This window comes from Ursus maritimus, unplaced genomic scaffold (assembly GCF_017311325.1).
Source record: "Ursus maritimus isolate PB19 unplaced genomic scaffold, ASM1731132v1 scaffold_34, whole genome shotgun sequence".
Taxonomy (NCBI): Eukaryota; Metazoa; Chordata; class Mammalia; order Carnivora; family Ursidae; genus Ursus; species Ursus maritimus.
Window position 1 is genome coordinate 15811528 of NW_024426008.1, and position 276751 is coordinate 16088278.

The 276751-nt window shown below is 39.9% G+C and overlaps 3 protein-coding genes, 1 long non-coding RNA gene and 4 pseudogenes across 10 annotated transcripts in view; 4 read left to right on the forward strand and 4 right to left on the reverse strand.

Annotated features, from left to right (window-relative positions):
* Nucleotides 1–52277: 52277 nt before the first annotated feature.
* Nucleotides 52278–52377, reverse strand: LOC121100168 (annotated as a pseudogene).
* A 5782-nt stretch (nucleotides 52378–58159) lies between these two features.
* Nucleotides 58160–118988, reverse strand: CUNH9orf85 (chromosome unknown C9orf85 homolog). Its single transcript, XM_008690960.2, is given in 5 exon segments — nucleotides 58160–59772; nucleotides 59774–59794; nucleotides 60315–60428; nucleotides 84802–84908; nucleotides 118617–118988. Coding segments are annotated over 5 exon segments (468 nt in total). The 5' UTR covers nucleotides 118719–118988; the 3' UTR covers nucleotides 58160–59648.
* Nucleotides 118989–119212: 224 nt separating this feature from the next.
* ABHD17B (abhydrolase domain containing 17B, depalmitoylase) lies at nucleotides 119213–167942 on the forward strand. 2 transcript variants are annotated; one of them, XM_040620243.1, is made up of 5 exons: nucleotides 119213–119806; nucleotides 157498–157967; nucleotides 161293–161472; nucleotides 164140–164347; nucleotides 167060–167942. In XM_040620243.1, exons 2-5 carry the CDS (start codon nucleotides 157501–157503, stop codon nucleotides 167216–167218), a joined length of 1014 nt encoding a protein of 337 aa, XP_040476177.1. In that variant the 5' UTR covers nucleotides 119213–119806; nucleotides 157498–157500; the 3' UTR covers nucleotides 167219–167942. The 2 variants fall into 2 exon arrangements, with proteins under 2 accessions (XP_040476177.1, XP_008689179.1); XM_008690957.2 differs by lacking the exon at nucleotides 119213–119806 and adding an exon at nucleotides 119961–120025.
* Nucleotides 136601–138071, reverse strand: LOC103663343 (annotated as a pseudogene).
* A 21088-nt stretch (nucleotides 167943–189030) lies between the features above and the next one.
* On the forward strand, nucleotides 189031–189130 carry LOC121100164 (annotated as a pseudogene).
* Nucleotides 189131–212669: 23539 nt separating this feature from the next.
* Nucleotides 212670–213080, reverse strand: LOC121100102 (annotated as a pseudogene).
* A 15508-nt stretch (nucleotides 213081–228588) lies between these two features.
* On the forward strand, nucleotides 228589–238026 carry LOC103663258. Its single transcript, XR_568737.2, has 4 exons — nucleotides 228589–228647; nucleotides 229164–229400; nucleotides 232347–232525; nucleotides 236875–238026. It is a non-coding gene; the product is annotated as an uncharacterized LOC103663258 (long non-coding RNA).
* A 6385-nt stretch (nucleotides 238027–244411) lies between these two features.
* Nucleotides 244412–276751, forward strand: part of CEMIP2 (cell migration inducing hyaluronidase 2) — a 123908-nt gene continuing 91568 nt past the window's right edge. For 4 of the 6 annotated variants that reach the window (XM_040620246.1, XM_040620245.1, XM_040620247.1 and 1 more), the window contains exons 1-6: nucleotides 244412–244549; nucleotides 261290–261632; nucleotides 265835–265975; nucleotides 266572–267133; nucleotides 271172–271341; nucleotides 275779–275967. In XM_040620246.1, the coding sequence (XP_040476180.1) occupies nucleotides 261302–261632; nucleotides 265835–265975; nucleotides 266572–267133; nucleotides 271172–271341; nucleotides 275779–275967 (1393 nt within the window). In that variant the 5' untranslated portion in view covers nucleotides 244412–244549; nucleotides 261290–261301. Of the gene's footprint in view, nucleotides 244550–261289; nucleotides 261633–265834; nucleotides 265976–266571; nucleotides 267134–271171; nucleotides 271342–273929; nucleotides 275968–276751 lie in introns of those variants that run through there. The other 2 variants (XM_040620248.1, XM_040620249.1) reach the window with 2 other exon arrangements.

Consider the following 276751-nt stretch of genomic DNA (forward strand, 5'->3'; position numbering starts at 1 on the left):
GTGTGGAACATAATTACTTGATATTTGTATGTATTACAAAATGGTCACCACTGTAAGTTTAGTTAACATCCATCACTACACATAATTACAAAATATTTTTTTAAATTTTATTTATTTACTTGAGAGAGACAGCAAGCACTAGTGGGAGGAGGAGGGGGAGAGGGAGCAGGGAGCCAGATGTGGGGGTGGGGGGCGCTCCACGCAGGGCTCCACACCCTGAGCTGAAGGCAGACGCTTAACTGACTAAGCCACCCAGGCGCCCCATATTTGCTTTCTTTTAACATGATTTGTTATAGCAGTCATGGGAAACAAATACACTTGATCACACAAGACATGGTGTAGCATTTCCCCTCCCTTCAAGGTCAACACACCCAACACTTGGTTTACATGAATCTGATTTCAAGAGAGACATTTCAGTGTCCTATTATCTTCCTTTCATTCTAACAAATTTCTCAGTCATGATTTCCCTTAAAACACACAGATGGCCTATAGACATGCAATCACATCTTTTCAGTCTGCACCTCCCACTCAAGCGCCTATCCATTCAAGATTTCTTCAGCTAACAAGTTTATTCTTTGCCTACCCCTCTTATCAGTTTATAAGACACCACACCGAAGGGCCAATGGATCTGAAGACCTCCCTTGATCGTCTGAATACCAGGTTAGTTTTCTTGTTAATAACATTTTTTTCCCACAACTGAAATAGAAGCTTCAGTGGTTAATGCCCCTTAATTCATTTAAAAGAAAAGTCTTTGCCGTAGTGAAGAGAAGGGCCATATGCACCCCAATGTTCATAGCAGCAATGTCCACAACAGCTAAATCGTGGAAGGAGCCGAGATGCCCTTCAACAGATGACTGGATTAAGAAGTTGTGGTCCAGGGGCGCCTGGGTGGCACAGCGGTTAAGCGTCTGCCTTCGGCTCAGGGCGTGATCCCGGCATTATGGGATCGAGCCCCACATCAGGCTCCTCCGCTATGAGCCTGCTTCTTCCTCTCCCACTCCCCCTACTTGTGTTCCCTCTCTCGCTGGCTGTCTCTATCTCTGTCAAATAAATAAATAAAATCTTTAAAAAAAAAATAAAATAAGTTGTGGTCCATATATACAATGGAATATTACTCAGCTATCAGAAAGAACAAGTTCTCAACATTTGCTACAACATGGACGGCACTGGAGGAGATAATGCTAAGTGAAATAAGTCAAGCAGAGAAAGACAACTATCATATGATTTCTCTCATCTATGGAACATAAGAACTAGGAAGATCGGTAGGGGAAGAAAGGGATAAAGAAAGGGGGGGTAATCAGAAGGGGGAATGAAGCATGAGAGACTATGGACTATGAGAAACAAACTGAGGACCTCAGAGGGGAGGGGGGTGGGGGAATGGGATAGACCAGTGATGGGTAGTAAGGAGGGCACGTATTGCATGGTGCACTGAGTGTTATACACAACTAATGAATCATCGAGCCTTACATCGGAAACCGGGGATGTACTGTATGGTGACTAACATAATATAATAAAAAAATCATTAAAATAAATAAATAAATAAACAAATAAATAAATAAATAAAAGTCTTTGCAGTCAATAAACTGGGGACATAGGACTGATATGTCAGGGAAGAGACCAATGATTCCATTAGCAGAGGAGGGATGGGACATTTTTCGTGCTGATACTCAGTTACAAGGTTTTTGGAAGCTCCAGAGAGAACGTTTTATAAGGGAGATGCCCATTGCTATCCTCCCTAGTGGACCGATGAGGAGTCTGAGCCTCCGTAGCTCATAGGTGGCAGAGGGGGAACTTATGGTGTGACGTACCATGGATCTTCGTTCCATCACAAGTGCCAGTCTCTCAGAGAACCACAGTGGTAGGCAAGAAGCCAAGCCGCCATGATGGTGTAACTAGCTCTCTGGCACAGCTTCGTGTCTCTAAGACATGAGACTTGGGGGTCTGTGAAAGAAGCACAAGAGCAAAGAAATCGAAGGAATGGGATGGTTGATGACTGACCTCTGAGTGTCATAAGCGACTCTGAGTCTGACTAAAGACTTTGGACAGAAAGAAAAATTTAGATGATAATGGAGAAGTCTGGAGTCCTGAATGTTGTAAGCTAGGTAAACAGGTAGAAAGAAAACATCTCTTGTTTTAATTTTCTGAAGTAAAGGACTTTGTGTGCTAATAGTTTTCCGGCTAAAACAGCAGGCTGATATACACCACTGGAGACATGGGAAACACCCACATCCTTGGGGAGATGTAGGGCTATTGCCGCTTTGATTGTCCAGAAGAGTATGCATTCTCTCTCCCAGGCAATGACCCGTACTTCTGCAAGTCCTGCAAGGGAAGGCACTAGAGGTGGCTGTACCTGCTGGTGGACACATTTTTCCCATCTTGCGTATTTCACGGATCTTTGCAGATCACCATTCATAAGTAATGCCATAACATCTTTTGGCTGAACCTCAAATCCTAACACTCCCACTTAAGAGGGCAGATACAGAAAGGCAGGTCCATAATCTATCTTTCCCATAACTTTGTGGTGTGTGTATATTCTCTACCTTCTCGTGCCCACATAGACTGAATGAAGTTAATAGATCCTGCCATCAGAAATTATTGTGTAGAATGGCACTTCCAGGCAGAGCTGTAACTAACAATGTTGGTGCCAGGGCAAGCACAAAATATACCCTCAAATTAACTTTGTAATTCATGTCTTGGCTCACATATGGGTGTTATTGATAATACTTACCATCTGGTAACTTCCTATTTTAACTATTACTCTTGCTAACTAGGTGTTAAGCGTAGTGATACTCTGTGCATATGCTGTTGAATCAATTGCACAATCATTTTAAAAATTGGCATGCTGTAAATTTCAGAGCCCTGGAGCATAGCGGCCAGGTAGAGTTACAGCTCTGATTATGGAGAGGGAAGAGAGAGGAAGAAGTAGCAGTCAATGACGGTAGAAATTTGAAGCACAGAAGACTCGTTAACCTGATAAATACTGAGCGATTCTCACACGTCAGGTACAATGGAGGTGATGAGGATACAACTGTGAATAATTTAGATGTTTATGCAGTTACTTCCAGTGTGAGGGAAGAAATCATAAAAACTGGCATTTGTACTATAATATAGTAGGTCTGCAGTATTAATAATTGCAGGATGATATATGGAGTTCAAAAGAGAGGTATCTATCCCAATGATGGTCACAAAGGACTCTCAAGGGAAGTATGACTAAGCCAAAATCTGAAAGAGAGGGAATCAACCAGAAGAGCTAGTAGGCTGGAGGTTTCTGATCCTTGAGATCCAGGGTCCAGACTAACAGAGAACCTCCCCTGAAAAGCTTAAGGGGTAGATGAACAGCTTTTCATTTTAGGAAAGTCACAGTGGCTTCAGTTTAGAAAATAACTGGAACTCGAGGCTAGGAGAGCATTTAGGCTTTTGTAGCAAGCCAGGTGAGAGATGATGGTGGGCCTATAATAAGAAAGTGGCAGTAGGTATCCAAGAAAAGAAATATTTCTTGCAGTTACTAAGTGCAGGAACTTTTCCAGGTTCCAGAGATGTAGCAGTGAACAAGTTCCTGCTCTTGGAGATCTTAACTTATAGTGGATCTTATGTTGTAGTGGAACAGGCATTAAATAACCTAATATCTGATAACCTAATGTCAAGCAAATACCATGGAAATAAAGTTAGATGGATTAAGGTGATGGTGTGTGCTCTATTTTAGATAGGATGGGCAGAGCAAGGCATCTCCAAGCAGAGATATGAAAGGGATAGAGGATAATTCCTCTACAACAGGGAAGGTGAGCATTTACAGGGAGCCGGGACTCCAATGTTCTCCTCCGGATATATTAAGGTTGAGACACTGATTAGACACCCTGATGGAGACTATTAATGTGTCGTCAAATATGCAAGTCTGAAGCTCAAGGGTCAGGTCTAGCTGGAGAGAGAGAGGAATTTGGGATTCACCAGCAGAAATAGGCCATTAAATATCTTTGACCTGAATGAGACCATCTAAGGATGGGTGTAGGACTGAGCCCTGGGGCCCTGCAAAATTTAGAGGTAGAAGATAGGAGAAAGAATGTTCCAGTTTCCGCATTCGAGAGTCCACTTAATGGAGGCTGGAAGAGATGTTAAAAGAGCCCTTTCACTGAATCTGCCACAGTAACTAACGTGGTCTGTAGAAAAAGATAGTGGGAAGTAAGGCCAAGAAAGAGTCCAGCTTATTGATTTCAGTTGAATTTATCTATGAAAACGGCACTAGGCATTGGGGCATATGTGTTTGAAGCTCAAGAGGGAAATATGGGCTGGAGATAGATCCGTGCATCCGGCATCTAGGTCAAAAAATAAGGTCAGTGTAAGTGTGAGAAAGGAGAAGAGATCAGAGCAGAACTTTTAGAAAGACATCAGCAGGAAATGAGAAGAAATCTGTAAAGGCTCAAGGGTAAGTTCAGGTTATTGCAGAAAAGGAACATATATTAGGACTTAGCAAATGAAAAGTGGCTAAGCTTCAACCCCGAGGCTAAGTTGAATAAAGTCTATGACCAGAGAACAGCAGAGGCTCTGAAGCTAAAAAAACAAAAAAACAAAAAACCCCACCAAGGCTGTAAGTTTAGTTCTACTATTTACTAACTGCATGACTCTCAACCAGTTACCCAACTTTCTGAGCTTCACCTTATTTATAAAACAAGGTCAATAGCACTCACTTTACTAGCAGAGTATCTGATACGTAACAGATGCTCGCTACCTTCTCCTCTCTTTCTCTCTGCCCTGAAAGTTTGCATCAAGGAGACAAAGCAGGATAAATAGCAATACTAAAAACGGGAATGTCTGGAGTGGGGTGCAGCTGTGGTGGTCAGAAAAGGGCACATCCAGAAGGTGGAACTCGCGTGGACCTTTGGTGAAGGTGAGGCTCAGACGTGGGGTTCTCAAACTATCAGAGCCATTGGATCACTCAGGGCAGCTTGTTACAATGCAAGTTTTCAAGACCTGCCCTCAGGTAGTCTAGGTTGGGCATCGGGCCAGGTGATACTACCTTTTTTTCTTTTTTCTTCTTTTTAATTTAAATTTTAGGTAGTTAACATACAGTGCAATATTGGTTTCAGAAGTAGAATTCAGTGATCCGTCACTTACAAACAACACCCAGTGCTCATCACAACAACTGCCCTTTTCAATGCCCATCACCCATCTAGCCCATCTCCCACCCACCTCCCTCCATTTACCCTCAGTTTATTCTCTATTGCTAACAGTCTCTTATGACGGAGCACCTGGGTGGCTCAGTCAGTTAAGCGTCTGATTCTGGGTTTCAGCTTAGGTCCTGATCTCAGGGTCATGAGATTGACCCCCAAGTCAGGCTCTGCACTCAGCACTGAATCTGCTTAAGACTCTCTCTCCCTCTGCCCCTCCCCAAGCACTCTCTCTTTCTAAAGTAAATAAATAAAATCTATATAATATGTATAGATTTCATCCTTTTTGATGGCTGAGTAATATTCATGTATATATTCATATATATGGCTGAGTAATATTCGTATTTATACGAATTTATATTTTGATGGCTGAGTAACATTCATATATATATATAATATTCATTATATATATATATATACATGCCATATCTTCTTGATATATATATATCAATATTCATGTATATATTCATGTATATATTCATATATATGGCTGAGTATATATATATATATATATATATACATGCCACATCTTCTTGATCCATTCATCAGTCGATGGATATTTGGGCTCTCTCCATGGTTTGCCTATTGTTGATAATGCTGCTATAAATATCGGGGTGCATGTACCCCTTCAAATCTGTATTTTTGTATCCTTTGGGTAAATACCTAGTAGTACAATTGTTGGATCATAGAGTAGTTCTACTTTTAACTTTTACTGTTCTCCAGAGTAACTGCACCAGTTTGCATTCCCACCAACAGTGCAAGATGGTTCCCCTTTCTCTGCCTCCTTGCCAATACCTGTGGTATTTTGAGTTGTTAATTTTAGCCATTCTGACAGGTGTGAGGTGGTGTCTCATCATGGTTTTGATTTGCATTTCCCTGATGATGAGTGATGTTGAGTATCTTTTCATGTGTCTGTTAGCTATCTGAATGTCTTCCCTGGAAAATTGTTTATTCATGTCTTCTGCCCATTTCTTAACTCGATTATTTGGTGGGGGGGGGATTGTTGAGTTTGATAAGTTCTTTATAGATTTTGGATACTAACCCTTTATCAGATGTTGTTTGCAAATATCTTCACCCATTCTGTAGGTTGTCTTTTAGTTTTGTTCATTGTTTCCTGTGCTGTGCAGAAGCATTTTATCTTGATGAAGTCCCAATAGTTCATTTTTGCTTTTGTTTCCCTTGCCTCTGTCAATGTGTCTAGCAAGAAGTTGTTGCAGCTGAGGTCACAGAGGTTGCTGCCTGTGTTCTCCTCTAGGATTTTGATGGATTCCTGTCTTAGGTCTTTAATCCATTTTGAAATTATTTTTGTGTTTGGTATAAGAAAGTGGTCCGGTTTCTGTCTTCTGCATGTTGCTGTCCAGTTTTTCCAACACTGTTTGTTGAATAGACTGTCTTTTTTCCATTGGATGTTCTCAGGTGACACTATCTTGGATAAATGGAAGAGGGTACAGAGCATTCTGGGCTAGGGCAAAGGGATATACCTAGATTCATGATCTGTTTAATTTAAGTAGAGGGCTCATGTGGAAAATCACAGTGTGTAAAGGAGAACATCGAGTGCCCAGTAAGTGGATCTTGGAATTATGGGCAAGAATGAGAAAGAAGTGAGTTCACACAGCTTTGGTTTTAAAGATCTCTATTTAATTCCATGATGAGGAGGGATCACAGAAGAAGAAAAGGCCGTGGAAAAAAAGAGAGAAGCAAACAGATCCATGAAAGGGGAAATGCAAGACAAACACTGTAGAGAAAGGGAGGAGAGCAGTGGCTTGGGAAAAACACACTGCTACCAAAGAGCCACATGATCTTGGGCAAGGATTTAATGTCACATCCCTGCCTTCCACCATCTAGAAAAGACAGGACTGTTTTATAATCCCTGAGATTCTTATGAGCACCCATTTCCGATGGTTCCCAATTGGGGGTGGGGGTGGAGGAAAGCTATCCATGAACTTGGATGGGAAAAAATTATACCTTTGTTCCTTTATTTTCACTCACTGTAACTGAAATTTAGCATTTCCTTCTATAATTAATAAAACCAGCATGTCACAATAGTATTAGAAGTACCTATGACTGTTACAAAAATATTTATTTTTTATATCATATTTTTGCTATACAAAATTTTTGTTGTGCAGGTTATCTCCAGATATCATTTATGTAATTAAAATTACAGTAGTCATTATATTCAGCACTAGATCTTATCTAATACATTGATAAAGAAGCACATGTATTATCATTTGGATTTTTAATACTTCAATATTCTTTTGTAATCCTATATATTCTACTTTAAGCATTTGGAAAGAGTATTCTAAAAAAGGGTCTATTTGTATTATCTGTTGTTATGTAACAAATCACTGAAAACCTTTGCAGCTTAAAACAGTGGACATTTTGGAGCACCTGGGTGGCACAGTCAATTAAGTGTCCAACTCTCGGTTTTGTCTCAGGTTGTGACTTCAGGGTCCTGAGATCAAGACCCCTGTCAGGCTCTGTGCTCAACGCAGAGTCTGCTTGGAGTTTCTCCCTCTCCCTCTGCCCCTTCCCCAACTCACATACAGAAGCATGCTCTCTCTCTCTCTCTCTCAAATAAATAATAAATCTTTTAAAAAACCAACAGTGGTCATTTTACTATTATCTCTTATGGTTCTGTCGCTGACAGTTCCACTAAGCAATTCTTGCTTGGGGTTTCTCATGGAAACACAGACAGCAGCTGGGACTGGAACAATCCATTTACATGTTTACACCTAGGCTGGTAAGACTTGAACAGCTGGGGGCTAGGACAGGTGGGGCTCATCCAGAATCTCTACCTTTTTTTTAAATTTACATCTTTAAATTATATTTTATTTATTTTCATCATGATAAGTGTACTCTTTAATCCCTCCAGAATCTCCATCTTTAAGTGATATTTCCACGTGGTCTAACATGGCAACTTCAGAGTAGCCTGATTTTTTATATGTAGCTCGGAGTCCCAAGAGAGAAAGCTAGGCAGAAGCTGTTTCACCTGTTAATACTTATTTTCAAAGTCACATGGCACTTCACCTTACTCTATTAGTTCAGGCAGTCACAAAGACCCACCCAGGTTCTTGGGGAAAATACATAGACTCCATCATTTGGTGGAGAAGAACTAAACTTCTGGAAAAAAATAAGACCCAAGATAAGGTTAAGACCACTTTCATAAAATATAGTCTATCAAAGGATACACAAATTTTAGCAGCCTGTCAAATGGGTCCGTGGCATTTAAAAAAAGTGTTGGGGCACCGGGGTGGCTTGGTCAGTTGAGCATCAGACTCATGCTTTCTGCTCAGGTCATGATCTCAGGGCTGTGAGATCAAGCCCCAGGTCAGGCTCCATGCTCAGTGCGGTCTGCTTGAGATTCTTTCCTCTCCTTCTCCCTCCCCCGCCTTGCCAAGCTCTCTCTCACTCTCAAATTAAAAAAAAAAAAAAAAGTGTTAAGAATCCCCTTCTAGGGGCACCTGCGTGGCTCAGTCAGTTAAGCGACTGACTCTTGATCTCGGCTCAGGTCTTTATCTCAGGATTGTGAGTTCAACCCCACACTGGGCTCCACGATAGTCATGGAGCCTACTTAAATATAAATAAATAAATAAATAAATAAATAAATAAATAAATAAATAAATAAAATTTTAAAAAGAATCCCCTTCTAAAACCTCCTTACAACTGAAGTTCACCCACATTACATAAATCACCCTAAGATACTAATCGCTTCTTCTGGGTCTTGTCTGCTGATCACATCTGGTGATTCTCTGGCTCATTTCTTCATTTTCTGTGTTGATTTTGTTTCTTTGAAACTATTCCTTCCAATGACCCCCACCTCCAAAGTACAACACAAGCATGTGTGTGCACACATGCGTGTACACACACACACACACGCACGCACGCAAAGGCACACACTCCTAGATTTCATTTTCCTGGCATAAATCCTTCATCAGAACCAAAATGAGCCTGCTTGAAAGTCACCAGAGAATCCTATTCTCTATATTTCTGAATTATATTTGCCTAAGCAAATGAACCTCCCTGATGAGAATGCTGTTAACGAACCCTTCAACCTTTGGCTCTCAAACCTGGGGAGAGCCTCACCTGTAGCCCAGCCTCCATGCACCAGCCTCCATGCACCGTTAGCTTCCTAGCTGCGCTGCCCTGAGCGCCTCTGCCATCTGGTGGCCAACAGTGGTATAACTGCACCCTGTGGTCCAGCCCAAAGGCTTCCTGCAATGCTCTTTCCCAGATCCATCAAGCCAGGATGCCCTACATGTTCTCTCTTTAGTTCCCAGTGTCCCGCAGCAAGTTATGCAGAGACAACAGCCTTGAGTTATCAAAACATATGTGATATGTATGGCCAGTTAATGAGCCAAAATCTACAACAGTGCCTGCAGGGGTGATCTGAAGTCCAACAGAAGGGGCCTAGTATAAAAAATTTAGGATGAAAAAGAAGGGAGGAAAGGTAATTCTTGGGGCATAGTGAATTCCATTGGTCCAGTGGATTATGTAGCTCTGAAGTTCCAAAGACAAGTGAGAATCCTGTATGCACTGCTGAAGATCTAGCTGCACAACTGACCAGCTGTGGGCAAGTTACTTAACTTCTCTGATCCCTGGTGTCCTCATCAACAATGTGGTGATTATAATATTTACCCTGTACAGCTATTCTGGACAGTAAATAAAATACCTTATGAGAAACACCGAGTCTAGTGACTAGCAGGCAGAAAGTGACCAGTCACTGCTTTAATTAATGTTACCATAGAGATGGTTCCAAATGTCAGAATCTTTTGTTAAGATGAGGCAAACTCGCAGCACACCCATGTGCTTATGGTAAGAAAGTGATGCTAGAAATTTAGAGGGGGGGTTAGATATGCAGGAAAACCTGAGGGAGAAGTTGGGACTGGGACTTTTTACTTATGGAGAAGCCATTTACAATCTTTTTTTAAAATAAAGGCTCTCCCACGAGAGATGATAATGGGTCACTGTCCCGCCTCATGTCCACTCACGGAAGAACCAGAGGGGATGAGGCCAAATGGTTTGTTAGTAATTATGCTTAAACCAGAAATACCTCAAAGAATTCTATGGACACTTTTTGTTTCTACTCTCAAAATAACTGTATTTTGCCTTAAACAGAATAAAGTCCCAGCTATAGACTGGCTTGATATGGTCTGAAGTGTCACCTACAAGGTGGAAGACGCCTGATGTAATCAACCTGCCACCAAGCACCTGGCTGATGTCGTTCAGGTATCATACCGCACTGAAGGTGCCGCATCATTCCGATGCTAACATGCTGGAAATTCAGCACTGGCAGTAGCCGGCAGCCAGCAGGTCAGCCTTGATGAGAGGCAGCTCATTCTTTGGGAAAATGCAGAGCCTCCATTCCTACCAGTATAGCCACTCCATGTTCAAGCAATGGGTGGCCAGGGAGAGATACTGGCTGATATTCACCGAGTGAGTCATTCTCTCCATCTGGTTATTGAGCATCGCCCTGGAGCAGATGCCCTCGTGTCCAATTCAACTGGTCTACCTTCATGTCTCCAATCTTCCAATATTGCCAGTTTCGTGTCCCTGACTAACTAACCAAGCCATCTGCCCCTGCCCAGAAACCTGTATGTATCCCTATCTCTGGACACTTCTCCCATACAAAGCAAAGAACCAAGTGTACCATTTGTATCTCTGTCCATTGGAAGGATTCCCCTCACTCTGTCCTTGAAGGTCAATACTGAATAACTATAATGTGACAACTGTCCATTTTCTTCTTCCTCCAATATAATGATCCAACCCACCCATGAACCAGACACATGAATCTTCCCCTTCTACCATTGGATCATCTGGAAGCTACTGTTGAAACATGTGCATGAATTGAGGAAAAGGCACTGATGCCACAAGGGTGACACCCTCTAGACCTGCTTGGGCCTCATCTTTATGAACCATTTTCCATCATACAACGGATTGTGGCAGCTCCTTATGACTCAGTGGTTATGACGATGTCCAGCTGGTGAGCAACCCTACTGTCATCATCACTAGGTATCATATGGTCAGGTGCTCAGTCTCTACAATGTCATGGTTGCCGTCATGGAACCTCTTTTCCTATGGTGAGTGGTTGCCTGCAACAGGAGGCATGATTATCTCTAGAACCCTGTCAGTCTGGGCTGTGACTCTCCTATTGGAGCTTGTCAGAGACTAAACAGTATCCCTTCCACATAGATGCTTCTAGCACCACTGGGTCTGCTGGATCATTCAGCACAAGCTTTGGGGCAGATTGCAGTATAACCCTAACCTACAGTAAAGTCCTTTCTTGCTCTGGTCTTTACTTAAAACTGGCTGTGTCCAAAATCCAAAGAGGCCAACAAGTACTGAGCTTCCTTCTTAGTGGTTGAAGGTACAAGGTGCTACAATTCAGTTTTCTATTTAAAGATGTCCCAGCATACCCCAGACAATTGGACCTCTAATAACTTTACCAATATGGCAGCCCCCTGAATCTTTTTCATTTTATCTTTCATCCTTTAGCACATAACTCTGATGAAAGCATCCACAGTGTTTGCTACTTTCTGTTCACCAGGTCAAATTAACATTATATTAGTGACATAATGGGCCAACATGTTATGTTATGCTATAAAATATCAAGATGGTCAAGGTCCATGGAGATTATTTTGTGTCAGCAATCAGGAGGGCTAATATAACCTGAGTCCAAGTCCGTAAATGTGCATCACTGTTGGTTCCACACTGTGAACACCTTGGATAACCTTTACTGACAAAATTAAAAAAAAAAAAAAAAGCATTCCCCAAGACCAAAGGCCATATACAAAGTGGCAGAACTGTAACAAAAAAGATGCCATATATATCAGAGCAGCTATAACTGGGGCTACCTTTGTTTAAGTTTATATAGCCCACCTTTATTGCAACAATCCATCTGGTTTTTGCAAGGGTTATGCAACTGAATTGAATAGGAATATAATGGGGAGCTCTTAACATTCTGCGCTTAGACTCTGTACTATATGAACAGGGCTCATATAGAAATCTCCCCAGTGTATACTTTTAATTGGAAAAGAACTGAAGGAATGCGTACTGTATATACTTGCTGGGGGTTGCAGAAGCCACCCTCCCCTTCAAATGATGGGCTTCGGGTATGAGAACTACTGAAATATGAAAACTGGGAGAGAGATCATTGATAGTGGAAACTAACATCTCTTTTGCTCATCAAGTCTTACTTTCTTTCTGGTCAGACAAATCAAGCATTCCCCAGTTGGTCACCCATTTGTCTCACCCCTGAAAACACTGCATTCTATTAACCATCACTGCAGATCCCTGCCTATCAGGACGCTCTGCCTGACACTCCTCTTGCTGCCCATTGTAACACTTACGTCTCCCTTACATCTGCTGCTTCAATGCTGCCACTGGCATCTGTTATTCTTACTGCTCCCGCTGACACTGGGAGGATTAATTTTGCAATGGCTCCTACTATTGTTAGTCCCAGCTACAAAGGCAATCACCACTGAGGTTTCAACGATTCTGGTGCCCTTCACTAGTGCAGTCCTCATCACTTTGATAAAATGAGTACCTCCTGAGCCCTCCTTGAGAAGCTAGTCAGCAGGTAGCTTCTCTGATCTTATGTAATAAATCTATTCCAGCATGCTCACTCTCTGAGCATAGTGACCCCTTCCTCCATATGCTTCCATATCATGATTAAGCTTCAAGGAGCCACCCAACAGCATCTTGAAACGAGCTGCATGTTTTTATGCCAGGACATTTAATCCCGAGTCATGGGAGAGTGTTCCAGAATCATTGCACTGACGCTAACCAGTTTTAAATTCTGCTCCTCCACCTCTTCACCCAACCCAATACTCTGAAAATCCAATCCTGCACAGGCTCCCTTGGTTCTGCACAGTACATACTAACCATGCTGTGCAATTATTTGGGTGACTAGCTATTTCTACCACAGCAGGTATTAAACCTCCCCTCTTGGGATTTGCTGAGACTTGACCCCAGTCATTGGTCTGGAGGCAATGAGCTGGACGGTGGGGATGAGAGTGTCAAATCTTGAGAACAAACATCGCCTTGCAACACAGTCTGCCTGAGAGAAGGGCTTTGCATGGCCTCCTTGCAAGGGAGGCTCTTCTCTCTCCCCTAGCAAGGACTGTTGCTTCTGCCAGCGAGGTGGGTTCAGAGGAATACAAGGAGGGACCCAAGGTCCTCAGACACATCCTTGCCAATTTCTTTACCCTGGGGCCCTGACTTTAGCATAGGGAATTGGTGGAACCTGTGCATTCTGGTGTTCTTTGCAGCCCAGCCACCTTATTATTAAATGGAAGGCCTGATTGTTAGCACAAGCTGCCCTAAAGAGAGACAAAACTCTCTTCATATGCTGCCAAGCAAGCCTTCTGGCTTTTACAGCTTCCCTTGAGGTAACAGTTGGCTGACCTGCATCTCTTCTTCTTTTCCCTCCAAGATTCCAAGGCAGACATCCAGCCAACTCCATTATCTTTAGAACTGCCATTGCCCCATACCACTCAGGTGCTGGGCCTCTGACCAACTCAGTACTTCCCCTTTCACTTATACCTCATCCCAACCCATATACCGAGAGCCCTAGAGATTGTGACGCTATAGCGTGCAATGGATTAAGGCCACCCCACTTACCACCAGCTATGCTGTCCGTAGGTAAGACATGTCAGGAAGCCCATTGTGATGGTCTGTCTTCTCGGGCCAGTTCTGGTACCACATGTCTTAGTTTAGATTTTCCCTAAAGCAGAACTGGACACTAGGACTTGGACTTGAGTGCAGGTTATTTGTGAGGTGATTCTGGGAAACAGGAGTGGCGGAAAGTGAATCAGGGACAGAAGAGAAGCCAACCTTAAGTGTGCATTGTCAAGGTCACTCCTATCTTGACTCCTGGTACCTCCTGGAAAGCAGAATTGTCCACCTGAAGGATGGAGGGCTGGAACATTTATTCCCTGGCTTCCATCCCGCATTGGTCAAGGACTACTTCTGAAGCCATTAACTCCCCTCACTTCCAGGCTATACTTGGCAGGGTTACCCTTGAATATCAATCAAAGTAATAATCTATAGAAATAATATAACCTCATGAATTCTGAGCCCTGTGGACACGAGTCTTTTCTTTAACCCATAAGACCTTCATGAGCACAGCTTGATAGATAATGTTCGTACAGTTTTGGGTTTTCATTAAAATCGACTTGTGGCAACAGTTTTACTACATGGATTCATTGTAATAGACCATCTTAAAGCTCTGTTTCATTTCTTTTCATAAGATTGGAAATCTCTAGAAAAACAGGCAGTAGAAACCTTTAAAAAAATTTTAACAAGATTAAATATAGATGCCAATTTAACTAACATTTCAGTAGGTCGGTTATGCCTGAAACTCATTGTCTAAAATGTTAATTATCTTGGCACTGAACTTTAGATTTCAAAAGGCTGTTTCTGCACAAATTTCATGGTTATTAAATGCTATAGTAGAGCTCCAACATGAACACAGAATAGTCGTTATAAATGGTCCCTTCACTATCAAACACATACAAACACATATGCGCACACAATTACACTTTGTAATATGTGTGGGAGAACCTGTCAGGAAATAATCATAAGAAATACTTAAGACTAAGGAGGAATATGAAAAAATATTCAGGGCAATAAGAGCAGAAGAATTTGAATAGATGCATGACCATGGAATTCTCTGGGCCAAAAACCAAAGTCACCACATGCCTGTCTCTTGGGAGATATGAAAGGCAATGAGTATCAAACGAGTCAGATCATTGAGGAAACATGAAAAAAAAGTAACACTGACTAGCAGGTTTGTTGCCCTGGGTACAGAATGAGGTTCCCCTGAAAGTCATTTTATGCACCTGCCTCGTTCCCTGCTGGTTATCACTCTATCTAGCTCTTCCTCGTGGGAGAAGTTGTGGCTTTTAGGCTTTAAAGCCACATTCTTGGTTACCACTTCTGAGAGGGGTCTGCCCCATAAGTCCTATAACCCTCCTCTCAGCAAGATTCCAGGCAACTTTTTTTCAATGTGAGCATCTCAGTGGATTAATAACAAGAACACCTGAAACGCGGTTGACCTCAGGTTTGAGCACTGCACTTTCGGTTGGGAAAGGCCTGCTATTCGGTCCAGTTTAAGAGAGGGGTCCTCCTTGGAGATCCTAAGAGGCAGCAGAATGTAAAGCAAAGAGCATGGATTGAAGCCCCAGGCACATCTGGATTTGAGTCCCAGCTCACTGAACAACACTGGGGAGATTACATATGGTCTCTGAACTTCATTAACTATCAAAGAAGGAAGCTAAGAACGGCCATCTTCCAGGGCTGGGTCGTAAGTAATTTGTGCAGAGCTCTTATAGGTATTGTTCACTCAGTAAAGAGCAGCATGCTATGGTTGGAAAGTGTGGGCTCTTGAGTTCTTGCCACTTACTCGCTGTGTGATCCTGGGCAAATTATTAACCTCTTTATGCCTCAGTTCCTCATCTGTGACATGGGGATAATGACAATACCTTCCTCACTGGCTTGCGGTAAAGAGAAAAAGCATTACTGCTCTTAGTACGCTGACCTCTTTCGATTCCTCAAACGTACCAGGCTTATTAGTATCTCAGGAACTTTGTCCCTGCCTTTCTCCGTGCCTGTAACTGGTGTGTGTGTGTGTGCGTGTGTGTGTGTGTGTGTGTGTGTGTGTGTGTAAGCATTTGGAGCAGTACTTGGCACACACTGAGTGTTCCATAAAATTGAGCTACTGCAATCAATGTCACTACTATTCTTTAATCCTATAGAACTCTGAAAATCCTGAGGTGAGGCTCTTCTGGAACTAGTTCCTCCATCTTCCAGAAATCTTTAACCTCTTCCAAAGCTGGCTGAACTTCTGCTGCATACACTAGTCCATTAGGAAATACATTCCCAGGGGCGCCTGGGTGGCTCAGTCGGTTGAACAGCTGACTCTTGGGTTTGGCTCAGATCACGATCTCAGGGTCATGAGATAAGAGCCCTGAGTCAGGCTTCTCGCTCCGGGAGGAGCGAGGAGAGAGGCTTCTCCCTCTCTCTCTGCCCCTCCCCCCACTCTCAAATAAATAAATAAAATCTCAGGGGGAAAAAAAGAAAAAAAGAAAGAAATACATTCCCAGGGGTCCCTGGCTGGCTCAGTCAGAAGAGCATGAGACTCTTGATCTCAGAGTCATGGGTTTGAGTCCCACACTGAGTGCAGAGCTTACCAAAAACATAAATAAACTTAAAAAGAAATACATTGTTCCTCAAAAAAATAAAAACAGAATTATCATATGATCCAGTAATTCCACTACTGGGTATTTAACCAAAGAATATGAAAACACTAATTCAGAAAGATATATGCAGGCCTATGTTTACTGCAGCATTTTTTACAATAGTCAGATTATGGAAGCAGCCCACGTGTCCATGGATAGATGAATGAATAAAGATGTGATATATGTGGGGCGCCTGGGTGGCACAGCGGTTAAGCGTCTGCCTTCGGCTCAGGGCGTGATCCCGGCGTTATGGGATCGAGCCCCACATCAGGCTCCTCCGCTATGAGCCTGCTTCTTCCTCTCCCACTCCCCCTGCTTGTGTTCCCTCTCTCGCTGGCTGTCTCTCTCTGTCAAATAAATAAATAAAATCTTAAAAAAAAAAAAAAAAGATGTGATATATGTGTGTACACACACACACACACACACACACACATACACACAATGGAACAGTACTCGGCCATAATAAGGAATGAAATCTTGCCATTTGCAACAACATGGATAGATCTAGAGGGTATAATGCTACGTGAAATGAGTCAGTCAGACTAAGAGAAATACAATGATTTCATTCATATGTGGAATTTAAGAAACAAAGCAAACAGATAAAAGAGACAAACAACAAAACAGACTCTTAAATAGAGAACAACCTGATGGTTACCAGCGGGGTGGGGGAGATAAGCGATGGGGAGGAACAGCACACTTACCATGATGAGCACTGAGTAATGTACAGAACTGTTGAATCACTATGTTGTACACCTAAAACTAACACAACACTGTGTGTTAACTCTACTGGAATTTAAAAATTTTTAAAAGAAAGAAAGAAATACAACCCTCTAGGACGTGCCATTTCCCAATTCCTCTGTCGTGTACCTAGAATGCGCACAAAGAAACACCATACCCATACTCTCGTCCTGGCCATTGCTCCTACTTTGTACTCAGCTGGGGCCCAGAGGACAATGTTGGACTTGGGAGTTTGAAGAGCTAGGTGTCAGGCTCTGCTCAGTCTTTGCTTGGTGACTTTTGGATCCAACCTATAACTTTTCAGTATCTTCCTTTCTTTGTTTTTAAGTACCAATGACCTCACTATCTATTGAGAGAATTAAATGAGATAATATAATTTGTATATATGTAATACTGGGTCACTCACCTGTTTAATGGCTCTCCTTCACCTTTAGAACAAATCTAAACTCCTTAACATGGCCTTTACCTTCAGACCTCACCCCAATACTTCCCTTCCCCTCCCCCTGTTCTATGTACATTGGCCTCTTTCTATTCATTAAACACCACGTTTACTCATAGCTCTGCAACTTTGCCCTTGGGTTTTCCCCTGCCTGTAATGCTCTTCCTCCAGCCCTTTCAAAACTATTTGGTCTGTTTGCCTGTCTCTCAAATATCCCTCTGGGAGGCTTCCCTGTCCCGGCACCACCTGCCTAGTCTGAGTGGTGCTGTCCCCCGTTGCTACCACACCCTCCTCTTTTCTTTCCCTCATGGTACTTATCATCACCTGAAATTATTTTGTTCATTTACTCACTTAACACTCTTCTCAGAGAGCAGGAGCCATGTCTATTTGGCCGACAGCCCTTTCCCCAATGTCTACAGACAGCACTTGCCTATGGGAGATGCTCCTTAGATCTTTCTCCATACTTGGACGTGCTCCACAAAGGTGTAAGGACGCAGGTGTCCTGGGGTGTATGCCGCAGTGACTGGCTAGTGCTGCGGCCACAAGAGCAGAACAGCTCTGCACATCCCGGAGGAAGAATCACTTTAGACAAAAGCAAGTGAGCAGCATGGTGTGGGGAAGTCCTTTTGTGAAGAGGAGTGCTGTGAGCCCCCAAACAAGGCAGAGAGATCCTCACAGCACCCATAAAAAGGCAACAGTCACTGAGACGGAAGCCAGACCCAGGAGAGACCACAAGAAGGATGCCAAAGAAGAAGCAAAAAGGGTATCATCGTGAACTGGATTTGGAACTAGAATGGCAAGATGCCAGGAGGGCTGCTGTGGGAATGGTCAGCCACCGCAAAACATGTATTTTAGCAATGACCTTGTTAGGGCATAGTGATAAGAGAAAGCAGACTAACTTTGAGATGCCTTCATCATTGCTTTTTAATTGTATGTCCTTACTGAAGGAGTCACTCTCATGTGAGCCTCACTCCTCACTCTTGATGTCAGTGCTACAGACTGTGGGAATGGGATCCTGCCACTGTACATGGAGCCTTAGTGAGAATGTGGCTTGGTTCCTGCAAAATTACTCTGAAAGGGGGACAAAGTAGGGAAATGTCTGGTGGCACGTAGAACCCAGTCTCCTGTGCTTACCTTCCGGGCCACTCACAGTCGGGGTTTGGCTCCTGCATTTACAGTACCCATGCCCTGAAAGCTCGATCAAAGGTCAATTCCACTTAGTGGTTTGTGGGTGCTGGTCCCTCTACCAGTTTTCCTAGCCTTGGGGCCTTTCCCCTTCCTTCTTTTACCTAAAACAGACTCTTCCCAAACCTTCCCATAGCCTCTCCTGGTTATCCAGGGCCTGCTTGAATGTTATCTCCTCCCAAGAGGTTCTCCTGCTGGAAAGCAACTTCCCTGAGAGCAGGAATCTTGTCTGTCTTATTCACCTGCTATATCCTCTCACTCCTAGAACAATACCCGCCCCATATTAGATGCTCAATAAATATCAGTTGGCTCACTGAATGGCATAGGAGTTCAGGCTTTTTGTTGGTCTGTTTAAATTCACAATTCTCCATTACCAAGATCTCTAATACCTATATATTTTGTCAGTGATCTGTTTAGCTTCAAGTTTAAAGCAATGACTTTGGCGTTGACCAGATCTAGATTTTAATCTTGGCTTTGACATTTCTAGCTCTATGACCATGGGCAAATTATTTAACCCCCCTAAAGCCTCCATTATTTTACAGATACCAACACTTCCCTCATAGGCTAATTTAAGAATTAAATAATATACGTAAAAGGCTCAGTATAAGGCTTAGCACATGATAAGAAATCAATATAACCCATTAATAATGCAGATTGATGTTACTGTTATTATTGGTGCTGTTTTTATCCCATATGCACTTTGCTCAAGAACAGAGTGACTTAGGGAACTTGCCAGCTGTCAGGTCCGCTGATCAAGCACACATTCTATACGCAACAGTCCGCTCCACGTGTTTATTGAACAGCCACCACGACTGAATCTGAAGGGACAGGTGGGATTTGGAGAGGCTACAGGTGGACACGGGAGGGCATTTCACACTGAAAAGGACCGCATGGGGGAACTGACAAATAGAAGTTCGAGGACCAGCAACTAGTTCTACCAACTAGACTCTGAATTACACTCATCCGTTTACTCCTCTGGAAACCATTGTCCACCTGTTGTTAACCAGGCGCTGTGCTAAATGCTGGGGATAAAAAGGATTCGAACGCCTTCCCTGCCCTCAAGGAGCTCAGTCTAGAGAGGGGACTCGGTTACAAACTGACGCCTAGCGAGGGGCTGCTGTAGAAAGAGCTACCTGAGCGCAGAAGAAAGGAAACAAGACCTTTCCGGGTGGGGAAAAAGAGGGGGAAAAGCCGAGAGTGGAATGGGACCCGTTGCAGAGGCATGGCAGACCAGGCCAGGAGGGCTGTTTGAGGAGAAGCACTGAAGCTTTTTCTTAAGGCAGTGATATGAACACCAGAACTGGAAAAAGGAACTAGAACAGTAAATACTCTTTAAAATTCACCCATATTCACCCATCTTGAGAGCCTGGACTATTATGAAGAGAACAGTAATATCCCTTAATTAAATCAATCCAAAGCCTCCCAGACTGACCGTGGTAGAAGTCTCTTTGTGTGGGAAGAGACAGATGGGCTTGGAAACCCTGACTTTCTCCTCCTTCCCCCTGTGAATAGGGAAAGGATGGGAGTTTTGGTAGGGAAAGCATAGGGGCCCCAACTAGGCCCTGAGGGTGTCTGAGGTATGCAGATGCTGAGATAGAATGAAGATAGAGATCAGGAAAACTTAGGCCACCCTATCTCAATTACTAGGTTTAAAATGTTTTTCTAGTAATTACCTTGTAACCACAGAAAATAAACATAACCACAAAAAGGAATCAGGCCCCAAAGGCAAAGTTCACTATAAAGATTAACCAGGCCCAGCAATACATATCTATAGATCACAGATGTCACAGTAACAAAAACTCACACAATGTATGTCATGTCTAGTTCTAGGCCACTGACCTGACTACTGGCAAGTTTTCTGGTAAAGTCCTAATGAAAGGCCAGAGATGAAGAGCCCACACTGGCAACCCAGTCGGGACCCCTCTCACTCCTGAGAGCTTTTTCTGTATCCTTGCTTAATAACACTCTATCGCTTTGCTCACTCTCCTTTGCAAGATTTATTCTTCCACTTGGTGAGACAAGAACATCGCTCTCCTGCTTCACCTGGGTAGAGCTCCTTCTTCATGGCTGCTGTGACCACAGGGCCTCCAGAGGGCACTGTTCTCCTTCAGTTCTCAAGCAGAGCAGTGGTGCTCAACAGAAAGCCAGCCTCAGAAGGGCCTGGAAGGCTAGACACATCACTGGGCCCCACCCCAACTTCCAGATCCAGTATGTCTGGGTGGGATCTAAGAATGTGCATTACTAATGAGTTCCCAGGTAGAGGCTAATGCTGCTGGTCCAGAAACCAACTTTGAGAACCACTGCTTACAAGCTTCTAAGACCCTCCTTTCTATCTTCAGAAGTAGGTAAAATGAGGCCAGAACATTACAAGGAGACTTTACTTAAGGCTCAGGAGGAAAACCAACAGTTAAACAACAACCCTCCCCCCAAAAAAAACCCAAAAAAACAGAGCAAGACACAACCATATAATATGGCTTATACTGTGTGGATCTGAGTTTTGAGAGCCTTCTATGTCCTGGTTTTCTGATTGAGAGCTGGCCTCTCTCCCCCAGCTTTCTTGAGGGCAGATGAATATCCCCTATAAAGAGAGTAAGACATTTTACCCCAAGGCTTTAGCAGGAATAAGACCAATGAGAACATAGGGGGTGCCTGGTGGCGCAGTCGTTAAGCGTCTGCCTTCCGCTCAGGGCGTGATCCCAGCTAGGAGCCTGCTTCTTCCTCTCCCACCCCCCCTGCTTGTGTTCCCTCTCTCGCTAGCTGTCTCTGTCAAATAAATGAAAATAAAATCTTAAAAAAAAAAAAAAAAAGACCAATGAGAACATAACACAGAGCACAACACAAGAACAAGTGAAATACATATAAAACAGGAAATCTTTTATTTCCTTAACAGTGTCTTATTTATTTTATAGCCCCTTCCACTTTCTAGAACAAAGCTTTGTCCCTGGTGTGTGCCTAACACATGGCTGAAGTGAATGGAATTACGGCTTACAACGTCTCTTCATGCACAGAAACACAATCTACTTTGCCAATGTTATTCATTTGTTCTTACCCGGCTATATTTACCCAAAGAACTTTGAATCATGTATTATTTTTATCATTTATTGCCACAGCTTTCCACACAGCACACAGGCTCAATAAATGCAGGTCTATTCTTCTTTATCTCTGCACTATGTCTTCCCTGGATCATTATCTTAGAAACCCGTACTCATCTCATATCTATTTGTGTCATGGCTTGTTGTGACTTTGGGTTGTTTTTGAAGAAAAATATGCATAACTTTTTTTTCTTACAGCTAATCAATCACTAGCTACTCTTTGATGTCCTCTATGATCCTCTTGGGAACTAAAATTAAACTTCCCCACTTATGTTTCCCTTCTTGACAGAAAGAACAAAAGGGAGTTATAAAGAGCGTGAGAGCCAGAGCAAATGAGTGAGAGGAAGATGGAGAGACCAGGAGGGAGAGACACAGAGAGACAGAGACAGGCAAAGCGACTCTTCCGGAAGGATGAATCGCTCCTCCCACCAAGCTACGCACACACTCCCCACAACACCTCACAAGTCCTCAACCTGGAAGTACAAACCTCACCAGGCTGAGTCACCACCCTAACCCTAAATAAACTGCTTGACCTGGTTCTGAAGGGGATTACTTTCTGCCTTAGTCACTTACGGATTATTCCCTTGTGCTTGCAGTGGTGACCTGTCTTATCTACCCAAGGTGATTAATGGACTAAAGTCACTTTTCTGACACCAACTTCACGCAACTACGTTTGTTTTGAAAAGACCAATCGGAGGCTGAATAAAGTAGAATATGGCCTCAGGATTCTCATCCAGATTCCAACAAATGGAAACTAGACCAGGCTAGGAAACAAAAACAAACAAAAAAACCTTAATAAATTAAAATGTGGCAGCTGTTGTCCAACCTCAGCCAAAAATAACCTTTTGTGAAAGAATAACATCTTGGGGAATAAGTGTCATGCTTGCAGGTCTTATTGGGATGGAGGGATGGAAGAACACTTAGACTGATGACTCATGACTGAAGACAATCGGTTTATCACATTTGATCCCCATTAATGGTGCAGTGAGGAAAATGGATTTCACTTTACACACAGAGAAACTGAGGTTCAGATTCACCGATGATCTCACGATAAGAACCAGGAAGTAGAACCCAGTCCTCCTAACTCATAGTCTTGTGCTCTAATAAGTATGTATGGGCAGAGTGTCGGCCCTCAAAACTTAAGACAAAGAAATATCTGTTCCTAGTCAATACTATTAAAAACCTCCCACAAGGAGGGTGCCTGGCTGGCTCAGTCGATAGAGCACGCGACTCTTGATATCAGGGTTGTGAGTTCAAGCCCCATGCTGGGTGTAGAGATGACTTAAGAAATAAAATCTTTTGGGGCACCTGGGTGGCACAGCGGTTTAAGCGTCTGCCTTCGGCTCAGGGCATGATCCCGGAGTTATGGGATCGAGTCCCGCATCAGGCTCCTCCGCTATGAGCCTGCTTCTTCCTCTCCCACTCCCCCTGCTTGTGTTCCCTCTCTCGCTGGCTGTCTCTATCTCTGTTGAATAAATAAATAAAATCTTAAAAAAAAAAAAAAAGAAATAAAATCTTTGGAGCACCTGGGTGGCACAGCGGTTAAGCATCTGCCTTTGGCTCAGGGCGTGATCCCGGTGTTATGGGATCGAGCCCCACATCAGGCTCCTCCACTATGAGCCTGCTTCTTCCTCTCCCACTCCCCCTGCTTGTGTTCCCTCTCTCGCTGGCTGTCTCTATCTCTGTCAAATAAATAAATAAAATCTTTAAAAAAAAAAAAAGAAATAAAATCTTTTTAAAAAAAATCTCCCACAAGGTTATGCCTAAATTTACATTCAGCCACAGAAAACATAGTCATATTACAAAAAAGTCAAGGTTGGTTGAAAGATAATAATATGTGAAGTTAAAAGAAGGACAATCAAGAATTAGGTGCTTAGTTCAAAATACCAAAGAAAATCTTTTTTATCCTTTAATTTCCTCTCAAACTTCCTTCACAGAATGTGCTATTTGTTATGAATCAAGGGTAGACAGACATTTGTTGAAAGCTTCAAGCAGGAAAAATAGAAGCCCAAAACAAAGATACAGAAAAGGAATCCACAGAAAACAGGTATAATGTACAAAGCAGAATAATATACTTTTTAGATATTATCATTATTTTCAGCAAGACAAGAGAATATATTTCATCCATAAAAACTAAACAGGGTGCTATGAAAAAGGAATCAAAAAATTTTAAAGTTCTTGAAAAATCAGAGTTCTTAAAAATTCAATAGAAGGGCTGGACTCAAAATTAAGTAAATCTCCCGGAGTGTAGAACTATAAAAGATAAAGAGACAGAATAAGGGAGAAAAGACAAAAGACCAAGAGAAAAAAATCAAAAATACCTATCAAGTAACTCACAGCAGTCACAGAAAAAGTGAACAGATAAAACAAAAGGAATAAAATAATCAAAAAACTGATATCCAAAAAAAAAAAAAAATACAGAACATAGTTTTCAGGTTGAAAGGGCTCACCTGATTTAAATAAATGAAAAGACTTCCAGCATATCGTAGTAAAATTTTGGAGGAACAACGTTAATTAAGGATTCTAACCATATTCAGAGAGGAAAAACAAAGGACGGGGAATCAAAAGGACACTGATTTCTCAACAGCTATAGTGAAAGGTATTAGGACAATTACTTAAAATGTTCAAGGAACTATGACTGCCAAATTTTATATCAAGTTACAAATCACGTGAGAGGGTAAAATAAAGGCACTTATAGACATGCAAGGGCTCCAAAACTTTACCTCACATGCCCCTCATTTAAGATGCCACTGTGGAGTGCACTTCACGAAGCAGAGGAGTTATAACAAAAATAATCACAACAGAGAAAGCAGCATGGGACACACAAAAGAGGGACCCTACCGAAGGAAGTCGCACATGAGTGTCAGGCTGGATACCATCACTCTGGAATGCAATACTCAACCACAACCATATACTCCGTAAAACTCTTCCTCCTTAGAGAAATGAAGACTAAGATTGCTTACCACGAGGGGCGCCTGGGTGGCTTAGTCGTTAAGCATCTGCCTTCGGCTCAGGGCATGATCCGGGCATTCTGGGATCAAGCCCCACATCAGGCTCCTCCGCTGGGAGCCTGCTTCTTCCTCTCCCACTCCCCCTGCTTGTGTGCCTTCTCTCGCTGGCTGTCTCTCTCTCTCTGTCAAATAAATAAATAAAATCTTTAAAAAAAAAAAAAAGATTGCTTACCATCAGAAGACTCCCTCACTAGGGAAATGTTAAAAGACATAAAAGACATTCTTAAAGATGGAAGATAATCACAAGAGACAGAAGTTAATAGGGGGAGGGATAAAGAAATTGGCTAACATGCTGGGGGGGGCATGCAACTCAGTTGGGGGGGCATGCAACTCTTGATCTAGGCATCCTGAGTTCAAGCCCCACGATGGGTCTAGGGATTACTTAAAAATATATTCTATCTCTCTCTCTCTATAAACAAACACACACACAAACATATATAATATACATATAAACATATAGAGACTGACTATATAAATCAGTAATAATGAAGTCTAATTTGAAGGCAAAACAAAAAAAGATAGAATTAAAACCCTGATAAAAATAGTATGTCAGGCAAAGTCCAAGGTCTTTGAATTTGGGAGAAAAGAGTAGAGATTTTTTTTTTTTAAGATTTTATTTATTTACTTGTCAGAGAGAGACAGAGAGCACAAGCAGGGGGAGCAGCAGGCAGAGGGAGAAGCAGGCTCCCCGCTGAGCAGGGAGCCCGATATGGGACTTGATTCCAGGACCCTGGGATCATGACCTGAGCCGAAGGCAGACACTTCACTGACTCTACCCAAGAGCAGAGATACTAACTTAGATTTTGTTAAGTATGCATATTAAGATTTTAAGGGTTAAAAGGAAATAATTAAACCTTCATACTATCTCGAAGAAAGAACTGCAATTAAGAGTAACCAAACAGCCCTAACCAGAAAGAATATTAACTGGGTACTAAGTGATATTAGCAAATAACAGTTAATGTTCTTAAGTATGATAATGGTTTGGGGCGCCGGAGTGGCTCAGTCAGTTAAGCGTCCAACTCTTGATTTTGGCTCAGGTCATGATCTCAGGGTCCTAAGACGGAGCCCCACACCAGACTCCACGCTCAACACAGAATCTGCTTGTCCCTCTCTCTTTGCTCCTCCCTGTGCTCACACGTGCACTCTATCTCATTCTCTAAAATAAATAAATAAATTTTTAAAAATCTTTAAAAAAGAAGTATGATGATGGTTTTATGAATATGTAGAAATGTCCTTATTTTAAGAGCTCTCTATTAAATTAATCAAAGTATAAATGTCATACTTTCTGCAATTTACTTTAAAATACATAAGAAAATATAAATATATGAAGCAATTATGGCAAAATATTAATATATGTTAAATATAGGAGATAGGTATTCATTAAACCAGTGCTTCTCACACTTAATATACAAATGAATCAACCAGAGATCTTGTTCAAATGAAGATTCTGATTCAGTAGGTCAGGGGTAGGGCCCTGCATTTCTAACAAGCTCTCAAGGGATGCCTGATGCTACTGGCTCATGAACCATATTTTGAGTAGTAAGATATTACAAAATTTTCTCTGCATATCTGGCGTTTGAAAAAATAATTAAGTCTACTCATTAAAGAAAAAGAAATGAGGGGTGCCTGGCTAGCTCAGTTGGTAGAGCATGCAATTCTTGATCTGGGGGTTGTGAGTTCAAGCCCCCACATTGAATGTGGAGATTACTTAAGAATAAAGTATTTTTTAAAAAAAGAAAAGAAACGAAAAAGAAATGAGTATGTAAATTGCAAAACAAAAGAAAGTAAGTTTTATTAAAAATTGTTTTAAACTATTTTTTTAAAAAGTAAAGTTATTTATTAAAAATAAATTCAGAAATGGGACACTGGGTGGCTCAGTTGGTTAAGCATCTAACTCTTGATTTTGGCTCAGGTCATGATCTCAGGGTCATGAGATCAAGCTCCGCATTGGGCTCCTTGCTGGGTGTGGAGCCTCCTTAAGATTCTCTCTCTTCTTCTTCCTCTGCCACCCCCCACCCCGGGCACGTTCTCTCTTGCTCTCACTCTCTCAAAAAAAAAGTTCAAAAAATAAAATAAGTAAATTCGGAAGAAAGCAATAATGGAAAAAAGAGGGAATATAGAAAAATCAGGATGAGAAAGCAAAGGAAAAGGTAGAAATAAATTCGAATATATCAGAAGTCACAAAAAGATATAAATGAATCCAATTTACCAGTTAAAAAACTGAGATTGGGGTGCCTGTGTGACTCAGTCAGTTAAGTATCCGATCTTGATCTCAGCTAAGGTCTTAATCTCAGGGTCATGAGTTCAAGCCCTGCACTGGGCGCCATGCTGGGTGTGGAGCCTACCAAATAAATAAATAAATAAATAAATAAATAAATAAAACAAAACAAAAAACTGAGATTGTCAGACTGAAAAATTCAAAAATCCAATCCTATCCTTTACAGAAGAGAAAAACCTAAGACATAAGAACATAGAAAACTGATAGCAATAAAATTGAAAACTAGATATATGGATATATGGGCAAACACAAACAAAAATAAAACCTGTTGTAGCTACAATAATATCCAAAAAATAGAATTTAAGGCAAAAAAAGTTATTAGGTTACAGAAGTTACTAGGTTGATAAAATTTTGAAGCATTGAATTGTGGTATTCTCATAAAATGGAATACCCTGAAAGCAGTGAAAAGGAATGAAACCAGGAAAAACACTAAGTTACATAAAGACGTGTACAATATTATACCATTTTTATATAGTATAAAACCAGGCAAAATGATAATATATATGTTATTCATAATATAATAATGTAATATATAATATAATATATTTACACTTATGTATTATATTATACACACGCATGCATACTCTATATGCACACATGTGTGTGTGTGTGCATGTGTGTATAATTTAGGATGTGTCAACATAGGAAACAATTATAAAGAAGCATGAGGATGACAGAACATGAATTCAGAAAGTGGCTCCTTCTGGGTTGGGGTGTACCCAGCAACATCAACGGTACTAGAAGCATTTCATGTGTTAAACCACTTTGTGTATATTGCTGTTCATTATATTTTTAACATTTCATAATATTTTTTTCCAAAGATGACATCCTGTCTGAAATCCCGTTATAACTGTAGAAAGGAATATTTTTAAAAGAACCAATTTCTAACAGCTCCCAAGATAAAAGAAAAGGGGATACAGCTAGTCAGACTAAAAACACTGGGGGGACCCAGAGTAATGAGAGGAGAGAAACCACAGCCCAAAACACAGCAGGCCAAGAAAAGAGCAGTCCTCTCTAAAGAAACTCGAAACTCACAATCATGACTTAAAGTACAGCGCAGTTACTAACACCCAGAAAATTCTCCTAAGGCAACTGTTGACCGGCTGATTTAATCAGTCAATTATGGGATCCAGTTGCTGTGATCATCACAGAATAACTGGACCAAACTGACCCTTCTCCCTTCCTCCCCCATTCCCTGAGCCCCTCCTCCCCACACTAAGCAGTGGCCAGCAATGGTTTTTAAGCCCAGCAGAAAAACCCACTGCTTTCTAACCCAAAGATATGCAAAATACTGGCTAAATCAAGCTTAGAGACATATTTTGTTTTTCGGGGTTTTGTTTTTTGTTCTGTTTAAGATTTCATTTCTTTATTTGAGAGAGTGTGTGTGAGAGAGAGAGCACAAGCAGGGGGAGCTGCAGAGGGAGAGGGAGAGGCAGACCCCCGCTGAGCAGGGAGCAAGGTGGGCTTGATTCCAGGACCCTAGGAACATGACCTGAGCCGAAGGTAGAGGCTTAACTGACTGAGCCACCCACGTGCCCCTAGAGACACATTTTGTTTGAACTCCAGAGCACTGCACTTACAGAAAACTTCTAAATAAAAATCAAGGTTTTCAGCTTTTTGTAAAAAACAAAGAACATTAAGGACCAGGCATGCTGCACTCCTCAGTCCTGTGACATCTGCTGGGCCTGAGTTTATGCTCTTCAGGGTCTGAGTTTCGAATAGTTTTGGTTCTTAGCCCACCTGGCTCCTGCTAGCATTTTCAGTGTTTTCTTTTGTCCTAGGCCCACATTTCCCAGATCGTCCTGACTGCCGAACAGGTTTCCCAGGCCTTCCCTTGGAGATTTTGATTTGATGGGTGTTATGGGTTGAACTGTGTTCCCCAACACCTCCACAAATTCCTATGTTGGAGTCCTAACCCCTAGTCCCCCAGGATGTGACTTTATTTGGAGATAGGGTCCCTATAGAGGTAACCAAGTTAAAATGAAGTGATTAGGGTGGGCCCTAACCCAATAACTAGTATCCTTATGCAAAGGGAAATTTGGATACAGACACATGCATGGAGGGGAGATGATGTGAAGACTCAGAACACAATCATCTACAAGCAAAGGAGAAAGGCCTGGAACACATCCTCCCCCTACAGCTCTCGGAAGGAACCAATCCTGCCAACACCTTGACTTTGGACTTCTAGATGCCAGAACTATGAGACAATGCATTTCTGTTTAAGCCACCCAATCGTGGTACTTGTCCCGAGAGCCCTACAAATTAATACAGCGGGTTTGGTACTGAGTCTGGAAATTCATATATTAAATGAATACAACAAACACAGCCACACATTGCAATTACGGGTGAAGCTTAAAAAGAACACTGATTCCTGGATCCCAACTCCAGAGATTCTGACCTAATTACTCTGCATTGGGGCATCAGCATCAGGGTTTGCTAAGTTTCCCTAGGTGCCGCAGTTGAGAACCATTAGTTAGGGAACACTGCTCTGTGATACCTGACTTAATATGAATATACCAGTCACATTCTATTTAACTTTTGTTTTTCATTTCTTAGTTTTCTCATCTGTAAATAATGTTGATTAGCTGCCATTTACTGCGGCCCTCTGATGTGCTAAACACTTTATCATTTACCTCATTTAACCAATAAACAGTCTATAAATTTGATCCCTGTTTACAGTTGAGCTAAATGATCCTGAGATTAAATGATCTAAAGTGGGGGCGCCTGGATAGCTCAGTCGGTTAAGTGTCCAACTCTTGATTTCAGCTCAGGTCATGATCTCAGGGTCGTGAGATTGAGCTCATGTTGGGCTCACGCTCAGTGGAGAGTCTGCTTGAGATTCTCTCTCTCCCCCTTCCTCTATTCCTCCCCACCCCACTCTGTTTCTAAAACAAATAAATAAATCTTTAAAAAGAATGATCTAAAGTGAACCCTTGGGGCACCTGGCTGGCTCAGTTAGGACAGCATGTGACTCTCAATCTTGAGGTCAAGAGTTTAAGTCCCATATTGGGTGTAGAAAGAAGAAGAAGAAAGGAAGGAAAGAAGGAAGGAAGGAAGGAAGGAAGGAAGGAAGGAAGGAAGGAAGGAAGGAAGGAAGGGAGGGAGGGAGGAAGGAAGGAAAAAGTAAAAACACAACTTGAAAAAAATTTAAAAATAAACCGATCCATTAGATTAAATTATCTGCTGATGGTCACACGGGCTCCTGAGGGGCAGTCTATGACCCAGTGTCTCTTTCCACTCTACTATTTAGCCTCCCAATAAAAGAGTTAAACGAAATGATCTCTAAGAATGCATCCAGTTCAAAAACTCTTTAATTTTAAGATTCTCGAAATTGTTTTACTAATACCTTTGTCGAAAGTGCCTGCAAGCCCCAGAACCTTCTAACTATAAATTAGTGAATAAATTGGATTCTCTCTTTTTTAATTTTAATTTTAAAAAATTTTTTTTTAGGATTTTATTTTTTAAGTTATCCCTACACTCAATGTGGAGCTCAAACTCAGAATTCCCAGATCAAGAGTCACATGTTCTACTGATTAAGCCAGCCAGACACCCCTCACTTTTTTCTTTTTAAGGCAGGAAATCATTAACAATTCACTTAAATCTATTTCAAAGATCATAAAAGGTGGGGTGCCAGAGTGGTTCGTTCAGTTAAGCATCTGACTCTTGATTTCAGCTCAGGTCATGGTCTCAGGGTTGTTAGATCAAGCCCCGTGTTGGGCTCCAGGTTGCCTGTGGAGCCTGTTTAGGATTCTCTCTCTCCCTCTGCTCCTCCCCTCACACTCGCTCTCACCTGCTCATGCTCTCTCTCTCTTAAAAAAACAAAAATCATGAAAAGTAAAACAATATTATAATATATAAAAGAGAGCCCTGGTCAGGTGAGATGACTAAGTGGAATCTCACGATGAGTTCCTCTTTTCCACATGTTTCATGAGACTCCATTTCCCCCACTGGCCTGAGATAAATTGCTTCCTGCCTCGTACACTGGTATTACCAAACTAATCTGCTTAAAGATGTTTTAAATTAAAACACGAATCATATGCCCTATCTTCCTCATAATTGCTACCATTCAGTTTCCAAAAGGATCATAGTACATCTTTGCTGGTGAGTTCATCCATTCACTTTATTTCTCATTTATTGAGGGCCCACCACACGCCAGACACCATGCCAAGGACCTGCGGTACCATGGGGAACTGGACTCCTGCCCTCATGGAGCCTACAGTAAGTGGGAGACTATGGTCAACGATTAAGTCAGTAAATGAGTGAATTACAGATTTTGAAGAATGCTAGAAAAAGAAAGAAAACAGGATGATGAATGTAGGGTTTGTGGGGAAGGACATTTGATAAGGCGGTCAGGGAAGACCTCTCTGAGGAAGGGATATTTAAGCCGAAACCTGAAGATGAAGAGGGGGCTGGGTAGGCAAAGAGCTAGAGCACCACGTCCTGTGCTGTCCCACGGCACGAGAGTCGTTAATACAAAGTTCCTAAAGTGGGGATGAGTTTAATGTGTTTGAGGGACAGCAAAGGCTGGTGTGGCTGAAACACCAGGAGTAAAGAGAGGGACCCTATCAGATGAGGTTGGGTTAATAACAGTAAGTAGGTTAAGTAGACAAGTCTTTTTTTGTCCCTTGTCAGACATCTACCCCATTTTCTCAAGTAGCCATCTGCCAGGAGGGCCAGACTGGGAGCTGTAAGATCGAGGCATCTGGGCCTTTGAGCTACCGGTGATCCTGACACACCCCCAGTTACAACCTATGGCTCTAGGAGACCACAAGCTCACAGAGACAACACTTTCCAGTATTTGGTTCTCCTATGGCCACTGTTTCTGAGCTCAAAAATATAATAATCTAATAAATCATTATACTATTTACAATGGGGATAAGCAATGAATGTTATTAGCACACCAACTTCTAGAGAAGATGAACCAAAAAATGGATACAACTACCAGGGGTTGGTTGTAAAACCTGCTTCTAAATTCCTTCTGGTTAAGTAGGCAGCTAGAAAACACTTGGCTGAATCATCCCTCTGGCTCACCTTTAAAATGCCCATGAAGACACAATTACAAAAAGACAGAAAGTCCCGACAGGACCTCAAAATAAAAACATCCATCATCAGGTAGGGCAGATCCCAATTTTCAGTAAATATCATGTGATTGAGAAACCATCCCTGGCTGGTTCAAGTTATGACCTCTGAAACTAAACTCCAGAGCCAAGAGAAGTAGAACAAAGACTCTACTGGAGATGGAGGGGTTGGCGGATATTAAAAATATTTAACAACCGGTAGCAAATGGTCACAGATCAATCAGCACAGGGGCCAGCGGCAAACCCCTGCTTTGTGTACAGGGGTATGAGCAGGAAGGAGGTAAATGTCAGACCAGCTTCCTCTATTCACACTTTCCCATCCACCATGGAGAGTCAGAGACCAACCAAGAGGTCACCCAAAACTATGGAACCTCTTCTGAGGCAGTTAGGGCCACTGCCACACCCCTAAACCCAACTATGACTCTCTCAATCTACATTCTCAATCTACAAATCCTAGAAATGCTACATGGCCAGTGATGATATCTGATGCTGCTTGCAAGCTCAAGAGAGCTCAGGAAGCAAGTGTTGCTCCCTAGGCATTGTAATTTTTCATGCTTCTGGTCAAAACAAAATAAAACAAACAAACAAACAAAAAAAATCACAAGCTGATTCAGATTATCCGGGAAAAAAATTCTCCGTAAGTTAAGGGATGAGGTATTGGGTCCAAAAGAAGAGCCAGCCAGGGCGCCTGCCTGGCTCAGTTGGTAGATCCTGAGACTCTTGATCTGGGGATTGTAAATTTGGGCGTAGAGATTTCTTTTTTTTTTTTTTTAAAGATTTTATTTATTTATTTGACAGAGAGACAGCAAGAGAGGGAACACAAGCAGGGGGAGTGGGAGAGGGAGCCTGATGAGGGGCTTGATCCCAGGAACCTGGGATCATGACTTGAGCCGAAGGCAGACCCTTAACGGCTGAGCCACCCAGGCACCCCTGGAGGTAGAGATTTCTTAAAAATAAAATCTTTCGAGGCACCTGGGTGGCTCAGTCACTAAGCGTCTGCCTTTGGCTCGGGTCATGATCCCACGGTCCTGGGATCAAGCCCTGCATCACGGTCCCCACTCAGCAGGGAGTCTGCTTCTCCCTCTGCCTGCTGCTCCCTCTGCCTGGTGCTCCCCCTACTTGAGTTCTCTCTCTGTCAAGTAAATAAATAAAATCTTCAAAAATAAAATAAAATCTTTCTTAAAAATAAGATCTTTTATTATAAAACAAGAACAAAAAATAAAAAAGAGCCAACCTTAATCTAAGAGGACTGAACTTGACCACCTGAGAAATACGTCTAGCTAAAGCTGAAACCAGACCCTGATGATGATCAGAGAGAAGTTCAAAGGCCCCCAAGTGTGGAGGAAAGATTGGAATCTGGAAATTAAGTTGGAACCATATCTTACACCTTACTCTAAGAAAATTTCAAGCGGATCAAAGATTTAAATGTAAAATAAGAAGTTCTAAAAAGAAAACACATGGGAACTTTTTTATACCTTTGAAGCGAAGAAAACCTTACTAGCTATATTTAGTAGTCATTAAAAAAAATTGGCTAATTGGTAAACTTCACTACATTAAAAAAGCAAAGAAAAGCTTCTGCATGTGTGTGTGGTGGGTAGGGAGAGATTATAAGTAAAGTCAAAAAAACAAATGACACCGTCAACCATATTAGAAATAGATAAATGATAAATTACATCCTGAAAAAATCTTTACAATTAATATCACAGAAACAGAGCTAATCTCCCTAATATTTACAGAGCTCCTAGAAATTAAAAAAAAAAAAAAAGCCCACTAACACACAGGTTTAAAAAAAAAAGGCAAAGAATACAAACAAACTATTCATAGAAAAGGAAGTACAAAAGACTGTAAATTAATGAAGAGTTGTGTAACCTCACTCATACTGAAAGAATTGCAAATTAAAACTATCCTGAGATACTATTTTTTTTCCTCTATTAGGTTGGCAAAAATGCAAAAAAGTAACAGTAAGGCTATAGGAAGATGAACACTTAGATTGCTGGTAAGAGTTTAAATGGACACAACCCCAGGGGAGAGCTGCTTGTCACTATCAAGATTACTAATGCCAATTCCTTTCATCTAGCAATTCCATTTCTGGGCATTTATCCTGCACCTACAAGTACATACCTTTAAAATGACGTATGTATACAGAGCTATTCATTGTATTATTGTGACAGCAAAAGACTGGACCCAAACATCAATCACAGGAGACTATTATGATACATACAACTGCATATAATAGAATACTATGCAATTGCAAAGATCAATGGGGAATTATTCTTGAAGCCATTTGAAAATATCTCTAAGATAAACTGAGTGGGGGAGAAAGCATGATGCAGAACAATGTGTATTATATAATAATATATGATTACATATATGTTATGTATAATAATAATACAGTATCTCTTGTATATAAAAGGGAAAGGAACAAGAATCTACTACCTTTGTGGGCAAATAAAAAAGTTCTAGAAGAATGCCATGCTGGATATTCTTGATTTTGTTCCCCCACCTCTAATCTTCAACCTTCCCCCCAACTCTTGCCCAGCAGGCTGAATGTTACGCTTTAGAGATGCCCTGGGCTGGATTTGGCAAAAGGGAGGTAAAGCAGGAGAACGGAGGGCAGAAGAGTATGATGGATGCTATCTATTTTCCAGCCAAAGATACTGGTGGGCAGCACTTTGCTAAAATCCTTTCTAGTTCCAGTAACTGTTCCCTACTTTTGCACCTTGAGCCCTAGCAATCACATGTTTCCCCCACAACCTGCTTCTGCTAGTCCTGGCATGCCTGATCATTACTGGTTGGTCTTCCTTAACCATGCACAAAACTCTATACATAGTCCCTCCATCAGAACTTTCTCGGCTATCCCACTTGAGCTTGCCATCTATTTCGTGATGGATCCAAGACTGACACACATAATAAGCTGATGGATTTTAGAGATAAAATGGAGATTTTTTTTTTTCATTGTACATTGCTTTATACTTTTTGGTTTCTGAAACATACGAATCAATTGCATATTTAAAATTTTTAACATATGCCGTTTTAAACTTTTATTTTCAAATAATTATAGATTCACAGCAACTTGCAAAAATAGTAGAAACAACGGAGTCAAGGTCTCCTGTAGCCTTCATCCAGTCTTCCCTAATAATTACATCTTATGTAACTATAGTATAATATAAGCAATAACAAAGTCAGGAAACGGACATTGGTACTATATAATGGCATAGTTCTTTTTTTAAAAAAGATTTATTTATCTGAGAGAGAGAGAGAACGCATGCGAGTGGGAGGGCAGAGGGACAGAGGGAGAGAATCTTTCAAGTACACTCCACACTGAGCGCAGAGCCCAAAGCAGGGCTCAGTCCCACGCCCCTGAGATCCATGACCTAAGCCAAAATCAAGTCGGCCACTCAACTGACTGAGCAACCCAGGTACCCCTACACTATACAATGGCACAGTTTTATGCCATTTTATCACGTGTGGATTCATGTAACCCTACTGTAATCAGGATACAAAGAGCGGAAACAGAGCAAGGGCAAAGAGATCAGCATAGACAGAACAGAAAGAATAAAGAAGGGGGAGAAGCAAGAGGATACTGAAATCAGGATACGAAGCTCTCCCTTATGCTACTCCTTCATCATCTCACCCACCATCTCCCCCCACAACATCCCTAACCCCTGATAGTCACTACTCTGTTTTCCATCTCTATAATTTTGTCATTTTAAGAATGTCATATCAATGGAATTGTATAACATGTGGCCTTTTAAGATTCACTTTTTTTCATTTAGCACAATGCCCCTGAGATCCATTAAGTTGTTGTACAAACAGTATGTTCCTTTTTTACTGTGGAGTAGTGTTTCATGGTATCAATGTACCACATGTTTATTCAATCATTCCCTTATCAAGGGACGTTTTGATTGTTTGCAGTTTGAGGCTATGACAAATAAAACTTCTAGGGACGTTTGTGTACAGAGTTTTGTGTGGACATGAATCTTCATTTCTCTGGGATAAATGCCCAGGTATATGATTATAACTCATACACTAAGTGCGTGTTTAGTACTTTAAGAAACTATTTTCCAGAGTGGGTATCATTTACCTTCCCACCAGCAATGTGTGAAAGATCCAGTTTCTCCTAAGCATTGCCAGCATTTAGTATTGTCACTACGTTTTATTTTAGCTGTTATAACAGATGCACGGTGGTATCCTACTGGGGTTTTCATTTGCATTTCCCTAATGGCTAATGATGTTGAACGTCCTTTCCTGTGCTTATTTGCCATCCAAATATCCTCTTCAGTGAAATGTCTCTCCGTGTCCTTTGCCCATTTTTTAAAAGATTTTATTTTTAAGTAATCTCTCCACCCAATGTGGGGCTTGAACTAACAACCCAGAGATCAAGAGTCACAGGCTCTACCGACTGAGCCAGCCAGGCATCCCCCCCTTTGCCCATTGTTTGAACATATACTTGTAAAAAGTTTATGGATTTACACTGGACATGCAAGTTTATTTTGTAAGCATGAAAGAAGTATAGGAGGGCTGTTTCATGACGTTGTAGCTGTTAAAATGCAGATGCAGGAGACAGAATGATGATGAAGCTAAGACAAATACTGAAGAAGTAATGTCAAGGGTGAACACAAAAGGGAGGAAGGAAGAGGGGAAAGATGAGGGGAATGAGGGGCCATGGAGAGAGGAAGAAAGGAAGAGCGGAAACAGAGCAAGGGCAAAGAGATCAGGATAGACACAACAGAAAGAATCAAGAAGGGGGAGAAGCAAGAGATATAGTTGCTTCTAAGTACACTCTAGGGTAGACAGCAACTCCAAGACAAATGGGCAAGGTTGTCCAAAAAGAAATTTTTGGGGGGAGCCTGGCTGGCTCAGTCAGAACAGGATGCAACTCTTGATCTTGGGGTCATGAGGTTAAGCTCCACATTGGCTGTAGGGATTACCTAAATAAATAAATAAAAAGTTGTTGGTATACAATTGAATTGTAACCTACAAAGTGATGAAGACTTCAACTCCCTTTAAACTAAATCTAAGCTGACTGCTAGTGGTGGGGTTGAAAGAGAACTGAGAGTCAAGGGATATAATCTTTAAGATTTTATTTGTTTGTTTGTTTGTTTATTTATTTATTTATTTATTTATTTATTTATTTATGAGAGAGCGAGCAAAGGGAGGAGCAGAGGGAGGGGGAGAGAAACTCAAGCAGACTCGGCACTGAGCATGGAGCTCGACACAGCCCTTGATCTCATGACCCCGAGATCATGACCCAAGCTGACAACAAGAGTTGGTCACTCAACTGACTGAGCCACCCAGGCACCCCAGGATATGATGTGACAAAGCTCTGACAAGCTCTTTCACCTGTGTATTGGGAAATCGTCTGCCTCTCCTATCTCTTGGGGGCTATATCCTATAAAACACTAACTAGAAAATACTTTTGCACCTGAAAGATCTTACAAATAAAAACTGTTATTGCTAACATTATTACGATTTTGTGTTCTTCACATTACAGTTAAATTCAAATACTCTATAAATGGAACTGTAACGTACATAAGGCTGTAGGACCCCAGAGAACGAGGTGGGTTGAGGGACACAAGAGAGGCTCGAGTTAATGACCTGGGAGTCCATGAGGCAGTACTCCCTTCAGTGAAAGCCACCTCTCAACCTCTTTCTTCCTGTCACGGCAATGAGAGGAAGCCTGGGCTCATTCAGCAGTTGCCAGGATGGGAAATTCCCAAGGTGGTTTCTCATATTCAACTCTCTCTTGTCAATCCCAGTTAGACCGAAATTCAAAGGAACTCTCCTCTTCCCGAAGCCACCACCCTGATCAAAATCCTTATCAGTACATTCCGGAATTTCTGCATCAGCCTCTAACTCAGCAGAACATCAGTATTTCCCCTCAACTGCTCTTCCTGATCGCGCCATCTCAGTCAAGGACAAGGTTATCCTTTCGGTGTAAACTTTTCAGTTTCCAAACTTTGAGGTCATTCCTGAATCCTCCTACTCATATCCAGGACCACACTGTGACATCATGGGCCCCCAGGCACTTGGCCTTCGTAGGTCTCTTTCTCCATCAGAAAAAATAGATATAACTGTATTAAATATATACATATACTTTAAAACTGCATGATTACAAAGATATGTATGTAGTCCAACCTGGATTCACTTTATATATTCTTTTCTTTTCATTTTGAGATAAATTAAAACTAAAACGTTTTCGTGGACTCCTGAATGTATCATGGGTCCCAGGCACTGTGCCTAATGCGTAATGGCTAAGTCAGTCCTGCTATTCGCTAAGATCCCCAGTCTATGGGACGAAACCCTAACTTTCTGTTCTGGAGTTCAGGGCCTTCAAAAATCTGACTGCTCACCAGTCAGAGTCTTTTTGACTCTGCTTTCCCACACGAATGCTTTTGCTTGGTCAAGCTGGCTTGCCCACTCTTTCTTGAACATAGCTGTTCCTTTCACCATTGTTGGAGTTGCTTCTCTCCTTTTGCAATCTCCTTCCCCAAATCTTTACTTTGATTTATATCTGTCATAGGAGGCCCATTTAACTCTGGCTTGAGAGAGACACCATGGTATAGGCAGAAGAACATGAAGCAGATTTGGATGGCCTTAGGCTCCTTTTCCTCTCTGAACTCCAGTTTCCTTTCTTCTAGGGGCGTCTGGCTGGCTCCCCTCCCCTGCTCATCAGGGAGCCTGCTTCTCCCTCTCTTCCCCGCTCATGCTCTCTGTAACTCTGTCTCTCTCTCTCTCAAATAGATGAATAAAATCTTTAAAAATTAAAAAATTTTAAAAAAAAGGATAATATCACCTCTCTTTTAGGACTGACATGAGGCTTACATGAGAGGAAGTAAAAAACAAAAAACAGAAATCCCTATAAAGATACCTGGCACACAGCACCCTTCCTTCCTTTCCCTTCTCACTTCTTCCTAACTGTGCAAGCTTTCAGTGATCTGAAAGTCCTCTACCAGATGCTTAATCAAACCCAGCCAATCTTTCTTCCCGGATTGGGTTATAAGCAGAAATATACAAAAACAAATAAACTTCATTGAGCTGTAATAGGCATACTACAAACTGCATATATTTAAAATGTACAATTTGGCAGGGGCGCCTGGGTGGCGCAGTCGTTAAGTGTCTGCCTTTGGCTCAGGGTGTGATCCCGGCGTTCTGGGATCGAGCCCCACATCAGGCTCCTCCGCTGGGAGCCTGCTTCTTCCTCTCCCACTCCCTCTGCTTGTGTTCCCTCTCTCGCTGGCTGTCTCTGTCAAATAAATAAATAAAATCTTTAAAAAAAAATGTACAATTTGGTGAGTGTAGATTTATATACAAACCCATGAAACAATCACCATGATCAAGATAACAGGCATAGCCATCACCACCAGAACTTTCCTTGTGCTGCTTTGTGACTAGTCCTCCCAAACCTCCCAGGTCCCCTCCTGTTCCAGGCAATCACTGATCTGCTTTCTGTCACTGTAGATTAGTTTGCATTTTCTAAAAACTATATAAATGAAATCATACAGCATGTACATTTTTATGCCACTCCTTCCATTTTGAGATTCATCTGTATCATTACATGTATCAATAGTTCCTTCCTTTTTAATGCTGAGTAGTATTCAATTGCATGGGAATACCAGTTTGTCCTTACGCCTGTTGACAGACATTTTGGTTTTTTTCCCAGTGTTAGGCTCTTATAAATAAGGTCACCATGAACAACTGCGTGTGGACATACGCTTTCATTTCTCTTGTAAAGACTAGGAATGAAAAGATTGAGCCATAGAGTAAGTATACATTTACCTTTTCAAGAAATTGCCAACGTGTTTTCCAAAGTGGTTGTCCCATTTTACATTCCCACCAACATGCGTGAGCATTCTAGTACTCCTCATTGTTGCCAACACTTGGTATGGTTAGTCTTTCTAATTTTAGCCGTGCTAGTGGATGTTTAATAAATACATTATTTTAAAAGTTTATGGGTCAGTCATTTAGAACACAAAGGCAAGTGGATAGACAAGCTGAATTAGTGCTCATATTAGCTCTATGCCCTGATTTTTTTTTTTTTAATAGAAATCCTAAGCCTGAGTCTCCTAAACCCTGAGCATCAACTTTTAGACTTCTGAAGCTAAGTACTGAACCCTCTAAGCTGCGACTCCCTCTAAGCCCTGGTCTGATCAATAGAAGTGAAAGAGAAAATGAGAGAAGGCTAAGCCATTTAATTACTTATTTACTATTGGTTTTGGGGGGTTTTTTTTAGTTCTTTATGCTTATTTTTTAAATTTTTTTAAAGTTTTAATTTAATTCCAGTTAGTTAACATACAGTGTTATATTAGCTTCAGGTGTACAATATAGTAATTCAACACTTCCATACATCACCCTGTGCTCACGTTGTTTTAATTATTTTTTTTCTTGTTTTATACAAATGTCCATATCAGAGGCTCGTGTTGGCTTTTGCTGTGGGCAGGTGGGGGTCTTGGCAGTGATGGAGGCCAAATGAAGGCAAGTCCATCCTGTTCACTTTACACTCAGTTCTGTCCCTGCCACTCTGGCCACTTTGTATGTAGGTAGGCTCACTGAGAAAGCATCAGAGTAACTGAAGAAAGAAATCAACTGGTATCCACAGGACAGGTTATCTTGTCAACTCATCTATTAAGAGCATCCTCTATGTCTGTTCTGAAACATCCCTTAACATACTTCTTCATTGCCTTCATGATACCAGTTTTCCTATATTGTTTTCCCGAAGTCCCCAACAAGCTGGACAACCTGTTTACTACTGTTTATGAATTACCTGAGATCTGAAGTCTCTTCTTTCACACAAAGTGACAACCAGATGTACTGTTCAAAGTTCTGCCCCTGGGAGGATTTCCTTCCCCCATGATCTTTCAGGGCCACCCTCGAATGAAGCTGTAAGCCAGAGGCTACAGATGCTAGCATATTAGACAGTAAACTAGGCCCATATCAAGTGGTCATCGAAATCTTCCCCTGAGGCCATGTATATGCAGTGAGGAAGAGCAGTGAAACAGGGGACCAGGCAAGGTGGGAGGCTGAGTCATCCACTTGGCAGTCCACTTGGCCCTTGGATCTGCATGGGACTGACTGCATAGATCTTATTTCCACTTATAGTGGAATGCTGCTGCACATACACGGTTTTATGGTTAGTGGAGGCTCCCATCCATGTTGGGTAGTTGGGTCACACACATATATGATGGCCCATGGTAAGGCTTTCAGGCTCTACCAAGCCACAGGAGCAAGCCAGAGCTGCTTTCAAACAGTAATAATTGCAGGTCATGTGTTTCCTACTGGGGATTGCCAGAGGTTCCATAAGACATTCTATTGGTCACAGATATACTGGGTGTCATTGGGTCTGCTGGGCTAAGGCTCGAATGGCAGGCAACTTGCACCACAGCCTGCACCTGCTTCAGAATGCTTTCTTGCTCTGGATCCTACTCAAAAGTATCAGCTTCACAGCTTACTAGGCAAATGGGTTGGAACATCATGCTCAAGTGTGGCATACACTGCTTCCAAAATCCAGAGAGCCAACCTACATTGTGCTTTTTGTAGTGGTGAGTGCAATGCAGCACCTTGTCTCTCACTTTAAAGAGACATGCCTCAGACTATTGCACTCGTCAAACCATCACACACGCAGCAGGCCCCTGAACTTTCATAGACTTTATCACTGACCTACAGGCATAAATGTGACTTACTAAGGCATGTAGGATACTTGCTACTTCCTGTTCCCCAGTTCCATCAATGCAGTGGATCAGACTGATGCTATTGACTCTCAGGTTGATCAAAGTCCCTTTGGACTGTTTTACAACAGACAGCAGCAGAGTTCACAAGGCCTAGAGGCAAATCAGTAAAGGTATGTTGTTGCCTTGCCTTGCAAAGGCAAACAGCTTCAAAATGCTTCTCATTGTTATTAATGATGAGGATGGGAAAAAAGCATTTGCCAGGTCAATAGCTATCAATGGATACATAGGCCTATACTGATTTGTTTTAGTAATGATTCCGCAGCCATGGTTATGATTGGCATTACCATCTGTTTAACTTTGCAATAATATATAAGCATCTCCACGATCCATCTGACACTTATACTAGCCAAAGCAGCAAGGGGAATGGGGATGTAACAGAATCGTACCACTGCAGCTTTTAAGTGTTTGATGGTGGCAACAACCTCTAGAATTCCTCCAGGCACAGGGAATTGCTTTTGGTTTACCATCTTGAAGGGGAGAGTTTTCGCTTGACTTTTTCTATAATAGTAACCACAGTGTCATCTGCTCTGTGACTATAGGAGATGTGCTCTTTTCCTCCAAAAGCTTCACCCAGGCTTTCTGATTATCCACTTAAGTTGGAAGCTCACAGTTTCATTTCTCCTTTATCCTTTGTACACACTCTGGGATTGTCAAAAGAAGCCAGGCGGCTCCATGATCTATATAATCATTATTACCACCATAATGACTGAATGCCACAACTCCTTTATCTGTCCTCCTCCTCGGCTTCATCTCATGCCCACATGGTGATAATCTGAATAATCATTATGCTGCGATATACCAGGGATTATGTGTCCCATTTTCCACTGGCAAATAAGTCTATGCTCTTCAACCAGATGGGCAAACCAAACTCAGAATCCCATTCTAAATGTCTATTTTTGGGGGCCACTTGCGATAGCAATTTTTATGTCAGTCAAGATCCCAGAAAGAAAAAGATGACATGCTAAAATTGGATAGTTTAGGGGTGCCTAGCTGGCTCAGTCCACAGAGCACGTGACTCTTGATCTCGGGGTCAGGAGTTCAAGCCCCACATTGGGTGTAAAGTTTACTTATAAATAAATAAATAAATAAATAAATAAATAAATAAATAAATAAATTTGGATAGTTTAAGGAGTGTTTTAAAAAAAGACTATTTAAGGGGCAGTTGGGTGGCTGGTTCAGTTGATTGGGTGTCTGCCTTAGCTCAGGTCATGATCCCAGATCCCTGGGATCAAGCCTCACATCAGGCTCCCTGCTCTCTCTCAAATAAATAAATAAAATCTTAAAATAAATAAATAATAAATAAAATAAAAAGAGACTGTTTACAAGGAACTGAGCAGGGTATAGGGAATCCACAAAGCATGGTATCCTAAGGCTAGAAAGAGCATGACATCATTATTACCTCTAGACTTTGAAGGAGTGTTAACAATGTCCTTCTGGAACTGGAAGAAAGAAAGGTCTGTATGCACAGAATCATCAGACTATCTTCTACTTATCCTCAGCCTGCCCATGGTGACCCCACAGGAAGGGAGGAGCCAGGGGGATAATCTGGACTCGTTTCAGGGATTCCCATTACATGTCTCCAACTGGAAGCCAAAAGGCAAGGACACCCATGGATGTAACCCACACAGTCAGCCTCCCACGGCACGGAACAGGGGGCAGCAGGATGGAGAGTGAATCTAGAGGAACAAGCGGAAGATGTCCTATGGTTTTAAAACACTAACTTATTTGTGTTTATGTTTGGTCCCCCCATGTAGATTGTAAACCTCTTGGGGCAAAGACGCCTTATCCTTCCATGGATCCTCCCATAGCACTTGGGACAGTTTGGCATGACTGAATCAATGAAAGTACTTCAGTGTTCATAGCCATGCCAGAATATGCCCATAAACCAAGTTACAAAGCATGATTTTTAAAAAATTATGTGAAGGAAAAATCTGCCCTATGTATAGTACCCAATTCCAAAGTGACTGGTACACTGGGGAACAGAGCACAGCATTACAAAATGACTGGATCAGGTGAAACTCTGACGGCATTTAATATGCTCCCAGCTGAACAAAGATTTCAGCTCTCCTTGAATGATTTCATAGGTAGGCGTCAGCCAGTCCAGCCCCTGCTTTTGATTAGCATGGCTTCAGATGAAATCAGATCACCCAGCTTGTGGCTTTAAAGTAATAGCTGAGAAACAGATGGTAATTTCCCATCTATTATGCTAAGGTTCCCTTTCAATGGGTTTTTGTGCATTCTGCTCAGTGACTCTGATTTTCATTTCCCCAACACATTTTTCTTCCCTGAATGCCCTTCCAATATGCCTTGTTTTGACAGTCAATGGCTTAGTACAATTTGCAAGGATTTGTTTTTCTCTGCTATAGATTGATTCTTTTTATCTCACTTTGATTTGTTAGGAAGCATTTGACCTCCTATCAGTGACAGGAGAGGTGTAGAGGTCTTTTTCTGCAGATAATAAAGAAGAGGGAATTTTATTACATTGTATTACAGAATTTGAAGAGTAAGAAAGAAAGAGCAGAGGGTTGCCATAAGAAAATCAATCACCCAAGTGTATTGCTACAGAATGTGTGCCTGGACACATACCAATAGTCAAAACAAAGAAAGGTTTAAATATAGAAAGCATGTCACTACCTTCTCAACTTGGGGCCATACAGATTGTTATACACATTTTAACTTAATATCAACATGAAATGAAAGTGCTATGTTCATCTCTCATGACCATACTGAGTGATACTGGGCTAGAATGACAATTATTCCCCTTGAGGATTACACTTCAATTTTGTTAAGTCGTTATTATTGAGGAATAATATATATAAAATGCAATCTTAAGAGTACAGCTCAATATACATATATGTGCATATATGTACATAACCGTTAACAGATCAAAAAGTAGAACACTTCCAGCACTCTAAAAGGTTCCCTTCTGCTCACTTTTAGTCCTAGGATATCCACTAGGACTCCAAGGATATCCACTATTCTAACCTCTATCAACACAGATTAATTTTGCCTGCTTTTTTTTTTTCATTCAAATTGAACCACACGGTATTTGCATTTTGTGTCCAGTTTATTTTTTGCTCACCGCTGTGAGATTCAGCAGTATCGCTGTGCACATCACTAGATTATTTGCTTTCACAGCTGAGGAATATTCTATTGTATGTACACACCACAATTTATTTATTCATTTTATCACTGATGGGCATTTCATTCCTTTGAACAAAACTCAACAAACTGCAAATAAATATTTAACAAATTGTACTCAGATATAAATCACAGAATCACCTCTTCCCAGAAACTAAGAGATACACTTTCCTCCTCTGTGCATATCCAGAGGCAGATTTGAAAATGCCTTTCGTTCTCTACGATAGCAACACCTAGTGGCCTAAGAAGGCTACAGTTCTGGAAGTGTGCATTTAGATTTGGAAGCAGTGCCTTTTAGTTGTAATAGTCCCCAGATAGCATCTAGATGTCCATTAAAACCACATAACAGTGTCTGGGCCCCACTAGGAATCATTTAAATCAGAATCTTTGGAGGTGAGAGCCCAGGACTGGTAAGTTACAAGGCTGTCTGGGCGATTTTAATGTGCAGCCAGGGCTGAGAACTACCAATCTAGAACAGTTTTTGCTGAACATCGTAATTCCCTGGAGGGCTTGTTCAAACACAGATTGCTGGACCCCACCCCGAGTGCTTTTCAGTGTATCTGGGTGGTGCCCCAAAATTTGCATCTCTAACAAGTTCCCAGGTGATGCTGATGCCGCTGGTCCTGGGACCACATGATGAGAACCAATAATCTAGACCAACTCTGTTATTTCACACAAGAAGAAACGTCAGGCCGGGCATTTGAAGTAATTTGCTGGAGTCGTAGAGTCAGTTAGGGACAAAGTTATAATTAGAATGGAGCCTCACAGTCACTTTTCCTCTCATCTGATAGAGGTATAATTGGGTATCTCTGAATGTTACATCATCTGAAGCTATGTTAAAAGACAGGCTACTTCCCTCCAACAAAAAACAAAACAAGGAGACGTTTAAGGGGTGCGTGAGAGTACCTCTTTTCCATACACCTATTTGCAAGAACTAAGGCATTCCGAGGAAGTGAGCAGATCACATACTACAGAACCAGGACTTGAGAAGACCAGCAGGGATGGCAGAGTCAGCTTGAACTCTGACCCCTGATCGGGAAAGGATGCTTCTGTCCTCTCACTCCTCCCCTCCTTTAACTGCCCCCTAAAGGCTGAGCTGCTTCAACCCAGATGGGCCATGTGGTCACAAGTCACCCGGTCAGGAGTCAGGAGACCTCTTGGCCAACAGTTTGTCTCTCCCACATCTCTCTCAGAGCACAAGATTAATCCGTCTTGCTGTATTTCCCTATGGCTCCTAAATCTCCCCCATATTTGCCCCTTACAAAAGAATGTTTCCAAATATGGCTGGCTTGTCCCTGCCACACCTCAGGTTTAGACAGCTGTGTGCCTAAGGATCCGTAGTACCAAGCTGTCGAGAGGGGTGAGCCCATCCTCCCAGCTGTGCTAAACACACTGTAATGACACCATGCACCCACAGCTTGGACATTGGCCTGCTGAGCCATTTTGGACCACTTTTCTGGCTCCCCGAACTATCTCAACATGGCAGGAGAGCTTTGTCTAAGGCGCTAGAAGATCAGTATTTTGAATATACATCACAGGTGATTCTAATGTGACCCAGGTCTTATTGAGGAAACATTAATCCCAGTTGCTGTTGTTTTGGGGGGTGAGATTTAATGGCATTATACAGCAAGCTTCATTGTCTACACTTTTGGGCAGTGGAAAAAGTATTTTCAGCTCAAGAGTCAAACAGGAATGGGGATGACTGGATGGTTCAGTCGGTAAAGCATGCGACTCTTGATCTCAGGGTTGTGAGTTCGAGCCCCACATTGGGCATAGAGGTTACTTAAAATATAAATAAAATCTTAAAAGAGAAGATTCAAGCAGGAACGAATTCATGCTACCAAATGAGGAGAAAAGAAATACATCAGCTAGACCCTACAGGTATAAGGCATTTGCATATAAGATATTTAAAAATGTGTTCTATAAAAAATAACTGATGCACACTCATTTTTGAATAAAAGCATAAGTAAAGATGTAAAGACTCTGATGTGGAGCAAACAGCAGCCAGTCCAGTGGTGGAAGAAAGCAACCTTAAAAAAAAACAACAAAACCACAAAGAGGATCTAGACTGAACCAAAATGATTCCTGCAACTGCAATGTTTATATCAGCATTTTCTTAGGGAAGAACCAGAGGCTGATACGAGAATCCACACTGGCCTTTATGTTTTGCTGCATCTACAAGTTTTCACTGCTGAAGGTGGATCCACTTATTTTTTTCTTTCCTTTGTGAGGTCCTTCATTGAACCAACCCCTTCAACCATGTTTACTTACACACATGCACACACACATGCTTACACTCACTGAAATCCCACTTTCACGTAATGATCACAAAAGCCATTTCCTCACATTCTCAGGGGATGCCGCTCCCCACCTCTCCCCAGTTGTTCGGGACACACCCACAGTATACCCACCGAAGAAGAAGAAATTCCTAACATAAAATTTCATACTATGTTACCTATTGAGGCAATGTGCTGGACTACATGCTCTCCACATGTCTTCCAAATCTAAAATTTTACTCCAACAACACTGTGTGCACAAGGTGGCTCTAAGACTTTCACAAATGATGCAGCACATAGCTGGGAGGGACTGCAGACAGTTTGCCAGGCTTCAGGACTCCAAACCTCCAAGGCTACCAGAGGGATTATGTCTGCACACTATTAATTACTTAATGTGAAGGCTATTTTTTAATTGAGATATATTTATCATATTACATATATATATATCAATAAAACAAGCCACAGACTGACAATAATATTTCCAAGTTATATCTATAAAGGATTTATATATAAAAGATATACAAAGAAATCTTACAACTGAATGAAAAATAAGAAAACAACCCAATTTTTTTTAAGTAGACTCCACACCCAATGTGGGGCTTGAACTCACGACCTTGAGATCAAGAGTCACATGCTCTACTGACTGAGCCAGCTACGTGCTCCAACCCAATTTTTAAAATAGGCAAAATAGGGGTGCTTGGCTAGTTCAGTCAGTGGGGCATACGTCTCTTGATCTTGGGATCTTTGGGTTCAAGTCCCACACTGGGTATAGAGATTACTTTAAAAATAATGAAAAGTTAAAGAATTTAAAAAACAGGCAAAATATATGAATAAACATTTCACCAAAGACAATATACAACTGGCAGATAAGCACATGAAAAGACACTGAATCAGTATCATTAGTCATTAGGAACACACAAATTAAAACCACAGTAAAACTCGACACCTACTAGAATGGCAACAATCAAATGGATTGACAATTACACACGTTGATGAGGATGTGGAACCTCCCCCATGTGGGACCCTCTGCATGGATGGTAGGATTGCACAATGGGGTAGCTGCTTTGGAAAACAGTTTGGTAGTTCCCCAAAAATTAAACATAAATTTACTGTATGATCCAGAAAGCTCTCTCCTAGGTATGCAGGTACCCAAGAGAAATGAAAATATATGTTCACGCGAAGACACACAAATGCTCACAACAGAATTATTCATAACAGCTGTAAAGTAGAATCGAATGAGTAAACAAAATTAGTGTGTCCATACAATGGGGTGCTATTCAACAAAAAAAGAAGAGACAGAGAGAATGATGAACTCCTGATACATGTTACAACGTGGATATATGTAAAAAATGTTATGTTAAATGAAAGAAGCCAGACTTAACGACTACCTATTTTATGATTTCACTTATATGGAAGGTTCATAACAGGCAATTTTATAGACACAGAAAGGAGATTAGTTGCCTGAGGCTGGGGGCGGGAATGGGGAATGACTAAAACTGACCATGACAGATCTTTTTGAGGTGATGGTAATGTACTGAAACTGGATTGTGGTGATAATTGCACAACGCTGTAAATTTACCAAAGCATAAATCTGACACTTAAAATGGGTGAATTTTATGGTATGTAAATTATACCTCAAAAAAGCATTTAAAAAGTACGGAGACAAAATTATCACCACATAGAAAAAACTTCCATAGAATTTTACAGAATTTACAGCACAATGAGGCTGATCGTTTTATCAGTGCTTCCCAACCATTCCGAGGCCACGAATCCCTTTTTAACAGCCAAAAACAGTGACAGCCTTATATATTCTAATTGAACCTTTAGTATAAATCAAGGAAATACAAATTTCAAGGATACTGTGAACTCAGTAATTTCAAGAATGCCGTGAGTTTGCATTAACTGATCACATCCACTATATATAAAACTAGTAGACAGACACGCAAGACACGTTGTTATTCAGTCTACTGACGTGCTAAGTATACGTGTGGATTCATGGGCTTCATACGTAACGGTGGGATCAGCGGCCCCAGAGTTGAAACTCCCTCAAAATCTTTTGCCACCCAATGCAGCATTGAACAAAAAAAGCAAAAATCCATGGTGTGTGTAGCCCTCCCTGCAGTTGGTTTACGGCTGGGAAGAACACGACTGACTTTTGCACTATAGGCTTGACCCATGTGTGGGCAAAATGTACTTGACAAGTGGCTCACAGGAAAAGAGGAAGGTCGTATGACTGGAAAAATACAGAAAAGTTGACTGGTTGGATGCTTGTCCAAACAAATAAGGGAGCCATTTTGTGGATTCCTGTTTTGTCTCCAATCTATAACCCCCAGGGCCCATTTCCGTTCATCCAATGTGTCCCAACAGTTCTACAGTGCAAGCCCTGTATTAAACGATCGTGACCATGCAGAGACAGCACACCCCCATGCAGCTTCTCCTCTGGGATTTTCATTTTCTGTAGGATAGCCTCTCAGCTTTACCGACAGTGGCATGGCGGCATTAAGTACTTCTGGAACTACTGACTGAGGACTTCCCGTGTATAAATCAATCACTTCATAGGATCTGAGACGTACTGTTTTCATTGCCAAGAAATGGGTTCCAAAACAGTTTCCAAGTTATTTATAAGAAACACTTGTTTGTTTCAGTAAGTCTTGTTTTTGTCAGTGTCCACTGGCAGCCACTCATGCTGCACCTGCCTTGTTCAGCTGGAAGTCACAAGGGTTGAAAAGGCAAGAAAAGGAGAAACTTCTTTTTGAACAGTGTATAACTGTTCAGTTGCACTTCCAAATAGTATGTTCGGTATGCTTTTGGGTGACACATAGTAAATACACTATTCTTCCTGTGTTACCAGATGTTCTGGACACTCTGTGGGGTATTAATTCTATTTTTTTTCCCCGAATAACAATTGGACCTCTTGCTTTAGAGTACTTCACCAGGACACATACTGAGTATACCGTGTGAAAGTGTAAATAACATGGTTTAAAGGTCAGTTTATCTTGTGTTTCCTGACTGCGGACATGCTGTAATATCCTCTACTAAGGGACGTCACTTTCGTCCTTTAGGGGACCGTCTTTCCTAACCTCACCTGGTCCTGGCAGTTCCCTCAGAGCCAATTCATTTCCTATATTGGTCATTTAGGTCATTGTTCCCCATGTCACCATGATTTTTCAAGGAAAAAACTTTGTTACAGATTAAGGAAAATATTTTCCACAAATAAATTTGTAACTAGATTAAAGTAAAACGTGGAATAAATAAGGTCACACTCAATTACACAAAAACTTGCATTTGTAATGTAAACATGCAAATTTATAATTTAAATAAAAGTTCAGTGTCATAGAATATGCTTTTCTAATTAACTTTCTCCTCTTAATTCATTATGTAATTTGAAAATGGAAATTTTTTGATCATTTGATTTACTGAAGTTTCTGAGTTTTTCTGTGTGTGGTATTAATTACAGTTAGCATTATGCCATTACTCAGTTTTAACAAAGGAATGAAAGGCAGTTTGTAAAGTTGTTACTGTCAGAAATATTGTTTTCTGGGACACCTGGGTGGCTCAGTTGGTTAACCGTCTGCCTTCAGCTCAGGTCATGATTCCAGGGTCCTGGGATCGAGTCCCACATCAGGCTCCTTGCTCAGTGGGAAGCCTGCTTCTCCCTCTCCCCCCCACCTGCCGCTCCCCCTTGTTCTCTCTCACTGTCAAATAACTAAATAAAACCTTAAAAAAAAAAGGAATATTGTTTCTAAAGGTTGTTTATTGCACTCACATTTGTATATGTTGCCACTGAAGGGTCTATTCCTAACAAGTACTAAAAATAGCCAATAGCAGTTCTGACATTTCTTGTATAAATGCTTTTATTGGAGGGGTCTGCTTCTCCTCTTTCAGTGTTAAGAGAATTCTGTATCAAGGTTTTTTTTTTTTCTAACCCAAGAATTTCCAGTTTACCTACTGCTCACCCCAACAGAGCCTCTTAGGATAATTTGAAAGAAAATCTCAAAACCAAGATTTATAATATTTATAAACATCATGAATGGAGCACCTACTATAGCCAAGAGCTTCATAGGTACTATACGTAACACTTGCAGAAATCTTACACTGTAGAAGTCACTATCCTCATTTTACAAACAGGTAAGGTATACAGAAGGTAACTTCACAAAAGTAAGGAAACTGGTCCAGAGTCACACAATGAGTAAGAGGCAGGGTTAGGATTTAAACATCCTTCTGCCTGGAGGTCACTCTACCTCCTGCTCTCCTGAAGTGAAGATTTATGTTGCTTTATTTCAAGGCATGGTTTGACAACAGTATGCTGTTAAATGCATTTAATTCAGAGTTATAGTTATTTTCAAATTCAGGTAACATTTACGTACAATAAACTAAACAAATCCTAAGTGTTCAATTTTATATTTCTTTTTTTTTTTTTTAAGATTTTATTTACTTATTTGAAAGAGAGTGAGCACGAGCAGGAAAAGGGGCAGAGGGAGAGGGAGAAGCAGGCTCCCCACCGAGCAGAGAGCCCGATGCGGGGCTCTATCCATGGACCCTGAGATAATGACCTGAGCCGAAGGCAGACGCTTAACCAACTGAGCCACCCAGAAGTCCCTGAATTTTATTTCTCTATACCCTAGTGTAATCATCACCTAGATCAAGATCAGGAGACTACTGCATTCCAGAAGGTTCTCTCATGCCCCTTCCTTGTCAACATCACACCCCCAAAAATCACTATCTTGATGTCTATCACAATGAATTAGTTTTGATTATTTTTGAACTTGTAAACAGAATCCTAAAATATGTAATCTCATTGTGTTTGGATTCTTTTGCTCATCATATCTGTGAGGTTCATCAATGGACAATATATACCTTTTAAAATGTTAATTCCAACTTAATGCTAATGTTGAGTTCAAATACTTTTTTTTTTAAATACCAATGCTTCACAAATTTGCACGTCATCCTTGTGCAAGGGTCATGTTAATCTTGTCTGTATCACTCCAATTTTATGTGCTGCCAAAACGAGCATGAGTTCAAAGACATTTAATTTAAAACAATGAAAAAACTTGGGGTGCCTGGCTGGCCTAGTCAGTAGAACATGTCACATTGATTTCGGGGTTGTAAATTCAAGCCCCACATTGGGTTTAGAGATTACTTAACACTAAAAAACAACAACAACAACAACAACAACTTAAAAAAACCACAAAAAATTTAATTTTAAGTAGTATTTAATAATAATTAAACATTTAATAATAAAATTTAATTTATATACTTCAAATTAATATTTTTAGAGGTTACAGAAACTTCTAAGCCAAATTTTGATAAAATATTATATCGCTGGGGTGGCTCAGTCGGTTAAACATCTGCCTTCAGCTCAGTTCATGATCCCAGGATCCTGGGATCAAGCCCCACATTGGGCTCCCTCCTCCTTCTCCCTCTCCCATTGCCCGCCGCTCCCCCTGCTTGTGCTCTCTCTCTTTCTCTATCAAATAAATAAATAAACAAAATATTTTTAAAAAGTTTATCTTTAAAAAAAATTATTGTATCACTTAGTCAACTTCTGAGTCAACAAACTTTTTTGAGAGTGAGCGCACAAGTGGGGGGAGGGGCAGAGGGAAAGGGAGAGAGAATCTCAAGCTCTCCACCGAGCACGAAGCCAGACTTGGGGCTTAATCTCACAGGCCTGAGATCACGACCTGAGCCAAAACCAAGAGTCAGACGCTTAACCGACTGAGCCACCCAAGCACTCCTTAAATCTTCCGTATTAGTACAAGTACCAACTATATACTTTATCATAATGCACATTTTTCCTTTGAAAGGAACCATTTTTAAGATTATAAAAATTTTTCATTTTTAAGATTATATAAAAATAAAAGGTGCAACTTCATGTGTAATTTTATGTAGTAATATCTCTTGAAAGCCTGGTACTTTAATTCCTTAAAAAAGTCTTATGTAAGAGATTTGGGAATGCATAATTATTTCCATCTGTATAATTATTGATGGAATTGTGGGACTCATTAATATAGAGCTGAGTATGTAATCCCATCATAGTCCCATGACTCCAAAAGGGTTGCCAGTAAAAACTGTGGAAAATGGTCTTGCAACATTCAATATTACACACAAATCGGAACATCATGAGTGACAAAATTCTACACCACAAGTTATATGGAGGGTATCTACAAACTTTGTATAATAAAAAAAATATGTAGCTTTAGAACAGGGCAATCATTCAGTATACAACTAATGTTACAGGGAAGGAAAAGACCCAGAAAGAGGGAAACAGGAAGTGATAAAGTTGTGTTCAAGGTAATGTTGTTACAAACTTCACTTAAGGGAAGAAAACATTTAGGAACATGGAATATGGGTAATTTTGCATATATGTGATTGAAATAATGCAGGCTTTGGAGCCATATAGACTTGGTTTGAATCTTAGGTTTATTACTTTTTTTTTAAAGATTATTTATTTATTTGACAGAGAGAGGTGAGAGAGCGCACAAGCAGGCAAAGTGGCAGGCAGAGAGAGAGGGAGAAGCAGGCTCCCCGCTGAGCAGGGAACCTGACATGGGGGGATCCCAGGACCCTGAGATCATGAGCTGAGCCAACGGCAGACACATAACCGACTGAGCCACCCAGGCGTCCCAGGTCTACTACTTATTATCTTTCTGTCTCTGGCAAGTTACTTAACCTCTGAGCTTAGTGCAGTCACCTGAAAACTGAAAAACAGTTACTCAGAACACTGTTGTTTATCTTACGTGATAAAAGAAAAACATTCGTACCAAGTACATGTGACAACTTTCTTTTTCTTCTAATAATTATTACTGTATTAAAAGATAATCACTGCCATTTACCTTCCCAATACAACTTACTGGATATATTCGGAACTGCTTGCAAACACCTATCTTCTATCCATTATGCAAGTAGGGCTCACGATAAAGTGACATGACCCGCTTAGAAAGATTACAGGTATTACGACTCAAATGTGTAAATGAACAGTCATGGAAGACAGTATTAAAAAAGCGATTTGAATTCAAGGGCATCAGCAATGAGCACTCTCCCCTGATGCCTGAGACCCAACGGTTCTTCAGAAAAAAAGCTCTGAACTGTCTAAAATAACGGAAGATGAAAGAAAGCATGGCAGAGGACTGACAGGCAGCAGAGTCCCAGAACAGTAATAGTATGGAAAATAGTGTGAGTTACTCTGTCAGCAACTCACATACTATTCTCATGCATACTAACCCTAATATGCAGAACGGGTTCTGGGTTCAGATGATTGTACAGGTTCAAAACCTAGACCTACTACTTCTCTGTTGTATGTCAAATTACTTAGCTTCATTTCTCATATGTTAACATGGATAATGATCGTTATCACTACACAGAGTCATGATGAACATTTGATGAGCTTCTCATGGAGAGGGTGTAGTTTTGAACAGTATCAGGATATATTCAGCACTTAATCAAGTGCCCCTTGCCCCCCAACACACCCGTTCTTGGTTCTCCTTCTGCTTCTCTGGTCATTCCTTACTCTCCAAAGCCGCACAAGCCCAGGGCACAACTCAAGAAGTCCTAGCAGAGAACAGCTGCTGAGAGGCTTAGAGCCAGGCAGAGATGTCAGAGGTCACACAGTGCTGGAGTCTGGCCTTAAGACCACAGGAAATACATGCCCAGGAATAAAGACAATATCTGAGGAGTAAGAGACAGGAATAAGGAACTCTAGAAATAAATGTGAAACTGCAACAGACACCCCAGCAAAGCCTAAACCCAAGTTCTGATAGGATGAAGTTGATGTGCAGTAATTTGTTTTTTAGAGGAACCCTCTATAATGTACCATTTACAATTTATAGCATATAATAAAAATTATTAGATGTGCAAAACAGGAGAAAGTGTCCAATAATCACGATAAAATAAGCAATAAAAGCAAACAAAAGTGAAAAAGGACTTCAAAATAACTGTGCTAAATATGTCAAAGAGAAAAAGATGCACGAGATAGATAACATGGAATATTTCAACAGTTATAATCAATAAAAAAAAGAATCAAATGGACATTGGAGAACTGCAAAATCCAGTATCTGAAATCAGCAATTTATTAGCTGAGTTTAAAAGCACACTCAACACCTAATCCTATTTATCTAGAAGACAGAATTAATGAAGGCAAAGAAAGACCAATAGAAAACATACAAACTGGGACACCTGGCTGGCTCAGTCAGGAGAGTATGTGACTCTTGATCTTGGGGTCATGAGTTCAATCCCCACATTGGGCATAGAGCTTACGTTAAAAAAAGTAAAACAGGGGCGCCTGGGTGGCTTAATCAGTTAAGTGTCCAACTCGTGATTTCAGCTCAGGTCATGATCTCAAGTTAGTGAGATTGAGCCCTGCATAGGGCTCTGCACTGGACATGGAGCCTGCTTAAGATTCTCTCTCCCTCTCCCTCTCCCTCTGCTCTTCCCAACCTCTAAAATAAGTAAAACAAAATTTTTAAAATTTTTAAAAATTAAAAAAACACACAAACTGAAGCCCATAAAGGGAAAACAAATGGAAAAAAGAAAGCAGAGCATGAGAAAGACAAGGGACACAGTTAAAAAAAAAAAAAATCTAACAGTATGTATGAAGTGCTAGAAGGAGAGGAGAAAAGCAGTTGTTGAAGAAACAATGGCCAGCAATTCTCCAAGTCTGTTTAAGGACAGTGACCAACAGATTTGAAGCACTCAGAAAACCTTAAGTCACAAACAAGAATATCATAGTCAAAACGGCTGAAAACCAAAGATAAAGAAGAAACCTCCTAAAAGCAAGTTTCACACGATCTGGCCATCCATTACCTCCCCTGATGTCTTAGGACTCTCCAATTTAATCGTCCCTTTCCTTCCTTGCTGTTCCTTGAACACATACGGCAAAATTTTACAATGGTTCCTCTGCCTGGAACATTCTTCCCCAATGTGTCTCTCTGCGCCCCTCACTTAAAAAATTATAGCCCATTCCTCACCCACTTGAATACCCTCATCCCTATGCCATCCAAGCCCTTAGACACCCAATCACCCAAACATTCCTTATTTTTTCCTATAGCACTTTACCTTTAATATAATTTACTTCTTATGTTCAATGCTTATTATCTGCCTCTACCCACTAAAAAGTTATCTCTGAAAGGATAAGGATCTTTGTTTTGCTCATTGTTGTACCCCACGTATCTTGAACAGTGAGTGCCCTTGCACACATAGGTGCTCAATGATTATTTGTTGAATGAATGAATGAATGCTATTATTATATTGTTGTCATTATTATTCCAAGCCTTTGTAGTCACCAAATAAGTTCATGCCGTGTCCTCTAATACAGTTTTCCCTATTTACTTCTGGAACTGCTTTTGATATGTGATAGAATGGTATTGTAGTATAGGAGTTAAACAGCAGACTCTGGCACCAGATAGCATGGATCTGCAAGTAACAGAACTCCATATGTATATATATATATATACGTTCTGCATTCCCTAAACACATATATGGAATTTATATACATAAATTAAGTTAGGGTTAGGGTATTTATATATATATATAAATTAGGTTAAGGTTAGGGTAACCTAAATATAAATTTATATATATAAATATATATTTTATATATATTTATATATATATTATATATAGTATGTATTTTTTAGTACATTATATATTTTACATACAACTTGTAGAATGTAGGGAAACAACTAAATTGCTGTCTTCATTACTAATTATTAATTCATTACCAATTAATATATAATCAAATAGTAACAGTAATATCAATTGTATAGTGTTCTTATAGGTTCTAAGCACTTCACATATTAATGCATTTAATCCTTCTATCAACGTCATGGAAACCAAGGCACACAAAGATTAATTTGTACCAAGACACAGTTTGTAAGTGACATAGCAGGATTTAGATTCATGTTGAGTTCCAATGAAAAGGAATTTTTAGATTAGACAAAATAATTTCTTTAAAAAAAATGAACTAAACATAATTAAATTTATGTCTGCTTAAAAAAAAGTTTCTTAGCACTAAAGACAGAAATACAGATATTAGGGTATGTCACTAGGTGATGCTCTTTGTTAAATTTCTCTCCTGAGAAGGTAATCTGAGGAGTTATGATTCATTCAGTTGGGAAAGTACTTGTACTAGGACTAATGATTTAGTTGGCTCTTTAACCACAACAGTTAACCTTGTCCAGAAAATAAGTCTATATGCAAAAAGGTAAGCCAAATTTATGGGAAACTTTCTGTAAGATTATAAGCTTAGAATATTGAGACTTCCCCAGCATGAACACAGTATCTCTCTCCATGTATTTTATATTTCTCCATTTATGTGTCCATTTTCCTTAATGTCTTGATAAGATTCTATATTTTTAAACAAAAAAAAAACTGATTAAAACCGGATAGAGGGTTTGAATAGACATTTTTCCAAAGACAACATACGGATGGCCAAGAGACACACAAAAAGATGCTGGACTTCACTAATCATCAGGAAAATGCAAATCAAAACCACAATAAGAAATCATCTCATACCTTGTCAGAATGGCTACTCTCAAAAAGACAAAGAAATAGCAAGTACTGGTGAGGATGTGGAGAAAAGGGAACCTGTCTGCCCTGTTCATGGGAATGTCAGTTGGTGCAACCACTATGAGAAACAGTATGGAGGTTCTTCAAAAAGTTAAAAGTAGAAATACTATATGATTCAGTAATTCCACCACTGGGTATTACCCAAAGAAAATAAAAACGCTAATTCGAAAAGATATATGCAGCCCTATGTTTATTGCAGCATTACTTACAGTAGTCAAGATATGGAAGCAATCTAAGTGTCCATCCATAGATGAATGGATAAAAAGACGTGGTACATATATGTGTGTGTGTGTATATATATATACACACATACAATACATATCGATTACAAAATTAATAAGACAAAGACATACATTGCACACTTACCAAACTGACAGAAATTTAAAGATCAAGTGTTAGAGAGGATACAGACCACTGGAACTCTTAATATATTGCTGTGGGGAAAGGAAACAACAACTCCTCTGTAAAGACAGCTTGGCGTTATACAGGAATCCTGCAGATGCATATGCATATAACTGGATGGCCTGTACCACTACTAGCTATGTATCTAATAGCAATGTGCACCAAGAAACAAGACGTGTGTACCAAGAAACACATGAAACAGTGCTCACAGCAGTATTCTTTACATGAGGAAAATTTTAAAATAACTCACACATCCCTCAACATTAGAGAGGATAAATGAATCGTGATATAAAGACAATGGAATAAAACACAATAATGTAATGTGAACAAATCGGAGCTCTTACAACTAACCATGCATCAATCTCACAAATAATGAAATAAAGAAGAGACACAAAATAACATGCATAGTATAAGTCTGCTCACACAAAGCTCAAAACCAACGTCTGTCACTTATTTGCAAATGGTTCAGCAAATAAAATATGTATTTATATCAATCTATTGAGTATAATGAAAACATAACAAATCACCTGTGAATCTAGATGAAGAATATACAAAGTTTCATTGTACTATTTTGCTGTTTTGTTTAGGTTTGAGATATTTCAAGATAAAAAGAAAAAAAAGGATTAAAAATCAGGCAAAGCTAATTTATATTGTTTAAAAGTAGTTTCTTCATCTGGATGACAGATGTATGACTTTTCTTTATAATTATATATTAATGTATTTTATACATTTTTTCTGTATGTATATTTTGCAAAAGAAGAAATGTAAAAAATGTGATCAGGTATGTAAAAATACTTTCAAGAAAAACTGCTACACACTTGTTAAACATTACTATAAAAAATAAATAACAAGCTTTTTGTAACAAGCAAGCTTATAAGTAAGGAGGCTTTGTTATGTGGGCCATTTACTTGAGCTAGATCTATAAAAAAGTACTTAATGAGGACCAATTTTTGAGGCTAGCACTGATTTTTCCGCGCAATAGTTCTTACACAACCAACAATTCTGAATCTTGTTTAGTTTGATATTAGTTGGTATACTCTTCCAAATAATTCCCATGAACTGCACTATGATACCCTAATACTCATTCTGGCAGGTATTCTAGCATATGCTACTTAAAAATTTATTATAAGAAAACTCTGGATGAAAGTTTTATAATTTTCCAAGTATCGTGCATAATTTATATTGTCCATGTGTGAACTCTGCCTGTTTTCTATAGCTTTTTGCTATTTTGCTCATTAGGATTTCACAGTATTTTTGTGTAAAACTCTCAAAAGTCAAAAGTCGTCCAGAATTTCATGTTTTCAAGATGACTTTTAATATATTAATCCACTTGATTGTCTTTTGTGTCGTCTAAATCAATATCAAAATCTAAGTCATCATCACTTTCTTCTTCATTTCTTCTGCAGCTTCTATGGTTGGAACGTAGATTACTTTCAGGAATTTGTCTTTTCTGGTTCCTTATTAAACCTGAAAATGAAAAAAAAGAACTTCTACTTATTTCTCAGGCTTTCGTTATTTAACTGTAGATTGAAAAGAACTTTATACTGTATTTCCTGATTAATAGGAGTCTAATAAAATAAGTATAGAGAAAAAGATCCTTGAAGACTAACTTCAGTCAAAATCCAACCAATAATAATACTGTTGTTAATAAAGTAGGCTCAAAGAAATTAATACATGATGTCCATTCAAGAAAAGTAGTTGCATAATGAGTAAATTCTTCTCTGATGAGTGACGAATGTGAACTTCATGGATAAATATTTTAATTTCCTAAAAATATAAAGTTTTATTTTTACTATAATGATAGAAAAATATAATGAATAATTAAGACATTTTCTTGTTAGGTGGAAAAAAAAAAAAAAGAAGTCTAAATCAGTGTGATACACTGCACCTTAAGACTCTCAGAGCTACTGGATGTTTCCTCAAAAGAAAATTCACATATCGATTACTAAAAGACTAAATCCCAAACATTTAAAAAAAAAATACTCACGGAATAACAATGTCTTCTTTCTTTCCACATTTTGCACAAACTTCAAGTTCACAGGCACATGGTCTACATATTATGTGATAAGAATCCTTCACTGACTTTTGTAAACATTTAACACTAAAAGTGGGGGGGAAAAATCAAGCATTATTTTTTACTAATTGCATAAGATTTATCTGATGAAATAAAATAAACATAGGGCTGCTCTACTGACTGAGCCAGGCAGGCACCCCAGATTTATCTACTTTCTTAAAGCTTTTAAAAATGTCATTTGCAAATAGTGACAGTTTTACTTCTGCCTTTTCTATTTGGATGCCTTTTATTTCTTTTTCTTGCCTAATTACTCTGACTACGATTTTTAGTACTATGCTGAATCAAAGTGGCAAGAATGGGCATCCTCATCGTGTTCTTGATCTTAGAGGAAACGCTTCTGGCTTTTCATTGCTGAGTTCAATGTTAGCTGTGGGTTTGTCATATATGGCCTTTATTATGTTGAGGTATATTTCCTCTATACTCTGTTTGTTGAGAGTTTTTATCATAAACAGATGTTGAATTTTTTTGTCTAATGCTTTTTCTGCTTCCACTGAGAGCTGAATTGGCTTGCTAATATTTTGTTAAGGAATTTGCATCTATGTGCCTCAGGGATACAGGCCAGCAATTTTCTTTTCTTCTGGCATCCTTGTCTGTTTCAGTATCTGGGTAATGTTGGCCTCATAAAATGAGTTTGGAAGTGTTCCCTTCTTTTCCTTATTTTGGAATAGTTTGAGAAGAATTGGTATTAATTCTTTAAATGTTGGCAGAATTCACCCATGAAACTGTCTGGTCCTGGACTTCTGTTTTGGGAGAAGTTTTTAATTATTAATTCAATCTTACTAGTAATTAGTCTGTTTAGATTTTCTATTTCTTTAAGTTTCAGTCTTGGTAGGTTGTATGTTTCTAGGAAATTCTCCATTTCTCTAATTTGCTGGCATACATTTGTTCATATAGTCTCTTAGGATCCTTTGTATTTCTGTGGTATCAGTTGTAACTTCTCTTTTACTTCCAATTTTATTTATTTGACTCTTCTTTTATACTTCGTGAGTCTAATGTAAGATTTGTCAATTCTGTTTATCTTTTCAAAGAACAAATTCTTAATTTCACTGATCTTTTCTACTGTCTTTTTAGTTTCTATTTCATTTTTTTCCCCTGCACTGATCTTTATTATTTCCTTCCTTCTACTAAGTTTAGGTTTCACTTGTTCTTTTTCTTGTTCCTTGAGATGTAAAATTAGATTAAGATTTTTCTTTTTCTTGATGTAAGAATTTATTGCTATGAACTTTCCTCATAACTACTTCTGCATCTTTTAAGTTATGGTGGGGTCTATTTCCATTTTCAGTTGTCCCAAGGTTTGTTTTTCTTTTTTAATTTCTCTTTTGATTTCTTCTTTCGCCCACTGGTTGTTCAGTAGCATGTTGTCTACTTTCCACAAATCAGTGAGTTTTCCACTTTTGTACTTGTAATTTATTTCTACCTTTATAGCACTATGGTTGAAAAGATGCTTGATATGATTTCAGTCTTCTTAAGTTTTTAAAATTTGTTTTGTGGCCTAACATATGAACTATCCTGAAGAGTATTCCATGTGTAATTGAGAAGAAAATGTATTCTGTTGTTTTTGGATGGAATATTCTGTACATATTTGTATAATATTGTTAAAATGTCCACACTATCCAGAGTAATCTACAGATTCAATGCAATGCCCATCAAAATTCCAGTGACATTTCTCACAAAAACAGAACAATCCTAAAATCTATATGGAACCACAAAAGACCCCAAAGAGTCAAAGCAATCCTGAGAAAGAACAAAGCTGGAGGTGTCACACATCTTGATTTCAAACTATATTACAAAGCTGTAGTAATCAAAACAGTATGATATGGACATAAAAACAAATATATAGATCAATAGAACAGAACTGGTAGCCCCAAAATAAAAGCACATATATATGGTCAATTAATTTACAACAAAGGAGCCAAGAACAAACAATAGGGAAAGAACAGTCTCTTCAATAAATAGTGTTGGGAAAACTGGACAGCCACATGCAAAAGAATGAAACTGGACCCCTATCTTATACCATATACAAAATGTCACTCAAAATGGATTACAGATTTGAATGTAAGACCTGAAATTATAAAATTCCTAGAAGAAAACATGGGCAATAAGCTCCTTGACAGAGGTCTTACCAATAATTTTTTGGATTTAAGACTAAAAGTAAAGCAGAAAAATTGAGTAAGTGGCACTACATCAAACTAAAAAGCTTCTGTATAGCAAAGGAAACTATCAACAAAATGAAAAGGTAACCTACTAAACAGGAGAATATATTTACAAATCATATACAGTATATGAGAAGGGGTTAATATCCAAAATATAATGAACTCACACAACTCAACAGCCAAAACACAATCTGATTACAAATGGTAAAAGAATCTCAATAGATACTTTTCCAAAGAAGACATACAGATGGCCAATAGATATAAGAAAAAAATACACAACATCATTAATTACCAGGGAAATGCAAATCAAAGCCACAATGAGATATCCCCCCATACATGTTAGAATAGCTGTTATTAAAAGAAATAAGTGTTAGTATGGATGTGGAGAAAAGGGAACCCTTATGCATTGCTGGTGGTAATGTAAATTAGCGTAGCCACTATATAAAACAATATGAAGGTTTCCTTAAAAAACCGAAACTAGAAATGTCATATGATCTACTAACTCCACTTCTGGATATTTATCTTCAGAAAATAAAAACACTAACTTGGAAAGATACATGCACCCCCATATTAACTGCAGCATTATTTTCAATAGCCAAGAAATGGAAACAACCTACAGGCACCCGGCTGGCTGTCAGTAGAGCATGCAACTCTTGATCTTAGGATCATGAGTTTGAACCCCACATTGGGCACAGAGATTACTAAAAAAAAAAAAAGAAAGAAAGAAAGAAACGGAAATAACCTATGATTCTATTGATGGATGAATGAATGAAGAAAATGTGGTAAAATATACAGTGGAATATTATTCAGACATAAAAAAGAAGGAAATCAAAAGGTACAAACGTCCAGTTACAAAATAAAGTCATGGGGAAGTAAAGTACAGCATGACAACTATAGTTAATATTAACTGTACTGCATATGTGAAAGTTGCCAAGAGAGCAAATCTTAAAAGTTCTCATCACAAGAAAAAACAAATTTTGTAACTATGTACGGTGACAGATGTTAACTAGACTTATTGTGGTGATCATTTTGCAATGTATACAAATATTGAATCATTATATTGTACAACTACAACTAATAAAATGTTATATGTCAATTATACCTGAATTTTAAAAAAATTTTAAACTTTTGTGTACCAAAGGACATTACTAATATAGGGAAAAAAAAAAAGAAAACCTCACTGAATGGCAGAAAATATTTGCAAATACAGTAATAGATTTGTACCTAGACTACACAAAGAACTCTTGTAACTCAATAAAAATTCAAATAACTCCAAAATAAGCAAAGGATTTGAACAGACATTTTACCCAAAAAAAAGACATATAAATGGCCCATAAGCACATGAAAAGATGCTCAACATCACTAGACACCAGGGAAATGCAAATCAAAACTGCAATGACATACCACCTCACAGCACTAGAATGAACATTATAAAGAAGGACAATAACAAGCGTCAGTAAGAAAGAATGTGGAGAAGTTGGAGCCCTCATATTGCTGGTGGTAAGTAAAAAAGTATGGTCACTTTTGAAAACAATTTGGCAGGTTCTCAAAAGATTAGATATAGAGTTATCAAAAAACCCAGGAACCCCAATTCTTTGTCTCTACACACACACACACACACACACACACACACACACACATACACACACACACACGTACACGAGAACTGAAAACATATATGCATATAAAAACTTGTCCATGAATGTTGACAGCAGCATTATTTGTTAATAGCCAAAAGAGTAAGATAATAGCCAAATGTCCAGCAGGTAATGAATGGATAAGATGTACAGCTCTACAATGGAGTATTTAGTAATAAAAAAGAATTAAGTACTGATAAATGTTACAACACACTTGAAAAAATTATGCTAAGTGAAAGAAGCCAGTGACAAAACACTGCATGTTACATGATTCTGCTTATGTGAAATGTCCAAAATACGTAAATCAATAGAAACAGAAAGCACAAGCGGGGTTGTTCAGGGGGAAATGGAGATTGACTACTAATGGGCATAGGGTTTCTTTCTGAGATGATGAAAATGTTAAATTGATTGTTGTGACAGTCACACAACACTATGATGTACTAAAAACCACTGAATTATACAAGTCAAATGGATGAACTGTATACTATGTGAACTAAATCTTCATAAAGGTTTTTTAAAAAGTGAAACATAAATGGTAGAAGTAAGAAAAACCTGGAACAAAAGACACAAGATACCAGAAATCCATTTTTTTTTATAATGATTTTTTATTATATTATGTTAGTCACCATACAGTACATCCCCGGATTCCGATGTAAGGCTCGATGATTCATTAGTTGTGTATAACACCCAGTGCACCATGCAATACGTGCCCTCCTTACTACCCATCACCGGTCTATCCCATTCCCCCACCCCCCTCCCCTCTGAAGCCCTCAGTTTGTTTCTCATAGTCCATAGTCTCTCATGTTTCATTCCCCCTTCTGATTACCCCCCCCCTTTCTTTATCCCTTTCTTCCCCTACTGATCATCCTAGTTCTTATGTTCCATAGATGAGAGAAATCATATGATAGTTGTCTTTCTCTGCTTGACTTATTTCACTTAGCATTATCTCCTCCAGTGCTGTCCATGTTGTAGCAAATGTTGAGAACTCGTTCTTTCTGATAGCTGAGTAATATTCCATTGTATATATGGACCACAACTTCTTAATCCAGTCATCTGTTGAAGGGCATCTCGGCTCCTTCCACGATTTAGCTATTGTGGACATTGCTGCTATGAACATTGGGGTGCATATGGCCCTTCTCTTCACTACGTCTGTATCTTTGGGGTAAATACCCAGTAGTGCAATGGCTGGATCATAGGGTAGCTCAATTTTTAACTTTTTAAGGGACCTCCACACTGTTTTCCAGAGTGGCTGTACCAACTTGCATTCCCACCAACAATGTAGGAGGGATCCCCTTTCTCCACATCCTCTCCAGCAATTGTTGTCTCTTGCCTTGTCTATTTTTGCCATTCTAACTGGCGTAAGGTGGTATCTCAGTGTGGTTTTGATTTGAATTTCCTTGATGGCTAATGATTTTGAACATTTTTTCATGTGTCTGTTAGCCATTTGTATGTCTTCATTGGAAAAGTGTCTATTCATATCTTCTGCCCATTTTTTGATTTGTTTATTTGTTTCTCGTGTATTGAGTTTGAGAAGTTCTTTGTAGATCTTGGATACCAGTCCTTTATCTGTAGTGTCATTTGCAAATATATTCTCCCATTCCGTGGGCTGCCTCTTAGTTTTTCTGACTGTTTCCTTGGCTGTGCAGAAACTTTTAATCTTGATGAAGTCCCATAAATTCATTTTATCTTTTGTTTCTCTTGCCTTTGGGGATGTGTCATGAAAAAGGTTGCTTTGGCCGATGTCGTAGAGGTTGTTGCCTATGTTCTCCTCTAGAATTTTGATAGATTCCTGTCTCACATTGAGGTCTTTCATCCATTTGGAGTTTATTTTTGTGTATGGTGTGAGATAGTGGTCAAGTTTCATTCTTTTGCATGTAGCTGTCCAATTTTCCCAGCACCATTTATTGAAGAGACTGTCTTTTTCCCACCGGATGTTTTTTCCTGCTTTATCAAATATTAGTTGCCCAAAGAGCCGAGGGTCCACAGAAATCCATTTTAAACATAAACTTACAGATAGTTAAAAGTAGGACAAGGAGGGGGCGCCTGGGTGGCACAGTAGTTAAGCATCTGCCTTCGGCTCAGGGCCTGATCCCAGCGTTCTGGGATCGAGCCCCACATCAGGCTCCTCCGCTGGGAGCCTGCTTCTTTCCTCTCCCACTCCCCCTGCTTGTGTTCCCTCTCTCACTGGCTGTCTCTATCTCTGTCAAATAAATAAATAAAATCTTAAAAAAAAAAAAAAAGTAGGACAAGGAAAAAAAAAAAGTAGGACAAGGAAAAAAAACCATGCAAACACTAACCAACAGAAGCTGGAGTCACTGTATTATTATCAAAATACACTTCAAAGAAAATTTCCAGGTATAAAAGTGGTTATCACACAACAATAAAGGGATCAATCTTCTAAAAACACACAATAATCCTAAATGTTTATGCACCTAACAACAGGGTGTTAAAATAAATGAGGCAAAACTGTTGATAAAAAGAGAATTAGAAAAACCCACAAGTACAGTTAGGGACTTCAACACTTCTCTCTCCATAACTGATTGTACAAAAAAGTCAGTAAAGATACAGAACACCTGGTTGATAGAATGCTATCAAATTTATAGAACACTCCACCCAACAAGAGCAATATATTCTCTTCAAGTACACATGAAGCATTCTCCAAGATAGACCAAATCCTGAGCCATAAAACCAATCTCAACAAATTAAAAAAAATATTTAAACCTGAAATTTGTTATTTTACTGCAATGAAATTAATTAGAAATCCATAAAACAGAAAAATATCTAGAAAATGCCCTAATATCTAGAAAATAAACAAAACACTCCTAAATAACCTACAGGTCAAAGAGGAAATCACAAGGGAATTTAGTAAATATTTTGACTGGGGGCACCTAGGTGGTTCAGTGGGTTGGGCCTCCAACCCTTGATTTTGGCTCAGGTCATGATGGCAGGGTCCTGGGCCCGCAATGGGCTCCCCAATCAGTGAGCAGTCTGGGTTTCCCTCTCCCTTTGCTCCTCCCCCATCCTCATGAACATGCACTCTCTCTAAGAAATAAATAAATGAATCTTAAAAAAAAAAAAAAAAGAAAGAAAGAAAAGAAAAGACTTAAAAAATATTTTGACTGACCAACAATGAAAACACAGCATCAAAATTTATAGAACGGAGCTAAAAATGTTCCTGGGATATTTATATAATTAAATATTTATATTAAACAAGAAGAACTATCTAAACTTCTATTTTAAGAAAGCAAGGGGGGGAAAAGGAGTAAATTAAACTCAAAGCAAACAAAAGGAAGGAAGCAATATCAAAACTAAAATCAATGAAATTGAGGGTGTCTGGCTGGCTCAGTTGGTAGAGCATGTGACTCTTGATCTTGGGGTCATGAGTTTGAGCCCCACACGGGGGACAGAGTTTACTTAAAAAAAAAAATTAACGAGAGGTGCCTGGGTGGCTCAGTCAGTTAAGCATCTGCCTTCGGCTCAGGTCATGATCCCAGGGTCCTGTGATCGAGTCCCATGTGGGGCTCCCTGCTCAGTGGGGAGTCTGCTTCTCCCTCTCCCTCCGCCTGCTGCTCTGCCTGCAGCTCTGCCTACTTGTGCCCTCTCTCTCTCTCTCTCTGTGTCAAATAAATAAATAAAATCTTTAAAAAAAATCAATGAAATTGGAAACAGAAAAATAGAGAAAATCAATAAAACCAAAAGCAGATTCTTTTAAAAAATTAATATAATTCAAACACAAAGCCGGATTGATGAAGATAAAAAAGAAAGGAGACAACTTACCAATATCAAGAATAAAAGAAGAGACAGCACTAGACAAATCCAACAGATATTAAAAGAATAATAAGGGAATTTTAGTAACAACTCTATGCCCATAAATCCAACAACATCGTTGAAATAAACACATTTCGGGGCACCTGCGTGGCTCAGTCAGTTAAGATCCGCCTTCAGCTCAGGTCATGATCCCAGGGTCCTGGGATTGAGCCCCTCGTCAGGCTCCCTGTTCAGTAGGGAGTCTGCTTCTTCCTCTCCCTCTGCCCTTCCAATCTCCCCTGCTCACACTCTCTTTCTTTCTCTCAAATAAATAAATACAGTCTTAAAAAAAAAAAAATGCCTGAAAAGGTATACTATCAAAACTTGCTTAAGAAGAAATAGATAAACTAAAAATTCCTCTACACATTAAAGAAAAATTTAGTCATACTTGAAAACTCCAACCCCAAAATGGCTTCACTAGTGAATTCTACCAAATAAGAAACAGTACTAATTAAAAAGAAAAAAAGGAAGAACGCTAATTTTACACAAATCATTCCAGAAAACAGAAAATAAAATAGAAAGGAACAGTTCCCAACTCATTTGATAAGACCCTCATAGGACAAAACAAAGACAAAATTACAGACTGGTATTTCTAATGAACATAGATGTAAAAATCTAGGACAAAATGTTAGCAGATGAAATTTAACAATATATAAAAAGGATATACATCACAACCAAGAAGGCTTTATCCAAGGTCATGCAAGGCTAATTCAAAATTAAAATAAATGAGGGATGCTTGGGTGGTTCAGTCAGTTAAGCATCTGCCTTTGACTCAGGTCATGAGCCCAGCGTCCTAGGATCGAGCACCATATCAGTCTCCTTGCTCAGCAGGGAGCCTGTTTCTCCCTCTGCCTGCTCTGCCTGCTACTCCCCCTGCTTGTGCTCTCTCTCTGATAAATGTATAAATAAAATCTTAAAAAAAAGTTAATCAATTAAAATAATTCACCAAATTGATGTTTTAAGGAAGAAAAACCATTTATTGATTTCATCAGACGCAGAAAAAGCATTTAACAAAATTTAACACCTATTCACATGATAAAAACTCTCAGCAAACTATAAAGAAACTCCCTCAACCTGATAAAAAGCACCTACAGAGAAACTACAGCTAATATACTTACTGATGAAAGAATGAATACCTTCCCCATAAGATCAAGAACAGGGCAAGAATATAGGCCCTCATCATTCCTTTTCAAAAAACCTAACAGCGGTCCTAGGCAGTACAATAAAGGCAAAAAAGAAATACAATAGCATACAGATTGGAAAGCAAGAAATAAAACTGTCTTTATTTTTTTTTTTAAATCATTGTCTATGTAGAAAATCCCAACGAATTTACAAAAACAGTATTAGAAATAAAAACTGAGGGGTACCTGGCTGGCTCTGTTCATAGAGCACACGACTCTCGATCTCGGGGGTTGTGAGTTCAAGCCCCACACTGGGTATAGAGGTTACTTAAAAATAAAATTTTAAAATAAATAAATAGGGACGCCTGGGTGGCTCAGTCAGTTGACTGTCTGCCTTCAGCTCAGGTCATGATCCCAGGACTCTGGAATGGAGTCCTGCATCAGGGTCCCTGCTCAGTGGGGAGCTTGCTTCTCCCTCTGCCTGCTTCTCCCCCTCCTTGTGCTTGCTCTCTCTCTCTCTGACAAATAAATAAATAATTCAACATTTAATTAATTAATTAAAAAGTGAGTTTATTGAAGTCATAGTATACACAGTCAGTAAACAAAAGTAAACTATATCTATGGTCTAGCAATGACCAATGTCTTTTTCTATAGAAACTGACAAACCAATTCTGAAAGTTATAAGAAAAAGCAAAAAAAGCTATAATAGTCAAAACAATTTTGAAGGAGAAAACAAGGCTGGAAGACTCATGATTGGTCTTGGTGAAAAGACAGACACATAAATCAATGGGATCGAATAGATTTCAGAAATAGATACATACATATATATCAATTGATTTTCAGCACAATGCAAAGTGAATTCAGTGGAGAAAAAACAGTTCTTTCGACAAATGATGCTGAAACAACTAGATATCCATAAAATTAACAGGAAATGGATCATAAGTCCAAATATAAAACCAAGAATTAAACAACATCTAAAAGAAAACACAGGAGAAAATATTTGTGACCCTAGGCCAGGCAAAGATTTCTTAGCTACAACAACAAAATCAAGAACAAAAATTCCTGATAAATCCTGATCTTCACCAAAATAAAAAATTATTCCACTTTGAAAGTATAGGGGACAAGGGCAGGCTGCCCCAAGATCGGCCACTTTGGCATAAACATTATGCTTAGTTAAAAGCAATCAAAACCCAGCAGATTCAGGAAAAGCCCTTTACTTCCCACATAATTGCTTGGTTATACCAGAAGACAGCTATTAACAGAGATACCACTTTACCTAGACATTCACCTACATAAAAGGGCAACCTGTGTTTTCTAAACATCTCCTCTCACCTTCCTGCTAATCCTCAGACTCCTACCCTTCTCCTTAACTCATATAAATCATGTTACCTATCTTTGGAATTTCTATGTCTCTGTGAATTCCCTGTATGTATGCTATTAAATTTGATTTTCTCCTGTTAATCTGTCTCATGTCAATTGGATTCTTAGTCCAGCTAGAGGAAATTCTCCCTCCCCAACAAAAGTCACTATTAAAAGAAAAAAAAAATATGTCAGAGGTTCACAGAAAATATTTGCAAAACAGATATCTGATAAAAGATTTGTACCCACAATATATATGGAACTTTCAAAACTCAGTAATAAGTAAACAAAGCAATTCAATAGAAACATGAGCTAAAATATATAAGGAAGACTTCACTAAAGAAGAAACAGATGCAAAATGAGCACATGAAAAGATGTTTAGTATCCCTGGTCATCAAACAAATCCAAATTAAAATTACAATGAGATAGAGCTACTCACTTATAGCTAAAACAGGACAAAACAGGGGCCCCTGGGTGGCTCCCTTGGTTAAGCATCTGACTTTGGCTCAGATCATGATGCCAGGCTCTACATCAGGCTCTGCGCTGAGCGGGGAGTCTGCTTTGCCCTCTCCCTCTGTCTCTGCCCCCTCTCCAGTTCGTGCTCTCCCTCTCTCTCAAATAAATAAATAAAATCTTTAAAAATAAATTAGTAAATAATGCAATAAAATAAAACAGGACAAAACAAAACAAAAAATCCTAGTGTTGAGGATGCAGAACATCTGGAACTCTCATACTGCTGGTAAGAATGCAAACGGTATAGCCATTTTAGAAAACAGTTCGATACTTTCTTATAAACATATCCCTAACATACAACCCAGCAATCTCAGTGCTACACACTTACTCAAGAGAAATAAAAACCCTGTACACGAATATATATGGAAGCACAGATAAAGGTGGTACCCAAGCACCTAACAAATAAATCTTAAAAAAAAAAAAAAAAAAAAAAGAATGGGTTGCCTGGTAGCTCAGTCAGTTTAAGCATCTGCCTTTGGCCCAGGTTATGATCCCAGGGTCCTGGGATCGAGCCCCGCATTGGGTTCCTTGCTCAGCCAGGAGCCCAATTCTCCCTCTCCCTCTCCCCCCCACTCATGTTCTCTCTCACTCTCGCTCTCAATCTCGCTCTCTCTCAAATAGATACATAAAATCTTTAAAAAAAAAGATTGATCTGTTTAATTTAGAGGGGACAGGGGAGAGGGAGAAAGAGTCTCAAGCAGACTCCATGCTGAGCTGACAGGTGCTCGATCTCATAACCCTTAGATCACGACCTGAGCCAAAATCAAGAGTCAGCTGCTCAACCAACTGTGCCACTCAGGTGCCCTGGTTGCTACATTCTCAAAGGGTCTCATAACTGCTTGTATATCTCACCAATATTTAATATAAAACAAATGATAAACACCACAGAAATCTTGCAAAAGTAGTTTTACAAGTAGAAATTCAAAGAAGACATCTATGGTCTAATATTCCCTGCACATCCCCTCCCTCTTGAGCACTAAGTGTATAACCACCAGCTTCATATAGTAAAAGTGCAGCTCTTTCTGCCCATGGGTCCTATTCCCGTGCTACCTAAATAAACCTATTAAGCCGTACCATACAACGTCTCGAGAAGTCTTTCTTGGCCATTGCATTCGATAATCCTGCAACAGGTGGAGTGACTACAAAGTTTTGGGGTAATGGAACTGTCCTATATCTTAATTGTGGTATTAGTCTCACAACTGTATTAATTTCTCAAAACTTATAAAACTGTTGTTAAAAACATGAAAGCAGGCCCAAAATGGAGTTACTTATGCTAAGCACCAAGACGTAGTTAGTTCACTTTCAGCTCTGCCAGAAATGGAATCCTATACCAGTCAATCAGGCATCTCCTGGTCAGCACTAGTTAGTTGATCTGCCTAACAGACCCCTGTCAGTCCCTAGAGGAAAGCTGGCTGAAATAACCAACCAGCTTTTTGTCTAGTATAATTTCCTTGTTCCCACTTCCTTTTGCCTTTCCTTTTGCATACCTCCTTGGAGCTCCTTTCTGTCTGCTAGACTGTATGGACTGGTTCACAAAGCAAAGAATAAAGCTAGTAAGATCATTAAGATTTACTCAGTTGAATTTTGTTTTTTAATACTGTACAGTAAAAAGGATGAATTTTACTGCACATAAATCATATCTTCAAGAGACCTGACTGACAAAAATCTTAGAATTAAAAAAAAAAAACTCAAAAAACTTCTCTGATATACAATTTAAGTGAAAATAATAATTAAAAATTTCTTATTAAATTATTTGGTATGTTTATATATTGGATTTCTAAAAAGTTTTACTTAATTACTCAGCAATAAAAAAAGCATTTAAAAAATGTATACCATTAGAACACACACAGAGAAAGTTCTAACAATCCATATAGATTAGGGGAAGCTTCAGGTTTTCTTTTGGTGTCAAATTTTTAAAAGTTTTAAAATAATTTTAAAGAAAGTCTGTCTTTGTTAGGTTCATCAAAGGCTTCAAGGAAATTAGAATGTTTTCATTTCTGTGAATGTGTTGTTTCATACCAGGGAGTCCTGGGGTAAACCAATCCTTAAGTATTCAAATTCCTAATTCAGGGATAAAACTGTATTTACAGAACTGTTAATGGTAAAATTTACATGTAAAATAGGCTTAAAAATGGGATATCCTGTTTTGGAATTTGGAGTTAAAAGATCCCAGAGTCTACATTCTCTAGCCCACTGAGTTCCCAAAACAATGACTCTTAACACTGACTCCAACACCTGAAGCTTATTAAGATGTAGATATCTGGGTTACAGCCATTATTTACATACTTGAAATCTTGGGGATGGGTCCCAAGAATCTGTTAAACTCTTCAAGAAATTCTTATGCACATTACCACTTGAAACTCTTGACCAGATCAAAGTAATACTTCCTAGTTATGGGGGTTTTCCAGTGTTCCTACTGCTGGTTGAGACTGTAATGGCCAATTCAAAGAAGAGAAGGAATTCTAGTGCTGAAAGCAATTATACTCTTTTCAAATTTAAGTTCACTCTGAAAAACAGCCAGGTTTATTAGGCTAGCAGTTCAGTGAATATAAATATACCTATCTTTTAAGGAGACACACAGATTTTTAAAATGTTTCCTTTTTATAAATGTGAAATATGTTTGTGAAAATGTAATATAAATTTATACACTTATACTTAACAAGCTTCCAGTTTCCCTCGCACATAAGTAGGACCTTTGTGTGCCTTCTCTTTCAAATCTCTTAATTCAGGCTTTATGTCTTCACTGGGAGTAGAATGAAAGAAGGTCTGAAAGTAATTGAATTTCTGCATTTTTTTTTCACCTCAAGGCTCAAAAAATCTTGATCTCAAGAATGGAATGATTTAGATATTATTTTAATGATAGGAACACACCTTCCAAGTTGTCATAAAATTTGTGAAATATCTTGAAACACCTTTTAAAGTGGCTGAAAATTATTTAATCACTCTTGAGTGATTTTTTCTTATAAAATACACAGTAAAGAAAAACTTTAAATTCACCTCAATATAAATTTTACCTATTTTCCCTTGAAATGGCTATATTTTTAATATTTTGAGTCCAACACTCAATGAACTTCAGAGATGTTAAAATAATCATGGTTTTGCCTTCTTTTTATTTCTCCATGAAATGTAATTCCCAAAAACAATCAAACAATCTTGACCATGCATAAACCACAACTAATCATTTCAGGGGAAACCATGGCCAAATAAAAACACAGGTCACTCCTATAAACCATGTTTACTGACAAAGGAGACAGTAGCACACTTCTTTAAAAATGATACCATATTTACTTCTTTATAATGAAAAACACAATAGGAAGAAAAAACTAATTAAAAGCTAAAATATGCTCACTACATATTTAAGGGTGAAAGTCAGGACAAAACTTGAAGTTTTCAATGGACCACTGTAAATACTAGTAAAGACTATTATCAAAATAGCACTGACACAGCAGACTGAGATTCTAGCACAGCTTTGACATGTTCTTCTCATATAACCTTTGAAAGTCACTTTCTTTGAGTCTCATTCTTCATAATGAGTACTGAAAGTGCTGGCCACTTAGCATGAACAAGGACAGGGGCACCAAACTGTACTAGTAATCACTGTATTTGTCACCTCCCAAAACTCAGTTTAAAAACTAAAAGAAAAACTCACAGACTTTCTAATGACATTGCTGTGATATTAACATGACTTTTATATTGTATAATAAAACATATCAACATTTAGAAGATCAGTATAACTCAGTGAACTAATATTTTCCAAGTGAGCAAATGTATGTTACAAAATCATGCATGGGTATGGGACACCAGTCTGGCTCATTGGGTAGAGCATGAAACTCTGGATAGGATTTCTACAATTACCTGGGAAAAGCTATTAAAATTTACTTTTACTCCTTTTAAAACTTTTTCCTTTTTCTTCTACTAGCCAGACACTAAAGAAATTTGTAAAAATGTATAACAATGTCACTTGTCTCACCAGTATTTTTGTTTCAAAAGTTACTTTTCACAAAAAGTTATTAATACTTAATGGGCATATGTTGCTTATATTCGTATTATTTATTACATAATTATTTTTAAAATGTCTGAGTTTTCATATGTAATACAATAAATATCAATAGATATAACCCATATAAATCCATGTAAGCCAAGCTTTCTCAGGTGCTCAGTAATTTTTAAGAGTTACGAAGGGATCCTGAAACAAAAGGTTTCAGAACCACTGATCTAGGCAATAAATACCAAGGGAAAAAGAACTGATCTTATATTTCTAGTACTTGCTACAAGTAAAAGGCAACTTCGCTGGCACTGTCTTAATTTCCTGGTTAAATTATTACACTTTAACCTTTACCATAATTCAGCTCCACTTGTAATACTCGTAAGAGGCGATGACTAGGTGCTTTCGTAAACAATGAGCTATGGTACTCCACCCTTGTTGTACAAATAATAGAAACTCAACATCTCATCGACAGACTTCCATAAAGTCACACTTCCTGCAGTGACTCTAAGTAATCTGCTAACACCGAAAGATTCTGAAACCATACTAAGGAATTATATCACATGCTACTTAGAAATTGCTTTTAAGGAAACAGTATCTCTAAAGTCCAAGAATTTTGAGTAGAAAAAGCTACAATTCACTTCCTTGTGTCCCTAAACGACGCGTTTAAAAATAAGTGGAGAGATTGTACTACCTCTTCTCACCACAGATTTGATTAGAACAATTCTTAAAAGCGTACAAAATATTCACCTCTGACCAAGAGTAATTTAGAAAAAGAGAGAAAATGAAAATTACTGCACTTTAGGGCAGGCAATTTTAAATTAAAGCTTGTATATCAATCAATATTAATGTCAAAATGTAGGTTTCATGTACAGGTGAACAACGGATGACAGTAATGAAAACTTTCCACTTTTACATTTAAATATTAAGGACCAAGTTTCTGGGCAAGAATAAAGCCAGGGTTTACAGTCACCACATACTTCAATATGACATGAAGAGCAACCTGTGAGCAAAACTCCACTCTAGGACATTTTAATACTCCTGGAATAAGGTTACACAACTCTCCTCCTATCACTGATTAACCATCAGAGTCTCAACCTATTATAAGAAATGCTGGGGTTGAAGAATATAACCAAAGAGGCCAAACTATATAGTTTATTATCACACACTGATAACATGGAGGGACTGATAACACTGTAGTATATAACAATGTTTACTTTTTTAAAGATGCTTATTATTTTAAGTAAACTCTACCCCAAGGTAGGACTTAAACTCACGACCCTAAAATTAGAGTTGCATGCTCTAAAGACTGAGCCAGCCAGGCACCCTTACTTTTTGTTTTGTTTTGTTTTTTTGAGGTGTTTTTTTTGGGGGGGAGGACTTTAAGTAATCTCTATGACCACTGTGGGGCTCGAACTCACAACCCTGAGATCAAGTCACATTGCTATACCGATTGAGCCAGCCAGGCACCCCCGAACAAATGACAATCTATGTGGAACCCAAAGACAATATATATAGAGACACCTTGAGACGAACCACATTATCTATCAAAGGGAACATGGGATTCTTGTTCATTTTCCCTCCATCCCCTGGTGATTCACTCACAGGGCATCCTGCAAACATTGTTTTTTGTTTGTTTGTTTGTTTTTTAAGATTTTATTTATTTGACAGAGAGAGGGACAGCCAGCGAGAGAGGGAACACAGGCAGCGGGAGTGGGAGAGAAAGAAGCAGGCTCATAGCGGAGAAGCATGATGTGGGGCTCGATCCCAGAACACCAGGATCACACCCTGAGCCGAAGGCAGATGCTTAACGACTGAGCCACCCAGGCGCCCCCCTGCAAACATTGTTTACAGCACTCTTTTACCTTTAATTTCTATCTTTTCTAGATCTCTCTCTCCTGTTTTCATTTTATTAGTTCTCTGCAGTCTCCCCTTGGACCCTATGGGTCTCTTTCATCTTTTACTTATACCTGGCACTCCTCACAGTCTGCCCAAGAATTATTTGTGGGCCTATCTCTCCTAATAGATTGTAAACTCCTTGGTGTTGGACATTGATTGTGGTATCTTCTATAATATATAGCACAGTGTCTTGCATGTTGAAGATGCTGTTTGAAATAACTGCAGGGGCGCCTGGGTGGCACAGCGGTTAAGCGTCTGCCTTCAGCTCAGAGCGTGATCCCGGCATTATGGGATCGAGCCCCACATCAGGCTCCTCCACTATGAGCCTGCTTCTTCCTCTCCCACTCCCCCTGCTTGTGTTCCCTCTCTCGCTGGCTGTCTCTATCTCTGTCGAATAAATAAATAAAATCTTTAAAAAAAAAAAAAAAGAAATAACTGCAAACACAGAATTTGAATTTGGCGCATCAAATTCAATGTGGCAAATTCTATGTGACAGATACTTTCTACCCATGACAAGTATAGTCTCTTATAAAAGAAAAATATTGGGACACCTGGGTGGTTCAGTTGCTTAAGCGCCTGCCTTCAGCTCACACCTTGATCCGGGAGTGCCATGATCAAGTCTTGTATCGGTCATCCTGCTCAGCGGGAAGTCTGCTTCTCCCTCTGACCTTCCCTCCCTTGTGCTCTTTCTCTCTCTCAAATACATAAATAAAATCTTTAAAAAAGGGGGGCGGATATTATTGAGTGAATAAGGTAAAAGTTAAGATTAGTTGAAATAATAAGTATCTTTAAAGTAAAATTCATTAACAAACTGACTATTCCTTTAATCTGTGAAGTGTTTATTCAGTAACAAAGTAGGAAAAGTGGATTATGATGTCACTTTTTGATTTTTCATTTGTGCTGATTTCATGACTTTTGAGAGTATTATTAGTACTGGGGTGCCTGGGTGGCTCAGTCGGTTAAGTGTCTGCCTTCAGCTCAGGTCATGATCCCAGTGTCCGGGGATCAAGCCCCACATGGGGCTCCCTGCTCAGCGGGGAGCCTACTTCTCCTTCTCCAGCTCCCTGTGACTATGTTCCCTCTCTTGCTATTTCTGTTAAATAAACAAAATTAAAAAAAAAAAAAAAAAGAAGATTAGTTCTTATTTTAGCTTTAAGTTTGTTAATGTCTTTACTGACAGGGTATAATAATAGTTTTTACTTAGAATTACCTTGTTTGTGATTTATAAAACCTAATATTCAGTTAATTATTAATATAATGTTAAACTTAATTTCCATTTTAAGAGAAACAGTTAAATTACTCATGACTTAATAGTTATTTTGGATAATGGTTTTACTATTTTTTGTTGATGGCAAAAGTTATTTGAAATGTTTTTGAAAATATAATAGCTGGGCACCTGGGTGGCTCCATTGGTTAAGCATCTGCCTTTGGCTCAGGTCATGATCCCGGAGTCCTGGCCATCTAGCCTCACATTGGGCTCCCCAATGTGGAGACTGCTTCTCCCCCTTCCCTACCTCGTTTGTGCTCTCCCTCTCTCTTGCTCGCTCTCAAAAATAAACTTACCAAAAAAAAAAAAAGAAAGAAAGAAAATATAATTATGTTTTAATTTCTTGGTGATTCTCAATAACATCATTATTAAAATATCATAAATATTTAAAAATAAAAATAACTGGGGCGCCTGGGTGGCACAGCGGTTAGGCGTCTGCCTTCGGCTCAGGGTGTGATCCGGCGTTATGGGATCGAGCCCCACATCAGGCTCCTCCGCTATGAGCCTGTTTCTTCCTCTCCCGCTCCCCCTGCTTGTGTTCCCTCTCTCGCTGGCTGTCGAATACATAAATAAAATCTTTAAAAAATAAATAAATAAAATAACTGCAAACAAATGTTGATAAAGATATTGAGAGAGTGGAACCCTTGTGTACTGTTGGTGTGACTGGCAAAATGGTGCAATCACTATTAAAAAAGGTATGAAGATTCCTAAAATAATTAAAAACAAAACTACCATATGAGCCAGCAATCCCACTTCTGGGTATATATGCCAAAAAATTGAAAGCAGAGTCTTGAAGAGATATTTGCACAGCAATGCTCATAGCAGTATTCACAACAGCCAAGAGGTAGAAGCAACCTAAGTGTCCATCCACAGATGAGTGAAAACCAAAATGTAGTGTATGTGTCTGAGTGTATATATATTCAATGGAATATTATTCAGTCTTAAAAGGGAAGAGAATTCTGTAATATGCTATAACAATGAGCCTTGAGAACATTACACTAAGTGAAATAAGCCAGTCACAAAAGGACAAACACTGTTATGATTCCATTTATATGAAGTATTTAAAGTAGTCAAATTCAGGGGTACCTGGGTGACTCAGTCAGTTAAGCTTCCAAGTCTTGATCCCAGGGTCATGAGTTCAAGCCCCACACTGGAGCCTAGTGTGGAGCCTACTTTAAAAAAATAAAAATAAAGTAGCCAAATTCATAGCAACAGAAAGTAGAATGGTAGCTACCAGGAGCTGACAGAGTAGGGGGAGGGGAGTCACTGTTTAAGAGGCACAGAATTCAAACTTGCAAGATGACAATGTTTTGGAGATCTGTGCACAACAATGTGAATACACTTAACACTACTGAACTGTACACTTACAAATGGCTAAAATGGTAAATTGTATATAATTTGTTTTACACCATCACAAAAATATATAGATAATTTTTAAAGACAGGTGGCTCTATAAAAGATCATCTCGAGGGTCTTAGTTTGGCTAATTCGGTTAGAACAAAGTTTTGTAGTAAAGAAGGAGCAAGCGGATGGTTAGAGAGTCAAGCCAAATAGGGTGGCATGACCTGCTCAGGACCATCTCATCCTCCTCTATCTCATTTGCTCCCAGTCTGACTTTCTGTGTTCTCCCACAGTTTGGAGAACCTCATCCCCACTCCCACTCTCTCACACACTGTTGCAGACATACAAAGCAGAACTTCCCAGGAACAAAATTCCACTTAGCCTCCTGCTGCTGGAGACCCAACTCTTCCTGATAGGAGTCCTGGAAACTTTTATGTGAAATAAGCCTTTTTCACAATACTAGTTTATTCAAACTCTGGACCAAGGAATCTATTTGAGTAGAGGTGAGATAGAGAAGAATTTATTTAATACAATAAAGTATGAAGAGGTAAGGGCTTCAGTGGGTTGATAAATTTTAGAAAGTGCTAAATACCTACATGTGAAAACCAGGTGTGGTGACTTCCATTTAAAAGCAAAGTGCTTTAGGCATTAAGCACCTACAATGTCCTGAAACTGTTAGAACAGACATCCATACAGCAATGCTGACTGCAAGACATGTGACACCAGTTCTTGCCCTCCTCACTTAAAATGTTTTTTAGAATGAAATCCACTTTTAAGAAATTATATTTTTAAAGTAATCTCTACACCCAACATGGGGCTCGAACTCACAACCAAGATCAAGAGTTGCATGCTTCACCGACGGAGCCCCAAATGAAATCTACTTTTAATCAACATTCTTCTTGCAGCATTTAAGGTCTAGGCTCCCTTTTCCCCAACCAGGGCAGCTCTGTTTGGGCCTGCTGTATTCAGTGGATCCCCGGGTAAGCTTTTGTTTTATTTAAGAATTCGGGCTCCTGGCTGGCTCATTCTGTACAGCATGCAACTCTTCATCTCCAGGTGGTCAGTTCCAACACCCCATGTTGGGCATAGAGCTTAATAAAAAAAAATTAAAAAAAAAAAAAAGAAGGAGAAGAAGAAGAAGAAAGGGAAGAAAGAAAAGAAAAAGAATTCTACAGCTGAGACTGAAAACCACTGGACTAAGATAGATGTCAAGTTTCAGTGGGACTTGGCCCTGTTAGTATCCATGTATTTTGTATACAGCAAGGTTTCTCAACCAAGACACTAGCAGCATGTTGGCTGGCTATGTCTTTGACATGAGGGCTGTCCTGTGCACGGTACGATGTTTCACAGCACCTGACCTTTACCCACTATATGCCAGTAGCATCCCTCCCAAATGCCCTAGTCAAGACCATCAAAATTATCTCCAGACACTGCCAAATATCCCCTGGGAGGCAAAATTCTCCCCTCCCAGTTGAGAACTGCTAATGCAGAGGACGTATAGGTCCACTTCTAAGCTCAGACCCCAATTTGTTAGTGCTCTGTTGCTGTTTTATACCAGCTTCTCCTTTCTCTTCTACTACTATGGTGATGTTAAACATAAGCTAATACTATATTCTTGGTAAATTCTTTTTTACGAGTAGGAAGAGAAAAGAAGCAGTCTAGAGATTCTAAGACAAATATGGGTAATTGCTTATAACACTTCTAAATTCATAGTTGAAAAAGTTGCTTGGTTACTTGAAATACAAGGCCTAAGAAGTTTCTAGGTACTAGCTTAGACATTTCAATGCCTGAACGTAAAATCTATTTGTCTGGACATGTGTATTTAAAAAAAAAAAAAATGGGATGCCTGCCTGGCTCACTTGGTAGAGCATGCAACTCTTGTTCCCAGGGTCTTAAGTTCAAGCCCCACGTTGGCATAGTGCGAGCTTACTTAATTAATTAATAAGCGGGGCTATATACGTGGTACTCATCAGTGGATAACTTTCATAAACAAGATGGGTGGCTATAAAAATTAATATAGCATCAGGCTCAGATAAAGGGACGAAAAAGACTTTTTGAATGAATAATACAACACTGAGAAATCATTGCAGGAGGAGGAAAACACGATTTTGGAATGGGATCAATTTGCATTTGAATCTTAACTCCATCTGCTTTACTTTCTGATCTTGGCTAAGATAATGTAATCCCGTCTGAGCCCAGAAAAAAGGAAAAAAAAAAAAAGCCCCCTTTATTCCTTGTCTTATATTGCTTGAGGAAGGGGATAATCTTTTAACCATCTGTATTTCCAGTATGGCTGGGAAATAATGTCGATAAAAGAATTTTAAGTAAAAAATGTGAGGACTCCATTCTTCTTTAAGAGCTATACAAATTATTTGACTTTTATTAAGACCTCTTGCTTTTCCAATAATTCAGCTCCATGCTCAAGGTTATTTACAGGATTTGTGAATGACTTTGGACTGACCAAGCATAGTAGTGAATGCTTTTAATTTATCTTTGGGTTTTTTTTTCAACAGTCAAAACCAGGGCCCTTTAAAATTGAGGTTTTATACAAAAAGATTTAGACTCATTCTGATCCACAATTCTTACATAGACAAGTCATCTTTAAGTCTAATAATGATTAGACCGTTTGGGTGTCCAGGAGATGTTAGTGGCACCAGAGCAGCCCTCCAACCAGGAATTAGCAGGTACTCATCTTCAGATCAAAAGACATAAGCCAAAATAAGCGGGAATCGGGCTACGGACTACCCTGCCCTCTGATTAAGTGGCCAGAGAAGAGCAGCTGTGAAAAGCTGAGCATTATCTTTATAAGCCTTCCACTATATTTCCATAGACTTGAAGATTTGAGTATTCAGTGATATTTAAAACTACCTAATATCAAAGGGTAGTACCAAGATCACATTGTTTACATAGCACTAATGCATGACCTCCCTTTTTATCCCCTTCCCTCTCAGGACCATGATCCCATCTCCCTCTAGCAAATGATAGTTTTCAGCTCTTCCAGCTTCAGTTAGGACATCTTTTCCAAAGAGTCTCTGGGAATGGTCCAGGGTTGTTTTCGGTAATTGGGAGAAAGTATCATAAAGAACATGATTTAAAAATCCTGTAGCGGGGCGCCTGGGTGGCACAGCGGTTAAGCGTCTGCCTTCGGTTCAGGGCGTGATCCCGGCGTTATGGGATCGAGCCCCACATCAGGCTCCTCTGCTATGAGCCTGCTTCTTCCTCTCCTACTCCCCCTGCTTGTGTTCCCTCTCTAGCTGGCTGTCTCTATCCTGTCGAATAAATAAATAAAAAATCTTTAAAAAAATAAAAAATAAAAAAAAATAAAAATCCTGTAGCATGTCACCTCCCTGAAAATGAATCATTTTCTCTGAATACAAACACGATACAATTTTTGCTTCCATGGTCAAAACAGACAACATGGAAGACTTTAGATGTCTAATTCTTTCTTGGGTCTAACATTTGGGATTAGATCTCAAGGGCAATGGAAATTTGCTAATCATCTGTGGTTTTTGATGATTTACAAGCCTAACAAATAAGATAAAAGAGCTTCAATTTTCCCAATTTCCAGAATATTACTTCATTCCAAAAGAAATGTCACCTATAAATAGCCCCTCCTCCTCTTACATTTTATGTTCTGTTGAACTTTTCCTTATGTACATCATTTGGCTACATAATCTGTGGCAAGAGACAGCTAGACAAGTAAAATAATACTCAACATTTTAATCAATGACTCAACAATTGAATCCAGGGTGCTGGAAAATTGATCTTTTCACAAAAGACACATCCAGTGTCAAAGAAAACTTCTCATATAAATCCTGACAAAGGACAAATTTAACTTCTAAGCAAGATTAGCTTGAGTAAAACATTCAAAATTTCTTAACAAGTTATGGTACCATCAGCATCTTTCATCAACACACTTAAATCCCTTACAGTGTTGGTGAGTATTAATATGCAGAGAATGCAACGTGGATACGGTGAGTTATACTTTCTACGACACTCTCGATCACGGATTGGAGTTTGAAAGCTAAGGCTTTCCAAAATGCCTAATGTGCCAAGTGCTCAGTGTAATTTGAAATTCATGATATTCTCGGCCAGGCAGGTGAGGTCCTCAGTAACATGCTCAGACCTTGGTTTAACTAGCAGTTTCTTGGACTCTCAGGAATAATCATTTGTTCTAGATTAGCCTGGGCTTCTCTATTTCTAAAGATCTTCCTTTAGGCTTGAATGTCTTGTTATCTGTCATTGGGAATTTATACAATATTACATTTCCTTCATTTTGCACTCATTCTGAGCTATTCTGTGGCTAACCTCATCTGTCTTAGGGTGATGTGGAACAGCAGCTCCTGAGGTCCTCTCAGCCTTCATCTTCTTGACCCACCTGAAGTTTCTCAAAGAGCACTGGGTCACTGTACTACCCAGGTAGTGGCAACATTATCATGACCTTTCCTGACTCCAAGGACTTCAATGACTCCAAGACAGGATAGAGTTGCCGACCTTTGAGTCTAGGTGTCCACATCCAACCATTCTTTTTTTTTTTAAGAGTTTTTTTTTTTTTTTAATGTATTTATTTTGAGTCATTCCTACACCCAACATGGGGCTTGAACTCATGACTCCGAGATTGAGAGTCACATGCTCTTCTGACTGAGCAAGCCAGGAACCCAAAGTTATATCAAAATTTAGAGAGAAATCCCTTTTTTTAAAAAAGATATTTATTTTTTAAGAAGTCTCTGTACCCAACACGGGGCTCGAACTCACAACCTCAAGATCAAGAGTCTCATGATCCACCAACTGAGTCAGCTAGGTACCCCTAGAAAGCTACAAATAATATAATAGGCCTATAAACCAAAACTACATGGCTTATAGCACAGCCAGCTACAGAGAATACAGTAGAAAACACAATTAATTCATTCATGGAAATCTAGCCTTGGATAGTACCAACAGTTGCCAAACTTCCCTACTGCTAATTTGGGCCAGTGAGCATAAAACTCATCAGATTTGTTTAAAAGTATCTTCTTTTGGGAGGAAATGCTAAGGAACATTGCTCTCTTTTTCTCTCTCACTCATTCTCCCCACCCCACCCCCCAGCTCTCTATCTCTGACAAATAAATAAATAAAATCTTTTAAAAAAATGGGTGGGAAAGGATGAATCCATTTTATAGAAGGAATCAGCACGTTAGATCAAATTCTACATGGGAGAATGGGATTTTTCTCTCCATCTACGTTAGTATTCAGTGGGATACAATTTTGAGTATCGGGGAATGAAAGAATAAGCTATGATACATATATTATTGGTAAGATAATTAAGAAACATAACTCACCATTTTTTAGGCTTTGACAATGGTTTATATTTGCTGTATTTTACACGCCATTCAAGAACTTCTTTACAGCGCTGACAAACTCCATCATGAAGCTTTGCATTAATTTTCTTAAAAATAAACAGAAAAACAAAGTAAGAATTTCATCTGTGAGCCAGCATTGCAAACCCCAGGAAAAAGGCACATGAAAAATTTAAGTTTTTTTAAACAGTAACCTAAATTTAATCTGCATAACATTTTATGATACACTACGTATTTTTATGTGCATTACTCAAGTTGGTTCTTTACAAAGACAAAGATTCTTAAATAGGTGTAGCTCAGAATCATCCAGGAAATGTTTTAATCTCTTGGCAGGAGTATTTCAGAAAGCCCTCCCCATTGATTCTGATGTGTGCAAATGTTAAAACTCAAATTAGTACAGTCAGGATACGTGCGTTTTACTTACATAGGTTATAGCTCACTAATAATGTAATAATAAAGAAAACCTAATGCATATTTTAAGACTACTGTTTCCAACAATTCAAATCTTACCAATGAAGAAACGAGAAATTACACCAAGAAATTATAGTCCTAAATTATCAGTCTGTAGGGGAGAGCAGAGACCATGACACCTGAGAAAGGAGTGTCAGGGAGAAGTTGCTATAAGCACAAAAGTATTTAATTCTTCAATTTAATACTTTCATATTCTCATGTAAAGAAAAAACGTTTTGGAAAAGTTACCTTGCTAATCTGACTTCTTCAAAACAGAAAATAAATATGTGCATGGGAATACCTGCGGTGGGAAAAGGGCCATATTTATGGGGGGAAAATCACCCCATATTTACTATGATTTTCTTCTCAAAATGTGTTGGGAAATTAGGAGAATGAAAAAAATTTAAATGTGTCATGTGTTCTCCCCAATAGTTTTACATTCTATAACATATTCATGTGATTCAGGACCCAGACTATTTATTTTCACTATGTATGCTGAGAATTCTCCAACTTACTTTGGCTGTGGAAGCCTGGTCTTTGCCTATCGTTGGAATAATGAGTAAAGGGACATTTTATGTTTTCTTTGCTTCCTTTGTTTCCTTTTTTAATTTCTCAAGAGGAGAAAGAAAAGGATCACAAAAGATGCAGATTCTTTGGGAGGTTATCTGATGCTGAGTTAAAAGCACAATGTTTAAAGATCATTTGAAAAAAACCCGAAACTTTGGAAAAGTGCTTGATATTCTTTAAAGTTCTATACAAGAAGGTAAAATAATTTGACAAAACACTTACTCAAAGAGAAAATATTTCAAGGGTCTTTTCAAAAGCCACAAATTAAGCTGTGAATACATTATGTTTTATTTTACCTCTATGGTGAAAAACATATTCTGTTACTTAGTAATTGTGTATGGGTATTCCTTTCTCCCTGACCTAGACAGAGAGTCCCTGGAAAAATAAATTCTACGTGACACTATATTCCTTGTTTACTGCTAACTGTTGCCAGAAAGAAGGAAATCTGTGTCCAGTACCAAACTCCTCTTCTCATCAAACTTGATACATAATTATCCCACATAAGACTTGCTAAGAAATACCCAGAACTAAAATTCACACTTCATCATTTGTTCTCACTGCCCTCTGTTGCCTAGAATATCTTACAAAAAGCATTACTGGGGCACCTGAGTGGTTCAGTCGGCTAAGCACCTGCCTTCGGCTCAGGTCATGATTCCAAGGTGCTAGGATCGAGCCCCATGTCAGGCTCCCTGCTCAGGGAGCCTGCTTCTCCCTCTCCCTTTGCTGCTCCTCCTGCTTGTGCTCTCTCTCTCTCTCTTCCTCTCTGGCTCTCTCTCTCTCAAATAAATAAAATCTTTTAAAAAATTAAAATATACATAAAAAAACATTACTTATATTTTTCTAACTCTAACAGTAATGGAAACAAGCTAACAACTTGAACTATGATTATAATATGAACGTGATATCTTTCTTAATAGAATATTCTTAGAATGCAAAACATTTTGTTACTTGCAAATTTTATTATATATAACACACTGTGCTTGTTAACTAGGAAGCGTTATTTGGTTTCTTGTTTGTTTCTGTATCCAATTTCTGACCAGTTCATCTTGATTTACAAAGCTGCACATAGCTTGGAAACTGGTTTCTTCAGGGCGGATCGGACAATAGAACAAAACAGGTCTTTGTGGAAACTTGTCCTGTGAGTGATGTGTGAAACAGTATAAATGGAGATGTTGTAGAAAGTTCACATCACTAACAGGCACTACTACAAAACTGAACTTGATTTTCATGTGTTAAGAAATGAATAAGAATAAGAATGAAAATGAATGGTACTTTCACTTAAAGAGAGTTGTAAAAAGAACTTTGTCTTACTGTATTTTGGCAAACTAGAAACAGTGAATTCCAGAGATGTGAGCAATGAAAGCTAAATCCTAGTTCTAGGAATCATTCTGCCAGGAGCAAAGAAGATGGCAATCTTACCTTACTCACACCTATGTTTACAACTAACCCTGTTTTAGCAATTAATTTTAGCATATTCCTCCTGGGAGAAATCACAGGTTATTAAGGTTAAGATTTAAGCACATCCAAATATAAAATCAAAACTTAGTTTTATAAGTACAAAAGACTTTAAAGATCATTTTGTTTAAGAAGCTACTTTAAAGACCTTTAAAGGGAAAGAACTTCAGAGAAGGTTCCACTGAACTTAGGAATCGTAGCTAAAGAAGAAAACCTTATTTATAAATTGAACATTTTAAGTTAGAATAAACTTATGGTGTATCAAAAGACACTCTTACTTAATATATATGTAGACTCTTAGCCATCAATGATTCATACAACATATTTTATACTAAATGTTGTTATTCCTGCTGTAAACATTCTGTTGTCAGACAAGGCATCTTTTAAAATTTAATACAGCACTCTCAAGAAGAAATTAGATGAGGACTTTACCACCCAAGAGGCAAACTGCAAATATACTATCTGTATCAACAGTCCGATACTGAAAAATACTTTATAAAATATAAAGTATCCTGTAACAGAAAGAAAATACTATTACGGGGGAAAGGAATTTTAATACCACTCAAGAATAACTAATAATTTTTCATTAGGATTTTTCTATACATCATATTTCTTTCAGAAATGCTAATGCCAAACAATGGCATATTTTACTTCACTTCATTAATTGAAAAAAAAAAGAATTAAAAAACTAAATTAGAGTCAAGGAAAATGACAATTTTAACTGCTGCTGAAAATCCATTTCCAAGAAATGGAATTATTCTTCCCCCTGCATTACCCCTTCCTCCAAAATAAGGTTTTGGTGCTAATACAGCTACAATAGTATTACTCCAGAAAATAGGGTTTTTATATCCTTTTTATATTTAAAAGCATATATTTTTTAAATTCTCTATTAATATCCCCTTATTCTAAATATGGCTAGAAGACAAAGGATCTCTAGATTTGGGAATAAGAATTTATATGATTAATAATAATAACATTAAAAATCTGTCTTTTGTTTTGTGACTTTCAAATCATAAACTATTTTGTTTTAAATCCTTCTAATATGGCCAGAACATGGTTGGGCATAAAATATCTTCAAAACCAATACAACCGGGACACCTGGATGGCTCGGTTGGTCGGTTAAGCATCTGCCTTTGGCTCAGGTCATGATCCCAGCGTCCTGGGATCAAGTCCCCTGTCTGACTCCCTGCTCAGCAAGGAGCCTGCTTCTCCCCCTGACTGCTGCTCCCCCTGCTTGTGCTCTCTCTCTCACTCTCTCTGACAAATAAACAAAATCTTTAAAAACAAAAACAAAATCAATCAATACAAAAACAAAACAAAAAATAGATGAGGGAATCATATTGAAGGGAAAATGAGGATAGGCAGGGAAAATGACGAAGGAGTCAGGATTGCAGCTGGGAAGTGCACTTGCTAGAAATGGACCACAAGTGAGATCCAAGCTTTCTAGCAGCCAGTAAAACATGAGCTCCACTCCCCTACCCGATTCAATGCCTGTAACATGCCCAAAATCCAGTTTCTTAGAAGTAGTACATCTATTCTGGTTACTGAAACCCAAGTCTGGTCTTTCCCAAAAAGGACCCCATATGATACAGTAAGCCATGGTCTCAACAACACCCTTAAAATACAAAGCATTTCACAGAGTTGTTTTCTACCAGGGTTCTCCAAGTATCTGGTGTTACATAATGTCAAACAGTGTGCTTAAGAGTTATTCTCAGGGGTACAATGTAGGTACAGATGCCTGATATTAATAGGATCTACAGGAATGCACCACATATAATAAGGTCATCATAAGTAGTATTTCTCTTAACAGAATTCTAAAAACATCCACCTCTATTATGAAAAACTTCAAACATGCAGAAAGAAGTTAAAATGATACTAATGCATAGCCATATACACATTATCTAGAGACAAGTGTTAACATTTTTTAATCTGTTTTCTATGTGTGTCTACACTTAGTTGCAGGCATCAGGACCCTATACCTTTTAATCATATATATCCTAGAAATACTTTCTCCTAATTAACCACACCACTGTTACACTTCAGAAAAAATGAAAAATAACTCTCTAATGTCATTGGATGTAGCCAGTCTACATTGAAATTTCCTAACCTGCTCCCTGCCCTCTGTATCAGTATTCAAGTACTGTTCCGCTGTTCTTTCTCTTCTGTTCTACAAGGATTTCCCTTTTTTTTTAAGAGACAGAAAGCAAGGGGGAGGGGCAGAGGGAGAGAGAGAATCTTAAGCAGGATTCACACCCAGCACAGAGGCCAATGACACAAGACTCGATCTCACGACCCTGAGATCATGACCTGAGCCAAAATCAAGAGCCAGAACACTTAACCGACTGAGCCACCCAGGCTCAGGATCATGAGAAAGAGCTGCGCATCCAGCTCTGTGCTCTGTGCTGAGTCTGCATGAGATTCTTTATCTCCTTCTCCCTCTACCCCTTCCCTGACTTGCACTAAATAAATAAATAAATAAATAAATAAATAGATAGATAGATAGATATCTTTAAAAAAAAAGTTACCAGCTGGGGGTGCCTGGATGGCTCAGTCGGAAGGACATGCCACTCTTGATCCGAGGGTCATGACTTGGAGCCCCACATTGAGTGTAAAGATTATAAACATAAACTCAAAAAAATAATTAAAAAAATAAGAATAAAATGGTACCAGCTGAAGTGGGTTTTGAGGTACAACGCATATACTATATACACATACAATAAAATTAGCCCATTTTAGATGTATAGTTGTATGAATCTTTTTTTTTTTAAAGATTTTATTTATTTATTTGACAGAGAAAGACAGCCAGCGAGAGAGAGAACACAAGCAGGGGGAGTGGGAGAGGAAGAAGCAGGCTCTTAGTGGAGGAGCCTGATGTGGAGCTCAAACCCAGAACGCTGGGATCACGCCCTAGGCCGAAGGCAGTTGCTTAACCACTGTGCTACCCAGGCGCCCCTACTTGTATGAATCTGATAGCCAAAATATAGAATATTTTCATTACTCTAAAAAGTTCCCTCATGGCCCTTTGTTGTCAATCCCTCTTACCAGTCCCCAGGCAATGCTGATTTTTTAATCTCCTATAGTTTTGCCTTTTTCAGAATGTCATATAAATGGAATATGGATAAAGTATACAGCTATTGGCAGAGCTCATTCCTTTTCACTGGTGAATGATACTCCATTATACAGATGTGCTACAGTAACATTTATTCATTCACAATTTGAAGCACATTCTGAGTTGTTTCCAGTTTTGGGTAGTAATATTTGCACACAAGTTTGTGTGTGGACACTTTTCATTTCTCTTAGGTTAATACCTAAGAATGGTATTGTTGGATTTTGTAACAATTTTCTTTTTTTTTTAAAGATTTTATTTATTTATTTGAGAAAGAGCACGTTCCCACACAAGCAGAGGGAGGGGCAGAGGAAGAGGGAGAGAGAATTTCAAGCAGACTATGCACTAAGCATGGAGCCCAATGCAGGGCTTGACTTCATGACCCTAAGATCATGACCTGAGCTGAAGTCAAGAGTCAGAAGCTTAACCAAGCTGTCCCTATGACAATTTTTTACTTAACACTTTAAAAAAAAAAAAAGATTTATTTATTTATTTGAGAGAGAGAGAACATGAGCACAAGCAAGGAGTGGAGCAGAGGGAGAGAATCTCAAGCAGACTCCCTACTGAGTATGGAGCCAGATGCAGAGCTCCATCCCACAAACCCAAGACCATGACCTGAGCCAAAACCAAGAACTGGACACTCAGTCCACCTAGCCACCCAGGCACCCCTCTGCTAAACTCTATAAGAAACTAACACTTTGGGGCACCTGGATGGCTCAGTTGTTAAGCGTCTTCCTTCGGCTCAGATCACGATCCCAGGGTCCTGGGATCTAGCCCTGCTGTGCAGGGAGCCCACTTCTCTCTCTCCCACTCCCTCTGCTTGTGTTCCCTCTCTTGCTGTCTGTCAAATAAATAAATAAAATCTTAAAAAAAAAGAAAAAGAAAAGAAACTAACACTTTTTTGGGGCACCTGGGTGGCTCAGTCGGTTTAGTGTCTGCTTTTGGCTCAGGTCATGATCCCAGGGTCCTGGGATCCAGCGGGCATCAGGCTCCCTGCTCAGCAGGGAACCTGCTTCTCTCTCTCCCTCTGCCCCTCCCCGTGCTTGTTGTGCTCTCTCTCTCTCAAATAAATAAATAAAATCTTAAAAAAAAAAAACTAACACTTTTTCAAAGTGGCTGTACCATTTTGCATTCCCACTAATCATGTATAAAGATCCAGTTTTTCCACATCATTTCTAGTGTTTGAAATTGTAAATATTTTTTATTTTAGCCATTAGAATCAGTGTATAGTATTATCTCATTATGGTTTTAATTTGCATTTCCCTTAATAATTAATAATGCTGAACATCTTTTCATGTGTTTACTTGCCATCATGTATTTTCCTAAGTGTCTGTTCAAATCTTTCGCCTATTGTTTTCAATTAGGTTGTTCATTTTCTAATTATTGAGATATGAGGGTTCTGTACATATTCTTGATAATGTGCTTTACAAATATATTCTCCCAATCTGTGCTTTTATTTTCATTATCTTAACAGTGTTTTTCTAATAGAAGAATTTTTTAATTTCAATGAAGAACAACTAATTTTTCCTTTATAGAAAGAAGTGTAGAGCTTACTCAAATATTTTTCTTTTATAGACCTTGCATTTTGTATCAAATCAAAGAAGTCTTTGAAGAATCATGAAGATTTTTACCTATATTTTTGACCTGAAGTTCAGTAATTTTAGGTTTTATATTAAATCTATGCTCCATTTTGAATTAATTTTTGTACATGGTGCAAAACACCAGCAGAGGTTCATTTTAAATTAAATATGGATGTCCACGTTCCAGTACCCCTGCATTGCATTTGTATCCTTGTCAAAAATTAAGTATGTGTGAATCCATTTCTGGACTCAATATTCTATCACGTTAATCTATGTGTCTACTCTTTCACCTGTTACCACCTTGTCTTGATTAGTATTGCTTTAGGCTCTTGAAATTAGTACTGTCCTCCAACTCTGTTCTTTTTCAAAATTGTTTTGACTATTCTAGTTCCTTTGCTTTTCCATAAACATTTTGGAATCAGTTTGTTGATTTCAACAAAAAAGCTATGATTGTGATTAGGGTTACACTGAAACTATGAATAACATGGGGGGAGAACTGACATCTCAACAACACTGAATCTTCCAAACAATGAACACTGCATTCCTGAGATAAGCCCCACCTGTCTGTGATATATCGTATTTATTGGTGAATACAATATGCTAATATTTAGTTGGAAATTTTATGTCCAAATTCAACGAGAGATTTTGGTCCACAGTTGTTTCGGGTTTTCTCTTACAACGCCTTTCTCTGGCATTGGTGTCTAACTCAATTGCTAGAGAATTCATGTGCAAGGGTAAAAGGACTTAAAATAGGAATACCTTACATATCCTAGAAGAATAGAATATTAAAAATTTTGTAGAATAAGCTCAAATCCGGGGTGTCCGGGTGGCTCAATCAGTTAAGCGTCTGCCTTCTGCCTTCAGCTTGGGTCATGATCTCAGGTCCTGGGCTTGGGCCCCACATTGGGCTCCCTGCTCAGCAGGGAGTCTGCTTCTCCCTCTCTGCCTGCCTGCAGCTTGCTCTGCTTGTTCTCTCTCCCTCTTTCTCCCTCTGCCAAATAAATAAAATCTTTAAAAAAAAAAAAAAGAGCTCCAATCCTATTTTTAAAGGTTTAAAAGAACATTTACATGTTTAAAAGTGTTTTTTGTCACGAACCTAGGAACGAAAATTACTGTAATTACATGGAACTGTCAAATAAATAAATATAATCTTAAAAAAATACTCCTGCTATAATCAACTGAATATCATATTTAGGCCACCACTAATATGTCATCCAGGATATTAATACTGAGTTCTACTGACTTCAAACTTTCAAACCTGCAAACTCTTTTTTTAGTGTGATAAAGAAGTAAACAGTTTACATTACTCTCAGAAATATTTTATTTGAATTAAGTCACTGAGTCTTTCCCTCAGTGTATTTTTATGTATTTTATTATTTCACAAAATGAGCTGGTCATTTAAGTAGCCTAGAAATACTTTTGAAGTACATCTGATAGTAAAACTGGTTTTACTGTCATTTAGGGAACAATATAAAACAAAAGTTACTTAGGCTTGCTTCTTTTTAGGAAATCATTTGTTCAATATAGCTAATTACAGATTAGCTGCCAACATTTACAATATTTCACAAAAAATTCAGAACAAGTCTCCTTTAAGTAAAAGAGTACCCTAGGGTTCGAAAATACTTGATATACATACACATACCAAATACATAAAAATTTGAGTTACCAATATTTGATTTTTTGCTATATAAAATTCTAATTAAAAGATACCTAAAGCATAGGGGAACCTGGATGGCTTAGTCAGAAGAGGGGGCAACTCTTGATCTTAGGATCATGAGTTTGAGCCCCATACTGGGTGTACAGATTACTAAAAAAAAGCAAATTAAAACACACACACACACACACACACACACACTAAAAGAAAACCCCAAAACCAAAACAACAAAAAACAAAAGAAAAAGAAAGGAGAAAAAAACAAAAAACAGAGGCACTGGGTGGCTCAGTAGATTGAGTTTCTGACTCTTGATTTCAGCTCAGGTCATGATCTCAGGGTGGGGCTCCACGCTGGGCATGGAGTCCGCTTGGGATTCTCTCCCTCCCTCTGTCCCTCCCTCCCCTCATGCACACACATTTACACTCTCTCTCTCAAAAAACCAAACCAAAACCAAAACCAAACCAAACAAAAAGATATCTAAAGCATAAAGTGGGGTATATTTCTACCATAAGCTAAAGTAATTAATTTTCTTCCCCAAAGTCTACTCCATCTTCCTCCTATTCACTCTGTATTAATCATGTCCTTAAAGAATCAAAACCAAACTGAAAGAAGTGAAAATATACATGAGAAATACTCAAACTGGTCGTCTTACTCAATAAATTTACAACATAAACTTTTTATTGTCAAGAAATAATATTTGAGTCCCTCTCCCACTTTTTTTGTTACTGCTGGATCTCTAACGAGTGACATCTGTGAAAATAAACAATTGCATTTTCATCCAAACACTGAATATAAAATGAGCCTGAATCATCCCAAACAGAGGACTATTCTCTCAATAAGTGGGTAGAGCTATTGTCCGTTGGAATTATACAGAGAGGGCCTGTGTACAAACTACCCAAACTACCTACTGATATATTTCAGCAGCCAAGCAAACTACCCAGATTTTCACTGACAAACTTAATGCAAACAGACACTTAAGTGGAGTCACACCTGCCTACAGGCAGAAACATGCTGTTGCAATATCTTCTGGCAGTAGAGAAACCTATTTAAAAAAGCATTTTATCCCAAAGTGTATTTACTCATTTACTCTAAGAAAAATTAAAGTATAGTGCTCTGCATTTTAACAAGCAAATAGTTCTAAAAGATACTAAAAACCAAAACTGCATTGTTAAACTGATCAATCACATCTGCATTTTTTTTAAAGATTTTATTTACTTACTTGAGAGAGAGCACGAGCAGGGGGGAGGGGCAGAGGGAGAGGGAGAAGCAGACTCCCTACTGGGCAGGGAGCCCGATGAGGGACTTGATCCCAGGATCCTGAGATCATGACCTGTGCCAAAGGCAGATCCTTAACTTACTGAGCCACCCAGGCGCCCCTCAATCACAGCTTTAAAAAGGTGTAGGCAGTTGCAACAAAGAGTACTCTGTACGAAGATTTTTAATTCTGTCCATTTTGTTCTAAAAGGCACAATTAGGGAGGATATGTTATGAATGTTAAAAAAATATTTTTATGGAAGGTCCCACAATGCAATGGTAAAAACAAATGATAAGTAGAACATTAGAAGGAATAATCTCCTGACAGCAAGAGAGATTCTGCCTTCTAATTAAAACATGGGCACTTAATATTTTAAGATAATGTGATGCCAATTATCTTTGAGCCATCTTCATTATTAAGTATGGGACACTTTTAGTAAATAAGTAACCCAAGAACAACATCTCTAAATAGAAATAAATAGCTTTACTATCAGAGGAGTTCTATGGGAAGTTTAAGTCTCTTCTTCCTCAAAATTTTGCCATAAATGATCAAAATGTCAATGGTTTTATCTAAAAATAATTTTTGTCTTTCCTGAAAAAAGACCTTACAAAGTAGGATCGTATCCCCAACTCCATCTGCTCCTTCTCAAGATCCTCTGCTGAGGCTTCTTCCTCTGCTTACCCCTTAAAAAAATCCATTCCCCAATATTTACTTAGTCATCCATTCGTGCATTCACTCACTCACTCATTCTGTCTGTCTCTTCAACCAAGGTGCCTGCTCAATGCTTCTTTCTTTTCACATTATGTATTTAATCTTGGTCACATGAATCTGTAACCACAGCCTCAACAAGGAACTCAATGAAGAATATAAATCAAAATTATCTCCCCAGTCCTACTGTCTCTCTGCAGGTCCTGATACATCAGACTGCGTGTTCGACATTCACTTTCCTCCTCATGCAAATCCTTGAAACATCTCAAATTCATGGACTAAACAGCAATCACTATTTTAGCAATAAAATCTCCTCTGTTCCAAACTTCGTCTTTAGAAGGTCTTCTTGTAGGCATAGGTACAAAAATCTCAGGTCACCCTTGACTTCTCGCTCTTTTACCAAAATGCCAATACTGACAAAATCATTTTTTCCACAATGTCCCCAACCATGTCTTCTACCTTCTATCCCCCCACTTCCTTATAGCATGTCCTTATTTCTGATCTGCATTACTAAGTAGCATCCCAAATGAAGATGGACTGGGGAGTGAGGAAGATAGAGAATGGGAGACCAAGCCATCAACACTTACATTTTAATGGACATCTCTCCATAACTCTCCTCTAGTCAGAAACCTACACTCTTTAAGGCACTCCTCAGACTGATATTCAGAACTGTCTGCAGTTTGATCCCTACTTTTCTTTCTTGTCCTATCTCCTGATTTTTCTCCCTGTGCAGCTAAGCACTCCTAAGTAAACCAATCTGGTAGTACAGAAACTGCAATGTGCCTCGTCCTGTCTTTGCTTTGCCCGCACTGTATCTCCTTTTGCTCAGTATTTGCATGCTAAAGTTTAATTTTTCATTCACATTCCAGCTCTGTTTTCCAAGCAATCACCCCAGATCCACTGTAGTGTTTTCCACCTCACTCAATTCAGAAGATGTACACACTTACAGTGACTGGGCCATATTAGATACTAGAGATGCAGGATTTAAAAAAGAGCGAGGTAAGGTAAGCAGGCAAATGAAGACAGTTTTGACACTGGGGAAATGGGTTTGGGATCATCCTCTACCTAACAAAGTCCAGTAGCCAGGGCAGACCTTGCAGAAGCATGAGAAAGCATATGGCCCTTCTGGGAAACTGCAAACAGGAACAGCTGAACAATAGGGTGTGATGAGAGGGAGAGGAATGAGCTAAACTGTAAGAGAAATTGCAGGCAGGCTACCTAAAGAATTTTGACTCTTAAATAGGGAAGGGACCTGATTGGATAGGATCCTAAGGCGTAATTAAAGGCAAGACTAGAGGGAAGTATGGAGATCAGTACGGAAGTTGCTACAGTAACCTAGAATTATATACTAAAACACTAAATTTGGCTGTGGTAGTGGGGATAGAGAGATGGACACAGGCTTGGGAGGCAATAAAGATACAGAAATGATCTGGATTCAGTAAAGAGAACAGATGACTACAAGAGAGTTGGAGCAAAGCCAAGACTCCAGGGGAAGAGTGACTTTTAAGTCAGTTCTCAAACTCCAGGGTACGTAAGACCCAACTGGAAAGCATAGTAAAAAATCATATTTCCAGGGGCGCCCAGCTGGCTCAGTCAGAAGAGCCTGTGGCTCTAGATCTCGGGGTTGTGAGTTTGAGCCCCACGTTGGGAGTAGAGATTACTAAAAATAAATAAACTTGAATAAATAATTATTTAAATTAAATTAAAAGCAAATCAGATTTCCAGGCCCCACTCCCTGAGATCGTGATTTTATAACTCAGGAGCTTCTGCTGCACAGATTATGCCTTGAGAACCTGTGGTTGAAGGATAGGGGAATACTCTGGAGCAAGAAGGAACTCAGACAGGGTGCGCTTCTGGAAAAACAACCCCTCCCACCTTCCCAAGGTAGACCTAAATGTGCAAACAGAGAGAGTATGATCCTTGGAAAGCTAGTCACATAGACTAGAGTATCAAATATGGGGGAAGGTAATTACCAGAATAGTCTCAGGTGTGGTTTGAGACCATGTACGTTGGAATCGCCTGTGAGGCTTGTTAAGAATGATGATTCCTGGGGCGCCTGGGTGGCACAGCGGTTAAGCGTCTGCCTTCGGCTCAGGGCGTGATCCCGGCGTTATGGGATCGAGCCCCACATCAGGCTCCTCTGCTATGAGCCTGCTTCTTCCTCTCCCACTTCCCCTGCTTGTGTTCCCTCCCCTCTCTCGCTGGCTGTCTCTATCTCTGTCAAATAAATAAATAAAATCTTTAAAAAAAAAAAAAAGAATGATGATTCCTGGACTCAACCCAAGAACTACTGATAGAGAATTTCTGGCAACTGGGACTCTGCATCTTACACAAGCTTTCTGGATGACCCTTAAGCATGCCAAAGTTTAAGAACCACTGTCACAGGCAGACATTTCTAGAAAGAACAGTATATTCCCTACCTCACCTCTGCTACTGGAAGTACTACTACAAGGGAAGTGATATACTTTCCTTAGAAAGAAAGTTATGATTATTACAGTTGAAACGCCATTAGAGTCAGTAAGAAATGATGATGATAACAAATGACATTTATATAGTGTCTTCTGCTCAAAACTCCCTATTTACAGTAAAGTATATCACTTCCTCACAATTACGTTGGGGGATAAATAGTATTATTCCTACTTTATAGATGAAGAAGCAAACCCAGACAGGTTTAATAATCTACCTGCAATTGCACAGAATAATACAACCAGGACTCAAGACCAAGCCTCTGACTCCAAATACCATATTCTGCCCCAGTATTCCATACTGGCTCTTTTAGGAACTAAATCTCAGTCTGATTCCTACTTTCACCATTCAGAGTATCACTTCATTGGGAAGATGCACTCTGATTTCCAACCAAGTGAATGAAAGAAATATTTGAAACATAGCCTCCTTGTTTCCTAGAATAATGTGTCAAATATCTGAGTCACCACAATGACCTCAGAACTGACAGGAAAAGCTATGTTAGAGACATAAACCAGGAATCCAGAAGAGCTGTTATTTAAGAAGCTTCTCCAAAATTTTATATCAAAAGACATCACCCCAAAATGTAATTTAGCCTCGATTGTCACCCATGTAAAACATCCCTTAATTCAGACGTGGTTCACAATGATAGAGCACCATACAGAAACTGTTTTCTACCCCGACTTCCTCATAGTCAGGAAAAATAGAATTTATATCAGTTGTTTCTAAGCTTTATTCCTAGTCATGGAATTTAAGCCAAATCTAAACACGCTGAAAATTAGGAAATTATTTCTTCTTCTTTGTTTCCCTGTTTTTCTTTTCCAGTTTTATTGAGAAATAATTGACAAACATCACTGTGTAAGTTTAAGGCATAAGGCATGATGGTTTGGTTAACATATATTGTGAAATAATTACCACAGGAGGTTCCACTACTATCCATCTTCTCATTTAGATATAATAAAAAGAAGAAGAAAGGGGGAATCATCCCTAGTTTTAACCCTGCCTTAGTCATAGAATCAAATGGCAGACCAAATCTCAAATAGGGAATCTAAAATTAAAGACATGCTGGGAAATTAGGCTATTTCTAGATCAGTAATTCTCAACGTTCCCTTCTGCCTCTACTGTTCACATCCCCACGTTACTCTTATCATCAAATACAGGAAATGTCCTTTAAAAAAAAAACTAAGCAATCTCTACACCCAACATGGGGCTCAAACTCACGACCCTGAGATCAAGGGTCACATGCTCTTCCGACTGAGCCAGCCAGGTGCCCCAATACAGGAAATGTCTTTTTTTAAATAAAGATTTTATTTATTTATTTATTTGAGAGAGAACACACAAGCAAGGAGAAGGGGAGAGGGAAAAGAGACTCTGAATTGAGCAGGGAGCCTGACACAGGGCTCCATCCCAGGACCCTGGGATCCTGACCTGAGCTGAAGGCAGACACTTAACTGAGTGAGCCACCAAGGCGCCCCAGGAAATATCTTAATTAACAAGACTAATGAGTATTTGGGGAAGGACAGGGAAGAGAGATCCTGAGATACTGTCTCCCAACACAGAATGTCTCTATCAAAATTAAAGGAAGTAAAGTTTCTATCTTCCCAAGAGACCTTCTACTGTACTTAGCATTTAACTCTCTGCCTGGTTGTTTACAGTTCCTAGTCAATATTCTTTTGCTTATTCAAGTCCGTGAGTGATTTAACATGCAATGGACATGTCTGTACTTTGTTCAGGTGTCTGGACAAAAGCACACTTAGGTAAGTGTTATTTGTTTACACGGTTTATTATAAAACAGGTATTTTTGGTGTTCACTATAAAAATAATACCAAACTAATTTTTACACATAAGACTGCTATCGTAAATCTATAAACCGCATGTCTAATCCTTTATAAAAATTCTCTCTGCTGCTATTCTTAGAACATTCCTGTGGCTAGGGCAGGCATAATTATCTTCATTTTGCAGATGAGAAACCTGAGGCTCAGAGAATGAAGAGATTTGCTTGAGGTCACACAATTAATCAGAAGCAGCAGAGGCAGAACCCATAAAAAGATGCCTTTTTGTTTAGGGCATTCTACTAAAGTTACAAGTAGAAAGTGTTCCCCTACAGCTTTCAAGGTTTTCTAAATAGTAAAAGAAAAAAAAAAATTGCAGAGTATACATTTCAATTTGTACTCTGTTTGGACTCAAATTCTAACACTGGTATCTTGTTTTGCAAAGAGGGCGAAACATGCCGGCTTATTTGTAAGGTAAGCTTGCAGTATTACACATTATTTGTTTAAAAAACACAAAATGAAATTCCAAAGTTAAGGAAAACTCATTTAGGAAAGAAAACATTATCTCTCCTAGGCAATGTTCTAAAAGAGGAGGATTTACTTTCTACCACGCTCCTCAGAGATTTTCAATGCACTAAGACCTACACAATAAGGATAACTAAGTGGTGAGCCAAATGGACTAACTATGTACAATTGGAATGCAAAAAGCCTATTCAAGCAGCAATTGTGTAGTGTCATGAGGCAACACACGTTTTTATAAGCACTCATTAAAAGTTAGTCACAATTTGAGATCTTGTCCAACCGGTATGGTATGCCCCAAGTTAGTGATCTTAAATGAGACAAAAATGACCGATCATTGTTTAACGTGTATTAAACAAAACAGGATGATATTCATTTCCTCTTAATAGCATATTTTAGGATTTTATGGATTAACTCTTTCAAGCACAATAACTGGTGATATCCACAAACCAAGTGATTTTACCTTTTAAAATAAATCTATATTGTAAATCATTTACTTGGGGGCAGATATATGAGGACAATTACCATATTGAAGCTAGTTAAGTTCTTCAAAGATAGTCACCTTGTTCTGGTCACACTAATATGTCATAACAATGACCAGTATATGCTGATAATTGATTCAGGAGCTAAGTCACTTAAGGAAAATACTAGGTTTGTGCCATGATTCATTCTGTTTAGAGCTCAGTATTCACTTATGATTTACCTAATTTGAGTGGAGAACATTTTCTCATTCTTAAAAGGAAAACAAAGATGTTTTTGATGACAAGAATATAAAAAGCTACAGGATAAAATTAAGGTATATCCTGAATGAAGGATGCAAATCACCTGTAACAAAACACTACTACATTTCTACAGATTTTTAAAAATCTCAGTTTGTCCTTTAATGCTTCTCATTTTCTTCTCACATCATCCCCGTGTAAAAGCAAGAAGGTGGTACTGTTATTTATTGTTATCCTAATGTACAGAGTCGATATAACTTACCTATGGTTATAGAGTGACTCAGTGGCCACACCAAGAGTCTGAAGAGTCTATGGTGCTGCCCTGACTCCAAGCTTAGGACTTCTTCCAACATGTCAAACTATAAAATGTGTCATGGATTAGAATTCAATACAGCATGCATTATGATTCTCTCTCTGCTGCCTATAGGAACAATCCAAAAAAGTATGAGCTTGTATGTACTCAGCACTATGCCAAGCATCTCAAGGATTCAGAAGATTTATGATGTACAGTCCCTTCCATACGATGCTTAAAATTCGGGTGCAGAGACAAAAATGATGGGCATGAAGTAAATCTCAAGAGTAAGCAATATTTGTTAGAGTTAAAATGGTGTTTAAAGTAAGAGATCAACTGGCTGGCATCTTCCAACTGAACTTCTGGAAAGACTAGGATTGACGGGGAGTCACTATAGATCCAGTGCTAACTGGTAGCCTTGCAGATTTAAAAACACTATTCTAGCCCCAACCCAATGAGACCAAGTGAGGGAGTCACGTATCCGCTACTTAAAACAAATCTGCAAAGGTGTCACAGAGTATTGCATTTTAGGTCTACAAAGACCATTTATCGGGGCGCCTGGGTGGTGCAGTCGTTAAGCCTCTGCCTTCAGCTCAGGGCGTCACCCCGGCGTTCTGGGATCGAGCCCCACATCAGGCTCCTCTGCTTCTTCCTCTCACACTCCCCCTGCTGTGCTCCCTCTCTAACTGGCTGTCTCTCTGTCAAATAAATAAATAAAATCTTTAAAAAAAAAAAAGACCATTTATCTTAAGTAAGTTCTCAAAAGGTATCAGATTAAAAAAAAAAAAAAATCAGGGCACCTGGATGGCTCTGTTGGTCAAGCATCAGACTCATGATTTCGGCTCAGGTCGTGATCTGGGGATCGTAGGATCAGGCCCACAGAGGGCTCTCTGCACTTAGTGTGGAGTCTGATTGACCATCTCCGCACCCCCCCACCCCCACCACTTGTGCACGGACTCGCGCGTGCGCTCTCTCTCTCTCTCTCTCAAATAAATAAATAAGGTATCAGTTCAAAGTCTAAGGTCTTAATTTAAAGCAACAGTAACCCATCTTCCTTCTTTGTATTTCTACCACTCATGTATTAAATGTGCTTCAGTCACAAGCGGAAGCAGGAGAGACTATGTGCAGATATGCACCACAGGCCATTGGGTTTCAGCGTTTCCTGAAATGTGTATGACTTGATAATGGAATATTAAGTCAGCTAGAGAATAAGATGTTCAAATATCTGCTTCTACAGAGGGGAGAAATCTCATTTTATTTTTTTTAAGATTTTATTTTTTAAATAATCTCTACACTCAGCATGGGGCTTAGAACTCACAACCCAGGGGTGCCTGGGTGGCTCAGTCATTAAGCATCTGCCTTTGGCTCAGGGCAAGATCCTGGCGTTCTGGGATGGAGCCCCAGATCAGGCTCCTCCACTGGGAGCCTGCTTCTTCCTCTCCCATTCCCCCTGCTTGTGTTCCCTCTCTCGCTGGCTGTCTCTATCTCTGTCAAATGAATAAATAAAACCTCTAAAAAAAAAAAAAAAAAAAAAAAAAGAACTCACGACCCCGAGCTCAAGAGTCGCATGCTCTACCAGCTGAACTAGCCAGGTGTTCCCAAATCCCACATTTTCAATGCCAGATTATATGAAAAAATAACAGGCACTCAAGAGTTTACGACTTTGATAGGGATACCGGATTTTTCTTCTCGGGCTCCTCCACCTCCCCAAACAAGATAAGATCTTTATTTAGCTTGCTTTTATTCTTACTTCCCAGGTTTGTTTGAAATCGGCAATTCTGGTATAGATTTTGTCTTCTAGAAAACTTAACTCTTCCATTATGTGATTCACAAATGTAACAACAGCATTAACTTTCACCACCATCCAACCAATGGTTATTTAAGGTTAACTCAGTTTTACTGGGTTCTTAGTTCACCATTATTTCTCCTACCACATATCTTTTTATGTTCTGGAATACATCCTTAAGTACATATGTATGTTTTTGTGGGTTTTTTAAAAATTTATTTATTTATTTGAGAGAGAAGGAGAGAGCATGAGCAGGGAGGAGGAGCAGAGGGAGCAGCAGGCTCCCAGCTAACCAGGGAGCCGGGATGCAAGGCTCAATACCAGGACCCTGGGATCATGATCTGAGCCGAAGGCAGATGCTTAACCGACTGAGCCACCCAAGCGCCCCTATACCTATGTTTTTGACAAAATTTTACTCTGGATGATTCTTTAGTCCTAACAGCTGACTCAGAGCTTAACTTTATTACGAAATCTAAATTTAAAATACTTCCCTTACAGCATTTTGTAGATCTTGCCCTATTTTTTTTTTTTACAAGTGGCAGATAAGAAATCTGATACCTACAAAATCATAGTTGCTTTATGGGTAACCTCTTTTTTCCCTCTCTCTAGAAGCTAGCAGGAATTTCTTTCTGTCACAGAGTTCAAAACTTTCACCAAGATATGTCTAGAACCCTTCTATCTGAAGGCTTAAGATTTTCTTCAAGTTTGAGAAATTTGTGGGGTTTTTCCCTTACTTTTTTATCATTCCTTCCTCAGCCTCCTTGTCTTCCAGATTTCCTTTAGAAACATAGTGGCTTTCCTACCTCGATTTTCTGTATCACAAATTTCATCTCATATTTTTTATCACTTTGGTCTTTCAGACTAGGTTTAGGATGAATCCACTGGCTTGATCTCCCAAATCACTAAATTACTCTTTATCCCTGACACAGTGCTATTTACCCATCCTATTAAGATCACATTTCTGAAAACACAGTTGTAGTTTTTAAGAAATGTCATAAGTTTCTTTCTTTTTTAACAGCAGTCTTCGTTTTATGGATTTGAAAGTTTTGAATGCTTAAGGATGGATACCAATTACACTTTTTTAAAGTTTTCTTCTGTGTTTTACGTTACCTCTGTTAACTGGGCATGGGAAGTAGGGTTTCCAGTCGTGCATCACGTGGTTTTGATTTTCCTAAAAAGTTTAGTGCTTCTTAGTAGTCTGCTCATATATATAAATGAGGGCATAGCTCTGTACTGTACAATATGATAACCACTATCCATATCTAGCTATTTCAATTGAATTAAAATTAAATTAAAATTTGATTCCTTATTTGTACTGTCCACATTTCAATACTCAATATGTACATGTGACTAGTGGCTACCATATTGGAGAGCACTAATATAGCACATTTCCATCATCATAGAAAGTTCTTCCAACAGTGCTGGTATAGAATAACCAGTATCAGATATGGGATGGGTTACTAAAGCAGAATTGAAGATCGCTATTGCTCTGGAAATGAATTCAGGTATTAATTATATAATCCCTGGCTCTGGCTAACAGGATGAAAATTAACAGCTTGATAGCTTTTGCTTTAGTATGCACAAGAAGTATATTACTTCCACGTAAAATTGTTCCTTGTTAAGCTCTGGGACCAAAAATGATCAGGAATGTTGCTCTGTTTTGTATTTCACAGCATCTCCCCATCTTAGAGAGCTTTCTTCTGATTTTATCTGGAGAATAAATGCTGGAGAAAGTCACCTGATGCAAAGGATTGGTACAGATCTTGTGAATTCTGATACTGGCATTATTCTAGTTTACTAAAATTCCTGACTTCAATCTGTATTGTATTGCAGATTAATAAATTGTTTGGTTGCATAAGTCTAACCCTATCTACTTTACATTTTAATTTTCCTTAATGTTCTTTTCTGCTTGAAAAGTTTTCTAAAACTATAGTTTTGTTTTATAGTTTTCTTCCGTCATTTCACTGAAATTTGGGGGAAATGGAAAGATAAATGCATGTTTTCAGTCAGTCATTTTGAATTAGAGCCTTAGTAAAATTTGACTGAGTTTTCTAACTTGGTAGCAAAAATGCCTTAATAAAGGTGGCTCAGAGAATCACTAAGATTTGAGTTAACTACCACAGTAAACCAGGGAGTTTTTTAATTTAAGTGTGCTAGGAAACAGCTGTCTGTGGAAACACCCTATGAGAGTCAAAGGACTGCCCATGGTTCATTAAGAGTTTAAATTAAAGCAAAAGTATCACATATCACAAAAGTAACCATACTATTTTTTTACATGTATAGATAATAGATCACAACTTATTCCACAGGACTATTCTAACTCTATTAAAAACTAGATCTCGTGGAGTGCCTGGGTGGCCCAGTCAGTTAAGCAGATGGCTTCGGCTCAGGTCACAATCTCAGGGTCCCTCAGTGCTCAGCGGGGAGTCTGCTTGAGGACTCTCTCTCTCCCTCTCCCTTAGCCAATCCCCCTGCTCACACTCTCTCTCTCTCTGAAAAAAATAAATAAATCTTAAAAAACAACAACAACAACAACAACTAGACCTAGCATTATGTATAAGCATTCAAGTTTATGGGAAATACGATATCATATTACTCTAGCATTATGTCCTATAAGCATTCAAGTTTATGGGAAATATGATATCATATTACTCTAATGTCCTGTGATAAAGGTTAATGATGTAATACATTCACATATACAAGTATATGCCATGATGTCAAATATATTACTCAAACTGATGACTTCAGTGACATGAGTAATTTCAAAACAAACAAATCAGCCACCTGGTAAGACAGGGATGAGCATTTAATAATATATAAATCTTCACAGAACAACAAAGCATTTAAAATAATCACCAGCTTAGCTTAGTAGTTCACAGCCATGATGCTGTAAATGCCGTACAACACCAAATGCCCTTCAGAACCAGACCTGATTAATATAAAGGTACAACAGAATTCTGCTGATAAACCGTCACTGAAAATTATTACACATACATAACTCCATCACCTATAAGAAATACGTCCTTGTTAAGGAGACAAGACTCTGACAAAGCAAAAACAAATGAAAGTATGTCATACAATTTAGTTTCAAAAGGACAATGTGAATAATAAATTTTAGAATGTAAACACAACTATTCCAACTAGAAATGAACTTGATGAAATATCCAAGAAAATGTCTACCAGGAAGATCTAAAAATATCATTCAACCTCATGAATAAACAGATAAACTGGAAGAGAATTAGGATTGAGGTTGAAATAATCAGCTCCGAAGCTATGGAAAAGTTCAAATATACTCCTGCTATTCTGAGAAGCCAAAAATCCAACAGAGACCAAATTAATCATAGCTGGAAAACAAAATCACAACAATTTCTTTCAGGCCAAAAAAGTATTACATGAAGTTTTTATTGTATATTTAAAGAGTTGAGATGATCCGTCAGGATGCTACACCCACTAATACTATCTCTGAAAAGAGAGGATGGTCATTCAGGTTACCTATGGCCCTCTCTCCTTCGCTTCCAAAAGCTGTGACTTCAAAGTTATTTTAAAATATTTCACATGCATCAAGATAATGGTTAAATTTGAGGAGGAGAATAGTAATGACTAACTGAGACAAGTAGCATTCTCTTGATCTGTGTATTGGTTACACAACTATGTTCACTTTGTGAAAATTCACTGAACTCTATTAGTTCAGAGTTCTTGCACTTTTCTGTATGTATGTTATACTTTAACAGAAGTTTATTAAGTAAAAATTCTCCATATTTGCCTTTTTCCGCTTTTTAAAGTAGCTACTAGTGTGAGATTCCTGAATGAAAGATTCATAACCCACTCATCTTTTTGCTGGTGCTTGGTACATAGTAGAGGTTTAATAAAGACAGGTAAATTGACACAAATCAATTAATTGTACAATGTCGATAAGAATTACTTGATTTCCACTCTTTCAACCCACATCACAGAACTACTTGCTATTGGTCCATGAGTTGTTAAAAAAATGCTTGAGTCCCTGTCCTCTGAGAGAAAGATGGTATTTGTATACATATGTGTGAGAGAAAGGCAAAGAAGCCAGGACATAAATGCTAATATCTAATACGACACGCACCATATGTGTGGTGAGGACAATAAATGCCATAGGGAAGGAGGGAGACATTCCAGTGGGATTAACCAGGAAGGGAATAACTGAAGGAGTAGCATGTGAGCATGATAAACATCTTAGTAAGATGAAGGAATGGACTAGCATTTACAGAATGCTTAACACTGCATGCCAGGTACCATGTGAGCATTTTCACAAACCTTACTCAATCTTTACAATACAGCTAAGCCCACTAAGACCCTGACAGACTGAACAATGTGTGTAAGATCACACAGTCAGTAAATAGCATAGAATGTGACCTAAACTTTTGACTCCAAGATCAATGTCTTTCTGCTACACCATGCTGCCACTGTCCTGAACAAGAGCTTGAGATTTTTGGCCAAAAATCCAAAAGCTCACACATGAAATCTGACAAAAACTGACAAGGAATTTTTTTCCTACCCAATGTACCCAAAATATTTTTATTCTTCAAAGTTACCTGACCAAAACCAAACCAAAACAGACCACATTTACTTACAAGAATGATGGTCTAAATTGACAGTACTGAAACTAATTCATAGCTTGAGATCAATCCATTCAGTTATTCTCTTTGGTAAAAAGATTTTAGTCAACCACAGGCTTCTAATTGATAGGCTTATCAATTTAAGAGACGCTTTCATTCTTATGCTTTTGCCACCACATAATGTAATATGTTCATTTTGGCAATATGCATAAATACCTGTTTATAATCTTGTTTTGGAAAAAGACCTTCACAGACTCATAGCCTCTTCTTGCCCTTCTCTCTTCATTTTAAGAGGACCTTTACTCATTCATTCAAACATTACTGAGGAGCCTTCAATGTGTCAGGAACTCTTCCCTCAATAATGACTAAGAGAACACTTGTTTTCCAAAGATTATTTAATGGAACAATAATTTTACCTGATCTTACTTTTGTTTTGTTTCCAGATTAAACTCCTTCAACTTCTTGACCCACAACCTACAAATTGATCAGTACTCATTCTCCCTTTCTGCTTTATTCCATTCTTCTATCTCATTCCATTTTAACTTTTCCTTGACCCTTCATCCCCAAGCTGTACTATCTCCCTGAGGATAATATTGTATAAATTATTTCCTTTCCCTCCCTTCCTTTATTTTATTTTTTTTTAAGATTTTATTTACTTATTTGACAGAGATAGAGACAGCCAGCGAGAGAGGGAACACAAGCAGGGGGGAGTGGGAGAGGAAGGAGCAGGCTCCCAGCGGAGGAGCCTGATGTGGGGCTCCATCCCATAACGCCGGGATCACGCCCTGAGCCGAAGGCAGACGCTTAATGACTGCGCCACCCAGGCGCCCCTCCCTCCCTTCGTTTAGGAAGGAGTATAGTACTACCCTGTACTACCCTTGTCACAGCATTTAAGACATTGTTATAATTATTTATTTACTTCATTCAACCCACCAGCTACTTACTGAATACTTCCTATGTACCAACCCCTGATCTACCACTGGTCTAGGTATTGAGGATATAAAAATATATTTTTTCCCTGGTGAAAATCATATTCCAGCGTGGACTATAAATAAGACAAACAAATAAATAAATAATATGCCAGAATGTAATGAAGTTATACAAATTAAAATAATTTAACAGTTCATAGTTTTGCTGATAAATTGAAACACAGCGGGGAAAAAATAAAGAATGTGAGAGAAGGTCAAAAATCAAGGATGAGGGGCGCCTGGGTGGCTCAGTCGTTAAGCGTCTGCCTCTGGCTCAGGGCGTGATCCCGGAGTCCTGGGATTGAGCCCCACATCAGGCTCCTCTGCTGGGAGCCTGCTTCTTCCTCTCCCACTCCCCCTGCCTGTGTTCCCTCTCTGGCTGGCTGTCTCTCTCTCTCAAATAAATAAATAAAATCTTTAAAAAAATAAAATGAAATAAAATTACCTCTTTAAAAAAATCAAGGATGATTCTTATATTTTTGGTGTGAGGAACTGGGTAAATGATGGAGCTGTTTACAGAGCTGGGGAATACTGGAGGAAAAGGTTTGAGAGAGAAAGACTGAGAGTTCTTTCTCTGCCATGTTAAACTTGAGATGCGTTTTTGATATTCAAGAATAGAGGTCAAGTAGGTAGCTAAATATACCACTCTGCAGCTCAGGACAGAGGCTGGCCTGGAGCTCCAGATGTGGAGGGTATCAGCATATAGATGGTATTTAATGCCATGGACTGAGCTGAATGAATAAATTATTTTAGAATTCAGATGAGTGTTCAAGAGGCAATGGTACTAAGTGATTGAGAAAGATGAGGACAGAGCATTATTAACCAAGGATTTGGCAATAAAGACATCAATGACTTGACAAGAGGGATTCTAGTGGAATGAGTACAAAAACTGTTTGGACAGGGATGAAAGCTATGGGATGTAAAGAAGTTGAGAACCAGGAGCTTTTCCATAGAGAGGAAGAAAGCAACAGGGTGAAGCTAGAAAAAAATATGGGTTCCACCTAAGGAGGGTTTTTTTTTTTTTTCTTAAATTGAAATAACCCATTGGAGACGGAAAGACTGATGATGCAGGACAACCTGGACAACAGAGGAGCCCTAAGCCTTTAAGTCCTTAGGTACACAATAGAGAGTAAGCCCCAGGGTGCAAGTGGAGGCCAAGTGGGAAGGACAAGTATTTCATCCACCGTCACAGGAAGGCAGAGTATATGGGTACAGATGCAGATGATGGTGGAATAATAGAAAACTGGTTTGAAGCAGGGGTTCCATCAGGCAAGTACCAAAGAGGGAAAGAAGGATAAGGCTGCTGAGGTATAGGCAAGAAGAAAAAGGTATATTGATAGAAAGGAACTCCGAGCTAGATAAGGAAGGGAAAAGGGACATGAGTGGGATGCAGTAAAAAGCAGAAAGGTTAATGGACAGGAGTACCTAAGGAAGTTAAAAAATATATTTGAGGCATAAGCAAACTAGGTAAGTAGATGGTGATCCATTTTTCTAAAAAGTTTGTAAATGGAGCAGTTACCAGCACTCAGAAAGTGTAAGGTTTGAACATGGGAGTAGGTTTCTAATGGGGGTGGGGAGAGGTCTAAAAGCTGAGAGATCAGATGTTGGATTATCCACGGGGATGTAGCAATCACTAGGTATGATGACAGGAACTGTGGAAAGGCAGTGAGCCAGGTACTGATGAGGAGGTATAACGAGGAGGCAATGACAGATCCAGAAAGGATAAGTCTGATGTTATCAAAAGAGGTGGGAGTTTTGAGCAAGAAAAAAAAAAGGGCTGAAGCAGCAAATGGGAGAAAGAGTTCTAAATGGGAGGTGGGGCTGGGGCTGCAAATGTGGGGTGAACAAATATCACTTAAGGACTACAAGGAAACAGAGTTCGGGGGAACAGTCAGGTAGGGCAAGAAAGTGAAAGCAACTGTGTTCAACACTATGTCTCTATTTGATTACAATAAACTATTGATTCCAGGAGGCCGACTGGAAGGGATGGAGGGGGGGCACTGAAAGGTTGGAAGACTGCGCCAGGTGAGGATATGCACAAGCCAAATGAGGATAAATTTCCCAGTAGTAACAGCTAACCTGGGAATCTCAGACTCTAAAAAATCAACCAAAACACCTTTCCGAAGCTTCATAAGAGTAGCTCAGGATCTTTCCAGTAAGTTTTCTTTCTGTTCAAATTAGCAACTGAAGAATCCTAATGATTCTTACCTTCATGTAGAGGGCCTTGCTCACCTCAGAGAAGTTCAGAAAAAGAGTGTTTATTTAATTCATTCAATACATTTAAGCGCTATTTGGCCTGGAGTGATAAGGAAAATCTCAGAAAGGAATCTCAGGCATGTTGGCTATTCCTTTATCCCCTTCTCATTTCATTTCTTCCTTTCACAAAAGTCAATAGTGAAAAAAAGGAGCAACCACAATTGAGAATGGAGTGAGCTGGCAATGGGGCTGTTCTGAGGACAAGCAGGATTCTCTGCACACCTGCCCGTAACCTCACAGTAACACTTGTGCAGGTGTGGAAAGAGTCCGACGGCTTAAAATAACAAATACCACAACAGCCTCTAACTGTTAGCCCTGAGGTTCTTTGTCCAACTGCACACCACTCCCTACTACAGTGTTTCTCTAAACAGAAAAACGACCCACTTCGGGGACAGTTAATATAAATTATGACTTTCTCTCTCTCAGATGAACTAATTTACCTGGATGAAGAATTTGAGAATACTTTTTCTAACGGTGTATATTTAACTTTATGAAGAAACAAGTGTTGACAATATAATGATAAAACTTCATAATCCAATGGTGAATACTATCCCCTAACACAATACATCAAATCAAGACAAATTAATTTCAGTTGTCATGTACATAAAATGAAATGTCTAAAATATATGATTGATGTAGAAAAAAGCCAATTATATTGTTATAGGCCTCATTTTAAGAAACATGCAGAATCACTTCATTGGCTTCGAGGGGAAGCACCATGGGAACGTAGATAATATGGAATATCCCAAGCATGTATAGAATTATTTTTGTGTGAAAGGGAAAGAAAATAAAAGGTAAATAAGAAGAAGACAACACTTCTAAATATTGAAAATACCACAAAGGAAAAGTAAAGAGTGTCATTAGCAGTACGACTTTTACTGAGTATGATTCTTACGTGTATCCTAATGCCCAGCACACCATAGACTGTCACCTTGTCAAATGAAAAAGCATGCTGAATTTAGTGATAAATCAACTGGGGGCAGGACTGATGTAACATAAATCCATTTAATAGACAGCATTGGTGAAATCTATCAAAGAACATTTCTCGATTTGGAAACAGATCAAAGGGAGTCCCAGGTAGCCTCTAGAGTCCCAGAGAAGGTTAGCTAGAAACTACAGTGGATTCTTTATCTGCCCAACTGCAGATTTGTTCAATGACTACCCACTTGTTTTACTCTTCGTTGTTGACACCAATTGATTGAGAAACAACATTTATTCCCATGACTAGCGCTTCATCACTCACAAGGAAATTACTCACACCAGGGATTATCTGAACCAATCTGAGACTGTTCCCTAAAGTGCAATAGCTCTGGGCTAGGGGAGATAGAACAAAGATCCCATACCACTTGATTCTAAGCTATCTGGACAAAGTGAGCTTTACCAATAGCAGGATATCCTTTTCCACAGCAAGGTCTTATTCATTATTTATTCATTTATTGATTATTTATTGATATACTAAATTACTATGATTCTATCCTGGAGTGAAACTAGGAAAAAATGAGACCCAGGCTCGGTAACCTTATGCACAAAATCCACTTTGTAACGCTCATCTGTACTTTTCTTACAGAAAAACAAACTCAAGTGTCATGACTAGTGTTTATATATAAAGGGAAAATGTTAAAATGCAATTATTAGAATTATTTTGACTTGGAGTTAGCTAAGATATTCAATATATTAGAAGGTCAACTTGTATGTTTTCTTTCTGGAAAAGTTAATAAAATTGTTTTCTTTTTTAAAAAGACTAATTACAAGTAGTATTCTATACCTTCCCCAAACAAAAAGCAAACAAACAAAACTAAAATTTCATGACACTTGAGTGGTTAATCAGTTGTTTTGCTATAATACCTATTTTTATTTTAATTTTTTTCACTTTTTTTAAAAGATTTTACTTATTTGAGAGAGAGAGAGAGAGAGAAAGAGAGACAGTGACAGAGATAGCAAGAGGGAGCACAAGCGGGAAGGAGAGGGAGAAGCAGGCTCCTGCTGAGGAGGGAGCCTGACATGGGGCCTGGACCCTGGTATCATGACCTGAGCTGAAGGCAGATGCTTAACTAACTGAGCCACCCAGGCACCCCTATAATATCTATTTTTAATTGGGGTAAAATTTCCGTTGATGTCACTCACAGATTGTTGTTTCAAAGATTTATTTATTTACTTGAGAGAGAGAACATGAACGCAAATCATGTGGGAGGGACAGAGGGAATCTTTCTAGCAGACTCCGCATTGAGCACGGAACCTGATGCGGGACTCAATCTCACAACCCACGAGATCATGACCTAAACTGAAACCAAGAATCAGGCACTTAACTGAGCCACCCAGACATCCCTCAAGCACAGATTTTAACTCACAATTCAATGAGTTCTAATAAATGTATTCACTCTCGTGATCTTCATGTTTCCATCATTCCAGAAAGTATTCCTGAGCCTCTTCTACTCAATCCCCCCACCATCAAAGTCAACCACTGCTCTGATTTCTATAGACGGAAGAAATAACTGGTTCCTTTCCTTCCACACGATGTTTCTGAGATTAGTCTGCAATATGCACAATACATGCAAACAATGCATATATCAGTAGCTTATTTTTTTCTAATAGCAGAGTAGTATCCCATTGTATGATTGACACAATCTGCTTATCTATTCTCTGGTTGGTAGATATTTGAGTGTTTGTGGGGTTTTGGTTTGTTTGGTTTTTTTTCCAGTTTTTGGTTATTGTGAATAAAGTTGCTTGTAAACACAGAATCCTGTTCTGCTGTAAATGTAATTGTGTCACCTTAAACTTAAGACAGCTTTCTGCCTAACCGGAAGCTGAGGGATCTGAGTGTATAAGCATCACAGTAAGTGAGTGAAAGGAGCCCCACTTCTGCCACAGAGCCCTGGCTGAACAGATGGGACCCACTCCAACGAGCCCACATCTGTGATGTGTGACACTATAGGCAGCCACACCTTGTGAGGAGAGACTCTTTCTCTGGAACATTTCAAACAGGTAGTGTTTAAGGGCAGTGGTAATAAAGTACATATCTGTTCTGACCCTAATGTGGTGTCATGCTGCTTCTATTACACACAAAAAAGCAGTATTAAAAAACAACATTGGAAAATAAATAAAACAAAGCAACACAGAGACACACAATCAACAACACTGGGGCACTTGGCTGGAGCATCTGACTCTTGATCTCAGAGTAGTGAGTTGGAGCCCCACACTGGGCATAGAGGTTACTTAAAAACAATAATAACTTCAACACACATACACAAAAAAGGGGTTTTGATTTACTTGTCCTTTGAGGTCTCCTAGCACAGACATCACCTAATCAATGGTTAACCATGCGCTAGTTATGTAACTTGGGTAGGTACATCATTTACCCTAAGTTCTAACTTCCCATTATTCAGAATAAGATAATTAAAGCATCTATCTTAGGTTCATTTTTTTAAAAGATTTTATTTATTTATTTGAGAGAGAGAGAAAGAACGGGAGCATGCCTGCATGAGCAGAAGCAAGGGGCAGGGGGAGGGAGGGAGAGAGGGGGAGGGCGGGCAAGAGAGAGAGAGAGAGAGAGAGAGAGAATCCCAGGCAGACTCTGTACCAAGTGCAGACCTGACACAGGGCTTAATCCCAAGACCCCGAAATCATGACCTGAACTGAAATCAAGAGTTGGATGCTCAACCGACTGTACCACCGCAGCGCCCCTTAGGGTCATTTTGAAGATCAAAATTAGATGATGTATATCAAGTATGCGTAGTGGCTAACACACTTAAGAATACAAATACTAGCTATTGCTAACAAAACTTTATTTCCAAAACGATTTAGAGATCATAGCCTCAATTTTTTTTTAAGATTTTATTATTTATTTGAGAGACAGAGAGAGCACAAACAGGGGGAGCAGCAGGCAGAGGGAGAAGCAGCCTCCCCGTTGAGCAAGGAGCCCAATGCAGGGCTCCATCCCAGGGCCCTGGGATCATGACCTGAGCTGAAGGCAGACACTTAACTGACTAAGCCACCCAGGCACCCCTAGCCTCAGATTTTCCTTTTCTTTTTCCATTTAATTTCCCCAAATGAGTGTGTTTCTCCCAAAATTAGTTCAAATTCAGTAGACATTATGTAAACCAAAGGGCTCCATAACCAATCAAGTTTTAGTTAAATAATTTTTTTTAACTGCAAAACTTCTCAATGTTGTATGCCAAAGTACACTATGAACCCTAAAAGTGAGACCCAGAATGTACTATTTTCAAAGTAACTAAACCATGAAACTGACTCCTGCCTTATCGAGAAGATATAATCCTGGGGCACTTTGGGAAATGCTAATAAAAACCACACTAACTACATATATAAAACAAATAGTATTCTTAAGAAAAAGGATCTATGGTCTTCCCATTTCATTTAGTTAAATGCTCTCCATCCTTTAGACCTCAGGGAAGTCTTCTTTAAGCCTCTAAACTTAAACAAGACTTCCTGCTAGGGCCACAGGACCTCCGGTTCCTGGGATTGAGTCCCACATCACACAGGGCTCCCTGCCCTTGGGAAGCCTGTTTCTTCCTCTCCCTCTACCTGCTGCTCCCCCTGCTTGTGCTTTCTTTCTCTTTCTGTTAAATGAATAAATGAAAAATCTAAAAAAAAAAAAAAAAAAAAAAAAAAAAAAAAAAAAAAAAAAAAAAAAAGCTTCCTGTTTGATACTCTCAGGTTTCCTTAGACTCTTCCTTCATCGCCCTTACTGTGATTTCTATCAACATACTTGAAAAATTATTTGATTACTATTTTCATCTCGCCCACAAAACTATATTACACTCAACTCTATAACTCTAGCATCTAGCACAATATCTGGTGCCAGATAATAGATGTGGAACAGATATGTGAATCCAAGAATTTTACTGCAGCTTTGCCATAGCAAAAAACTGAAAACAATCCAAGCATTTACTAACAGGAAAGTAAGGTATTCTACATTTATATTATATTAGACAGCCATTAAAAAGAATGAGCTTAATCTTTGTATTCTGACATATCCACTTTAATTGAATGAGAAAGAAAAAAATGTACCTTATTACATGTATACTATATCATGCATAGACACCTAAAAACATGCAAATTGTTAACAAAAAAAATTGTGAACAGTTTAAGTACATTTGAAGAGGAATAGGACTGGGAAAAGGTACTTGCACTTTCATACTTTATACATTTCTCTATTTTCAATATTCTCCAAGAAGTATACAATTCTTTTTAATTAACTCCTTTGAGCAACTCCAAGTCTATATAAATTACCACATGCTTTAGGCTCAGCTCATATTTGTATGACTATTTCTCAAAGATATCTTTGTAATGATCCCTATAGCAATCTTGAGAGGTAAATAAGAGATAGTAGTAGCCCTGTATTGTAAATTAAAAACTAGAGGTAAACTGCCTAACATAACAAACAAAATAAACAACAGAACTGAGGCTAAAACGTGGATCATTTTTCTTAGTCCAGTGTTCTTTTCAATACACATCACTGCCTTTCCAGAAAAGGAAACATGGCAGTCTTGATACAAACAACACTTTAGAACCAAACGACTACAAGAGATTTAAACCTATTCCCATCTCAACACTGCGGACCAATGGCCATAGAGGCCTCTTTTAAACAACCCCAGTGAAACAGAGGTTACAAAATCCTACTGCATGCTTCTATTAGACAACTCCCTTATATTCAACTGAAATCTCTCCTAACTTTAACCTTTTGGTTCAAGTTTAGCCACTTGGCTACAGAATAAGCTTCTCTCTTCTTCTGGAATATATTCAAACATATGAAGACAGCTATCACCCGTGTCCTTTTGAGAATGGGTGCTTTACTTAGACAAACTTCCCAATAAAACATCTATCGTTACCCAACTGGTTAGCAGAAAAGGGAAACTATCATGCAGGACTCCTACAAACTCATGAGGTACAAACAGGCAATTGTCACTACAGTCCTTTTAGGAGAGTTAGAGAACCATGCACTCTCACCACTCCTTTGTTGGATGGCACTGAATCAAACAGTTTTCTGGTATAAAGCATAGGAATGAAGATGGGGTCAGATGTTTCTGACAAAATCTTGGCTTTAGATAGCTGCACATAACTGGTTCAAGAATTCACTATGAACAGAGCTAATTATTACTCCTCCATTAGAAAGATGAAGAATCAACCTAATCTTTCCTCAGCAAAATATTTCTTGCTGTTTTGGTCAGATTCTCCAATAACAAAACACCTGCTCATTCTACCAATGGACAAATGAGGCTTCCTCGCGATTTAAAAGAGGCAAAGAAATTGATGATAAAAGTTATAAAATGAAACTTAGTGACTGAATTTGAGACTTATGAAAAGATTTAAGAGGGTAATAACATGTTTGTTAGAGAACACCAAGAAAATGAACAATGAAAAGTACAAGTAGAAGTTCAAGAAGTCTTATACTTACGAGATAAATAAGCTACATTATAGCTAAATACTTATTAAAACTGCTTTTTACCATCTGATGAAAACGAATCAGAATTAAATGCTTGTGCAAAAGCTCAGAACAGAAATACAGGACAAGTCAGACATCTATTTGGAATAGCACAGCTTTTTATCCTGGTCTACCTATTAACGAGCACAAACTTGGGAAAGCCTTCCCAAATGCTGCTGCAGGTTTTCTTTCTGAACATGAACCTAAGTAAGGGAAAGGAGAGGTCCCCTGAGCACCCAATTGAAAATATCCCTCCTTACTCTTCCTCACTGAGCTATCTTGCACTTCATTAGAGTTTATCATAATTTGTAATTATATCTTTGTGCTTGCTTGTTGTCCAATGACCCAGAAGACTATTAGCTCCTTGAAGGCAGAGTCAACTCTTTTAACACTTCAAACACAGGAACATAGGGTTTATGTACATGGAGGGTGCTCATTAAACATCTGGAAGGTAAGTAAGTGAAGACAGAGAAAAAGAAAAGGAGATCACAGATTACCATAAACAGTTTACTTTGCTTTCTTACTCAACGTTGAGAAATTAATCACTTAATGGACACTTATTATGATCCAGACCAATGCGTACATTTAGTTTAGCCTCACAACAAAAATCTGAATTTTCACAGCAAAAGTCTGAATTTTTTTTTACAGGTCACAGAAACCCTACTAAAGAAGTAAATGACTTACAACCAGCAAAACGAGCATTTTTTTCCCCAAACCTAGCTTTTTTACATTTCCCAAATAATTTGACCCTCAAAACAATATTACAAAAGAGACAATTATGTTGGTGAGGACACTGGGGCTAAGAGGTCTTAATCCTTCACATCTTCCTACAAACCTACGGGCTTGTAGCTGCCACAAAGTAACAGTGGCTGCATAAACTTGGTGCAAACTTTGAGAGACATTCGTGCCATAATCCTCGTTTCCTACTGCAAATATGTGATACACGACTCAATTCTTCATTTGCATTCTAGGTTTGATGAGGGCCCCGTTCACTCTCTGTAATTGGTTAAGTGTTGACCGCCAAATATATTTATGAGGAGATAACACGTCCAGGTCAAAGAAAGGGCGTGGGAATATCATTTTAGAAAAGGTTGCACTGCAGCCAAAACTAACTCTGGGCTGCCGTCCACAATCGCTCACTCCCAACTCATTTCCTCTCTCCCCTGCACTGAACCATTCCTTCCTAGAGTCAGATTTGGTGCAACAGGCAGGTTCCTACCTTGGTCTGAACACTCTTATCAAACTTGTCATTTTTGAAGCTAAACGTATTCTGGTGCCTCTGAGGCCTGGAACGAGCCACGTTCCCTTTCTGGGAGCTCATCGTGGAAACCACAATCACCTCGCGCTGGTACAAGGAAGACGCGAGGAAGACCAAGACGCCAGGAACTACCCCCACGGAGTCTACGCTTGTGTCACTGACCCGGAAGGAACTTATCCAGCCTTTCCGCCCCCGCCCCCGTCAGCCCACGTGACTCATGGCGGAGGTCAAAGGACTCCCTCAGGTCTATCAAAACCCTCAAGGTTCTTCCACGCTGCTCTGTCTCCACCCATCCCCCTCCGCGCAACCTCTCTCGAACCCGGCGTCTAAATCCCGCTTCCTTCGAAGCGAGAATTCCCCCATTGGTCCGAACGTGGCAGTCCATCAAGGCGGAGAGGCGGGGAACCTTTGCTTTTATTGGTTCTTCTTTTCCGCAATCCCCGCCTCCTGCCGACCCAGCTCAGCCTCTCCTGGCGCCCGACTCCGTTAGGCGGCTTGTGATTGGTTGAAGTCCGGCTAAGCTGTGCTGCGTCCCTCCCCCGGCCCGCTCGCAGGCTGGAGCCCGGGTCAGCTTGGCATCTTCCTCCAGTCAGTGACCAACTCCTGCTTTAGCTTGGGTTCTGCTCGCCCCCTCGGGTACCTTCCAGCCTTCCTCCCGTCACCAGAGCTAGCCCCGCGGTGGCAGGCTGAGGAGGAGCAAAGAAAGGAGGATTAAAGAGAAGAAAGACCTGGCTGGGTCTAGGTTGTGTCTGCAGTGCCAGAAAGGGAGGTGGTGGCGGCGGCGGCGGCTGCGACCACGGCCGCGCGGGACGTGAGGCCCGAGAGCAGCCGACGGCGGCGGCCGCTCCAGAGCCGCGCTCCGGGGCCGTTAGTCAGCAGAACGCGAGCCCGTGGGGAGAAGCAGGGCAGGCGCGAGGCGAGGCTCGAGAGCGCGAGCCGGCCCCCTCGGGCGCCGCCGTTCTTCCTCGTCCCGGCGCCGGGGGCTGCAGCCCTCGTCCCCCCTCCTCGGCCGCGCCCGCCCGCAGGCCGGGAGAGTCCGGCGGCGGCGGCGGCAGCAACGTGGGTCGCACCTTGTGGAGGACAGCGCGTTGGCAGAGGCTCTCTCCCGGCCCTTTCTTCCCGACACCTTGGCCGCGGCCCCTCAGGTGCAGGTGCGTGGAGCCGCGGCGGGCCGGGCTCGGGGAGGGGGCGCTAGGCCCGGAGCCGCAGCGCGGGAGGGACAAACCCGGGCCGGGAGGGGGGAGGGGAACGGGAGGCGTCTTTGTTGTTGGCGACCGGGATCCCTCTCGGCGGCGGCGAAAGGCGGGGAAGCCGCTTCGGATCAGGTCTCGTTTTGAGAGGCTTCTCTGGTGGTTCCATGAAGGGGAGAGGTAGGAGAGTCCCTGCGGTCCAAGAGGCTGCGGGAGTCTGGGGGCGGGAGAGAGACGGAAAGCCGGACTGGGAACGGTCTTAGGTCCTCCTTGCGGAGAAGGGTCTCGTTTCACTTGTTTGGCTTTTTCTCCCCATGGACAGAAAGATGGGGTCAGCTTCACATTTTCCTCCCTGGCTCCCTGTGAGGTTGGCGATGTCCGAAAGCTTTCTCCTGAATGTCCTCGTGTGTGCCAGCCTCGATCTGAAATCGAATCGGCCCCGTTGTCATGATTTGTGTTCCCGGCGGGCGATCTTAGGGTTCTTTCTCTCTGGGTGGCTTAACTTGAATCTTAACCTGTTTCGAACTTTCTTTTCGAACCCTAGATTGGGCTCCTCGGTAATTGCTTCTGCGTTAGAAAGCAAGAGGTTTTGTTTGGAATTTTTTTTAACTCTGAAACGAAAGTTCTGTCGAGTTTGAGTGTACCGTTGTGAAGGGCCGCCCCCTCCCTCCACAAAAGAAAAGTGGGTTTAACCCCGGCTTTTTGTTTAAAAAGAAAGTTCAGAGCTTTGATCCTTGGGGAGATTTCTGCCAGGGCCAGAGCAGTTCTGTTTTTTTAAAACGGTGCTTTGATACAAGTCTACGTGAGGTGATTTGATAAGCAAAAAGATGAATAACGGAATAGAGAGAGGGTGACCTTTAAATTTTGGCTGTTTATGGAAAGATGTTTTCTGTTTAATATATTTCGTAATATATATGCATATAATACTTCATCCGCAAGATGATTCTTTGATTTTTTTTTTTAAGGCTCCAATAAATAAGAATTTTGGAGATCTTGTGTCAGCATTTGGAATTGCCTAACGAGTCTTAGTAAAAAGTCAGGTACATGTTGTAATAGCGTGTATCCGTCTACATTAACAGGAAAACTTGAAATAAAATGAACTTTTTTCCATAGTTTGTCTCTTCATATGTTGATGGCATAAACTCACTTGTGTAATAAATCTAATATCTAATCATAACCAATATTTTAATAATCGTAATTACTAGTGTTCTTACTTGGGACTGCCCAACTCTTTCCTTGGTTAATTTTTTTTGTGAGAGTAGAGGTGGTTTAAAGAACAGGGGAGATAGCCATGTTTCAACTTATAAAAAAAAATAAAATCCCTGTTGTACACTAATTACTATATTATTTGAGTTCTGTGAGGAAATGAACAGCACTCTCACCCATATTTTGACCTCTCTTTTCTCCTACTCTAGTATTAATAAGGTTAATTGGGAAGGATAGGATTAGATTTTTAGCAGGCTAGGCAGTTTTAATTTTGTCCCTTGCTATGCAGGACTGTGGTTGGTAAGTGGCTTGTTTTGAGTATCTTTGCCCATTTTGAAATATGTATGAAATGATATCTGACAAAGAATTTCTATTTCCCGTGACAATTATCATAAAACATCATGGCAAAATAATGTTTTTGATAACTTAATGAACATAGAAGAACTAGGCAGTTAGTGTCTGTTCCAAGTTCTGTCCCTGAATTGGTCTACAGCTACATGCAACCTGAGTCAGTTTCTCCGTCTGTAATGTAGGGCCAATAAAATGTGCCACCTGCTCATTTCATAGAAAGGGCAGTGAGAACCAACAGTTAACTTTATGTGACATTGATTTAGTTTATTAATAAGAGTACTTTTCAGTGCAGTTCTCTTATTTTGGTATTATGAATTTCAATTCCTTGGTGAAGAATAAGCCTAAATAAATACAGTTATAATAGGGAGAATGCCTATCCTGTGTGCCATCATCTAAGAATTGATAACTCAGAATTACTTCCGTGTTAAGATTGGTGTACTATCCTTAGAATCAGTAATGATGAGAAAATACGGAGTGACGAATTGGCTTGGTTGGTTGATTTACTGGTAGATTTAATTCTAGCATATCGAAGATTTTGTTCTTGATTCTCAGAAATTACTTCACATATATATTGCCCTATATTATGCCCCTCAAACCTAGCCTTGTGAGTTGGGGAGGAAAAGTGATGTTTTATGACATTTTACAGATAAAGCCCAGAGAAGTTAATTCTTTGAATTACCTAAAGCTACATAATTTGTAGGAAGCAGAACTGAGACTTGAACCTGGATTTTCTGACTTCTAGTCCTGAATCCTTTGCTTTGGAGCATTGTTTTCCAAACAACTGTTTGGACACAACAGTTTTTGCCAATTCAGATGAAATGAGAATACAGCAATCCCAAGTATTGGCAACATACAATATAATGAATATTCATGCACCAATTACTCAGCTGAAGAAATACAACTACAAAACAAAATGAAGCTTCCTTTGTACTTTGAAAACCCCTCTTAAATCCTACTTCCTCCCCCCCCCAACCACTAACCGGAAATTAGAATGCATCTTTCCTAACCATTTGTTTATACTTAACACTATATAGTTGTTCTTTAATTATTTTAAGACTGTTTAAATATGTTTGTATCTGCAGCCTGCTTTCTAAACTCAGTTTGCCAAGATTATTTATGTTTATTCAGGTAATTCTAGTTTATTTTTACTGAGATAATGGTATGTGTTCCATTATGTGACTCTCAGATTCCTGTTGATCATTTTAGTTTTTTCCAATTGCTTATTAAACACTGTAGGTAGTATTCTTGTATATGTTTACTTAGGTATATGTGCAAAAGTTCCTCTAGGGCAGTGGTTCTTGAGCCTATATCCCATTTTTATAGATATATTTTATAACTTATCTGCCCTAAAATGAAAATCAAAATCAGCTTACATTCATTTGAAATTTAATGAACTTACAAACTTATTATAAAGTAATGCTTTTACTAAAATATAAGAATTTATAACAGTGTTGTGTATTTCATTGTGTAGATGCTCAGACCAAACCACACTCTAATCTTGCTATCAACTATTACAGTAGACTAGTAAAATCAGGATTCTGGGAGCTTGTTAGAAATCAGAACCTCAGGACCTACCCTACTGACTCATGCTGAATTGTAAGAAGAATCCCAGGTGATTTGTGTACACATTAAATAAAATCCAAGAAGCACTGCTGGAAAAAGCAGTAGTCAGATACTTTGCACCAATGTTTTTACTATCACCATGAATAGAGTAAGCTACTGATGCAAATTATTTTTTTTTTAAGAATTTATTTATTTATTAGAGAGTGTGTGCGCGCAAGTTTGGGGGGGATGCAGAAGGAGAAGGAGAAGCAGAATTTGTACTGAGGTGGGAGCCTGACTTGGGAATCCCAGGACCCTGAGATCATGACCTGAGCCAAAGGCAGACGCTTAACCCACTGAGCCACCCAGGCGCCCCTACTGATGCAAATTAAAACAAGTGTGTTGAATTGGCTGTTGAAATACCGATGGTGGCACTGTTGTTGATAAATGTATTTCTGAAATAATGAGCTGTTTCCAGTACAGTTTGGACAAATATAAAAATGTAGTCTTCTCTCTTTACACAGTGGTTGCATTCTTTAAAATCTTTATCAATATTAAAGCAATACAAATAGACTTTGTGTTAAGTCCTGTTTATAAATAATCTGACCTTATTTCCCCCGCCTCCTCCTCGTTCCCTTAAATGAGCAACCAGCAGAATATCCCAAAGTCACGAGACAGGGGGCAGCATTATTACCAGTATGCACCGGGTGCCTGGCATCCCTGGAAGCTGTTCAGTAGTGCCCCCATTTGTTAAACCAACTAAAAAGCCATCTTTGAGAAGATTGCCCTGGGATGTAAATCTAATGGTAGAGTACTAGAACAAAGGGTATGTATGAGCAGCTTCTTTAACTTTATTGGATAGCCACCAGTTTTCTCTCAAGTGTTTCTGCCAGTAATGGATGTTGGGATGTAGTAATGGATGAGGGGATGAGGGGATGAGGGGATCTATTTTCCCATCTTTCAAATACTTTATTAGACCTCTTGTGGTTTGCCATGCTGAGGAATATGTAAAGTGTGGTAACTCTTCAGAATTTTCATTTGCATGTCCCCAGTTAGCCCTGTAATTGAGAACACTTTATTTGGGGGGGGGGCATTCATGTTCCTTTTCTATGAATTGCTTTTTTTTTAAAAATGGGATTATCTTACTGATTGTAAATGCTTTTTATGTATTCTGGATAACTATGCTTGGTAGCCTCTACAAATATCTTCTTGTCTTTTTTTTTTTTTTAAGATTTTATTTATTTATTTGACAGAGAGAGACAGCCAGCGATAAGAGGGAACACAAGCAGGGGGAGTGGGAGAGGAAGAGGCAGTCTCCCAACAGAGGAGCCCAATGTGGGGCTCAATCCAGGACTCCAGGATCACGCCCTGAGACGCTTAACGACTGAGCCACTCAGGCGCCCCTATCTTCTAGTCTTTAGCATGTCTTTTCTCTTTAAATATGGCATCTTTTTATGACTTAACGTTCTTAATTTTAAAGTCAAATATATATTTTTTCTTTTTTTCTTTTTTTTAAGTAATCTCTACCCTCAGGAGTTGAAAGCTCTACTGACCGAGCTAGCCAGGTGCTCCTAGTCATATGTATTTTTTGATTGTGCTTTTTCTTTGTAAAGGAGGTCTTTTTTTCCTGAGTTTGTACAGATTCTGATAAAACTTTTTAAGGTACTACTTTTTTATGTTTAGATATTAAATTCACATGGGACTATTTTTATATAATGAAGTATATGTGAATCTAAATTTATTAATAAAATCACTACCCTCCATAGTGAAATGATGTTTTTATGTTGCTGTGTTCTGATGGAATTAGTGATAGTAGATTGTATTTAGTTTTTAATATTCCTTTGTGGCAAAATGAAAATTTGGCAACTCTGTCATTCCAACTTTTTAGAATTTAACTGATTTTTGAAATTCCTAAGTTTTGGGAACCATTGCTTTAGGGTACTTTAATTCCCGTGCTTGTTCTGTGTCATAAATTCAGCCTCTAAAGCATCACTGAAAGTGAGCAGGCGCTACTGATCTTTCGTGTCACTTGGCATCCTTCACATTCAGTTTGTTTTACATGTGTCCTCATCACTTTTTATTCTGGCTACAGTTTTTTTAAATGGTTATTATGACCCTAATTTTTATTTTTTTTTATTTTTTTATTTTTTTTAGATTTTTTTTTAATTTATTTATTCGACAGAGATAGAGACAGCCAGCAAGAGAGGGAACACAAGCAGGGGGAGTGGGAGAGGAAGAAGCAGGCTCATAGCGGAGGAGCCTGATGTGGGGCTCGATCCCACAACGCCGGGATCACGCCCTGAGCCGAAGGCAGACGCTTAGGCGCAGACGCTTAACTGCTGTGCTACCCAGGCGCCCCTATGACCCTGATTTTTAAACTAAATTTTAGACTAAATTAAAATATTACCTTGATGTTAATTTGTCTCAGAAATAGGTCCTGTTTTTGTTTCCCCTAGAAATAAAAATGAGAATGGTTACACAAGTTCTTTATGCATACAGTTAAAGGTGAAAAGTGGTTAAGGAAAATTGGGTCAGTATCTATTGTGTGTCAGATACTATTTTAGATTTTGGGGGGTACATCTGTAAACAATAAGCAAAGATCCCTAGCTTCCTAGGGCTCACCACCTAGCAGAGGACCACAGGCAGTATGCAAAATTTAAAAAATACCTAATATTTAGAAAGTGATTAATACTTCTAAAGAAAAAGTAGTGAAGGCTAGTAGGGGGTAATCAAAGGAGGCGGTTTGACCTAGCAAATAGTGTAGTTAGGGTAACTTCACTGAGAAGGGGAGAATGAGCATCGAAGACACTAGCCATGCAAGTATTAGCAAAATCTTGGAAGAGTTGACAGTATAGTCTTAAGTTAAACGTGTATCCCTGGCTGTCCCACTTAATAAGTTGTGTGAAGTTGGACAAATTAACTGAGTTAAACCTGAAGCTTTGATTTTCTCATGTATTAAAGGATGATAACCTAAGAAAAGTATTATTAAGATTAAAGGAGATAACAAGTGAAAACACCCACCTCCTACCCCCACCTAGTTCTCACATGGCACTCTGTATTTTCATAGCATTTATCACAGTGTAATTATCTGTGTCACCAGTTGATAAATTTTATCCTACCTCTTCTGAAATACTAATGAAAAGAACTAGTCAGGGTTATATTTTATTAACATATATTCATTTGTAAACTATCTTTAACCCTTTTTTTAATGTGAAAATCCTCTCAGATTTGTTGAGAAAGTGTTTTGTATTTAAGGTGTCTTTGTGCTAGAGCTTCAAAATATATTACAGGCATTACCTCATTGATCACCACACCATCTTTGTGATGGAGGCAGTGGATATGTATCATCTTGCGCTTGGAATAAATTGAAGCTGCTAAATGGTATAAAGTGACACAGAAAGTCAAGGAGAGTTCGGATGAAATCTGATTACATTTGGTTGTATTTTTCCTTGTGCTCCTTTTTTCTTTTTTCTGCAATACTGCTAAAATTGACTCTTTAAAGTATAAAAGCAAAAACATGTAGCTTATGTAACATTGTTAGATTGTGTGGCCTTTGGAAAACCATTATAACAAAACAGTATTACAGTTACAAATTTATTTTCCATTTTCCCCCATGAAGCTTTGCATAGTATCTAAGGAGGTAGTATTAGAATTGGCAATAGAGTTAGAGGTCTTCACTTTTAAAAATACATACTACTAAAGAAATTCAAATGTTATGGTTGTCTTGGATTATTAAACATTTATTTTTAAGATGCAGTCGCATTAAAAGAATAGGATTAAGAAAATAAGTATGCTTAGTGTAGGTCAGGGTGAAGAAGAGAGAGGGTTGAAATAACCTCATTAACTTGGTGTAAGCAAAACTGCATTGTAACCTCAACAAACCCAAAGTAGAGCAAGAGTGCCTCCAGGAACAAAAACAGAAGACATTATCATTTTATCAATTGCAGTAAACTTGTTTGGCTTCTGAATTTAGATTGTTCTTAAATTTGTTTTTAAAATTAAGATCAGTTGAAATAATCCCTCTAATAAACTTTTCCCAAACATGCCATCCACTAACTGTGACCTAGATATTTTTTTACTTTCTAGCTTAGCCATCCCCAACCTCAAAAAAAAAAATTCTTTGCACATCAGTTATTACCAAGAAAATAATGCCTTTCGGTAACTGGTTTTGGCAAACTTAGAACTGAAACACTACGGGTTAAATTTTGTTTGCAGCTTTTTAAAAGACGTTAACGACACTTGTATTAATAAAGATTGTAGGGCAGTAAAGTTAGTAAGAGTGAGGGGAACTTTTTACAATTATACATTAAGGACATTCAGATACAATCCTCTAGGGTAGTTGTTCTCAATTTTTTTTATTAGAATTCCTAAGACATTTTGCTTCGTGATTTGATACAAAAGAAATTTCATTGAAGAGATTAAATCTGTCAGCATGAGCATTCTTCAGAGGAGATTTTTTCCCCCCTAGAGAAAGAAGTAAAACTTAGAGGGCTTAAAAAACAGTAAACATTTATTGCTAGAGGAGGTGATTGAGTTGGGGGGGGATTTAACCAGTGGAGAGGAACAGTATGCACAAAGGCATAGAGGGAAGAAAGAGTAGATCTCTCATTGAGGAATAGTATGTTCAGTAGAATGAATGAATAAGGAAGTGCTCAGAAATTAAAGGCTAGAGACTGGGAAGCAAAGAGGGTGAGGAGATCATCATGTATGACATACTAAAGTATTTAATTTATTCAGGAGGACTGTAAGGCCCATTGAAAGAGTTAAACAGGAAAGTGACATCACCTGGCTGCGGGGTAGAGTGTGGATTAGAAGAACAGAGATAGATATTATTGGTTTTATAATGTTAAATAAAAAGTGGTTGAGCCAAGATGTGGCTGAAGGAGTGGAGAGAGATAAATAGGAGACAGGCCTTGATTGAGAGGAATGAAGAGAGGAAAAGGGAGCTGAGAGGGAATACAGATGGAGATAGGGTCTGTAGCTTAGGGGAGAAGTCTGTGCTAGAAATTTTTTAGATTTAGGCCTCGTTAGTGTGTAAGAGTTAGTTAAAGCCATGGGTACAGGTGAGATAAGACTGGAAAACAAAAGACCAAAGTAGTAGTTAAACCCATGGGTTTGGGTGAGTTAAAAGAGGAAGACAAAAGGCCAATCTGTAAAAGTAATAACCTTTAAAGAGATCACCAGAAAAACCAAGATTGGAAGTTAGTTTCAAGAAGGAAAGGACAGGACAATGGTGTCTAATGCCACAAAGTGGTGGTGTAAATTGAAGACAGAGAAGTGCCCCATGCACTTTGAAAAAAAATATTTTTTTTTTTAAGATTTTATTTATCAGTGCTCGAGAGAGCAGGCATGAGGGGGGGTTGAGGGGCAGAGGGAGAAGCAGACTCCCAGTGGAGTGGAGAGCCTGACCCAGGGCTTGATCCCAGGATTCTGGGATCATGACCTGAGCTAAAAGCAGATGTTTAACCAATTGGGCCACCCAGGTGCCCCTGCACATTGAAGTTTTAAGAGGTTATTGGTAATCTTAAATGGGTCAACAGTTTTATAGATACTAGAGCACAATTCATTTGGGACCTATTGTGGAAGAGTGGGAAGTAAGAATAAAAAGGTTGGATTCTGAAGGACACTCAGAGATGGTAATTAGACTCTAGATATAGATATACCCACTTTTTTTTAAAAAAGAGGAGAATCTTGAATATGTTTATAAACAGAAGATATGATCCAGGAGAGCAGGAGAGGCTGTGAGGATATGGGAAACAGGACAATTGATTAGGCAGGGTCTCTGAAGATACTAGAGGCATTGGAACAACCTAGAGTGTGTCGGAGGGATTGGTCATGAGGGAGTGAGATTTCAAAGGAGTGAAAAGGCAATCAGGAGTCAATGAATTGATTTCTAGGGTTCAGAAAGAGATCATCAAATACGTGCCTGCCTGTTCCAAGTAAAAGAACATCTTTTTCTGAATCTAGTATGCCAGGAATTTAGACGTTGCCTCATTTAATGTTCCTAGCAACTCCGCAAAGTTTACAGACACGAAAAATTGAAGCTCAGAGAAGTTAGTTGTCTAAAACCACGCAACTAGAAGGTAACTCAGCTGTGATTTTATTGCATTTATGTCTAGTTCCAGAGCTTAGTACTATAACTTTATTTTTAAGGGCGAAATTCCCCAAAAGGAAAAACAGTAAGAGGCTTCTAATTTAAGTTTTGCCTGGTGAAATTACTTAAAAAAATTTTTTAAACGTATTGCCTATTACAATTTTTAAAATTTTTTACATGTTTTCTTTTTCACAAAAAAGTGTATTTTAACAAAAATAGAAAGGACATAATGTCCAAACAAACAGAGGGCAAACCTTTGAAATCATTAAGCCCACTACTCTTGTCCGTAGCTTTTCTCATTTTCCCAGAGAATAACTTTATCAATGACCAGTACGAGTCCTCAAACCACCCTTTCCTGAAGACTATGAAAAGATAATTTTATACACAAAATATAGGACATTGTTATTTCAGTTGTTATAACTAAACATTTATGTTTAAAAAAAACCTAAATATTATATTTTCCTCCCTTGGTAGAAACTTTCATATTTTGTTTTGCCGCAAATTGATTTCTAAGGGTTCTCATTACCAAACTTACAAGAAGTTAATAAAATGACTGATAAATGGAAGCAACTCTGAGAAATATATAGCATTAATTCCTGAGCTATTTCCTTTTGTTCAACTTATTAGATACTTGTGGATTTTATTATGGTTTATTTTTTCAATTGCTGAAAGCCATTGTAAATCCAAATGTTTCTCTTATCTTATTTTTAAGTAATCTCTACACCCAATGTGGGGCATGAATTTACAACCCTAAGATAAAGAGTTGCATGCTCCACAGATCAAGCTAGCCAGATGTGTTTAGAAATAGGAAATCAAATTGCTCTAACATTATACCATTGCTTACTACCTTACCTTGTCCCTGTTTGGGAGTATTCTCCTGTGGCATAAACTTAACTTCCTTATAGAAATGTAAATATTGGGGGCGCCTGGGTGGCACAGCGGTTAGGTGTCTGCCGTTGGCTCAGGGCTTGATCCCGGCATTATGGGATCGAGCCTCACATCAGGCTCCTCCGCTATGAGCCTGCTTCTTCCTCTCCCACTCCCCCTGCTTGTGTTCCCTCTCTCTCTGGCTGTCTCTATCTCTGTCGAATAAATAAATAAAATCTTTAAAAAAAAAAAAAAAGAAATGTAAATATTGCCTAATCAGCTATAACAGCACATCTTTAATCAAAATGTGTAACTTCTTTTTTTTAAAGATTTTACTCATTTGCTAGAGAAAGAGAGAACAAGCAGGGGAGGGGCAGGCAGAGAGAGAGGGCCGGGCAGGCTCCCCACTGAGCAGGGAGCCCAGTGCAACTCAAGGCTCCATCCCAGGACCCTGAGATCATGACCTGAGCCCAATGCAGTAACCAACTGCGCCACCCAGGTGCCCCTGTGTGACTCATTTTTTAGGGTTCCTACCAAAGTGAAAAACAGAGCTAGGCTCCATGTTCTTTAAGTCTGAAGTTCCGCGTCTTACTTTGATGGTACTGGAAAGCAATGAGAGTAATACAGAAAAAAAAACCCAAAGTTCGGAGGCTTACAGCTGCCATTATTGCCAACATTCTCCTCCCCTAAGTCCTGAGGGTATGGAGATGGTTAGCAAGACATTTGCTGATACTCCCTGATGTTGATGCTAGCTGGAGAAGGGAAGAACTTCTTAGCATCTGAGTATCCCAGTCACTGGATAGTCTACTTTTTTTTTTTTTTAAGATTTTATTCATTTATTCGACAGAGATAGAGACAGCCAGCGAGAGAGGGAACACAAGCAGGGGGAGTGGGAGAGGAAGAAGCAGGCTCATAGCGGAGGAGCCTGATGTGAGGCTCAATCCCAGAACGCCGGGATCACGCCCCGAGCCAAAGGCAGATGCCCAACGACTGAGCCACCCAGGCGCCCCTGGATAGTCTACTTTTGAGTGAGGATCGGCTCCACCACCTGAGGTCTTAGCAGCTGCCATTGACTACCCTAACTAGATGGCAAGGCAAGTCACCTTCAGAGACAAATTTGATTCTTTTAAGGTGTGTTAGGGCATTTGATTGCTACCTTATCACCTAAAGACAGATGCTGCACCTGGTGACTACAGGAGCAAATCATTTATTTCAGATGCCTGAACCATTTTCATAGGGTCCTGGGTGCTGCACTCAGCTTGGGACTGCTTGAGTTCTCCCCCTCTGCCCTTCCTCCCTCCTCTCTTTTGCTCTTAATAAATAAATAAATCTTTAAATGCCTGAACCACTTTAAAATGAATGCTTCAAGATGTAAATCCTTCTCATTAGTACACATTTTATCCCAAAGGAAGCCCTCAAACATAAGAGAATGGTCAATTTTTGCCAGTAGGAAAAATTATCTCTTCAAAATAATTCATAAGTACTAGGCTCTTTAAAATGGCCTCCCAAATTAATCATTTGGGAAACATTTCAACTTTTTTTCTTTTTGGCTAACCATCAACTAACCCTTTAAATAAAGGATTTTCCAACCTTGTCAAAGGACACTCATGATGTAACTTGATAAATAAAAATACAGTATTATCGCTTTATAATCAGGAAATTGATTTGCTGTTTTGCGGTTAATGGGAATTAACCAGATAAAACATTTAATCAGTAATTTGTACATGTATACCGGGCTTATTGGTCTTTATTTAAGTACCTGTCAAGGATTTTAAATCTGTCAGAAGGTGTTTTTTTAATGCATAGAATGCAGAGTAAATAGAAATATAATTTGTTATATTCAACCTCAAAAGGTTGAAGCCATAAATTAAACATTAGTGTTTTGAATCCCAGTTCAAAACAACAAAACAAAATCTATTTTGATTATATTTAGCATTATCTCAGCTTATATTCTGTCAGTTCTTTAGGTATAACTGTAGGTTCTTATTTTCTTACTCTCATTTAGATTGTTATTAATCAGGTACTTCCTAGACAGTGCTAAGGAAAACACATGGTCAGTGACCACATAGTAAAGACTTAAGTATTTATCAAGTCCGCTCACAGGTGAATATGTGGCAAGGATCACAATTGTCAACTGTAAAGGAAAAGAGCTGGGAGCTGTAAAAAAGAATAACCTAATTTAGGGGTGCCTGGGTGGCTCAGTCGGTTAAGTGGTTAAGCGTCTGTCTTCAGCTGAGGTCATGGTCCTGGGATCAGCCCCCACGTGGGGCTCCGTGGGGAGCCTGCTTCCCCTCCTACTTCTCCCTCTCCCACTCTCCCTGCTTGTGCTCTCTTGCTTTCTCTCTCTCTCTCACTCTCTCAAATAAAGAAAATCTTAAAAAAAAAAAAAAAAGAATAACCTAATTTAGATACGAGGTTCACGGATCTCTCTGAAAAGGGGGCATTTGAGATTGAAATAATGAGAAGTCAGGGAGTGTGCAAACCCTTCATGCTTTTAAGGAGATGGAAGATGGGGAGGGAGACTGTAGTCATAAATAATGAAAGGAGAGCATATCAAGATAAATTTGGAAAGGTAAGCAAAGGCCGGATCCTACAAGGCCTTTAAGGACTTGTGGAGAAGTTAGATTATTCTAAGTACAGAGGGAAGCTGTAGAGGAGTTCTTAAGCAGGTTATCACCTAGTAGGCTGTGTGGAACATATGAGTGGGAGAAATTCATACGTATTTTCCATTTGTTTGTTTATTCACACGTTTTTGAGTCCCTTCTGTTGTCTTAACTCTACATAACCCTGGTCAGTCCTTTCATTCGTAAAAGCTGGGAGCTACAATAAAAGCATAGAAAAGTAACTTAAGTAAATCAAGAGAATTGTATATGTTTTCATCTGTAATTAAGGATGATGGAAAGTAAATGACTTCTCAGTTGAACTCTTGTATTTATACTTTAAGATACGGAGGTCAATGTAAACTTCCTGCTATTTAATACTGTTTTGACTTGTATTAGTAATGCTCCCACAGATTTCCTTTTTTCTTTAGAAATGTCATATTTAGAAACTATTTTCAGGGGCACCTGGGTGGCTCAGTTGTTAAGTGTCTGCCTTCGGTTCAGGTCATGATCCCAGAGTCCTGGGATCGAGCCCCGCATCAGGCTCCCTGCTCAGCGGGAACCTGCTTCTCTCTCTCCCACTCCCCCTGCATGTGTTCCCTCTCTTGCTGTCTCTCTGTCAAATAAATAAAATCTTAAAAAAAAAAAAAAAACAACTATTTTTATATTTTTGGTGTTCTTAATAGAATGTACAGATTTCTCTTTCTGTAGGAGCAAGGAGAGGAAGAGAACTATATCTAGTTGTATAAAGAAAAATAATGTGAATGTAGGATATGATGCCCAAAAACATCCAGGCAGATAAAAAGGAGGATTCAGTATAATAAAATATTCTTGCTGGAAAAGCTCCAGCTCTTGTATTTCAGTCTTCTCACATTAAAATTGAGGCACTTAGGGGCATAAAAGTTCATTTTAAATAAAACGATAACTAGAAACATAGTACTATAAGGCGTTCCTTAGTAACCCAATTAATGGCATTTGGAAGGATGAAAGGACTATCCGTCTTAATGCTTGCTTTCTCCCTCCCAAACAAGTATTTATAACAGAGGTACACTATATGTATAGACTACCAAAAACTAGCCTATCAGGTTCTTCTCAAATCAGATAACAAAGATTTGCCCCACTATTTGTCCAAGCCACTGTTCCCCTTCTCTCCATCCCACTCTTCTCCAGTTGCATTATTTGGCATGAAGATTCAGAAATGATGTTCTCTATCAGTTTTGAGTAAAAGACTTCGCAGACCTAGTCTAGAAATTCTCTAAAAGAAAGCAAAAAAAAGTCTGTGACGTTCACTTTGTACTTGCCTTTTTAAGAGGAGAATATAAGGCAAAATTTTTGTTAACTCAAACATCCAATAAATCAAGATTATCTTTATTTTGCAGAGTAGAAAGTTACATATTACTGATGTAGAGAAACAATTACTTTTAAAGGTAGTCAGGTGTTGATATTTAACTGAAGGATGTGGTTTACACATTTTGCAATATGATAACCATTTGTTGATTTTCTACTTTCTTAATAGTGTGTTTGACCTACCTCCATGTAGTAGGTTGAAATATGCGCCTGTTTGAGGCTTGTTTTTAAAAATCTTAATTTGAAATCTAAAAATTTAAATAAATTCTTCATCAGTACAGTAGTTAACAAGTTACTGTGCTCTACTTAAGTCACCGGTACATAGGCTTTTATGCAGTTGCCTAAATGACCGTATCATTCTAACACATGCGTAAGAACTACAGTGGTTTCTGTACATTGTTGAACATTTATCTAATCCTTCCCTGTCCCAATTTTTTCCCTATCTTTCTACCATGCACCCTTTGCTTTAGTTCTTACTATTATACTTTTACCTGTATCATTGTCCCAGCCTAGAGAGTTTTCCCTCTGCTTTTGTAAGTCACATCCTAGTGTAAAGTTCTACGTCCACAAAGTTTTTTCTAATTATTGATATCTACTTTTGTCTGATTTCTGAAGCTTAAAATCTACCCCACATGATATAGCACTGAATTTTTATAAGATGAAAAGACCCTGTACAGCATTAATTTATTAATAATAAATTGTATATTCATTCATTATAATACATATAAAATATTGGCTACCAATTTTTTTTTAAAGATTTTATTTATTTATTTGACAGAGAGAGGGAACACAAGCAGGGGGAATGGGAGAGGGAGAAGTAGGCTTCTCGCTGAGCAGGGAGCCGGATGCGGGACTCGATCCCAGAAAGCTGGGATCACAACCTGAGCCAAAGGCAGACGTTTAACGACTGATACTGGCTGGCTACCAATTTACAAAAAGAGCACCTGAATTTAGAATTCAAAAAGACTTGAATGAACAAGAGACCAGTTACCTTATGTTTTCAAATGAGGAGACACTCAGCAGTTAAGTGATTTGTTCACAGTCTGGAAGAATTTAAACTGAGTCCTAATTTATTAAATATGTTGTTTTCTTTAATTTGGCATTTAAACCTTTTTTTTTTTTGAAATACTTATTCTAGTTTGTGTTATGTACTCCTTAAGAAAATGTGTGCAAAAGGTAAAACTTTCATGTTTGAAGAAACATTGACAAAATGATTATTTCTTGGGATAGGAAAGGTATTAAGCACAAGTGACAGTGACAACTGTGTTGTCTGCACATTTTCTAGGAGTAGTGGTAATTTCTTCACATTTTTACTTACTGCTGAGTATAGCTAAGGAAAAGCAACTTTGGCAAGCAGAGAAATGGAAGTGGTGGAGATGGCCAGACTGTTGGTAGACAAACTGAAGGCCATATTAGTAAGAATTGACTGACTTGTTACACAATCTGTAAAGAGAGGCAGTGATCTTGTTAAGGAATATAATACTTATATTGGGACTGCATAAGTTCCATATTCCCCCCATATCCCTATAAAAAGGCCCTGTGTATTATATATATGTGTGGAGGAATATACTCATATGCTGCTTATCATGCAGTTCTATGGTTCTGTTTTCCACATGGTTGATAAAGGTACCTTTTTCAAAATTATTTGTAGGAACGTTGAAATTGTACCCTGATCTACTCTGAAGCCATGTGGTTTGGTTTTGTTTCTTTCATGTTGAAACAGATTTATATCTGCCCCACTTCTCTCTACTGCTTTATTAAATAAGTGGTAGGGTAACACTGACTTAATTTAAATAACTGAAATCTCACTCCTTCACCAAGTAAACGTTCTTAAGAGGTTATATCTCAGAACTGGCCTAGTGGAAAAGCCTATTTTGAGAATTAACGTTTAATTCGTATATGCAGATTTGACCACTTCCATTTTCAGTCTATCCTATAAAGACAGCAGAAAGTCGTAATAACGAGGAAGGCAATTGAAATTTCTTTTCTTTCAAAAAGGGAGTCTTTGAAGAAAATGTTAAAGTAGAAGGTAAAAGCTAAAGAAACCAAGGGAAAAGGTAACTGTCAGAGAAAGGAAAAGTTAGACTCCGGGGGCGCCTGGGTGGCTCAGTCAGTTAAGCATCTGCCTTTAGTTCAGGTCATAATCCCAGGGGTTTGGGATTGAGTCTTACATCCTGCTCTTTGCTCATCAGGGAGCCTGCTTCTCCCTCTCCCTGCCTGCTACTCCCCCTGCTTGTGCGTTCAGGCGCTCTGTCCCCATCTCTCTGACAGATAAATAAAATCTTCAAAAAGGTGGGAGGATGAAACCTGATACGTTGTTAAATTTAGACAGTAGTCAGTGTTTATACTTTTATATGTTATTCTGATTTTTAAAATACGTTTATTGTTGACATTTCTTTCTCACTTTTGTGACAAAAGGCTCATGATTTTATCCAGCTCTTGTACATTGTTATAGTCTTGGTTTTATGTCTTAAGTAATTTCTCGCTAGATGATTTCATATCTCATGTGTAACAAGTTTACAAGAAGTTACATGGAGCAGTTAAAGCCCTCTAAGGCAACTGTTAACTAATTTTATAACTTACTGGAGCTGCTGTAGAGAGAAAGAGAGCTGCAGTTTTTCTTAGATTAATCTTTAGGTAAGAAGGGCAAATTAGGGGCGCCTGGGTGGCACAGCGGTTAAGCGTCTGCCTTCGGCTCAGGGCGTGATCCCGGCAATCTGGCATCGAGCCCCACATCAGGCTCCTCCACTATGAGCCTGCTTCTTCCTCTCCCACTCCCCCTGCTTTTGTTCCCTCTCTCGCTGGTTGTCTCTATCTCTGTCAAATAAATAAATAAAATCTTTAAAAAAAAAAAAGGGCAAATCAATCTATTAGCATTAATTGGCACTTAAAATTATTTCTACTTATAAATTTATGTGTCTCTTAGGAAACACCTAAAAGTTTTCTTACTATTCCCTACTTCTTTGTGGAAGTCTACTAGTAGACAGTCCGAAGCCTTATTTTATTCTAAAATGTTTTCCATATAATCAGCCCCAGTGCTGCTGGAAGAGATACATACAACATTTCTAACCTAATTCAACTTCAGCTCAGAAAAGGCACCCATTTTGACCAACATGAAAAATGTATACATGGACTTGATCAGTTTTCTCTATTGTAGTTTTCGCTTTATTCTTGCCATTTGCCTTTTATTTTTGTTTTTTTTTAATAGGCTTTAATTCATTTATTTTTCTTCTATAAAACATGTGGTGGCCACAGCAGGAGCCTGAGTCCTTTATATGAAGACTCTGGTGTGGGTCATTACAAGATGGTCAGTGAATTCCTTTTTTTTTTTTTTACTTTTTTTTTTCTTTTTTTTAAGATTTTATCATTTGAGAGTTGCAGAAAGAGCCCAAGCAGGGGGAGAGGCAGAGGGAGAAGCAGACTCCCTGCTGAGCCAAGAGCCCAATGTAGGGCTCAGTCCCAGGACCTGGACATCATGACCTGAACTGAAGGCAGACACCCAACCATCTGAACCCCCCCAGGCACCCCAGTTAGTGAATTCCTGATAGGGAGACTTGGTGAATGCAGTCTGTTTCCAGAGTCAGGGTGAGCTAGCTGTAGGTCTTGGGAATGGCATCAAAAGTGGCCTTGGTGAAGTTGCCCATGGTGGCAGTGCAGTCCCTGGCTGAGGTGTAGCAGTCGTCCATACTGGCCACCATCAGTAGCTTCTTGGGCATAGGAGCTGAGGCAATGCCAGTACCCCTGGGGTCAGGTGAGGCACACCAGTGCAGAGCCTCAGCAGCCGGTCACCTTGCAAGGGACAGTGTGGGGTTTGCTGATCTTGTTACCCAAGTAGCCTTGCCACACAGGTCGATGGAAAGCTTGTCTGGAATCATGGCCCCATGATGGCAGTGGCGACCTCTTTGGACCACTGCACACCCAGACTGCTGTGTCCATAGTCCTCTCCGATGGCAACAAATGCCTTGAACCTGGTCCACTGGCCAGCACAGATCTGCTTTTGTACCAGCATAGTCTTAAAAAACCATATCCTTGAGGGATGCCCTCAGGAAAAAATCGGTGATCTCAGATTCCTTGATGGGCAGGGGAGTAGAAGTAGATATCTTCCAGGACTTGATCTTCATGTCCTTCACTAGGCGGCCCAGCTTGGTGATGGGGACCCACTCCTTGTCCTTGGCCTTGCCTCTGCAAGCTCTGCAGTCTTGGCAGCTCGGACCACCGCTGCCACCCTAACCCCGGATGCTGCTGCAGAAACCACCATTGCAGCCCCCTGTTCCAGGGCCCTCCCACCGTTTGTTTTTTTTTTTCGGAGAAGGATATTTGCCTTTTAAAAGGTGGGGAGAGAATGATAGTCTTTTGTCCTGAGGAAGGGGTTTGCATATGTCTTTTAGGAGAAGAGAAACATATATATTTCTTCAGTTGATATTAGTATGGTAATTTTAGTACCTTTTTATAGATCTTCTGTGAAAAGCTGGCAGCCTTACTCTAAAACTCTAGCATCTCATTATATTCACAGACTAAAATTCTAACGCTCTCCTTTTCCCAGTATCTGTAAATCTGGGGGATTTTTTAAAAAGATTTTATTTATATGAGAGACAGAGTGAGCAAGAGAACAGGGCCAGAGGGAGAAGCAGGTCCCCCTGCTGAGCAGGGAGCCCCAAGTGGGACCTGAGCCACCCAGGGGCCCCTGTAAATTTATTTTTTAGAAGTACAATGTCTTAACCAAGTTCTCTGGAACCTCCACCAGGTAGGTGACAGAACTAGGGATAGTCCTTAATGCACAGATAAAGGCTTATCCCCAAACCAAGAATAAGAAGTCTGCTATTAGAATTGTAATCTGGTTTGTGTGCAGTACATTCTAAAGTACAGAGTAGTCTAGATCTGAGAATATTAACCATATAGAAGTGAATTTTGGGACAGAATTAGTGTTCACAGAATCAAAGTTATAGGTAGGTTAACATCCAGGTCGTTTTCTCTTGTGACAGAAAAAACTCAGTGCAACATTGGGTATAATCCATTTTTACCACAAATCAGATAGGTGCAGAAGGGATGAGTTCTTACAGCTTTTCAAATACCTGTACAAAAATTAAAATGCTGTAGTTTTTCTAGATTGGGTGCGTGGTAAGACTTGAGAAACATAAAATGAATATGTTACAGAAATCATAACTTGAGAACTTCCAGATTTTTGAGATTGTTTTCAGGTCACTTTGTTAGTAAATGTTTTGGATCCTTCTTCGAAAAACTTCGCATATAGTTTGAGGGGCCATAGGACCAAAGATATTCTTAATAGTGGTGGTATTTCAGGTAATTTTCAAGTTTGACTCCAAGCTGATAACACACTGATTTTGTATGGAATTGATTAAATAGTACCTAGCTCCGAACCTCCAGATAAGGGTTTGTCCAATGTCAGGTCTGAGATCAATATATCACAATATGTTAACCTGATACATTGCCATTTAGGGTAGAATAAGAAATAATAAGAAGCAATTTGTTAGGCGTTCAAATATTGACCAGGTGGTATAATAGAGGCTGAAGGACTTGATACAGTCTTCAGATTGCCCAGACTGCAAAAGTAATGTAGCACTTTTCTACCTACAGATCAGTATTGGCTTACAGCAAAAATACTTCAAGTTCCTAAAACAAAACTATGTATTTCAATTTTTCAAAAAATTTAAACATTAACCTGCAGTTCTCTAAACATAAAAAGTTTTAGACATTTTATATTTGTAGGACTCTGAATCATCACTAAAAAATTCAATTTCCACTGTACATATTATTAAAAGGTATCTTCTGAAAGTATGGAAATGTATATGAAGGGCCCAGCAACTCCTGTTTTCAAGAAGCTAGACTTCCTGGGCTTAAAAATGTTTCTTCTTTATTGTATAATTAACCAACTGAACTATTTTGTAAGTTACCAACTCTTTATTAACCCCAAGGAAGTTGTCTGTCATTATTATTTTGAACCTTACCATAGATACATCTTTCATTGCATATACTTAACATTCAAGTATGCCTAATTCTAGCAATGGCTGCCATACAGAAGTAACTCAGAAGCCCATGTTAGCTGAGCTTAAGTCTGTAAAACTAAACAAATCAAATAGTATTATCACAACTTTTCACATGGAAGAATCTAAAGTTGCAGGCTTGAAATTTTGATAAGTTATGAAAGCCAAGCTACTGTTTATTTACAAAAATACAATTCTATATAGCTAGGTCTTGCGAAGCCTTCATAAATATTAACCTTATTTGATCCTCATAACATCCCTGTAAAATAGAGCCATTATCATCCCCCTGGCCCAATTTACGGGAGAAGAAACAGAGACGTTTAAATTTCCCGAGATGACAAATACAGTAAAGGCAGGATTCATACTTAGCATTTTGGGTCCAGAGTTCATGGAGTTCATTGTGGAGTTAAATTAGTTTGGGAGATGGGACGCCTGGGTGGCTTAGTCAGTTAAATGTTGGACTTGATTTTAGCTCAGGTCATGATCTCAGGTCATGGGATTGTTGGGCTCCCCACCCAGCATGGGGCCAGCTTGGGATTCTCACTCCCCCCCCCCCCCCCCCCATGCACACAACGCTGTGTGCATGTGCACTCGTTGTCTCTCAATAAGTGTGTGAGAATGGAGAATGAGGTGTTTTGCTATGGTGTGAGTGTAGAGAGTATGATGAGAGTCCAGTGGAAGAAGAAAAAATAAGGATGAAAGGCTTCCCTTTTCATATACCAAAAAAAAAAAAGCAAAAATTTTAAAAATGTAAGACTGGATGAAGAAAAGGTGAGATAGTTGTTCGGAATGAGGGAGTATGTATCTGAGGAAAGAAGAAGGAGGTGGTTTTGGCCACCAGATGGCAAAAAATAAGCAAAATCTGAACTGGTGTCTATATATTCACAGCTTTGCTGTTCGCTTGTGAAGCTGAAGTCATTTTTAAAAAGGCAAATTTTATTACATAGAAATGATGTATTTCAGTGGCTTCAAATGTGGAAAGATTGTAGGAAGTTCTTGGATATATGCTTCAATATTATCAATTTCTATTTTAAAAAGTTTGTCTGAAATGGACCACCAAACTGTTCTCAAAGGTGACATCGGTTTGAGGTAACACCTATACTACCAGTCCTTGGGGATTTGTCGTTTGGGTTATCTTTGATATGTTAATGAATGTAAGTGATATTCCCATGGGATGCTGATGACATGGCACTGAATCTAGAACTCAGTTTGGGAAGAACTGAAATCTTTTTGTGTGTTTGTATTCCTGAACACGATATTCCTATTTACATCTTTTTTAAAAGTTCTGTTTTCTAGTTCTTTGTTGATGTATAGAAATGCAGTATGTTTTTGTGTACTGACTTTGTACATGACATCTTTGTAAATTCTTATTCTTTATTGCTTTTTCTTCCTTTACTGCATGGGCCAGGATCCCAGCACACTGTCCATGACCATGTAAGCTCAAGGTCTTAATGGTGAAACAGTGACAGTATTCTTTTTTGAAGTATAATTTTTCCTACAGAATTTTCATAGATGTCCTTTAGAGATTAAGGAAATTTCCTTCTTCTACTAGTTTTCTAAGAGCCTTAATGGAATAAATTCCACAAAACCAACCTGGCATTCGTGGAACAATCCTAATTCGGTGATGATATAAAATATCTTCATGCATTGCTAGACTCACTTTGCTCATAGTTGCGTAGAATTTTTTCATTTACATTTATGATTGAGAATGACCTTTCATTGTCTGCTTTCATACTTCTTGCCAGATGTTTTCTTATATGTTAACCTCATATTATTTAGTTGGGGAGTATTGTCTTTGTACTAAAAAGAATAGTCATATTTACTTATAGTGAGTAATTAGATTTACTATCATTTTTTACCTAAAGATTTTTTTTATGCTCTCCATTGTCTCTTGCTATTCTTTCCCTCTGTTTTAACTCTTTTTAAAAATGCTTGTGGTCAGTTATACTTCCATAAAGCATTCTTTAAAAAGCAAAAACTTTTCTGTAGTAGCTGTCCTAATAAAATAAAAAATGAATGATACCTCACAAAACAATGCTGCCTACTGCACAGATACTGGTAACGTAATGAGGCATAATTAAGCAATGCCTGATCTATAGTAGACTTTGGAGTTTATAGATTTACCATTCCATGTCAACTACTAGAGGACAGGTGAAGATGTCTGTCCTTGCAGTGATGTGTAATGGGAATACTACCTATTTCAGAGGTAGTTGCTTTGAGAACAAAGTAAAATAAGCAAGACCTAACACATCCGAAATTCAGACTGAGAGGTTGTGGCAAAAAAGAGTTAAGAGCTGAGGTCCTGTCAGTCATTAGTAACAGAATTCTATCTCCAAGCCTTCAATGTGGAGTTGAATGATTTTCTTCTGAAAGCTTGGCAGGCTCCCTGGGGTATGTGCTAGCATGGAAATGGAGGTAGAATTGGTGTTAGTGGTACATAATCCACATGGAATTTGAGCCAGTTTGGAGCCCTTGGATATTATTCAGCCTTTAAAGGGAAGGAAATTCTAATACATGCTACAACATGATAAACTTGAAGATACTATACCGAGTGGAACAATCCAATCTCAAAAAGACAAATAATATATAATTCCACTTTTAGAGGTGCCTAAAGTAGCTAAATTCATAGAGACAAAAGTAGAATAGTGATTGCCAGAGGCTAGGGGAAGGAAGGAATGAGGAGTCATTGATATTTGAGTATAGAGTTCCAGGTGGGAAAGATGAAAGTTCCAGAGAAGACTGGTGGTGATGATTGCACAACAGTGTAAATGTACTAAATGCCACAGAATTATACACTTAAAGATGCTTAAAATGATAAACGTTATGTATTTTGCCACAGTTTTTAAAACTAAGCATTGTTTCCCTACAGTGGCCAGGAGATAAAAAGAAATCATTTTTTTAAGAGAATTTTTTTTAAGGTTTTATTTATTTATTTGAGAGACAGTGAGAGAGGGAACACAAGCAGGGGGAGTGGGAGAGGGAGAAGCATGCTTCCTACTGAACAGAGCAGGGAGCCCAATGCTGAGCTCAATTCCAGGACCCTGGGATCATGATCTGAGCCAAAGGCAGGTGCTTAACCAACTGAGCCACCCAGATGCCCCAGAAATCATTCATTTTGGAAAGTAGGGCTGTGAGAAACAGGAATCTCTCACCCCCTCACAAAACACCTGCACTCTCCTCCACTTTATTACCTGCCCCCCCATTACAACTTACTAACTATACCTTGCCTAATAAAAGTTAATGCGCTTGTTGAAGTGCTTTGTTTTTAGTGGGGGGGGGGAGCTTTGAGAATCTCTGAAGATTTGCTTTTTTCTTTCTTTTTTTTTTTTTTTAAGATTATTTATGTATTTATTTGACGAGACAGGCAGCGAGAGAGGGAACACAAGCAGGGGGAGTGGGAGAGGAAGAAGCAGGCTTCCAGCGGAGGAGCCTGATGTGGGGCTCCATCCCAGGACTCCAGGATCACGCCCTGAGCCGAAGCCAGACGCTTAACGACTGGGCCACCCAAGCACCCCTCTGAAGTTTTTCAAAGTATAAATTTCTTTATTCTTTTACATGCTGTAGAATATTGAGTGAATCAGAAGCCTATGAGAATTTAAAAGCATCTTAGTCATAAAGTTGCAGAACTAGAAGAAACCTTAATATCTAGTTCAAATTTCTAATTTTATAGAAAAGGAACATTATGTATAAAGAGACTGACTTTCCTAAAGTCACCAACTTTTTAGTAAACCTAGAAGCAAAAGCCAGGTCACATAATTCTTAGCTTAGTTGTTCTGACCTACCCTATACTCAGTGGAAGAATTTACTTGTTAGAAGTCCTAATTGCATTACTAGATCAAATAGTTAAAGCTGTACATGTTCTTGAGTATTTGTAAAGTATCTTCTGTTTCCACTGAACATGATAAACAAAAGACACTTCTTTGTGTCATAGACAGAGTTGGATGGTTGTGTCTGTAAGGTGTATGTGAGAGTTGAGATTTGAGTCTGATTCTCAGAGACATAGTCTGTTTCCAGAAATCCTCTTTATTTTACTGGTAAATATGAACAGTCATTGAAGAAGCATTCCTATAACATGAAAATCCAAGGTGAACAGAGGAACAAACATCCAAAAAAAAAAAAAACCACAGCTGGACAAAACAGCAAAAATTTGCCTTCGTTAGTATTCTAAGAGATTTGGGAGGATATTGTTCCCATGAAACTAAAACAGAGTCCAAGTGTTAAAAGTGATTCTAGGCATTCCTGGGTGTCTCAGTTGGTTAAGCGGCTGACTCTTGATTTTGGCTCAGGTCATGATCTCATGGTCGTGGGATTGAGCACCCCTTGTCGGTTCCATGCTCAGTGTGGAGTCAGCTTCAGATTTTTTCTCCTCCTACTCTCCCTCCCCATCTGTCCCTCCCCACTCACACACGTGCTTTCTCTCTCTCTAAATAAATAACATCTTTCAAAAATAAAAATAAAAGTGATTCTGCACTCTAGAACGCCAATGTAATGATCTGTAAGATAAAATACAAGAAATTTCCTAGAGCATAGAGCTGAAAGAGATGGGGAAAAGGAGAGAAGTTTATAGGTATAATGCATAATCTTAGAATTCGTGATGAAACAGAGAAGGTGGAGAGGAAATTTAAAAAGAAGAAAAAGAAAAATTCTCTGAGCTGAAGGAAGTCCTGGGGCTTTTGGTCAAAGGACCTGTTAAATACAAATAGAATAGATATAAAATAACACACATGTTGATTTCAGAGCCGAAGATAAAGGAAAATCTCATAAATTTTTTGTGGGAAAGAGATGGGAATCACTGCAAAAAACAGGTATTAGACATCACCATGGGATGGGATGCTAGAAGATGTGGGTGAATGATTTAAATTTTGAAGGAAATTTTAAAAACAACCTATAATTCCGAAGCATCCCTGGTTTGTCCTAGGTATGAAACCAAAATAAGAACTTCTTGAAAGTGTGTGTAAAAAGGTGGTTTACATCACAAAGTCCTGGAGAAGGAGGAAGGGCAAAAGTGCTTGGAGATAATATTCCAGCAAAATTAGACAAAGAAATCCCACCTTTAAAAGGTTAAAAGATGAAATTAAGAATCAACAAAGCTTTGTGATGAAACATTAAATCCTGGGTATGCAGACAACTGGGCTGTAAACCAGCCCGGAACATAATTGTTTTAGATTAAAACAGAGCTCACTGGGGTCTAAGAATGCCTTCAGAAATCAACGTGAATTCTGTTGCACAAATTCTAAGAATAAAAACTTAGAATGTGTTATATGAGATTTAAAAAGCTTGTGGGGGACGCCTGGGTGGCACAGCGGTTAAGCGTCTGCCTTCGGCTCAGGGCGTGATTCCGGCGTTCTGGGATCGAGCCCCACATCAGGCTCCTCCGCTATGAGCCTGCTTCTTCCTCTCCCACTCCCCCTGCTTGTGTTCCCTCTCTCGCTGGCTGTCTCTCTCTCTGTTGAATAAATGAATAGAATCTTTAAAAAAAAAAAAATTCTCTCTTTAAAAAAGAAAAAAAAAGCTTGTGGATTTTCTGAAAATTAAGAGACCCTAGAAAAATAAGTCACTTCAGAAGTCCAAATAAGAAGGAAGCTGAAATGAAAAATAAGGCTATTTTTGAGTAATTATCAGAGTGTAAGCACCTTTACAGTTGGAATTAAGTGACGTGAAATGACTACATATTCTCTGGGGTTTATCACACTGGATGACAGTGAATAATCCTGTAAATACTTTTGTTGTTACTCAGTTTTTAAAAATCAACCTAACGAGAAAACACAGGAAAATTTAGTAATTGTAAAACAGACTGCTGTAAAACTTAGGTATGTGATTACATGGGGAGCCAGTAGAAACTTTTTCAAGTTGATGGGACAAGAAATGAAGATTCAAGTATAATTAAAGTTATTAAAATAACCAATGAAAGCTAAAAATAACAAACCAGAATGAGCAGAGGAGGGAGAAAATAGGATAAATTCTCTGAATCTTTTATAATAAGGATACATTGTAATAAAAGATAAATATGAGTACAGTAGTAAACACCAAAACTAAAAACAAATGACCCAGAGTTGTAACTTCTGGATTTTAGTTCAGTTTGGGTTTGAGCCGGAATTAGGAGATTTCTTGTTTTATTGTTTTTATTGAATTCATACAAGCATGTGGTTTAAAAGCCAAATAATTCAGCAGTTTGTTAAGAAAATAGGCTGCCCCAGGTCCCAGTTCTGTCTTTCTGATCTATCTCTTCCCAGGGGCAGTTCCCCTATTTTCGAAGGATTCTTTTTTTTTTTTTTTTTAATGATTTTATTTATTTGTTTGAGAGAGAACATGCATGTCCAAGCAGGGGAAGTTCTGTCAGCTGGAGGGGGCAAGAAAGAATCCAAGCAAGACTCCACGCTGAACAAAGAGCCTGATACAGGGCTCAATCCCAGGACCCTGAAATCATGAGCTGAGCCTAAATAAAGATTCCGACACTTAACCAACTAAGCCACTCAGGTGCCCCTGAAGGATTCTTTTTGATGTTTACCTCTATCTTTTTTTTTTTTTTTTTAAGATTTAATTTATTTATTTGATAGAGAACAGCCAGTGAGAGAGGGACCACAAGCAGGGGGAGTGGGAGAGGAAGAAGAAGGCTCCTAGCAGAGCAGGGAGCCCGATGCGGGGCTTGATCCCAGATCACGCCCTGGGCCTAACCGTCTAACAACTGAGCCACCCAGGTGTCCCTTGAATTTTTTTTTTTTAATTTTTAAGAAATTCAAATTGAGATACCAGTAATGCGAGTTCTCTTTTTTGAAAAAGATTGTGTTCATCATTAGAGTCAGCAATAATCCTTAAACTTTCTGAAACTCATGACTACTTCATTTAGATCCTACTGTGCCATAGATGGGTATTATATGTTGTGGAATGCATTGAATAGGTGTTCATCTGAGAAGTTTCCCAGGAAAAGATTTTACTTCTTATAAATGGAGGAGAGAATAATGTGTATTCATGCAGTGTCTCTCCTGATGTACTATGGCAGCTTTTTTTTTTTTTTAAGATTTTATTTATTTATTTGACAGAGAGAGAGACACAGCCAGCGAGAGACGGAACACAGGCAGTGGGAGTGGGAGAGGAAGAAGCAGGCTCCCAGCAGAGGAGCCTGATGTGGGGCTCAATCCCAGGACTCTGGGATCACGCCCTGAGCGAAAGGCAGACGCTTAATGACTGAGCCACCCAGGCACACCTATGGCAGCTTTTTTGTGATCTTTGAGGATAAGTATGTTTTGGAAAGTCTTTCAGGAGCAGTGCCAAAAAACTATGATTAAGGGAGGAAAACGTGTGCCTCTTCATGTTTTAGTTTATGCTCAGCAATGTAGACAGGTGTGACTTTGAAAGGTAAGCTATAATTCACTTCCCAGTCACCAAAAGTTTATAGGAGTCTGTAATATTGACATCAGTAAAAATCAACAGCCTGTCCTACTTAATCATGAGGAAGGCTTGATTTGCTTTTTATGGCTTTGCTTAAGTGTATCATAAGGACTGTAAGTGTTAATATAGATTTTATTTATTAGAGAAAGAGAGCAAGAGAGAGAGAACAAGCAGGGGAAGAGGGAGAAGCAGATTCCCTGATGAGCAGGGACCCCAACGTGGGGCCTGATCGCAGGACCCCGAGTCATGACCTGAGCTGAAGGCAGACCCTTAACCGACTGAGCCACCCAGGCACCCCTGTTTTTATGGTTTCTTATGGGTTGCTTGCAGCTCCAGCACATGGAGAACGTTTCAAGAATCTTTATCCATTTGACAGGTCAAAAGCATGCATTAAAATGTATAGTTGTCCTAATTGATTTGCTTTGCTCATTTTTAATCAAATGGATTTTACATTAGAATTGGGTTAAATGCAAAGAATACCAGAACACTAATTCAGAGGGATATGTGCACCCCAATGTTTATAGCAGCCTTATCTACAGTAGCCAAATTAAGGAAACAGCCCAAGTGTCTCTCAACTGATGAATGGATAAAGATGTATGTACAATGGAATACTACTCAGCCATGATAAAGAATGGAGTTAGAGAGTATAATACTAAGTGAAAAAGATGATTTCACTTATATGTGGAATTTAAGAAGCAAAACAAACGAGGAAAGGGGAAAAAAAGGAGAGGGGGGCAAACCAAGAAACAGATTCTTACTACAGGTAACAAACTGATAATTATGGGGGGATGTTGGTGATGGGTGAAATAGGTGATGGGGATTTAAGGAGAGTGTTGCAGTGAGCACCAGGTGTTACATGGAAGTGTTGAATCTCTGTTGTACACCTAAAACTAATAGTATACTATATGTTAACTGAAATTTTAATAAAAAGGGGTGCCTTGGTAGCTCAGTAAGTGTCCACCTCTTGATGCAGCTCATGTCATGATCTGAGAGTTGTGAGATCAAGCCCCACATCAGGTTCCACACTGGGTATGGAACCTGCTTAATATTCTGTCTCTCTCCCATCCCCCCTCCACCCCCATTAAGTGTTCTCTCTCTCTCTTAAAAACTAAAAAAGAGTTAAGTTAGATGTTGTAGTGTTTTTGTCAAAATACATTCTTCTAAAACCATATCGTGTAGGTAATCTCATGTGGTTCTGTGTCATTTGCAGTGTTGAGTAAGAAGATATATACAAATTGCCTATATATACCAGGAAGGAAAGAGCTCCAGCATTTAAAGCTAGTATGCATAGGAAGTATAAAAAGTCTTGTTCTGGATTGCCTAGGTTTGAAAGGTTCTAGTTCGGCACTGTCCAGTAGAACTTTCCACAGTGATGGAAATGTTCATTCTACACTATGCAGTTTGGTAGGCACTAGTCATATGTGGCTATTGTGGCTGAGGAACTGAATATTTAATTTTAATTAATTTAAATTTAAGTAACTGTATGTAAAGTCTCCTGTATTAGTGTAGTATTAAGAAACTGAGTGAAAACATGAATACAGAAATAGACATTGACCTATGTGAGGACTGCTGGTCCAAATTAGTTTGTTTGGCACAGCTTATAGGCTCTCCAACTTCCTCACTTCTGATCTTCTGATCCTTACTGCTGAACTTTTTTTTTTTTTTTAACTAAAAAATTAGGTTCATAACCAAACGCTAGGATTGAGACTTTTTTTGAACTTAAGACTTTTCCTTTTTATTCATCTTTTTTATTTAAATTCAGTTAATTAACATACATTATTTGTTTCAGGGGTACAGGTCTGTGACTCATCAGTTCATATATAATACACAGTGCTCATTACAACACATACCCTCTCCAATATCCATCACCCTATTACCTCATCCCCTCACCCCCCTCCCCTCCAGCAACCCTCAAGTTTATTTCCTAAGAGTTCCAATGCTAGGATTGAGACTTTTGATAACTCCGGTAGATGCTTGTCATCTTCACCTCAACTATTCTTGTGTGTCTACCCCAGCTCTTCCCATCAGTGGGAAAGGAATCTTTGACAGTGCTGGTAAGTTTTCCCTAGTTAGGAAACTCCTCTAAACTTTTTTTTTTTTTTTAAGATTTTATTTATTTATTTGACAGAGAGGCAGCGAGAGAGGGAGAAGCAGGTTTCCCACTGAGCAGGGAGCATGACGCAGGGCTCCATCCCAGAATGCTGGGATCATGACCTGAGCTGAAGGCAGATGCTTAACAACTGAGCCACCCAGGCACCCCTCCTCTAAACTTTTCTAAACTCACAGTTATTAAGGCATCTGTTCAATTTGCCAATAAAACCACGTTTCATGGGTGTTTTGGGGTGACTCATTGGCCTAGTTACTCTCTCAGTATTTCTCGAATCTCGCTAATATTTTTTTTTTAAGATTAATTTATTAGAGCCAAGCGGGAGCAGGGGGAGGAGGGGCAGAGGGGGAAGCAGATTCCCCACTGAGCAGGGAGCCCACATGAGGCTGGATCCCAGGACCCTGGGATACCACCCCAGCAGAAGGCAGATGCTTAACTGACTAAGCCACCCAGGTACCCCAAGAATCTTACTAGTATTTCAAAAGTATTTCAAAACTCTTACCTAAAAAAGTAACTGACATGATTGATTTTCAAAGAAAATAGTTTTGCCAAAATTTCTCTTTTCAGTTTGAAATATAAAAAATAGAGTACTTCAAATACATTTTTCCTCGGGGCGCCTGGGTGGTACAGTTGGTTAAGCGTGGACTCTTGGTTTCAGTTCAGGTCGTGATCTCAATTCCCGCTTCAGACTCCATGCTCAGTGCTGAGTTGGCTTGAGTTTCTCTCTCCCTCTGCCCTTCACCCCCATGCACATGCATGCTCTCTCTCTCTAAAATAATGAATCTTTAAAAATATGTTTTTTTCTTAAGGTTTTAAGTATCTGTTCCCATGTTAGCATAGCCCTTGTGGGGTGTCTTCAGAGTTGAGTTTTCTGAGCAGTGTCACCCCATCAAACCCTGTGATACCAGACGGTGAAGTGCCTTTGCTGCTGAGTGCTGTATATAATGGTCCAAAAGAAGAAGGAAATACAACCTACCCCCAAAAGAAAAAAGTTTTAACAAGCTACATTTCTGCATAAGGCATATACAAATAAGATAGAAAATGTGTTTTAAAAATACACTAAACACCTGGTTTCTAAATTACACTTATTTTGATTGTAAGTTATAATCTTACAATTAAGACCGTTTGGATGCTGTCTTAACTGAAAAAGGAGCATGCTGCCAGACTCCTTTAAAGCTGAATGAATGGGGGTGCCTGGGTGGCTTAGTCTGTTAAGTGTCTACCTTTGGCTCAGGTCATGATCTCGGTCCTAGGATGGGGTCCTAGGATGGAGCCCCACGTCGGGCTCCCTGCTCAGCAGGGGGCTGCCTCTCCTCCCTCTGTGCTAGCTTGCTCTCAAGTAAATAAATAATATCTTTTAAAAAAAAGGTGAATGAATATTCTGCTTCTTTGTATGCACTAAACTCTAATGTATATGGCTGTCTAAACAGCATAACAATCATGGTTTCACATGTAATTTTGGTAAATGCTGCTACAGATTACTCACTTGGTACCCTTAAAAAATATTGAAGTAAGTTTAATTTTCCTTACTTTGGTATTGATAACACCCCTAGGGCTACTGAGCTATTATATTATTGACCACCTTTGCATAGTACTGTTCTGGTGATTTCCTTTGGCTCAGTCTTTGGGGGATATGTTGCACTTATGGCTCTATTGAACAGAATTGACCTAACATCTAATCCCTCCCCCATCCCCCGCTTTTTCATATTTGAGTATCTTCTTTGCCATCACTTCTGCCTTAGTCTATTCTGATCTTTCCTACCTCCTGCTGTTAATAATTAAATGTCCACTTCGTTTGTCTGTTTCTGGTGTTAGCCAGGCTCTGCTGTAAATCTAATTTTTAAATTTCTTCTCTCTAAAAAAAATCAGGCCTTAATTTTTATAACCAAAGGTAAAATCAAAAGTGGGTTTGTTTGGGAGCACCTGGATGGCTCAGTCAGTCAAGCATCTGACTCTTGATTTTGTCTAGGTCATGATCTCAGGGTCATGGGATAGAGCCCCCATCGGGCTCCATGCTTAGCAGGGGAATCTACCTGAGATTCTTTCTCCCCCCTCTGCCCCTCTCCTCCCCCCCCCATAAATAAATAAATAAATAAATCTTATTAAAAAGTGGGTTTGTTCTTTTTTAATGGTGGCAAATGGACTGGTCTTTACATTTTGTGCAGATTTCTCATTTTCAATTATTTTTCATTTTTGAAGGCTCAGAGGTTTGTTTATTAAAAAAATAATTATCTCTAGGAGGTGTTGCTGTTACTCTGAATCATTGAGACTTCCAGAAATCTGATTGTTAAATAGATGTGCCTTCAACTAATTGGATGCAGTTGGAAATTTTCTAAGTGACATGATAAATCCTGACTTCCATAAAACAGAATATGTAATAATACTTTCCCAGATTCATCCATGGATGAAGCCAAATTCAAAGTAATTCATTTTCAACTTCGGAATGTAGTTCTTAACCTGACTCCTAGTATATCAAAATTGAGTGGTTTATTATATACCTACCTATGCTCTAAATTGGATAAGACTTTAAATCAGATCCTGTTTAGGATATAGTTGTCAAAATATCACTCAAAATGAAGAGGTAAGCATTTTTAAAATGTTTTCTCTAAAAAGTCTTAAGTACTAGTTCTGTTCATTACAACATCTCAAACTCTAAAAGGATCAGTTGTCCTTTTTAGATGGTGGTGATGTGCATCCATTTGCATTACCAAGAAGCTGTTACAAGGAGATCAGAGGGAAAATTTTTTTCACCAAACTGTTACTACATCAGGAATTGACAGGAGTCATTTCAATAATTTCTTCTGTCAAAAGAGAGGAAGGACATAACAGTAGGTCGTTCTATTTGGAGACATTTTTTAACCTTAGTCTTCCTGTTTTGCTGAGAGGGGACTCAGATGTTCATCTTTTTTTCCTTTGTCATTGAGCAGGAAAAAGTTATCAGGAGAAACAGGTTCTTTTTTTTTTTTTTTTTTTTTTAAGATTTTATTTATTTATTTGACAGAGATAGAGACAGCCAGCGAGAGAGGGAACACAAGCAGGGGGAGTGGGAGAGGAAGAAGCAGGCTCATAGCAGAAGAGCCTGATGTGGGGCTCGATCCCATAATGCCGGGATCACGCCCTGAGCCGAAGGCAGACGCTTAACCGCTGTGCCACCCAGGCGCCCCAGGAGAAACAGGTTCTTAAATTAATAAATTCATTACAATTTTAGGAAATTTTTCCTGCTATAAGTGAAGTAACTTTAAGAGTCTCCTGCCAAAAGGAAAACCTTAATTTTCACAATGGACCATCTGTTTAACATTCAGTTGACCTTTTATTTTGTGACGTGATTTTGAGAGGGTAAGATTTACTCTTCTGTAGATACTGTCCTATTCTGTGCTTCATAGCACACTGAATGATTTGGGTAACTTGCTATGTTTTTCCCACCTGCACCCCTCAACCCCAGATTAAGTTCATAGGTTTTTATTATACTGCTTGTATTTTGCTCCCATACAAAAAACCTTAAGTAATTATCACAAAACATTTTCTTTAAAAAAAATAGGATTTAGTAAACCTTTCTTCTCTCTTTGTGGAAGTCTCTCAGGTGCAGAGAATTGAGTTAATCTTAATAATTTACGAACTCATTCACTCAAAAATATTAGAAACCCTATAATGTGTCAGGTGTTCTGCTTGGCACGAAAGGCCCAGTGGTAAGCAACCAGATAACGATTTTTTAAAATTTTATTTTAAAGGTATGTTTATTTTAGAAGACGTGAAAGAGAATGAGCAGGGGGAGGGGCAGAGGGAAAGGAACAGACTCTCAAGCAGACTGCTGAGCACAGAGCCAGTGTCGAACTCTTGGTTTTTCACGACCCTGAGATCATGACCTGAGCCAAAACCAAGAGTCAGACACTTAACTGACTGAGCCACCAGGCACCCCAGCCAAATGTGATTTTTGCCCTATGGCACTCATAGTCTAGTTTGTGGCACATTGTCATCATCAGTCTATGAACATAAGCCCTACTCTTGTTTTATTTATTTATTTTTTCTTTCCTTCAACCTCTTTTCCTCTTCCCCCTCCACAAGCATCCGCTCAGATACTTAGTCTTTAAATATATAACATTTATATGTGTGGTTTTAATTTACATTAATGGTAGTATAGATCTCAATTTATTCCTTTTTCTCACCCAGTACTGTATTTTTAAGCTCTAGCCAGCAGACTGCATAATACTCCATTATCTGCATCCAAAACATTTACTTATTTCCTGGTGATGAAATCTGTGTTGCTTCCTATACCCTGGTACAAATAATGCTGCAGTGATCAAGCACCCTTGTGACACAGTTCCTTAAGGATTTCTGCAAGTATTTCTTTGGAGTACTTACCAAGTGGAATGCTGGGTCATAGGTAGACAGAATGGCTTAAGCAGTTCACAGAAAGGTTTCTGTTTTCTCCTATTCTTACCAGTACTTCATATTACTCAGTTTTCTTTTATTTTTCTTAAAGCTTTAAAGTGGTATTTCTTGCATTTCTCTGATAGTTGGTGAGAGTGGCCTTTCTTAACATACTTGATAGCCTTTTTATCCTGTAAATTGCCTATTAATATTTTTTGCCCATTTGTTCTCCTGAGTTACCTTTATTTTTCTTGCTTTTGTAGAAGTTCTCATATTTAAGATATTAACTCTGATAATTTTAGATGAAAATCATTATTCCAAAAGCATTTTTCACTGAATAGAAATCTCTATTTGAAGGAAATTAAATCTGCCAGTATTTTAGCTCTCAGATTTTTTTTTTTTTAAGTTTTATTAGTTTTGCCTTTTAGATCTGTTAATCCATCTGGAGTTTGTGTTCTGCATACATAATGAGAGGTAGGGCTCCAACTACTTTTTGCCTATGTAAATACGTGAATTTTTCCAGCATGTCCTAAAGAATTCACCCTTTTTTTTTTTTTACCACTTTAAGAAACCACCTTTGTCATATGAGATTTTCATTTCTACATAGGTCTGTTTATAAGCTCTGTATTCTGTTACAGTTAGGTCTGTTTCTGTGTCAGCACTAGTCTGTCTTTACTATTATTTTGGCTTTGTGTGTAGTCTCTCAATAACTGGGAGAGAAAACTCTCAGCTACCCTGCAAATACATACATACATTAGTTCTTTCTTTGCAAAATTATCTTAACTTTTCATAGACTTGGGGGGGGAGAGCGGGGTGAAGATGGTAAAAAGCTTTATTTTTTTTTAAGGATTTTATTGTCAAGTAATCTGTATACCCAATGTGACAGGGCTTGAATTTACAACCCTGAGATCAGGAGTTCCATGTTATACCAACTGAACCAGCTAGGCACTGCAGTAAACAGCTTTTTAAGATGTAATTCTCAGGGCACATGGGTGGCTCAGTCGGTTAAGGGTCTGACAATCTTATTTTCAGGGTCTTGAGTTCAAGTCTTGCATTGGGCTCCATGCTGTGCACAGGGCCTACATTAAAAAATAAAGATGTCATTCACATACTATACAATCTGCTTACTTAAAATGTGCAGATCAGTGTTTTTTAATATATTAATAAAGTTCTGCAACCACTACTTAAAAAAATTTTTAGAGCATTTTCATTACCCCCAAAAGAAACCCCATACTCTAGCCATTGCTCTCCAACCCTCCCATTTTCCATAGCCCTAGACTTGGCTCTAATGATTTTTGTGACTGCCTTTCACTTGGTATAAGTTTTTCAAGATTCATCAGTCTTCTGTGGGTACTCTTTCCACAAAACAGTGGTTGCGAGTTCAGGCTTCAGAGTCATTCTGCCACACATATCAGTTCTGTCACTTAACCAAGCTCTGTGATCTCCCAGCAGAGGAGCTTGATGTGGGGCTCGATCCCATAACGCCAGGATCACGCTCTGAACCGAAGGCAGACGCTTAACCGCTGTGCCACCCAGGCACCCCAGCCAGATTTATTTTTAAGTTACTTTATTATCATATATGAAAGTCTTCATGTTCAAGAGGTAAATTATAGGAACAAACAGCTATGTACAGCTTCCTTATTATCAACCAAGCATTTAATAGACTCTTGAGGGTCAGCAGTTGCTGGTTGTAAGGTAATTGGAAGCAAGAAATAGCTGTAGACAGATTATTAAACAGATAGCATTGATAATACTGTACCTTATATCTCATCTTTTTTTTCTAGGTCATCTCCTTCTTATTGTAAACTGACCCTTTGAACTTTCTTTCCTGCCATCCTCTTCACTGGGCCTTCCTATATCTTCATGACCAGGATAATAAATTTGTAGCCACATCCTATAGTAGACATCACTAATTTATGACATGTTCTTTGCCTTCCAAGCCTTGCATATGCCCTTAGAATCCTCAGTACAATACTTCACGGAGCCAGAGTTACCACTAAAGGTGACACCTCATTGTCATTTCTGTTTTATCACACCCTTTTCCAACTAGACTATGACATTAACTTATTCATGATATATTTTTTTGAAGGTTGAAAAGGAATTAAGGTAGAATAGCAAGTAGAGGTGTTTATTAATATCCAAGATCCTGCCCTTCTCTTACCCTGAAAGCCTGTTATATCACTCCTATCTTTGTTTCTCTAGCTGGTGTTTCTCCTTCTTTCTACCTAATTAGTTTACACTGGGAAATTAGTACATGTCTGTTGAGCATATGGACTAGATTTTGGGAAATCAATATATTTGTATTGAGCATATGAACAAGATTTTGATTCTGTAGTGAGTAAAAAGGGCATTTCTTTCTTTACAAATACTCTCACTTCTTGAGTCTCCTGAGGTGGTTTCTTCTCATATATAATTACATTTGGTATAATGGTATGATGTACATTTTTTTCCAGTCTTCCTGTTTAGATTTTTTTTGTAGAACATTAGGTGCCACCAAATCTCTAGAAAGTGTTTTGAATGCCTTCTTCCTGGACTAAGCAATCTGTCACCTACTGCTAAAAAGAGGAATTTGGGAAAGGACAAGATAAAAAGAAATGCTGGTGGGGCAAACAAGTATGACTGTATTTTTGTTCCTGACTTAATATCAACTAAGTACTTTAAAAATACTAATGAAAAAGACAGGAGAGTGGACCATCCTTAAGTGCGCCATCTGTATGGCCATTTCCTGTAGTGATGTCCTGACTACATCATTGTATTTGTTCTTCACAACCAGGCATTGACCTCATCTACTTAAGAAGACAATGAGGGTTACAAAGGTAAACAATTTGCTCGAGGAGAAACAGCTTGGAGTGGAATCCCAACTCTACCACTTACTAGCTGTCTGACTTCAAACCTTGTAACTCACTTCTTCCCATCCAACCATATAGGAAATTTTAGCAGATTTTATCTTTTTTTTTTTTGGTAGCCTTTATATTGTAGTCTTTTTAATTTGGGCAATAATTACATACAGACATATATTTTATGTTTTATAGGTATTTGAGCCACTGGCACAATGACTAAAATGATAGGCTTCTGAGATAAATATTTGTTTTCTGAGCCTTTGAGGCAGTGTAGCCCAGGGATATAGGACAGTGGCTGAGCCTGTTGTCAAATCCTGGCTCCACTGCTGCCTCACACTGTGCACATTTCTTTTCTCAGATCAACCAGGGTTGTTTTGAGGATTAAATGTGGTAATACACGTAGAATACTAAATGTGGTAATACACATAGAATACCTAGCACAATGCCTGACAAATAGCAAGCACTTCATTTAATGAAAATGAGCAATGTATATGGTATCATTATATATTTACTATATCATGTTAAATACCTAGCTTCTCCACGACATTCTGAGAATTTCACTGACTTAACCCAGAAATTACTCACAACTCTAAAAATACTTCATACCTCCTATGCTGTTATCTGTGGAGCAATAACAAATATTACCTCTCCTCTTCATATTAGTTTTCATATTTGGATAAATATTATAATATATAATCACTGTTACTTGAAACATGATTTAATGGGTGTCTCCTGGTCAGGAATATTTGCCTCACCAGAGGACTTAAATTATTTCCGGAACGATGCCAAAAATCTGGGCAAAGGATACTTGAAATAATAGCAGTAGACACTGAATACCAGTAGAATTTACCAGTACCTTTGTTTTAACCTTCTGTTGTATGAAAATGCACAATCCATATTCAAAAATTAAAACATTTGCTATCTTCTTTTCTTTTTCAGAAGATGAATAATCTTTCATTTAGTGAGCTATGTTGCCTCTTCTGCTGTCCACCTTGCCCTGGGAAAATTGCTTCAAAATTAGCATTTTTGCCACCTGATCCTACTTACACATTGATGTGTGATGAAAGTGGAAGTCGCTGGACTTTACATCTGTCAGAACGAGCAGACTGGCAATATTCTTCTAGAGAAAAAGATGCTATTGAGTGTTTCATGACTAGAACCAGTAAAGGCAACAGAATTGCCTGCATGTTTGTGCGTTGTTCACCCAATGCCAAGTATACTTTACTCTTCTCACATGGAAATGCTGTTGATCTCGGTCAGATGAGCAGCTTTTACATAGGACTGGGATCACGGATTAATTGTAATATATTCTCATATGATTATTCTGGATATGGCGCAAGTTCTGGGAAACCAACAGAGAAGAACCTCTATGCAGATATCGAAGCTGCTTGGCTTGCTCTTAGGACAAGGTAAATCATGACTGGGAATTATTTTACACATTTAATATGATGGTTAACTAAAATTTTCTTACATAAAAAAAGTAATTTTTATAACTCGTGTTTTAGAAGTACTAAGTAGAGGTCATATTTGCCAATATATACCTATTAAGAATTAAGCTCTTAGATTGTAATTTTAAATTTTTATAAAATAGCATGATTTTTAAGACAGATCTCATTTATGTCTGTTAGTGTGTGTGTGTGTGTGATTTTCTTTAAAATTTAAGCCAGTGACAAATAGTTGGTTTTATAAACCTGTGGAGTGTGATATAAAAATGTTTAATCAAAGTTGGAACATTTCAAGGGAATGAAAGATAACATGACTTAGCTAATCATTTACTTACTCTATCATTAAGGGTATAAGAGGCTGGGTTCTTTTTGTTAAAATCATAAGCCAGGGTTTGCATTATTTTATGTAAAAATCTTTTAGAAGTATGACTTACAGATATTTTATTGGAATTATTTTTAAAGTATTCGTTCTGTAAAAGTGAGATTCTTTGCTTTGCATTCTGGACTAATAAAATTTGGAGAGCTCTCACGCAGAAAAAAAAAAAGGTAATTTTATTATAAATGATTTAAGCAAATTCTCTTACCATGTCAGTTATTCTTTGGTTATAACAGTACATTGAGAACTCGAAATTGCTTTCATCTTTCCTAGTCACCAATATTGAAGAATATTGCAGTTTTGTAGATTTCAGGGTTTTTTCCCATCAGATGGTTTTCATGTACAATAAATAAATATATCTTAGTTATTCCTCATATTATCCACTGATAAGCTGCCTGACTTCCAAAGTATTTTAGACTAAAGCTAAAGGATTTAAAGAAAATTCATCATTCCTAATTTAATGTTTAAATACTAATGGTTTCAGTTAGAACCTCCACAATTTTGTTAGTTGGCATAACTTTTTTTTAGAAAATACCTTTAGAAATGTTTACTCCTATAAGATAATATAATCAAACTATATTCGCATAGCCAAGTTTCATGTAAAGGGGATTCTTAAATCACCTGAAATGATGTGAAAATGTACCTGATGAGTTAGGAAAGATGGTAAGTAGTATAAGAAGTAGGTAATGAGTTGTGGGGGGGAGGGAATGGTAGAAATTTGTAAACTAAAACTGCCTTAAATGATGAGTCAAAATCTGCTCCAGGTATAATGATGTCAGTCCCCTCAGTCCTGCAAACAAAAATAAATGAGTTCCTACTTTCCAGACTCAGCCAATTGAATATAGTATAGTACCTGTTAGGAAAATATGATAATAAATATTTTTAATGGCAGATTTATTGAGATGCAGCTCACTCTTTTAAAGTATAACTTCAGTGGATTAGAACGGTTTTTAAGGGGCACCTGGGTGGCACAGCGGTTAAGCGTCTGCCTTCGGCTCAGGGCGTGATCCCGGCATTATGGGATCGAGCCCCACATCAGGCTCCTCCGCTATGAGCCTGCTTCTTCCTCTCCCACTCCCCCTGCTTGTGTTCCCTCTCTTGCTGGCTGTCTCTGTCTCTGTCAAGTAAATAGATAAAATCTTTAAAAAAAAAAAACAAAACAGTTTTTAAGGATGCTAAGGTATAGCAGATAGCCTTCATTATTAATGCTTCTCAATAACATGAAAAGATAACTTTATTTAGCCAAAACATACTAGTGTCCAATGTTCTAGGTGTATGTTAAAAAGAAAAAAAACGCTCTTGTAAAGTGGTTAACTTTTTCCTATTTTTTACCTTGTCTGATATCAGTTCAAAGGAAACATTATAAAATAATTCCTAGTCTTGATTTAATTCATCTTTTTAAACATAGTTGATGACCATACATACTTGATGAATGAGGAACAAGGGCAGAGTAGAAGAATTTCTAAATAGTATAACAGTCTTTGGGCTCATTATCTATGTGCTATAATGAAGAAGTCACTGGACTGGGAGTCAGGGTACCTGGGTTCTAATTATAGGCCTGCGGCTGACTTACTCTGACTTTGAACATCTGCTTCGTAAGCAGCTGAACTAGATTAGATGGTCTTTAAAGTCCTTTCTGAGTTGTACTATTCTGAAATTCTGTTATTGCTTTGAGTTCTCTGATGCTAAATTGGCAGCTGCTTCTACTCTGGAGCCTTGCCATTGCTAACATTAGCCTAAAACCCATAGTTGCCACCAACAGTGCTGCTATTCAGCTAACAGCAACCATACAGCCTCAAGAGTTAACGCTGATGCTGCAAATGTTCATTTTCATAACTTCAGTCAGGTCTTTGTAAAGAAAAAGGCTTTTCCAAGTTTACTTATAGAGTCAGTCTGGAGTAGATGGAGCCCAACCTCTGAGGCGTATCTAAATGCTTATGTAGGACTGATTGGAAGAAATTATGGGGAAGTATGTCATTACTTGGATAGTTCAAAGAGCCCTGGGACCCTGGAAAGGGCCAGAGGAAGCACATGGGGTTTGTCTTGCTATTTTTTCACGTTTAGATAGTTGGAAAGCTCCATTACCTTTTCAAAAGACCAGATGCTGTTGTGCAGATTGCCCTTAGCATCCAGAAGTGACTGCTCTCAGACTTCTAAAGTGGAAAAGCATATTTGATCTTATACCATAGACAAGTAATAGTGCTTGGAACGTAGATTATATCTGATACATTTGAGGCAATGAGTTGACCAGTTTAGATGTACAGCATTTTTAAACGGTATAAGGCAGTACTCGAGATTTTAGCATGAAGTTTGTTCATAATTGAGTCATAAGGCATTTGAAATTCTCTTTTATATGTTTGTTTTACCAATCATTAGTCTATAGTAAAGGCACCTTTCAAGAAAAATTGTAATTTGCTTTCAGCTAAATATTTTTTTATTCATTCCATACAGTAACCATATGTAGTAGCACTTTTCATCACTATGACCAACTTCAAAAAATAAAATGAGCCATTTTTGATGTCTAAACAAAGAACTTTAGTTATATTGAATGGAAAATAGACAGTTAATGTCTATTAAACATCAGTGTGTAAAATATTAGTGATGTGATATGTTAAGGATTTAGTCAACCATATGCCATATTGAATTGCATAAATGATTTAATGAAAAGTTTGAAATTTTAAAAGACCTCAGCAGTTATTTTCCAAAAGAGGAAACAGATGAAATAAGTTAAGAATATAGATAATATTATAGCAGTAAATATCATAATGATGACTAAGAAACATATTTTAAATATAAGTTTGACATTGTCTCATTTTAAGTCATTCTATTATAAGATTAAGTCCTTAGAAAATGATTGCATATTTTATGCCAGTCCAACTCTCCCTTTTTTTTTTTTAATTTCTGAATTTGTAGATACGGCATTCGCCCTGAAAATGTGATTATATATGGCCAAAGTATAGGGACAGTACCATCTGTGGATCTTGCTGCTCGGTATGAGAGTGCTGCTGTTATTCTTCATTCTCCTTTGACTTCGGGAATGCGAGTTGCTTTTCCTGATACCAAGAAGACCTACTGTTTTGATGCATTCCCAAAGTAAGTATCAATATTCAAAATTGTTTAATTCAAAGAAACTTGAAGGGCATTTTTTTTCATCACTTAAGGTATTCATAATACAATTCATTCAGCCATGAACTTCTATTTCACATATATTACAGAAATTGTTGAAAATAAATTTTTGAAAAGGGGTGGTGGCAGGAGCCCAGTCAGGAGGCTGAAATATTTGAGCGATAATAATCCTGATGAAAAGAGCTGAGGGCCTTATACCCAGAGTGTGGCAGAGTGGCACTAATTAGTAGTATTAGAGATAAGAGAATGAATTCGAGAAATGAAATTGACAGAACTGTCAGAGTGAATAGAGGATGATAAACAAAAGAGCCTGAATGTAATTCCCAGGGTTCTAACTTGAGCTGTTAATGAATAATGGTACCTTTCAATGAGACAATACTAGACGAGAGGAAGAGTAAAGGGAAAATGAGACATGTGCATGAAAAGTAGTGAATGGCGTTTAATGATAGCTGATTTATAAAAGAAGTGAACTGCAAAAAAGTTCTGTCTTAAATTAACTTGAATAAATATTGCCACCACAAAGTCTGCAGACACAGTTTTATTCAAATTTGAAGGGAGGACTACTACTCCTCAAGACAAGATGAAAGTTCCTCTAGCTCCTCTTCATAATTGGAAAAAACTGCTGGCCCCTTTTTTTCAAAGGGAGAAGGCAAGAAGTGGGAAGCTGGCAAATTTCAGTCTGTCGTCTTTTCCCCAATTGGCAGCTATACAAAGAATTTTTTGTGAATGATAGATGAGCCAAAGGCCAGAGTCATCACTTGCTTTTTTATAAAACAAGGGTCATTTCAAAAGCAAATTTTTTCATTATTAGCCAGTAAGGGATCACTTTTCTAGGGAAGCTGATGGTGAGAGCATATGATTAGGCTGTGGGGGGTTTTTTGTTTTTACATAAATTTGGGGTTTTTGTTTTAGATAATGGTATATTGGAAGATATGTGCATTATACTGCTTCTGTGAAAAATAAAAATGATAGAGGGAGTATTTGGGGAATGCTTTATCTCTGTCCAGCTCCCTCTTTCATTTCTGCTACACCAACAAAGAGAGTAACCGCAAACTGTTTGAAAGAGAATATAAATTTGTTATAATTCCTTTACTATTGAACATTTGATACCAAATAATATACCAAAGCATTTTTCCTTACCAAGTGCAGCCTTGAATTATTTCATAGATTTCCTTTTTCAAGATTGTATCCTCATTTTATAACACCTTTCTCTCTTTGGGAAGTTTTTTTTTTTTTAAGCATTAAAATTTGTAAGGTCTCTTTGTATAGTTTATATCTCCTTCAAGTTGCCTTTTTTTTTTTTTTTTAAAGATTTTATTTTATTTATTTGACAGAGATAGAGACAGCCAGCGAGAGAGGGAACACAAGCAGGGGGAGTGGGAGAGGAAGAAGCAGGCTCACAACGAAAGAGCCTGATGTGGGGCTCGATCCCAGAACGCCGGGATCACGCCCTGAGCTGAAGGCAGACGCTTAACCTCTGTGCCACCCAGGCGCCCCCTCAAGTTGCCTTTTTAAAATTGTTTTGATCTCTCTCTAATATTTAACGTATTCTCTGATGTCTGATGATAATTCTTGGTTGTCTCTTCATACGTAAGAATGAGGAACTAAAGAGCTGATCTGAAGCAGGTGGTTGAGTCTTGCTGAGAGTGAGCTTCACTATACAGTGATCTGGTCAAATCAGTTACTTGGGGATCCCACACTGTGTCACTATTTCTGTCTTTTAAGGTGTATATAGTCTCCAACAAGGAGTCTTTCTAAAACTTCTCCCTGGAGGATTGAAGGCCTGGCTGCCAGCATTCTGGGAACCCAGTACAGAAAATGGGTTCATAGCAGCAGTGTGTGTGTTTACACATACATGTTTACTTCTTGCCTTAAACTGTGCCTCACAAGTCCCTGGTCCACAAAACCTTCAGTTTTGGGTAGAGTACAGCTACCAATCTACAAAAAGAAGGGGAAAACACCTGGAGAGGGACATATTTGTTAAACGGACTTCAAACAAATTCTATAGACTCCTGTCACCTGCCTTCATCGCCATGTCAGTTCCTAGCCTTCTGGATTATCCATGATATAAATTGGATTGTTTCTTTACTTTACCGTCTATTCCCTTAAAATTGGCTTTTCCCCCACACTGTTAATCTGTTATCCCACTCATTTATCTGCTTTCCAGCTCCAAAATTTTGTTTTATTATATTCTCCCTATTTTTGTGAGTTGATACCCCAAAACAAAAAACACTTTGCTGTCATTTTAGTAGATTAAGAGGGAGAAAAAAACAGGAGTGCCCAGAGGTATAAAGTTAGCACATACTTAAATAGTTCTTAGTTTCCTCCTCTCCTTCCAACCTACGTTTCTCTAAACATTGTAGAAAGGTGCATGCAGTAGGTTGCTGGTAACCATTGAAAGATTCCCTCAAAACAGAAGTGCATGAAGTTAGCTTCCTTGGGCAATCTTAAGATAAGAAGTATGTAAAGTGACTTTTAAATCTTACTTGAAATCCAAGAGGCATCCATTTTTTCTGGGTTGATTCAAAGACCGTTCTGGTATTTGAATGATCTGTTGGGATGTTGCAAGAAAACTTGTCATACGTTCCTTTTCATAGCTAATTCATTGACTTTCTCTCCCCTCTTTTCTTACAGCATTGACAAAATCTCTAAGATAACCTCTCCAGTATTAATAATTCATGGGACTGAAGATGAAGTCATTGACTTTTCACATGGCCTCGCACTGTTTGAGCGTTGCCAAAGACCTGTGGAGCCTCTGTGGGTTGAAGGGGCAGGTCACAATGATGTGGAACTTTATGGACAGTACCTTGAAAGGTTGAAACAGTTTGTGTCACAGGAACTGGTAAATTTGTAAAATATTCTGTAAATTTGCATACTGGGTTTTTTTTTTTTCTTGCTGAACTGCACTCTTTGGTAAATAACATAAAACCTGAAGGTTTTGTTTGCAAATCATGTCAGTTGCCTTCATAAATGTACAGGTAATGATTTGTTAACAGACTTAATGAAGGTTTTTATTACCAGAACTAGAAACTGGAAATAACAGTATCATGCAGTCAGGCTGTGTAATTTATATTTTTTCTGTGAATTTTTTTTTAAACATCAAAATGAGTACTGTATGAAATTTTAATTCTATAAAATCAAATGCTGTAAAAGTATTGCCAAATGCTTTTGCATATCAGAAACAAATTTATAGATATTTTTAAAACATCTCAATGTACTAAATCTTATCCAGGTATACAAATGTAATATTCTTTCAATAAAAAGCTGTATATCTAAAATGATTCAAGTACTCATAGTAGAATAAACTGTATGAAAACGTGCAAGTTCACTAGAGATAGCCTAAACCCTGTTGTACAGGGATTGAGGTTTAAACAGTTACTTTATTGTAAAATGCATTGAATTTTCTGTATTTCCTGGTTATCATACATTTTCTCCTTGAAAAAAATGATGTAAGTCTTAATTTTTATGCCATCTATTAATTTACCAACTAGTTACCTTGTAAATGAGAAGTCATGATAGCACTGAATTTTAACTAGTTCTGATTTATAGGTTTGGTACTGTGAGGCAACTACTTAAAATTCTCATTTTTGTTACTTAAAAGGCATTTAGAGCTTTAAGAATGATTTTGTACGCAATGTTGTTTTAAATTTTGACTAATCTCATAGAATTGCAGTACTCTTCATTATAAGAAAATCTGAGAGTCCATTAGATGTTCTTCAAGACCACAAACAGGCTGGCTATTTGGTCATTTTTCACCTTGGCTATTTTTAATAGGATCTATTGTTTTAGATTACTATCTGAGAATTTCATGGATTCACTCCTGGATACAGGAGATAAGAGAACATTTAATTCATAACTTTTATATTAACCAATGTAGTAAAAAACAAAGCTCACACACAAAAACTAAGTTGCCTTTCCTTGAATGAATCCTGCCTGAATAAAACAACGAAAGAAAAATAAAAATAAAATTAACGGTATGTAGTCTAATTTGTAAATGAATGAATATTGAAATAATACACACTGTGGATATATTTTAAGGCCTTATGTAGTTTTAATTGTTCTGCTTGTTCTGTGGTTATGTCTAAGACTATAGTATATGATTCTCTTCAAAGTATATCAAGTATTGTGAATGCTTTGGTTCAGATGTGTCAAATTAACAGTAAAACAACAAATATACCACCCAGCTGTGCTTGTTTGCCTTCTTCCATGCTTCCCATCCCTTACCATAAAACTGAAAACATTTACCATTCACCTTTATAGAACATAGTTGTGTAGTTTTCTCAATTTTATCATCACTTCTTTTTTTGGAGAGGTTTCTTCTCAAGATTATTTTGGAGCCTGTACAATTCCTTTTTTTGTACAACCTATACCCCAGAGTTTAGCTATATGTTTTCTTTGATTACTTGTTAAATTTAAAATATTGATCATACTAATTCAGTATTCATTCATTCAACAAATATTTATTGAATGTCTAAATCATGTAATACTCTATGCCAGATAAAGGTAGACATTGACCATGTCTTCATAGACTTCACAGTGTAGTGTAACCAAGGACACAGACACCTTATTGCACAAGTATTACTATTTGGATAAGGGCTGAGGGAGATTTGTAGCTTATTATAACAGGTAAATGGTACTTCATGGAGGGGAACGTTGGGAGAAGGGCAAGGAAGAGTTTCACAAAGAAGTTAGATTTGATACGAACTTTGAAGGATGACTAAACCTCGTGGCCAAGGGAAATAATTGCTGGCTGAAGGGAATAGTATGTGGAAGCCTAGAGGAAGGACAGTGCTTTTGAAGCATAAAATGTCTGGCCAGAAGTCAAGGGGGAACAGATGGCATAAAGTTGAGGCTGGCAAATTATTTAGGGGCACAATCTTACCTGGTGTCATAGACCCTGATTATTATCCTAGATAAATAGAATGCCATCGATAGGAATATGAAATTGCATTTACTAAGAGTTTATAGATGAAAAAAAAACTGGATATTTTTAGTTTGCTAGAAATAACGTGAGCCTGTTATACTTGGCTGTAATTTTAGGGTGCAGAAAAATTCATCATGGGGTGATAATCTCATACAAAGGGCTAGTCAAACCACATTTGTAAATACTAATTTCATTTCAGGATACAGTGAAAGGATATTCACAAATTAGAGTAAATCCTGGGATGTTTTACCAAGTTGGAAAGAGTCCCACAAACTAAAACCCAAAGACCAACTGGAGAATTACGTAACTAAGGAATGATAGCTGTGTTCAAGTATTTGAGAGGCATGTGTTCAAGTATTTGAGAGGTATTTGACTCAGTACAACTAGGTGAAAGTTTCAAAATGGCAGGTTAGAGCTCAGTGTAAGAAAGAACCAAGCTGTTATTTGTCTATGACAGGGATTGCCTCCTTAGGGTTGAAGAGGATCTTATCACTGGGGAGAAGATGAATAACATCTAACACAGTGCTGTAGAAGAAGTTGCAGATTTAAATGTGAAGTTTGAACTAGATGGGCTATGTAATGACCCCTTTAAGATTTTATATTCCATTTAGATTTCTCCTACCTTTTCAGAGCATTGCCTGCCCTGCGGTATCCAGAAGACAGTATCATGTAGAAGAATTGGCAAGCAGATCTGGGTTCTCTTCTCACCTGACATCAATTAGATCTGTGGCCTTGCCAAGTCACTTTTCTGGACCAGTTTCCTCACTGGAAATGAAGAGATGGAACTGACGGACTGATACAATCCCTTATGTTTCTAATGTAGTGAAAATCTCAACCCCATTCATCTGTAACAACTCATATCAATTTTTAACCTGGGCTAGAGTAGCCTCAGGTAACTTGCTTGGATACTTGTCTTTTGTGCATCCCAACATGGTGTAATTTGGATGGTAGCCCTAACCCTGGGGAAGTGGTTGGCAGTGTACGTAGCTCCTGCCGTGTCTTCAAGTACGTAAAGCAGAATAAGAACTTCAATAAATTGGTTTATAATCTACATTTCCAGATTTTCTGCCTTACTCAAATTTACCACTTCTGTGTCCTACCTAAGAACGTATTGCAGTAGTTTTTCTTGGTGATTTCTATAAATATATAGGTATTGCTCACATTAAGAAAGCTTGAAAAGCGAAAATAAATTTTAAAAATTGCAAACTGACCTCAATTGTCCTTTAAATAGAATGTTCTTGGTGCATTTAGACATTCTATATGACAAAAATTTTTCATGAACAGGTATTATGGAAAGCCAGACAAACTCCTAAATCTTAAAAACTTTAGATATGAAATAGCTTGATCCCTTCATTTTACAGCTGAGGAAACAAACCCAAAAGTAACTTTGCCAAAATGTATAATACGATTGCCATTAATTGTACTGTACTTCTCTTCATCAAATTTATCTGGACAAATACACCAATGATCCTTTTGAATTATAATATGACATAAATGTATTTGCTCTCCAGTATTAATCATGATTTTATTTTTTAAATGGCTCTTAGGTTTCTCCTTACCGGCTAATTATTCATTGAATACTAAGTTGGTAGGTTGTGCCTTTCACATTTATCAAAACAATGATTTATGTATTTATTTTAACATTAATCCATTTTTACTAGGGTTGTCTTAAAACTATTGAAAATTAGATAGTCACATGAATAAACAGTCAAATGTTTAAGCAACACATTTACTACAAATATAATGCTGAGAATAAGCAATTACATTGAAAAAAGTATCAAAGCAGTTATTACTAAATGTGGGTGGGCTTTTAATTTTTTGCCTTAATTTTAAACAGGCATTATAGTTATTGTGGTAGCATGTTAAATTCTAATGGTGATGTACATGCCAAGTGTCCAGTAACCAAAAAAGGAGCTACACATAGAATACTTAGAATTGTGATTTGATAGGCAGGATGTGGAGAGAAGGCATTTGTCTACTACATCTCTTAAATAGGTTATGCATCTGACTGAGTAGTTGAATGAGTAATACCAAGGAAGGAAGCAAATACCTCAAGCCTGGGAATGACCCACTAGACATTAGTTTAAAAAAAAAAAAACAGGAAGTAAAGCATAGTCTTTATAAATGTTAGTGAGCTAAAAGCTGCTAAACTGATTCTTTAATTAGAAACCGGATGGACTTGAAATTATTTTACTCCTATTTGTCTAGTAGGCCATGTACTAAATAGTCATAATACCATTTTAACACTTAAAAAAATGCTTTAATAGTACGATTTAAATGAAATTCTTATTAGAGAAATACATTAAAATTATACGGGGAAAATGCTGTTTTTTAACAATTTGTGATATTTTGTATCTGCTGATATAGTGCACGTTTCAGCTATTGTCCTAGGTTAATTTCAAAGTTGAGGGGTTTTTTTAATCCCCACAAAATTACTGCTTAAGGTAGTGTATTGCATTGAGGCAGTAAGAAGGGTAGTGGGTAGGTCTGTGGATATAGGAGTAGTTGAATTTAATTCTAAGATTTTATTTGACACAGCACCAGTAGGCAGAAGGGAGAAGGCAGCTCCCAGCTGAGCAGAGAGTCCCATGTGAGGCTCGGTCCCAGGACCCTGGGTTCATGACCTGAGCCGAAGGCAGGCGCTTAACTGCCTAAGCCACCCATGTTCCCCAAGGAGTATCTGAATTTTAAAATTTAAAATGTACTGCTCTGTTCCAAATTATTCAAAGTATGGTGGATTCATGGACTATAAATCAAGACTTCTAGTTAGCATTTACAATATAAATCTTACTCAGATGAAATATGTATTTAAATAATTTCAAATTGTGTAGGTATATTAATGTTTAAAGCTGGCAATGTCCAGAGGTCATCTAGATTGCTTCACCAAAGTTCAGAGATTTTGCTCCCCTTATCCCCCAGCTCTTTGAAGTCTGGAAGTTTGGGTTCCAGGCCTTCTAAGTCTACCATGAGAAAACAGGTTGAGCAGGTAGGAAAGAGACCCAAGAAAGTAGCTTATATATCCCTGTATACATGTGATGCTATCAAAAATGATAAATTTCCTAAAGTATAGAATCCCAGTTGAAAAACAAAAATATAAATTGTTATACTTCTGTAAAATAAAATATAAATGCCTATGGAATAAAAGAGAATGATTATGTTGAGGTAATGGGTTTATAGATGAGTTTTTTTCTTAGACATCCTCCATGTTGCTATGTTATTTTTTTGTGATTAAAAAAGAAAAAAACTTGTTCTTATTTTCACTCTCAGAAATTGGCTCTTCTTTTTAAAGTCTGGGCTTCTGAAATCTGGATCCCAGGATGGACCACAGAAAAAGAACTCCAAATAAGTTTATAGCCTGGCTGGTGGAGCAGCAAATAAAAGCCAGTAAAGGATTCCTTTATTTGGATGATGGGGGGGGGGGGGTTTTTGTTTTTTTTTTTTTTTTTTTAAAAGATTTTATTTATTTATTTGACAGAGACAGCCAGTGAGAGAGGGAACAGAAGCAGGCTTCCCAGCGGAGCAGGGAGCCCAATGTGGGGCTCAATCCCAGGACCCTGGGATCACACCCTGAGCTGAAGGCAGATGCTTAACGACTGAGCCACCCAGGCACCCCTGGATGAGTTTTTTGTGGGTTTTTTGGGAGGTTAGGTTATAATACCTAAAATGTTATTGAGTACCAAGTCTAATAAGTATTTTCTAGGCAATCCCAATGTATTACATCTGTTATTGTTACAAACCTAATAATGCATTGTTAACAATTATTACTTTACCATCTGTGCTCATTTCCTCAGCTTGTTACAGCTTTGTATTACACTTCTAAATATTGTAGGCCCAGTAATAGGTTACAGTTGACGCTTGAATAACACAAATATGAACTATAGAAGTCCATTTATATGCAGATATTTGCAATGCATACAGAATAGTACCATTAATTTTACTTAACAATTTTTTAAAATTTTATTAGAGCAAGAGAGCACAAGCAGGGGGAGCAGCAGAGGGAGAAGGGAACCCAATGTGGGGCTCGATCCCAGGACCCTGGGATTATTACCTGAGCTGAAGATGTTTAACCAGCTGAACCACCCAGGTGCCGATGACTACGATTTTCTTAATAACATTTTCATTTCTAGCTTGCTTTATTGTAAATATACAGTATATAATACATATAAAACATGTTAATCAACTGTTTATGTTATTTGGTAAGGCTCTGTAAAGTTTTGTGGGAGTCAAAAGTTATACATGGATGTTTGTGTAGCAGAATGGTACCCCAACCCCCATGTTGTATATGGGTCAACTGTATGTACGTATTTTATGAAATTGCTTTTTAACTCATTTAAGAAAAGAGAAAAAATTCGCATTTATATTTAACGGGGTTCTCTGGTCTTGTGGTACTGTCTGACATCATTTGCTTTCCATCTGAAGTACTTCCTAAAATATCTCTTGTTGAGTTGGCCTGACAACAAATTCTTTCAGTTTCTGTTTACCTGGGAAAGTCTTTATTTCACATTCATTTTTTAAAGATACCTTTGCTGGGTATCAGAGTCTTTGTTGACAGTATTCTTTTTGAGCACTTTGAATGTTTTCCCACTGCCTTCTGGCTTTCATTGTTCCTGCTNAGAAGTCAGCCATTCATCTGACTGGGCTTCATTGTAAGTGATACTTTTTCTCCAGCTTCTTCCAAGATATTTTCCTTGTCTTTGATTTTTAGCCTTTTTACTCTGATATGTCTATCTGTGGGTCTCTTCATTGGGGTTCCTGGGTGTGTAGGTTTTTGTTTTTGCCATTTTTCAAATATCGTCATCTTTCTCTCCCAGTTTTCTCAATTCAAGGGCTACAATGATTATAAATTTGGTCATCTGCTCTTAATTAGTGGGCCCCAGGCTGCATTGCTTTTCAGGTTCCAGTGTTTGCTTTCAAGTTTCCTCTGTTGGCCTTTCAGAGTGTTAACTGCCACCAGTTGCTTCTGTGAGCTTATTTCCTCTGCTCTAACTTGATATTTCTCTGTTTCTATTCAGATTATCTAGGAAACCAAATATAACTGAACTACTTTAAGTATGTCTAAATTAAGAGCAACATGGCTCCGCTTTTGAAGCTCTGAAAACCATGCTATGAGCTACAGTCTGACAGCGAAGACCGAGGCTACCCTACCTTGAGGTAAGCATTAGTCGCTGCCTGCCCAGGGGATTGGGTTCCATTTAGAAGATCTGGATTTCTAGGGCAGGCTGCTAGGAGCTTGCTTCTCTGGCAAATGTTATTGCTATTCTCTTCTATGACTCTTGTTTTTAAAAAGTTATGAATTTTCAAGAAACAGAACGACATTCCATTTCCAGTGTTGCCAATGTTGAAACAGTGACTTCTAAACGATTTAGCACCAATCTGAGAAACTTAAGAGGGAACATATGAAGTGGTAGTATGCACACTCAGCCTTGAGCTTAGCACTAATAACCGTCATTGACTAAGATGGTGAATTTGAAAGTACTCCTCTTTAAAGACATGAAGACAAAAGGTATGCAATTGCAAACACGAAGGAATATGGAATAGAATTCAGAGTGACGTTGAAAATGAAGGAACAGGCTAATCCATTTCAGAAAGAAGCAGGATAGGAGGAAACAAAGCAGTATGCTTCAAGACTAATAAATCCTTCCAAACAAATATCCACAATCAGGAGAAAGGTAGGGTAGACACAAATACAGCCCAAACATCCTGTCAGTTAAGGAGTACTTGACAATTCATGAGATACCTGGATCACTATCAAAAAATTTTTAAAAATTAAAAGACTGGGTTAATAATTTAAATATGAGTAAATACTGTGGAAATGTTTTTTAAATGCTAGAAATCGGCCATAATGGTGGGAGTATGATCAGGAGTTAGTCTTGACTTTTCAGCACTCATTAAGCCTTTGTTTTCATTGCATTTGGTTTCTTCATTTTTGTGCTCCTGAACTGAAGAGAAATAAGCAAAAAACATTGATTAAAATAATATAAAAGAGCACTTCGTAAGAAAGCCTAACAATAGCTAGTGGCTGCAGCAGCAGTCTTTCAGGGCCTTCCCATTGTTTCACAGAAAATACCGACTTGAAGCCCCATTCCAAAAAGATGGAATGAGACACAAGAGACACTGCACTGTGTACAGGCTCTTTTATTTCTACCAGTTCTAGATCTCTAAACAGTGTCCTACAGAGCACTGTAAAGAAAGAAGACCCCCAGAGACACATGCTTTCACATTGTAGATCTGCCCTCCAGGACACTATCTTTTACCTTTATCTATTAGGGCGAGAAACTGAAGGGCAGAGAATGTGTCTTTCCCTCTCTCTATATTCTTTATCCTTACCTGTCACTGAAAGCTTCCTGACACTTAAATTAATATTAAGAGATGAAAATGTTCCAAAGGGGTAGGACTTTTCCTCATAATTCAGAGCTGTGACTTTATATTTTCCTTTTGTATCTTTAAATTATTAGAGAAAAAAACTAGCAAATTAACAGTGCAAGAGGGGTTGGAGGGTGGGTTAGCTCTTAAAATCTTAGACCTACTAATTAATGTCTGGGAGGCAGAGTTTTCATTTTCAGTTAAATGGTAATATTGAAAATATGCATTCTGTTGACATTAGAGGTTTACTATAATGATCAAATGATAATACTAAATGGGAATACTTTCAGTGCTCTAAAGAAATATAAAAATGTAAGGGGTTGTTTGTGTTGTAAGGGTGGATCTGCGTATAGAAATGAATGTCAATCCATGAATTACTGTTAGATCGTTTTTAGGGAATATTTATTCTTTATAATGTGCCAATATACTAGCAAATTTGCAGAGAACTTGAGTCCGTGCAACTCTGTGATAAATGCTGGCCCATTTCTTACACTGGCCATATTTATAGGACTGGTAGAATCTAAAGCAACCAAAAGTTCTATCTGACATGGCTTAAAATGTTGGTCAGGCTAGGAAGGCAACAACAGCTGGATGAACCATAGCAAATGAGAGCAAATGCACCTTTTGTCTTGTCCAACCCTGCTTTGCTCCCTTGACGCTTTGGCTCCAAATGTGTCCTATTGTCCCTAAACATACTGCCTTTGTGTTCTTAGTTTTGAGAGTTAAACTGGAAAGGCAGGAGGCAGGACAAACAAATAACACTGGGACAGCTGAAATGAAAATCTCATGGTTTCAGAAGAGATTTGGTCTGCAGTGTTAAATCGGAGTGCTCATTTTTACTAAAATTAAATTTTAAAATCCTGAATACATTTTTTCAATCACAGTGCTTCTCCACTGATAAAAGAATTATTTAAATTTAATTTCTTGGAGGTTTGATGTTTAACTTTTAAAACTTTTAAAACTACTAGCATGTTAATAAACAATAAGATTTCATCCTTTTTATCAAGGATTTTAAAATGTAAATCCTTTAATTTCATAATGTAATACAAGATTTGCCTTTATGATAAAACAAAAACATGGCCTGCAGGAAGCTATATCTTGACCAAGTTCTTGTCATAATCTGTTTTTTATTTTCTCATTATAATGTGTTGGGGGTTTTTTTGTTTTGTTTTTTTTAAGATTTTGTTTATTTATTCAACAGAGATAGAGACAGCCAGGGAGAGAGGGAACACAAGCAGGGGGAGTGGGAGAGGAAGAAGCAGGCTCATAGCAGAAGAGCCTGATGTGGGGCTCGATCCCATAACTCCAGGATCACGCCCTGAGCCGAAGGCAGACGCTTAACCGCTGTGCCACCCAGGCGCCCCTCTCATTATAATGTTTTAAGAGCAGAGTCACTCCTTTGCTTTATCCAAGCATCAGTGGAAAAATCCTTACAAACAGCAGTTCAACCCAGAAGAGAAAATCTCATTAAAAGGGTTGTCCATCATTTAGCCACCTTGAAACACAAGCTAGAAAATATAAAATCTGCCTCTGACTGTCCTAGGGTTCTCCCAGTACTCCCAGTGGTGGCTTCATTGAAATAAGCTCATCTTGCCAGACTTGGAGAAGGGGTGAGGAGGAACATGTTGGTTTAAATCACTTACTGAAAAAAATGTTCCTTCTTACATAATATGACCTAAAATGTGTATAAATGAACAAATTTAATTGACTTAAGTTTCATCTATACATGATTTGTCTTTTCTGATTATAACTAATATTAGCTTTGTTTATTTTTTAATTAAGTTCTAATATGCTATTTTAGGTCCTATAGTTCTGAGAAAAAGGTTTTTTAGATTGGGGTCCAAAACCATTCTTCATTACTCCCACCTGTTAAATTTTCCTACTTCCCATGCCTGTCCCACCAAAAAATGTTCTACAAATTCCCAAAATAAGGAAAACTGGAACTTAGAATACAACTTGATATGAGAAAAGACGTACTTTTAAATTTATGATATCTCCTCATGGAGAAGAGAAAATGTACATCTTGCTTTTCCATCTGCACAATGCTGCTTACATCAAAGGACCATTTGATAATCCTGTGAGATGATATATGTGAAAGGGCTCTTAAAATTGTAATACCATATTTAATTCTAATTATTTTTTTTATTAGGAATATATGAGTATGATGACTGTGTATAAAATATTTCATTGATGCCTCCAATGAGGTGCTGTTGGTGTCTCACTTACACTCTTACCACTTCACACAGCCACGCCCAGCTACCACCTGCCAGCACTTGTATTCTTTCCTTGAAGGCTTTCTCTTGCTATCTGAGCCAACTTCGCTGTCCAACCAGATAGAAGCAAATAAACTACTTGCACTGAAATTGTTATCTTGGGGTCTACTTCTACTTCTGGGAATTCCTAAAAAGATACTGCCATTGCTTAAAACATTGTAACTCCTAGAGTCACTGAATCATGGAAGTTACCTACATACATGGCAGGAACTTTGGGAAAGTTAATACAGTGGATAGAGAGGGAACTTTGGAGCAAGAATTATCTAGATTTAGATTATCTTCTTAGCTGTGTGACTTTATGCAACACTTTCTAAACCTCCGTGTCCTAATCTATAAGTGGGGACTTGTCCAGCCTACTTTATGGGTCTTCACAAAGATCTAATTAGGTAATACATTTAAAATAATCTGATAGACAGACATTCACACAGAAATTATTGTTGTAATTATTAATTGAGGAAAGCTTCAAGGCAGCAGTTGAAATTGTGATACATGAAGAAAGAAAGCCTTTCAGGCCAGAGGCAGGTGGTTGGTTATGGGAGTAATGCTATTAGATCAGCTAGCTTTATTTATTTTTTTTTTGAAGATTTTATTTATTTATTTGAGAGAGAGAGCCTGCAAGAACACCAGTAGGGGGAGGGGCAGACTCCCCACTGAATAGGGAGCCTGGGGCTCAATCCCAGGACCCTGGGATCATGATCTGAGCTGAAGGCAGATGTTTAACTGACAGAGCCACCCCGGTGACCCTGATCATCTGGCTTTATGACAAAAAACTTGTTTACAAAACAGGGAAAACTAATGTCTAGTACTTTACAGATTATATAGTTTCTTCCTTGCCCAATCTGAAGAGTGGGGTTCTGTGTGATAGACCCTGGAAACCATGCTGCTGTAGAAGAGGTACAGAAGGAGAAAAGAGAGATCAGCCAGATTACACTAGAAATTGCCTAGAAGACAGAGGGACCAGAAAGGGAGGGAACCCCTGGAGAGCAATGTGATTTCCTGGCCTCTATGTTCTTACCACTGTTTCACCTCTCCATACAGGTCTGTGGTTTGGCAGTGGCTAAGCATGAAGGCCTTGTAGTGGCAGTCAGTCTTAATGGACCCTAACAGACTAGACAAGATTGATCCAGTGTTCTTATTGCACAATCTATGGAATTTCTTATGACCTTGCAAGGTTTCTGTGAATTCCTGGGAGATTATGCTCTTTAGTGGCCACCTTGGCTCTATATTCCTGTTTCTACGGAATTAATTCAGTTATGGATTGTCTTTCTTTTCCATGTACAAAGTCTCTGTTTTGTATCTTGATGACTCATAGATAGAATTCAACTTATTTCCTTGATTTACACACAAACACACACACATACAATCCCATGGGGCAATTGTACATGTGTCAGTTTTTATTTAAGGTTTGGAGTGGTGGGGATTTAGAACGTAATAAAATTAATTCTGGATATTAGATACCCCTGTTTGTAAAAGGGCCCTTAGCCATTTTTCTGCCTGTGTTCAAACTGTGTCTCCTTTATTCTTGAATCATGCCCCCAAATTTCTAATCCTATCAAGGTGAAAATTTTAGCACTCTTTTACTGTCTTTTCCCCAAGGACCTCATGCCTCAGGTCTTACTTTCTACCCCACAGCAGTAGCTCCTGGTATGTTTTTTACAAACATAATTTTCCAAAACATGGCAGGCACCCCTCTGAACTCCCTGCAAGAGAATGTGCTGCAAGAGCATAGACCACAGGTAGCTTCCAACTGCCAAACCTTTGTCTCCACTGTGGCATTCATGTTGAGGCTGTTCTTCCCCAAGCTTCCCCCAGCCAGTGACTCCACAGGGTTAGCACACTGGTGTGGTCATTCTTGCCTGACGTGGGATTTCTCCATCTGAGTCCCTGGAACTTTACTCAGGGACCTGGCCAAGACTTTCTCAGAACTCTACTGCTTATCCTGGAAATTCTTCCTCTAGTCTCCTCTTGTCATCATTAGATTTTCATCATAACCTGAAGATCCTCCTCGCCTACTCCTCCCTTCTCTGCTTTATCCTTCACATCTTTCTCCCCAGTAAGTCTATTGCACATACAATTCCATCTGCTTCTTGGAAGACCTGAACTGAAATACTCCGTAAGAAGAACCATGATGCCAGCACTTAAGAGCATCATTTTTAACCACTCTGCTACACAAGTATAATTATGGACTGTCTTTGCTGATAATATTGGATATTATGAATTATATCTATTTGTATATAACAGGTATACATTCCTCCATGACAACCAGATTAAACTTGGTTTAAGCCCAATCACTAAAATCAAGTAACAGTCTCAGTCTTCAGAACCTACTTCTCGATCCTAAGCTAAATAAGGAAGTCCTGATTCTCAGTCTATGTTTGCGTCAGAAATCACTTCTTGGTCCATTCAAAGGCTAGGGGTTGCTCTAAAGCCTCGACTCTAGTAGTGCCCCATTATTAGGGCTGTTAGAGCCCTACAGACAAGGCACTTAGTGCCTGTTCCGTATAGACATCCCTACAATCTTCCCCATTTGCAACCCATAAACTGAGTCTTCTGAACTTTATAAATTATCCTGCAATTCTTCTCGCAGTGTTTAGGAATATATCCATCTTCTAAAATGGAATTATTCTCCTCTACTTGTGAAGTCCTCTTCCTTAATTTTCTCCCTTAATGAATCCTTTGAAAACAAAGATCTACATAGTTGACCTCAGTGATAAGCCCATCAGTGACACAAAGACTTGTTTATTCTTCTGGGACCAGAGGGTACTGGTGGATAACTTTTAGTCAAAGACTGATAGAACAAGACACCTAATTTACAAGAAGTTACTTTGCCCTGTCAAATTTTTAATAAATCAACCTGCTATATACATTTTCTCTGTTATATCTCCTTGATGGTGGACATTTGAGGGGGAAAAAAAATCTGGTAGTATCATAGCTTTGAGTCCCATGAAGCCCCTCCTAGTACAAATCCCTTTCTCTAACAACCATTTGGTAGGTGTTTATTCTTAGCATTTTTTCCACAGTTGGGCAGAGGAAGAATTATTAAACAATAGAGACTATTACATCCAAAAGAGACCTTGGATATTGAGTAGTTCATTGCTTCCAACTTTACAGATAAACAAATGCTGATCCATAGTGGTCAGGTATTGGTCCAAGAACATACAGTCAACATTAAGGCAACAACTCAGTTTAAGTCTTCCTGGCCCAAAGGTGTGGAGAGGTAAGCAGAAAGGAAATAGAGTTACACAGAATTGGTTTTGTTTCTTACTCTCTAGGAAAATTTGGACACATTGCTTATGTAATTGGTGTCTTTTTTCCACCTTTAAACTGTGCATTCTAATAAATATCTTACAGAGCTGCTGGAAGGATACAGTAATATAAGAAATGTGATGACAGTGATGTGCTGGTAAATGCTTAACAATCAGCTCTTGGAATTGATGGAGGAACCATAAGTGGTGGCATTTGATCATTTTCGTGGTATAAATATTCCTCCTGTTGTCAATTTCAAGCTTCCAATGGTTTAAAAAATGGCTGGCAAGATTCCTAAAAACTTAACAATCGCCTCTCACAAGCGCGTACAAGCTGGCACAGACTGGCTCGAGCACACCACTGAATATAAAACACTTGGCATGGAGTAGATACTCAATAAATATTAGTTGCCCTCTCATCTTCACAAGGCACAGGTTCTTTTTACCATGCCATGTAACTATTGTTTTATGAACACTATCTCTTTGAACTTCCTAAGAAATGAGTTATTGTAATTATCTATGTAAATAAAATGAACTCTCCTGTGTGGAGATGCCTGTGTAACATCTCATAACTTTTGAGGATATATGGGAAATGCTCTAACAGTAGACAATGCGTAAAGGGCCCAGAATTCACCTTGCAGGATTCTTGTGACTTCCCAAAGAAATAGGTTAACATTGTACAGACCAGCTGAAACTGACATAAATTTAAAGCCCATAAAGTAGAAGAGAAATAGTGATTTTAAGTAAGAAGATTTCAAATAAAATGATTTCAGATAAGACGCCTTGAACTGTAATAGAGCTCTTTTTCACATGAATAACTAACTCTATATAGCATACTCCATGATGAGCAGAAGTGACACATTTATTTACTGTTTCTTAATGACTCCCCTGAACAATTCCAGATAGGCAGCTACCCTATTTGTTTGGTTGTTTCCTTTAAAGGTTCACTGTGGAATTCTATGTCTAGCCAAGAAGGAGTAACTGATATAGAATTATCCTCCCATTATAAACTAGAAAATTGGACATTTATAAAACAACTGTTTTCAGACATTGGAAGACAGTATATGTTCACGATTGTGATTTCTGAGATTAGAGAAATAATTTAAGTGAGCCCCACAATTTTCCTGGCTTTCTGCCTAGCAGTAGGGTTGCCAGGGAAAATACAAGATAATCTAGTTAAATTTGAATTTCAGATACATAATGAATAATTTTTTGTAGAACTATATATAAAAATGCAGTGTTGGATTTTTGCTAAATCCAGGAACCCTACTGGGAGCAATTTTTAAACTGCAGTAAAGGAAGAAGAAACTCAAATGGAGCATGCTAATTTCTATAGGATGAGGAAACAAATTCTAGTATGGTGAGGCTGGGGTGGCTGGAATTTGCAGGGCAGAATACTATAAGGGAACAAGCTGCATATGGAAAGAGCCCCAGAAATTTTTACAAGGGTCCTCCAAGTCCATTGGCTGAATTTTTCCCCGTGTATGTATAGAGTGAAATTCCACAAAGCCAGGACAAAAAAAAAAAAAAAGTGGTGAGGGGCACCTGGGTGGCTCAGTCGTTAAGCATCTGCCTTTAGCTCAGGTCATGATCCCAGGGTCCTGGGATACAGCCCCGCACCGGGCTCCCCGCTCCACAGGGAGCCTGCTTCTCCCTCTCCCACTCCCTCTGTTTATGTTCCCTCTGCCACTGTCTCTCTGTCAAATAAATAAAATCTTTAAAAAAAAAAAAAAAAAAGGACCAAAAACTCTTCACGCAGGACTTGAGGACATTTGAATTCCATCCATCTGAGTCACAGAGACTTCTTTGAACATTTGGGGTCATCAAAAGAGATCTGAGAAGGATCACACCTTAGTAGTAGGGCTAATTGGCCCCAGAATAAAGTCAACACTACAACCATGATAGCAAAGCTTTAAATCAAGTTTCAATAGAATCAAGGTGATCTGCAGATAAATGAACTGCCTACCAAAACTAATTTGAATGCTTTTTTTTTTTTTTTTAAGATTTTATTTATTTATTTGTCAGAGAGTGGGGGAGAGAGTGCTCACAAGCAGGGGGAACAGCAGGCAGAGGGAGAAGCAGGCTCCCTGATAAGCAAGGAGCCCAACTTGGGACTTGATCCCAGGACCCCGGGATCATGACCTGAGGCAAAGGCAGACACTTAACTGACTGAGCCATCCAGGTATCCCTAATTTAAATATTTTTTTTTTAAAGAGAACAGCAAAATCTCAAAATTACTAGACACACCCCAAAAAAAGCAAATTCTATTCTATAACCTGGAGAAGAATTATAGATCAAAAATAACAGAAATGATGGAATTAGCTAACAAAGAATGTAAAACAGTTACTGTAAATATGTTCAAAGATTTAAAAGAAAACATAAAATGAGAAGAAAAAGCTATACAGATGAAATAGGCCATATGCTTTGCACTTGTAATGCCACTTGAGGCAGATATTGTGTACCATTAGGACATACCATCTAATAGCACATGAACGCAGGAAAAAATTGTCTGAATCATCATTTGCTACAATCATATGTAGAAAAAAGTGGGGGTAATCCAAAAAAGATTTAATTTCTCCTTAACTGTTCATACTCAGAGTATACAGGAAAATAATTAAATCTCCACTGTAAATCATCCAAGAAAATGCAGATCTGAAAGATAAGCTAGCACACCTGGTTGCCTCAGTCAGTAGAGCATGCAACTCTTGATCTCAGGGTCATGAGCTCCAGTCCCACGTTAGGTGTAGAAAGTACTAAAAAATAAATACATAGGGGCGCCTGGGTGGCAGCGGTTAAGCGTCTACCTTCGGCTCAGGGCGTGATCCCGGCGTTATGGGATCAAGCCCCACATCAGGCTCCCTGCTCCACTGGGAGCCTGCTTCTTCCTCTCCCACTCCCCCTGTTTGTGTTCCCTCTCTCGCTGGCTGTCTCTATCTCTGTCAAATAAATAAATAAAATCTTTTTTAAAAATAATAAATAAATATTTAGAAATGAATAAAATCTTAATAAGCTTTCACCCTGAATCACTCCGTTTTAGAAATGGATAGAGGTGGCTATAGAACCTAGCTTATAACACAATTGCAGAGGAAATGGAGCTTAGACAAATTATGTTGCAGATAGGCTATTAAATGTTTTCTTCTCTGCACTACATGCAAGTTAGTTGATGTGTTTTGCATTTGGAATGTTTAGCTATTTCAGATGCGTGTTAAGGAGGATTCATTGCTGCTTTTTAATCAGAATAAACAGGGAAGCATATTTTTGTTGCCAAAGAACTTTTTAGGTTAGCTTCTCTATTATTCTTTATAGCTGTTTTCTTTCCACATTCTCCTTGAAATACATGAAAAACCATGTATTTCATATTTAACCTCTAATTTTGCCCCTTACCTCTCCCTTTCTTCCTTCTCTTCCCTCTCTTGCTTTTCATCTGAATCCCATTGAAAATTTTCTTTCCTAACCCAACAATAGATGGTTTTCCCATGCTGTTATATCATTCTAACTTGGGTAATAAAAACAAACAGTAACCACCACGTAATCCATGCTTACCACCTCATGTTGAAAAGTGAAATCATTGGGGCGCCTGGGTGGCACAGCGGTTAAGCGTCTGCCTTCGGCTCAGGGCGTGATCCCAGCGTTATGGGATCGAGCCCCACATCAGGCTCCTCCGCTGTGAGCCTGCTTCTTCCTCTCCCACTCCCTCTGCTTGTGTTCCCTCTCTCGCTGGCTGTCTCTATCTCTGTTGAACAAATAATCAAAATCTTAAAAAAAAAAAAAGTGAAATCATTTGTATCAAGAAATAACTGACGGGGGTACCTGCTGGCTCAGTTGGAAAAGCATGTGACTCTTGACCTCAGGGTCATGAGTTTGAGACCCACACTGGGTATAGAGATTCCTAAAAAAAAAATTAAAATAAAAATGTAAGTCAAATCATGTCACTCTTAAAAAAAAGAAAAGGACTGACTGACTTGTTGATATCATGAGGTTAAACAGGGTCCAGCCTGCTGTATTAGTAGGGGTGGGGCTAACCAGATTTTGTTTATTTAAATTAGCTGACTGAAATTTGTCTCTACCCCCACGTATGTTTTAAGAAGCATATAGTAGGGGGCGCCTGGGTGGCACAGCGGTTAAAGCGTCTGCCTTCGGCTCAGGGCGTGATCCCGGCGTTCCAGGTTCGAGCCCCACGTCAGGCTCCTCCTCTGTGAGCCTGCTTCTTCCTCTCCCACTCCCCCTGCTTGTGTTCCCTCTCTCGCCAGCTGTCTCTATCTCTGTCAAATAAATAAATAAAAATCTTTAAAAAAAAAAAAAGAAGCATATAGTAGGCACAGTGCTAAGAGAATACATTTTCTTCTATTGTCAAACTTTATATGACATTAGGTTATACCATATTTTTAATTCAAACATCATTAGCCATGCCCAAACCTTAGCATTTTTAGACACAAATTTAGAGAATGAAGGGATTCTAAAGAAGATGCCAAAAACATCAAATTCAAACTACCACAGACCTTAGCAGATTCAGGTCACGTTGTTTTGGAAAGGACTAAAGACTTTCCCAGATTAATCTCTTGTGAACAAGATGAGAAACCAACTGAACCCTTTCAATATACCCTGAGGATTACATCCTGTTCTTGCAATTCCTGTGATCAAATAAGGGCAAGGATGGGAAGAGGAAAACATCAGGGAAATGCTAAATGGCAAAATTCATTTGGATACAAGAAGAATGAAGAGAAAAGAAAGAAGAAATAGACATTCTAAAGGATAGTTTTGATCCTTGGGGGAGAGGAGGATAACAAATTGATATGTTCTTGTTCAGAGAATTTCTAGTTTGGCCATTATGACTGGCTGGAGAAGGAAAGAGTGAGGTTTTACAACATATATACAAAGATTTATTTGGATTTTTTAACTGTTCACCAGGCTTCTGGTTGAAAGTATTCAGCAGTATTCTGGATACTAAACAGGGTCACATAATAAGGAGTTTATTTCTATGGTTTGGGAGGAAAAAATTAAAGAACATTATCCAAAGAATCAGAATACCCAACCAAAGCTGTAATTCCCGAGAATATCAGACTAAAGCTGGTAATAGACTCAGTATGCCCATAAATACAACAAATGGCATGTTGTATTTGTGTTCGTAATTGCATGTCAAAGCATTTTTTTAAAGATTATTTATTTTTAGAAAGAGTGTGTACAAGCCAAGAGAGAGGGAGAGGGATAGAGTCTTTTTTCTTTTTTAAGATTTTTATTTATTTACTTATTTGAGGGGGGCGGAACACGAGCCAGTGGAGAAGCAGAGGGAGAAGGAGACTCCCCACTGAACAGGGAGCCTGACGTGGGGCTCGATCCGGGACTCCAGGATCATGACTTGAGCCAAGTGCAGACACGTAACTGACTGAGCCACCCAGGCGCCCCTGGAGAGAGTCTTTAGCAGACTCTGCACTGAGCATGGAGCCCGACACAAGGCTCAATCCCATGACCCTGAGATCATGATCTGAGCTGAAATCAAGAGTCAGTCGCTTAACAAATTATACCACCCACGTGCCCCTGTCAAAGCATTTTTTTATGATAGCTGCTTTTAAATCCTTGCCAGATAATTCCAACATCTGTATAATCTTGGTATGATGTCTATTGATTGCCTCTTATTTAAGTTGGAATTTTTCTGGTTGCTGATATAAGTGATTTTCAGTTGTATCTTGGACAATTTTTTTTTAACATTTATTTGTTTATTTTAGAGAGAGAGAGCATGAGTGGGAGGGCCAGAGGAAAAGGGAGAGAGAATCTCAAGCAGATTACATGCTCAGTGCAGAGCCCAACTTGGGACTTGATCTCACAACCCTGAGATCACAACCTGAGCCAAAACCAAGAGATCGTTGCTCAGTTAACTGCGTCACCCAGGCACCCTGTATCTTGGACATTTTTGCTACAATGTTATGAGATTCTGGATCATCTTCTGTTTTAGCAGGTGTCCTATGACACCACAGCACTGGAGGAAAGGTGGTGTGAAAGTTCAGGTTCCCCACTTGGCTTCCATTGAACCTTGAGATGGGAAGCAGAAGAGCATCTCATTGTTTTAGGGTGGAAGTGGGAGTTCAGGATCCCCACTAGGGCCTCTGCTGACACTGCAGGGGGCTGGGAAGTCTAGTTACTACTGGAATGTGGTAAAAGTCATAACCTCCCACTCAGCGCTCTTTGATACCACCTTGGCAGGGAGGGGTACCTCATTACCACTGGGTGGGGATGGAATTCCTGGCTTCCCTCATGGTCTTTACTGACAACCTGGGGCAGAGGTTGGGGTGATCTCATTATTACCAGGTGTGGATAAAAGTTCTGACTCCCCAGTCAGCTTTCTCAACACCACCCCGGGGGAGGGCGGAAAAGTGCTTTGATATAGTTGGACAAGGGCAAAAATCTAGGCTCTTTACTCACATTTTTTCCATGGTATTTGGCTGGAGTAGAGCAGTTATTGTCTGAAAGTTACCTGTTCTGCTAGGCTGCCCCTTTCCTCATCCTGTAGCTAGAGAGAGCTGACTTTTCTTGGGGCTTTTTTTTTGGGGGGGGGGGGGGTCTGTGTCTGTTGGCTTCTCCAGCACCCAGTTTGGGCTATATGAGTCAGGAAGAAAACCCTTGTCACCATGCTTCTTGGGTCCTAAGATCTGTGGCAGGCCTGCCTCCTCTCTACCTTTTAGAACCTTTATAGTCAATATCCAGGCTTTAGGTGTACTTAGCCAGAGGAGTAGGGAGATGTGTGTCTACTCCATTTTGTCCAAACTGGAAACTCAATTTCAGATACCTGTGGTTCTGCTCTCATTGCAATGGTACCACAAGGCAGTTGTTCCACAAAGAAAAACGGACATTCAAGCTTATATGCTTTTTATTGCTAATACTCACCACCCCTAAGTTTCAATCCATTTAAGTGGATGTAAAGGGTTTTAGCTCCACACCTACACAACATAGCTTTCCCCCTCCAGTGTCCGTGCAGCAATGGGTAAGTAAGACAATTCTGGTGCCAGAAATCTAAATCCCAGGTGTTAGGTTATTTGCCTCGGGCTTGGGAAGTGAGGTCTACTGGCTGTGCTTCTTCAGAGAACATAACCTGCCAAGATCAGATCTCTGTTCTCTATCGTGGAGGCTTCTTCGGCTTTCATGCCATTTTAGAGCTTAATTGACTCTTTATCTCTTGCTGATAAATTCTGCATTGGGTTAAGAGAAGGAACCATCACTTTTATATATTTCAAGTGTAGTCTCTAAAAACCAACACAAGGACTTCAAGGCTTTAAATCCTTTCTGCTGGCACACATTTCAAATAGCAATTGGAGCTGCCCCTTAAGGGCCGTGTGTGCATTGCACAAAGGCACCCAACCAATGGGACAAAAAGAAGCTAAGATCCAGCCCAGGCTCTGCTTGCCAAATCATGTACCCACAGAGCCGCATCACCCAGAGGGGGTGCCTTTTTCAAATTTGCACAAAGACTCCCTATAAGCAATCAGCTGGGCTCTGAACCTAACAATAGCAGTATTGCAGCATCTCAAAAGAAATACTCTCTTGTATTCTATAAACTCATTATACTTGAATATTCAATTGATACTCATACATAATTTATGTCATCCCTTCAAAATAATTTATTTTCAGATTTCCAAGGCCATTAAAATGAGCTCTGATTCATCTGAGATGGAGCGCACTGCAAATTTTGGCCAAGGTCAAATTGGCTTTTTAAAAGGGTTTTCCGTCATTATCCCCCTGGGTCTGCACCTTCCCATCAGTAAGGGTTGTTAATTATCAGGTGCTGTGCAGATAAGCTAGGCTTCTTGATATGCACAATCCTCTGTCCCTTAGCTATGAACAAAACCTTCTCCTGCTGCCCTGTTGTATGACAGATCTGTATGTCCTTTCAGGCAATTCAAACTTCTTGCCGCCTTGGAATGGCCACATCACTGATTAAATCTGGATACTGAAGGTTACCACAGGTCACTAAGGAGTTGTGAGAAAAGGCCCATTATTTGTCTCTGTAGTCAGCAGGTGGCCACTTAGTGGATACATATCCACTCAGAATAAAAGCTTTAATTTCCTTGGATCAAATAAACTTTAAAAAATAAGTCATTGGTCCTAGTCTTACAATAAACCAAGTGGTGATTTAGGTGTAAACATTTGGCTCACATCAGGACAAATAACAAGAGAGCACCAAAGCAAACCCTAATTTCTTCCTTTTTTTTTTAATTGCAATATAATTACACTGTTATATTGGTTTCAGAAGTATAATATAGTGATCCAGCAATTCTGTACATTACTCAGTGTTTATCACAATAAGTATATTCTTAATTCCCTTTACCTATCTTACCCATCTCTCCCATCTCCCCTCTGGTGACCACTAGCTTGTTCTCTATATTTAGGAGTCTAGTTTTTTGTCTCTTTTTATCTTTGTTTTGTTTCTTAAATTCCACATAGGAGTGAAATCATATGGTGTTTGTTTTTCTCTGACTTATTTCATGTACCATTATACCCTCTAGATCCATCCATGTTGTTGCAAATGGCAAGATTTCTTTCTTTTTTATGGCTGAGTACTATTCCATTGTGTGCGCGCGCACGTGTGTGTGTGTGTGTGTGTACACTACATCAGTATATATACGCACACATATTACATCTTCTTTATCCATTCATCAATCAATGGATACTTGAACTGCTTCCGTAATTTGGCTATTGTAAATAATGCTGCAATAAACATGGGGTGCGTATGTCTTTTTGAATCAGTGGTTGCATATTCCTTGGATAAATACCCAGCAGTGGAATTAATTACTGGATCATAGGGTAGTTGTATTTTTTATTTTTTTGAGGAAACTTCATACTGTTTTCCACAGTGGCTGCACCAGTTTGCATTCTCACCAGCAGTGCAGTGCACGAGGGTTCTTTTTTCTCCACATCCTTGTCACTTGTTGTTTCTTGTGTTTTTTATTTTAGCCAGATGTGAGGTGATACCTCATTGTAGTTTTGATTTGTATTTCCCTGATGACGAGTGATGCTGAGCATCTTTGTCTGTTGGCCATCTGGATGTCTTTGGCAAAACATCCATCCAAGTTGTCTGCCAAATTTTCATCACATTGTGTGTGTGTGTGTGTGTGTGTGTGTGTGTGTGTATCGAGTTGTACAAGTTCTTTATATATTTTGGATATTAACCTCTTATCAGATATATCATTTGCAAATATCTTCTCCATTCAGTAGGTTTTCTTTTTGTTTTGTTGATTGTTTCCTTTGCTGTGCAGAAGCTTTTTTTCTTTGTTAAGTAATCTCCACACTCAACATGGGGGATTGAACTCATGACCCTGAGATTAAGAGTCGCATGCTCCACCAACTGAGCCAGCCAGGTACCCCTGTGCAATAGCTTCTTATTTTTTGTTTTTTTATACTGCTTTTTAAAAATTTTTATTTTAATTCCAGTATAGTTAATATACAGTGTTATATTAGTTTCAGGTGTACAATATGGTGATTCAACAGTTCTATACAACACCCGGTGCTCCTCACAAGTGCACTCCTTAATCCCCATCACCTATTTCACGGGTCCCCCACCCACTTCCTCTCTGGTAACCATTGGTTTGTTCCCAATAGTTAAGCGTGTTTCTTGGCTTGTCTCTCTGTTTTGTTTTCCTATGCTTGTTTGTTTTGTTTCTTAAATTCCACATATGAGTGAAATCATATGGTATTTGCCTTTCTCTGACTGAATCATTTCACTTAACATTATATTTTCTAGCTGCATCCATGTTGTTCCAAATGGGAAGCTTTTTATTTTGATGTAGTCCCAGTAGTTTATTCTTGCTTTTGTTTCCCTTATTTTGGGAGACCTATCTAGAAAAATATTACTATGGCCAATGTCAGAAAAATTACTGCCTGTGCTCTCTTCTAAGAGTTCTGTGATTTCAGGGATCACATTTAGGTCTTTAATCCATTTTGAGTTTATTTTTGTGTAGCATGTAAGAAAGTGATCCAGTTTCATTCTTTTGCATGCATACTCGGGTTTCTTAATTACCTTTATTTCTTGGCTTCACTAAATATTAATATTTTGAAAAATATTAATATTTTCTCTCAACTCTCTTGCACCACAAGGTCCATGTCTACTAGATGAGGACTTTTAGCTAGCTAAAATATTCTTTTTTTTTTTTTTAAGATTTTATTTATTCTACAGAGATAGAGACAGCCAGCGAGAGAGGGAACACAAGCAGGGGGAGTGGGAGAGGAAGAAGCAGGCTCATAGCGGAGGAGCCTGATGTGGGGCTCGATCCCGTAATGCCAGGATCATGCCCTGAGCCGAAGGCAGACGCTTAACCGCTGTGCCACCCAGGCGCCCCAACTAGCTAAAATATTCTAATTTGTATACACCCCAAAAAAGTATAGCTTCAGTGAATAATGTCCTTTGAGTTCCATTTTTTTCTTTTAAACGTTTACTATAATTTTCCTAATACATTTAAAACTTTTTCCTCCTTCATGTGGAAATTGATTTCCCATCTACTAAACTCTCCTTTTTCAAGAGTATTTATTTCTAGTAGCAAAGACAAGAATTCTGTAAATAGCCACACCCTTTTTCTAAAACATTATTATGCCACAAGGAAGACTTTTTGAAAATCCACTTAAAGAAAAATAAAATCAATTTTAGAGAGTTGCTGTAAGTTTTAATAGTTAAGAGTGAGCAGAACAAATTCTAATTATCTTCCCATAATATGTCCCATTGTATAAAAGTAATGTGGTGCTCACTTTGGCCTCACATATGCTGAAATTGGAATGATACAGAGATTAGGATGGCCCCTGCACAAGAATGACAAATTTGTGAAGAGTGCCATATTTTTGTACCCTGTGAAATGTTTCACTCCAGCCTTCTTATTTCATGTTTATTCTAGGCTGAAAAAGACTTTGCCAAAACATTAAAGATCATTCTTTTCACTAAAGAAACAAAAAAGTATAATGTGTAACATTGTGGGAGAAGTGGGATTTTGAGAGATGCCTGGGTGGCTCAGTCGGTTGGGTGTCTACCTTCAGCTCAGGTCATGATCCCAGGGTCCTGGGATCGAGTCCCACATTGGGCTCCCTGCTCAGTGGGGAGTCTGCTTCTCCCTCTGCCTGCCGCTCCCCCTGCTTGTGCGCTCACTCACTCACTCTTTTGGACAAATAAATAAAATCTTAAAAAAAAAAAAGAATTGGTATTTTGAAAAATAGATTAGGGGTGCCTAGATGGCTCAGTTGGTTAAGTGACTCCTGATTCTGGGTCGTGTCATGATTGATCTCAGGGTCATTCCACGCTGAGCGTGGAAACTGCTTAAAATTCTCTCTTCCTGTCTGCCTCTGCCCCTCCCAACACCCCCGCCCCCCGCTTATGCTCTCTCTCGCTAAAGAAAAAAAAAATAAGATTAAATCATAGAATTTGGCTAATATGACTCTCTAAAATATTTATCATAAGTCTACATCTTGACATATGAATGGATTTCCACTACTAAAGTGTTTAGTTTTGAAGGGTTTGGTTTAGAAATACTCATCCAATATGAATGATTAAAACAAAACAAAGCTCATTAAAAGACCTGGATTCTGGTACTCATTCTGTCATATGCTATGACATCGTAGCTAAGACACTTTCCCTGGGTCTTTGTTTCTACATCTGAAAAGTGAAGAATTAAATTAGATGCTCTGTTAATGGCTTATACTCCTATAACTCTATGTCAAATAGTTCTTGGACTATTCTTCAGAAGTCTCAAATTGTTAGAAGAACTAATCATTTCTGATTTACAGATGAAGAAACTGGGATTCAAATAACCTTAAACAACTTACCCAAAGTCAGAAAACTAAACCATGGACTGGCAGATCCCTCACCCAGGTCTTTCTGATTCTAAAGGTCGTGCTTTTAGTTCTACCTCCAATGCAGTTTTCCCCTTTCAGAAGTCCCAGAGGAGAGGAACCTCTGGTTTCCATACTGTTAGCATGAAATCTATACCCAGTAGAAGAGCCTGCTTGGAGAAAGTACTGAGCTGCTTAAGCATTGGCCTCTATACCTGGTCCTTCAATTAGCTGAGACAGTGGTTCTTACACTGTGGTCCCTGGACCAGAAGCATCAAAAATGCCAAAAACTTGCCAAAAAATGTGAATTCTTGGGCCCCACCCTATACATCAAAGACTGAATCAGAAACTCTGGGAGTGGGGGCGCCTGGGTGGCACAGCGGTTAAGCGTCTGCCTTCGGCTCAGGGCGTGATCCCGGCGTTATGGGATCGAGCCCCACATCAGGCTCTTCCGCTATGAGCCTGCTTCTTCCTCTCCCACTCCCCCTGCTTGTGTTCCCTCTCTCGCTGGCTGTCTCTATCTCTGTCGAATAAATAAATAAAATCTTTTAAAAAAAAAAAAAAAGAAACTCTGGGAGTGGAACCCAGCAATCTGTGTTTTAGCATGCCCTCCCAGTGATTCTGTTGCACACTGCAGTTTGAGAACCACTGCACTAAGATGTGACCTTGGGAAATGCGTGCAAGAACTCAGCTCCAGCTGCTAGCTCTGAAATCCTAGGGTCCTCCTGTGACCCAGCTTCTGAATTAACGAGGGGATAGATCATATTCATACCCCTAATTTTAAGAACTGCTACCCAATAAAGTGAAGGAGAAGGCAGATTAGGAAGATGAAGAGAACAGCCTTTCATATATCCCCCAATTAGCCAGAGTTGCCATTGTTGTTGTGAGGATGTATGGCAGTGATGCCTATGACATCCCAAATTAGAACAAGTTTTTTGGAGTCACTCTGAATGCAGCTAGCTCTTCGGGAATTTAAAAATGTATTAGGCAACTTGGAGCTCGGCTCAAAGAAAGACAGAATCAATTAAAAATATGCATTGTGTTTCTTTAGCCCTGCTTTAAGTCATTCAGAAGACAGTTTCTGGGAATGGAGTCTAATAGATCTGTTTTGCAAACTGCAACAAAGTAATATCTCACTTCCTAGGAGTTAAACCCCTCCTTCCAGGAGATGACATCCATTTTGGGATCCATTTCAACCAGAGATGACATAACCAGCCTTCCAGGTAGCTTCAGGAGCTCATGTTTCCCCAGCTTAGCAATGACTCAGCGAACGGCAAGGGAGTATGAATGGCCTTAAGGACCATACTGGCGCCAAGGGTCATATTTTCATTATTTATTAAACATTTTTCTGGCCCATCCCCTAAGTCCCTATAACTCTATTCTTATGTGGTGCACAATGTGGGTCAGAAATCTCTTCATTAGGCCTAATCCTGAGGTTAGAAAGATGCCATTTTTCACTTGCGCAATCGAAGCTACCCATCCATTATCAATGAATGAAAGTTGACTGAAGGAGTGCACAAGCTTAAACTTGGTTTGTAAAGAATGGTGATGGGGCTCCTGGGTGACTCAGTCGGTTGAGCGTCTGACTCTTGATTTCAGCTCAGGTCGTGATCTCAGAGTAATGAGACCGAACCCCACTGGGGCTCTGTGCTGAGCATGCAGCCTACTTCAGGTTCTCTCTCTCCCTTTCCTTCTGTCCCTCCCCCGCTGCTCGCTCTCCCTCTCTCTCTCTTTCTGTAAAATAATAGACAAATAAATCTTTTTTTTTTTTAAAGAGCAGAACAACTGAAGGAACATGTGCTTTTTTTTTTTTTTTTAAGATTTTATTTATTTATTTGACAGAGAGAGAGATGGCCAGCTAGAGAGGGAACACAAGCAGGGGGAATGGGAGAGGAAGAAGCAGGCTCCCAGCAGAGGAGCCTGATGTGGGGCTCCATCCCAGAACACCGGGATCACGCCCTGAGCTGAAGGCAGACACTTAACAACTGAGCCAACCAGGCGCCCCTAGACAGATAAATCTTTAAAAAAGAACGGTGATGATTGCACACCATCGTACACACACCCTTACCTATTTGTCATGATGGGGAAGGAAGCGAACATGATCTGAGCACTATGTCCCGAGTGCTTTGTGCACATTTGTCTCATGGAATCCTCCCAGCAGCCCTGTAAGGCTGGAGTTGTTAGTACCATTTTGTAGGCAAGCAAGCTGAGGCTGAGATTCCTGAAATCGCAGGGCTGATACATGGCAGGGCCGGGAGTGGGACACAGCTCTTAATCTCCCACTTTCCTTGTTGACTGAAACTGGATTAAGTACATGGGCAAAACGCCTCCTCAGAACTGGGGCTCAGAGTACGGCCTTGAAACAAGTTGGTGTTCAAGAATCATAGACCCTGCCTCGAAATAACAAAGACAACTGATTTTGACAAATAAAGGGAGAAATAAGTAAACTCATACTTTTTTTCTTCTTTGGAGAGAGCAAGCATGGGGGGGGCAGCGGGGAGAGGGCAAAAGGAGAGGGAGAGATTTTTTTTTTTTTTTTGGAGAGAGAATCTTAAGCAGACTCCATACCCAGCACAGAGCCCTCCACAGGGCTCGATCTAATGACCCTCAGATCATGACCTGAGCCAAAACCAAGAGTCAGATGCTTAACTGACTGGTCAAGCCACCCAGGCGTCCCTAAACTCATACTTTTTGTTGATTTGTTCAATCAAATATTTTAGACATATAAAATCACCTATGGATATGTCACTCATATATCTTTAATGTGTATAAAATAGAGATGCCATAAAGACTATAATAAATAAACACTCATGTGTCTATAACCCAGTTCTATGTCTCATTTCTTCACTGTATCTTTGACCCACAAATAACCACTATCCTGAATTTTTTGTTTAGCTTTTCCTTGTCTTTCTTTGTGGTTTTATTACGTGTCTTTGTATATGTATGTACAAAATACATCATTAACTTTGCTTTTAAACATTATATGTAAAGTATTATGCTGGAAGTATTCTTCTGCAATATGCTTTTTTATTTAACATGATGCCCCTGGATTTATCTATGTTGTCACATAGAGCTATAATTCATTCATTTTCTCTGCTGTATTGTGTCCCATCATATGAACATACTTGGAACTCGGCTCAAAGAAAGACAGAATCAATTAAAAATATGCATTCTGTTTCTTTAGCCCTGCTTTAAGTCAATCTACTGCCCATTCTGTCAGAGGACATGTGGATTGTTTCCAGTTTTTGATCATCACAGTGCTACCATGAACATTCTTGTGCATGTCTCTTGATTGCATCTATGTTTCTCTAGGTACATACTACCTAGAAGTAAATTGCTGAGTTTTAGGGTATGCACATGTTCACCTTCATAAGACAATGTCAAATTGTTTTCTGAAGAGTTTGGGCCTCTTTACACTGCTACAAGCAATAATTCAGCATTTGTATGTCCCAATATTTGGTATTGTCACACTTTTTCATTTCATTTGCTAGTTTGATGGGTGGAAAACGATAGCCTATAGGTTCAATTTGTAGTTTCTCCATAACTGATTTGGTTGAATATCTTTTCATAGTTTTATTGGCTTTTCTGATTTCCTCATCTATGAAATATATCCTTGGCTCACAAATCCTTTCTTTATCTTTACTTTCTCAACCCTCCTATATCCACGGTGTGGATAAGGAATTGCAGATACATGAGAAGTGGTGAAGCAAATGAGGAGGAATGGGGCCTAATGTGTGTCCCAAGAAGAGGAGACACCGTGTTTGAAAACCCAGAAGTCAATGAGAATGTGGTGTGTTCCAGAAACCAACTGAATCCCACACAACACAATGATGAAAGGCAAGCTTTGACTAAAGGTGAGAGAGTTTTGAAACTGAAGCACATTTCAAGACAGACCACCCTGTAGTAATTTCCATGTCAATATCCAGACACTGGTTATATGACTCTGGAATCCCTTAGCGACATAAGGATATAAAACAGTTGAGAGAGTGGAAATGCAGGAATGATTTGTGGAGGAATGCTCTGTGGAGATGTTTTTTTGGTGGGAGAACTGTTTCCTTCAACTCCTCCAAGGGGGAGGGTGGGTGCTACCCTTTCACCTCAGGATTGAAGAGAAGGACTTCAGTTAGACCAGGAGGAGAATTTGATATATCCTGAGGGACATGGTGTTCAGAGAACATGGTAGATGATGTCAAGTCATGCTTTAAAAAGTGCACAGGTGAAATGACTGTAGTTGTCCACAGTTACACACTAGGAGAGAGGCCAGAAGTGGGAACAGCTTGATTTCTACATTTGGTGTGGCATCTTTCCATAACACTGGCCAGGGAAAAAAAATTGAATCCTCACCTCACCTCTCTGTCCTTGCTTCAACCCCCTTTTGGAGTCAGAGATTGAGCAAAATGCAGGGGGTGGAGGAGGTTTGGAGTACTGTGTGGGAGAGAGAGCACCATGACTTAACCCCTTCCTCCACAAGCAGCAAGCCCACATGGGGCTCCAGCCTAGGGATGAGCACAATTTCATCTTAAATTGAATTTGGTATTTTCCGTGTTACATAGGACTAGATATTTTGAAATATTGAACTGAGAATGTGTGACACTGGAGGTGACCATAATATTTTGTATTACCCAGTAGGAAACCAAAAAGTCATCGCAACTGCTGGCAGTTTCATCCAAGCATGAAATAAGAGACAGGAAAGGTGAAAGGAACAGCGGGAGACAGATACTAAGTTGTTTCCTGATAAAGTTCTACCAGTTCTGATTTTCAAAATCAATGCAATTAGAGAGTGTCAAGAGAAGAGATTGTAGAGAAGGTGGCCAGATGAATGAGTCACATGGGGATTTGGGACTCAAGCCCTTGAAAGCCATTGAAGAGTTCTATGTAGGGGAATTTTGTGATCAAAATTGTGCTTTAAAAAAAAAAAAGTCTCTTAGTTCAGGGTATATGATGATTTGAAGGGCATTAGAGGTAGGGGTTGCCCAGAGGAGGCCCTCATTGAGGTGAAATATGATAGTGGCTCGAGTCCAGATGAGTGGCAGTGAGGATAAAAGAAATGGAAGGTGTTGAGAAGTGATAAGCTTGCTAGTCCTTGATGGTGGAGCTGATGTGGGAAGTGAAGACTGGTTCCTACACTTCTGATTTGAACCACGAAGTAATCAGCAGAGTATGAGGGAATGAAGGGAATCCAGAGATGAGGAATTCTTTTGATCCCTTGCTATTCTTGGGAGATGCACAGGGTAGACTGTAGCATCTGTATCTTATGGCTGTGGTGACTCATGCTCAAGACAGCCAATTTGCTGAAGTCCACACAACTCATTTACATGCTGGGAGCTTTTACTTCAAATGACAACGCTTGAACTAATTCCCTTTGATTCCATTTAGAAACAAATGCCCAACCATAGGTGGAGTTAAGTGTATGTAATTTAAAGGAAGAGAGAGAGGCACCTGCCTGGCTCAGTCAGGAGACTGTGCAATTCTTGATCTCAGGGTAATGAGTTTATGCCCTACGTTGGGTCTAGAGATTATTTTTAAAAAAGAGAGAGAGAGAGAGACTTTAAAAAAATATAAAGGAAGAGAGAAAGAAACTGGGTCGTGATATAGTCCTCAAGCTTAAAATATTTATACATACAGTAATTTCAGCAAAAGGTTATGCTTCTTGGAATCATGGAAACATACCATGAAACCCTTGATTTCAATACAGTGGAGAAAACTCTGAACTGGCCTAGGTAACCTTTTGCTTCTCTCTCAGCCATGGGATTCTTGCATTTTTTTTTTAGAGCACTATTTCTCAATCCTTAATGTGCATATGAATCACATGGGGCTCTCGTTAAAATGCCAATTCTGCTTCAGTAGCTTTGGGGTGGGGCTCAAGATTTTACATTTTTAACTGGCTCCCAGGGTATGCCCAAGCTGCTAGTCTGACTTTTGGAAAAGCAAGGTTTGAGATGAGCCCAGAACTACTCTGAGTAGTTGCGGACACCGAGAAAGATCAAAGGGAAAGGACCCAAAGGAATCCCAGAAATGTAATTATGTTGGGGATAAACAGCGTTACACCTTGCAAAATGGCAGGGCAGACAGATTTTCCCAGGCCTGTTTCCACTTTTCAAATTCCTTTCCGCATTCAGCGCCTTCCCTATGCAGTAGTCCCTTTCTGTGGATTAAGTAACTAATCCTTGTCTAGGGTCAGACTAGAAAGCGGTTTTTCCTGTTACCGTCCTGCATACTCTGCCTAGAACGCTCTGTTTGCAACTGCACTTTCAAGTTTCAAGACCCAAAAGAATAAAGTTTTAAATGTGGAACAACAGGCAAAACATGTTAAATACGTATGGGGCGCCTGGATGGCTCAGTTGGTTAAGCATCTGCCTTTGGCTCAGGTCATGATCCCAGGGACCTGCTAAGCGGGGAACCTGCTTCTCCCTCTCCCTCTGCTGTTCGCCCTGCTTATGCTCTCTTGCTCTGTCAAATAAATAAATAAAAATCTTTAAAAAAAATTAAATATCCAACATAGACAAATCCTGGAAAAGAGGAGAGACTCTGCCCATTCACGTGACTTTTCCTATAGGGAACATTTTATCCTGCTTCATTCCCTGTGCCTCCTTAAAATCAATCTTTAAGACATGCCAAATGTTAGAAAGGGAAGTATTTCTCTCCAAAGGTTATCTGTTGGCCTTTTTGCCTGTACTGTCCTCGGTCTGAAGTGATATGGGGTGTAGGGACTTTGAGCTCTCAGTGAGTTGAGGGATAAACATGTGGAGATGGATGGGACAGACAGAATTGTTCCGATTAACCTTGCTGAATTGAGAGCCAGCTGGAGATGTCAGACTCTGCTCTTGATTTTGCCATTTACATCCTCTGTGACCTTGGGCGAGGCCTTTCTCGTTTTCAGTTTCAGTTTTTTCACATGTAAAATGAAACAATGGGACAAAATGCTCTCTTTGTCTCTTTCTGGCTCTGAAAACTTTGTTTCTGAAATTTGTTTCAAGTGAACTTGAAAAGGGGGAAATTTTTAAGCTGCCAGTTTCTACAGTGACTGGTCATCAAAATCAAAATCCCTCTGGAGAGCTTTAAAACTAGATAGATAGATAGATAGATAGATAGATAGATAGATAGATAGATAGATAGATAGATCTCCTTCTACCCTGTTCTGATCACTTGCAGATGCAGCCTTGGAAACTATTTTCATGAAGTTCTCCAGGTAGATTCTGCCCATCAGATAAATTTGGGAATCAGTAAACCAAGCCACAAGGGGGCGCCTGGGAGATACCGATTGCCATCTCAGTTGTTTTAAAACCATTTTGAATATTAAAATAGAAATAAAATTGACTTGTCATTTCCATATCTAATTTTGCCTCATACAACTTGAAATAAATTTGTGGTTGAAAGTATCTTTTACTCTTTGGTATTCGGGGTTTAATTTTCTCATGCGTGAGCTAAAACTATGTAATATGTATTGTTAAATAACAAAAATTCAACAGAATAAGTTTGAAAAGTCTAATTGGCTTCATTAAATGATACAGGAATCAGGCAGTATCCTATCTAGCAAGTAGTATTTTCATAGAAGGAGGGTGGGGAAAGAAAGTTATTAGCAAAAGAAAAAGACTGTTGGGGGTAAGTTGGCTTTTCCTTAGGGAAAAAGCAAGGGGTCTTATGCAGATTATTTTTGAGATAGAGAGGGCCCTTGTGGCACTCATTGACGCTGACTCATTGGCTATAGTTAAGACCACATTTCTGGGGGAGGTTGAAACTTAGCTAAAGTTGACACTAAGCTAAGGAGGGGGTAGGATCTGAGGATTCCATTAGGAGGAAGGTGAGAGATGTTTGGAAAACAAAGGTTGCCCTATTATGTAGATAAGTGTCTTAGGTAAAGAGGAATCTCTTTTAATAGCTGTCTTCTTGGTGTAAGGGAGCAGTTGAGGGGGAAGTAAAGAGCTTTTCCTGAATCTGCCCGGTTTTGATTGCTTTTAACTCAAGATAATGTTCCTGCCAAAGTGACCCATCTTGGGGTGGTCTCCCCTTAGCCCCTATAATCTAAAGCTTTTAGAAGAATCCTTAGTATATAATCAGCATCTAATATATCTCAATGATTCATGTTGCTGTGTAACCATCATCATTCTCTTGTCTTGGCAGGACTTTTACCACTAAGTCCTAAATCCCAGGTTCACCATGGTCTTCCCTGTTTCTCAGATACTACGTCCAACTGCTAATAGTTATTCCTCTCTTGAATCTACTCCCTCCTCCTCATCTCCATAGATGCATCCTTCATTTAATCACTCATTATTTTACTTCCAGACCCCCACAATGTCTTCCTGAAAGTCTCCCTCCCTCCCTGAGTGATTAGTTTTAAAACACAAATCCGATTATGTGGGCACCTGAGTGACTCAGTGGTTGGGTCCTGGGATTGAGCCCCATGTCAGGCTCCCTGCTCAGCAGGAAGCCTGCTTCTCCTTCTCACCCTCTCCCTGCTTGTGTTTCCTGTCTCTCGCTGTCTCTGTCAAATAAATAAAATCTTTAAAAAACAAAAAACAAAAAAAAATAAATAAATAAAATAAAATAAAATAAAAAACAAAAAACAAAAAACAAATCCGATCATGTTCTCCCACAAACAAAATCACATCAATGGCTGTATGCAATTTACTCTCAAAGGGTGCTAAAAAGTGTTATGTGTGTGTAAAGAGAGAATGAGAAAGCAAATGGGACAAAATATTAACGATAGATGAATCTGGGGGTGCCTCAGTGTCTCAGTTGGTTAAGCATATGTCTAACTTCAGCTCAGGTCACTGATCTCAGGGTCCTGGGATAGAGCCCTAAGGGTAGGCTCTGCCCTCAGCAGGAGTCTGCTTGTCCCTCTGCCCCTCCCCCAGCTCGTGCATGTGCATGCGCTCTCCCTCCCTCTCTCTCTCACAAATAAATAAGTAAAAAATCTTTTAAAAAAAGCAATAGACGAACCTGGATAAATGGCATGCCAGTTTTTTATGTACTCTTTTTTTCTATTGTTGGAACTTTTTGTAAATTTGAAATGATTTTCAAAACAAACAAAAAACTTCACTGGCTTACCTACTTCTTCAGACTCATCTACTATTTTTCCGCCTTGAAGTTTAAGCTTCAGCCATAATACATGATTGTAGTTCTTTACTTTTGCACTTGGGCGTTCACTAATTTGGAATGCTGTGGTCTTTACCACTTGTCTACCTGGAAAATTCCTATTTATATTTCAATACCCAGCATACAATCCCTCCTGTATGATGCCTATGTTTTTTTGACAGAATTAATCACTTGACTCCCTTGGGCTAAATGTGTTTCTCATTTTGACTCCTCTGCCTTTTTCTCACATAGTACAATTAGTCTGTTTCTTATACTAAACTCAGAAGATCTTGAAGAACAGAATCCCCCAAGTCTTACTCATTATTGCACCCTGGCACCTAAAATCCCAATTTCTGTCCTCTTGTACTCCTAGGTACATTTGTATTTGCCAGGCCATGGTTGTTCCTTACCTTTTGCTATTTGCAGTGGCCACAATGACACTGAATTTGCTGTGGCTTCCTGTTGTTCCCAGCTGAAGCTTGGTTCCTGGCTACTCTCCCCAATTTTTTTTTTTTTTAATTTTTTCCACATGTGGAGGAAGTGAGACATTACTAATGAGAAGTTGAAATCCAGTGGTCATCATTGCCTTATAGACTTCCTCCAACCCCAGAGAACTCCTTCTTACTCCATTTTTTCCCTAAGATTTTGTTTGTTTATTTATTTATTTGAGAAAGAGAGAGAGCATGAGTGGAGGTGGGAGGGACAGAGGGATAGGGGGAGCAGACTCCACACTAAGCAGGGAGCCTGATGTGGGGCTGATTCCCAGCACCCTGAGATCATGACCTGAGCCCACGGCAGATGCTTAACCAACTGAACCTTACCCAGGCACGGCCCCTTCCCTTATTCTGTGTTTTGGAACCAGTTACTTTACCTCCTAGAAGGCTTAGTTCCTTATTCTGTGTTTTGGAACCAGTTACTTTACCTCCTAGAAGGCTTAGTTTTCTCATTTATAAAAAAAGACAGACTTTAGTTCAGTATCCTTTGTAAGAGATTTGGGTATGGGAGGAAAAATAATTTTTTCACTACTCTTCTAGGTTCTTGGCTGAGACTCTTGAAGAGGAGTAAATATGCCACCCTAAAATATGCCTCTTTGGCATGAGTGTTTTCTTCATCTGGGTATGCTTAAGAAACAGCAGATGCAAAATAAACTCTGAAAACAAGTAGAAGTTGCCCTTTTGTAAGGGACATTTACATTTATAAGAGACATCACCATTTGTGAGGGTGTCTCCCTCTGTACCAGAGAGAGGATGACTAAAATTCTGGAAACTTTCATTAATGGAGAAGACACCACTTAAATCTGCATAACAACCCTACAACTTGTTTACCATGCTTTTCCTGGTAACCTCCCATAACTGGCTTCCTGCCTCCTACATATTTCTTTTGTCTTCAGCTGAAGATGATATTCAAGGTCGGAGGTGTGTGGTCTCAGCCAAGAACCTAGAAGGGTAGAGGGAAAATTACTTTTCCTCCCCAGTACCTCCCTGTAATATAAGAGAGATTAACAAAAGAAAAACAAAGGGAAGTATAATAACATATATACCTCTTGTATACATGCACAGACTAGGAAGACTGGGTAACTCCCTGAAAGGGCTCAAGCCACCACCTTAAAAACCATCATCAGCTAATGACAAAAGAAAGATGTTTGGGTAGGGCAGGGAAACTAATTATGGGAGATTACCAGGAAAAGCACAGTAAACAAAGGGTAAAGTTGTTATGTAGATTTAAGTCAGACCTTCTCCATTGATAAGTTTCTAGAGATTTGGATACTGTCTTCTCTTCCTGATACAGAGAGGGAGACACCCTTATAAATGGAGATGTTCCTTATAAATGTAAATGTCCCTCAGAAAAGAGGGACAATTTCTACTTCTATTATGTCTGCAGCTTCTCAAAACTAATCAGCCTAAAGTAATCTTTATGCCAAAGAGGTTTATTTTGAGGTAGCATATTCTGCACCCCTTCTGTTACATTTTATTTTCTCTTCCCTTTGCTTTGGCTTCCTGTTAACAAAGGTCATTTCATTTAATCCTTTGTGTTAATTTGTCAAAGTTCATCAAATGTTAATAGAAACTAACAAGTTATTTCTTGAGAGTTATTTAAGTAAAAGGCGATTATGCCCCACTGGTGGGTGTATATCTCTTTGGATTCTTGGTTTTCATTCTGTGGAGATTTTAGGGTAGGGCAGGCTTAGCACTGTGTATAGTAATAAATGACCCTTCTAAAAGTTCCAAGTTCTCATTGCTTGTTTTTACTACCATTTAAGGCCATATGTTTCGTGGCTAAAAACGAAGGGATCCCTTGATGAAGAAAAATTATTGGCAGTAAAATATACTCACTTTGAAATACCACTTTCAAAGAGCACATCAACTACCTTCATTTTGACCTCAGTCTGTACTTTCTAATTGATTATGTTCTTTCCAGCTTATCTCTTAACTTAAGCAAAAGACCTTGAGGGCAAAGCATCCCGTGATGGTAACCGAAACTACCTCCTCAAGCAACAAGGACTGCCCTGAGCCAGCAGGACCCTGCATGATTGACCCAAAGACAATGATCCACCTGACCTTTACTGCCCACCTGCACGTACCCACTGACCTTTGTCCCACATTTTCCTTATATAAACCTAGAAGTATTTTCAGCACTTTGGAGACTGTCTTTGAGATGCTAGTCCACTGTCTTCCTAGTATTGGCCTTACTGAAATAAATTCCTTTCTTGTTTCATCGCCACGTGTTTCTCTGCCTTTGGATTTTGTCAGCAGCAAGTGGCTGAACCCTATCTGTTTGGGCCCCCGGGTCCAGATGCTCTTGCACTCCTGGGCCTCAGCTGCAACGTGAGGGGTCTGAGTATTTTCTACAGTGATAAAATAGGTCACCTGCTTAAAATTTGCTCTTTGGGAACATAAGAAGTGTGAGTCTGGAATGAGTGCTTCATAGTAGCAGGGACCTGGTCTTTCTTATTCAATACTCCATTCCAGTGCCTCAGACAATGCCTGACCCTACTAGGAGCTCAACACATACTTGGTGAAGGAATAAATGAATGAGATTAATAAGCCTGTTTGAGGAAATGTCAGAGCTCTAAAAACCTAAATATATTAAAGCAAGTAAAAAAGGGAACCCTGAAAAGACAGGTTCTTTAAGTCCCCAAATTTGTCATCACGATACCACTTGGTACTTCTGCTTGATCCCTAATGAAGATGTTCAGCTACACCTAGTCAAGGCCTTTCCATGATGGATATTCTCCACATGTTTCCGGAATTGAATGTTGTAACGGTACTTTTTGGTCCCTTCGCTTTCTGCTGTTTACTGCATGCTGCAGTTTTTTGAGCCTGGGGTTTTCTGGAGTAGTTTTTCCGTAACAAAGGACTCGGTTACTGACAGCTGTTCCCTTTATCATCTGCTCTTTATCAACATAGTACAGTTTCCTGTACCCATCAGTGACAGGGAAATGATACAGCAGACATTATTACATGTGAGCAACCCAAAGTTATCTTTTATTCATCTTCCGGGTCATATCCTCTTTCTTTATTCGTATTTTAAATGATTTGCAGTTTTGGGGTTTTTTTTATAGAGATCATTTTATTTTCTTGTTGAGTTCCTGTTCATGTGCTTATCTCTGATATTCTGAAGACCTTGCCTTTTTTTTTTTTTTTTTTTTTTTTTTTTTTTGGCTCCCAGTCTGGGGATTTGACAAATGACAACATTTTGGGGCCATAGGGGAGAGACAGGCCGTAAGACGTACTGTATAGATGACCAAAATGTGATGTACTATACCTTCTCAGCATAAACTGGAAATTTAAAAAAAAAGCTGCAAATAGAATTGCTTCCTTTGGGCTTAAAACGGATTGGCAGCAGCACAGATTTTGCTGTGGGTTGAAGTCATTTTCTACTTTGGCACTACTCAGTCCATGGGGAACGGTGGAGTCATGATTTAGCAGCAAGATTCTGGGAGCAGGCCAGCATCTACATCTGTTCTGAACTGTAAGTGGACTGGAAAAATGCTTGAAAAAAAGCCAGAGGAGGGAGGTGAAGGAGAACACGAAACCTTTAACCTCAAAAAGGCCACAAAAATGGCTTGATCAATTACAAGGAGATTGGATTTAGAGAGAAGTTTTAATGGAAATAAAATCTATACAACTCTTCTTGTCTCCATCCATTAAGTTCCTCTGTCTTGTGATACAAGAATCATAACACATAGTGATACAAGAAAATCTTATCAGGAAGGACTAAAGCATCACTTACCTTACATGGGCTGAGTCTTAACAATTGAAGCACACTGCCTTGGTAACACCTCTTAGACATTCAACACACTTTTTAGTGAATTGCATAATGGATTTCTTTTCTCCAAATGTGTGACCAAACCATCTTGTAGGAATTGGGGGGAGGTGTTGTTTTGTTTGTTGTTGTTTGTTTTACATCAAGAGGTACTCCATCAATTGAATGTCATGAAGACTGTGAGTGAGCAAGAGTATGGCTAATACACTGGAAAGAATTTGGAAGCAGACTGGCCTGGGTTCAAATTTCAACTCCATCATCTCCTGGCTGTGTGACTTCAGGCAAGTTGCCCTCTGGCGCCCAGATTTTTCACCTTTAGAATAGTAAAATCTAATTCACTGGGTTGTCGTGAAGATTAGGGGAGTCCGTGGGCATGTGGAAAGCATGGGATAAATGTTAATTCGCTTTCTCTCAGTTCTCTACTAGTGCCCTTTCCTTCTGTCTCATTGCCTTGCACACATTTGCATATGCAGAGTCTTGATTTCCAGAGAAAATATTTGTCTGGTTGGTGTCAATGAACCAAACCTGGCTTGTCTAAAGTTGAAAGTATTTTTTCTAACTAGTCAAAAGTGGCTTAAAAAACCGAGAGAAAACAGGCTGCATGGCACATACACACAGAAAGGGAGATTCTAAGTTTACTTGAAGCAATCACGATGGATTTTGCAAAGACTCTGGGGCAGGGATCAAGTGGGCTAGTTAGCCAAAATTCCAGATTCTTTTTGGAAAGACTTTCTGAAATGGCAGTCAAATTTCAGTAAGAAGCAAATAGAAGACTCAAAATAATAGAAATCATAGAAATAATTTCCACATGATATAGAAATTTCCCCCCCCCTCAGGAAAGCACAGTACATTTTCTAATTAATTATTAGCACATACAAAGAAAATAAAATAACTCTTAGTGGCCCAGGGCCCTATTCAAACTCTCTGAATCACAGTTGCTTTATGTAACTTGAAAGGATTGAAACGAAATTGATTCTTTCTAAGGTCCCTTTACAAATTCGAAGATTTTGTAAAAAGCAACCCCCCCCAAAAAAAAACCCTAAGATTTTGTGCTTTGTTTTATATTAAAATTATTTCTACACTTTCTATATTAACAACAAATAATGATTTACTGAGAACTTAGTTGGCATGCTTCAGCTCATTTACTTCCTATAATTACCCTAGGAAGTAGGTACTATTATTCTTATTATTTTACAGGTAAGGAAGCCAAATTTAAGTAATTTTTCCAGTGTCATCCTGTTAGCAAAGAGGAGGTTCAGACTGAACTAGAACTCTCTGATTCTGTCTCAAGCTTTTAACCCAAACCTACATTGTTCCCCACTATATAGTAAACACATTGTTTCCTAACAATGAGCCAAGCAGCTTTATTGGCAATGGAAAAAATTCAATCTTGGTGCAAAACATTCTCTTAAATAAATGGTGTAGTGAATAATTATACATGTTGGAACTGAGAAATTTGTCAATGCTTTTGACTGTGAGTCCTGTGGGTAGGCAGTGTTTTTTTGTTGTTTTATTTTTCACCTTGGCTCCTGCTTGCTAAGTACATAGGCACTGAGTGAATTTGTAGTGAATGAAATGTATTTGATATAACTTCATTATAAATCATTATAAAGGTTCTGAAAGCTGGAAGCAACTTTATAGCTCATTTCATCTATCAACCCCCCCCCAATCTATCCCACTATTTTCGAAGAAGAAGGAACTAAAATTTAGAGAGAGAGAAAGGGAGACATAAGCGGCACCCAGGACTCCAAATTCACAATCCAGAACTCCTTCCACTTCACTGTCCTGTGGAATTCTTTCTGATTCCTGACAGCGTGTTTGTATTTGTAACTGAACTAACATGAGTTCACTCTGGTAAGCGACAGAAAAGAGGCTACACCAAGTGGAGCTGTCACACAAAAAGAACTTTATTTGCAGAAGAGAAGGAGATCACAGGGAATAACTTCCAAAGCCAAGGCTCCCGGAGTGAGGGTGAGTGGATTTCTCCTATTTAGGGTTAAGATGAATGTTCAGAAAGGGGAATTTTGGCATTGCAGGTAAAGGCCAGAATAAGGTTGTGCAGGGGTACTTGGGACACATGGCTATACATGCATCCTATATTGTATTAACAAAGCTTGTGCTCCCCCTCCGTGGAGATTTTAGCATTACAATGAAGTAGAGGTAATTGTGGACACCCCATGGTCCATCCCTGCAGGTGTGAGTCAAGCTCACACTGCTGGCTGGAACTCTTCCTGTTGTTTGCCTCCAAAAGATAGGGTTCACATTCCTGTGGAAGAAGGGGGTCGGGGGATCAGTAGGAGTCTTGCTTGGGACAGTTTTTACCTCATTAACCCTGTGGGGGACAGTTTCATATTCATAGGGCTCTAAGCCCACCTCCTCACCAGTTGAGATGCCCAGGCCTCACTTTTTTGCACACCATCCACTTAGTTTCTCAGCCTTGAAGGGGCTGGGGGCATGGCAGGAAATGCCAGCTGGCATGGCACAGCACTCCCTTGAGAGAGGACTAATTTTGCCTGGCCTTGCAGAACTTGCTTGCCTTTTTTCAGCTGTGTCTGCACCAATATGGCTGAATTTACAGGAGCCAAGAGGATGTTTCACCATCTGCCTGTTAGTGGGGAATTGGCCTTTCTGCTCTTCCAACAGGGTTTTGGAAGGCGTGGTGGCTGGGGGCCAGCCCACTGAGGCGCTCCTCCTTGGATTGTGTGCTGCTGCAGGAGAGGAAACTGCTGAGCTCCAGAGCCAGCAGGACAAATGGTCTGCATGCATCTGCAACAGCAAGTGTGATCTGAACACAATTGCAGCACTGTTGCAAACTGTCTCCTACTAGTAATTCCCGTCATTATCCCATTTGGACAGTCCATTGAGAAAGGCCTGGATTAAAAAAAGAAAAGAATTTTTTTTTAAAGATTTTATTTTTAAGTAATCTCTGCACCCAACGGGGGGGGGGGGATTAAACTTAAAACCCTGAGATCAAGAGTCGCATGCTGTGCAGACTGAGTCAGCTAGGTGTCCCAGGATTTTTTTCTTAATTACAAAAGCACTACACGTTTATTGTAGAAAATTTAGAAAGTACACAAAAATATAGAGAAGAAAATAATGCCATGTATTCGATTACCATTCCAGGGGAATCATCAGGAAGTTTTTGTTATATACTCTTTACAGCTTTTAAAATATACGAATATGGATTCTACATGTATTTATATATGCTTTCTTTCTTAAAATATATAATAAACAATTTTATATACCACTAGACCTTATTTAACAATATTTTTAGCAGCTGCATTGTATTCCATCCTGGGCATATACCATATGCGTATGCCCCTATTGTTGGATATTTAAGCGTTCTTCAGCTTTTTGTTATTTGAAGTAATGAATGATAAACCTTCTTGCCTAACTCGGGTTATTTTCATAAGCAAATCCTAAAAACAAAATTGGTGAATCGAAGTCATGACTAGTTTCTAGTTTAAAAGTTTTAATATCCACTGCCAAATTGCCTTTGAGCAAGGTTATAGCAAGTTACATTTCCACGAATGTAGACCACTGGCAAATTTCTCAGTGTCCTCGCTACTATGGAGAGTTTGCTTTTAAAATCTTTGATAATGTGATAAATGGAAAATGTGCTAAGTGAAAAATGTCTACCACTACACTTAAATGTAGGTGGTTGACCACTGCACATTTCCTTAATTAATTAATTTTTTCAAAGTTTATGTATTTATTTTTTTAGTAATCTCTACACCCAACATATGACTCGAACTCATGACCCTGAGATCAAGAGTCACATTCTCTTCCAACTGAGCAAAGCCAGGCACCCCACATTTCCTTAATTTAGACCAAGCTAAGGTTACAAAAGCTCATAGACTGTCAGGTTTGTTCCCAGATAAAGAGAATCATACTTGGGCTATTTTTGCATATACAATCTTTTCGTTTTCTTGTTAATCACACAAAAAGCCATGTTGCAATCTTAAATTCATTTTCTGTTTGCAGATGATAATACTCATCCCAGAGCAGATAACCCTTATATATGTTTGTTTTTTTTAAGAGAAAAAAGTGGTCATCTTGCCTTTTGCAGTTACAATACAGAATATTTCCAACAATTGTTTATTTCTGTGAGTATCTTAGGTATGCCACTGGGAAAGTCAAGATAAATTCTTCTCTGTAGCGATATTTCGATAAAAAGGAAATGTATTTTGTGTTTCGTAAAGTAGAGGTATTGTTGGAGTAGTTTTTTGTAACCTGCTAGGAAAGAAAATGTGAAACATTTTTGGTGGAATTACTTAAAAGATGCCAGTGAGAGAGGCACCTGGCTGGCTCAGTTGGTAGAGCATGCAACTCTTGATCTCAGGGTTGTAAGCTCGAGCCCCATGTTGGGTGTAGACATTACTTAAAAATAAAAATCTTAAAAAGAGATGATAGTGAGGAACATGGCATTCTGGTTGGTGGGATGGTTTCAACAACTAGGAGTGAGCATGGCTAGATTGTTCTACTAAACTGAGGTGCTCAAGAGAATGGCTTACTCATCCTTGTATTCCAGGAGCCTGTAGGTGAGCTGGAAAATGCATTCTAATCAGAATTTAGTATGTCTCAGGAAGGGTTGTACTTGATCTGAGAAGAAAACCCTCAGTGGTAAAGGAGAAAAAAAAAAGTTCTTTATGTTTTCTATCAAAGAAATGGAGATGATAAGATAAATCTCAATTTTTAAAAAGTTCTATAGTTGTGCTTTATTTTACATCCTTTAAAAAAAGATTTATTTATTTATTATTTTAGAGGCAGAGAGAAAGAGATCATGAGCAGGGGGGATGGCAGAGGGAGAGGGAAGGAGAGAATCTCAAGCCGACTTCAGGCTGAGCATTGAGCCTGATGCGGGGCTCAATCCCATGACCCTGAAATCACGACCTGAGCCAAAACCAAAAGCCAGACGCCTAACCAACTGTGCCACCCATGTGTCCCTGGTGTGTTCAATTTAAAATAAGCAAGTATAGAGGTGCGTTGCTGGCTCAGTCAGTAGAACATGTGACTCTTGACCTCAGGGTTGTGAGTTCAAGCCCCACTTTGGGCATAGAGGTTACTTTAAAATAAAATAAAATAAAATAAAGTACAGACAATTTAAATAAATAAACAAAGAAAGAAACAAATAAACAAGTGTAATATTACCTACCTATGGTTTTTCCAATATTTACAAAAATCACTTTTATAAAAATATATACACTATATTTCTTTCTTCTTTTTTTTTTTAAGTTTTTATTAATTTATTTGCCACAGAGACAGCCAGCAAGAGAGGATACACAAGCAGGAGGAGTGGGAGAGGAAGAAGCAGGCTTCTAGCAGAGGAGGGAGCCCAATGTAGGGCTCGATCCCAGTACCCCGGGATCACGCCCTGAGCCGAAGGCAGATGCTTAACGACTGAGCCACCCAGGCACCCCATATTTCTGAAATGTTTATAGTTTATCATTTAGATTAAAATGTTTGCAATCAATAATATTTTAATATTGATCGTTTATTCTACATATAGGCAGAAAAATATTTTTTTTCTTTTTTTTTTTAAAAGATTTTATTTATTTATTTATTTATTTGACAGAGATAGAGACAGCCAGCGAGAGAGGGAACACAAGCAGGGGGAGTGGGAGAGGAAGAAGCAGGCCCATAGCATAGGAGCCTGATGTGGGGCTCGATCCCGTAACGCTGGGATCACGCCCTGAGCCGAAGGCAGACGCTTAACCGCTGTGCCACCCAGGCGCCCCAAAAAGTATTTCTATAATTGCAATGGGGGAAGAAAATCCTAAGAAAGATGATTTTATTTCTGTTTTAAGATTTTGGCTTTTCTTGGAAGGAAGACCTCAATATAATATGTATGTTAAAAACAAAAAAAACAAAACAAAACAAACAAAAAAATCCTCTAAGCTCAAAGTCAAAACTGAGCTCAAAGCAGTGTGCTGTAATGGACAAAGGAGGTCAGGGTGAGTGGATTTGGGTTCTGAACCCAGCTCTGTGACCAGTGGGAGAACTTTGGATAATTCAGTCCCCTCTCTTGGTGTCAGCCTTCTGATCTGTAAAATGTGGGATTTGGGCTTGTTGATACCTTCCAGGTCAAAGAGTTTGTGATTCTATTTGTGATTTTGAGAATGGGATTGGGCCTGATTCTGTCAAATTTGGCTGATGTCAAATCTAACAAAAGCAAATATCATTTCACAAAGTATCTCTTAGAAGAGGTAGTTTCTTTCTCTCCTATTCTTTCCCTTCTCATTTTTGACAGTATGATATTCCCACCACTTTTTATGTGGTGTACATAGAAATACAGACTTTTTAAAAAAAAAAAAAGATTTTATTTATTTATTTGACAGAGAGCAAGACAGCCAGTGAGAGAGGGAACACAAGTAGGGGGAGTGGGAGAGGAAGAAGCAGGCTCCCAGCGGAGGAGCCTGATGGGGGCTCGATCCCAGAATGCTGGGATCACGCCCTGAGCTGAAGGCAGGTGCTTAAGGACTGAGCCACCCAGGTGCCCCAGAAATACAGACTTTCTTCTTCCTTTACTTTCCAAGGGATATCTTCGGTTGAGGGAGGAAATGGAAAAGATCTATCACTGAAGAAAGCTGAGTATACTACAGAGGCAGGCACGAGAAACCACCCAAGCAAAGACAAGAATGAGGAGCAAGAGAATTGAGAAGAAGGCTGGAATGGTGAATGTTTTTAAAAGGAGGATTGAAGAAATTAGAACGAACAGCTGACACTGGGGAGAAGGAAAGGTAAGGTGGGTGTTTGCTAAGGAAGATGTTTAGGATGATTTGCTTTGTGTCATGCGATGAAATTCCATGTTCTGCTGCCTTTTCAAGAGACCCAGGGGTAAGATCTGTGTTAACTCTTCATTGCTCTTTGGAGCAGGATTTGTCTTCCTTACAGATGTGACAATGTGATGTACCTGGACATGCCCTGATCCTGTTGTTTTCAGGTTCGATTTAAGAGCTAGAGAGAGCTACTTAAGCTGCAGGCATCATTCATAATGTTATTAAAAAACAGAAAAAGAGACCCTGTATTATGTATCAGTTTCTTCCCATATATTTTTCTTTAATATTTTGAACAATTCATCAGTATAGATTTTTCCCCCATATAAAATTCTGCCTTTGGAAAGCTGGGCATTTTTATCTTGAGACATTGCAGGTCTGCTTTTAGGAGAGTCTCAAGTAAATATTGAATCAAATATGCACAATTTTGCAAATTTCTGCAATAACGTCAGCCGTTGCTATCTGTTCTTTGCTAGATATGAAATTAGTTAGGTTTCTTTGAATTATGTTAACATTAAGTTTTTAAAAATATTAATATATATAAAAATGAATATTAATATAATATATATCAGCTTAATTTTTCACTTTTTTTTTTTTAAAGTAATATCGACATCCAATGTGGGGCTTGAACTCACGAACCCAAGATCAAGTCGGATGCTTTACCACTGAACTGGCCAGACATCCCTGGAGTAAGATCTTTAAACATCCGATGTGTTAAAAGTATGAATCTATTCTTTCAAGCCAAATATTTGTATATGGAACTTGGTTCCCCCTCTTAATGCGTACAAAGTTACTCAGAAATTGGTATAACTGAGAATAGAAAAAGGTCTTCTGACTTCCAGGCTTGGTCTGATTTTTGTTGCAGTGGACTGTCTCAAACACAAAGAACCCTCCTCAATTCTTAACTCTTTGTCCATATTGCCAGCAATATGGACAACCTCTAAAAACAGTCTTTCAATCAGAATTGCACTCTGTGCTCCCAGCTGAATCAAGGCTGAACTCCGGCTTTCCTGGGGGCTGAAATGACTAGGGACATCATAAAAAAAGTTTGAAGCTGGGGCGCCTGGGTGTCTCAGTCCGTTAAGCTTCTGACTCTTGATTTGGTTCAGGTCATGACCGCAGGGTTGTGAGATAAGTCCCACCTCAGTTTCACGCTGGGTATGGAGCCTGCTTAAGATTCTCTCTCTCCCTCTTCTTCTGCCCCTCTGGCCTCCTCTCTCCCTAAAAAAAAAAAAAAAAAAAAGACTTTGAAGTTGCATGGAAGTGCTGTAGCAACCTACCCCCCAGCTTTGATCTCCACTCATACCCACGTTGGCTGGGTTATTCCTTCAGGGAAAAAAATTGAGAAGAGGTAGATGTACTTAAATTTTGGCTCGGTCTCTGCCCAGTATGCACATGGTGCCCTCTAGCGGCAGAGTGGAGCATTTCCGAAAAGGAAATGGAGAATCCGCTTCTATAGCACACTAAGATTTTCCAGCTAGCTTTTTGTTTATATGAGATTTATTTGAGTTAAAGGTAGAAAATAATGTACTTTCATTTGTAATTTAAGATTCAAGTTGCTATGGCAATCTAAAATAGTTTACAGTGATTCCTTTTATATATACTCTGTCATATTATCCTTTTAGACTTTTTTATATATGAGGAATAAGGTTAATCATTTAGGATATTTAGCAATAATGATAAAATTCTCTTCAAAAGAATTTCCTTAGTGTACTATTGGTATGAAGCTCATAACAGCCAAGATGTTTATAGTAAGGGCCTGAACCTAACTCATTAAATAAAAATAAAAGCACATTTTTTGGGGGGGTGCAAAAAAGGTGATTTTATTAAAGCATGGGGACAGGATCCTTGGGCAGAAAGCTGCTGCCAAAAGCACATTTCTTGAAGAAGGTGCAACAAAAATATGCACTCTACATATTTTTCAAAAGGACATAAACTGCACGTTTTGGCACTGTCTTCTCTTCAAATTCCTTTACCAACAGTATATAGCAGGACTTCTGATGTCCAGATGGCACTGTAAGAAGATGACTAAGGCAGTCGTGTGCAGAAGGCTTGTGTATAATGCAGATAAAATAGAAAGATATTTTTTGAAAATTAAAGTTTGCAATGAGGGCCACCTGGATGGCTCAGTCAGTTAAGTGTCTGCTTTCAGCTCAGGTCATGATCGCAGGGTCCGGGAATTGAGCCCCTGAGTCAGGCTCCCCACTCAGCAGGGAGTCTGCTTCTCCCTCTCCCTCTGCAGCTCCCCCTGCTCATGCTATCTCTCTCTCTGTGTATCTCTCTGTCCCAAATGAATTTTTAAAAAATTTTTAATGGTATTCTTAAAAATTCCCCATGTTCCATTATATTGCAAAACTGAAACTCATCTACTTCTTAGAAAAAGTATTTTGTTCATTCAAGCAGAATTTTGCTCCAATCTCCTTCAATTTCCTACTACCACACCCTATAGTGGACCTGTAAGTTTATTGTGCACATACATTAAACCTTTAAGTCGTTTACAGTAGTAACTCTTAGTTCTAAAGTAACATCTTCATCATGTACAAATATAGTTCAGAGATGATGCTGGAAAGGTGACATGGTCCACACATGGATGACTTCTTCCATTGCTGCGTAGAGGGCAAATGACTTGTGTGGGCCTATTATGAGAATCATTACCTCCAACAAGTAGGTCTACTGTGCCAGCTTCTTTTATTTTCTTTTCAAATGCATCACATTCTGTTTGTAAATCTGGAGCATTCCCATCAAGGATATGAGCATTTTAGGATCTATGTCAATATGCTTTAAAAAGTTACTCCACACTGACTGAATGGTAGCTTTCAGGACAATTGATGGGAAATTCTACATATTCATCCATGTTAATTGTCTTCACGTGTTTAAAAGAGCGCTCTCCATTCTTGTGATGTTCTGTTGACAACTGTTGGGTTTTTTTGTTTGTTTGTTTGTTTGTTTTTAGAAGATACTAATGATGTATGTTAGTACACCTTCTAGACCAATTAACTCTTCTGATGCTGGGGCAGTAGGAACCCCTGATAACTTTTTCAGAGAAAAAAGTCACCTGACTTATCACACATTATTAAATACTCAACTGTGTTGATTTCATTCTTCCCCTTGGCAGGAGTTGTGAATGATCACTTACACACATCAGCTTCTGAACTTCCAATTATTAACAGAGTAACTTGGATGATGCTACAATTTTAGATACAGTTATTGCAGGGTTGGGGATCATAGCTGGCAAGAAAGAGTTCTTGAGACATTGTATGCTGCAACTTAGTAGGTTTATTTAAGTAACAGGAGGATAGAAAGAGCTACCGGAAGGAAGAAGGAGCTGCCCTTGCCCTGTGTGAAGCTGGGGGTGATACACTTAGTGGTCAAGGGCAAGGCGACGTGCAGGGAATATTAGATCATAAATGTCTTCTTCGAATTTCTACTTGTAAAACTACTTTTGCAAGATGTCTCTGGTGCTTATCATTCAGTTTTATTTTAAATATTGGTGAGATATACAGGCAGTCATGAGTCCCTTAAAAAATTTAGCAATCAGACATATTTGATCATCATGGGAACTATGCAGGCTATAGGTCAGCTTTCTGGGCTAAAGGTGAACATTTTTCTGCTTCTATCCCTCATCATAATGACCCCAAATCCTTTGCATACAAAAAAATAGATGCCACTTTCTATTTTTTAAAATTAAACTTCCATATTCTGTTCTTTTTAATCATGATGATTTTCTACTTCCTTTGTGCTGATGTAGACATGTATTGGCACGACAGCCAAAAATGATGAGTCATTTGACAGTGAACCAGATGTTCAGAGGTAATCTTCATGTCTTTATTAACAGAGACTGCATCCAAATAACCATACTCACTTTGTATGTTCCTTTCATGGTGTCATTGCCAACAGAGGCCTGAAAGTGTCCCGCATCCAACCACCGAGGACGACTGTGTTTTGGGACAGGAAGAATCTGGCACAGGCGGCCTGACATCACAGTGCGGTACGAATTGCTTCCACCTTACTTTTATTTCCCATATATATTACGAAACACTTCCTTTAAAAAAAAAAAAAAAGGTGGCTCTCTTTGCCTATGCAAACTATTCTAATTCAAGGACCCAACCGCCACACATAGTATGGCCTAGAATACAAGTTCAGTTTCAAACACTTGAAAGTGGGGCAAGGGGGCCCCCTTTTCTCTCTAGGAGCACCCCTGCCAACCTTGCTACACCACTATATTGAATTTCCTCAAAGCAAGGGAAAACAAAAGCCTTTTATATTGCCATGTATTTTTAAACCAATAGCTTCTTTCGCATGGTTCCACTTATTGCGTAACTAAGAAGAAAAAAGACTATTCGTACCGAGAGGAAAATTCTTTTGAAAATGTTATTGCAAACCTTGTAGAATACAGCATATGATGAAAAAAAGTTTTCTTTTCAATGAAAAAAAAAAGCCAATTAAAAAACGGATTAAATCTTATCTAATAATTTTAAAGAATGTTCTACATGAATCTATGTAGTAAGTTCAGTGAAGTGAAAAATACCCTGCCGAATTGGAAAGATACCTTTATATTTTGTTCATGCTCTTTACAAAGGATGTGGCATCTTTGAAGACAGAACAGATAGAAAATCTAAGCATATGTTAAAAAAAGAAATCTTATGCAACTATGACCTTCACATGTGTTGAAATTTGATTTGCTCTGCTGTTATTAATGGGCTTAGGTAAATTCAAGCCCTTACAACATTTATGTATGTCACATGATAGAATATTCAAAGACAAAAATTAATCATATAAATAAAAGTAAAAAGCTCTCTGTCTTAATTTTCTTACTTAAAAAATCTTCTCGAAGCTAGAGTCACATTGTTAAAAATTGTAACCCTGAGTACAGAAATCTTGACCTTTGCCTGGTAACAATTCATGATACTTATTACAAGGAAACTGAGGCAAACCTTTTATTAGGTTGACAAATCAACCTGAAAAATATTGAGCAACCTCACTCATACTTGCTAATGGCATCTTTCAGAGAGATAAGCCAAAGTGGTTTATTATTCCTCTAGATAATATTTTTGAAGTGTCACTAAATTTTATAGCTTGATTCTTTCTATTTAGGTAAGGTCTAAAGGGACCTGTACTACTTCCAATCTCTATTTCCGTTTTTTAATAAATAAATGACCAGGCTTGTCATTTGAAACATAGGGTGAACTTCTAACTCTACAGTTTTAATTTTGTTTTACGTGTAGTGTTTCCTATTGAGGAACTTAGGAGAGAAGGCAATTAACAGGTTTAAAAAAAATTATGTTGAATGTAGTACTTTTCCAGAGTTTTTTCTTTGTTTTGTTTATAAGATTTTATTTATTTATTTGACACAGGGGGTGGGGGCGGGTAGAGAGCATACACAAGCCGGGGGAGCGGCAGCCAGAGGAAGAAGCAGACTGCCCGCTGAGCAGGGAACCCCAATCAGGGCTCAATCCCAGGACCCTGGGATCATGACCAGAGCAGAAGGCAGACGCTTAACTGACCGAGCCACCCAGGTGACCCTTGTTTTGTTTTTTTTTTAAGTAAACCCTATACCCAACATGGGCTACAACTCATGAACCCAAAATCCAGCATCATGGTGCTCTACCAAATGAGCCAGCCAGTTGTCCCCTTTTCCAGAGATTTTATTTGCGATGGTCATTAAATTGCTGGATTATTGGGGAGTGTCACCTTCTAATTCAGTTCATGCAGCTCATTCTGGGAGGCAGGAAGCAGCACCTTTCTCTGAAAAGGTTGTATGAAGCCTCAGTCCAAAGCAGTAATTAGGTAATACCATAATATTGTTATGATGTGTGGCATTTTGTTACACGTTCCCACAATTGTTAATCCATTTGACTCTTCGATTTTTTTTTTTTTAAGTCATCTCTACATCCTATGTGGGGCTCAAACTTATAACCTAAGCAAACTCTACTGCTATCAGCACTCCCCACTCCTCCCCAAACCCTACTACTGCTGGGCCCAAGTGGTGGCTTTCTGCGTCAAAAGGAAATGTAGGAAAGATAAGCCAGTCTAAGCTTAAGATGCTCACTGGATCTGGGCAGCTAGGTTACGGTTACAGCTTTACCTCGAAGGAATAAACCTTAGTCAAGTTTAAATATATTAGGACCATCTGTTGCACAATTCCCTCCTGTCATCCCATCACCTTAGCAACCCACATGCCAAATAAGCAGAAGTTTATCAGGAAAGATTACAAGAAAGTGCCAGCAAATGCAGCCTCCATTCCTAGTTACAAAATTATCTCCAGGTCTGCACTGGTGCTCACTTTCCTGCTGTCTTGGCATCTTGTGACATTCTGCTCTTGCTCACGAGCACTGGAAAATTCCCAGATGAATCCCATCACTCCCAACATTTGGCACCAAAGGTCCCATTTGGATCTTTCCATGACTTTTCCAATATCCAGCCCCCGTAGATAAGAATAATGCTAACATTACATAAATGCTACCGGTAAAAAAATAACGGACAGAGAGAGGAAGGGGAGAGAGATGTTTGTTCTAATAGATTGCATAGATGTCAAAAAAGATTGCTGATAATCATTAATGGCCCTTGTGATTATAGTGAGAGACATAAAATTAACTGAGTATTTTTTTAATGCCAGGCACTGTGCCAAGAGCTTTACATGCATTATATCATGAAATCCTTAGAGTCATTTCATGAAAAAACTGTTACTCTTATCCCCATTTTACAGATGAGAAAAAAGGAGATTCAGAAAGTCAGAGTAGTTAGCTCAAGCTCACTTCATTTGCAAATTGTGGAGCTGAAATTTTCACCAAGGCTAGAGTGGCATTTGGGTCGTAAAAGCATTGTTTAGGGAGACAAAGGAACGACAGATGGGCCAAGGGGTGATTGAAGTAACCACTGACTTCCTGTCTTAAGCCTAAACCTGATTCATTTATATAAAGCTTCTATGATTTGATAGGAAACGTGCGGCTGAGGTGAATCAGGAAAGGTCCCTCATTTTGTTAGGATTGGGCAGTTGATCAGAGTATTTGTTGTGCTGATATATAAATAACGACCCATAAGAGGATCCTTTTCTGCTTTGCAAATCAAATGCAAGGAGCTTGCAGAGCCAAAGGCCAGGGTTTACACTGCTACAAAGTAGTTTCTCTGCACTGCAGAAGTGGGTAAGAATAGATTGATTCATTATTATTTTTAGACAATGTTTTTATCTCTTTGTATTTGTGCTTTAGTACGGTAAAGGGGGGATAAGCGTCTTTCGTGGGTGGCCTCATTTTTGGGTTAAAAGGCTCAGAAATACACACGTTATTTCTTCATTTGTTTTGACCAATGGTATTGACTATATTCCCTATGCTGTACTCTTCATCTCTGTGACTTGTTTATTTTATAACTGGAAGTTTGTACCTCTTAATGCCTTTTCCCTAGTCACCCATGCCCTCATCCGCCTCCATGCCGGCAACCACCAGTTTGCTCTCTGTATTTGAGTCTGTTTTTCTTGTGTTCGTCCCATCCACCTACTTGAATGGTGAGGTGGGGGAGGAGAAGCGTTCTGTGGTGCTGTGATTAGGTCTCAGTCTCTTGATGAGTCTGTGCCTGTGGACTGTGAGCTTTCCAGCTGCTTCTCTTCTTTTCCTCCTCTCCTCAGGTGGGACAGGATGGCTAGACTGGGCTGGAGCTGGGGATTTCTTTTCTCCCATTTGGAAAGCTAGGCGGGGTTGGATATTTCCCTTTCCCCAACCTCTTGGGCTCTGATAAACCCCTGCAGGTTAGATTCTGGTCAAAGAGTTTCCCCTGAGGGGCGCCTGGGTGGCTCAGTCCTTAAGCGTCTGCCTTTAGCTCAGGGCGTGATCCTGGAGTCCTGGGATCCAGCCCCGCATCGGGCTCCCTGCTCAGCGGAAAGCCTGCTTCTTCCTCTCCCACTCCCCCTGCTTGTGTTCCCTCTCTCATTGGCTGTCTCTGCCTTTCTCTCAAATAAATAAATGAAATGTTAAAAAAAAAAAAAAAAAAAAGAGTTTCCCCTGAGGGCAGACCTTGTTAACAAGGGAATGATCTGATATATTTTTATTTTTTTAGGTGTTTTTTTTTTTAAAGATTTATTTGAGAGAGAGAGAGCACGAGTGCAGGAAGGAGCAGAGAGAGAGGGACTCGATCTCACGAGCCTCATATCATGACCTGAGCCGAAATCAAGAGTTGGACACTCAACTGACCTAGCCACCCAGATGCCCCCTTTTAGGTTTTATTTTTAAGTAAGTCTCTGCACTGAAGGTAGGGCTCGAACCTACAACCCTGAGATCCAGAGTCGCGTGCTCTCCTGACTGAGCCAGCCAGGTGCCCTGATCTGATGTATTTCAGAATAATTCCTTATTCCACTCCCCCCCCACCCCGCCCAAGGGAGAAAGTTGTAGAGCTCCAGGACGTGAAACAAGAAGGATGGGGTCCTCCTGATAACTGAATTCCTGAAGTTTGTATCTCTTGGACTTGTCCACACTGAGCCTCCAGTAGTTCACCAATGACAGTTCAGCTTTTCCTACCCTGACACTGGTTCCCATGGAGATTGCTGCTTTGGTAAATTCTCTGTATCTACCTGTCAGTCTCTCCAATTCGGGTTGGGGGGGCGGTGGTAGCAGTTTGCCCAGTGACTTCCCTTGTCTAAGGAATCAAAAAATAATTGTTGATTTTTCAGTTTATTCAGCTTTTTGCTTTTTGTTAGGATGGGGTGGTGACTTCTCAGCTTCTTAGGTGCAGTCCTGGAAAGCAAAAGTCCTCACACATCTTTTAGAAATGAGAAATACCGAGACTAACACCTCTACCTTTTCTTCCTTCTGTCTGTAGACTGATAGCAGCTATAATTATCAGTGGAAGAATTTATTCATAGAAGATTGGCGTGTATGTAAGATAATCTCAAAATGAAACCTATTTTACGTATGTTAGATGCTATGATTTGAGACATTACAACGTAGTAGTAAACCGCATATACTGTGGTTCAGACACTGGCTTTGCCATATATGACCTGTATGGTCTTGAGCAAGATATCAGCCTATTTGAGTTTCTTTTCTTTTCTTTTTTTTTTTAAGATTTTATTTATTTATTTGACACAGACACACACAGAGAGTGCAAGCAGGGGAAGCAGCAGAGGGAGAGGGAGAAGCAAGCTCCCTGCTGAGCAGGGAGCCCGATGCAGGGCTCGATCCCAGGACCCTGGGATCACAACCTGAGCCAAAGGCAGATGCTTAACCAACTGAGCCACCCAGGCACCTTAAAAATATAATATAAATATTTTAAATAAATATGTAATATAAGTAGAATGGATTGAAAAATATGAAATGTAAAAATGTAAAATATATTTTAAGAAGGTTAATAATGCCTGTATGCAGTAAAGGGTTAAAAGATGTAGCACAGGCAGACATAGCAGTCCTGAGATTGCCATCCTTTGAAAGTCCTGCTTGCAAGGTTCGCCCTTGGTTGGCAATCTGGATTTGGGAAGGGTTCCCACCGTTGTCTCATTAAGAGTTGCTTACTGGCACCTGGGTGGATCAGTCGTTAAGCATCTGCCTTCAGCTCAGGGTGTGATCCCAGGGTCCTGGGATCGAGCCCCACATCAGGCTCTTCGGCTGGGAGCCTGCTTCTTCCTCTTCTACTCCCCCTGCTTGTGTTCCCTCTCGCTGGCTGTCTCTCTCTCTGTCAAATAAATAAATAAAATCTTAAAAAAAAAAAAAAAAACAAACAGAGTTGCTTACTGTGCTGAAATTGTGCAAGTGATATGGTTTATGCCAAACACCTGATTTCCTTCAGGGAGTCTGGAATCTAAGACATGCTAAGCACAGAGTGCCTGTCTGAGCAGCCCCCCATAAAAATCTTGGGCACATAGTCTCCCAGTGAGCTTTCTCTGCTAGACAACATCTTACTTGCATTGTCCCAACTCATTACTGGAGAAATTACACATGTCCTGTGTGACTGTACCAGGAGAAGACTCTTGAAAGCTCATGGTTTTCTCTAAACTCCACCCTACACAACTTTTCCCAAAGCTGATTTGTCTTTATAGCTACTTACTGTTACAAATTATAGCCATGAATGTGACAATATGCTGAGTGTCATGTAAATCATTCCCTAGCAAATCATTAAGACTGGGAGTGGCCTTGTAGACCCCTCACACAACCTTACTTTGCTAGATTTTTCTAGTAAAAAATATGATTATACTTAGCATAATATTATAGTAATAAATAATAAACACTAATACATGGTAGCTAGAAGTATTATTTATCTCGTGAAAATCATATGGTGAATTTGAATCTTATGCTAAAGGACATGGAACAGGAAAATGGCACTAGCCAAGCTTGAACTTTTCTGAATACTTTCCAAAGTGGATTCCCCTAAAATAATCACAAGTAAGTACTAAGCTTTTATGTATAGTAGAAAATTGGGACGCTTAGGACACTGTATTACTACTGGGACCCTTCTGTTAGACTTGAGTCAATGAAAACTTTTTGAATTTCAGCCAGATAGATACTTGGATATCTTTTCTGAGTATGTGTTGGGGGGAAATGGAGCATTGTACCATTCTAAGCCTTTGAGAAAATAATTTGCCCTAACCACTTCCTCTGCTTAAAAAAAATGCAATGTATTAATAGCTAACAAGAACCCATTTGAGATCAAGACATGAGGACAACAGGATGTACTTTTTTGTTTTCAAGGTAGAACTCTCATGCCTGGCTGATCAACTAGAAAGTTAGATATTTGCATGCCTCAGGAAGAAAAGATCCTAGATGGTTTTAGGGTTGTGTTCTCTAGCTTTTATTTACCTGGGCTGGGTCCCTACATGCAAATTGAAGTATTTCTGCTGGGTCCTCCAGGTTTCAACCACCTTCACTGTCATGTTTATCAAAAATAGATGAAAACTTGAAGGCATATGTATTTTTTGGTTGCTGCTGCCATTCTTATACTTAGTGACGTGTAGGACTGCCAGGTTTCTGTGGGATCTTGTGCAGGAAAGCACTGTGTCTCAGGTCCAGGGCGATCCCTCAGGCCATGTGAGCCTGCAGACCCCACGGTGTTGCTCTCAATAATAGGAAAATATGCTGTGTAGATTTTGTGGCAAGTGCCAGTGGGGGATCATGATTCAGGGCCTCGGGAATGGTGAGCAAGGTCATGCTATCTGCTGTAGAGAATCACATGCCTTTGAAAAATGACTCCTGCCATTCTGTAAAGCTCTGGTCAAGATAGAAGGCAGGCCTGTCAATTGGTTACCAAGTGATCATGCACTAAAACTTCTCATTATGAACTGGAGTGGATCAACCACGTCATAAATAAGGGGATCCTAGAAGCAATCCATCATAAAATGAAGGTGCTACATCCAGAATTGAGAAGAGGCAGGACCAGAGGGTACAAGTAAGCTGCATGAGCAAGATCCCAGATACCCTCTCTCCTCCGCCATGATCCCTCTACCAGTTACCCCAGTGACCCTCCAGAGCTCACACTCATGGCTGTACGGGCATTCTGCATGACCAACCAAAGAATGAAAAAAGTCAATTTTGCTTGGCAGATGGGTCCACCCTACATGTGAGTGCAAGCTAAAAATGAATGGTATCTTTTCTACAGCCTTCTCAGCAGCCTTAAAAGACAATGGCAAGGGAGAGTCCTCCCGGTGGATAGAGCTTTGAGTAGTGTACTTTGTGCGGGAGAGACGTAGCCTGAGGTTAGAATATATATGAAAACTCATGGGCAGTGGCAGATGGCCTGGCCAGTTGACCAGGGATCTGGAAGGAAAAAGGAGATTGGAAGGCTGCAGACAAGGAGGTCTGGCATAGGGGCATATGAATAGAAATACAGGAGTAGGCATGAAACCTCTCAAGTGTTAACATCTCTCAGACAGCATCTACAGAAGAGGCAGTAAACAACCAAGTAGACAAAATGACCTGGTCAGTTGACTGATGGCCAGCCCCTGTCAATGGCTATCTCATTGCTAGCATGATAGACGCATGAATCAAGTGTCCATGGTAGCGGGGACAGAGACTATGCAGGGAACAAGCATTACTGATTTCCACTTACCAAGACTGCCACTGATGAATGTCCAGCTGCTAGCAACAGACCTTAGGGAAGACGTTGAGTATAATGGGTTCCTTTTATCCTGGAAGGCCCAGCAGTTTATTCTCAGGAATAGACACATCTCCTGAGCCTGGGTTTGCCTTTCTCTGCATTCTGAGCCTCAGCCAGAACCACTCCGTGAGGGCTTACGAAGTGTTTCATTCCCTGGTGTGGGATCCCATGTAACGTGGCATCAGTCCAGGGACTGGGGCTCACTTTACAGCACAGGAAATGTGGGAGTGGGTCTGCGATCACGGCCCTATCACACACCACGCCCCCAGAAGCTACCTTGCTGATTGAGGGAGTGTCGGAACAAGTCGTTGAAGGCACGGCTTGAGGACCAGCTCAGAGACACTACCTGGGGAGGATGGCCTGTGCTGGGATTCTCACTGGGACTTGCTGTGAACGCCACACTGTATCTTTGACACCATAGGGTCTGACGGAGTCCGTGGCCTCGTGGCAGGGTTGCTAGCACCGTAGTGTGGACTTGATGCAGACCTGTTTCCTGCTCCAGGCCTCACTCAATGCTGGCAGCCTTTTGTGTCACCCAGTACATGGGTCAAAGCCTTACCTCTAGCTGTGTAATATGCTGCCTTTGAAACCTAAAAAGGCCCAGAGGGCACTGTGTTTCCTTCTTCACAGTAGAAGATACAAGATAAAATATCCCTTCAGATACAGATGCGGCAAGCCTCTCAGCCTCTGGAGCACGCGTCTTACCAAGGCCTCTGATGTTATCAGCACAGTGTTGCCAGAGTCATAGATTAACGGGATGTTCTGTGGGCTGTCGAGATGATCTAGATCTCTTTGGGCTGTATTGTGACAGAAGGAAGGAGAGCTAATATAACGCAGAGGGAAAGCCGTAAATGTATAGTGTTGTCTATTACATGTGAATTCAAGCTGTTTCTGGTCCTTTTCGGATTGGGATAGAAAAGAACACGTCTGCGGAATCAAAATCAACTTCCATTGTCCCAATCATTAAAATGGTTTACAATAATTTACATAGAAAAAAATTTCAGAGTACTTAAGAACAGTGATTGTTCTCTGAGATATTTACAGTTGGCCTATATGATATTGTACAAATGGTATACACTTTGGCACAAGTGTCATTGCTGGAGTATGGCTTTCTAGGGAAAGTGCTTCTTTGGCCAGAGAGGACAATACTATCTAGAAATTTAAGGGTTAGACACTTGGTAACCACATTCAAAGCTGAAGTAGAATGTGAACAGGAATACTTATAAAAGTGGTATAAAAATGATCAACTGTAGGGGTGTCTGGGTGGCTCAGTTGTTAAGCATCTGCCTTCAGCTCAGGTCATGATCCCAGGGTCTTGGGATTGAGCCCTGCATCAGGCTCCCTGCTTAGGGGGGAGTCTGCTTCTCCCCCTCCCTCTCCCTCTGCCCCTGCTCCTGCTCTTTCTCTCTCTGTCTCTCTCTCTGTCTCTCTCTCACATGCTCTCTCTCCCTAATAAATTAATAAAATGTAAGAAAAAAAATCAAGATACAAGCTTGATCTATGGAAAGATTTTTTAAAATTGCTTATTTAAATTCAATTTAGTTAACATATATTGTATTATTAGTTTCAAGGGTGAAATTTAGTGATTCACCAGTTGCATACAACACCCAGTGCTTATTACATCAAGTGCCCTCCTTAATGCCCATCCCCCATTTAGCCCATCCCCCCACCCACCTCTCCTCCAAGCCTCAGTTTGTTCCCTAGAGTTCAGAGTCTCTTGTGGTTTGCCTCCCTCTCAATTTTCATCTTATTTTATTTTTCCTTCCTTTCCCCTATGTTCATCTGTTTTGTTTCTTAAATTCCACATGAGTGAAATCATATGGTATTTGTCTTTCTCTGACTGACTTATTTCGCTTAGCGTAATACCTCTAGTTCTATCCATGTTGTTGCAAATGGCAATATTTCATTCTTTTTGATGGCTTATGGAAAGACATCTTGACACTCTTCCAGACTGGAGGAAGAAAGAGACTTCAACTGTTATCTCGATTACCTTTTCAGAGTGGGGTATTATTGGTTTAGACCTCCAGGGTTGAGACTTGTCTCAGAAGTTAAGCTAGATTATCATTGGTGCTTACAACTGATGTTGCTGGGTACCCGTGTCCAACAGAAACACTGTGTCTAGGGATGTCTATTGACAGGTCTTCTATAATCTATGTGCCTGAGGCCATGTTAATCTCTACCTAAGATACTACATCTGGCCTGGCAGCTGTGATCAGACTACTACTCAGTTTGTCCTACCAGATTCATTCTGCAGGTGCCAGATTGGTGAATTAATGGAAATATGATGGAGACCAAATCCCTAAATCCTTTAGATGCTAGGATACAATTAACAAGGAGGTATGGGCCACATCTGCAGCCTCACACACCACCAAGCAACTTTCAGGTACCAGCAGGGTGTCCTACAATTCAAATCAATTCTGACGCTATCTACCTGGAAATAGTATCATATTCCACAGGTTAAAGGCTCAGTCCTACAAGACTGCCTACCACCTCCCCACATCAGATACCAATCACGAGTCAGCTTGTCACCTAGGCGTCAGACTGGCCATCTAGATTGGAGGTTCCCAAGACCCTCCACTTAAGTTTGATTAATTTGCTAGAGGGGATCACAAAACTCAAAGAAACATTTTACTTACTAGATTACTGGTTTATTATAAAATAATATAACTTAGGAGCAGCTAGAGGCCAGAGATGCAGAGGGCAAGGTATGGGGCAAGGGAAGATGTGGAGCTTTCATGCTCTCTCTAGAGCAAGCCACTCTCCCTGAATCTCCATGTGTTCACCAACCTGGAAGGTCTCTGAACCCTGTCCTTTTGGGTATTCATGGAGGCTTCATTACATAGGAATGATTGATTAAATTACTGACCATTGGAGATTGATTCAACCTCCAACCCCTCTCCTTTCCCCAGAGATCGGGGGATGGATGGGGCTGAAAGTTCCAACCCTCTAGTCATATGGTTGGTTCCCCGGGTAACCAGTCCCCATCCTTAGGTTCCGTCTTAAAGATGCCTTATTAATACAACCAAAGACACTCTTGTCGCTCTCATCACTTAAGGAAATTCCAAGGGTTTTAGAAGCTCTGTGCAAGAAATTGGGACAAAGACCAAATATATATTATTATAAACCACAATATCACAGTTAACATTAGGTGGGAGACTGCTGTCTCATTTCCAGGGCCCATCAGCCAGATGTTGGTGACATTCTGGTAAAATGAACTGGTCTGAAGGATTCAGTTTGATCCAATAATTTTTATATCTCTGTTCTCTTTCCCTGGGCCACCAAAAATCACCAGTACCATGTGGAAAGGGAAAAATAAGCATTCTCTTGTTTCTTCTCTGCTCTCACCCTCCTTCTGCCTCTTTCCCACATAGCAGCTACAATGACCCATTATAAAATATGTCAGATCATGATACTGCCCTTCTGAAAGCCTCCTTCTGGTGGCTTCTCACAGCTCTTAGAAGACAATTCAAAGCCTCTCCTGTGGCTGCCAAGCCTTTACGTGGTTTGACACCAGCTTACCTCCTGGACTTAGCTCCACCATCTCCCCTGTTCACCTCCCTCCAACCGCAGTGGCCTCCTAGCTGTTTCTAACACATGGAGCACATTCCCTCTCCAGGGCTTTTGCATTTCCTGTTCTGTTTTCCTGGAAAACTCTTCCCCCAGATGCTTACATGGCTTGCTCCTTCACTCCATTCTGGCATCTGTTCAAGTGTCTTTTTCTCAGCCAAGCCTTCCCTAACTCTCCTCTGTCATAAAACCTTCCCATTGCTCTTTTTCTCTTTCCCCTATGGTATTTTTCTTTCTGGCACTTATTACATTGTGACATTATATCATATAATTGCTTGTTTACTTGTTTATTGTCTTCCTCCCCCACCTCAACAAGAAAGCACGTTCCACGTGGCAGGCTTTGTTTGTTCCTTGGTATGTCTCCAGCTCCTGGAACAAGGCCTGGCATACAGTGGAAACTCAATATAGATTTGTTTAATAAATAAATGCATGCTCAGTTGTCTTTCTTTTTCTTTGCGAGGAATCATGGACTCTTGTCGTTAATTCACCACTTGGAACTGTGGTGAATTATTTGTTTTGAAAGGCATTGTTTTAACTCAAAGTATTAACCAGAAAAATATACTAACTTCCATCCCTTTCCATTCTAATTTTAAGTGCCTGTTTGCTGCAGCTCCATTCAAGGTAGCAAGATCCCCTATGTCAAATAGAAATACCAGGGCTTGATCTCTAAAGCTTTTATGGTCTGTTCTGCCTGTCATTGCCAGGTCCAGTCCTCTCTTGCTGCAGTTTAACCTGGGAGTTCTTAACATGGACATGGTGAGTCTCAACGAAAGTAATGGGTGGGATTCAGGGACCTCAAGAATCTCCGGAAATAGAGCCAGAATTGGGTGTACATATTTCTGGATTATGCAGAAATCTCCTCCAGAGGTTAATAATTCATCAAATAGTAGTGGTTATCACTCTTCCCCATGCTTTCATCCACTCCTTGTTGCTCTTTATAGGGCAGAGATTGGAGGAGTAGCAGAGGCTGAACTTCTCCCTTCTCTTCCTTAGAAGGGTGTAATAACCTGAGAAAAGTACAGTCACTGGGAAAGTTGACTATAAATACTAAAGAATGAAAACCTAGATCAATCTAGCTGTTCAACTCTCTTCCCAGCTGCCTCCAGTTCTTTATGGAATGGTATGCCATGTACATTCACACATATTGAAGTCTGTTCGTCCATCCATCTGTTCATCCATCTTTCCATCCACCCATCCATCCGACTGTCCGTCCATCCATCTGCCCATTCATCCATCCACACATCTGTCCATCCACCCATCTGTCCATCTATCCATCCACCCATCCATTCACCTACCTGTCAGTCCATCTATTCATCCATCCATCCATCCATCCATCCATCCACCCATCCACCCATCCATCCACCCATCCACCCATCCATCCACCCATCCATCCAAAAAATTTCCCACAGCATGTCATTGTCAAATGAGTGAGACATACTCTGCTTTTTCTTCTTTTCTTTTCCCTTTCTTTCTTTCTTTCTTTCTTTCTTTCTTTCTTTCTTTCTTCCTTCTTTCCTCCCTCCCTCCCTCCCTCCCTCCCTCCCTCTCTCTCTCTCCCTTTCTTTCTTTCTTTCTTTCTTTCTTTCTTTCTTTCTTTCTTTCTTTCTTTCTTTCCTTTCTGATCCCAGTGACATAATGCCACTTACAAATACACTGTTGGTATGTCTTTCTTCCATGTTACCTTTAGTGCAATTCTAATCTTGGATATTAAGAATAATGTCTCCAGCCAGTAATGATTCCATAGCATTGTTCCACATGCTTTGGGACATGGTTAATATTCACTGGTCAAAGTGGAAATGAAAAGAAGATACTTGTTTCTTCTTGGAATGAAAGTAACTTTATTTTTCCTGTTTAATGAAGTAATGATTGATATAAAATTCACACTTTACTAAAGATAAAATAGTCAATTGAAATCAATTCTAGTCTTGCCTGGAGGCCATCCATCACTAGTGATATTTTGGTATGTTTATTTTCATTTTTTTCAGTTCCCACACACACCTATATGCATTTAGTTAGAAAAGGGTGGATTATACTGAAGATGATATTTTGGAGTTTGCTTTGCCATTTCATATATAATGGGCGTGTTTTATTAAATATACATTTGCGTTATTATTTTATGGCTATAGAGAGTTTCATATATTGACAAAAACAATTTTTAAAATCCTCATAATAAAAATTATTTTTAAAATTTTATTTTTATTATTTTTTAAAGTAGGCTGCACGCCAAACTTGGGGCTTGAACTCATGAACCTGACATCAGGCGTCACATCCTCTACCGACTGAGCCAGCCAGGCAACCCTCCCCCCCAAATTTTTAAAAATAACTTCTGAAAAATTTGCCTAATGAAAGAAAAACCCTCCCATTGATGGGCATTGGGATCATTCCCTCCCCCCATTATTATAAACAGTATTGGGGAAACATCCTTGTAAAAATACCCATATACACTTGTCTGAATATTTCTGTAGGATATAGTCTGGGTTTTGGTGTTTTTTTTTTCTGTAAAATATCAGTTGCTTGGATAATCTCTAAGGTTACTTCTATCGCAGAATCCACATTGTGGAAGATATCTTAAGCTGTAGTTTGATTTTCTTATTTTTGTATAAACATACCTTACATGTCCCAGATAAAAAAAGATGTATGCAATTTTTTAAGGCTTTTGTTTGTTTGCTGTTTTTTGTTTTGTTTTTTAAAGTAGCCTTCATGCCCAACCTGGTGCTTGAACTCATGACCCTGAGATCAAGAGTCACATGCTCCACCAACTGAGCCAGCCAGGCACTCCTGTTTGGTATGTATGTATGTGTGTATGTATGTATTTAAAGATTTTATTTATTTATTTATTTATTTATTTATTTATTTATTTATTTATTGAGAGAGAGAGAGAGCATGAGCAGGGGGAGAGGCAGAGGGAGGAAGAAGCACATTCTCTGCTGAGCAGGGAGCCTGATGCTTGATCCCAGTCCCCTGGGATCATGACCTGAACTGAAGGCAGACACTTAACCAACTGAGCCACCCAGGTGCCCCTTTTTTAAAGTAAAAAAATAATAATAATTAAAATAAAAGAAACCCAAATTTTTAGAGATCATTAGAGATTCCCTTAGTAGTATGTTTTATTGCTAAATTATTACAGTCACCAGTTAATCTTTTCACCTAGTTTAAACCTGATATTGTTGTAAATTTATTTAACTAATTTCATTTATCAGTGAGGCCTCTCTGTATCCTCTCTGGGAGAATAAAGTTCTTTATATATACTTTCAAGGTTTAACAGTTCAATTTTTCTTTTCTCCTGTAAATGTAATTCTAGGTCTTGAAGAAGAGAGGAGATGAATTGGTAAAATTCTTGGAATTATAAAGAGCGTTAGTAGGTTTTCTGCCTAAATTAAGGGAAATTATACACAACAACTGGACTATACTCTTCATTGTTCATGTCACGAAAGACAGAGGAAGGCTAACCGGCTGTTCTAGATTAAGACGAACTAAAGAGAGGCACCAGCCAAATGCAATACATGATCAAAGGTTTGATCCTGAATTCTGGATTGGGGTAAGATACCGTAAAGGACATTGTTGGGCCAGTTGGCAAAGTTTGAATAGGGACTGTATATGCTAAAAATTCCTGAATTTAGTTGTGTTGTTATGTAAAAAAGTCCCCGTTCCCATGAGATACACGCTGAAGTATTTAGGGGTAAAAGGGAATGACTGCTGTTTATTTTCAAATGGTCCAGAAAAAATACATACAACTGTGTAGATAGAAAGAGAGTGGTGAGCAAACATGGCAATGTGTTAACACTTGATGCATCAGGGTGAAGGGTCCACAGGAGTCCTTATACCATTCTTGCAACTCCTGTAAGTTTGGATGGTTTCAAAATGAAACGCAAAAGGGAAAAAAATAATCCATCAGAGCACCATTTTCTTTTCTTTTAAGAGGAACTTTTTCACATTCTATGTATTAGGCTCCTGTTTGTAATCTGCAGGGTGTGATCAAAGACAATTATAGCTGTAAAATTTTAGTCAAATGTTAAGATGAAGTCTCTTCCTGCATTTATGTTTCACACCAAATTTTCTTTTTCTTTTTAAGTTTATTTATTTATTTAAGTAATCTCTACCCCTGATGTGGGGCTCGAACTTATGACCTTGAGATCAAGAGTCACTCACTCCTCCAACTGAGCCAGCCAGGTGTCCCACCCATCAAATTTTCTATACACTGAAAGGCAGTCAAGGAGAATGTCAAAATACAAAAAAAAATTAAAAAGACAAAGACGCTTAACTGTAAAAGGAAGAATGAGTCACTGTTTTTCTCAGCAGTTTTTTTAACTTACTATGAAAAACTTAAACCTCAAGAAAAATAGAATAGTAAAATAAACACCTATATGTATATCCATAACCTAGAGTTAACAGTTGTCAGCATATTGTCACATATGCTCTATTATTATTTTTTGCTAACATATTTCATTTATGTATTAGTTTTTTGCTAACATATTTTATTTTTTTAGATTTTATTTATGATTTGTCAGAGAGAGAGAGCACAAACAGGGGGAGTGGCAGGCAGAAGGAGAAGCAGGCTCCCTGATGAGCAAGGATTCCCTTGTGGGACTCAGTCCCAAAACCCTGGGATCATGACCTGAGCCCAAGGCAGACACTTAACCTACTGAGCCACCAGGGCGTCCCAGTAATATATTTTAAAGATGTCATGAGGAAGCTCTAAAAACAAGAACATTTTTCTTTATAAGTACAATACCATCATCATCCCTGCCAAGATTAACAATAATTCCTTAATGTTACCTAATGCCTAGTCTATATTCAAAATTTCGCATTTGATCCCAAATGTGCCTTTCATTGATTCATTCAAATCAGGATCCCATCAAGGACCATAGATTGCACTTAGTGTGTATTTTAAGTCTCTTTTCATCTAAAACTGACTTCTTCCTTTCTCTGGGTGGTAACTTTTTTCCTCTTGTGACCAGTAAATATAATGGAGGGGGGGGGGATGATGAATAAGGAGTTTGAATAGTGCCGAGTCTTTATAGATTACATGGGCTCATCATACAGAAGTATTTAATTTAAAAACCAGGGATGCTTTTATCTCTTGGAGACAAAGTGGGTACCGTTTTGAGTAGTTTACCATCTCCTTGAGCCTCACTGTTCTCATCTGTATAATGCGGATGATCACCCTTGTTCTGTCTCTTGCACAGGTGTGTTAGGAGGGTCAAACAAGACAGAGCGTGTGAAAGCATTCTCTTCACGAATACGCACGTGTCAGTCAGCACGGCTTTATTATTTTCTCCAGCAGACTGAGCTAGCATGAGACTTTAAATGCAGTTCAAGGCAGGGGGGACAAAGGAAGAAAAGTTCTGTTATGACCCGTTCATTCTCTGTTCCCCTTTCCCCTCAAAGTCCAAACCCCAAGCCTAAATCCACGGTAATAACCTTTAAAACCAAAGTTGGAACTCTGGGCGGTGGGTTCCCCGCTCCCCCTCTGAGCAGCTGCGGGGCAAGGAAGCGAGCGGCGGCGGGCGGAGCGCGGCTGGGGCAGCAGGGCGCTGCTGGCACAAACAGCCGGGCCCTCGGCCCTCGCACCCACGCCCTTTCCGCCCTCCGTGCGTCAGCGCCCCAGCTCCGCGCTGCTGACAGTGTTATTTCCTGTGGCAACCCAAGTGCAGAGGATGGGAGGGTGAGTGGCGGTGCTGTCGCACTGGTGACACCTAGGGTCTGGCTCCGGGAAACGCCTTCGCTTCGCTGCCTGGCCTTGACCTGCCAGCTGTTCTGTGGGTCTGAGCAGCCCCTGTCCGAGGGGCGCTGTTGGAACGTGGGACGCGCTGCGCCTGGGGTCGCCCCTCGTGCGGCCATCTACTGCTTCTCCTGTGAAACTGAGCTCTTCTGTCTGTCGTGGTCGAAGCCCTTTAGCTGTTCACACGAGACAGACTTTAGGGGCCATGGGATCTCTGTGCTGCAAGGGACGTCAAGGTCATGGACTCCAGCACGCGACCACTAAAAGTGAAATGTTCTTCACACTATTGCTTACAGGCAGTTAATGAAGTGGTTAAGGGCAGGACTTCTGGGTTGAAATTTCTGGCACCTTCTAGTGGTTATCCTGTCACACAAACCACTTAGCTGCTCCTTAGTTCCCTCATCTGTAAAAATGTGGCTAACAGTATCTACCTCATAGGGTTGGGAGGATCAGCAGAATTCATAAATATCTATAATCACACACAGCAGTTCCTGGCGCGTCGGAAGCATTATGTAAGTGTTGCTGTTTGCACGTAGCTGGGTAGCCTCTGCATAAGCACCTCCAGAGATGGAGAACTCCCCAGCTTATGAAGCAAGCCGTTGAACCGTTGGTCCGTTTCAGCTATCATAGGCAGCTCCTTATATTTTACCGACTGGGGGCAGTGCCAGAATATATCGGGTCCTGTGGGAGACGTTTTGCATCTAGTGTGTTCTATCTCTGTGGAATTATTTATCTCCAATTTTGTTGATTTACATGTGACAGAATTGAAGACCAGAGGATTTGGGAAGCTTGCCTAGAGTCAAACCGTGATTAAATGTTCCAGTCAGAATTTGAACTTGGTCCTCTCGGGCTCCAGTACCTTCAAAAATCGGAAGATAACTCATTTTTCCATAGAGACTTCAGTTTCTCACAGTGGTTGGCACATCATAAATCCTCAAATGGTAGGAATTATCATTAATTTATATTAATACTTTATACGTTGCCATGCCCTTTTGAACCATCCGTTCCTTCTTCTTTTTTTTTGCCCTCTTGCCGTGGCGTGCCGCTTACAGCCTTTTTCCTTTGCTTGATTTTACCTGTTTAAAATGTCAGTAGAGTGGTCTTGCCTCTGGACACCTGTGTCCCACAGAAACAATGAGAAACATTTGACGAGGGTCCCCTTTGAAGTTACTTTCACCTATAGTACAGAAACTTTCAAAGCCAGAATTCAGTCCCTTAGTGGTTCTGAGAAGAACTTCTCTTACTGCATATTCTCTAGATGATGCTTCTTCCTGAAGACTCAGCATAATTGTATGTCAGTCATTTCTTGTAGCCCTCCATCAGGTGCTTCATGGTAGCCTCTTCGTACACATGTCAGGATGGAGTGCTTCTGAGGCCATCTGTGCCATTTTGGAAAGCTATTCATTCATTCATTCATTCAACAACTATTTATTGGGAGCTGAGAGCTGTTGCCAAGCACTGAGCTGGGAAATGGAGCTACACTGGAAAGTATAAACAGCAACTTCTTCATAAGGTTGAACCAAATTCTGCATCCCTTGATTTTTTACCTATTGATAGTGCTTCTGCCCCCTGAGCAACAGAACAACATTAATTTCTGGTCCTCATGATAACCCTTCCTATACTTGAAGATAGTTTCTGGTTGCCTGTGTAAGATTTTTTTTTCTACAAGCTTTCCTTGTAAAGATACTATTTTCTTTAATATTGGGAGGTGACCCAAAGGTGATGAAAAAAGTGGGTCTTATATACTTTCCTGAGCCTCAGTTTTGCTACTGTGAAATGAGGATAATTGTACACAACAGTGGTTGAAAATCTGAGAGACTGTGTTACTTGTCTGAAATACACTAAGTATATGTGTGTATTAGTGTATATTAACATTAAGGGGCGCCGCAGTGGCTCAGTCGGTTAAGCGTCTACCTTCCGCTCAGGTCATGATCTCAGGGTCCTGGGATTGAGCCCCACATCAGGCTCCCTGCTCAGCAGGGAGTCTGCTTCTCCCTCTCCCTCTGCCATTCCCCCTGCTTGTGCTCTCTCTTTCTGTCAAATAAATAAAATCTTAAAAAAAAATAACATTAAATAAATTTATTTTTATTTTTTAAAGATTTTTATTTATTTGAGAGAGAGAGAGAGCATGAGTGGGGGAGGAGCAGAGGGAGAAAGACAAGCAGACTCTGAATTGAGCACGGAGCCCGAGGCAGGACTGGATCCCACGACCCTGGGATCATGACTTGAGCTGAAATCCAGTCAGACATTTAACTGACTGAGCCACCCAGGTGCCCCAGTAACATTAAATAACTTTAACCGAATGCATATATGTACCAGGTGCTCTTCTAAATGCTTCACATTTTTCAACTCATATACTGTCATAATAACTCTGTAGGGGTGTGTACTAAGATTAGTCCCATTTTACAGATAAGGAAACGGAGACCCAGAGAGCTGAAGTAAGTCACCCAAAGGCACACGCAAGTAGGTGCTATTGCTGAGAGTTGATCTGAAACAGTGTGGCTCTAGGAGCCTTGCTTATTAAGTGTCTCTCATTGGTAGCCATTTTTGTATCAGTGAGACAGAGAGAGGAACAAGACTTGAACGGTTCAGAAGGTGAACAGGAGCTTACTGACTGAACTTAGAGCCCGATCTTTGACCTGTGGTATCACCTACTGCTTTAAATAATTTCCTACAGTTTGAAATTCAGTCTCTCAGGTTCACAGTCTGGCCTCAGAGGGGGCTTCCTCTCCTCTGACAGCAGTGCCCCCTCTCTTCAGCCCCCTCCTCCCACGTGCTGCTTCTCTCTGTCCCTCATTGTGTGGTTCTTGCCCGCAGATACTAGTTTTTTTTCCTCAGCACGTCCGTTGTTACTTTCTTACACTGGTTCAAGCTGTAGCTTACAAACGTTTTTTCATTTAAGTGCGGTTGTCTTGGTATAGTTTACTTTCTAGCTATTGACCACCCTACATCAGTCTGCTAAACTGGGAAATCATACGTTCAACTCAAATCACAAACAAAGGGGTAATTTCCTTAACCTATACAGAGCTTTTACAAATCAATGACAAGGACAACAGCCCAGTAGAAAAACAAGCAAAGGGTATGAATAGACAAGTCACAGAAGAGGAACTACAGATGACTCTCGTATATGTGAAAGGACCCTCATCCTTGATTATGATTAGACAAATACATGCCAAAGGGATGGTATTTTTTCCTATGGCAAAGATAGGTGCATATCTATATCTATGTCTGTATTTATATCTATTTATCTACATATGTGCTGATATATGCTGCTGGTGAGAGATATTCTCATGATTGATCTTGGGAAAATACACGGGCATAGCCTCTACGAAAGACTGACAATTATTTATCAAAGTCATAAATACATACACCTTTCATGTAGATCCACATTTCTCTGTCTCTCTTTTTTAAGATTTTATTTATTTATTTGACAGAGAGAGAGACAGCCAGTGAGAGAGGGAACACAAGCAGGGGGAGTGGGAGAGGAAGAAGCAGGGTCCCAGCCGAGGAGCCTGATGGGGGGCTCGATCCTAGGACTCTGAGATCATGCCCTGAGCCGAAGGCAGAGGCTTAACGACTGAGCCACCCAGGCGCCCCTATAATGTATTTTTCTTTTCAAATTTTTGTTCTCAGAGTTAACATCCTTTAGATCTTAACTACCACTGTCTTTGTATTCCCTGACCACATGATCTTAAATACCCCTTCCCCCACCTCAACCCCCAAAACTTGTGCAAATGCTTTTGAAGCCTCTGCTTACATCACTCCACCATTGTTGCATTGGCCAAAGCAAGTCACATGGCCAAGTCCAGAGCTAGTGTGGGAAGGGACCTCACAAGAGCATGGATACTGGGAGCATGGGTTATTGAGGGCCATCAATGTCTTCTGTCCCACTCATCATTCATAATTCTGTTTATGTCCTTTAGAGAATTTATCACAATCCGTATTATCATTTGCTTACTGGTTTACTTGTCAATTTCCTTTGATGAGAGAGAGGAACTCCTACAGAAGTGTATTGGCCGTATTGTCTTACCGCCAGAATCTGTCAGTGTTTGGCACATTGGCCAACAATAAATATTTGTTGAATAAATAACTGAGCTCTGAGTTTCCTAAGCTGTATTCAGCTCATTTACACAAGAAAACCTGTGTTGATGTGATCATGGAAAGGGCTGAAATTCCTCTCTCCATTTTTAAGCACTTATAGTACATTTTTATTTATTTGTTAATTTTTAGACTAATCTCTACACCCAGTGTGGGGCTTGAACTCATGACCCCACGTCCTCCACCAACTGAGCCATCCAGCATCCCCCCACCTTAGTAGTGCATTTTAACAGTTTTCTGAAAACAATGCCTCCATTTAAAGTTGCAGTAATTTCTTACATCCAAATGGAACATAAAATCAGATTTTTCTACTTTTGTCATTTCTCCATTGTACTCTCAGAAACTTGGGAAATATTTGATGACCTTTGTTAGTTTATAATATTTCAAGATGTAATCTTTTTACTGTGGCAACGTAAAATTTACCATTTTTAAGTGTCAGTTTCAATGGTATTAAACATATTCCTATTGTACAACCACCGCCGCCAGTCATCTTTGCAACTTTTTCATCTTCCCAAACTGAAACTCTGTATCTACTAAAGATGAACAATGCCGCTCTCCTCTAGCCCCTGGCAACCACCATTCTACTTTCTGTCCTTGTGAATTTGATTACTCTAGGCGCCTCATGTAAGTGGAATCATACGGTCTTTGTCCTTTGCCTCAAGTAATCTTGATTGTCTTTCAAAATAGTTTCATGTTCATTTCTTTATTTTTATTTTACTTTTATTTTTTAAAGATTTTATTTATTCATTTGAGAGAGAGAGAGACAGCCAGCGAGAGAGGGAACAAACACAAGCAGGGGGAGTGGGAGAGGAAGAAGCAGGCTCCCAGTGGAGGAGCCTGATGCAGGGCTCGATCCCAGAATGCTGGGATCAGGCCCTGAGCCGAAGGCAGATGCTTAACGACTGAGCCACCCAGGCGTCCCTCACATTCATTTCTTTAGAGAGGAAAGTGGACATATCGCAGAAGAGATTTGTAGAATTGCGGTAGACTGAGAGTAACTTCTAACAAGTTCTTCACTGCGGACTTTCAAATCATTGGTGACTTCAAGTTTCCTGAACAGCTGTTTTGTCATCCAGATGCCCCTGAGACTGTAGGGATCTATTTTTTTTTTTTTTTTTTATTCTATGTTAGTTTTTAATTGTAACTATGGGAAATTCAGAGAGCTTTTTTTTTTTTTTTTTTTTGCATGGAGCTTAATCTGGAGTCTGAACTCCTGACTTTGAGATCAAGACTTGAGCTGAGATCCAGAGCTGGACGCTTGACCATCTTGAGCCACTGAGGTGTCCCTGCAGGGACCTTTTATACAATATACTTTGGGGAATTTGACAGCTATGAATTTATGCAGGTAAGGTGCTCCTAATTTTGCTTCTCCTTTCTAATTCTGCTTCTTTGATGAATACACAGGATTCTTAATCTTTCAGGGTACAGTGGGCTTATGCTTCTTTGTTGGTAGCCTGGAAGGGAGGAACAGGAAGGAAGGGATAAAACCCAGGAGATAATGCATGACTTCGGGATGTCGGTATTATTTATTTATTTTATTAAAAAAACTTTTTAAAAAAAATTTTTATTTTTTAGTAGGCGGTATGCCCAACATGGGCCTTGAACTTACAACCCCTAAATCAAGAGTCACATGCTCCACACACTGAGCTGGCCAGGTGCCCCAGAATGTTGGTGTTATTTTAAATTATGTAGTTTATGCATAATCAACTTTCTCAATTCTTGTGCTAATTTGTTACTTAAAATCTCTCAGTACACATCCATTTGTGAATATAACAAAAAGATAATACATTTCTCATGTGTATTTCTTCAGTTTGCATTTATCATCTAATCCTCATACAGCAAACCTATAAGATAATGGTGAAAATACTGCATATACCTTAGACATGGTAAAAGAAAATCTTCATACAAAATACGTTATAGGAGCAGCTTTATTCTAGCTGAGTGACCTCAGACAACCTACTTCCCTTCTCAGGGACAGTGTCTTTGGTTGTGAAAGACATTCTAGGTGTTGGTTCACCACCAACAAAGCAAAACCACTTATATAGAGATAGTATATAACTTAAATTGATTTTGTGCATATTTTATATATATTGCATAGGAATCAGAATGGAATGTCACTTTTTAAGAGTAGAAGGCTGTGTTTTCAGATGAGAAAAAGACAAGAGGTTTCATTCCTACTTACCCAACAGATCTAGGAGGCTGATAAATAAATAAATATTTCTTCTCTCTCTGAAAAGACTGTGTCAGAGTTTTAGCTGTATCAGAATTGCTTACATCATACTTTAAAGCAAGGATCCAGAGAGTTTAACTGGAAACATACAGTCTTCACGACAAGCTGATGAAGTGTGAGAATGAGGTTGGTTGGATGCAAGGACATAAAGAAAGAAAAGATGGTTTTGTAGACACTCAGCTGGACCCCAGTGGAGAAAGGTCACACTAACATTCCGTAATGTTATTGCATTCGGTCAATGGGGGAAAATTCTTCTAAGACTTTTAATTAAGGTGAGGGTGGCAAACAGCATATCAACACCTTCCTGGAGGAGCATTAGTCACCTGGAGAATCATTTCCACACCCAAACACCAAATATAGCCAGGAACAAGGATGAACAGAAAAACGAGATTTGAAAATGATGTGTTCAGACCCTTATAGAATGAAACACTGTTTGTAGGAATTAATTTCTAATAGCCTGGTGGTGGTGGGGGGGAAAGAGAGGGGAAGGGTGGCTGGTAGTCAAGGGAGGTTATGCCTGCAAAGGCTTTGGAGCTGGAGCGTAGGAAGCAAGGAGGGGCATTAAAACACTGACCGCTGAGGTGTACAAGTTCTTTCCAGGTCATGGTGTTTGATCCTCTCCCCTCTACTGAAGGGCTCTGTGGACTCCTTTGTCATCAATACTGCCCTAGACCCTTAGGATTTAAAAACAAATGAGGGTTGGGTGCCTGACTGGCTCGGTCAGAAGAGCATGCGATCTTGATCTCAGGGTGGTGAGTTCGAGTCCCACGTTGGGTGTAGAGATTACATACATACATAAATAAATAAATAAATTTATTTATTTATTTATTTAAAAAATGAGGCTCCATCTTGAATCTGATTCTTCAGGTGTCCAGTCTGCCAGCTGCAAGGAAGCAGGCAGGATGGGGATGGCTGGGGATAAGAAGTACTTAACCATCACGACATGGTGCTGGTAGGGTGTAACAGATGTGTGTATAGAGCCATTGGAGCTGAGGGGAGGCCCTGACTGACCCTAGAATGTTCACAAAGAGGGTCACATTTGATCTAGTTTTCAGGAGGTAAAGGGACAGTGGTAAGTGTGGGAAGGGATGCGCCAGCCAGGAGAACTGGCATTTCAGAGAGATGGGGAAAGGATGTGTGTACAGAGCCAGAAAGGCTGAAAGAATAAGGCATGTTGGAGTGTGGCCATTGTTCCTCACCATTAAAAAGAAAGTTCCAGCTTCCTTTAGATCGTGTTCACTGTATGTTTTCATGGCCTTGACCTCCAGCCTGTATCTTAGAGCACTCAGTTTCCAATCCCCACCAAAAAAGTCATTGTGAGTGTAACCTGATATAAGATTCTAATTTAGCCAATCATGGAAGGCTAAAGAAGAGAGGGCCGGAGGCACTGAGTGCTTATGAAGTGTGTGGCTACGCCCTTTATAGCATTATCATAGTTAGCCCTCATAACAACTGCATGGACTAGGTACTATCATTCATTCATTTATTCATTCATTCATCCATTCAAAGTAAGCTCTATGCCAAATGTGGGCCTCGAACTTACAACTCCAAGATCAAGAGTCACATGCTCTATTCACTGAGCCAACCAGGTGCCCCTATTCCCGTTTTTTTAAAGGATTTTATTTATTTGAGGGAGAGAGTGTGAGCATGCAAGTGGGGGGAGCAGCAGAGGGGGAAGTAGTGGGAGAAGGAGACTCCCCACTGAGCAGGGAGCCCAGTGCGGGACTCAATCCCAGGACCCTGAGATCATGACCTGAGCTGAAGGCAGATGCTTAACTGACTGAGCAGGCCAGGTGCCCTGCCCCTATTTCCTTTTTTTTTTTTTTTTAAGATTTTATTTATTTATTCAACAGAGATAGAGACAGCCAGCGAGAGAGGGAACACAAGCAGGGGGAGTGGGAGAGGAAGAAGCAGGCTCATAGCGGAGAAGCCTGATGTGGGGCTCGATCCCATAACGCTGGGATCACGCCATGAGCCGAAGGCAGACGCTTAACCGCTGTGCCACCCAGGCGCCCCTCCTATTCCCATTTTTAAATGAAGACATAGGCACAGAGAGGCTGGGCATCTTGTCTGAAGTTATCCTGCAGGGATGGTTCTAACGCAGGCAGTGTGACGGAAGGGCCTCCACTCTTAGCCAAGGTGCTATTCTGCCTCAAGACTGTGAGCACTGCCACCACCAGGACAACAAACAACAAGGCATAATATGAGCATCTCACTTATCCTGGGGCTTTCCCTCCTCATCTGGAAAGGACAGAAAAACAGTGAGGGAGTAGGTGACTACCTACTTGTACTAGACTACCAGATCTGCCTTCAAGGGAGGACCAGTTCTGAGGGTTATTCATAGCCAGCCCTCTCCAGGACTGCCTAGGTCTGCCTGGGCTGCTGAGCTGCCTTTCCCAAGGTCATGCCACTTGCCAGGATGCACCACATCCAATGACCAGTTCAGGGGGCTATGTAAAGGTCCGGCGTCTAGGGGCAGTAATTCAGTAGGGCCATGCTGGCTCCTGTGCCTCCAGGGGAGGTTGGCTGAGCCCGTTGCTGGTTTCACATGGCAGCTCAACTTTTCCCTCTGTCCCATCCTGCTTCCTGTCCCTCCCTGCAAAGGTATTGACCTCATGGAGATTTTTTAATGAACACCTTGCCACTCTGTCTCAGAGCCTGCTTCCCTGGGAACCCAATCTGTAACAACATTAATTCCATTGACCAGAGAAGTCTGTGGCCTCTCACTTTGCGTCCAGTGTAACTTCCGTTCACATTACAGAACGTCCTCAGCTCACGTGGGTAAACCCACGATATGCTGAAAATATCATGTCAAAAATGCATTTAGGACACGTAACCTACCGAACATGATAGCTTAGCCTGGCTCAGCTTAAACGTGCTCAGAACACCCACATTACCCTACAGTTGGGCCAAATCATCTAACACAAAGCCTATTTTATAACGAAGTGTTGAATATCTCCTGTAATGTATTGAGTACTGTGCTGAAAGTGAAAAACAGAATGGTTGTCTGGGTACAGAATGGTTGTGAGTGTATCGGTTGTTGACCCCCGTGATCGCTGGGCTGACCGAGAGCTATGGGCTCCCTGTCTCTGCCAGGCATCACGAAAGAGTCTCATACCACTTCTGGCTGGACCAGGAAAAGATCCAACTTTGAAATTTGAAGTATAGTTTCTACTGAATGCGTTTCACATTTGCACCATCATAAAGCTGAACAATTAAGTCAAACCATCGGAAGCTGGGGACTGTCTGTATTCTCAAAACCATCTACCTTATTTTAAGAACCTTTGATTTTTTTATGTTTCCTGATAAACACCCAAGAACATAAGTTTATAAAATTCTCAAAGGTCAGCCACACAAGGATTCAATGCCCCCTTCTGTGTTGATAAACTTTATTTTTTTATTAAAAAATTCTTTTTTAAGATTTTATTTTTAAGTAATCCTTACACCCAACATGGGGGTTGAACTTACAACCCTGAGATCAAGAGTCGCATACTCTACTGACTGAGCCAGCCAGGCACCCGCAAAAGGCTTTATTTAGAGCAGTTTTAGGTTCACAACAATAATGAGCAGAAGGTACGGAGTCTCCTACACCCCCTGCCCACCCCACCCTCCAGGCACAATATCCCCATATATCCATGTCCATTTCTTTTGATTTTGGCAATAGGTATAGGCTATGGAAGTAAGACCTCTTTAAACCCAAAACTTTGATTAAAATAGTTTATGTGAGTTTTTAATTGTTATTTTTAATGTTTGAATGGTTGGCAGACTTGGTTCCAATAGGCTCTTGCTATGGCAGGCTCTCTAGACTTTCTGAATCCTAGTGTCCTTGTGTCTGCAGTTGGAATAACAATTTTTGGGAGAATTAAACTAGATAACATATTCAAACTCCAAGCAAAGTGCCTGCAACTTAACAAAGATTCAGAAAATGGGCATTTTAATGCAAAGTTGGCACTGCGCAGGCCAGAGGATGTATGTGTTTTCCATGGCTCCTGTAACACATTACTGTAAACTTGGTGGCTTAAAACAGCAGAAATGTATTCTCTCATGCTCCTGGAGTCCGGAAGTCTGAAATCACCCAGTGGGCAGGACCCCCCTCCTTCTGGAGGCTCTAGGGTAGAATCCTTCCTTGCCCCTTCTGGCTTCTGGCAGCTGCTGCCACTCCGTTCCTGTGGCTGCCTCTGCTTGCGTGCTCACATTGTCTTCCGACTGCCTCCCTTTTGTACGGATACATGCGATGGCACTTAGGGCCCACCCTGATAACCCAGGATCATCTCCCCAACTCAGGATCTTTAATTTAATCCCATCTGCAAAGACCCTGTTTCCGTATAAAGCAACACTTCTGGGTTCTAGTGATTAGGATCACAGGGTGACACATTTCCTATCCTGTCTTTATAAGGCATGGTCCTAAACATTTCACCTTTGATCACTAAAATAGTCCATTGTCCCTTCCTGTTTGTCATTCAAAACCATCTGTCTTTTTCTTTTCTTTTTTAAAAAGATTTTATTTATTTATTTGAGAGCGAGAAGGAGCAGGTAGGAGAGGCAGAGGGAGAAGGAGAAGCAGACTGCCCTTGCTGGGGAAGCCCCACATGGGGCTCCATCCCAGGACCGGGAGATCAGGGCCCCAGCTGAAGGCACCTGCATCTGCCTCACTCCAAGAACCTTCCTCCCTCTCCCAGAGGGACAGTGGCTCCCCAAGTTGGGTAGTTTCATTAAATTCTCAGCACTGGACCATGTTGCTATTGTGCAGGCATCTTTCCAAGGTCTTAATTAATTCGGGGATGTAGCACCGTTTCTCAAATTTACATACTCCAGGCACCTGTGATTCAGTAGGTTGTGTGAAGTTTGGGAATCCGAATTTTTCAAAGCTCCCCAGGGGATTCTTATCATCAGCCAAGATTTGGAAATTTTTTGATTTCTACAAACTCCTGCACCAGACTCGTGGAAATAGGGAATTCCCTTTCCCGCCTGCTGGGTGTGTTATTGTTACATGACTAAGGTTTTATTAAAAGGCGGGGGAGGGGGAGGAAGAGCGCCCCTGAAAAATGAACACCCCTATCTGTACAGTATTCACTGAAAGAGTTCCCTTTCGGGACAACTTCCAATTCCGGTTTAAACAGAGGATGACGACTGCCTGGATTTGGCAGTCCTGCTGCTGTCACTAGCTGGGGACCTCGTGGGTCTGACTGATGAAGCCCCGGCCGCGCCCTCGGCGGGAGCCAAGGCTTTTCCTCGATGGGGGCAGGTCCAGCGAGGGGCGGGGTGGTGGCGGCTGGGCTACTCCAGCCTGGGTGCGGGAGTCGGTAGAGAGGTCCATAGGCATCGGGGTGGGCGGGCTTGCTCAGAGCCACCCCTGCAAGCGGCAGCCAGTCCAGAGTGACGCGGGCAGGGGGCGTGGGGAAACAAAGTTATATTTATTCTGGCTGGAGAGCCGGGTGCAGGGCCCGTTCTGCGCTGCCAGAGGAGCTGTCCCGAGTCCGAGAGCGGGCTGTTTCTTCGGAAAGGGCTGAGAACCCAGCGCCCACGGTTGGCCAGGTGGGGGCGGCCGTGGTGCGCTGGCCGGACGCACAGAACATTTTCGCGAGTTATGGAAGTCCCTTTGGGGATGGCTCGGCTCAGAGTCTGGCTCTGGCGGGAGCGGTGAAGGCGCAGTGTCCAGCTCAGCCGTAGGGTGTTGGGGCGCAGTCAGGCTCAGCCGGGAGGCGATGGGGGCGCAGTGTCTGGCTCAGCCAGAACAGGATGGGGGAGAGCAGGCTCCACCGGGGAGTGATGGGGGCTCATTGTCAGGCTCGGTCGGGAGTGATGGGGGCTCACTGTCAGGTTCGGCCGGGGGGTGAGGCAGGCTTATTGTCAGGCTCGGCCTCGAGGTGCTGGGGGCGCCGGCTCAGGTTCAGGCTGGCCGGGTAGGAGTTTGCAGCCGCAGCCGGGGGGACGCGGTTCCCTGGCTCCGCGGCGGGAGGCGCTGAGCGCTGGGGTCCGGAGCTCCAGCGGAGCCGGGCGGCGGGAGGAGCCCAGCGCGGTCACCGCCTCCTCCGGCCGCAGGCTCCTCCTCTACCCCCGCCTCCTCCGTCTCGTCCGCCCGCCCGCCCAATCGGCAGCCCTCGGCCCAGCAGAGCCGGGCGGCTTGTCTGGCCGGCGGAGGCTGAGCGCGACCGTAGCGAGCCGCGGCGCCCGCCGACCAGGGACAAGCGCGACTCCCGGGACCCCCACTCTGCCCCGCGCTGCCGCCTCCTGCCATCGTCGCGGGGACGCTGGGGCGCGCGCCGCCAGGGCTGAGGTTCTCTTCCTCCCGGAGGGGAAAGAGCGGAGAAAGCCGAGCGGCTGCTCCAGGAGCGAGCGAGCCGAGGCCCCTGCCCCCGAGGCTCGGGGCTGGAGGAGGAGGAGGCGGAGGCGGAGGGAAGTGCGCGTCATTCCCGGGAGGAGAGCGTTTCACCTCCAGGCAGAGGCTGCGGCTGCCAGTTGCATAAAAGCAGCGGCGGCCGCGGCGGCAGCGGCAGCGGCAGCAGGCGCGGGGCTCCAGGGGCTCTCTGGCCATGGAGAGCAGATCCGGACACGGGGACGCTAGGAGCTCGGCTCCGTCTCTTTGGACTGCGGTGTAGGCACCTGAAGTAGCCGACGCTAAGTGGGGGAGGGGAAGGTAAGCCGCGGAGGGGTTCCCCCCGCCCCGCCCCGCCTCCCCAGCTGCCAGCGGGGGCCAGTGCGAGGTCGCCGCCGGCGGCCCCGCGCACAGTCCCGGCTCCCGGCGGCCTGGCATTTAGGCATTTCTGCTGAAATGGAAAACATCCTCCCGCCCTCCCCCCGCGCTCCGCCGTTCCCGGTCTCTCTCCTCTCCGGATCCGGAGTAACCGGACTCCCCCGGAGTAAATCCTCTCCGTAAGAAAGGGTCTGGGGAACCGCGTCTTGATTTCTTTCTCTCCGTCTCTCTTTTCATTACGTTTACGGGGAAGGAAACAATGGACCTTTGAAAGTCGGTGTGAACAGCCTCAAACTTTCCGGAGAGTGTTGGGGTGGGGGGTGTAAACCCCACAGGAAGCCGACCACGGTGAAAGGTTGGTAGAATGTGCATTGCAGAGTCTCGGCGTCGGTGCGCGCGCGGATGCGTTTGGGGTGACCTTTGTCTACTATTCCCCTGGGTTGGTGAACCAACCCTTCAGACCTTACCCCGCTTTGTGTTGGTAAAAGTAAGGGGGGGGTTTAAAATGCTTGCAGCTTTCTTTACGGCTGGGGTAGTCTCAGCACTGGACCCCACTCCCAGCTTTACTTTGCAGAGTTGGGAGGTCTTGGCAAAGGAGGGGATCCCGTTCTGTGAGGATCCCGGAGTTAGTAGTTAATGCCAGTTGCTACATCCTTTGCAATAAAACCAAGGTCCCCATGTCCCTGGATGCTCTCTGCTGAGGGAGCGGAAACCACTCACTTAAATTCTCTGCCTAAGGTTAGGAAAACAGACTTCGATATACGTCTCCTTTCATCAACAGTCGGGGTTAATGATGGAGTGCTTAATAATTTTAAGAACTTTAATTCCGCACAGGAGCCACTTATTGGCTTGTGTCCACTCTCCTGGTTTCAGTGTGACAATGTGATGGGTTGTTGCATAATTGCATGTGTTGAGGGTGTGCACGTGTTGTTTTTGGGAGCCCTTACCAGGACAAAATGAGAATTTAGAGGCAGTGGGATGGAGGGAGATTTCACCTGAGCTGAGGGAGGCCTCAGCCCTCTGGGCAGCCAGACCTACCTGTTGGAAGTGGCTCTGTGTTAAAAATGCATTTCAAGTATTTAGCCTTAGGGTTCTTTGGTGGGCAAAAAGGAGCTCTTAATCTTTGACCCTTGAAGGAAGCTTGCTATTTTCAGAACTGGTCTGGGCATCATGCTCTGGTTATATGCCTCTGATTAGCTATTCAAGGGCTCTTTTGGGTTTGCATTTCTTGGCAAAGCAGAAGAAAGTGCAGTGGGTACTTGTGCTTAGTAGACACTGGGTAGTACCTCCTGGTGTTGGGTCCTTTACCTTACAGTCACTCCCCTCACTTTCTGCGTACCTGCACTACAGGGTCAGAGTGTGTGGGGTGGAACTGGAAGTCTGCTCCTGGCTTTCAGTTATTCCACCTGATCCTGTTTTATCTGATGAATGTGTGTTTAAGCTCAGAAAATTAAGGTTAGAAGTGAATTTTGAGCCCTCACCTCCCTGTCTGCTTTAACAGCCTGTGCAGGAAGCCTAGGCGTGTGTGGACAGGGAGGTCCAATTAGTACATTCCTCCCTTGTGCTTGTTTAGGTTTTCTTGGTCACAGCGAATTTGTTTGAGTCCAGGCTCTTTTGTTGATCTAACCTGTAACCTACAGATTTTCCGAAGTCTCAGATTTCACAATAGGAAACCAGAATGGGACAACACCTCCTTCGTGTTCTAATGAACCTAGTCTAGCCTATTCCCAAGCTACCTTGGGAGTGGCGAGAAGACAGGCTTATAAAGGAAAGTAGTGGTGGGCCATTTCAGAAGTTGAAAGGCTACTAACCAGCTCTGCACCTCTGGGCCCGTTTCTGAATTTGAGAATGATGTGATGAGCCGCAGTGCAGAAAGAGAACACTGAAATGATTATTATTATTATTACTTTTTAAAGATTTTATTTATTTGACAGAGCAAGAGAGAGAGCACACAAGCAGGGAGAGCTGCAGGCAGAGGGAGAGGGAGAAGCAGGCCACCCGCAGAGCAGGGAGCCTGATATGGGACTTGATCCCAGGATCCTGGGATCATGACCCGAGCCAGAGGCAGACTCCCAACCAACTGAGCCACCCAGGCGCCCTGAAATGATTATTATTAAGTGCACAGTTTTATTTATTTTATTTTTTTTTTTTTAAAGATTTTTTATTTATTTACTCGACAGAGATAGAGATAGCCAGCGAGACAGGGAACACAAGCAGGGGGATGGGAGAGGAAGAAGCAGGCTCCTAGTGGAGGAGCCTGATGTGGGGCTCGATCCCACAACGCAGGGATCACGCCGTGAGCCGAAGGCAGACGCTTAACCGCTATGCCACCCAGGCGCCCCTAAGTGCACAGTTTTAGATTCCCACGGGATACTGGCTGTAAATGTGTACTTTGTAAACTGCTATAAAATAGGATCTTGCATCATCCACCCACCCACCCACCATGCATTCAACTAACAATTCTTATTCACCTATCGAGTGTCAGGCACTTGGGAAGCAATCTGAATCCCCACCGTGTGCTTGTCGGTGGAGAGAGGGAGTTGGATGGAATGATTCAAACTTGGAAGTCACAGGGAGCCAAGCTAATCTGTGCGGTGCCTTCCATCTATAAAGAAAGATGAGGCAGTCTCTGCTGTTGGAAGGAATGAGCCCAGGCTGGGGGAAAAGGAAATGAACAATTGGAGAAGGCCCGGTCAGTGTGTATGAGTGTTCGGAGCATGATGCATAGAAAGCTTTAAGAAGCCAGAGGAGGACCAGATTGGGAGTTGGCGGGGGCGGTGGGGAGGCATGGAAGCATTTTAGTGAAAAATAAAATTTTCTAAATCGGACAAAAATAATAGGGAGTGAACACGGGCGTCAGTGGTACCATTTTTGAAATGTAAAGATTGGAGTACTTGAAGTCAGAATGGAGTTTAAGACAAGGCTCTGACATTTGCTAACCGTTTGCTGCTGGCCGGATCCCCCAGTTCTTTACATGTTGTTTGTTCATCTGTAAAATTCGTTTAAGAATAATTTGTTGAATTCTTTGTGGATTAACTTTGATTTAACTTGCTGCGTATATAAGAAAGTACCATACAGGTTAGTGCTGTTTGGTATCAAAAGGTACTTCCAGAATATGTTCTTTTCAGAATTTTTTAAGCTCCAGATCATAACTTAGTCTAACTGGTCTCAGTGGCAGATTTCTGTTTTGTTGACCCTTTCCGGAGCGTTCTGAATCTCAGCTTGAGTGCAGTTTTTCAGATGGTTATGTTGGTTATTGTCATAGGGCATTCCTCAACGTGTCCAGGCCTCTTCCCATCACAGCCACAGGAAATCTTTTCATTGCGTTTGGGTTGTGAGCACTCATTAGAAGGATGGGCTGACTCGTACAGTACCTCAATTGAGAGGGGCTTGTCTGGGTCTGTCCTGAAACTGCCACGTTCTTCTACCCTGTCTCCCAATCACGCTAGCCCTTCTGCTCTCCTCTTCCCTCACAAGATGAATATGGAAAAGGGAAAAGGAAGGAAAAGCCATGCCGCTGCATTTTTGAGACCCTGGCAATGGCCCTGAGTAGTTTTCTCCATTTGTAAAGAGGTACAATTTTCAAGGATGCTGTTAAAGGAAAAGGCTGTCCCCCCCGGAAGAACAGTTGCTATCTAGGTGAAACTTGAATCTACAAGCGCTAGTTGTTTTAATCTCCTTGCCTGATTCTCTGCTTGAAATGGACTTAAGCTCATCTGACATTTTAATAAATTGCCTTCGATAGAAATCCATACTCATATTTGAAACTAGCACGTTCAGTGTGATTTGGGGAGGAGGGGGGCAGTACGAATGTAAATCAGTTTTCAGGACATGTTGAATCTTAGCATGTAGTTTGAAAGGACTTTAAAAGTAATATTAAAATGAGGAAGTTGAGACCCAGAGAGGCTAACTAATTAGGTAAAGGTCATATAGTAAATTAATGGCTGAGCAGGGACAAGAACCCCTTTGTCCTTACTTCCAGTCAGCATTTTTTCCCCCTCTAATATACTCTAATTTGTTCCTGTTTGGTTTTGTTAGCAATTTAGTTATTTTAATGTTTTAATGGGGAAATAATTTGCATTTGGGCTTAGAAACCCATTGCACCCAAGTTTAAAGCAGACACTCCACCTTTTGTGTCTGGGAGGATTTACACATGATATGATGTACACAGTGGGGTGATGTTACTTGTAAGAAATTTCTGGCAAATAAGGAACTACGTGTAAAAATGATGTTAGCTTTACTTGCATTTTTCACGAATAGTACACAAATGTAAAATATTGTAGAAGTGCACATTTTTTAAAAACAAGTTCCTGGAAACATTATTCAGATTTGTGTTGTGAATCATAGGATACAAGTGTATTAGAAATATGTTGGCATGGTCTTTTGTTTTCCCTGTTCTTGCTTTGGGAAGCCATTAATGTTGGTTGTCAGGAACTATGTCCGGCAAATATTTTATTGCATTCCTAAGATGTGCAAGGCTCTGTGCTGGTTGCTGTGAGCAGTACCAAGATGAAGGAAGCATAGGGTCCTTATGAAAATGCCTCTTTAAAAAAAATGGCACAGCCTGGGATGCTGCATATCACTGAAAACACGGACTTGCTATCTCCCATCAAATCTGTCTTTTCATCGATTAGGCAAATCTGTCTTGAAATTGTTAGTATTAGTCTAACCTTGTAGGCAGATTTGGAACGTGACATTTATTTTCATTACCTGGCCACAAGTGATCAACCTTTGATATTTACTTTATCAGGGCTCCACTTTCGTTTGGACAATAAGGAAAAGATTGACAGCACTTGGACGCTTTATATTATGAAAAGTTTGCCTCAGAGAGCTGGTAGCAGTCTTAGCTTTAATATAGTTTTTAAAATGGTGTTAACACTGCATAGAAGTGTGATTGGAACTTTGTTGCCTGAAAGGATTGCAATTTAAGACGATCCATGTTAAGCCACGGAGAAAAGAATTGTCCTCATTGACTCTGAGTTTGATATAAATATCTTAAAACATTTGAATATCCACCACAAGCCAGATGTTTTGGTCCTATCTAATTATGAAGTCTCTCCGAGGAGTGAAATTATTATTGATTTGGGGGCTCCTGCCTAATTGTTGGCTCGCACTCGGATACTGCCAATCTTCTGTTCTTATAATGGTCCTCACTGATGGTGACTCACTTCCCTGAAGAATGAAGAGTTTTTTTCCGCATACAGTGAGGTTGGAAAATTAATTATTAACATTTTAGGGAGTGGAAAGATTAAGTTGAGCACAAGGACAAATGCCTGATTCCTGTTTCAGAAGGAATGAGAAAAATGAGTCTTTTTTTTTTTTTTTATTGTGGTAAAAAAACATACTGGTTTTTACTACCACCAGTGTCACCTCTATAAAATCCACTTCGTGTGAGGATTTAAAAAATTCTGTTTCCTTAATGCCGGAGATGTGGCTTTAATCGTGCAGTGGGTACTTGATGACAGCCCTTCCCCAGCCACCCTAGGACGTGCTCAGATAGAAACAAATTGCTAGTAATATTGAGAAGCTAGCAGTTTGGTAGCGAGTGGGCTGTGTAGAGAGATAGAGCTGAAAAGGCCAAATGGAAGATGAATCGTCTTTTCAACACGGTTAATGACGTCTTTCGATGAATATTAATAGCTGCTTTCCCGAGTGCTTGTGCTGGTTTAGACACTGCCTGTCCTCTCCCTATGGTCACGCTTCACAATGTATGGTCAGCTAGCTCATGGATAACTTTCCCCTGCTGCTGAGTTACTCTGGTCTGAGCTTGGCTAACTTCAAGTGTTTCTTCTTGCTCCCTCTTTGTGCTTAAGGCCCTTGAGCTCATCATGCAGCCCCTGTTTACCTGTCCCACTGCTACTGGCGGTATTCTGTCCCTGCTCAGCTATGCAGAGGCCATGCACCCTCTAGTGCAGAGTAATTGCTCATTCGTTGGTCCTCCCTGCTGACTTTGCTGGACTTCGAGACGGGAGGAGGTGTAGTATGGTCCCTTACAGAAACCTAGGTTTCAGACGCCCCAGGAGATCAGGCACTAGGACTGTTTTTATTTTGACCAGGGACGCATCTGCAGGTGATGCTGTGCCTGCCAGCCTTCCAGAGAATTCAAGAAACTTCTGTTGTTTTCCTCCCATACTGGTCATTGTTGGACAGTGTGTTGTCGTGTTAGGGGCTGAGTTCTGTGGTAACTTTTAGTTTTTACGTGCAAAGGAAGCTATCGGTCGTGGTCTGGTGGCGTGCATTTGGGTAAGTCAGTTTGCTAGGGGTTTTAAAAATGTAACTCCATTCCATTCATAGAGATCTAATAAACTCAGGCGATCACCTCTTCAGACCCACCAGCCCAGGGTCTTTACCCTGACATGCACTGTACTTACTTGTTAACTTGGGTCCTCTCCTGACCCCCCAACACTGAGCTCTGAGCTCCTTGAAGGTAGAGATTTGTTTGTTTGTTTGTTTGTACACCGTTGGGTCCCCATCATCTAGCAGAGTCTCTTAAGAGATGTTCCAGCCTAAATGTGTTCCCTGTCGGGCAGGCCTTTACTCTCAGTGGTGAGAATTGTATTTAAAATAGGCTATGTGTTGTACGTAAAAGAAATGGTACATTTGGATTCCAGTCCCGGCCCTGCCATTAATAGAAACTTCGCTTTGATGCTGGATTGAGTGGCCCCAGATCACTTCAGTCGGAGCATCTCATTCTTCATTTGGAATATTTCCTAGTTTGGAAGGCATGTCCAAACCGCCTCGTTACCCGCTTTCTACTGTCATTGCGTTTTGGTGTCTGTATCTCAAGAGATCGTGGACTTTTGATGCGCCTCTGCTTCTTTATCAGGCAAATCTCTGTTGCCTTTTCTTTTTTTCCTACTTTCAATAATTTAACCAATGTTAACTTTCTTGGCTCTTTCTTCTTGAGAAGTATTTTCGGGCTTTGTCCCTGGCGCTCGGCAGAGAATGCAGCCCACAGGCGGGCTCTGCCCTTCGCTGTAACCTTAATTAAATCAGCCTCCCTCAGGTCAGACGCTGGCTTTGGTTCTTTCTTTCGAAGGCCAGCTGCAAGGCCGATGACACGCCTGCATCGGGCATTGTGTGCCTCTCTGGCAGCCATCCGTCACTGTCAGCAGGTTGGGAGCCTGTGTCCTCCCAGCCTGTGGGGAACAAGGGCGGAGGGGGATGGTCTAAGGAGCATTGGGAAGGAGGGGAGAAAGGAGGGCAGCTTTTCAATAGAGAGAATTAAGGAGAAAAAAGAAACTGAGGAATAATAATTGGGAAAAGGAAATAGGAGTGAAGAGCAGAGGACTGGTAGGTAAAACGACCCACCCTCTCCTTTCTCCCGTTTTCCAAGTTGAAGATTGTTCTGCCTTCAATTTTGTTTATCCTTCAGTTCTTTCCTTCCACCCAGGGGTCTATCTACTTTGCTTTTTTGAAATTTATTTTTGACTGGGTCAGGAGTGTTCGAAATTCTTCATCGTCAGCCTTTCTCTCCTGTTGGTCTGTGGGTCTGTTTCCTTTTTTCTTTTGCTTGTCTTTTGTTGCCCTTGGTAATGTTCTTCAGCCTTTTCGCTCTGTCCGCCATCTTGGCTTTGGGGTCAAGCACTGCTTTTCAGGGAGATGCTTAACAGATTTGAAAAAGGCAGGATTAATGAGTATGTTTGGTGTCAGGAAAATCAGACATCTGTCTCCTGTCCCTTGCATAAATGAGAGTACTATAAGAATGAACTGAAAACATTTCTTAAAAGTCGCCTATATAACTTTAAGATGGGAAAGTGTTCACTTGGTTTACTTTGTGCACCAGATATCATGAATAAAGACTCTTTGTTCAGAGGAATCCATATTTAACAGGGGATTCCAACCTAATTTTCGAGGATATATCCACTTTAGTGAAATTGCAGCCGATTTGCTAATCTGAATTCCTTCACTGCAGACCCGTAAACTCAGCATTCATTTGTTCCTTGTTTTTTTCCACATAACCCAACTCTTAGTATTTTTAGTTAATTTTTGTTTTCCAGGGATTTATTATTTCCTGACTATGGTTTTCTGGCCAAGACCTTAATAACAGTAGAGCTTAACAAAAAGTGAGTATCTCAGCAGGAAAAAAAAACCAATGTCTTCTGCCTTTAAATAATACTTATTCTGACTCAGATGCTTTGCGACAAAAAATAATTTTTAGTCAATTTAGTCTTTTTAGGAGATTATAGGTTTGAAAATTTCCTTGTCATTTCTCCCTATTATATTTTCACAGAGTTAGTATGTACTGGGAGAGTGGTTTCCTTCTGAGGCAAGAGGTACTGTGAACAATGATGCATGGGACTAGACTAGAAGTCTGGGTGTATTGGTGTTTATACGTAATAGTTGCTCAACTTTGGGGAGTATCATTCATCGTATGTGTCTAAATTGACCAAGTGGAAAAAGAAGGTAGGAGAATAAAAATGAAGATTTCTCAGCCTGTATCCTTTCCCTGCATAGGGAGAGGTTTTTAATGGAGGGTTGGTGCTTCCCCTCTGCCTCTGAACATTGGCCTGGGCACGATCAGCTTAGTAAAAGTAAACCAGAATGAATATAAATAAACTAACCATGCCAAGTGTCGTATTTCTTGGAGACATGTCAGGCAACTGCAGGTGATAGTGACTCACCGTGGTTTGGAGAGTTGAAAAGAAGAGACAAAAGGCCTTCCTGTGCAAGGTAATGATGGAGAATAGGTTTGTCTGAGAGCACTGTTCTGTTTGGAGGTCTCAGGGCTTTGGATTCTTCAGGTGTGTGCTTGCACAAACCAAGCTGATCTCTGAATGGAACTGAACTTAATTTTCCTCCACCATCTGTCTGTTCTCTCCCAAAAAGCTATAAGTACAGACCTAGCATTTCTGTTGAATTCTGTTGCAAGGATTATTGTTTAAAAATTTATTTTATCCTATATGCTCTGGGAATAGGATATGCATTCAAAGATATTCCCCTAAACCATGTGTAGAAGGATGTTCCCCCAGAAACTTTTCAACCATTGTTTTTGTTTTTTTAAAGATTTTATTTATTTATTCAACAGAGACAGCCAGCGAGAGAGGGAACACAAGCAGGGGGAGTGGGAGAGGAAGAAGCAGCCTTCTAGCGGAGGAGCCTGATGTGGGGCTCGATCCCAGAACACTGGGATCACATCCTGAGCTGAAGGCAGACGCTTAACAACTAAGCCACCCAGGCGCCCCTCAACCACTGTTTTTGAAAAATCTTTATGATACGTATTTAAATACGTAATCTTCATGAAAATATTGATCGCACTTAAGTATTTATTTGACATTTTGAGAAACTAAAGGGCCAAAAAGTCGGTTTTTCTAAGCTTATTTCTTACAGAACAGCTTTATATGATTAAAGTGCTGAGCTCATTGTTAACCAACTATAGACATAATCTGAATCTACAACTACACCCTCCCCCAACACCCTATACTTGATTCCTTGATGTTATCTTTCTCCTAAAATTGGGAGATTGGAACTTGGAACCGTTCATTGGAAGTTCAAGGCCATTAGGAGCTGGTTAAAATTTTAATTAGGTCATAATTACTAATAATTACAAACATCTGTCATTTATTTTCAAGATAATTCACAAACACCTCTTGTTCCTGGCGTGCGTTACTTTTTGTTGTGACCGAGAGCATACCAGTGGGTGTGTGGTAAAGACCAACCAAGATCTTGATAAAAGGAAGTTTCCTCAGCCAGATTTTGGCCAGTTGTTCCGAAACTCGACTATAATTTGCAAAATCGACCTTTAGACTGGATACTGTTTCAAAAATTATGTGCTTGATCAAAGAAGAGTAAACTTGAGGTGATGCCAGCTTCTTGACTGTTCCTGTAAGCCTGAATTTTCCATTCAAAAATAAGTTCGCATAGCAAGTGTAGGTAGGATTTAAAAGACTTTAAATGAGTTGAAAGTAGTGCATTTTCATTAGGTGTTCGATAGGATGGGGTCAGTACGCATGGCATGGCAGTGGGCTAGAAGAGCCCCTCTCCACTGGGTTGGAGAGGCTGCGTGGTTTGGGGGACTGAATATACAGCCTCGAGGGCAAGCATCCTCAACCACTGTGTGAATAATAAGCATGTATAGTAGGCGGTTTGTCTTTGATGTTAGCATCTGGGCAGTAGAAAGAACGTGAAAACTCAGCCCTTTTAAAGAGCGCTTACTGGCTTTGAATTACCGCTGTGTCTGTATTGAGAAGATTTTCCCTTTGATCCCAACATTGTTTTCAAAGTAAGCTCTGTGCCCAATGTGGGGCTCGAACTCACGACCTGCTGATGAAGAGTTGCACACTCTACCGACTGAGCCAGCCAGGCGCCCCAGATGACAGCACTTATCGTCTGTCTGCATGATATGAAGTGGGGTGGAACACCTTCCTTTTTCCTATGTGCCTACTGCATTTCCTACTGTTTTGCTGCAAGTATTACAAAATATTGTGAAATGTTGAGCTTGTCTAGTTTGCCGCTTTTTATCTTTAGAATTCCTGTTTGCAGTTGGTAATAATATCTTTAGCCACCTGCTAGATTGCACGCTAGGATTGCATTTTGTAAAAATTAATGCTTTGGGTTTTTTGCTTGAAGTAGTAAATGTTCTTAGTTTTTCCCAAATCAGGGTAACAGATATAGGCAGATAAGACAAATTTCCCTGAGCCTCAAGGATGTTGAAGAAAGATTGAGTGGGAAATTCCAACCTGTGTGTGTGTGTGTGTGTGTGTGTGTGTGTGTGTGTGTGTGTGTGTGTGGTCTATAGAGGTAGGGTGTGATCTAAGTTCAACAAGCACCTAGTGAGGACCTACTGTGTGTTGTAAGGCCCTGTGAGAATACTGAGTTACGTAAGACTAGTCCCTGTACTCAAGAAGCTCATATTCAACTGCAGAGTTTGGATGGACAAGTCCACATGCGAACTGAAACATAAGGCAGAAAGCAAGATGATCCAACAAGAGTTTTATTTAAGAAATTTTTTTTTAGTAATCTCTACACTCAATGTGGGGCTTGAACTCATGACCCCAAGATCAAGAGTTAGAGGCTCTACCAACTGAGCCAGCCAGTACAGGAGCCCCCCAATAAGAGTTTTAGATAGAGTGCAGGGAAGAACAGCCAAGGAACTTCTTGTAGAATCCTGAGATGACAGGGCTTCATGGATGGGATAGGATAGCATGGTGTTTGACAACTTTAAATGAGCATATCTCAGTTTTCTTAAAGTCATGCTCTTTTTTTATAGGCCCAAGAAACTCTCGCCAGTCTGATCTCCTTTAACGTTATTGAAATTCCAAAATAAACTATTTTCTGTGATTACTCCTTTTCATTGAGTGCTCTCGCCAAATGCACAGACCCTTCCCATCTCGAGTTACTGTTTGAGGTTATACACTTTTTTAAAACAATATTTTATTTATTTATTTGACAGAGAGAGACAGCAAGAGAGGGAACACAAGCAAGGGAAGTATGAGAGGGAGAAGCTGGCTTCCCACCGAGCAGGCAGCCCGATGTGATGTGGGGCTCGATCCCAGGACCCTGGGATCATGACCTGAGCCGAAGGCAGCCGCTTAACGGCTGAGCCACCCAGGAGCCCCGAGATTATACACTCTTTTTATCCAACAGAAGAATTCTATTTAAAATAACAGCAAGCTTTAAAGGTGTTTTTTTTTTTGTGAGTTTTTTTTTAGACAAAAGTAGTAGGTTTTGAATGCTTTCCCTTTTTTAGCGTTTGCATTTATATCTTTCAAGTTGATATGGTTTCATATTCTTAGTAATTTCTTGTATTATGTACTTTAAATGTTTGCCTAAATTCCCTGGGAAGATCTTTAATGGCATGATATTTATTTATTTATATGATAGTATGAAGTATGACATATGATATTTTTTTACTTACTGTTTTACTTTTTAATTAATTAGTTGCTGCTAAGCCTTTCAGGTAAGCCTTTTTACCATCTGGTAAATACATATGAGATAATTCTTTCACATACCAAAAGTTATGCTTCAGAACCTTCATGGAGTGCATTTCCAAACTCAACACGAATGACTTGGTTTTCTCCCGTTTTGGATTATCTGTCTGTGTTTAGGGATTTAGCTTAGGCTGCAATAGCTGTTCAAATACATCATAAAATGCTAACATGTTCCTTCTGTAGAGTGCTGTGTTCTTACACTAGAAAGACAGCCCTCTTAAAAACGACATGTAATATAAGCAAATTATTAGTGTATTGAGTAAAAACACTGGTCTGTCATAAAAACTTTAAAATGACAGCTCATACTCACCTTGAAGTCTGGAAAGCCAGAGGGAACTCTTCATGCATTCTTCTGTCAGGTGCCTCTTTGTTCTCAGAACCCCAAACTCACACTAGCCCAGTGCTGTACATGTATTTTCTGTTTCCTGTGGTTTTCTTAATAGCAATTTCTTTTCTCTAGCTTCCTTTATTGTAAGAATACAGTGTATAATACATATAACATTTTATAAAGTGTGTGGTAACCAACCTTTATGTCATCCATAAGGCTTCTAGCCAATAGTAAGCCATTATTAGTTAAATTTTTGGAGAGTCAAAAGTTATACATGGATTTTTGACTGCTTGGGCAGGGGAGGCAGGGATCAGTGCCCCTAGCCACCCCCCAAATCAAGGGTCAACTGTATTTCCTTGGTCAGTTCCACTCTGCCTTCAAGCAAGTGATTAAAATTGAATTTAGGAATTTTTTTGGATGCTGCAAATCTTTTGTCTGTCCTCCCTGGTGCTTACCACGATTCTCTAGTGACCGCAGGAGCTCACAATTGAATGAGTGAAATGTCAGTTCTTCCTACAAATAATTTAAATCTATAACTAGCAATCATTATATTTTTAAGTAATTGATTCATAATACTGCTCCTAAACTCACAAATATCAAATGAAATTCTAAAGCAGTGTATTTGTATCTTGTATCTTTAAAAATCATGATAAATTGAAAGAGAAATCTGCATAAAATGATTCTTTTAGTTGTAATGTTTTAAATGTTTATTTATTTATATAAGTAATGTCTACAGCCAACATGGGGCTTGAACTCACGACCCCGAGGTCAAGCATCACATGTTCTTCTGACTGAGCCAGCCAGACGTCCCTGGTTGTAGTTTTAAGGTAGTTTTCAACAGTGTGTTTACTTCTTAGGAAAAGAATGATTGTATTTGTTGCTTATGCATTTACACGTTTTCCAGTAAAGTGGAGCTTATGGGCTCCGAATATGAACATAAATATATTTAGTTTTGGGGCACCTGGGTGGCTCAGTTGGTAGAGCATGCAACTCTTGATCTCAGGGGTCATGAGTTCAAGCCCCATGTTGGGTGTGGAGTTTACTTAAAAAAAATAAAAATTAAAAAAAATATATATATATATATTTGGTTTTACAAAAGAATTATGGGCAAAACACAGCCACAGTTATTTTTCATTTATTGACCATTTTAGTTTGTGGCAGAGAGCATCTGAGTTTTCCATGTTAGGATATCATTTTGTCAATGTGAAGACACAAATTATTCCCAGTGGGTTGGTGGCTTCATTTAGCCTCTTACTGCCTGTTATTATATTGTGGGTACATCTGGAGACGCATCATCTCCCACAAAAGGGCCCTCCAGCCTGTTAAGTAATAACAACCTTTCTCACCCCGAAACAATGAAGTATCTGATGATTGCTGCCTCAAACAAAAGCTTCCCACTCCCTTTCAGAGCAGATTAGAGCCATGATTCCCCTCCCACCCTGGTGAGCCAGGCACTCAAGAATATCTAGTTTAGCCCTTTCTTTGTTAATAAAGGATCATAAAGGGGTCTTTGTTATACTCTCTCATTTGTTCCAGCAGGATGTCTCCATTATTTCGCTCTGCTGTTTGGCACATGCAGCAGTTTCTTCAATAGCACCTTGAATCGTGTTCTCTTCCCTTTGTCACGAAGCTTAAGCTTCTTCTAAATAATTACTTTTGTTCAGAAATCAAACCCCGCTAACCAAGTGTTTTTGACAGACACACTGACTCTGAGAATGTTCTTTGCCCCATGTAAAATCAGCATCAACTCCTGATTAGATTCCCTTTCTGTTCCCATTAATTTCCATGTCGTTTGGGCCCTGGGAATGCTTATTGATGGCTTTTCTAATGACCACATTTTGTGTTTCATGGATTTGCTGTGTTTTAGAGCAATTTGGGGGACCGTTATGATGCGGATCTTATTCATTGTTTTGGCAGAAGATGAGGGGATTAGTTACAACGGTACTGAATGAACAGGTGACTCTGAGATGCTCTAGTTATTAAGGAAGGGAAGTAATGGAAGTGGTTGAACATCGTGTTTCTGAAGCCACTGAACACATTTATCCATGGTCCTTGCAAAAAGAACATGATATAAGCATAGCATTTCTTTTTTTTTTTTTTTTTTAAAGATTTTATTCATTCGACAGAGATAGAGACAGCCAGAGAGAGAGGGAACACAATCAGGGGGAGTGGGAGAGGAAGAAGCAGGCTCACAGCGGAAGAGCCTGATGTGGGGCTCGATCCCACAACGCTGGGATCACGCCCTGAGCCGAAGGCAGACGCTTAACCGCTGTGCCACCCAGGTGCCCCAAGCATAGCATTTCTTGCTTCCCTGCATTCTTTCTTTGACTCTGCAAAGTAACAGAATAGGGTTGCATTCATAACTTTACTCTTTCATTCAGAAACTTACAAGTGCTTACTATAAAGAATAAAAAGGGCCTGACCTTGTTTTATGTGTGTGTCAGCTTCTCTTGGGTAAGAATCATTTGTAGTGAACTTTTGCATGAGGAATTCGTAAAAATATTAATGTGCTGACTAATGAATATAATATTCATACTTAGCTCATTCTAGCTTGCAAATCAGAAAACTGATTTCTTTGACATTATTGCCTCATTTGCTTTGAAACACACATTAGTATAATGGTTAGTATATGGTTAGTATAATGGTTAAGAGCCTGAACTCTAGCGCCCTGGGTTTGAATCCTGGCTTCCCCATATACTAGCTAATGAACCTTTCTAGGCCTCAGTTTTTCTCATGTGTAAAATGGGGACCATGGGAGCTACTGAGATTTGTTGTATAAAATGTATTAGATGACTAATACACGTGAGAGGTTTAGAACAGTGCCTGGCAATAAGGACTCTGAGTTAGATTTTTTAAAAAAACTATTCTAACTATAATATTTGAATGCCTATTTTTAAACAAAATTTGAGGATTTAAGGAGATTGTTAAAAAACAGCATTCAGTTGAGTGAGTTGGAAGATCTAATTGGCTTTACTTAATGATCCATGAATCAGGCAGCATCTCACGTTAGCAGATAGAAAAGGGCTCCAAGGAGCTGTGCAAAATGAAAGGCTTTTTTAGGCAGAGGGGGCAGAAAAAGAAGTTTCTAGCAAAGAGTGGATTGTTTCAGGCGAGGTCACTTTCCTTTGGGGAAGGCAGGGGTCTGTCAGGCGGATTATTTTACTAGTGCTTACCAGGTAATTCCAGACTGGTTAAAGGTTACATTCCTGAGAGAGCCTGAGACCTCATTTAGGTTAAGTGTTAAGTCTCAGTTTGGTGACGTGGCCTTAGCACATTTTGGGCCTGTGGTCTCTTTTTCAACCAGAGAATGTAGACTTTAGGTTTTCTCACTAAATGAATTCATAATCTATGAATTAGTCCATAGTTAAAGGATAACACAGGTACAAATGCTTAAGTTGCTTCACTGAAAGATAAATCCAGTGGGGAAATCGAACACCTCGACATAACAGCTTTTCTATTGGAACAAGCCAACGTGGGGTCCTCGTAGGATGCATGGACTTTAACTTCAGTTTGAAGAGCTTAGAGTCATGATTCGCAAAAAGTGTGACCACTTGCTTCAGTGTCCCACCAAGTATGTGTTAAAGATGTAAAATCCGTGGCCTCTTTGCACCAGTGGGGCTGGAATCCCTGGCGTAGAGAGCCCAGGAATCTACATTTTTAACAAATACCCTGGTGATTCTTAGGCACAATGAAAATTGAGAACAGTTGCGTTAGGAGAGTGGCTCTCAGCCAAGATGCTTGTTAGAATCACTTGGTGGCGGGGTGGCGGGGGGAGCATTTAACAGATGGAGATGCTTGGATCCTGACTTCATTGTTCGGGGTGTGGCACGGGGCACTCCTGTTAGTGGGTGATTCAGAGGTGTAGCCAGGGTCATTGACATTAGAAGACAGTTAGTGATTTTATCAGAGGTGTGCACTGACTTGGTATTTTCAGAGTCATTACAGTGGTTACCAGGGACTAGGGGGAGGGAGGAATGGGGAATTCTTGCCAGATGGCTACATAGTTTCTGTTTGGGATGATGAAAATGTCCTGGAGATGGGTGGTGGTGACGACTGTGCAAAATCATGAAGGTACTGAATGCCACGGGACTGTGCGCTTTAAAAATAGTTAAAGTGGTGAGTTTTCTGCTACGTGATTTGATCACAATAAAACCACTTCACAAAGCCATTACAGGGGTGCCTGGGGGGCTCAGTCGGTTGGGCGGCCAGCTCTTGGTTTCGGGTCAGGTCATAATCTCAGGGTCCTGGAATCGAGCCCCATGTCAGGCTCTGCGCTCAGCAGGGAGTCTGCTTGAAGATTCTCTCCCTCTCCCTCCGTCCCTCCCCCTGCTCGCTCGTCTGTGCGCTCTCTCAAATAAATAAATCTTAAAAAAAAAACATTATAACTCTCAGTGTTTCTGAACCTTGATTTTTTTCTTTTCACAGTGACAGTGTATCATGCATGCCACTGATTCCAGGGGACACTCCCCTGCTTTCCTTCAGCCTCAGAATGGAAACAGCCATCGCTCATCCGGCTATGTTCCAGGGAAGGTTGTGCCCCTGCGGCCCCCTCCTCCTCCAAAGAGCCAAGCTTCAGCCAAATTGACCTCCATCAGACAGGAAGCCCGGGCCACCTTTGCTTTCTCGCCTGAAGAGCAGCAAGCCCAGAGAGAAAGCCGAAAGCAGAAGCGGCACAAAAATACTTTCATTTGCTTTGCTATCACTAGTTTCTCATTTTTTGTTGCACTCGCGGTCATTTTAGGGATCTCCTCAAAATACGCTCCAGATGGTAAGTGGCGCCTGTATGCACGTGTGGGCATGCACGCGTACAAAGCACATGGTCTAGGAGAAGGAGGGAAGGAAATAGTAGAATGGAACTAAAAAGGAAAACTTGTGTTAACTTGGCTCTAGCTAATTCATATATAATTAGAGAATAGGAGGCATAACTGCTTATTAAAGCAATTGTTAAAGGAATCCAGTGGAAATGATATAATCGAAGGATTGCTCTTCTTTCCACTTTGCTGCTTTGTCCCAGCTCTCAAGATGCTCTTGGAGCATTTCCTTTCAAAATGTTCATTTTAAGAGTCTACTGAATTCTTGTGGTAGCACAATTTTATCCTGGTAGATATGGTTTTCTGAGTGCCAACGTTTTTAGTGATAAAAATTACTGAATTATAGGGGCACCTGGCTGGCTCAGGCCGTAGAGTGTATGTGACTTGATTTCATGATTGTGAGTTCGAGCCCCATGTTGGGTGTGGAGCCTACTTAAAATGAAAAGTGAAAAAATAATATATCTTAAAAAAATTACTAAATGTAGTGATAAAACTACATTTGATTTTTTTTTTTGTAAAAATGAGTGAAAATACTAAGATTTGTGTTCTGTGGCTTGAAACTGACTGGGAGACTATTCTAAAAGAGAAGCTTCAAGTACTTTTGAGGAACAGTGTATATTCTCGAAGGAAAATATCCATTAGGAGCTTTAAGATCTGATACATTTCTCTAAAAATCACTCATTCCTTCATAGTTAAATATCATGTGGGCAGGTTTTCATTTCTGAAATGGCCTTTGCTTTTCAGATGGGTAATGGATCAATACTTAAAATGGTTTTGAAGAAATTCATTGTCAGTCAGCCTTAATCTAGTATCAACAAAGAATGGCCTCATGATAGAGTCCCATCCACCAGTCTGAAAACCCGAGGGCTCAGGGCTGTTGGAGGAGAAGTGGACCATAACACCCTGGGTTGGGCATCATTTTTGTCTGCAATTTTTTTTCCTTTCCTCTCTACGGCAGATTTTTGTCCAATTAGATGCCTCCTTAATTAAATGGATAGAACATCTGAGAAGCATGTTATCCTTTGTAGGACTTACAGATACTATTTTATTTCGTTTCCATGGGTGCTTTAGGGGTTTTTATAGACTTTGAAGTTCTGGGGGAGATTGTGTCAGTGCTTCTAAGAGAACAGACCTGAAGTAAGAGAGATGTTCATATCAGCGTCTTCGTTGACCACGCCAGTAGACCACAGAAGGAATTGGTCACGTTGCTTTCTATTGGCTCTTCACACTGACTTCCTATCCCCTTTTCTCCCGCAAAATAACGAAGTTCACTGCAGTTGGTTCATTCTTCCCAAGTAATCTGCAGTAAAGAGATGTCAGATCTGGGGGGAGGATCAAAGCTGAAATCTGTGGCTTTAATTGATGTTTTCATTTTCCGTCTAAGACAGTGAATCACTGATGTGGTTCCTTTGAATCAACATTCTTTAGTTTCACATTTTGGCAGTTTAAGTGTAGAACTTCATTGGAAATATGTTGTATGCTGACATCCTTCAGGGTCAGCCTCACTGTGGTTATTGCTGTTACATAATCTTGATAATGAACCCGCAGCCTAGCCGTGGGCAGCCGGGAAGGCAGGGCTGCGGATCTGCTCGTCAGTGCTTTCTGCAGACCATGTATTTTCTCATTAAGTGTACTTTACTGGGAAGAAATAGAGTTTTTGGCGATGGTTCCTAGGGAAGCATGCTGTCCTGGGAAATAATTAAAAATAAGAGGAATTGGGGCACCTGGGTGGCTAGTCAATTAAGCGTCCGACTCTTGATTTTGGCTCAGGTCACGATCTCAGTGTTGTGAGATCGAGCCCTGCGTGGGGCTCTACACTGGGCATGGAGCTTGCTGAAGAGTCTTTCTCTTCCTCTCTAAAAAAACAAACCAACAGCAACAACAAAACAAAAACCAAGCGAAATTATATAACCATTCGGTAGGCACTACATGTCAAAAGACTGGATTTCCTTCTCAGTAGCTGGGCATATAGTGCTTGTTATATGGGGCATCCATTTGCTTGTGATATAACATCGTGGAGAATTCCTGCTCGCTGTTTTATGGAAAGAGAGGGAGGTTGAAGAGAAGCTGAAGAAATCCTTAGTATTAAGTCAGAACACATTCAAGAGATTTCTTTTTTTTTTAAATATATATATATATATATTTTTTTTTTTTAAAGATTTTATTTATTTATTTGACAGAGACAGCCAGCGAGAGAGGGAACACAGCAGGGGGAGTGGGAGAGGAAGAAGCAGGCTCCCAGTAGAAGAGCCTGACGTGGGGCTCGATCCTACAACACCGGGATCACGCCCTGAGCTGAAGGCAGATGCTTAACGACTGAGCCACCCAGGCGCCCCTCAAGAGATTTCTTGTTTCTTCAATGGAAAGAAACATTTAAGGATTATTTCTAGTCTAATAGTGATGATCACTGACTTATCTGAATTACGTATCGGTGATTATGAAACTGCTTTGAGAAAAATTCTATGAGATAATTGCCAAGGACTTAACCAGTGAGGCTGATTTGAACTGCAGTAGTTACCATCACCTCAAAGAGAAAGTACGAGCCTAGGGCAACATGAGTGCTTAGAAGTGAGACGTTGGCATTAAGGGTTATGCAATTCAAAATGAGGAATCAGAATTTTCTTTCTATAAAAATTAATATCTTTGTGCTGCACTCAGCCTCTCCACTTTCCCTCCTGTGATTTCCCAACATGTACCTCCTACCTTCATATGATTCCCAAGCACACCTTGCCTATCCCTGCCTGGGCTGAGTTTCATCATGGGCTGCCCCTTGCTCTTCTAACTGAGCAAACAACAGACTTAGATAGCGAGGGGAACTTGCATCTCTCACCTTCATGCTCTTCTTCTTTTTTTTTTTTTTTTTGGAGAGGGGGCTGGGAGAAGGGCAGAGGGAGAGGGAGAGAGAGAATCTTAAGCTCTATGTCCAGCACGGAGCTCGACACAGGGCTTGATCTCACGACCCTGAGATTATGACCCGAGGCGAAATCAAGAGTCAGACACTTAAGCTACTGAGCCATCCAGGCGCCCCCATGCTCTTATTTAAGTACTATCTACCCTTTGAAGGGCCAGGTCTCGTGTCCTTCGGCTCTGTCGAAACTGCCTAGGTACTCCAGCCTACCCTTCCTTTCTCTGAGCTCATTTGCGCATCACGCAACTGCCACATTGTTCAGTGTTTCATTATTTCCTATCTGGTGGCTTTTCTCACAAGCTCTGCAGACTGTGAGTTCATTCTATGCTTTATAAATTTTATAGTATCTAGGACAAAATGAGCAAATGGATCCTCCATAAATACTTGGTCATGAGTTGATCAAAACCAGTGTCATTCCTGTCCCTTGCCCCCTAAATTCTAGCAGGTCTCATGCATTACATAGCTGTAGCAATGCAGAATACCTTCATGTTTCCTTCATCACCTACTCAAGGGGCAAATCCTAATTCTAGTAAAGGAATACCACACGTCCAGTAAACCTCATTTCTTAAGGGGGAACTTGCATATCTCTCAACTTGCTGAGTAATCTTGGATTTGGCTTCCCTGATCTGTAGTTTCCTCATCTCTGAAAAATGAGAAGTCATGCCTTTGGCCGTTTGCATCTTGCAGTTTCACTGGGAAAGCGTGCGTATCTGCACATAGCTGACATTTATCAGCTGCCGTCTGTGGAGTGATAGAGGTGCTTCTGTCGCCTACTTTATGATTCACATGCACAGGAAGGAACCTGGGAAGAGCTGACATACCTATTACTCAGCAGTTCCCATTTTTAATTTACTAGTATGTTGCGAATATATTTTTTTTTCTAAAACCTCTTCCTAGTGTGGGTCCAAAGACAGTTCACAGTTTTGCCTCTTGCTGTTAATTTATTTTCAGAGTAGATGATGCAGGGGGACTCCGTGTTTATCTCGTGGAGTTTGATCTGAACTAGGTGGTAGCAACTTAGTTTTGTAGAGCAAACTTTTTTATGCATTGAAGTAAAGTATTGGACATATCTGCTGGGTGGAATGGGATGGGATTTCCATCCTTAGGGCAGGAACTTAAAACAGGTCTGCCCATCACTTGCAGATTGCTGTAAATGATTATAGTACTTGGCTCTGGCTAAAGGCATTCTTGCATTTTGTTGCATTGATGGGATACCGATGTTGCTTTTTTTTTTTTTTTTTTTTTTTATAGAGAATTGCCCAGATCAAAACCCACGTCTCAGGAACTGGGATCCAGGACAAGATTCTGCGAAGCAAGTTGTTATCAAGGAGGGAGATATGTTCCGTCTGACCTCAGATGCCACGGTGAATTCTATAGTCATTCAGGATGGAGGTAAGGAATGGTCCCTGCCTATGGGAGCTGCAAGGCTGCTTGTTCCTATGGGGGGAGCATTTGATGGTCTTTAAGTAGAAAACTATTCTTAGCCTTTAGAATGCGGTGTCGGTCCATCCATGGGGCATGAGGAGTTCCTAAGGTAGAACCATAGAATTCAAGAGCTAAAAGGCCCTTAGAAATCATTCAAGTCAAGACCTCTGAGTGATAGGGAAGGAAACAGTTCCAGAAGCTGATCTCTCATAGCTAAATCTTTGTTATAGCCACAGAGAGTGATGAGAGAATTAACATGGGTTAACATGTAAAAATGATTTGTAGGCTCTTAGATATTTTTCTAAAAATAATTTAGTCCTAAAATGAACGGATTGAAATTCATGCCCCGGGGCATTTCTAGCATGTTGAGACATGAACTGTCCATTTCTACCTTTACTATTTTGAAAACAGGCTTAATTTTCTAAGCAGACTCCTAATAATTTTCCCCCCAGTTCATTGCAGAAGAGTCTTTTCTTCCCCACCCCCACTAAGGTAAACTCTATTTCTTTATATCCCAGAGAGATGTTTCAGAAGGTGGCTGATACTAGTGTTGTTCCTTGCAGGATTGCTTGTATTTGGGGATGATAAAGATGGATCCAGAAATATTACTTTGAGGACTCGTTACATCCTGATCAAGGATGGTGGGGCGCTTCATATTGGAGCAGAAAAATGCCGCTATAAATCCAAAGCGACAATTGCCTTGTATGGCAAGTCAGATGAAGGTGAAAGTATGCCAACATTTGGCAAAAAATTTATTGGTGTGGAAGCTGGCGGGACACTGGAGATACACGGGGCACAGAAGGTCTCATGGACGTTGTTGGCGAGAACTCTGCATTCCTCGGGCTTGACCTTTGGGTCCTATGCCTTTGAAAAGGACTTTTCTAGGGGCCTCAACGTGAGAATCATTGACCAAGACACGGCCAAAATTTTGGAGAGTGCCAGGTTTGATACCCACGAATACCACAATGAGAGTAGACGGCTGCAGGAGTTTCTGAGAATACAGGATCCAGGCCGGATTGTTGCCATAGCCGTTGGAGACTCGGCAGCCAAGAGCCTCTTACAAGGAACCATACAAATGATCCAGGACCGGTTGGGAAGTAAGCTGATCCAAGGCCTGGGCTACAGGTGGGCTGACCTTTTACCTTACTTCCCAGCTACGTGTTGGAGTCTGTGTCTGTGTGACAGGAGAAGGGCCTGCAGAAGGGGACAGAACGCACCGTAGCCTGGCTTCGGGGTGTCAGAATGGCCACTCTTGCCTTGAAACATGGGACGGGGGTGGGGGAGCAGGATGCTGGTTACAAAACACTCTTATCTTGGCTCCGGTTTATTAAGCACTTTGGGAACCGGAGCGTCAGGCTTTGGAAAGTGAATAAGAGAGATGTGCGGCTGGGAAACAGCCAGGCTGCTCCAGGGCAGTTTACTTCCCTCTTTCATTACCTTGGGCAGACCGTTTGAAACCCAGGCTACTTGATTCTGCACGCGGAGGTGTCAAAGTTGTCTAAAAAAACTGAGGGAGGGGCGCTGCCCCTTTCTTTTCCTTTTTTGGAGTCCTCTGCGTGCTGATTTGCATCTGCGTGTCTGATTGGTGCAGGTCTGAAAGCGAGCAGCTGCAGGGCTCGGAAGTTCGCGCGCACAGTAGGAGTCACTGCTGCTGCCCGGCGCGCCCAGCCCTCCTACGCTCGCTCACCAGGCTTTCCTCCTGCAGCCCTGAGGCTGGGGGAAGTAGCTGGCTGCACAAGTCATTCAGAAAAGAGAAGTTTCATTCTGCTGACTGTTCTTCCTAAAGCCAGGGAATGTCTGCTGTGAAAGGAAGAAGGTGTTAAAACTCACATGTTGAGAGGGTCTAGTTATTTTTTCCTTAGTTGGTGGATGGATCTAGTTATTATTTTCCTTCGATAGGTTGTTGGGATGGAAGGGTACCTGTGGAAATTCTAGAGAAAGTTAAGAAGACAAAGTTAATGAAGAAGAGTGTCAGGAATGTTCTTGAAATGCCTTTTCTTCACCCCGGGGATATCGAGGAGGTGTTGAGGGCTGGGTACCCCTAGGTGCTGAGATGACAGAACACGACCTCAGAGCCCTTGTTTAATCCAGTGAATAAACACTCCTAAGGAGGAGCATACAGTGAGACCCTTGCTTCCAGGCTGGGATGGGAGTGCAAATAGAGGGAGCCCCCAAATTGGCCTGGGCCGTCTGTGGAGGCTTCCCAAAGGAGAGAAACCTGAGGGCACTTCAGGAGCATGCTCTGTAGGCAGTTGGAGAGGGAGGGCTTTCCAGATAGGGAATAGCAGGTGCCAGACCTCAGAGGTGGGTTCCTGAAAAATGAGGATTAAATAGAATAACCCACGCAGAAAAGTGCTAAAAACAAGAATGCAGGGTTTAATGACTTATCACAACGTGACACCTGGATAGCCACCATCCAGGTCAAGACAGAGATCATTGCCAGTGGCCCGAAAGCTCCTGTGCTGTCCCCTCTGTTTCACTGATCACTCCTTCTGCTCACCGAAGATAAGCGCTCACCAGCATTTGTGGAGAACATAAAAGTTCAGGTTTGCCTGTTTCTGGACTTTGTATCAATGGGAGCAGACAGTATATCCTATTTTGTATCTGGCTTCTTTGCTCAGCTCTGTGTTCACTGAGGGTTGTGTAGGTTGGTGGGTGTAGTGCTGGTTTGTTTTCATTGCTGTTCATGTTCTCTTGTACGGCTCTACCCCAGTGTATTCACTGCTGGACATCTCTTCTAGTTCGGACCTCTCTTACAAAAAGGGCTTCTCCAAATGTTCTTTCATCCATCTCTTAAAACCCATGTGTCCATAGTCTGTAATGTATCGACCTAGAAGTGGAAACATCTTTTCAAAGTTAGATACCTACTTCATTTCATTATCCAGGATATGCCAGGAGGACAACTCTTGTCTCTTTACTCCATTGTTTTTCTGGGTTCGTGTGATCCTTGTTTGACTTTTTTGGGTTCCTTTCCTCCTGGTTTCTAAATTCCCTTTAAAATAGTGCTGCTGATTGGACAGGAATTTGAGTTGTGATCCTTTGCCAATGTTCCATTGCTTTGACGTTATCTCCAATGTACATAAACATACGCCTTTGAAGATACTGTTCTGGTGCAGTGAAATTTTCCTCAAGTGGAGGAGGGAAGTAGGAGTGTTTTGGAGATAATGTCAGGAGAATAGAACATTGTTCTATAGTTGCCGAGGCAGCTCTGGTAAATAAAGGAAGCCTCTGATATTTCTTCTCCTTTCCTCTCACATAGGAGATAATAAGTGGAGACATTTGGCATTTGATTCTTTGTGCTGTATCAAGGAATATAAATAGAGTTATAAAGCATAGTCAGCTGAAGAGTCGCTAATCCAGGCAGGGGCAGGTGTGGAATTTATAAGGATATAGGCATGCTTTGGTTAACTTGTATCTGTGAACATCCCGCCATCTGTCTGGCATAGATTACATTTGAGATATATATATGATCTCCCTCTGGAGTGGGAAATTGACATTTTTCTTTCCGGGTTTTAAACCAGGAATCTTAAGGCAAATTTTTTTTTGGCTTTTTGTCTTCGTTCTTTTTTTATTTTGGCCACAAGTTTGAGCAAGTCCCTGGGATGTTTATTACAGAAATAAAATGAAATTAAAGGGCATTTTCAAACACAGTTGCTTTCAACAAATAGATATAGGGCATGTAAAAATTTAAATCTGTTGGATAGTGATTATACAACTTTGATTTAAGGTTGTTAAGAAACCAGTAACCCAGTGGGTTTCAGCTTTGCACTCCTGAGATTTTTAAAAATCCCATGCCCAGGGCCCCCCTGGAAATTTTTACATAAGAATCTCCGAAGGGTAGGACCCACAGGTGTTTGATGTGCAGTCAGGGGTGATCACTGCTGCTCTAACCTCTGACCTCTAACTCAGTGTGGTCCCCAGACTAGTAGCATCAGCATCACCTGGGTGCTTATTAGACATGCACATACTCTGACCCCACCTCAAGCAATCTGAGGGTGGGGCCCAGCGATGTGACTGGACCAAAGTCTGAGAACCATTCTCTAACTCAGTGGTTCTCAAGTGTGACTGCACATTCAAATCATCTGGGGAACTTTGAAAACATACTAATGCCATGCCCCACCTGGGGAGATGATGGTGGCATCAGTCTGGGCTGGGTCTGAGTGTGGGTGGCTTCCTAAAGCTCCCCATGTTATTCTGTGATGCAGCCAGATTTGAGAACATTGCTGAGAGTTCAAAAGAGAGCAGGCAATTCTCATTTTATTTTTATTTATGTTTCTTTTCTTTCCTTTTAAAGTTTTTATTTAGATTTCCAGTTAGTTAGCATACAGCTTAATATTAGTTTCAGGTGTACAATATAGTGATTGAACACACCATGACAGGTGCACTCCTTAATCTCTATCACCTGTTTCATCCATTCCCGCACCCTTAACCCATTCCCCCACACACCTCCCCTCTGGTAACTGTCAGTTTGTTTGCTATAGTTAAGAGTCACTTATGGTTTTCTTCCCTCTCTCTCTCTCCCTCTCTTTTTTTCCCTTGCCCCATGTGCATCTGTTTTGTTTCCTAAATTCCACGTATGACTGAAACGATATGGTATTTGTCCTTCTCTGACTGACTTATTTCGCTTAGCATGATAAACTCTAGTTCCATCCACGTCTTCGAAAATGGCAAGAGTTCATTCTTTTTTATGACTGACTAATATTCCATTGTCTGTATATACCATCTCTTCTTTATCCATTCATCAGTCGATGGACATCTGGGCTCTTTCCATATTTGGGCTATTGTAGATAATGCTGCTGTAAACATAGGGGTGCGTGCCTTACTCGTTTTAAAAGAAGGGAAATAAATAGGTTTGTGGCCAGAATGATAGGTGAATAATAGGGGTGTGTATGGTGGAAGGAAGACAGTGATTCATTTTAGTCCTAGCCATCGGTGTTTCACTTGTTACAGAGCTGGACAAACAAGGATTTAAAATCCAGATGCATTTCCTTCTGTGACGTCGGTTATTTCAGTCAAGGTTTGGACTTGTAGCCTCATGGCAAAAGAGATAGAGAGATTGATAAAAATGAAATTCAAGCATTAAGCAGCATCTGACATAACATCTGTGTCAAGGATCTGGGTTGGTACCATGACAAATAAGGCACATGCTCTTTTCCCTTCTAGGCAAGCGTGGGCTTTGGTTGGTGTCATCGATGGAGGAAGTACTTCTTGCAATGAATCCGTGAGAAACTATGAAAATCATAGCAGTGGAGGGAAGGCTCTTGCCCAAAGAGAATTTTATACTGTGGATGGTCAGAAGTTCGCTGTGACAGCTTATAGTGAATGGATTGAAGGTAAGCAAGTACGGTTTAAACTCCCCTAAGACATTGGTAAGTACTGTGAAAGGCTGTTTTTTTTAGGTGGTGGTGTATTCAGAAGACAGTCTGATTAGATTTCTCAGCTGGTTGAAGATGAAACCAATAGTTTCCCTGCTATAGTCGATCCCTTCGACTCAAAGGGTTCTTGCTGGATTGGACAATGCTCTGTTCTGGTTTGGTCACTCCCAACTGGACTTTGTTCTTGATTTTCGAGTCATAAAGTGTGGTTAACTATTAGAGATGGATTTGCTTCCTGGATTTGGTACCGTTTGAACCAATCTACATTTGATAGGAAGAGTTGCCTTCGGTTATGGTCTGTGACAGTGAGTATGCTTTTGTACTTTGGATCATCTCTTTATGTAGACATGGAGCAAATACTGCTTTTGCACACATGCCATACAAACAGACATCTCGTTTTCGTAGCAATTTCTCCTTGATGATCCAGCTAATGCGTTTATCTTCTAAACGAATCAGAAAACTCAGAAAAGTCCAAAGTAAAAATTAAACTCTAACCCTGTCATTCAGAGAGAATTGTTTTTGTGTAAATAATCTCGTCATTTTTATCTTAAATGTGTTTTCTCCCCTAGTGTTCATTTTGTTTTAACCTGTTTCTCTCGCTTTAAGTAACATTTTATACGGTTACCTTAGGTCTTTAACATTTTCTTACATAATTTTTATTCTCATTCACTTTTCAGAAGAACCATAATTTGTTCAAATAATGCCCAGTCCTGGGTTTAGGGCACCTCTGACTTGTTTCTTTAACGATGTTTACTCACCTCCTTCGCTGCCAGGTTTTTTGACGCCAGATATGAATAGGCAGCCTCCTGTCTATGCTTGCCCACTACCTTTTCTTTTGCAAGCAAAAATTATACCAAAATTATTGTGAAATGAGTAATCGAGCAGTGCCTTATTACCCAGAAAGGTTGATTTTAGGGCTCATACCTCGGTTTTGAGCGGCAGGGTGGCAGTATGTTTCCTAAGATGGAATTCTGGAGATAGCCCAGCTCTTTCACTTACTATATGATGGTGGGCATGTGACTTTACCTTCCTAACGCTCAGTTTCCTCATCTGAAAAATGGGCAGGATGAGAGAAACTACCACAGAGGGCTGCTTCGGGTAGCCAGGGGGAAGACTATGAAGTTTTTCGCACCACGTGCCTAGGAAGCCTTCGGTGTTAGCTATTTTAATGATGATCCAAACATGACTTGGGGTATAATGGTGTATTTTGTAGCATTGCAGTTAAAGAGAGAAAGTCTTTTGCTTTAAAATAAGCAGGTAAGTAGAGTTCGTCCTATGTCACAGAGACTTTCACATGTTGCTTCTAAGCAGCCTTCTGGTTTGGGCTGAGGAGACCATACCTACTATGGACGAGGAAGGTCAGCTTTCTGCCTCCAAGACCACTGCTTTCTACCCCATCATGGTTGCCTCTGGCAAAAGGCAAAGGCGGATGACAAGCATTTCTTTGCAAGAATTTGGTCCTGCACGAAGAGCTTAGTGGAAGTGCTTCCAGTAAGAGTTCATGCAGAGGATAATTACTGACAAACCTCAGGTCAACATTTCCTCTGTGGAAATTTTTGTTTTCATTTCCACATTACCAACGACTACTCATTTCTGGAAGAGGGTCGCTTCTAGCTATTGTAGGATACTGGGTCCCGAGTTCTCAATGACGCTTGCTTTCTGGAAGAGGTGGAAAATCTCTCCAGGAAGCAAGGAGGGTGAGCTTATTTCCTTTCATATTTCCAGTTCACTAGTGTTAATGGGAGGAAGTCTTAGGCAGGATTTTCTTCTGAAGCTAGGAAAAAGTGAGGACTTTGTGAATAACACAGATCTTCCCGGTCTAACCTTCTGCACTTCTTTTTAAACAGCAACAAATTCTAATGGTCTTTGAAGTTGAACCCGATGTATCTAGCCATCCTCGTCTTTAAAAAGCAGTTTTTGAAAAATTATATGGAAAAAATTAATGTTTCTTAGTTCTTTTTTAGTTTTTTTTTTTTTGGTAATATCTGAAAATTTGGGCAGCGATTTTCATTGCTGCTGAGGTTCTTGGTTATCTTTGTGCTTCTGATTCTTTTTTTTTTTTTTTTAAAGATTTTATTTATTCATTCGACAGAGAGAGGGACAGCCAGCGAGAGAGGGAACACAAGCAGGGGGAGTGGGAGAGGAAGAAGCAGGTTCCCAGCAGAGGAGCCTGATGTGGGGCTCGATCCCAGAATGCTGGGATCACGCCCTGAGCCGAAGGCAGATGCTTAACGACTGAGCCACCCAGGCGCCCCTGTGCTTCTGATTCTTGGGAGGGCAGAATAATGACCAAGTTAGGAAACTGGGCTCTGGAGTTCAATTAGTATTCAGTTGTGGGGTCTACCATTTTCCAGCTGTTCTTCAAACTCCCTGACTTCTGGTTTCTTCATCTCTAGTGCACATAGTGGTTTCTGTCTCTCCCAGTTGTTTTGATGAAAAGTTATTTATGTATTAAATTAATTTTTAAAAAGATTTTATTTATTTATTTGAAAGAGAGCACAAGTGGAAGGCAGGGGGTGCAGAGGGAGAGGAAGAAGAAGACTCCCGGCTGAGCAGGGAGCCCGATGCGGGGCTCCATCCCAGGACTCTGGAATCATGACCTGAGCTGAAGGCAGATACTTAACCAACTGAGCCACCCAGGCACACCGAAAAGTTTATTTATTTATGCATGTGAAGTCCCAGCAACTATTGGCTGTTGTTATTAGAGTCATTATTATTAATGTTATTTAGACCAAATCCCATCATAGGCTTTAGTATCTGGATGCAAGAAATATATACAAAAGAGAGCTACTTTACTTTTTGGTCCTTTGTGAAAACAAACGCATAGTAGGTTGGCATCTCAAGGAACAGAATCCACGACTCACTCAGGTTAGGTTTTTTCAGGAGAGTTGGCTCAGGATTGTTGGGGTATCTGTAGCATTCCTTGTGCCTTGCCCGAATTTCCCTCTTTTTGTTTCCCTAACTTGAGTCAGTGTGTTTCTTCACTCCTGCCATTGGCCCTTTGTGTCGATCAATATCTTAAAGTCACCCCAGAATAGTGTAGCAGTTAATCAGAAGGATGGTCATGAGTATAGATACAAGGAAATAAATACCTTTGAGATGCAGTGTTTTTCCTTCTTCAGCGATCTTATGAAGTGACTTCTATTTATTGTGTATACAGTTGCATTGAGTCAGCTTTTGGCTTGTGACCGATTCTATTGCGGATGTTTTAGAAGCGGGAAATGTTTCTACACATGGTTGCACATAAAAGAGTAAGTGAAGGAGATGTTGGATCAACTTTTCAGTTTTTGTCTACCCAGTTGGGAACCAACTTCTAGTTTCAAAAGAAGGCATTGGGAGAGATCAGTGATCAGTAGTCCCTGGGTCGCATAGACTGCAGAGTTGGCGTTATCACAGGGAAGGAATGGAGTTGGACAGGGACACTATCTTGTGGCTTCTGGGTGACATTGCAGATCATAGTGGGAGTGCTTATCCCTTCACCAGACATCTGTGAGTTTGCATGACGGAATAGAGGCGCAAATATACAGGTGGACCCACTCTGCTGCCTTCATGAATGTACCTTCCAGGGAAGTGAGCTATTCTCCCATTGGACGGGCATGAATAATACCAGAGGGAACGCTAGAATGAGAAGGATGTTGGGGAAGTCTTTAAAGATTTGCCTGATCTTGGGCCGCCTGGCTGGCTCAATTGGTAAAGCATGTGGCTCTTGACCTTAGGGTCGTGAGTTCAAGCCCCATGTTGGGGGAAGATTACTTAAATCAACTTAAAAAAAAAAAAAAAAAAAGATTTGCCTGACCTTCATAAGATGGGGATAGTATTTTGGTTGGTGGATCAAGAGTGGAAGGACATTGTAGCTGAAGAATAAAGAATGAATAAAGGCCCAGAAATGAGAGATTGCCTAAGGCAAACTTTTATTCTTAAGATTACATAACGTGCTGATGTTCTGTCTCTCATCCTGTGTCCGGATCACACTGAAGCACTGAGCATTTATTACAGACCTGTTCCGTGTTTGGCAGTGTCTCCTTATGTAGGATAAGTTCTTACGACATTTTAGGACTGCTTGGAAGCAGTATTATAGTTTTAGCACTGACTTGAAGTACAGCCAGAGGTTTGGGGATCGGGAGCCTTCTTCAGAATTATAAAAGAATAGTTGCTGGCGTGTGACGTTTCCTGTCCCATGTTAGGGGAACATGGGGCTCTCGACCCTGGAGGTCAGGGCTGTCCATGTTCATCTTTTTATCATCAGTATCTGCAGAATGACAGGCACATGGTTAGTGTTGGTAAAAATATACTGACTTCTGTGTATCTCAAATTTTGTGAGTCAGTGAGTTGGTTGATTTTAGGGGGGAAAAATGCCTACTAATGCATCATTTTTTTTCTTGCTTTTTGGTTTAGGTGTTTCTCTTTCAGGTTTCCGGGTGGAGGTTGTAGATGGAGTGAAGCTTCATCTGCTGGATGATGTTAGTAGTTGGAAACCTGGAGACCAGATCGTGGTTGCAAGCACAGACTATTCTATGTACCAAGCGGAAGAGTTCACTCTACTCCCCTGTCCTGAGTGCAACCGCTTCCAGGTCAAAGTCAAAGGTATCGGACTGCTCAGCATGCTTCTTGGCATTTGGTTCCTGCAGTATTCCCTGTCCCCCCACCCCACCCCAAAGCCAGGGCCCTCATCATCACCATCACCATCATCATCTGGATGTTGAAGATCTTAGCAGTGGGGTGCGTTGAACACTACATCCCAGAGGATGTGAGTAAGAGTAGTTAGTGAGCAGTAGTGTTGCTGTGAATGATACGTAACAGGCGAATCAGTGTTTTGTGCTATTTCTTTGTTTAAAAAAAAAAAAAAAGAGACATACTAGATGGATTGATTTTTTTTTTCAAGATCCTATCCAACTTCTTTCTTATTAATTTTCTGCTATCAAATAATAATAATCTCAATTATCAACTGATTCGTGTTTAAATAGAAGGCTTTCTTCTTAATTAAAAAATCTCATGATTTTTGAGTGCCTACTTCCTTGGCAAAAAAACGGATCTCACTAATATTTAAAATAGAACCAGAAAGGTATTTTCATAGACTACATTTTTTGTCCGAAGCTGGAATCGTATGTTTTTTGAGGGAAGGCAGGGTGCAGTGAGGTCCATACTGGAAGCTGTGTTTAGGAAGAGTGGCTGACATTTACCCGGTACTTACCCTGAGCCAGGTAATAGGCAAAGCACATTTATATGTTGCCATTATGCATTTCAGTTATTACATCATCCCCCTTCCTTCTGTACTCAAGATTATATACATTTACGATATAAAACCAAGGAGTTTACAGTAACTATTTAATAAGCACACATTGGTGGGCAATTTAGAGCTTTGTAGTTT

What these genes read in the sequence shown, in the direction of transcription:
- ABHD17B (XM_040620243.1), top strand. Translation starts at nt 157,501, where the DNA reads ATGAATAATCTTTCATTTAGTGAGCTATGTTGCCTCTTCTGCTGTCCA. An exon ending in TGGCTTGCTCTTAGGACAAG is followed by an intron (nt 157,968 to 161,292) that starts GTAAATCATGAC and finishes CTGAATTTGTAG; the next exon opens with ATACGGCATTCGCCCTGAAA. An exon ending in TGTTTTGATGCATTCCCAAA is followed by an intron (nt 161,473 to 164,139) that starts GTAAGTATCAAT and finishes CTTTTCTTACAG; the next exon opens with CATTGACAAAATCTCTAAGA.